This window comes from Ornithorhynchus anatinus, chromosome X3 (genome assembly GCF_004115215.2).
Source record: "Ornithorhynchus anatinus isolate Pmale09 chromosome X3, mOrnAna1.pri.v4, whole genome shotgun sequence".
Taxonomy (NCBI): Eukaryota; Metazoa; Chordata; class Mammalia; order Monotremata; family Ornithorhynchidae; genus Ornithorhynchus; species Ornithorhynchus anatinus.
The window spans coordinates 23,792,638-24,036,430 of NC_041751.1; the positions used below are offsets into that span (position 1 = coordinate 23,792,638).

The 243,793-nt window shown below is 44.5% G+C and overlaps 1 protein-coding gene, 2 long non-coding RNA genes and 3 other non-coding genes across 7 annotated transcripts; 3 read left to right on the forward strand and 3 right to left on the reverse strand.

Moving 5' to 3' along the window:
- Nucleotides 1-29,497: 29,497 nt before the first annotated feature.
- LOC114807671 lies at nucleotides 29,498-71,965 on the reverse strand. Its single transcript, XR_003755740.2, has 3 exons — nucleotides 71,873-71,965; nucleotides 35,200-35,423; nucleotides 29,498-29,729 (listed from the first exon to the last, which is right to left on the reverse strand). It is a non-coding gene; the product is annotated as an uncharacterized LOC114807671 (long non-coding RNA).
- A 20,505-nt stretch (nucleotides 71,966-92,470) lies between these two features.
- Nucleotides 92,471-238,333, reverse strand: SUSD1 (sushi domain containing 1). 2 transcript variants are annotated; one of them, XM_029053619.2, is made up of 20 exons: nucleotides 238,061-238,333; nucleotides 226,286-226,417; nucleotides 225,135-225,290; nucleotides 219,580-219,732; nucleotides 215,732-215,911; nucleotides 212,946-213,125; nucleotides 202,703-202,882; nucleotides 186,370-186,549; nucleotides 174,059-174,153; nucleotides 171,122-171,308; nucleotides 168,804-168,895; nucleotides 161,881-162,070; nucleotides 150,887-150,978; nucleotides 149,755-149,941; nucleotides 133,427-133,520; nucleotides 129,163-129,418; nucleotides 121,806-121,845; nucleotides 115,728-115,821; nucleotides 112,058-112,118; nucleotides 92,471-93,966 (listed from the first exon to the last, which is right to left on the reverse strand). In XM_029053619.2, the coding sequence occupies exons 1-19, from the start codon at nucleotides 238,242-238,244 to the stop codon at nucleotides 112,088-112,090; spliced, it is 2,703 nt and encodes a 900-aa protein (XP_028909452.1). In that variant the 5' UTR covers nucleotides 238,245-238,333; the 3' UTR covers nucleotides 92,471-93,966; nucleotides 112,058-112,087. The 2 variants fall into 2 exon arrangements, with proteins under 2 accessions (XP_028909452.1, XP_039766601.1); XM_039910667.1 differs by lacking the exon at nucleotides 112,058-112,118.
- LOC114807768 lies at nucleotides 132,295-132,432 on the forward strand. Its single transcript, XR_003755841.1, has one exon. It is a non-coding gene; the product is annotated as a small nucleolar RNA SNORA7 (small nucleolar RNA).
- Nucleotides 136,060-136,197, reverse strand: LOC114807713. The gene has a single exon (XR_003755788.1). It is a non-coding gene; the product is annotated as a small nucleolar RNA SNORA7 (small nucleolar RNA).
- LOC120638129 lies at nucleotides 195,846-199,664 on the forward strand. Its single transcript, XR_005659628.1, has 2 exons — nucleotides 195,846-196,012; nucleotides 198,487-199,664. It is a non-coding gene; the product is annotated as an uncharacterized LOC120638129 (long non-coding RNA).
- TRNAQ-CUG lies at nucleotides 237,391-237,462 on the forward strand. Its single transcript has one exon. It is a non-coding gene; the product is annotated as a tRNA-Gln (tRNA).
- Nucleotides 238,334-243,793: the final 5,460 nt, after the last annotated feature.

Consider the following 243,793-nt stretch of genomic DNA (forward strand, 5'->3'; position numbering starts at 1 on the left):
GCCTGCATGAGCCTTAACATTCCCTTTCAGATAAGTGGAGCTAGAAAAAAATCCCAGGGGGGACAGGGAATACTAGGAGTGAGCAAAGCAGGAGGTATATGTGGAGAGCCATTGAACCCATAGTCGGCATTCTAGGGGGGCAGCAAGGGGTGGGGAAGGAGTTGGTGGAAACCTGCTGTTAGTGTCTGTAGCGCAAAGCCCCAAGTGATTCCACCAGATAGGAATGGGGATGAACTGAAAGCATTCTCCTTCAGGTTTGGAAGGGGGGGCGGGAGGAAATGCACCCATGATAGCTGGAGCCTAAGGCAGTTTCTCTAATTCCTTGCTCTGCAAAAGCTTGAAAGCTTTCTCCTACCAGGAAATGTAGCTCCTGCAGCCAGAAAAAGGTTTTTAAGTTGAGTCTTATGAAAGGAATCCCGCTTCCTGCCCAAGCTTCTCCCAAGTAGAAGAAACCTCAGCCACATGGCAACCCAGGCAGGAAACTCTTGAAGACAATGCATCTCCCTCAGGGGGGTCATTTAAAATGAATGGACCTCCTGGCATTTAAGACCATCCAGGGGATCTGAAATTGTGAACAACAGTGCCCAGCCTTTAGGTACCTACAATGAAATCCATTTCCCTGTTTCCTTCGCTGCTCTTTCCTGTAAAGTCAGGAGTGGGAAATTCTGGAAAAGGTGACCTGCACTCCTTCCCTTTCTTCTCCAGCTTCTGTCTCCTTTCATTCATTCAGTCATACTTATTGAGCGCTTACTGTGGGAGAGTATGACGATGCTCCCTCGCCTCCCCCATCACTCCCCATTGTCATTGCATATAAGCCTCTCTGGGTGGCCATGGTTGTGAAGAGCTGGCTGGGAGCATAATGGCTGTGACTTTTCCCTTGAGTGGGTGTCTCCGGCAAATGTTAGTCCTACCACACCTTTACTATCTGAAGGCAGCCCAGATCCTCTAGACTTTAAGCTCCCTGTGGCCAGGGAATATGTCGACCAACTCTGTTGTACTGTACTCTCGGTCAAATTTATTGAGAACTTACTGTGTGCAGGGCACTCTACTAAGCTCTTGGGAGTACAATACAATGTGACATACATGACCTCCCCACAATGAGCTTACGGTCCAGAAGGGGAGACAGACATTAATATGAATCAATAAAATTATGGATATGGACATAAGTGCTGTGAGGCCAGGCAATGCAGAAGGGAGTGGGAAAAGAGGAAAGGAGGGCTTAGTCAGAGAAGGCCTCTTGGAGGAGATGTGCCTTCGACAAGACTTTGAAGGATGGGTCAGATAAGAGGAGGAAGGGCGTTCCAGGCCAGAGGCAGGAAGTGGGCGAGAAGTCGGGGGCGAGGTAGACGAGAATCGAGGTACAGTGAGTAGGTCAGCATTAGAGGAGTGAAGTGTACAGGCTGGGTTTTAGTAGGAGAGAGGTGAGGTAGGAGGGGGCAAAGTGATTGAGGGCTTTAGAGTTGATGGTAAGGAGTTTCTGTTTGATGCGGAGGTGGATGGGCAGCCACTGGAGGTTCTTGAGGAATGGGGAAAACGGACTGAACAAGTCTGTAGAAAACAGATCCAGGCAACAGAGTGAAGTACGGACTGGAGTGGAGAGAGACAGGAGGCTGGGGGTGGTCAGCAAGGAAACTGATTCGGGAACGAAGGTGGGATAGGATAAGTGCTTGGATTAACGTGGTAGCAGTTTGGAGAGGAAAAGGCGGATTTTAGCAATGTTGTAAAGGTTGAACTGACAGGATTTATTGCTAGATTGAATACGTGGGTTGAAAGAGAGAGGAGTCAAGGATAACTCCTTGAGAAGCAGGGTGGCTTGGTGGAAAGAGCACGGGCTTGGGAGTCAAAGGTCGTGGGTTCTGATCCCAGCTCCGCCACTTGTCAGCACTGTGACTTTGGGCAAGTCACTTAGCTTCTCTGTGCCTCAGTTACCTCATCTGTAAAATGGGGATTAAGACTGTGAGCCCCATGAGGGACAACCTGATTACCTTTTTTCCCTCCCCACCACCCCCCGCCCCGGCACTTAGAACAGTGCTTGGCACATAGTAAGCACTTCACAAATACCATCATCATTATTATTATGATGCCAAGGTTATGGGCTTGAGAGACAGGAAGATGGTGGTGCTGTCTACAGTGATGGGAAAGTTAGGGGGAGGACAGGGTTTGGGTAGAAAGATAAGGAGTTCTGTTTTAGACATGTTAAGTTTGAGGCACTCAATAAATACCACTGATTGATTAGTTGATTGATTTGGGGGAGATGTATGGTTAACCCCCCACCCCCACCCCAGCATGTTAAGTGCTGCTTGTCTGACATGGTAAGGAGCAAGGCTCAGGCAGCTGGCTCCCAGATAGAAAGGCTAAAGGCAACTGTCAAGAAACAAGGTAAGGAAGCAGTGTGACCTAGTGGAAAGAGCACTGGCCTGGGAGTCAGAGGACACGAGTTCTAAATCCAGCTCCGCCACATGTCTCTGTGTCTGAGTTACCTCATCTGTTTAAAAGGGCATTAAGCCTGTGAGCCCCATGTGGGACAGGGACTGTGTCCAACTACCTTGGGGCTTAAAACAAGTGCTTGGCACATAGTAAGTGCTTAATGAATACCACAATTATTATTATTTCCTAGAGAGATCCAGAACTCACTGTGCCTACCAGGAATGAACCCCACTTCACACACCTTGGAAAGCCATAGGGTTATCTTTTGCCATACAGAGCTGTGGCCACTGGAGCCTCTAAGGGTTCCCCAAACCCTCCTTTCGTACCCCTCCCCAATTTTCTCTACCATTCAACACCTAGGCCCAGTCTTCCCCTGGCCCTTCAGTGGGGCTAGCTATTGGCTGGCTGGAGGGAGATTCGATATGGATCCCAGAGGAGAGCAGATGGGCCTCTGGCTGAAGGAATTTTAGTGACACTGGAATAGAGCCCTCTGAAATAAGGGAGTTTGGGGAAAAGGCAGAGATGGGGTTAAACTTCTAAAGCATACTCAGGACACCCCAGCAAAGCCCTTGCTTACTACCAGCTGTTAGTTTGGAAACTTTGCACTGAAATAAGTCAGGCCTTGCTGACTCCACCACTGTCTCTTTGTGAGATCTGGATGAATTCGCTTAGCCTCATAGTAGGCTAGCCTACTATGCCTAGCCTACCTACTATTATGCCTACTACCTACTAGCCTACTATTCCCTTTATAAAATGGGAATCATACTAATACCTTCCTCTACCTACCTCACAGAGACTTGTGAAACTAAATTAAGTAAATGACATTTTATAGAAACTACGGCCAATAATCAGAATGGACAGAGTGGGCCGTGATGCAACATGAATCGTCTATAAGCTCCTCTAGGCAGGGACTGAACCTTTTATTTTGATTGAACCCTCCCCAGTGCTTAGTCCAGTGTCTTGCCCCCACTGGGTGCTCAATAAATACCACCGAATGAATGAGTCTAACTTCCGTTTTCTTATAACCCCGATCGCCATCAGCATTTTCTGGGTGAGCAGATAAACTGCAACCTCTTCCCGATGAACCCCGAGCGTGACACACTCCAAACAAAAGACAGGACTTTGTTATTTGTTTCCAACCATCAACTCTGAAGCAGAATCTCCTTGCTTGAAGAGATCTGTGGAGGGGTTCAAAGACAGATGAAGTGAAAAGCCTCGCTTCTAGTGGGGCGGGCAGGGGCTAAAAGCAAACTTGCTAATGGGTGTTTGTCCTTGTCTCATGATGTCTGTGTGTTTTTACCATTTCATCTTTGCTTATGTGTCCGTTGTTCTCACCCTCATCACCCACTAAGAACATACGCCTTTTCTAATTTAGTTTTTGAGTCCCTTGAGGGCCGGGAAAGAATAAGCCCACCTGGTATTCTTTCCCAGCACCTAGGATAGTGCTCTGCACTCAGTAACTTCTTAACAAAAACTTCTACTACTAGAACTTCTGATGTTATGTTTTCTCTGGAGACATAATGTTATGTTTTCTCTGGGAGTGGTAACTGCAGCAATCCTGGGCAGAAAAACCAACCAACCCAAAAGGCCATTAAAGCAGATACGACTCTTCCCTCGTCCCTCTATCTCAGTCCACGTTTGATATTTGTACAAATCAACAGCACCCTCTATTGCTTAGCAGCAACGCCACATTGTGGAGGCAATGGCACTGAGGGGGATGACCGTGTCAATCAATAGCATTGATTATAATGATGGTGTTTGTTAAGTGCTTACTGTGTGCCAAGCACTGTTCTAAGCACTAGGGTAAAAACAAGGTAATCAGGTTGCCCCACATGGGGCTCACAGTCAATCCCCATTTGACAGATGAGGTAACTGAGGCACAGAGAAGTCAAGTAACTTGCCCAAAGTCCCATAGCTGACAAATGGTGGAGCCAAGATTACCTACTGGGTGTAGCTTGGCAGAGCACAAGAGAGTTAAAGGACACAGTGCTTGCCCTCAAGGGGCTTACAATAATAATTATAATTATAATAACAATAATGGTGACATTTGTTAAGCGCTTACTATGTTCTAAGCGCTGGAGAGGATACAAGGTGATCAGGTTGTCCCACGTGGGGCCTACAGTCTTTATCCCCATTTTACAAATGAGGTAACTAAGGCTCAGAGAAGTCAAGTGATTTGCCCAAAGTCACACAGCTGACGAGTGGCAGAGCCGGGATAAGAACCCATGACCTTCTGACTCTCAGGCCGTGCTCTATCCACTACGCCATGCTGCTTCTTTCTTGCGAGGAGACAGACAAAATCATTTACAGATAGATGAGAAAGGAAAAATGGACAAGGAGTTGATCAAGTAGACGAGCAAATACACAGGAGGCTATTTAGTCGAAGAGTACAGAGGTGCTACTGGTTGGTATGAGTACATAACTGCTTGGTTGGCACAGGAGTGCTAAGGTGGGAGTTGAGGGGATATGATCTGATGAGAGGAAATATTAATCGGAGAAAGGCCTCCTAGAGGAGATGTGATTTCAGAAGGGTTTGAAGATGAGGAGAGCTGTGGTCTGAAGGGTGAGGGAATTTTAGACAAGTAGATGGGTATGAGGAAAGGGCTAGAGGTAGGAGAAACAAGAACTGGACACAGTGAGAAGAAAAGTGCCATAAATCATTTGGACAAACAGTACGTATCACAACAAAAGACGATGGATTTTGAGTTTCTCCCATCTTCCAGTGTCATAGACCTGCCAAGCCCCTGAGACAATACCACATCCGTTCTACTAGGGATCTGCCCAACTTCATGCTTATTTTTGTGTGGGAATGATGTTGAAGGAAACTGACCCTTGACCGATGCAGTACAAACAAGAACTGTTTTTATGAAGGAGCAGCTGGCTGCAATTAAGTGGCTGTTTCGCTTGAGTCCCCAAACAAAATCAATTTTTCCCTAACCAAACCTTATCCCACATTTATTCCTCTGCTAGAACCTGCTCTGTTCATACTACCTATTTCTCCCCGAGTCCTCCTGGGGCCGCCCAGTTTTCATTACCTTGCACAGCCGGGGTCATGCTTCTGGGTTTTCTAACATTACCCTTCTGCCTCCTTTCCCAGGCATGAAGGTGAAAAGAGATAGCCTAATAATATTGATGATGATAATAATTACAATTATAAGTGATATTTATTAAGCTCTTACTATGTGTCAAGTACTTTGGTAGATACATGATAATCAGATCGGACACAGACCTTATCCCATGAAGGTCTCACGGTCTAAGGGAGGAGGAAAATGGATATTTAATTCCTGTTTTACATGAGAAAGCTGAGGCACAAAGAAGTAAAGTGACTCGCCCAAGTCAGAGACCCGGGATTAGAACTCAGATCTCCTGAATCCCATCCTGCACTCTTTCCACTAGGAACGCAGCAGCATCAAGGCCAAAGAGACCTCAGCATGATACCAGTGGTGACTGTGACCTAGTAACTGCCAACTTTCTGTAAAGACTTATTTTTTTCCCAGTCCTAAACCCTAGAGAGGGGACATTTTGAAAATCATCCAAATACGTGTTTTTGCCAGATGCCATTGGTATGGCATCACAGCAGAGTTGCGTTGGGCTGTGCTGATGTTGTCTCAGTTGTCTAAACAAAATTCAGAGCTCAGTTTGAATTCCTGTCTGGCAGGTATAGATTGTCCCTTAGGATAAGACCATCATCCTTGGAATTCTGTTACGTAGCCTAAAAGTCCAGTCCCTGGGGTTTCAAAAGAAATTCAGTTAGCTTTCCTCTTCCCCCTGCCACCTTGCTTACTAGTACCTGTTACCCCATGCTTTGCAAAGTAATTATGTCTTTCAATCTCTTCCCAGAACCTAAAGGAATCCCTAGAATTATTTAGGTGTGGTTCTGTCTGAAAGAAGGGAGGGGGCGATTCAAGCTCAGGATAGCCACCTAAAATCTCTTACACCTTCAGATTGATTATTCGATATCTCAGATCTAACACTGTTAACCCCTCAATATCAGGTTGCTTCCCCAGGATCCAGTGCATTCTGATCTCAGCTATAGCATCCTGCTACTCTGATTCAGTCAATCAGTGCTATTTACTGAGTGCTTATTATATGCAGATCACTGTACTAAGCACTTGAGAGAGTGCTTGAGACATGATCCCTTCCCAAAAGGAGTTTACAGCCTACAGGGATGGCAGACATTAAAATGGCAGACATTGAAATAAATAATAATGTAAGTGCTGAGAGACTGAGGGTGAGGAGAGCTGATTGACTTAGAACTAATGATGAGGAGTTTTTGATGCATAGCTGGATGAGCAACATTAGAGATTTTTGACGAGTGGGGAGATGTGGACTGAACATTTTTTAGAAGAATGATTTGGGCAGCAGAGTGAGGTACAGACTGGAGTGGGGAGAGACAGAAGGCAGGGAGATCAGAAAGGAGGCTGAGGCCATACTGGAATCAGGATATAAGTGTTTTGGTCAATGTGATAGCTTGAAAGGAGAAGAAAGGGAGGATTCTAAAGATGGTGTGAAGATAGAACCAAGTGAGAAGATAGAACCAACTGGATTTGGTGGACAGATTGAATATGTGGGTTGAATGAGAGAGATAAGTTAAAGATGATTCCTTGACTATAGGCTTGTGAGACAGGGAGGATGGTGGCGGTATCTAGTGATGGGAAAGCGTGTGATAGGATAGGGTTTGGGCGGAAAGATGCGGAGTTCTGTTTCGTACATGTCAACTTTAAGATGTCGGCAGGGCATCCACGTAGAGATGTCCTGAAGGCCGAATAGACATTTCTAGGGATGCTCTGTGAATTGTGAAGTTAGAGGAAAGAGATTGGCTGGAAACTCCAATCAGGCTCATCTGCTTGGGACATCTTTCAGCCTTGAATGCCCCAACCTTTCTTGCGGAGGTAGTGGGAGAGAATGGGGGTGTGAGGTCTATTTAGCAGAGAAGATGGCACCTTTGCCATCTTTCCTCTCTCACCTGACTCCCTCTCAGACCAAGTCCTTCCAGTGACAGAGTCGAAGCACAAACCTGCTTCAAATGGGAACTTGTCTGAGGAGCTGTGTGCTGGCTATCCACAACACTCAGTCCCTCCCAAGCAACTCTTTAGGTAGGATTGAGGAGACTTGGAACAGGAGCAGAGAAGTGAAGGCCATGCTGATGAAAGAGTTGCCTGCCATCTCCTGCCCAGGCTAGGAATCTCCCTAAACAGACTACATGTGTGCCTTTGAATCCTGCTTCAGCTTAGACAAGGAGCTCTGAGCATGGAAAGGGAGGAAGGACAGCCGAGGGTCTGTGCAATTTAGACCGACCGGTTTTACTAGAATAGTCCTAGTTCTGGGATGCTGGTGTATATTTTGAACTATTTCCCTGGGAAAGTCTAAAAAACAAAATCCAAGATTGCCCTGGCCAAATCAGGTTATTTCTGCTTTTTGCTTGGTTATTTTAGGCTTGCTCATGGGAAAGCTGTGATTGGGCTGTGTTTGCTTTTTGTTTTGTTTTCTTTCTGGGGGGGAGGGTTGGGGGTTTTTTTTGCTAAATTTGTGTGCTGGTGTTTTGTTGTTGGACTGCTTGGCTTTTGAGCATATTCATTTGATTTTGAAGGATACGAAGTCTCACTTTTACCAATTCATCATCTAAAAGTACCTTTATGCCGATAGACCACTGCTTTCCCCACCTTCAAAGTCTTATTAAAAATCAAGCTCCTTCAAGAGGCCTTCCCTGACTAAGCCCTCATTTTCCCTACATCCCTCCCTTCTGCATCACTCTTGCACTTGGATTTGTTCCCTGTATTCTCTCCACCTTCAGTTTCACAGCATTTACGTAATCATAATTTAATGTCCGTTTCCCCCCTGGAGTGTGAACTCCTTGTAGGCAAGGAACATGTCTACGAACTCTGTTCCACTGTACTTTCCAAAGCACTTAGTACGTGCTCTGCAAACAGTAAGTGCTCAAATTTGTAGACTTGTGTTGGGGCTAGTTGGATACTGAAGGGAAGCAGTGTCAAGAAACGGAACAAGAAAATAAAAATGAAATGGTGAATTGAAATCCTCTTTCTTCCCTGGGTTATTTTTATTCATTAGTATTCATTTAACACAATAATAATGTTATTTGTTAAGCGCTTACTATGTGCAGAGCACTGTTCTAAGCGCTGGGGTAGACACAGGGGAATCAGGTTGTCCCACGTGGGGCTCACAGTCTTAATCCCCATTTTACAGATGAGGGAACTGAGGCACAGAGAAGTTAAGTGACTTGCCCACAGTCACACAGCTGACAAGTGGCAGAGCTGGGATTCGAACTCATGAGCCCTGACTCCAAAGTCCGTGCTCTTTCCACTGCGCCACGCTACACTTATTATGTGCTAACTCCTGGGATAAGCACTGAAACAGATACAGTTAATCAGATCAGACACAGTCCTTGGTCCACACAGGACTCCCATTCTAAGAGGTAGGAAAAGAGCTGTCCATTTTCCAGGTGAGGAAACTGAGGCATAGGGCAGTTAAATGATTGGCCCATGATCACACAACAGTCCAGTGGCAGATTTCCTGACTCCTAATCCCTATGCTCTTTCCCTACTAAGCACATTTACCTCCCTTGCTTTTTCTTTGCCCTTGATAAAGAATATGTTGTGTATTTTCTGTCTGTGTTGTCAATGTAATACTGAGATGCTGAGGACTGATTCCCATTTGGCAGTTTTGATAATGTTGAGGTGTTCCTATAACAACTAGGAGTCATGTTCGTGTCTCACTACAGTGAACTCTCAATTACCCAGGGTTTGGGGGGCATGGATTTCAGCCATTTCCACAGCTTTCAACCACTCCTTTATATTAAGGACGTTAAACTGGCTGGTGAATTTTCTTTTTTGCTTTCTTCCTACCCTCTGGTGGTCATACTGATGAACAGAGAAATGGTCAAAAGGCAGGGACAGAAGAGAGAAGCCAAAACAGCAATGGGTCTGATCATCCACCAAATGACAAGTTGATTCCAGAACAGTTGAAAACTGACTCTCTGGGTTTGCACTTTGGTTGTGTGTTTCCATGCTTGTTCACCCTGGTTTAACTGTTTATGGTCATATGACCTGACCGGGGCTGGTTTTATGGTCATATGACCCAGCCGGGACTGGTTTATTTTGGGAGCAGATCAACCCAGAGCTGAGCCTTCAAAAGCCTGTGGTGTTCCCTGGTTTGCACGAGACTCCTTGGGACAGGAGATGAAAGACCTTTATTGGGAGGACTGTCTACTGTGCTCCCTATTAGTTGTTCACATGTGGTTGTGATGAATGTCATGACAGTAAGCTCTAGGAAAAATAACCTCTTCTGGGCATATGACTATTATCTACCTGGGATTGGCAACAAGGGAGTGAAGTGTGACTTTTGAGGCTGGGCAGGTAACCATAGCTAACGCACTCTGCCCTGCCGGTTGAAGCCAGAAAGAGATCAGAGAGGGCATCACCATCTTGGCTTCTGATGAGAGGAAGAGGAGGAACGAAGAGAAGGATAGTAAGGAGGAGGAGGAGGATGACGAAAAAGAGGGGTAGGAGGAGAAAGAAGAGAAGGTGAGGGGAGCACTTAGGTCTATTTGTACCCTATTATTTAAACACTAATTCCCATACATTTCCATCTTTCCTCCTTCCTATCTGGAAATGCTTTTTGTTTCTGTCTCCCCCACCAGATTGAAAGTTTCTTGAGGGCAAGGATCATGACCACTAACTCTATTTTACCCTCCCAAGTGCTCTGCACCCAATAAGCACTTAGTAAATGCTATCAGTGGTGAAAGGAGAAGAGAGAAAAGGAAGAGGACATTGTCTCTACTACAGTTCCCACTTTTCTATATCTCAAGGCCTGATCATTCTCCTTTTCTGCAGGGTCAATTTCTTCTGCCTTCAGGACATCTCTACTTGGATATCCCAAGGACACCTCAAATTACCATGTCCAAAAGAGAATTCCTCATTCAATTCCTGTCCTCCCCATGACTTTCCCCATCACTGAAGACAGCACCACCATCTCAAGCCTGTAACTTTGGCATTATTCACAACACATATCTCTCATTCAACTCACATATTTAATCTGTCACTAAATCTTTTTGGTTCTACCTTTACAATGTTGCAAAAATCCTCCCTTTCCTCTCCATCCAAACTGCTACCATGCTGATCCAGAAGAAGCAGTGTGGCTTAGTGGAAAGAGCCTGGGCTTGGGAATCAGAATGTGGGTTCTGATCCCTGCTCTGCCACTTGTCCGCTGTGTGACCTTGGGCAAGTCACGACTTCTCTGTGCCTCAGTTACCTCATCTGTAAAATGGGGATTGAGACTGTGAGCCCCACGTGGGACAACCTGATTACCTTGTATCTATCCCACTCCTTAGAACAGTGCTTGGCACATAGTAAGCATTTAACAAATATCATTATTATTATCCAAGCACTTATCCTATACACGCTTAACAAATACATCATTATTATCCAAGCACTTATCCTATACTCCCCACTCTAGCTCATACTTCACTCTGCTGCCCGGCTCATTTTTTGAAATATGATATCTGTTAAGTGTTTAGTATGTTCCAGGCACTGTATTAAGCGCTGGGATAGGTACGAGTTAAGCAGGTTGGACACAGTCTATGTCCCACATGGAGCAGTCTTAATCCCCGTTTTACAGATGAGGTAACTCTGAGGCCCAGAGAAGTTAAGTAACTTCCCTAGGATCCCACAGCAGACAACTGGTCCACGTCACCCCACTCCTAAACAACCTCCAGTGGCTGCCCATCCACCTCTGCATCAAACCGAAACTCGTTGCCATTGACTTTAGAGCGTTCAATCCCCTTGTCCCCCGTACCTTACCTCACTGATCTCCTACTTCAGCCCAGCCCACACACTTCACTCCTTTAGTACCAGTTTGCACACTATGCCCTGATCTCACTATGCTGACCCTTTTCCTACATCCTCCCTCTGTCCTGGAATTTCCTCCCCCTCCATATATGCCAGACTACAACTCTTCCCACCTTCTAAGCCTTATTAAGGTCACATCTTCTTCCCCAGTTAAGACCTTTTTCCCTGACTCCCTCTCCCTTTTGCTTCATTTATGCACTTCAATCTGTATCCTTTGGGCACTTGATATTCACCACACCATGTAACATCTATTTATATTAAGATCTGTCTTCCCCTTTAGACTTAGAGAAGCAGCATGGCTCACTGGAAAGAGCACGGGCTTTGGAGTCAGAGGTCATGGGTTCGAACCCCGGCTCTACCACTTGTCAGCTGTGTGACTTTGGGCAAGTCACTTAACTTCTCGGTGCCTCAGTTACCTCATCTGTAAAATGGGGATTAAGACTGTGAGCCCCACGTGGGACAACCTGATTCCCCTGTGTCTACCCCAGCGCTTAGAACAGTGCTCGGCACATAGTAAGCACTTAACAAATACCAACATTATTATTAATATTATTAGGTTCATTGAGGCCAGGGAACTCAGTTACCAACTCTGTTGTAGTGTACTCTCCCAAGTGTTTAGCACAGTGGTCTGCATACAATAAGCACTGATCAGCTTGTACAGTACAGTAAAATGGGGATTAAGATTTTGAGCCCCATGTGGGACATGGACTGTGTCCAACCTGATTATCCTGAATTTAATTCAGCACGTGGCACAATGCCTGGCACATAGTAAGTGCTTAAGAAATACCTTTAAAAGAAGTGTTCAATAAATACCACTGATCGATTGACTTTCTCCTCCTAATTGAACTTTAGAGTTGGTTGCAAGCGATTCCTCTCACTCCAGCCTCAAAGTCCCATGAAAGAATAGCATCAATAATAATAATAGTTATGGTACTTAAGCGCTTATGGTGTGCCAAGCACTGTTTTAGGTGCTGGGGTAGATACAGGGTAACCAGGTTGTCCCACCTGGGGCTCACAGTCTTATTCCCCATATTACAGATGAGATAATTGAGGCACAGAGAAGTTAAGTGACTTGCCCAAGGTCACACAGCATACAAGTGGCAGAGCAGGGTTTAGAACCTACAACCTCTGACTCCCAAGCCCGTGCTCTAGCCACTAGGCCATGCTGTTTTATCAATCAGCCTCACCCCAGCACTGAGTGCTAGGGTCCCTCTTGCTTTTTGCCTCCATGAGGCCACAGAGTAATTAAGTTTCTTTTCAGCCAGGGTTGACTGGCCATAGCTTGCCATTTCAGGTATGGAAAGTAGAACACAAATCTCTTTTTGCTTTGTATAGCTGGAAGACACGTACTGTGCTCTAGTAGTTTGCTCAAATGAACATGTAATTACTTAATGTGCAGGAATAATTGTCACCATTGTTAATGGTTAATGACAATATTGCTGCCACATATTCAAAGTGATTAAAATGGAAAATTTCATGAGAGCTTCAGCCTGGAACCTCTTTCAGTAATAATAATTATGGAATAATCAGGATATTTGTTAAGTGCTTTCTGTGTTCCTGGTGCTATATTAAGCACTGGGGAGGACACAAGCAAATTGGGTGGACACTGTCCCTATCCCACATGGGGCTCACAGTCTCAATCCTCATTTTACAGATGAGGGAACTGAGACCTAGAGAAGTGAAGAGACTTGCCCAAGGTCACACAGCAGACAAGAGATGGAGCCGGACAGTCACATCTTCGGTGATGTTAAATCGTCAAAGGTCAGTGCTTACCAACTAAAGCAATTGCCATTGAGTTGGAGACAGTCGGATCAGCTGCAATGTACAGTATGTGCCATCCTTACCCAACTACTTTTCTCTGCTCAGCTGAATCCCCGATGTCAGATGATTAACATTCCAGCTTGCGGCTACATCCTGGATCACTTTCCTTTAGACAGAGCTGCCTGAATGAGTTTTGAATTGTCAGCTGAACAGGATATTCACAATTCTGGGAGGGTGAGTCAATATCCTAAGATTGGATAATGCTGGTTTTTATGTTTGCCATCTTTGCAGATGAACACACTTCTGGTGACCGGATGCCCAGTTTCTATGAACCTCGATTTGAGGCAATTTCAAAAATATAGCCAGCGTGAAGGTCATCATCCTCTAATAAATACTCTAGCAAGATTAACACTGTTGTCCTGGGTCACCTAGGACTGAAGGAGGACCTGACCTCTGTAAAGTTGATTCGCTGCAATCTAGGAAACAGAGTGCAGTACGAACAACCTACTCTATTGGCATGCTGAGATTATCCTCCAACTTTTTATTCTCAAACCCTAATAGTCTTCCCACATGGTTCTAGCCGTGTGTGTATGTGTGTGTGTGTGTGTATTGGGTAGAGAACATATTCCAATAGGCTGCATTAACCCCCTAAACTTCAACTCACCCACCCCTATAGTGAGAAGGTGAAACAGCCAGAGGTTGGGCAGTGTCTCCTGGGGCGAGGGTCTCTTGCATGATGGACGAGTTCAGCTGGAATCCTGAAAATCGCAGGTTTAACGGGAGCAACGGAGACTTCAGTAGCTACTCGGGTAGCTAACCTGGCTACCACTTGCTGGTCTGTGGTGGGCGAGCACAAGCATCAGTGTTATGGTACAGTTACTTTGGAGAAGCAGCATGGTGCAGCCGATAGAGTACGGGCTTGGGAGTCAGAAAGTCATGGGTTCTAATACCGGGTTCACCACTTGTCTGCTGTGTGACCTTGTGCAAGTCACTTCCCTTCTCTGTGCCTCAGTTCCCTCATCTGTAAAATGGGGATTGAGACTGTGAACCCTAGGTAGGAGAGGAACTATGTTCAACCCGATTTACTTGCATCCATCCCAGCGCTTAGTACTGTGCCTGGACATGGTAAGCGCTTAACAATTACCACATTTTTTTTCATAAATTAGTTTTGTACTTGTATGCACTTCTCATGTGCACTTTGCAATGTGCTGCAAACCTGCTCATCTACTTTCTCGATACACTCTGTGCCCCAGAAGGAACATGGTTGGCCAGAAAGGTAATACAAGTGGCAATCATTACACTATAATAATTTCCTCTGAGCAGGTTCTCGGTCTTGAAGCCTTTGTGACTCAACTGAGGCTTTTCTGGGATACTCCATCTCCTCTGCTTCTACACCCCTGGAGACCTAGCAGCGTCATTCAAACTCCTGAAGAAACCAGAGCCTCAGCACAAGAGAAAAGCAACTCCACACACCTGCCAACTCGGGCATTTTATTTGGCATGACTGGCCCATAGTGTGCTCTGTGCTAGGTTTCCTGTCCTACCCTTCTGGATTTTATCCCTTGCTTTCTACTCCATCTCTCATAGTACACAATCTTTGCTGTTGAAGAGCTCACAATACATTCCTTTATTAGGAGCGGCAGCTGTGTTTTCCTATAATGATGGGATACTTTTCACGGGAAGCAGCATGACCACGTGGGTAGAACATGGGCCTGGGAGTCAGAGGATTTGGGATCTATTCCCGGCTCCACCACTTATCTGCTCTGTGTGACCTAAGGCAAGTCACTTCACTTCTCTACATCTCAGTTACCTCATCTGCATAGTGGGGATTAAATCCTCCCTCTGATTTAGACTGTAAGCGCCACTCGAGACTGGGGCTGTTTCCAATCTAATTGTCTTGTATCTAACCTAGCCCCTAATGTGATGTCTGGCACTTAGTAAGTGCTCAACTGATTAATCATGAGAGTGTTTCTTACCGTGGAGGTCTACAAGAATGTAAACCCCATGTTATAGGAGATACTCAGTGTACCATCTGTATCAAGCTCCATCTTTTTCAGACTCCATCTAGAGGGAACCTTTTGGCCTTACATTCAGGGGAAGAGAGGGAGAGAACTCAGCTCCTTCCAGTAACGCATCAAGATATCTGTTAGTGGCACAACAAAAATAGAGCCAATCGTCCCAGTCCAAACTTTCAAGTCGGAGATGCATCCCCATTTCTTCCCCAAAGTGCCCTTCCTAGCCTTCTGTTTCACACTCTGATCCTTCTTTCCACTGAAAGTGGCTTTCCATTCTAGTGCGGGCTGTCCTCGCCTCCCTGGAGTCCCACATTCCCCTGCCTTTTAAGGCCTCATACCCCAGAAATTTACATTTCTGTTCTTTGCTCTCCACTGGAGAGTCAAATGATGCAACCCTTCCAGGCAGAATAAGATTTACAGTAATGTTGCTTCTGCTAGAACCTGAATCTAGGGGAGGCTCCTCAGAGGAATCCCCAGTGGGAACTAAAAGCACTCAAAGAAGTGACTTTGAAAATGCTGCCTCTTGATTGGGGAAAATAGGAACTTAAAAATCAATAGGAGAAATAGGGACATTTTTCACCTGGATTGGACCAGTTTGTGGTGCAGTCTGGAGTATACAAACATCCTCTTTTTCAAGGGCAACCACTGTTCCCCCTGGGAGTTTTCCTAAAAACAACTCTGAGTAGGAAAAGATAAACAGAGCATAAAGAGGATGAAACTCAAGACTCTTTGGGAGAACCTAACTATAATTGATCAGTTTCCTTTTTGCCAGAGTAGAAGGCCTAACTAAGCCTTGGGGGATGTGACCAGGGCCAGGGGATGACATCTTCATGGATTCTGGGGACATTCAATTTTGAGTCCCATCACCCCCACCCACCATAACATCATTACATCATGCTTCTCACTCTTTACTCAGGAGATGCAGCCCAGCTTCCTCCATCGCTGTATTCTCCCCCTTCCCCCCATTCATTCCCTTTGGTCTCTTTCAGACATCCATCAAGATAATTAGAGCAGACATAGTCCCTCTCCCACATGGGGCTCACAGTCTAAATAGGAGGGAGATCAGGTATTGAATCCTCATTTTATAGATGAGGAAACTGAGGCCCAGAGAAGCAATGTGACTTGCTAAGGTCACATAGCAACCAGATGGCAGAGCTGGGGTTAGAGCCCAGGTCCTCTGACTTCCAGGCCCAGGCTTTTTCCAGTAGGCCAAGTAGCCCATTGCCTTGACTTTTAGAAGCAGGGCTCCAAACCGAGCTCTGTAAATCTCACTCTCTTGCTCGCACATACTCACTGCAACAGGGGATCCAGATCCAACCCTGGCCAAGGGGTCGGGGCCGGACAGGGAATGGGAAGGAGTGAGCGATCAGAGGCCAGTGAGAGAGAGCAAGAGAGTGAGCTACATGCATCTGGGTTTGGATACCCGCTAGCTAAATTCCAGTTCACCATACCTGCCCCCTGTTCCCCAGCCATCCTAGTGAATGGACACTGCCCCCACACTCTGGAACTTCAGGCACCCTGAGGGGGGTCCGATGGGATCCAGGATGGGGAGGGGAAGCAGAGAGAGACATCCAGGCCCCATCTTGTGACACACCCATCCCCTAGCCCTCAGCCCTAGGTGGTCTCCCATTTAAGAATCAGTCACAGCAGCTCCTGGGGCTCATGTGAACAGCAGGCTGTGTGGTGAGGGCTAGACTTACTGCTTGGTCTCTGGGGCTGTGCTCAGCAGGGAAGGTGTGGGGTGGGGGTGGTGGCTAAGGGAAAACCTGAAGGCTCAGCTGAGCATGAGGCCCCATCGCTCCTTCATCCACCAGCCTCCCCTTCGCAGAGTGGAGGGATTAAAGATGGCTGCCCTGCATGCGTAGCATCAGAGGGAGCGGGAGAAGGATTGAGTAAGAGGGATTTCTGGTCAGCTCCAGTGCCATCCTGCTGATATTGTGCCTGTGCTGTAGCCATCTTGGGAAGGTCTGGTTCAAGTACCATCTTAATGAGGCCCCAGGAGGGGCCAAGAGGTGTGTAATTACCATCTGAAACAGTGGCTCACTTCACTTGTCCACTAGGCCCTGAACTTGACCCATCTGCCCCAATTTTCCCAGTTATATCTTTTTAAAATTTGGAGTCTAGCCACCAAATCGGTTCGCAAGGCTCCACCCTAACCCTGTGGAAGCCTGAAGGCTGATATACTGCCTACCTGTGTGCTGCTATCTCTAGAGCCAAACCCTCCTGCTAGTCCAGTACAAAGAGCACGACTCTGAATATCAGGAAACCGGGGTTGGTCCCGGCTCTCTAAGTAGGGCAAGGCCTGCTGGGGTCTTCTGATCGAGATGAAGGTTTCTGACCGACATAGACAGACCTTACAGGAATCCTGGAAAACAAGTGGCTAAATGGGCAGCCATGACTGCAGCAGCTACCAAGGCAACCACCTACTGAATTATGACTACCGAGTAGCGGCACTATGCTGTGGTCACTTTGGCCATAAACGAGTCCTGCATTAAAAAAAATTAAACCTGCTTATGAGTTCCATTGTGATTTGCTCTCCTCCCAGTCTACTCACTCCTATTCCATGCCCCATTATCACTGTAATCAATCTGTGCAGGTCTTTGGTCCTGAAGTCTCAGGATCAAGCCTTGTCCATCATCATCAGTGTCTCTAGGATACGTGAATGTTAATGTGAATTGTAAGAACTGAATTGTGCTTTCAACCTGTCCAGCCAACCCCACTAAGCAGATGGTCAGAGGCAAAAAATAGCTGGCTCAGAATGGTAGAGGGAAGTCCTTTTGCACATTCAGTTTCCTGGCCAGGGTCTGGCCTGAAAAGGGAACTGAACAAGGAAATGGGGGAAGAAGCCTGAAGATACAGTTGCAGCTAAATCAATCAATACTGGTATACAGGAAATGGGTCAGGCAAATAAGGATAGATAAAGGCAGAAAACTACTATGAATGAGAAAACTATGAATGAGGCATAAAATAGGATGTTTTGCCAGGAGAGCTAAGGTACCTTAAGAATGAATTGCCAAGGACAGACACTTGGGAGAAGCTGAGGGGGAACCTAATGAATGAAGAGAGAGAAAATTAAAAGCCAGACCTAGAAAGATAAAAAGCTTTGCAAGGTTTTTGGAGCAGGGAGTTATACAGAGCTAGGAAGACATTTGCAGTTTGTGATTGGATAATACTAACAATTATTATTACAATATTAAACTCTATGGGCTTAATACTAAGCACTAGTACTTCCTAAGCATTGGGGTAGATACAAGATAATCAGATCGGACACAGTCCCTGTCCCACTTGCAGCTCACGGCTTAAGGGAGAGGGAGAAAGGGTACTGAATCTCCATTTTACAGATGAGAGAACTGAAGTACAGAGAAGATAAATGACTTGTCCAATGTCACACCGCAAACACAAGGCCTGTTGCGGGCAGGGAACGTGTCTGTTTACTGTTGTATTTTACTCTCCCAAGTGCTTAGTAAAGTGTTCCACACACAGTAAACACTCAATAAGTACCAGATGAAACAACAACAGAGCTGGGATGAGAACCCAGGTTTTCCCACTAAGTTCTGTGCTCTCTCCATTAAGCCACGCAACTCCTCATTTATGCTCTTCTGACATTAAACTCATGCAACCTTGTTATCTAATGTAAACTTGTTCGATTCTGATTGCTAAACTACCAAATATTTAAACTAGCTTATTTCACCTATAGTTAAATATTTTTCTAGTCTAAAAAGGGAATGTTTGTATACCTTGCATTCAGGGCACACATCCTTACTGGGGCTACAGGATATAAGGAGAGATTTAAAACAGCCAACAGCCTCAACTCGGCATAGGGTTGGATAGCGAAAGCTCACCCGACTCCTGTGCCTTTGGAGAGTTATAACTTTAAGTCCAGAGATGATGGTGGTGATTTACCTGAATAATCTCAGAGGGCTTTAGCCGGGAAACATTTCTGAGGGAGCGTAGAAGGCCAAGGACCTCAAGATTATAACACACTCGGAAAGATCGTTCAGGTCAGGGAAAACATCTGGCTGCTGTGGGCAGTAGAAAGCCTTTGAATGGGCTTTTGGGAATTTTCTTGTAGGACACTCCAAGGTTGTTATCCTAAGCAAATGGGTTCCTTCACACCATGAGAAAACAATATCATTCCTTTTGGTTGGTATCCTTTCAGGAGACAGTGAGGGCTGGTATTTTGAAGGCTGGTGAATTCCACAATGGTAAATCTGAATGAGAAATCAATCGCTCAGTCTACTGGTCAAGCCATGCAGGACATTGTGCTCCTGCAAAGTGTTAGGTACTATATTAAGCCTTCCAGAAACTTTGACAGTGGTAAGACATATTCTCGGCCCTCAAATTTACTACTTAATGGGAGAGACAGACAAAAATTAGTTACAGTGAAATCTGCCCCTGTTTCCTGATCCCCTCTTACTCACAGGCTCCAAAACACTGCTAAGTTGGAAGGGAAGGAGATAAGTGGGAAGCCACTTTCCAGCTTCCTCCCACTCTTGCCTGGCCTGAGAGGCTGATGCAAGAGAAATCCTCTGCATTTGTCCCAGCAGAAGGTGGGTGAGAAAAAGGAGGGTGGGTTTGGTAAGATCGGTGTTTGTTGGAAAATGGGGAAGGGAGAGAGAAAATAACATCTGTTAAGCTCTTACTGTGTGCCAAGTACTGTACTAAGCACAGCGATCAATCCCAAGATAATCAAATCAGGCACAGTAGTCCCTGTCCCACAAGTAGGGAGAGAGATGGGGAGAGGGGGAGAAAGAAAAAGAAAAAACTTACATCTGGTTGATTTCTTCCTTCTCCTGCACCACCGCTATTTTTGCTTCACTTGGCTGCTCTGGAAGCTGAAAGGTGGACAATTACACCTTCCAGCACAGGGGCTGAATTCATCCTCTGCCCCAGTTTTTTCCTGTTCCATGTACAGCCCACCTGTAACCACTATCAGTGACCACAGTATCCATCTTGTGGCAAAGGGACTGTTCATCACCCATGCGTGTATTGGGGCACCCCACTTCCCTGTCTGACTTGACTTGTCTACCACAGGACTGCTACCCCTTTCTGCAGGCAAATGGGAATCATACATGAGGAGCAAAAGAAGACCATGTGGTAAAGCATGGAGCAGCCATTTTGCCTCCCCCACCCACTCACTCACTCAAGGAGGTGAAAGACCCAGCGACTTCCTGCCCAGCTTTGGGCTGTGGAGTCTAAATTAATGGCATCACCCTCTTGCTATTGAGTCTGCATGTGTTCAGGAGCTACCTCTGATGCCAACAAATGCCAAGTGTAGCTCCTGAGCCAGAGCTTCCCACCCCAATTTCAGATTGTCATGATATCACACCTGTGGGGTCCAGCATCTTCAGGTAATGTAGGATGAGGGATAAATGATACTGATAACAGTAACAAGCCAATTACAGGCTGGATATTAGATCCTCGGTGATGAAGGGTTGCCCTTATCCTCCAGCTTTAAAGGAAGAGATTGAGATGGCTGAAGGTAAGTCTTTGGGGATTCTACTGGCTGTATTTTGGACAAATTTGAAATGGTTCTCCCTAATGTGGAAATCTTGATCACATTCAGTATCATCATTTATAATTGTTATCAACTAGGGGTTGCAATAGGAATGTCATTTTCCCTGACTCCTTAGTTTTAAGGCAGTAAAGTAATAGAAGCTCTATCCTGGATAGGAAGATATAGATTGATGTTAGACCATTTCACAGGCTGAAAATACAGCATTTTAGCTGAGGTCTCTAACTCCAAAACATCAAATAATCCAAGAAAGAAGAGAGAAATTGCATATCTCCAGTTTTATGGGTATCTATTGCTTCTATCAAGAAGCAGTATGGCATTATAAGTGCTCAATAAATACTATTGAATGAATTATGGTTAGAGCACAGGCCTGGGAGTCAGAGGTTCATGGGCTCTAATCCCTACTCTGCCATTTGTCTTCTGGGTGAGCTTGGGCAAGTCATTTCACTTCTCTGGGCCTCAGCTACCTTATCTGGAAAATGGGGATTGAGACTGTGCCCAACCCAATCTGCATGAATCCACCCCAGTGCTTAGCACAGTGCCTGGCACATAGTTAAGTGCTTAACAAATACCATAATTATTATTATTATCATCTTCCCTCTTTACTAGCCTCAGTGTGATTATGGCAATACCCAGAGACCTGCTCATGGGTAAAAAAAAAAAAACCAAACCCAAACTCCTAATTCTTATTGGATTTGGTCATCTATTTGCTCCAAACCTCCAGCAATATTAAAGAGTATAGGCCGAAGTTTCCTATATGCCCTGATTTAGGAGAAGAAAAGCAATTGGTAAATACTGAATTATCTTTCTGACCAGTAACTGCTGCCTGCCATCTAGACACCCCAGCCCTTCCCCTTTCCTGAAAAACAGTGCAAGTGTGGATCAAACCCCATTTCCGTCCACAGCTGAGTAAACACTGGGAGATAAAAGTCCTCGTTTGCATAGCTTCCCTTTTAGTCGGATGGTTCTTACTCGTATTCAAACACAAAGCTATTCATGGTGATCACTCTCTGTCTGGGTGGATTGGTACGTGCAGTTGAAATGACTGACAGTCCCTCCCCCAATGTACACATGGAAAAATGGTCCTGGGACTGCAGTTTCAGGATGAAGTGCTGATTTTTGACTTTGCTTATTTCAATCTGCCATTCCGGCTTACCAAAGAAAATCTTTGGTTGTCTGCAAGATTTCCCTCAGGCCTATTGGTACATATCCTTAGTTTTCATCAGGTTCATTGTCAACATTTGGCTCTCTACTGGATCTGCAAGCCTGGTCATAACTGTTTGAATATATTTTTGAGTTGTGCCTCTGGAACAGAGTCATTAGCATTCAGGAGTTCCTGGTAACTATTTCTAATACTCTGATGTTAATAAAATGGGACTGTGTTCAACCTGATAAATGTGGATCTACCCCAGCCCTGAGAACAGTTCTTTACACATAGTTAAATACCGTTAAAAACAAATGTTTAGATGACAGAGTTTTCTGCTGGGTCAGAAGCATAGCGCTGTTCGTAGTGTTACCGGTATACTAATATCAACTCTCTGTTCTCTTGCTTCATCCGCAAGGAGGATAATATACAATGGTTTGAACTGGACTGGAATCGCTAGGTTGTCCTGTTTTATTATTCCGACGATAATGGGAAGAGAGTCAGGGTACCTCAACTTTGACTCAACTGACCACGCCATCTTGGAGTAGCCAAGATCTAGGTGAAATTCTACAGTGAGATTTGTTTAGAAGCCCACGCTTGCTGCTGGAATAAAATGTTTTATGAAGTTTACAAAAAACGCGTAGGGATTGTGATGTTGCTCCCTACATTTTTCCTGTCTCTATGGTAATGACTCCTGGAAATTAGGTCCAGGACCTCTTCACCTCCTCTTCACCTCTGGCCGAGCAAAACATCTGGTAATTGCAGTCTTGCCTCCCTGTGTGACCCCAACTACACCCCCTCATCGCCCCCACCCTCCGGCACTCCACCACGGCTGAGAAGCTCTGCCTCTGCATACTCTGTGCATGCTGGGCTGGGTATAAAAAAACCACTGCTGTGCTTTCTCAGCCCCTCTTCACCTCTGGAGCTAAAGAAAAAATCTGGCACCTGGAATTTGCATCCTCACCCCGACTGAGCAAACTGCCTTCCCTCCCTGCCACCCAGAGCTGGCCCCAGCTCCCCTCCACACCATCAAGCCCCCCCCCCCCCATGGCTTAGTGGAAAGAGCACAGGCTTGAGAGTCAGAGGTCATGGGTTCTAATCCCAGCTCCGTCACTTGTCTGCTGTGTGACCTTGGGCAAGTCACTTAACTTCTCTGTCCCTCAGTTACCTCATCTGTAAAATGGGGATTAAGACTGTGAGCCCCACATGGGACAGTTTGATCACCTTGCATGCCCCCCCCCCAAGTGCTTAAAACAGTGAATAGTAAGCCCTTAACAAATACCATCATTATTATCATTATGTGCTAAATGTTGGGGTAGATATAAAATAATCAGATTAGACACAACCCCTATCCTTCACGGAGTTTGCCATCTAAGAAGGGAGAGGTAGGTATTATTATTCCCATGGTATATTTGAGGAAACTGAGGCCCAGAGAGGCTAAGTGACTTGCTCAAGATCACACAAGAAATCAGACACAGAACTGGGATTAGAACAGAGATCCTCAGCAATCCCATGCTCTTTTTACCAGGTCATCCTACTTCCCCAAAAGCCCAAAAGAAAACTTCTTGAAAGAGTACCAGCGAGATGCCTTAACTCACTCTTTTTTTAAACGTTGTGCCAGCATCATGAAAATAAACCATAAATAGATTCAGGCCATTAGAATTTTCTACAGGAACATTTATTTCCACAACCACATCTGTTCTGAACAGGCACAGCTATTAACTCCCACCTTATCCTCCTCTTCTCCAAGTCCAACAGCTCCCATTTCTTTAACTTTTTCTCCTGAGATTCATTTTCCTTCCTTTTAATCATTTTTGTTGCTCTTCTCTTGACGTTTCCACCACTAAAAGCCCAGAGTCTGGTCATAGGAAGCAGAAATTTGTAAAATGAAGGGAAAATGAAAGCTTGTGCCAGAACCTTGTCTCCTTTAGGAAAATATTCTGAAATATATACACAGGTTTCACGGGAATTTAGTTCTGGTCTAAACTAAATCCCAATATGTCACATCTCAACAGCAACATTTCAAACAGGTGAATGGGTTTAACCCATTCATCTGCTTAAGTGACTATCACCTGAGTGGGTTGACTACTTCACCCTGGTGACTTCCTGAGGTAGAGGGAAAGATTTGGAGCTCTGGGGTTACAGGGTTGTTAGGACTCTTTAATAGCTTACATCTCCATTTTGGCAAACCCCAGGTGAAAAGGACTTTGAAAAGGAAAATCATTTCAGCAAATACAAAACAATGAGCATTTACTACAGTGATATTTATAATTTAGTCTGTCCAACTTTTTTTTAAAGGGTTAGGATTGCTGTGGCTCACAGGCTTCTTAAAATAGGATATTCTTATTATTGCTTGTAATAATAAACAAGAATATTTATATTAAGAAGCCCTTTGTGAGGTAAAATAAACTCCCTTTGAAACTGCTGGTTGCAAACGCTCTATGAATTGAGCCATCCTCTGCTGTTGATTTAAACTGAGCCACATGGGTTTTGTGTAAACAAGAATGTTTATCAGCCCAGCTTGCTATTCCAAACTATCTCTGTGGCGCTGCCAGCAGTCTGAACTCGGCTATGCTATATGTTGGACCCAAGAAGATTTACAGTCACCTGGAGGTGATCCAGATTGATTTCATTCTAAAGAAGAGGAAAGAAGGTCCCAGGTGACAGACCCACTAAGAAAGACTCCTTTGGGGGGTGAAGACAGATTCACTTTGACTTGAAATTACTAATGACCCATTTTAGGAGAACCAGAATTTCAGCGTGGCTCACTGGAAAGAGCAGGGGCTTGGGATTCAGAGTTCATGGGTTCTAATCCTGGCTCCACCACTTGTCAGCTGTGTGACCTTGGGCATGTCACTTAACTTCTCTGTGCCTCAGTTACCTCATCTGTAAAATGGGGATTAAGACTGTGAGCTCCACATGGGGCAACCTGATCACCATGTATCCCTCCCAGCGCTTAGAACAGTGCTTTGCACATAGTAAGTGCTTAAATACCAACATTATTATTATCTACTTTTCTGTTTGAGGCTGGGCAGCAGAGTATTGCAAAAATGTCAGAAAATGTAGTAATGCCATTTATGCTAGGTTCCTCATCAAACAGCTTCTTTAAAGGATCTTCAGTCTCCAAATTTCCTTTGCCTGGGGGAACAGAAAGGAGGGAGATTCAGAGTGATGGTGGAATGATCCCAGCTGATTCCTGCCTACAGTAGGTACCTACATTTTGTGGAAGCTGAAATCTATAGAAATCAGATCTGAGGCATCCTAGCTCTGGGGAACCCTGAGGCTAGGGGTTTGGGAGTAATGGCCATCCATCCATATCTAATACACAGACCTTTGGTGCAAAATTAGCTTAATAGTATTTATTAAGTGCTTACTGTATGCAGGACACTGTACTAAACACTGGAAGGTGGGAATTAGACCTAGTCCTTGTCCCGTGGAGGGCTTAGAATCTAAGAATTCTAATCCTATGGCTAGAGCCTGGGAGATACTGGGCTTCAGACAGGCAGAAGTAGAGTGACAGGTTCTAATCCCAGCTCCACCACTTGTCTGCTCTATGACCTTGGGCAAATCACTTAACTTCTAATAATAATAGTAATAATAATGTTGGTATTTGTTAAGCGCTTACTATGTGCCGAGCACTGTTCTAAGCGCTGGGGTAGATACAAGGGAATTAGGTTGTCCCACGTGGGGCTCACAGTCTTCATCCCCATTTTACAGATGAGGTAACTGAGGCACCGAGAAGTTAAGTGACTTGCCCAAATGGCCGAGCCGGGATTTGAACCCATGACCTCTGACTCCAAAGCCCGTGCTCTTTCCACTGAGCCACGCTGCTTCCTCAGCCTTCTCTGTGCCTTAGTTCCCTCATCTGTAAAATGGGGATTAAGACTGTGAGCCCCATGTGGGACAACCTGCTTACCTTGTATCTACCCCAGCACTTAGAACAGTGCTTGGCACATAGTAAGTGCTTAACAAATACCACCATTATTATTATTATTGTCCCTGACACTAATTTTTTCCAATAATGGCCATATTTGATAAGTTCTTACTATGTGCCAGACACTGTACACTCTAGACTGTAACCTCCTTGTGGGCAAGGAATGTGTCGATTTATTGTTATATTGTACTCTCCCGAGCATTTAGTACAGTGCTCTGCACACAGTCAGTGCTTAATGCAATTCATTGAACCGTACTAAGCATTGGGGTAGGTATAAGATAATCAGGTCAGAAACAGTTCCCCGTCCCACATAGGATTCACAGTCTAAGTAGGAGGGAGAACAGGCATTGAATCCCCATTTTACAGTTGAGGAAACTGAAGCATAGAGCAGTTAAGTGACTTGTCTAAGGTCCCGCAGCAGGCAAGCGGGAGAGTTGGGATTAGAATCCAGGTTCTCTGACTCCCAGGCCCATGCTTTATCCACTAGAAACACTGCTTCTCAACTGTGATATTCTAGAGACACAGACGAAGGAGGTTTGCAGCAGGGATTCCCCATAGCACCTCACCCCACTCATATGGTGTGCATGTATGTCTTAATAATAATAATGGTATAATAAAAATAATGGTATTTAAGTACGAAGGTAGGTGTTATCATTCTCATGGCGTATTTGAGGAAACTGAGGCCCAGAGAGGTTAAATGACTTGCCCAAGATCACACAAGAAATCAGTGACAGAACTGGGATTAGAACAGAGATCCTCAGCAATCGCATGCTCTTTCCACCAGGTCATCCTACTTCCCCAAATGCCCAAAAGAAAGCTTCTTGAAGGAGTACCAGAGGGGTGCCAAGCACTGTTCTAAGAGTTGGAGTAGATAAAAGGTAATCAGGTTGTCCCACGTGGGGCTCACAGTCTTCATCCCCATTTTACAGATGAGGGCACTGAGTGCCAGAGAAGTTAAGTGACTTGCCCAAGGTCACACAGCAGACAAGTGGTGGAGTCGGAATTAGAACCCACGACCTCCGACTCTCAAGCCTGTGGCCATGCTTCTCACGCTGCTTATGGTGTAGTGTCTTTGTGGACTCCCCACATCATGAATTGAGGGTATGAATCTCTCATGACCATACCTCCAAGGCACTCCGGAGGAGGATCTGGTGATTTGTTCCCTCATCTTTGCTTGTTTTCAGGCAGCTAAGACTTTGAACTGTAACTGCTCATGAAATATTATTACACTCACCAAGCTGTAGCTTACCACTCCTGTTGTTGGGACAGCCATAATTTAAACAGCCCCACTCTGCCACAGGCTGCAACTGAATACATAAAAAGTTTCTCTCACCTAATTGGAACAGGTATGTTATTAAACTAGTTTGATGACATACAGAAAAAAAAAATTACAGGGAAGTCAGAATACATGTGGGACTGCTAGTCTAGATGAATTTGGCATAGAGTTCTACCCTCAGTAAACACTGTTGATTAATTAGAAACTGTGGGCAAAATGGGGGGGGGGGGGCAGAAAGAAGACTGAGGAGAGGACAGAGAGAAGGAAAATGGGAGAAAAGGAGGAAAGGTTTAAAGGGGAAAGTGGAAAAAAGAAAGAGGGAGGAAAAAACCTCCGGTCATTGCCCATCCACCTCTGCATCAAAAACTCCTCACTACTGGCTTTAAAGCACTCCACCACCTTGCCCCCTCCTACCTCACCTCGCTACTCTGATTCAACAACCCAGCCTGCACACCTCGCTCCTCTAATGCTAACCTGCTCACTGGGCCTCCATCTCACCTATCTCACTGCCGACCCTTAGTCCGCATCCTGCCTCTGGCCTGGAATGCTCTCCCTCCTCAAATATGACAGACACTCTTCCCCCCACTTCAAAGCCTTATGAAAGGTGCACCTCCTCCAAGAGGCCTTCCCAGATTAAGCCCCTCCTTTCCTCTTCTCCTACTCCCTTCTGCACCACCCTGACTTACTCCCTTTTTTCTTCCCCCCTCCCAGCCCCATAGCACTTATGTACATATCTATAATTTATTTGTATTGATGTGTGTCTCTCCCTTCCACCCCCACCCCAAGCTCACTGTGGGCAGGGAATGTGTCAGTTTATTGCTGTACTGTATTCTCCCAAGTGCTTAGTACAGTGCTCTGCACATAGTAAGTGGTCAGTAAATACAATTGAATGACTGAAAAGGCCAAAGGAAGAGAAGGGGAGGGGTGTGAGGAGCAGGGGAAGCATTATGATGGCCAGTTGTCCAGTTTTAGTAACCCAGTTTTAGTTTAGTTTGCAGCTGTTCTTTTCCCTGTCCAGTACAGAAGTTGGATTGCATGCTTTCATGTCTGGTAATTTGATTTTCAGTGCCCTGCATCCCTTCACAGTACTCAGAACTGGGGCCCATGTCTGCAAGGACCTGGGAGGGGAATGAAAAGGCCCTGGAGAAATCTGTGGGGAAGAGGGGAGGGTGTCAAGGATTCTCCTAGAAAAAAATACTGGGGTGAGTAATTGTACTTCTGCAAAAAGGTGTGTTTGATGCCGTCATGTTGCACTGTGTGCCCAGTGACTCACATCCGATTCATTCATTCATTCAATCATATTTATTAAGTGCTTACTGTGTGCAGAGCTCTGCACTAAGTACTTGGGAAAGAGCAATACAACAATAAACAGTGTCAATCCCTGCCCACAATGAGCTCATAATAATAATAATAATAATAATGTTGGTATTTGTTAAGCGCTTACTATGTGCCAAGCACCATTCTAAGCGCTGGGGTAGACACAGGGGAATCAGGTTGTCCCACGTGGGGCTCACAGTCTTCATCCCCATTTTACAGATGAGGTAACTGAGGCACCGAGAAGTTAAGTGACTCGCCCAAAGTCACACAGCTGACGAGTGGCCGAGCCGGGATTCGAACCCCTGACCTCTGACTCCAAAGCCCGGGCTCTTTCCACTGAGCCGCGCTGCTTCTCATGCTCATGGTCTAGAGGTGGGGAGACAGACAATACAAATAAATAAAATAACAGATACTTATCCAGGAGATAAGTGCTGTGGAGCTGGGGGGGGGGGGCGGGGGAGAGCAAAAGGAACAAGTCAGAGTGATGCAGAAGGGAGTGGGAGATGAGGAAAAGTGAGGCTTGGTCTGGGAAGGCCTCTTGGAGGAGATGTGCCTTCAATAAGGCTTTGGAGTGGGAAGGGAGCTGGGGGGATGGAGGGAGAGTAATAGGTGTATCCCTCTCTGATATTCATAAAAACTGACATTGGCCATTCTAATAATAATGATAATAGGGGTATTTGTTAAATTCATTCAATCATATTTATTGAGAGCTTACTGTTTGCAGAGCACTGTACTAAGCTATTTATCTGTTTTGATGGTATTGATGCCTGTTTACTTGTTTTGGGTTTTTTTGTTGTCTGTCTCCCACTTCTAGACTGTGAGCACGTTGTTGGGTAGGGATCGGATCGTCTCTGTCTGTTGCCAAACTGTACTTTCCAAGCACTTAGTACTGTGCTGTGCACAGAGGAGGCGCTCAATAAATATGGTTGAATGAAAGCGCTTGGAAAGTACAATTCGGCAACAGATAGGGACAGTCCCTACCCAACAATGGGCTCACAGTCTAGAAGGGGGGATGCTCACTATGTTAAATGTTCACTATGTTCTAGTTGCTGGAATAGATACAAAATAATCAAGTCTGAAAGAGTCCCTGAGACCCACTTGGGGCTCCGAGTCTAAGGGGAGGGGAAACAGGTATTGAATCCCTATTTTTCAGTTGAGGAAAAAGGTAGCTAGAAGTGAAGTGACTTGCCTAAGTTTTCACAGCAGCAGACAAGGGGTGGAGCTGGGTTTAGAACAGGTCCTCTGATTCCCAGGCCCACGCTCTTTCCACTAAGCCATGCTGCTTCCTCTTCTTCCTCCTCCACAGCATCTGTCTGGCAGGCCCAGCAGAGACATGGCCCAAGACAGGGAAGAATATCCAGGTCCAGCACCACTGAGTTTGGTCTTGACCCCAAAGTCAATACAGGCCCTGGGTCACAGAACTGTCAGGGCTGCCATAGGCATCCTTCCTTGACTTCCCCTTCAATTCCTTCCTCTCCTACAAAGGGAAGGAGACATGCTGATCTGGGCATTTTTTTCCCTCCCATCGTGACTCCTCCCACCGGCCCCCCACCGCAAAAAAAAAACCCCAAAAACACCTGAAATACACACACTTCTTATCCCACCATTTCTTTTCTTTAGCTTCTTCAGGACTCAGAGAGCAGGGAACACCACAAAATCTTGTATTTCCCATCTAAATCGGACATCTGGTCTCCTTAATTCAGATTCATTTTAGAAGATAACCAGAGAAAAGGAATGAACCCATCACGAAACCATTCTGTTTTATCCCAGAAAGATTTGACTCACCTCTTCCAGGAAGTGAAGGGAATAAGAATTTCCTCTCTGGAACCAAAGTCTTCCTCCAAACCTTGAGCTGGCTTTCAACTCCCTTATTATGTTTAAGGGGAAAACTAGAAACCATAAAGCAATCATGCCCTTGCCTCTAAATAACTATGGTAATTGATCCTCTTTCTAGGATCCTCCTTACCCTCCCTTCAGCAATTCCTGTCTTTATTCCCTTTGCATCCATTCACAGCGAAGAGGGACTTTGATCGAGAAAAATGTTGCTACAGACTGTGAATTTCTCAATTTTCTTGTAGTCAGAGATGCAATTTTGATGTGATTTAGTTTCTGCTTCTGAAGAAATTTTACAACAGAAAGCCACTATAATAATTTCTTAAACTGTTTTGGCAGGATGCCAGTGTCCCTATAACTATCTCAGGGTACAGTTTATCATTTTTTCACAGGGAAACCTCAGTTTTCCTGGCAGTACTAATCTAGTTTTCTTCCTACCTCTCTGATCACTTCACAGTTCCTTTCTTGGCTCCTCCTTTGCCTTTCATCCTCATATGGCAGGTGTCCCCCAAAGCAATGTTTGGGTTCCTCTGCTCTTCTCAATCTTAAACTCACTTATTATGGTATTTCAATCAATTATATGTATTGAACAGATACTGTGTGCAGAATATCATACTAAGTGCTTTGGAGAGTACAATATAAACATTCCCTGCCCGTAATGAGCTTACAATCTAGTGAGAAAGAAAGACATTAATATAAATAGATAAATTATCACAAATATGTACTTAAGTGCTAAGGGGCTGAGTGAGGGATGAATGAAAGATGCAAATCCTAATGACACAGAAGGGAGTGGGAGAAGAGGAAATGAGGGCTTAGTCAGGGAAAGCCTCTTGGAAGAGGCATGTTTTTAATAAGGTTTTGAAGGTGGGGAGAGTGAATATCTGTTGGATATGAAGAAGGAGGGAGTTCCAGGCCAGAGGCAGGAAGTGGGTGAGGAACTGGCAGCAAGTTAGACCAGATTGAGGTACAGTGAGTAGGTTGGCATTATAGAAGCAAAGTGCCCGGTCTGAGTTGTAGTGGGAAATCAGGGAGTTAAGGTAGGAGGTGGCAAGGTGATTGAGTGCTTTAAAGCCTATGGTAAGGAGTGCCTGTTTGATGCAGAGATAGATAGGCAACCACTGGAGGAGTGGGGAACATGGATTGAATGATTTTGGACAAAAATGATCCAGGCAGCAGCGTGAAGTACAGACTGGAGTGGGGAGAAACAGGAGGCAGGGAGGTCAGCAAGGAGGCTGATAGATAAATCAAGGAGGGATAGGATAAGTGCTTGGATTAACATGGTAGCATTTTGTGGAGAGGAAAGGGAGGATTTAGAGATGTTGTGAAGGTTGAACTGACAAGATTTGGTGACATTAGTTATGTGGGTTGAATGAGAGAGATGAGTCGGGGATAATGGCAACCCATCAGTCAATTCTAGCACTTATGAACTTGTTCATACCCATTCTCTTCACTCTTGTGCGCATGTTTATTCAAAGTTCCTTGTGGGCAGGAAACATGTCACTTCATTATTTCAGTCCCTAGTCCAGTGCACCACATCCAAGCGGGCTATTACTACTACTAAAACTGTACATTCCATTATTTATTTTGACTACTATAATATTTGTAATTTGTCTATCCTATTAGAGTGTAAGTTTCTTGTGGGCAAAACCCTGTTATTTTGTTATTCTGTACTTCTTAAGTACCAAATGTAGCACTAAAAAAAATACTGCTACTGAATTCTTAGCTTTTTTTTTTGAAAAATGTCAAGGAATTTAGGAATCATTATCCCTTAGGGAAGCATTATTCACCACCAAGTTGTGGGAAGATTTTCACAGCCACCAATTATCGTGTATCTAGTGTCGTGTATCTAGTTCTTGGCACACAGATGCTAGTACCATTATTATTATTCACTTAAATATCAAGAATATTGTCCTCTTGAGCTGGTGAATGGAGCCCCATTTTGTTCAGGCCACGGTTTGGGCATCTCTGTTTCCCCATCTACCAAATGTCAATACCTGGAAATAAATTTTTTCAAGGAAATTCCTCCACTTGGGGATTTGCTAAAAAAACCAAACCTACTGCCAACCTCCCCTTTTGGAAAATGGGGGCTTTCACCTCAACTACCTGATAGTGGTTCTTTTGAGCTCCTTGATGGTTTTCACTACTTGTGAACAGGATGAAAAAAAAAAAGTTACCCCCATATGTCATTTTACTTCTCTCCCTCTGTTCAGCGTTTAACGTTTGCAAGGGACTTAACATTCATGTATATGTTGGTCCTCGCAACAGCTTGAGGTGTAGGTGGCTGCCAGTTGTCATTCTTTTTCTACAAAGACTTTGCAGACAAGGATGGAACTTGACTGGAAAGAAAACTTGCTCCAGCAAATGATGTAACTTTCCTTTATTAAGAAGAGCAAACTGTTTTTTCTTCAGCTACAAACCAAATAGAAACAAATCTTTGTGAAGAGTAATTGGAGGTTTGATCTCCATGGTCTTCCTAGATTTCTATAGACTTTGGGAACAGTTTCATCACTTCTGGTTAACCGATGATCCCCAGAATAAACACCACCCCTATTAGAGAGGTGATGGAAATCAACCTACTTTTCCTTAGCCACCTATCCTATCATAGCTTTGCTCTTCATCTTCTTGTCATCCTTCCCCCATTAAATGCCATCTCCCTCACTGGTTTCATTTCTGAATTGTTGGAAGGTTCGTTCTCATGTTTACTGCGGGGAAGTTGGCAGCGGTAAACCACTTCTGTACTTTTACCAAGGAAACTCTACGGATACACTACCAGAACGATTGCAGATGGAGGTGGGGCGTTCTGGGACAGATGTGTCCATGGAGTTGCTTTGGGTCACAAACGACTCGACGGCATAAGACCAGACAAGTTTGGATGGAGAGACGAGGGTGGATTTTAGCAATGCTGTGGAGGTAGAACTGAGAGGATGTTTAGTACAGTGCTTTGAACATGATAGGCACTCAGTAAATACCACCCTGCACACAGTAAGTGCCCAATAAATACCATTGTTTGATGACTGACCGACCAGGACTCCTAACCTTAGCAAACCTCCACACATCCCTTCTTTCATACACTACCCTTCTCTCTCCTCTTCCTCTCTACACTTTATACCTACAACCATTAACTTCCCACTCAGACAGAACCGGTCTGAGTCAAAGGGTGGGTCCCATCTGTTACTGGCTTAATCTGACAGTTCTGTCATAGGCTAAACCCCACCTAACTTTCCTGAATGAATCCTCAGGGTTATCGACAGGTGAGGAAGCCTCTCTGACCAGATCTAGCCCTCTCTGATTCTCCACAGGATTACCTCTGGGTTTCCAGCTGACCAGAAACCATGAAAAAGTTGTTCATTTGCCAGCGATTTTTCCGGTCTTGGCTGGGGAACCTAAAAATTCCCCAGAGCCCCAAGATTTTGGTGATCTGTGGCATAGTGAATCCTGGACACTTGAAGCCGGACTGAAGTTACACGTGAGTTTTGTATTGTTCACAGCTCTTGTATAATGATGGCAGTGATCTGAAAGATTTCTCTCTTTCCACTGCCCACCCCGCCCGCTCCGCTCCTCTGCCGCCCACCTCCTCACCGTCCCCCGTTCTCGCCTATCCCGCCGTCGACCCCTGGACCACGTCCTCCCGCGGTCCTGGAATGCCCTCCCTCCTCACCTCCGCCAAACTGATTCTCTTCCCCTCTTCAAAACCCTACTTACAGCTCACCTCCTCCAAGAGGCCTTCCCAGACTGAGCTCCCCTTCTCCCTCTACTCCCTCTACCCACCCCCCTTCACCTCTCCGCAGCGAAACCCTCTTCTCCCCCCATCTCCCTCCGCTCCTCCCCCTCTCCCTTCCCATCCCCTCAGCACTGTACTCGTCTGCTCAACTGTGTATATTTTCATTACCCTATTTATTTTGTTAATGAAATGTACATCGCCTTGATTCTATTTATTTGCTGTTGTTTTAATGAGATGTTCATCCCCTCGATTCTATTTATTGCTATTGTTCTCGTCTGTCCGTCTCCCCCGATAAGACTGTAAACCCGTCAAAGGGCAGCGACTGTCTCTATCTGTTACCGATTTGTAACATTCCAAGTGCTTAGTACAGTGCTCTGCACATAGTAAGCGCTCAATAAATACTGTTGAATGAATGAAAGCAAATGTAACAAGCATTCTTGCCAAGGGGGTTGGGGGTTTTGCTGCTATCCAGAGGCTAAACCGAGCTGTTACCCGGCTGCTTCCAGAAAACTCCTGATTTGCATGTCACCCTAGGATTTGTATGCTATCTTCCTACTAAGGTATTTGGATAACAAATGCCAAGTTGGGTCACCTGCTCCTCTGGCTCTCAGAGAATGACTGCTGGTGCAGAAAATGCAGGCACAATGAAATGAAGAAAACAAAGTTCACCACGAGTTTAAAGTATGATTCACACCCTCAGAGGCTCTGATGGGTCAATAACATCCCTAATCCGAGCTCAGAGAAGATCATATTGATTTTGTCATTTTGTCTCTGGGGACCAGGAACCATTCAACCACTTGAACTTGAATACTGGGTCCCTTTTCTAGAACTTCCTTTTTTCCCCTCTGAAAAGGGCTTTAAAAAAAGAAGCACACTGGGGGAGAATGGGGCTGTAATTTTTGTGTCAGCTGCTTTCTAAGATGTCTTTTCATACCTAAACTATGTCAGAAGCCATCTTAATTCGACCCTGGAATGTATCCAGTTAGGGAGGTTGGCATGTGATGACAGAGGCATTCAAGTCAGCCTCGGGTAAGCCCGGTAATTAATACAGCAACACCATTTGGTGGGGCTCAGGGCACTGGGCTTCCTTGACTTTCAGAAAAAGCTCCCAAAACAGTTATTTTCAAACCAAAATGTCACCCCCTGCAGATAGCACAAACACAACTCTACTGCTTCATATTCTGACAGTGAGTTTTCTTCTCACTTGAGCCTCTTTCTCACCCTCCTCCTAGAAAGTGCTGAAGAATACATTCTCTGGCCTTTTATCTTCTAGGTGCGGCACAGTCTCTAAATTTCAACCTTGTAAAAATAATGATCGTAACACTACTTTGTGTTTACTTAGCACTTTTCAGGTAGGTGCTCAGAACTTGCCACAGAGATTAACCCCTCTCACCTCACAAGAGTCCCTTGAAGTAATGACAAGTGCACCCCTGTGTAACTGCTGGTGAGATATTCGATTCCAAGAACCACAGTTCTTTTAGGAGACCTCGTACAGTGAAGCTCTGAAGTGTTTAATGTCCTCAATTGGACAATGACTTCATGATGATTGCCAAGAAAGAAAACATTTTGCTGATCCCGTTTTAAGTTGTAGCTTGGCAAAACATTCCATTTCAGGGCCTGCAAATTGAATAATAAGATATAAATAATTATTATGCTGCTGCTGATGGTGACATTTGATAAGCTCTTACTATGAGTCAAGCACTGTTCAAAGTGCTGGGGTAGATACAAGTTAAACAGGGCTGGCATAGTCCCTGTCCCACATGGGACTCACAGTCTAAGTAAAAGGGAGGACAGGTATTGAATTTCCAATTTATGGAGGGGAAAACAGACACAGATACATTTAATGACTTGCCAAAGGTCACACAGCAGGCAAGTGGTGGAACTGGGATTAGAACCCAGATCCTCTGACTCTCTCACCTGTTCTCTTTCCATTAGGCTTTAGAGCAGTCACCTTGCCCCCTCCTACCTTACTTCCCTGATTTCCTACTACGACCCAGCCTACACACTTTGCCCATCTAATGACGACCTACTCACTGTACCCCTCAATCTCATCCATCAGGCCGCCGACCTCTCGCCCAGTAATAATAATGTTGGTATTTGTTAAGCGCTTACTATGTGCAGAGCACTGTTCTAAGCGCTGGGGTAGATACAGGGTAATCAGATTGTCCGACGTGAGGCTCACAGTCTTAATCCCCATTTTACAGATGAGGTCACTGAGGCACAGAATTTAAGTGACTTGCCCACAGTCACACAGCTGACAAGTGGCAGCGCGGGGATTTGAACCCATGACCTCTGACTCCCAAGCCCGTGCTCTTTCCACTGAGCCACGCTGCTCCTCTCCCCAAGTCCAGCCTGAGCCTGAAATGCCCTCTCTCCGACAGTTACTCTCCCCCACCTTCCAAGCCTTATTATAGGCACATCTCTTCCAAGACTCCTTCTCTGACTATGCTTTCATTTCCTCTTCTCCCTTTCCCTTCTGCAGTCGCCTTACAGTGTGATTTGCACCCTTTCTTCACCCCTCCCTCAACCTCATAGCACTTATGTACAGATCCATAATTTAATCTATTTATATTCATGTCGGTCCCCACCTCTAGACTGTAAGCTTGTTGTGGGCAGGGAACGTGTTTACCAACTGTTACATTGTACTCTCCCAAGTGCTTAGTACAGTACTCTGTACACAGTAAGCCCTCAATAATATGATAGATGAATTATGCTCTCAGTGGTGTCTTTGAATATAAAGGACAACTCTATATTTAAAAGTGCAAATCCCAGGCCCTGGAACCAGGGCAAGGGCTGAGGGACCTGGAGAATTGGATTATTAGTGCAGTTTAGCGCTCAATAAATAGGAATGAATAAATGAATGAACCGTAAAGGATAAATTTCAAAAATCTGGTAACTGGTTTACAAATCCTTTAGTAGAAACTTGAGGGATCTTCAAAACTATAGGGCATTCCCCTCATTGGTCCATCCAGGTCTTCTCCCCTGTCCTTCCCTTCCTTCCACGCATCTGTGTCTGTATCTCATTTCAGCCCAACTGTCTTTATTAGCCTGTATAGTCCATAACCCTATTGGGAAAGAATTAGCCTGGAGCCTCAATTCTGTCTTGTGTTTTCTCGGTCTTCCGATTTTTTTTTTTTTATGGCATTCATTGAGCAATATCTTTGTACCAAGTACTATGTTATGAGCCAAGGTAGACATGAGATAATTAGATCAGAGACAGTCCCTGTCTTACACGGGGCTCACCCTCTAAGAGGGGAGGGAATTAGAGCAGGTATTTTATCCCCATTTTACAGATGAAGAAACTGAGGCACAGAATTTAAGTGACTTGCCCAAAGTCATGCAGCCGGCAAGTAGGAGGGCCAGGGCATCTTCCTCTCCTTAGAGATCCCGGGCCTAGGAAAGAGCCCGGGCTTGGGAGTCAGAGTTCATGGGTTCGAATCCCGGCTCTGCCACTTGTCAGCTGCGTGACTGTGGGCAAGTCACTTCACTTCTCTGTGCCTCAGTTCCCTCATCTGTAAAATGGGGATCAACTGTGAGTCTCACGTGGGACAACCTGATTACCCTGTATCTACCCCAGCGCTTAGAACAGTGCTCTGCACATAGTAAGCACTTAACAAATACCAACATCATCATCATCATCATCATCAACTCAACTGGAAAAGGGGATCACCCGAAGGGATCAGTCACATTTCCATCAATCATATTTATTGAGTACTTACTGTTTACAAAGCACTGAACGAAGCGCTTGGTACAGGAGAAGATAATAGAGTTGGTTGACATGTTTCCTGCCCACAGTGAGCTTACAGTCTAGTGGGGGAGACAGACGTTAATATGAATAAGGCTCAGAAAACTAAGCTAACATTGCCTTTTGAGGCTTCAAAAAAGCATCCTCAACCCCAATCCCAGCATCTGTGCCTTATTGACAATTTAGTTTGCCCAACCAAAGCTTTGTTTATTTTGCTCTGTTACTTGATTGGTCAAAGAGAGGTGGCTTCTCTAATGAAGGGCTTAGTATAGTGCCTGGAACATAGTAAGAGTTTAACAAATACCTTAAAAAGAGTTGCCGAACATGGAGCCACAGGGGCCCAGCCTGATCCAAATCAGAGGGCTGTGAAGGCAGGTGAGATGGGAGGGTGGAGGGGAGGGGAGGGGAGATTTGGTGGTGTGATGAGCTTAACATCTGAAAGTTACTCTCAGCCTTTGATAGTGGCCTCCAAGAGTATACCCACTCCATGGGGATTAAGGAGGAGGGAATTCCAAGAAGAGGAGGCTGTGAAAAGCAGGGGCATGTAGTGTGCATGATAACTCTAACGAGGAATCTGAATTTGAATATCAAGAATAATTTTTCCTTCTCTGTCTTTTCCCTCAGCATCAGTTAAGGTAAAACATCTAATTTAGGGTCAGAGATCAGAAAGAGGGACTTTCAAGGCCAGCCTCTGCCTCCTTGCATTTGATGCTCGTGGTTAATGAAATCTCTGTGGTCTGGTGTGTCTGTCTGTGCCTCATTAGTTTTTGCGGTCTCGGTGAGAAGCCTGCTTGGGGACTCATTAGTGACAATCAGCATTATGAGTGACTTGTTCCTAATTTGTTCCCAAAGCATATTAGCTCATTCCATGGTTATTATTTTTCTGAGAATCACAATATGAAAATGGGGAAAACAATCCAACCTGCTGCCTTCTTGGTGGCGTGTGAGGTTCCAGATTTAATGGGAAAGATTGATGAGATTAGTTGTGGAGTCCCATGACTAGAAAGGAATTTTCTTCCCTTTTTTCCCCCACCTTTGAGATCCATGAGAAATGCCAAAAAAAAGGAAGGGAGGAGCAGTAAGAGCTAAACCTGAGCTGCCATCGTGCTAGAGGGAGGGGCCAAAATCAGATTGCCATTTTTACTGAAGACGATTCCCAAAGAAGAAAGCAGCTGATGGCAGGCAAAACTATCCAAGATGCCTGAGGATCAGGAGATCAAGGGTTCTAATCTCTGCCCTCAGTGTGGGTGATTTACAGCTAAAATTCCTTGGGGCTTGGCTGGGTTCAGCTGCTTTCACCTATTCCTGTGAAATTCAAGAGCAGCCATCCAGCCTTCTCTCACAGGGACGTTCCATACTCGGGATTGCATTTGGGCATTTTCACCCCAAGACCAATAACTTTCTAATCTAACTCTCTTTCCTGTTTCCAGTGATGATCCGTCATCAAGACACATTGTTTGAATCCCGTTTGCTCTTTTTTCTGGTCTTTAGCTAAAAAGTTAGCCTTAACTTTATATTCAGAGCTATGAAGTGTCCCCACTATATTTTTTCTGTTGCCACTGTAACCTTCCAACTGCAAAAAAAAAACAACCCCAAAAACCATACAATAATTGCATTCATGAATCCCAAAGGTCATTTTTCTTTTCTCTCTAGACCGTGTGCTCTTTGTGGACAAGGAACATGTCCACAAACTATTAAATTGTATTCTCTCAAGTGCTTCGTACAGTGCTCTGCATTCAGTAAGTGTTCAATAACTGTGAATGTTTGAGAGATTGATTTTGATGGACCTGCTAGGAAAATCTAACTCAGTGCTCTTTTGCTGAGATGCACCAAAGTTAGAGCTTTTGGAGAGAATCTGGCTGCTTTTCTTTGTCCTGCATGTGTGGGCTGTAGTCCCTTGTAGAACTCTGCTTTGCTCTAAAATGGCTTTCTCGTACTGAGAGATTCTTTAGTTTGTCTTTTTCCCCCCTTAATGAGTCCCTCTGCCCCAAAGGCAAGCTGGCAAGAATGACTCGATCCAGCAATAAACCAGTGGCTTTGATTGAGCCGAGCACTGTGTGCAGAGCACTGTACCATGTGCTTGGGAGAGTACTGTACAAAGGAGTTGGTAGACCCAGTCCCTCTCCTCAAGGAGCTTTCAATCTCGTCAGGGAGACAGACATTAAAATGAATTTCAAGTAGGTGAAGCAAGAATGAAAAATAAACTCTTTTTTGATGGGGGAGAAAGACTTACCTTAGGTTTAATCCCCGTTGCTATACATCACAGTACAAGCACCTGTGCAACAGGGATCCATTGCAGCTGGTCATGAACAACACCATGCTGCTTAAGACTTGCAAATCCTTGATGATGATGCCAATAATGATGGTATTTCAGTCAGTCAATCATTTATTGAGTGCTTACTGAGTGCAGAGCACTGTACTCTTAAAAGCTTGGGAAAGTACAACAATAAACGGACACATTCCCTGTCCAAAACAAATTTACAGTCTAGTGGGGGAGGCAAAAATTAAGGAAAACATGTTGTAATATTCACTGGTTCCACTGCCATGTGCAAGTTCATCTGTGCACAAGGAGCTTTTTTTTTTCCCCAATGGTATAAAGTGCTTACTATGTAGCAGGCATTTCTGGGGAAGCAGCGTGGCTCAGGGGGAAGAGCATGGGCTTTAGGAGTCAGAGGTCATGGGTTCTAATCCCAGCTCTGCCACCTGTGAGCTGTGTGACTTTGGGCAAGTCACTTCACTTCTCGGTGCCTCAGTTACCTCATCTGTAAAATGGGGATTAAGACTGTGAGTCTCACGTGGGACAACCTGATTGCTCTGTATCTACCCCAGCACTTAGAACAGTGCTTGGCACATAATAAGCACTTAACAAATTCCAAAATTATTATTATTATTTCTCTGGTAACTCAGCATGCCAAGTCCAAACAGTCTTGCGTTGTCAGAAGAACATCTAATTCCCTAATCACCTCCTACCTAAAACGCTTATTGAAAGCATACGTATGGCAGACCCGAGGGTACCTCTCCATTCATTCAGTCATATTTATTGAGCGCTTATTGTGTGCAGAGCACTGTACTAAGTGCCTGGAAAGTACAATTCAGCAACAGAGAGATACAATCCCTACCCAACAACAGGCTCACAGTCTAGAAGGGGCGAGAGAGACATCAAAACAAGAAAACAGGCAGACTCATCTGAAAGACTAGAAGGGGAATCAGAGGGAGGGAGGGCAGAGGGTGGCCAGAAACCCTACTAATTCACCACTAAGTGCTGTGGTCCCAGACTTTACTCTGTTTTCTCCCACCTGGGGTGAAGCTGAGCTGGATCAAGGAAAGCAAACTCCTCTTCCTGTTTAACAGAGAGGTCAGTTCTGGACTGCCCTCTTTTTTTGTTTCAGTTTGCTCCCTAACACCCTGGTGTTCTGTCCAAAAGACCTGGGGAAGAGCCCTGGGCAGTTAGGGTGTGAATGAAACGCTCGATTTAAAATGTTGAATTTCATAATGATAATAGTGGTATTTGTTAAGTGCTTACTATGTACCAGGTACTGTACTAAGTCCCGGGGTAGATATAAGATAATCGAGGGACACAGTCCCTGTCCCACATAGGGCTCACAGTCTCAATCCCCATTTTACAGATGAGGGAACCGAGGCACAGAGAAATGAAGTGCCTTGCCCAAAGTCACACAGCAGACGTATGGAGGAGCTGGGATCAAAACCCGGGTCCTCTGACTCCTAAACCCCTGCTCTTTTGTCTGCAAAATCCTCAACTTTGGGGTGCTGGTGGGCTGGAAAATGTTATTTCTCTCTAGCATCCTAATTACAGCTGAGTCAGTGCATTTCTGTTAATGGTTTCCAGATTTACATTTGGATGGCAGCAGCATTGTTCTGAGCAGGCTGATCATAAATCATGAAATGAGGTAAGATCATAAAGGTTCTCACTCCTACCAAGACTGCGAGCCCCATGCAGAATGGGGACTGGGTCCAACCAAATTAACTCATACCTACCACGGTGCTTAGAACAATGTTTGACACATAGTAAGCACATAAATACTGTTAAAAAAAATTAGAGGAGCCATCCAGTGGAGGCCTTTAAAATTTCCATGGCTATGAACAGCAGTATTCAAACACCAAAGGCAATTTTGACAGCCAATAAGTCATCAAAATACTCAAGTACGAGCAAATTAACATGAGGAAGAACAATTTCCTTTCAGATTGTTCTGAGAATGATTGAGAACTAATTAAACCTTGAGAAATTCCATTCACCAAAAGAGTAGGCAAACTGACAGTTCGGCAAGTAGGACACAAACCAAAGAGAAAGAAAAGAGAAACAAAGAAAATTCCTTTCTCCATTTATCTAAGCATTCAAATATTGTCTCAGCCAAGTCTCCATTATCCTGGGATCAGTTATCCAGTTAATGGATACAACTTAAACTCCTTGAGGGCCCGGATCATGTCTACTTGCTCTATTATATTCTCCCAAGCCTTCAGTTGAGTGCTTTGCAGAAAGCAAGCCTCAATAAATACTATTGTTAGATTGTTTGACTGTCCCTCTTCCCTCATGCCCTGACCCCACTCTAGTCTTCTTCTTCTTCCTTCTAATCCTTCTCCTATTTATTGCTGAGTTGCAGGTTTCCCATTCTCCCAGTTGTTCTAGGTTTTATTGTTCCTTATCACATATAGTTTCAGGCTGGAGTAAACTTGGCTATTTCGAGAAGTATCTCACAGTAAAATTTGAAAGCATGTGCTGAAAATCTGGCAGGTTTCTTATTTTGTTTTTTTTTCCTGCCTTGTCCCCCAAGTAATTTCCTGCTGAGTTAGGTTAAAATGTGGTGGTCAAATGGAATCTTTTGGAGGTGGACCACTGAGTCTTCTGGGTTTGATAAATTAGAGCAGCAGCAAATCAAATCTCCTGTTGTTGTTTATGCATGGTTTTTCTTTATAATCCTATTAAATCCCCACTCTGGGGCACTAAATTCAGTTAGTATTCCTCCTGGTGTTAGTAAGGCTTTTAAACGCTGAATGGCTTCTCTGTCTGTTTTGTGTATTTTTTCACTCCCCCACCCCCCCACAAAGTTTTGGATAAGTCACAGGATGAGGACACCTCCATTAAGCTCTAGAGGCAGAGTCACAGGGCCCTCTCTGAGCTTGGGAGGGTCTGAAAGCCTGATCTTGGCAGAGGATCACAACACAGGCAGCCCTAGCCTTCTAACAAGGATGATGTGTTTTGGGTTGTGACACTGAAGGTCTTTAAGTTCCTGGGTTTGATAGGCTTCATCTTTCACCTTTCCCCACAGTGGATGATTTATAAGGATATTTATTCTCTTTATTTGCTAAAGGGCCGGCCAACAGCATCCCTGGATGAGTAGTTTTTCAGGGTTAGAGGAAAGGGGTTAGAGTAAGTTCTTTAACTGTCAGAAAGCAGAGGGAGGGGTAGGGTGCGGCCTTATAAAGAATCAGCCATCATGCGATTTACGTTTTAAGCAATGTACTCAATCAACAACAAGACAAACTTCGACCAAACCAAGGACCCACCTTAACCTTTACTGTAACCCTTATCTAGGGACTGATTTAGTCGATGATGAAACTTAGATTTTTGTCATTGTGACATGAGATATTCTTGTTGATGATTAACTTTTTCAAGGATTTGTCACAAGGGATCCTTGTAATTCAAGACAAATGGCTTGAATCCAAGCCTGCTGTTGATTCTCTCCACCTCGGCCTCGACTCTTCAATTAAATAATAAATGGAGGTGGCAGTGATGATTATGGTAATGATGATGCTCTACTCAAGAGAAGAAGTGTGAACCTAGTGGGCAGAGCATGGGCCTGGGAGTCAAAGGCACTGGGTTCTAATTCCAGAGCTGCTGCTTTCCTTTTCAATGGTTTCTGCTAAGTGCTTACTATGTGGCAGGCACTGTATGATGTGCTGAAGTAGATACAAGCTCATCAGGTTGGACACAGTCGAACCTGAGAAGCGGCATGATGTAGTGGGTAGAGCATAGGCCTGCGAGTCAGAGGGTCATGGGTTCTAAATCCCGGTTCCACCATTTGCCTGATGTGTGACCTTGAGAAAGTCACTTCTCTGTTCCTCAGTTGCCTCAACTGTAAAATGGGGATTTAGTCTGTGAGCCCTATGTGGGACGGGGACTGTGTACAACCCGTTCTGCTTGTATCCACCCCAGTGCTTTGTACAGTGACCGGCACATAGTAAGCACTTAATAAATACCATCATTATTATTATTCTGTCCCACCTGGGGCTCACAGGCTTTAATCCCAGTTTTTCAGATGAAGTAACTGAGGCACAGAGAAGATAAATGACATACGTAAATGACAAGGCCATAGGGCATACAAGTGGCAGAGTCAGGATTAGAACCCAGATCCTCTGACTCCCAGGCCCATGCACTTTCCTCTAAACCATGCTGTTTCTCAGACAGCAGTCACTGGTCTGCTGTGTGACCTTGGGCAAATCACTTAACTTCCCTGGGTCTCAGTTTCTTTATCTGTAAAATGGGGAATCAGTTGTTCTCCCTCATACTTAGACAGTGATCACTATGAGGGACTGTGTCTGACCTCAATCATAGTTATTAAGCGCTTACTGTGTGCAGAGCACTGTACTAAGCACTTGGGAAAGCACAGTACAACAATAAACAGACACATTCCCTGCCCACAGTGAGTTTACAGTCTAGAGGGGGGAGACAGACATCAATACAAATAAATTGCAGATACCTACTTATAAGTGCAGTGGGGCTGGTGTCGGGGAGAGGTGGGAAGAACAAAGGGAGCAAGTCAGGGAAGTGCAGAAGGGAGTGGAAGAAGAGGAAGGGGGGCGGGGGGCTTAGTCTAGAAAGGCATCTTGGAGGATATGTGCCTTCAATAAGACTTTTGGGGGGTGAAGGAGGAGTAGCTGTCAGTCGGATTTTAGGAGAGAGGGCATTCTAGGCCTGAGGCAGGATGTGAGCGGGGGGTCGGTGGCGAGACGGAGACACAGTGAGGGGGTTAACACTAGAGGAGCGAAGTGTGTGGGCTGGGTGGTAGAGAGGGGAGGGGAGGTAAGAGAGAGCAAGGTGGTGGACTGCTTTAAGGCCAATGGTGAGGAGTTTCTGTTGGGTGCGGAGATGGATGGATAACCACTGGAGCTTTTTGAGGAGTGGGGTGACATGTCCTAGACATTTTTGTAGAAAAATTATCCAGGCAGCAGAGTGAAGTACGGACTGGAGTGGGGAGAGGCAGGAAGCTGGGATGTCAGCAAAGAGGGTGATGCAATAATCCACGCGGGATAGGATGAGTGATTGTATTAAAGTAGTAGCAGGATGGATGGAGAGGAAAGGGTAGATTTTAGCGATGTCGTGAAATTGGGACCGACAGGATTTAGTGATGGCTTGAATATGTGGGTTGAATGAGAGAGAGAGAGAGAGAGAGAGAGATAGAGAGGAGTCAAGGATGACACCAAGGCTACGGGGTTGTGAGAAAGGAAGGATGGTGATGCCGTCTACTGTGATGGGAAAATGAAGAGGAGGACAGGAAGAACCTGATTATCTTGTACGTACTCCAGTGCTTGGTACATAGTAAGCACCTAAGAGATTCCACAATCATTATTATTAGTAGTAGTACTCTGAACCGCTACACCCTCACTTCCTAGCCCCTGCAGTAAGCACTGACCCTTGACTCTTCTTGCCCTCCTGTTCCAGAGGCTTAACTTGCTATAAGATCAAAACCCCTCAGACACACCTTTTGCTACATAGGTGGGGGTAGCACAAGGAGGATTACTCTCTTGGATCTTTTTCACTTGGCTTTAGACCATCCTGTAGTGAAAGTCTTCAGGGTATTTTAGGTCTCAGACCCTTTGCACCTGCAAGGTGAAGCAGCAGGACATGGTGAATGGAAATTGAAATGACACATCAATCTATCGTATTTATTGAGCACATACTGTGTGCAGAGCAATGCGAGAGTACAGTGTACCAGAGTAGGTAGACATATTCACTGCCCACAGTGAGCTTACAGTCTAGAGGGTGAGACATATTAAAATTACAGATAGGCACATAAGTGCTGTGGAGCTGAAGGTGGGTTGAATAAAAGGTATAAATCCAAGTGCAAGGATAAAGCAGAAGGGAGAGGGAATGGGGGAAATGAGGGCTTAGTTGGCGAGTTTCTCCTGCCTCTCCTCTCATTTCTATTGATTGTAAGTACGCTTTTTGTGTTGGGATGGATGGTTTTCCCTACGTGATCATTGGACTGCATATTCTCTCTTCTGATAAAGAGGGCCAGAAAGGCCCTGGAGAAGGTCAGCAGAGCAGAGTCCAGTCAGCAGAGCAGGAAGTCAAAGTTAGTGCTAAGAAATCCCTACTAAGGAATTGAGTGTGAGGGCCAGGAAGTCAAGTGAAGCAGTTTTCCCACTTCTCCCACTGTCAATATACACCCTCCCCAACTCCAGAGATTTTTCTTTTTTTAATCAGCATCCTAAAGGCTCAGAAAGGGAGGAGTGTGCATTGTGGACAGTGTCTTTCCCACCATTCTGTCCCCAGGATTAAGAGGTGTTCATTTGTCTTGGTAGAACTCTGGGAGAACTATCTGGAAGACCCATGGACCAGGGAAATAAAAATCTGCTTCAGAAGAGTTCTCCACAGAATGAGATAAAGAAAAGAGAGCTAGTTACCCCTTCCAAAACTTCACCTTAGTCGTTCTTAGTGACTCCTTAGTGTCACATATAATAGAAGTTATTTACAAAAGCATCTAACATAAGCAGCAGTAATAAATGAGGATAATAAGGACACTGCCATATTAGACTTACCTTACCCCAGATAGGAATCCCTCTGGGAACTTTGGCTGGAGATAGGGGATGGGAGGATGAGCAGGCTTTGGTTATTTGCTTTGTCTTGGGCCAGATCACATGCTCCACCCATGCTACAACAGATTTCCATGCCGTGGTCTAGGCTGTAAGATCATTGTGGGCAGGAAATATGTCTACCAACTACTCTGTTGTATTGTACTCTCCCAAGTGCTTAATACAGGGCTCTGCACACAGTAATTGCTCAATAAATACCACTGATCGATTGATAGAGGTATTCATGAGCCTTTCTGTGTCATGACTGTGAGTGATGACATGCTCAGGTGATGTGTGTCAGTGGTGCCCATTTGGGGCATGTGGTTATGGGCATGGGCCGGCAACATTATTAAAATCCAGGTAACCATCCTTCCCATGTTTACCCATGGAGCCTGTTCTATATTTTTCTCCTCCAACCAAAGTTTTTCCTTCTTACTGTGCTCGGTTCTACCAGTTACCCTAACATTTCTGTGGTTAGAAGGGGTTGATTTTGAGATAAGGCAGGAGTTCTCCTCTTGAGAGAAAGTGAGAAGAATGAGAAAGTGGAGGTGGGGCCAGGAGGGAATTGGGGAGGTGAGGGGAAAACTTCGTGGAGCTCACACCCAAAGGTTTCTATTTTTTCAACAAAGTAGTTGGCAAAATCACCAGATGTAAGAAGGGGGAAGGTGGGAGCACCAGAAAGAAGTTTAAGATCTGGAATAATTGGTGGGGGCAAAGGGCCAAGAAGTTCATAAGGGAGGAAAAGTAATATTGCTGATCAGAAGAGTGGGATTAGGAGAGATGTCCTAGAGGCATGAGGAGATGCAGGATTGCCAAGAAGATGAGAGGTCAGATCTAAAAATAGATTTGGTAGTCATTCACATTGCGGTGGTAGTTGAAGCTATGTTAGTAGATGAGGTGCCCAAGAGAGTAAATATAATACAAGAGTAAAGAACCTACCTAGAACAGAAACCCACAGCAAGCGGATGAGTAGAGGAGCCAATAAATGACACTGAGAAGGAGTGATCAGAGAGGTAAGGTAGGAGAACCAGGATAGTACTGTGTCAACAAAATCAAGTGTTCTTTTGAGGAGGAAAAAGTGATCCATGAGGTCAAAAACAGTCGAAGGATCAGGATGAAGTAGTCTTTTGGACTTGGCTACAGAAGGTCATTGGTGACTTTGGAGAGAGCAGTCTTGGCGGAGTGAAGGGATCCAAAGGCAGATTGCAGAAGGTCAAGAAGAGAGTAATGGAAAGAAAATGAAAACGGAATGTGTATAATACACATTCCAAGAGTTGGGTCAGGCATAGGAAGAGGTAGGTGGGGCGATAGCTGGAGGAGACCTTGAGAAAGAGAAAGGACTTTTTGAAATGGGAAGGACTTGAAAGTGTTTGAAGGCAGAGGAGAAGGAGCCGTTGGAAAGTGAGAGGTTGAAGATGGCAGTGTGGGAGGGGAGGAGGCTAAGAGGGAGTGATAGCAAAAGAAAAAGTTAAGTTAAAGAAGGGGAGTGTGAATTTGTAGTGGGAGAAATTGTCCTGGAGCTTATATTTCCACCAGCTGAACTGTTGCAGTGATACAGGGCTTGTGGGTAGGAGGTGAGAGAGTGATGAAGGGATAAGGGGCTGAGGGAGCTGAGATTGCTGGAGAGGGAGGAGCTGAGGGTGGGAGAGATGGAAGAGAGTCCAGGTGAGCTGAGATGATAGCCTGGGATAGGAAGAGTCCAGAGGTGGTGATAGGTGAGGACCAAATTTGAGGCATGAGAGTGTGAGTGAGGTGGCAAGGTTGCAGGTTGTGAGCAGAAAGCGGTAGTACAGAGTTAGTGCTCAATAAATAAGATTGAATGAATAAAAATTCATTCAGTGCACATCTCCCCACTCAGAGAAACCTCCAGTGGTTTCCCATCCATCTCCACATCAAACAGAAACTTTTTGCCATTAGTTTCAAAGCACTCGATCAGCTCTTCCCCTTCTACCTACCTCTCTGATTTCCTACTACAGCCCAAAAGACACATTTCACTCCTCCAGTACCAACCTTCTCAATCTCAATCAATCATATTTATTGAGAGTTTACTGTGGGCAGAGCACTCTATTAAATGCTTGGGAGAGTACAATATAGCAAAGTTGTTAGACACTCCCTACCTAGTCTAGAGTGGGGAGACAGACATTTATATATATAAATAATGAATATAAAAATAATAATTGTGATATTAAGCACTTACTATTTGCCAGGCACTGTACTAAGTGTTGGGGTGGATACAAACAAATCGGATTGGATACGGTCCCTAACCCCTATGGGGCTCACAGTCTCAATCCCCATTTGTGGGGCTGAGGATGGGGTGAGTGAAGGGTTCAAATGCAACTGCAGTGGTGATATAGAAGGGAGTGGGAGAAGAGGAAGTGAGGGCTTAGTCAGGGAAGGCTTCTGGGAGGAGATGTGATTTTAATAAGGTATGTAGGTGTGGAGAGTGGGGTTCTGTCTCCAGAGGCAGGAGGTGGGCAAAGGATCGGCAGAGAGATAAATGAGATTGAGGTTCAGTGAGTTAGACAGGCATTAAAGGAGCAGAGTGAGCGGGCTGTGTTGTAATAGGAAATCAGAGAGGTAAGGTAAGAGGGGGCAAGCTGATCGGGTGTTTTAAAACCAATAGCAAAATGCTTCTGTTTCATGTGGAGATGGAGGGGCAACCACTGGAGGTTCTGAGGAGTGGAGTAACATGGACTGGAAGGTTTTGTAGAAAAATGATCCAGGCGGCAGAGTGAAGTTTGGATTAGAGTCGGGGAGAGACAGGAGGCAGGGAGGTCAGCAAGGAAGCTGATACAGTAAACAAGGCGGGGTAGGATAAATGCCATCTCATCAATCTCACCCTTTCTCTGGACTGGAACTTCCTCCCCCTTCTTAATCTGACAGATCACCACTCTTCCATGTTCAAAGCCCTACCGAAAAAAAAAATCACATTTCCTCCAAGAAGCCTTCCCTGATGAACCCCTCATTTCCTCCCCCTATTCATCCTTCCTTCTAGGTTGCCTATGCTCTTAGGTCTGTATCCTTTGAGCACTTTAATACTCACCCCACCCATAGCTCCACAGCACTTATGTACACATCCTTACATTCTGCTGTTTTCCCCTGTCTGTATTTTAATGTCTGTCTCCCCGATTAGGGATCAGGTCTACCTATTCTGTGGCATTGTGGTCTCCTGAGTGTTTTGTATAGTGCTCCGTCATGTCTTTTGTGTGACCTTGGGCAAGTCACTTAACTTCTCTGGGCCTCGGTTACCTCATCTGTAAAATGGAGATTGAGTGTGAGCCCCATGTGAGACAGGGACTGCGTCCAACCTGATTAACTTGTACCTACCCCAGCTTGGCAGATAGTACTTAACAGGTACCGTTATTATTATTATTATTACCACCAATAATAATTATATCATTATTGACTGTGGGGGATCTCAGGGTCATTTGGGCATTGAAAATGGTTTGGTGATTTTGTATCTGGTTACATATTATACTCTCCCAAGCACTTAGTACAGTGACGCTCAATGAATATGATTAATAATGAATAATATTTGGTTACTTCCCTATGTCCCACTCTCTAAGTTCCCTACTAAGTCAGCCAGGTCCTTTTTGTCCCCCAGCAAGGGCTTTGTGTGAATGATCTGAACAACTGCTTTAGTTCTCCTCTTTCAGTCAAGGAGCCCCGGCTTAGCAAAAACTCCATAGAGACATATCCCTTACCAGGCAAACCTCAACTCCTTTCCCCTTCGGTGCCTTTAAGTATGCTGGGTCAAAGGTCCAAAATAACTGGATTTTCTAGTTTCTACTCTTCCTCCAGGCAAACAAAGAATGATTCACCAGGATGTTCCCAACCACACAGTTTTGACAAATGGGTGTTAGTTGATATCTGCCGAGGAACTAAAAGGGTGAGAGGAACTGCAGGGAAAAGGGAGGGAAATTGAGAAGTCCCTGGAACCCGGGGAAAGGAAGCCTTCTGATTGGCCTCGGGGTGGAAGGGGGAAGCTGGAAAATATTAAGCTTCTTGTAGCTCCTTTACATAAATACATATTTTAGTATTGTCACATTTCTCATTGATTGAACCTTCATAACACGTTGAGGAAAGAGTCCATCATAGGGACCCAATCTTGTCTTATGCTGTCGAGTCCTCTCCTGCCCATAGCGACGCCATGGACACATCTATCCCAGAATGCCCCAGCTCCATCTGCGGTCGTTCTGGTAGTGTATCCATAGAGTGTTCTTGGTAAAAATTGAACTCGTCTCTCTCATTCAACCCCCGTATTCAGTCTACCACCAAGTCCTGTCAGTTCTGTCTTCCAGGGACCCAACACGCGCACATATATTCACTCTCCACAGGTCTTTCACATCACATCACAATATGAAGCTAGCAAGGAAAATACTAATGTGGCAGGCATGGAACTGTGCTAACAGACTACCAGATTTGGTGATGGGGAAGAGAGTTGAAATTAGGAGCATGAGGATTAGAACCAAGTGCTATAGGACAAAAGAGAAAAGAAAGAAAGCGGAGGGGTAGAGGAAGGGAAGGTGAAGCTATCAGTGAATCTAGCCTTTCTGGGTATTGGACTCTCCTCTGGCCCAAATTCTGAGACCCTGGTAGATGCTACTGAAGAGGATACATCTTGCAAGTTTGAGTCATCATCGAAAAATAAGAATGAGTGTCTGTTATGAGAAAACCGTTGTGTTACAGGATGGCCTGGGCAAAAATGGGTTAGCTCCAGCACTCTTCAGAGACACACCGGTGGATGGAGATCGACTGTACTGCTGCTCCTCACATTACAGTAATAATGATAATAAGAATGATGGCATTTGTTAGGCGCTTACTATGTGCCAAGCATTGTTCTAAGCACTGGAGGAATACAGGGTAATCAGGTTGTCCCACTTGGGGCTCACAGTCTTCATCCCCATTTTCCAGATGAGGTAACTGAGGCACAGAGAAGTGAAGTGACTTTGGGCAAGTCACACAGCTGACAAGTAGCAGAGCTGGGATTAGAACCCGTGACCTCTGACTCCCAAGCCCGTGCTCTTTCCACTGAGCCACATTGCTTCTCATAGACCAACCCCTGAGATGGTCTTCTCAGTAGACCAACCCCTTCCCCTCGAAACTCTGTTTAACCTTGGCTTCACCGTTACTGTTATCTCCTGGTTTTTTTTTTTCCTATCTCTCTGGCCACTCATTCTCAATCTCCTTCACTGCCTCCTCCTCTGCCTCCCACCAACTGTGAGAGTCTTCAGGGCTCAATTCTGGTTTCCCTTCTATTCTCCATCTACACCCACTCCCTTGAAGAACTCATTCACTCCCATGGCTTCAACTACCATCTCTACATGGATGATTCCCAGATCTACCTCTCCAGCTCTGACCTCTCTCCTTCCCTGCAGTCTCTCATTTCCTCCTGCCTTCAGGACAGTATGGCCTAGTGAATAGAGCACAGGCCTGGGAGTCAGAAGGACATGAGCTTTATTCCTGGCTCTGCCACTTGTCTGTTTTGTGACCTTGGGAAAGTCACTACACTTCTCTGTTCCTCAGTTACCTCATCTGTGAAATGGAGATTAAGATTGAGACCTCTGTGGGACAGGGACTGTGTCCAACCTGATTACCTTGAATCTGCCCCAGCACTTAGTACAGTGCTTGGCACATAAGTGCTTAACAAATGCTATTATTACTATTACTGCATCCGATCCTTGCTGACTTCCCTGCCTCTGCTCTCTCCCATTTCCAGTCCATACTTCACTCTCCTGCCAGGATCATTTTTCCAAAAAAAATTCTGTACATGTCTCCCCACTCCTCAAAACCCTCCAATCACTTCCCATCTATTTCTGCATCAAAGAGAAACTCCTCACCCTTGGCTTTAAGGCATTCGATCAGCTCTGCCACTCCTTACCTAACCTGCTAATCTCCCACCACAGCCCAGTCCATACATTTTGCTCCTATAACAGCAACCTATTTAACTCTACCTCGATCTTATCTCTCTGACTTTCAACTCCTTGATCACTGAGCACTCCCTTCCCATTCATAGCTGAGGGACCACCACTTCCCCATCTTCCAAGCCCTACTGAAACCACATCTCCTCCAAGAAAGTCTTCCTTAGTAACCTCTCATTTCCCCAACCTATTCGCTCTTCCTTCAGCATTACCTAGGCACTTGAGTCTGTACCCCTTAAGCACTATGACACCCCCACAGTGTGCTGTTTTCCTTATCTGCAGTTTATTTCAATGTTGACCTCCCCCACTAGACTGTAAGTTTCTTGAGGGCAGGGATCATGTCTACCAAGTCTATTGGATTGGACTCTCCCAAGTGCTTAGTACAGTGTTCTGTACACAGTAAGCACTCAAATATCATTGCTTGATTGTCTCCTGTCCTCTTTGGTTTAAGACTGGGGATGGGGATTATTTCAAACCCAACTCAAGACTGTGTTTCTTAGTCTTTCCTTGGCCTCCTTCATTCTTCCTCCACTTCTGTATTTATGTTAAAGTCCTCAAAGCCCAGGCCACATCTAATGTCTGGTGACTAAATAATGATTTTCATCATGGCTCTTTAACACTCTTCTGCAGAAAGAAGCTACTGGATCAATAGTAGGCATAAGGTGGAGGGAATAAAGGCAGCTACCCCTCTGAGATATTTGTCAGTCAACCCTTATTTCACAGGCTCTTGCCTGAGGCGAATCTCTCTGTCTGGACATGGGGACTTAAGTATCAAAGAACAATTGTCACTGTTAACTCATGGCAGGACAAGCACTATCAGTTAATCAGTAGTACTTATTGAGTGCTTACTGTGTGCAGAGCACTGTGCTAAGCATTTGGGAGAGTACATTACAGTGTTAGTAGATATTTTCTGTGTCCACAATGAGCTTACAGTGTAGAGGGGGAGACAGCTATTATTATAGTTTATAATATAGACTTTATAGATATGTACATGAGTGTTGTGTGGCAATTGCCAAGTGCCCAAAGAGCACAGATTCTAGCATAAATGATACAGAAGGAAGAAGGAGTTGGAGAAAAAAAGGCTTAATCAGGCCTTCCAATCTTACCAGAGATATGCCTAGCTTCTGGATCATTTTTTATGGATTTTCTGGATCATTAATATGAAAACTTTGCATCAGCAGAGCAAACAGTGCACAGCAATGACTGTACTTTTTTAGGCCATTAATGCATCAATCCTGCCATCAAATGTATCATTACTCTGGCACTGGTACAGTCTGGGCTGTTGCAAATGTTGCTTAATTGCATTTGAAACTAATCAGAAAGAGCCAGCTCTCATTTCATAACGAGGACAGTTACTTAAATTTAAGGAGCTGCATTCTTCTGAAGCTCCCTGAGCAGCTCACATTCAGCTTTGAAGGATTTTGAAACTAAAGTAGCAGAGTTTTCAGGGGGCTGTTGCACCACAGCCTTGTGATTGGGTTGTGAAGCTAAGTCTTTATTCATTCCACTCATTCCTTCATCTTTTTACACCCTGTTTATAAAGGGCTTTGTTTGAGTTACTCTTGGGGGTGAAGGTACTTATCTTGGTTCCCTGATAAATTGGTGCCTTTTGCTCTGTTATACAGGTGAAATCCTTCAAAATGATATGTTAAATGGGCAGTTTATAAAGGCTACTGATTGAGCTTCCTCAGTTTAAATTACTAGGTCGCCCAGTCTTCGGAGAAGGGGATGGCACTGGGAAAGAGGAAGGTGGGACTTTCCTTGAAGCTCCATAGAAAAAAGGGTCTCGCATGTGGGGGACAGACTGCCCCCCAGCAACATGAATATGTATGCATTCCTCTGATTCCCAATGCCATGCCCACACCAGAGTGGATGGAGAGGCCTTTTTGGGAGGAGTGGGAGCCAGGGCTCTTCCAGTAGGGCACAGTGCTTAGTACAGTGCCTGGCACATAGTAAGTGCTTAAAAAAACCATTAAAGGGTGGCTCTAAGAAAAGCTGTGAAGGAAAAACCAGCAGGATTTAGCCACAGTCTGAATGTGAGAGGTTAGAGAAGAATCAAATTATTACTAAGGTTGCAGGCTTCTTTCTCCTCCATGCAGTGATTTGGTGGAACCCTATGTAACAAGGAGAGCTTAACTCACATAATAATATTAAAAATTGTGGTATTTAAGTGCTTCCTATGCACCAGGAACTATACTAGGCGCTGGGGTGGATACAAGCAAATCAGGTTGGAAAGAGTCCCTGTCCCACATGGGCCTCACAGTCTTAATCCCCATTTTTCAGATGAGGCACAGTGAAGTGACTTGCCCAGAGTCACACAGCGGACAAGTGGTGGAGCTGGGATTAGAACCCAGCTCTTTCTGATTTCCAAGCCCGTGCTCTATCCATGCGGTCAGGCTGCTTCTCCAACAGAAGATACAGTTTCTGCCCTCAAGGAACTGTCAATACAAACACAAGGAGACAGGCTGTGGCAGATTGCATGTCTGTAGTCAATCATATTTGAGTGTTTACTGTGCACAAATAACTGTACTAAGTGCCTGGGAGAGTACAATATAACAGACATTCCCTGCCCACAACGAGCTTATAGCCTAGAGGGGGAGATGGACATTAATATAAATAAATAACTATAAATGCAGATACAACCGGTTGCCATGAGCAATCCGTGTGATACCACTGGCCATCAGAAGGGCCAGGGGTGGCTAAGTGGTTTTGAATGTTCACACCACCCAAGGATTTGGGGACATACAAGTAGGAGATAAAATCCCTGCTCTCCAGAGGCTTCCAGTCTAACAGTCCCTGCAGGATGGACTCCAATGCTGATATCCCATCCCACTCTTCCACTGGTGCTGCATCTCCGCTAGGGCAAGCCACACGTTTTCATTTGTCGACGACACACAGATAATAATTATGGTATTTGTTAAGCACTTACTGTTTGCCGGGCACCGTACTAAGTGCTGGGCACTGTGACGGCCCTGCTCTCGTGGGGGCTCGAAGTGTCAGACAGGTCCAAGGTTGTGGTGGTCCCCACCTTAGGGGGCTCATTGTATGGGATAGGCCCTCAGAAGCCTCAGGGCCAGGAAATGGCTGACCTGCCTGTCATTTATTGTGCAGAGCACTGTAATAATAATAATAAAAAATATAATGGCATTTGTTAAGCACTTACCATGTGCCAGGCACTGTACTCAGCACTGGGGTGGATACAAGCAAATGGGTTCGGACACAGTCCCCATCCCACATGGGGCTCTCAGTCTTATTTGTGATGTTCATCATGGTGTCCCACAAAGGAACGGGTCGGGATGCAGTGGGGGCCATAAGTGATTTGTGCAGTCATGTCAGGTCTCAGGCACACCATGCTTCACCTTGTTTCTGTACTTCAGTACTTCAATCTCTGCCACTCCTAATTGGGGATTTGATTACACTGATTGGTTTAAAAAACAGTTAGGAATCTCCTGTGGCCTACCCTGAACATTGGCTTGACAACAACAGCAATAGACTGTCCTCATTATTGTAATTGATTTCATTTTACACACTTGGAGTTATGACCTCTTGAACTTAATATGCAAATGAACATGGTGGCAAATGGTATGCAAATTAGTCCTTGCACAGACATTTCAGCTTAGCAGGACTGCAGTATAAGGGTCTGGAGACAGGCCACCTGTGATACTTTGCTGCTAAACCAGTTCTATCAGAGTAAAGAAAAATGAAGAGCTTCTCCTCTGAAACCAGCTCCAGACAGGAAGTTACTAGGACTTGGATGATCGAATCTGAACTCTGAATAAGAGCCGAAATGGGGTCAAAAAATCCGACAGAAGACTTTCAAATCTATCTCTCCAATCCTGACCTTTTGTCTGATCCACATGTGGCATTCATTTGCCTCAGGACATCTCCATTTGGATGTCCAGCCTGCACCTCAAAAATCTGCATATCTAAAACTTAATTTCTCATCTTCTCTTCAAAGCCTATTCCTCCTCCTAACTTTCCCATCTCTGTCAACAGTACTACCATCCCTGTTATGGTATAAGAGCCACAACCCTGATCCCCAAGCTATCATATCGCTGTTAAACTACTTTATCGACCTCCTCACTGATCTCCTTGCCTCCAGCCTCCCCGCCTTTAGGTTATTCTGCTTGACACACATCTCTCCACACCTCCGAATTCTCCAATAGCTCCTCATCTCCCTCTGCATCAAGGAAAAATTACTTGCAATTGCTTCAGGATCTCCTCCAGTTCTCATTATTCAACTCATCCCAAGATAACCTTCCAATTATACTATGCTCTCAACTCTCCTGCCTCCAACCCCTAGCTCATGCTCTTTCTCCAGCCTGACACGCCCTCCTTCCAAATCTTCCAGGTCACAGCTTTTCCCCTTTTCAAAGCGTTCCTAAAATCGCATCTCCTCCAGGAAGCCTTCCCATATTAATTTAGAACTCTTTAGCAACCTAACAACCACCCTTATCATTTATGTCCATATTAATCACTCAAAAGCATTTACTGAGGACCTACTGCATGAAAAGCTCTGTGCTATTAATGTTACTACTAAGAATAATAATTATATTTGTTAAACTTTTACCATGTGTCAGGCACTGTACTAAGCATGGGGGTGGATACAAGCAAATTGGGTTGGACACAGTCCCTGTCCCACGTGGAGTTCACAGTCTCGCTCCCGATTTTACACATGAGGTAGCTGAGGCCCAGAGAAATGAAGTGACTTGCCCAAGGTCACACAGCACACAAGTGGTGGAGCAGGGATTAGAACCCATAACCTTCTGACTTCCAAGCCCATGCTCTATCCACTATGCCATGCTGCTTCTGTACTACTTTGTACTCTGGGGTTGATACTAGTACTATAGCTACTACTACTAATAATAAAATTAATGATAATATTACATTATTTCAGTATTTCTTAAGCATTTACTATGTGCCAGGCACTGTACGAAGAGCTGGGGTGGATCCAAGCAAATTGGGTTGGACACAGTCCCTGTCCCATATGGGGGCTCACAGTCTTCATCTCCATTTTACAGATGAGGGAACTGAGGCCCAGAGAAGTGAAGTGACTTGCCAAAGGTCACACAGCAGGCAAGTGGCAGAGCCAGGATTAGAACCCATGACCTTCTGAGTCCCAGGCCTGGGCTCTATCCCCTATGCCATGCGGTAGTAATAGCAGTAATAATACTACTACTACTAATAATAATACGTGTGGCATTTGTTAAGTGCTTTCTATGTACTGGGGTGGATACAATGAGATCCCCGATATGGAGATGGAGAATAGAAGGGGGCCCAGAACTATGTCTTGGGGACCCCCCCCCCCCAATTAGAAGGTGGGAGGCAGAGGAGAAGCCTGTGAAAAAGACTGAGAAGGAGAGGTCAGAGAGATAGGAGAAGCACAAGAGAATAGTGTCAATGAAGCCAAGGTTCGGTAAGTTTTCCAAAAGTGGGTGGTCCGCAGTGTCAAAGGCAGCTGAGAGGTGGAGGAGGATTAGGATGGAGTGAAGGTCCTTAGATTTGGCAAGATGGAGGAGGTCATTAGAAGGTCATTGGAGAGAACAGTTTCGGTGGAATGGAGGGGCCAGAAGTTGGACCTTCTTTCCAATCCAGCTCCATCTGCTTTCCCAGACTCTCCACCTATGGTCTGATCACAGCCCTGCTACTCCTAGACTCTTTTTTGGTTTTTGGCTCCAAGAATAGCCCCAGCTCTGCACATCAGAACAAAGTTACCAGAAACCTGATTATCTGTCCCTGCCTCGGAGGAAGGGGCAGGGCCAAAGTGGTTGTGGCCAAACAAGGGGATGGATCGTGGAAGTGAGGTGATGCAGAGAAGGAACAAAGGGGAAAGGGGCAAAGGGGAACCGAAGGAAGAGGACAGAACTCACCTGCTTCTTCCGCCACTGCTTCCGCCCAGGAGGGAGGGACTGGAGAGAAGCAGGGGAAATTTTAGGGAGATCACTCCTGACAGTTTCAATTTTCTCAATAAAGCAGGAGGCCAGGTCATTAGGGGCAAGAGGCGGGGGAGGCAGGGGGACAGGGAGTTTGAGGAGGGAGTTAAACGTGTGGAACAACCGATGAGGGCAATGGGCTTGGGAGTAATAAGGATGAAGAAATAACTTTGCCGGGCAGAGGAGAGTGCAGAGTTAAAGTAAACAAGGTTGAACTTGAGGTGGACGAGGTTGGCCTGGTGTCTAGATTTCTGAGATCAGCGTTCTGTAGCTCGTGCACAGGAGCGAAGTCGACTACGGAGGTGACCCATGCCTGAGGGTTAGCGGTCCGAGATCGACAAAGGGATAAGGGAGGGAGGGAGTTAAGTTCAGTAGACAGAGTGGTGTTGAAGACGTCAATTTGGTGGTCAAGGAAAGGTAACTTGGGCATAGAGACTAAATGGACACAATGACTTGAGACAATTGGATGGGGTCAAAGGATCAGAGGTCTCTGTAAGGGGAGCGGGACTGATTTGTGGAGAGAGAAGGCAAGTGAGGAGATTGTGGTCAGATAGAGGGATTTCAGAGTTTGTGAGGGAAGAGATTGTACAGTGGCTAGAGATGATGAGAAAGAGTGTGTGTCCAAGTTGGTGAGTGGGCAAGCTGGGGTGGAACAGGAAGTCAGTGGAGTTGAGGAGTGATTGAAACCCAGGTAGTGAAAGAATTGACAGGAACATCTACGTGGATATTGAAATCCCCAAGGATCAATGTAGGGATGGAGAAGGAGAGAAGGAATGTGAGAAAAGGATCAAAATGCTTCAGAAAGTTGAAGATGGGGCCTAGGGGACAGTAGTCGACCGTGACTAGTATGTGGAGTAGGTGGTAGAGGCGGGTGATAAGGGCTTCGAAGGAAGGGAAAGAGAAGGATGGGGGAGGTGGAATTGGTGTGAAAGTGGCCCTGGGGAGCAAGAAGGAACCCTCCATCTTTTAAGAAGTAATTTAAATAATGTTGGTATTTGTTAAGCGCTTACTATGTGCCGAGCACTGTTCTAAGCGCTGGGGTAGACATAGGGGAATCAGGTTGTCCCACGTGGGGCTCACAGTCTTAATCCCCATTTTACAGATGAGGGAACTGAGGCACCGAGAAGTTAAGTGACTTGCCCACAGTCACACAGCCGACAAGTGGCAGAACTGGGATTCGAACTCATGAGCCCTGACTCCAAAGCCCGTGCTCTTTCCACTGAGCCACGCTGCTTCTCAAATTTGGAAAGACCCCCCCCCCCATCCCATGAGACTAAACCAACCTCTCCTCTCTAGAAAGCTTGGCCTCAGCAGGAACTCTTTTCCTCCTCCCAGCGGAAGGAGTCAGACTTCTCGGATTCAGTCGTGCGATTCATCAGGTGACCTGAACCCCAAGGAGTTTACCAAGATAAAGGTGTTTTTAGACCAAGCTCCCCCCAGAAGATGGACAGCTTGGGGGGGCGGCTATTTTTAACTTTAAATATAATCACGAGAGAAAGAAATGCTTTGGGAGAAATTAGTCATGGTTCGAAGAGATAATCTGTGCTAATGAGGGCCAGGCTAGCCGCCAAAACAGGGCAAATAATGAGGTACCGAAATGTTCACAAACCCCAGGAGACTTCATTAACTGGGATTATAGAAGTCAGATATATAGACAAAAGATAAAGATGTCAGCTAGAAGGGGGATGTCTTCATGTCACCAGGCAACAGAGTCAGGGAGAGAGGGACCTTTCTCTGAATTGACATTCCACAGTGCTATGCCTTTTTGCCTCTTCCATATCCACCCTCCCACACTCACTTTCTTTTTCCTGACTTCTTTTGTCTTCCTGCCTGCTCTTCCATGCAAATCGCTGTGCTGCGCCCTCTTTCTTAATCTCCCGGCTCCTTTGGCCTGGTTGTCGGTTGCTCTCCCACTACGTGTTAGGTCCAGTCTTGTTCGATCGATTCTATGATGTCATGATTGAAGATACATTGAGGAATCAGGAAGATGGAATCAGAATGCACTTCCGAGCCTTCGGCAAACTGTACTAGGTCAGTAAGCCACAAGCACCAGTTCAAGCCCTTGACACAGTCATGCGGGAACTGCTGTTTGCTAACGATTGTGTTCTAGAGGCATATACACAAAAAGACACATACGTGGCTAAGAGTCTCTTCACGGATTCGGTACATTGCTCTGGACTGACAATCCCAGATCATATCCCCCCAAATACTCGAGGAGCGACATGGCCTACTGGATAGAGCATGGGTCTGAGAGTCAGAAGGACCTGGTTTCTAGTCCTGGATCTGCCACTTGTCTGCTGTGGGACCTTAGGCAAGTCAGGTCACGTCTCTGTGCCTCAGTTACCTCTTCTGTAAAATGGGGATTATGACTGTGAGTTCCATGCGGGACATGGACGGTGTCCAACCTGATTACCTTGTATCTATCCCAGTGCTTAGAGCAGTGCCTGGCACATAGTAAGCACTTGAGAGATACCATAAAAACCACCACCTCAACACTGATTTTCCCTGGGTCTCTCATGCACTTGGCTCTGTACCTTTTAAACACTTGATATTCACCCTAGCCTCAGCCCCACAGCACTCAAGTACATATCCATAATTTATTTTAATGTCTGTCTCCCCCTCTAGACTGTAAACTCCTGGTGGGATCTGCTGTATTATGATCTCCCAAGTGCTTAGTACAGTGCTCTGCACACGGCATTCAATAAATACCCTTGATCGATTGATTGAAACCCAGGTCTCCTGCGAAATCTGAAGGGTAAATTGCTGCAGAAAGTGGAAGGTAGGTCAGCAAGGAGGCAAGGAAGAATAGGATAAGTGTTGGATCAATATGGTAGCAGTTTGGACGGAGAGAAAAGTGCTGATTTTAGCGGTGTTGTGAAAGAAGAACCGACAGGATCTGGTGACAGATTTAATATGTGGGCTGAATGAGAGAGCTAGAAGCCAGGTCCTTCCGACTCCCAGGCCTGTGTTCTATCCACTAGACCCCACTGCTTCTCAGGGTTCCAGGGTATTCATTCAGACACTGTCCCTGATCGCACGACTGAATCCAGGGTATTCAATCAGACACAGTCTAAAAGCAGAAACACCAGAAGGGAAGGGGAGGGATGGACACACAGGGAGAGAAATAATTGAGCAAATCCGTTTAAAAAATAACAATTTAATTATGATAACAATGAGAAAAGAAGCCGGGCATTGCTGCTGAGATGAACTCAGCACAGGTTTAGGTTCTCAGTATCTCAGCATTTCCTGAGATTGTTATTTCTACAATCTCTGGGGCTGATCTACAGGAAGGACCAGTGTAAACTGGGCTGCTCCCTGTGGGAATGGAATGGTTTGGTTCCACTCCCGCACCCCCAAGAGATCCCAAGTGGAAGCTAAGCCGTCGCTCTGGCAGTGGCTGTCTTGCTCCTTGAATGCTTGGAAAGGATGCCGTTGCAGGGGGAGTCCACTATTAGCAATTAGCAGCGTTAGCAATTCAGGGCTGGTTTTAAGTTCCGGCAGGCCTTGGCCAGTGGAAGCCACCTGGTCACGTTGGCTTCAACCCACCTTTCCTGCAGTGGACACGCACCTTTCTTTCCACCTCCACCCTTCCCTCTGCATTAGCCCTTCACTCTCCAGCATGACCAAGGCTTTTTATAAACCCGGAGCAGACCCTGGGACAGAGGTGGGAGGTTCTGTCAGGGTAGTGATGATAGGATAGCTAACCTCTAGACTGTAAGCTCGTTGTGGGCCGGGAATGTGTCAGTTATATTGTTGTACTCTCTCAAGTGCTTAATACAGTGCTCTGCACGCAGTAAGCACTCAATAAATACGATTAAATGATCCACTATTTGCCCACTCGCTAAAGAAGCCCTGTTGATAATAATAATAATGATGATAGTATTTGTTAAGCACTTACTATGTGCCAAGCACTGTTCTAAGCACTGGGGTAGATACCAGGTAATCAGGTTGTCCCACATGGGACTCACAGTCTTAATCCCCATTTTCCAGATGAGGGAACTGAGGCACAGAGAAGTGAAGTGACTTGCCCAAGGTCACAGCAGACAAGTGGCGGAGCTGGGATTAGAACCCATGACTTCTGAATCCCAAGCCCGTGCTCTCTTTCACTAAGCCATGCTCTAGAAGTGCTGGGTAAACAGGATGGCCTGATGGAAATAGAACAGGACTGAGTGTCAGTAAACCTGGGTTCTAAACCCAGCTCTGCTACTTGCTTGCTATGTGATCTTGGATAAGCCACTTAACTTTTCTGTGCCTCAGTTTCCCCATCTGTCAAATGGGGATTCGATGCCTTTTCTCCCTCTCCCTTACATTGAGACCCATATGAGATAGGGACTGTGTCTGATCTGATGGTGTTGTATCTATCTCAGAGCTTGGCACAAAGTAAGTGCTCAAGAAATACCACTATTATTTTACAGAGACACAGAGCTAAATAGGACACCACTTCTGGACATATTATTATTGTTATCAAAGTCATTATCATTATTATTATTGATAATAATAATAAGTGCTTACTGTGTGCCAAGCACTTTAATAAGCACTGGGCTGATTGCTGGTGGGCAAAGATGCACCTTTTTAAGATGTTGACTTTATTCAAATTACTTGCAACTTTCATTCATTCAATCATATTTATTGAGCGCTTGCTGTGTGGAGAGGTCTGTACTAAGCACTTGGGAGAGTACAATACGACAATAAACTGATACATTCCCTGAGGAAGAAAAAATGTAAGTGTGGAATTTTAGCAATTTGGAGATTTGGAGACAACATGGCCTAGTTGAAAGAGAATGTGAGAGACTTGTGTTTTAGTGTCAGTTTTGGCACTGGTCTGCTGGGTAATCCTGGGCAAGTCCCTCAGACTCTTTGCGTCTCAATTCCCTCATCTGTAAAATAGAGGTAATTATACTATTCTCCCTACATCTCAGAGTTTGGGTTCTGTGTCAAGCACTTAGTACAGTGCTCTGCACACAGTAAGCACTCCGCCGCTTGTCAGCTGTGTAACTTGGAGCAAGTCACCTAACTTCTCTGGGCCTCAGTTACCTCAACTGTAAAATGGGGATTAAAACTTTGAGCCCTACATGAGACAAGCTGATTACCTTGTATCTACCCCAGTGCTTAGAACAGTCCTTGGCACATAGTAAGCACCTAACAAATACCATCATCATTATTATTATTATTATTAATAAATACTATGGAATGAATGAATGTGTGGGACTGGGACCGTGCCTGATTTCAGTGTTTAGCCCCAGTGCTTGACTCATAATAAATAAATACCACTAATTGACTGATTGATAAATACCAGTTGTCACTTGGAAGTGCGTCAATAGGAAGCCAGGAGAATTTGCCACTGCCGATTAGCCTAGTGATTATTATTGTATAGCCTAGTGATTATTATTGTAATACAATAAGCACTTTTATTTCTTTATATGTATATTCAGTTTTTCAATCAATGATATTTAGTGAGCACTTACTGTGTGCAGATCACTGTACTAAGCACTTGGGAGAGTACGATACAATAGGATTGGCAGACATATTCCCTGCCCACAGTGAGCTTACAGTCCAGAGGGGGAGATGGAATTAATGTAAATAAATAATTCATAATATAAAATTTAAAGATACGTACATAAGTGCTGTAGAGTTGAGGGTGGGGTGAAAGTCAAATGCCCAAAGGTCACAGATCCAAGTGCATAGACGATGCAGAAGGGAGAGGAAGTCTGGGAAAAGCGGGCTTAATCAGGGAAGGCCTCAGAGATGAGACTTTCATAATGCTTTGAAGGTGGGGAGAGTGGTGGTCTGGTATATATGGAGGGGGAGGAAGTTCCAGGCTAAGGGAAGGATGGGGGAAAGGGGTTGGAGGTGAGATAGAGGTCATCGGGACACAGTGAATAAACTGGAGCTAGAGGAGCAGAGCATGTGGACTGGGATGTAGTAGGAGATCACTGTGGAGAGGTAGGAGGGGGAGAGCTGATTGAGTGCTTTAAAGCAATGGTAAGGAGTTTCTGTTTGATGCAGAGGTGGATGGGCAGCCATTGGAGGTTCTGGAGGAGTGGGGAGGTGTGGACTGAACCTTTTTTAGAAAAATGATCCATGCAGCAGAGTGAAATATGGATTGGATTGGGGAGAAACAAGAGGCAGGGAGGCCAGTGAGGAGTCAGATGCAGTTTTCAAAGCAGGATAGGCTAAATGCTTAGATCAGCATGGTAGCAGTTTGGATGGAGAGGAAAGAGTGGATTTTAGCAATGTTGTGAAGATAGAACCTACAGGATTTGGTGTCCAATTGAAGATTTGTTTGGAATGAGAGAGAGACAGAGAGAGAGAGAGATGAATCGAGGACAATGTCAAGGTTATGGGCTTATGAGATAGGGAGTATAGTAGTATTGTCTACAGTGATGGGGAAGATATGGGGAGGGCAGGATTTGGGTGGGAAGATAAGGAGTTCAGTTTTGGACATGTTAAGCTTGAGGTGTCGACAGGACATCCAGGTAGAGATGTGCTGAAAGCAGGAGGAAATGCAAGATTTCAGAGAAGGAGAGAGGTCCAAGCTGAAGATGTAAATTTGGGAATCATCCACATAGAGATGGTATTTGAAGCCATGGGAGAGAATGAGTTCTCCAAAGGAGTGGGTGTAGATGGAGAATAGAAGGGGGCCTTGAAGGACCCCCACTGTCCGAAGTGGAAGGCAGAAAAGGAACCTGTGAAAGGGACTTAAGAAGGAGCGGTCAGAGAGATAGGAGGAGAACCATGAGAAGACAGTATCAGTGAAGCCACATATTTTGCTGAGGTGAGAGAAAAGTAACAATTCTAGAATTACTGCTGGGAGGGAAGAGTCCTCAGACTTCTCATGGCTTGAAGTTTAAACTGGTTTAAACTGCCCCAATGTTTTAACATCTGGGGAGGGAGCTTCTGGCCAACCCACTAACAAGTTGGTCACTGTGGGAGATTTTGGAGTCGATACGATGGAGTCGATATATCCAGATCCTTATAGAATTTTCCTTATCTTTATTGTTATTTGTTGTCATTGGGGCATACGTGCTCATGGCGGTAGTAAAGGGCTCTGGCCATAGAAAGAGGCACATGAACAGCAGTTAGTCACTTATGTCTTGAGCCCAGAGACTAAGCCTGCAAATCCAACCCCTGAGTGCTTTCTCTCTGAGGAGGAGAGGTCTGTCCAAAGGAAAGCGTAGCGAGCACCTTTCTCCTGGAGCTGCCCTTCACCAGGGACTCTGGTTTCACTCAATCACTGCGATGTCGAGGCTGCATCTCTGCTCAGTTCATGAACAATGAGTTCTGTCCTTCTCTGAGGACAACTTTCCTTACTAGCATTAAGCAGCATCCGGATGGTCCATAATACAGTGGTTATTTTCTTTCCATTTCTGAGTTGAGTCTATTACTGAACCACAGAATTAACGCTCACTGAGTTGTGTTCTATGTGAAGGGTGAATTGTCATTTCAGCACCTTAGAAGCACTGTCTAGTCAGCTGAGCTCAGCCTGAAACTCAGGAATCCCCGAGTACTCATGTAAGCAGATACTGCTGGAATAAGACCACTAAACCAGTCGCTTTGAACGAGGACTGTTATCTCTGTGCCACTTAGATTCTCCGGCCATTAAATATGAGTAGCACTCTTTTGTCTAGGAACTCGATGTGGCTGTCATGTAGATGGATTAATGAGCGTGAAAAATTTAGAAAATTAAAAGCACAATACACAGCAGATTTTGTTATTACCTTAATGTTTCTTTGATGACGATGAGGCATATATTATTGTTCCCCCCGCTCTGGTAACGATAAAATATCCTATGTCCCCTCTTCTTTAACTGTGAGCCCTGTGTGGGGGAGTGTCTATGTCTGATCTGAGAATTTGGTATTTACCCTAGTGTTTAAAATAAGCTGTTTGGTGCATAACAAGTGTGAGACCTAGTGGAAAGAGCACAGGTCTAGGAGTCAGAGGGTCTGGGTTCTAATGCTGACTCCACCATTTGTCTGCTGTATGACCTTGGGCAAGTCACTGACTTTCCCTGTGCCTCAGTTACTTCATCTGTAAAATGGGGATTAAGACTGTGAGCCCCAGGTGGGACTTGGACTGTGTCCAACCTTGTATCTACCCCAGCGCTTAGTACAGTTCCTGGGACTGAGTTGTCTCTAACTCAGGAGTATTGGTGAGGGTGAACTTAATATGCATGCAAGATTCCTAAATGAAAGCTACCATCCAAGTTTTTAAATGAAAAATCCCCGTGTATGCTCAGACTTGTCATTATGTAAGAGATCATTTAACAAATGTTCTTTTGCACTCGTTGATATTCTGCGGCTCAACAATTTAAGAGCTAGTATTTGCAGAGGTTAAGCCACTTGCTCCCATGCTCAACATTTCTGACTAATGTGACAAATTCCTAAATAGTAAATTATTTATGTGTGATATTTATACAGCTCTTGTTCTCTGGCAAGGGCAAACAGATGACTATTCCCCAAGCAGGGGAGCAAATGCTTTGTCCAGATATGTGCTGAGTGTGGAGCCCTGGAACATTAAATACGTTTGTCCTTGAGACTCCTAAATCACAAAACCATTGCCAGAGGAAGAAGAGGAACACTAGAATGAGCAGACATCTTCCAGAACACCAGTCTTACAATAACAGGATGTGCTGAGGAAAGCAAACTACTCTGGTTATCATGTGTCAAAGTAGTGGCGTGGTCACCTTGTCTGTTTACTGACCAGGAAATCAAGCGGGGGAAAGAAAATGTTCAAACAGGCAGTCAACCCACACAATGCAAAAGTTCACCCTTTGTCTGGAAGATAACCGTCTGCAAAGATGGTATAGGTCTCAGTGGCCCAACGGTGCCTGGGAAGCATCCTAGAAAATGGAAGCAAAGCAGAAATAGCCCTTTTGAAGAGGTTCAAACTTGAGCAGTTCAAGCTGCCGTCACCCGATAAGTCACAGTGAGTCAGGGAGGAAACCAAATCAACTGAGGCAGGTCTGGGAAGAAAGAATCGGTGTAAGAAAGAGTCTGGGCTTCTATTTTTCCCGTATTTTACCGTTAGATTGCCAAGTTTCTTTGAGCCACCAAGTCAACACCCTGCAGTGTCTTCTGTTCCTGCTGCCTATTCCCAGGCCCTGATCCCGTCCCTCATTTCCATTTTCCCCAACCTCTCTAACCCTAAGTCCACACCCACGGAGCCTTCCAATTGGCTTGCCCCATTCTTTGGGCCCCAGAGGTCAGCGCAGAACGGAAGCAGCACTGAAATGTAGACATAGACTCCCACGAGGTGTTAGAAGGTTGTCACGAATGCTGTTTGAGAAGCAGCTCTATCCAAGGGCCAGAGAGAGGGGACTGAGATCAAGGAATCCTAAACTCCATTACGGCCTTGCCCAGAGTCACCATAGGGCTCTAAGGTAGTTCTCCACTCTGGGCCCCAGTTTTCCCCATCATTAAATGGAGATGACAGATGCCCGCAATGTGGACCGGGGGGTGGAGGTAGAGGGGGGCATGTGCAGAGACCTTCATCCAGATGGTGCTCCAAAGTAGGAAGTTTGATCAGTATCTCAGTTTTAAAGACAACAAGACTTAAGGGTTTCAAAAAAAGGGACCTCTTTTTCCTTCAGGATGTTCATCCTGCCTTTTGTTTGACTCTTGGCCCACTTCCAGAGAAACTCCTGAAGAGGAAGGGGAATACTGGGGTGGGGTCAGTGTGGCGATGGAGGGAGGTGGTGGAGGGGTGGAGGGGAGTTTTCTCCTTCTCCTGGAAAACTCATTTTGCCCTTCAGAAAGCTCTGTCCGGAGTGTCTGTTTCTGCACCAGCAGCCGATGGACAGAGAGCTAGGCGGCGGAGGGTGCCTGGGTCCCACTGAGCAGAGCCCACCCAGGGCAGATCTATGACCTTCCTACTCTGCTTGAGACCTGCCAAACTTGCATCTCCCACTTGCAGTTCAGTGTCAGGTTCCTAGTCATATGATTAGGTCACACTGGGGACAGTCTGGGACTTAGGCTATGTCATCCGAAACCCAGAAGGAGCAAAAAATAAAACCGCTCTGATGGACCAGACCCCCCAAATCGCCCCTCCTCCCCTCCACTGCCAGTCAGAATCCAGTTCAAATGCACGGTCTGGAAGCCCGCAGAACAATCTCTCCATGCACTCGCCAACAGAACAGTAGCACTGATTGTAAGGGAGAGAAAAGCCTCTGTCGGGAAGCCGAATTCATTAGTGGTATTGAAATGAGGCTAGGGCTGCCTGACTTGGGAGCCTGACACCAAACTTCAACATTCAGAGCACACACACGGCTAAGCTAGCACAGACACCCCCCATCCCCCTGCCCTGCTGCCCTCCTTTGCCCCTGACCACTTGGGGGTTGCCAGCCCCTGCTCTGGTCTGTGACTTATTCCCTGCAAACGTCGCATTCCAATCAACTTCTCAGGCATCGGGGAGGGAGGAGGGAGGAGGTGAAGTTCCTTAACTCTGTCTTCTCCCTCAGTATGAAGGCATCGTAACAATGGCTCACACTCTCCCAGTCCTTATTTCATGGACCACGTGGTCAAGGTTCAACGAAGGTTGGCTGTTCTCATGCTGACTGTGACTATTACTCTGGGCTCTCGCAGTGGGAGTCCACTGCCAAAGCTTTCCTAGATAGGCAGGACTAGACTGCAGGCTTCTTGAGGGCAGGTATTGTTTCTACCCACTGTATTGTCCTCTCCCGGGGGCCTAGTACAGTGTTCTGCACCAAGTTAGCGCACACTAAATACCATTTGATTGACTGAAGGCTGTAAAACTATCAAGTTCTAATCTACCAACCACTCCCCCTTTCGATAAAAGTCCCCTTGGACCTCTGCTCAGTTAAGAAGCTTTTTTTTAGGGTATGTGTTAAGTGCTTAGTATGTGTCTGGCACTGTTCTAAGCGCCAGAGCAGATACAAGGTACTTAGTGGAAAGAGCCTGGGCTTCGGAGTCAGAGGTCATGGGTTCGACTCCCGGCTCTGCCACTTGTCAGCTGTGTGACTGTGGGCAAGTCACTTCACTTCTCTGGGCCTCAGTTCCCTTATCTGTAAAATAGGGATTAACTGTGAGCCTCACGTGGGACAACCTGATTACCCTGTATCTCCCCCAGCGCTTAGAACAGTGCTCTGCACGTAGTAAGCGCTTAACAAATACCAACATATAAGTTGGACACAGTCTCTGTCCCACATGGGTCTCAGTCTTAATTCCCATTTTACAGGTGAGGTAACTGGGGCTCAGAGAAGTGAAGTGACTTGCCCAAGGTCACACAGCAGACGAGTGGCAGAACCGGGATTAGAATTACAGTCCTTTGACTCCCAGGCCAATGCTCTATCCACTAGGCTGAACTGTTTAAAGTCAGTGAGTTCCAAGAGGCTTCAGAGAGTTCTTGCTGAGGTAGGTAATGGTGTGGTGAATTTCATTTCCCGGCCAAGCCATGTTGACATGATGTCCCATCCTGACACCCGCCTACTGTAGACCAAGGGAGCCCTGCCCCTTTCTGCCTTGAGGAGTGGGGAAACATGTCCTGAATGTTTTTGTAGGAAAATGATCTGGGCAGCAGAGTGAAGTGTGGACTGGAGTGGGGAGAGACAGGAGGCAGGGAGGTCAGCAAGGAGGCTGATACAGTAATCAAGGTGGGATAGGATAACGTCAAACGCCACTCTTCTGCTCCGTTTATTCATTTACCTCCACCACCTGCCACCAGAGTCAACCCTGCACCAGTCACCTGACCTGCCCCATGTGGTTTATTTATTCTTAATTTGTCCCTCCACCACGGCAGCCCTACTCCTTCTTCTGCCACGTAGTATCTTACAAGCCAACCTTCTTAGGACCCCCTAAGTCAGGAAGGGAAAAGACTGGGAGCAAGAAGAGGCCTGGGAAGGAATTGCCACTTTCACCCCCCCCCCCCCCCTGCAGCTGTGGCAGGATGTTTAAAAACACATTGTTCAGAGTGGGGTCAGCCTCGTCTGGTGGATGGGGGTGGGTGAGGGAGAATGGAAATGGGGAAGAGGGAAAAGGCAGGGCAGGGCTTATGTGGTCGACAGGTGGGACGAGTCAAGGGGTGCCATGTCCGAAGATAGCCAAAGTGCTTCCTGAAGATCTTTCTCCTTCTCTGAAGTCTCATTGTTCCTCCTGACTTCAGGACATCTCTACTTAAACGTCCCGCCGATACCTCAAACTTAACATGTCCAAAACAGAACTCTTCATCTTCTCTCCAAACTCTTCTCTCCTCCCCATGATTTTCCCATTGCTGTACACAACACCACCATCCTCCCTGCCCCACAAGCCCGTAACCTCGGTGTTATCCTTCACTCATCTCTCTCATTCAATCCACATATTCACTCGGTTTCCAAGTCCTGTTGTTTGAATTTCAAAACATCGCTAAAATCGCCTTTTCCTCTCCAACCAAACTGCTACTACTTTAATCCAACACTGATCCTATCCAGCCTGTGACTACTACATCAGCATCCTTGCTGACTTCCCTGCCTCTTGTCTCTCTCCACTCCAGACCATACTTCACTCTGCCGCCTGGATCATTTTTCTAAAAAAAGTTCAGTCCTTGTTGCCCCAATCCTCAAGAACCTCCAGTGGTTGTCCATCTACAGCCACATCAAATAGAAACTCCCTACCCTAAGCTTCAAAGCACTCAATCACCTTGCCACTTCTTATCTTACCTCTGTGATTTCCTTCTACAACCCAGCATGCTCACTTCACTCGTCTAATGTCCCCCAACTCGCTGTACCTCAGTCTCATCTATCTCGACACCAACCCCTTGCCCGTGTCCTGCCGCTGGCCTAGAACTCACTCCCCCTTCGTATCCAATAGACCGCCACTCTCCCTACCTTCAAAACCTTATTAAAACCACATATCTAACAAGAAGCCCTTCCCGACTAAGCCCTCATATCTCCTACTCCCCCTCCCTTCTGCATCTCCCTTCTCTATACAGTGAGCTCGTCTCTAGACTGTAAACTCGTCGTGGGAGAGAAACGTGCCTGCTAATTCCGTTGTACTCTCCCAAGTGTTTAGTACAGTGTTCTTCACATAGCGCTCAAGAAATATGATTGATTGATTGCACCACCCTTGCACTTGGATTTGTAGCCTTTATTCACCCCACCCTCAGCCCCACAGGACTCAGGTCCATACGTCATTTATTTTACTGTCTGTCTCCCCCTCTAGACTATAAGCTCCTTGTGTCTACCGACTCTGTTATATTGTACTCTCTTCACTTGGTACAGTGCTCTGCACACAGTATGCACTCCATAAATATAATTGATCGATCCATGAAGTGAAATTTGCTACGCTTTAATAGAACTCTCTATCCTTTGCCAGCCCTGTTAACTGCTGACCCCTTAGAGCTGTGCTAGAACCTTTTCCCTCCCTCTCCCCTTCTCTCTTTCCTCTTTCCTTCAAATTCCTTAGAAGTTAAAGGGTCTCCTCAGCTAGCCGAATTTGGGGCATGGCCACCAGACAGAGGTAAAATCCGTGTACATTGTAACGTGCGAATCCCGTGTCACACCGTAGCCCCCGCTAAGGCTAGGAGGATGTGATTCTGGATACTGAACTGGGTCACAGTTCAGTACGGTCAGACACTAGCATATATTGAGCTGCCCCAGGGCACAGAGAATGTTTCTGCCAAGGGATTGCATCATCTGCTTGCCTTGTGGCTGGCCCAGGGGCTTACCTGCTAATGACTACCGACCTGAGATGTCGTCGGCTCTGCACTGCTCCCCTCACCCCACTGCAGCCTGCCTGGAGTCTCCAAGATGGTGAGTGAAATTGAAGCTTTCACTCACAGTGCGTAGATCTGGAAGCCAATGTGCTGATGTCAGGTTCCTGGAACAGGCAAGGAAGTGGTTTTGGTGGTTTACAGTCCCCCAAAACAGCAGTCCTTTTGGTAAGATTGAGTAGGTGCTCATTAGGTCTGACCCGGACAGAGGGGGGTAAAGTACTGAATTTTCCACAGGAAAATTCCTTTCGAAAACCAGGTCTGACCCATGGTGACGAGGCCTGCTGCAGGAAATTCAGGGAAATTCACCACAGTAGAAGACAAACCACAGCCCTTATTCTTTGCAGCATATCAGAACCCAAATGTGATCAGAACAGGGAATTTAGTGACTTAAAAAAAAAAGGGACAGGAATGCTCCATAATTGTCCTGCTGGGAGAGTGTGTCTTTCAAGCCCCTTGCTTCAGTGTCCACCGTGCAGAGTCACAAGACACAGAAACCAACTCACTACCTCACTACGGCGAAAGCCGACAAGCTGCCATCCTCAGTCTGAGTCCTGAAGAGACCCCCTGAACCCTGGGTAAGGAGGAGAGGGTAGCAAGAATCCTCAATCGACTGGCACCCCCCACCCCTGCCAACCCCAGGGGGTGTGTGTGTCCCTCAGTGTATGTCTCTTTCAGTGCATTCAGGATGTAATTAAATCGTCGAAAAATTGCCCGCGCCATCTCCTGTGACATCATGCCCTGGATAGGGAGCTGGAAAACACTTGCAGCGAGTTGCGCTAATCGGTGAGGGTTTATTTTCCAAACAAGGACTGGCTACCTCTTGAACTTCTACATAGATTCATGCAGATGTTATTCAAAGGAGAACCCCAGCACCACATTCTAACAGGTCCGTGTGGCTGACGCAGCTTCATGGCATGGCTGCACAGTTCTTGTGAGCTCCTGCCCAATGTAAACCCTGCCTTGAATAAGGTCAGACTATGCACATCCACAATAACCCCAGTGCAGATGTCTGACTAGTTGCACAGGATATTCATTGCACATGTAGACAAAATGTGACCGAAAGATTTATTTCAACTAGGCGGGGGATTGACACTAAAAGCTTGAGAAATGCTAATAGTGAGGGTTGGGATCATTCATCTTGCCAAGAAGGGCCCCACATCAAAGAGAATAATGAGGGCTGCTGCAGCATCTGAACTGACTCACAGCCTCTCGGTTGAGAAAGGTAGAGCTGCAATGGAAGAACAGGTTAAGGTTCTTCGGTCTCTGAATTGGCTACAGCACTCCATCAACTTTATAACCCTGGCCCTAGACAAATAGAGAGTCTGCTTATTATTCACACTCAAGAGGTCTGTGAATGCCAGACTGTCTGAGGAGCTCATGTTTAATTATCCTGAAATCAATCCCTGGGTGCCCAGTAGCCCTGGAGATTCTCATCACGAATGTATTTCAGGTTAAAGTCTTCACAGGGCTTGGCCCCTAAATAATTCATGCTATATTTTCAAGAAATTGTAAATGAGAATAATTACGGTTGCTTTCAAACTCCTCGTGAGGCATAATTCACTATGAAATGTATCAATTAATTCATCTTCTACACCCTTTCGCTTGTCTGATGAACTCATAAATTCATGTAATTAGACAAGATAAGACTTTCCATCTAGTAGGTAAAAATTCATTATTGCAGAGCCATTGAGCTCAAAATGTACCTGAAATCACTTAAAGACGAGTGTAAAAAGCATTTATTTCATTTAGTCAATGGTAGCTTCCCAGTGTATTTATAAATCCCACCAATGTGTGGTGAATGAATTGAAAATTCTTTCCCACCTGAGCAAATCTTCCTCCTCATCAACTCTTCTGTACTCTCACCAATTAGCTCCCAGAAGCAAACAAGAAGCAGCTGTCTGATGAGCTATAGATGGTTTCACAAAAGGAAGTACACCCAGTTGCCAATGTATAAGCCATCTTTCCACTGTCATCCTTTTCAAGGTCTGAGAATACACCTGAGCTATCTTTTCCATTTGGGCTGAAATACATAGGCAGGGAAACAAATGTTTTCATCTTCAAGAAGGACAAAATGAGGAAAATGGGCTGAAATTGTAGGACAGTAGAGCTAGATCGTATGAGTTTAATGTCAAAAGAGCGTAATCGAGGAGCCGTGTGGTTTAGTGGAAAAGAGCATGGGCCTGGGAGTCAGAGGCCCTGGGTTCTAATCCTGCCTCTGCCACTTTCCTGCTGTGTGACCTTGAACAAGTCACTTCACTTCCCTGTGCCTCAGTTTCCTCATCTGTAAAATGGGGATTTTAATACCCGTCCTCCCTCCTACTTAGACTGTGAGCCCCTTTTGAGAAAGGTAGATTTTTCCAACCTGATTAGCTTGTATCTACCCCAGCGCTTAGTACAGGGCCTGATACATAGTAAGCGCTAATGAATACCACAATCATTATTATTAGAACTGTACACCTCCTGTCCCAAGCAAAGCCAGGGGGACAGGGTTGGATTGGGTGGGCCGGAAGAGAGAGGGTGATAATAATATCTGCATCCCCTTTGCACTTAGATCTGTACCCTTTAAACACTTGATAGTCACCCCACACTCAGCCGCACAGCATTCATAACAACCCTACGTAAGTGGAGAAGAAAGACGTGATATTATTCCCATTTTGCAGAAGAGGAGAGTGAGGTACAGAGAGATTAAGTGACTTGCCCCAGATCACAGGAGCAAGCCAGTGGCAGAGCTCAGACTCAAACCCAGGACCTCTGGCTTCTAAACTGGTGCTGTTCGACTGCACCAGGGTGATCCTCCCCTGGGCTTCCTGTGTCACTTTCACCGCATCCCACACTGAGGCAGTTCCATGCCCCTGGCTTTAGCCAAGGTTGGAGGAAGGGGAGGGGAAATTAGCAGCAGCAGCATCTGCTAAGTTAAAACTAAAAGCTAAAAAAGAGAAAAACAAAATCTAGGCCAGTTACCAGGGAGACTTCCGGGTACATGGAGGAGGATCAGGAAAGCCATGCTGAGAGGGAGGGAGGTGGGGAGGGAATCACCCGATGAATCGGCTATCGTGGGAAGCTTAGCAAATAGCGCTTTAATAAAACTAGCATGGCCTAGTGGATAAAGCACAAGCCTGGAAGTCAGACAACCTGGGTTATAATCCAGCTCGGCTTCTTGTCTGCTATGAGACCTCAGGCAAGTCACTTTTCTGAGCCTCAGTTACCTCTTCTGTAAAATGGGGATTAAGACTATGAGCCCATTATCTTGCATTTACCCCAGCACTTAATACAGTGTCTGGCACATAGTAAGTGTTTAACAAATACCCTTAAAAAAAAAATATTTCCCCCTCACTTTTGTAGAATCAGGAGGGAGTCCCCTTGCTGTCCCCATCCCCATCTTTCATGCCTCCAGCTTCCCTGTTGATAATGCCACCGTCCTCCCTGTCCCAGAAGCCTGTAAAACTGAGTTTCATCCTCGACTCCTCGGTGTCTCTTAGTTTTCACATTCAGTCAACTGCTAAATCATGCCAAATGCCAATTATTCCTCCAAAGCATATCCTAGATCCCCTCCTTCCTCTCTGCCCAGTCGCTACCTTGCTTGGACACTATCTTGTTGTATCGCAGTGAGACTACTATATTAATCTCCTCACTGGTCTCCCAGTCTCCAATCGCTGTCCATTTGTCTCCACATCAAACAAACATTGGTTTCAAGGCTTCCCACCAGCCTTTTCCATCTCACACATCGTTTCCCTTCTCCTCCATTCTTCCCAACCTCCCTTTCTAACTGTCCCCTGCTTTCAATTTTCCCACCTCTGACCTTTTGCTCACAGTGTTACCCCAACCTGGAACTCCCCCTCCCACCTCAAATATGTCTGATCTCAGCCCTTCCCATAGCTGGAGCCCTTCCTAAAAGTCCACCTCTTCCAGGAAGTCTCCCCTGATTAATTCCCATCAGCCACCCCTAGTACTTATGGATTGATACCAATTCTCAGCATTTATATTTTTGTGTACAATCAATTGTTTATTCAATTATTTATTCTGATTTACTCTGCCAGCCCACCCTGGCGATTCATTCTAAACATAATCATAATATTTGTTAAGCACTTACTATGTACCAAGCGCTGTTCTAAGAACTGGGGTAGATAGAAGTGAGATTCTTTTTTTAATGTTTGTTCTTTCCACTGCTCTCACTATTTGTCAGTATTTTGTATATCTGTCTTCCCCAATAGCCTGTAAATTCACCTTGATCAGAGAATAGGTGTCTTTTGCGTCTCTCGTACTTGCCTGCACGCTTCTCACTTCTCCCCCAGCTGCCAGATGTTTCAGTCATTAAAGAAGAAGACAGGTCTTGTGTAAGTTTGCTTCAGACAGAAAATAAAAGGTTGCTCTAACAGGTTAGTCTCCACATTAATTCTGTGTTGTCAGGGGTCCTATGATTGGGGCATTCGTATGAGAATAGCAAACTGTTTTAATGACTCGGGGTTGAATTCAGTTATTTTGGAATGTCCTCCCGTCACCTCAAGCTTAATATGTCAAAAACAGAACTTCTTATCTTCCCACCCAAACCCCGTCCTCCCCTTGACTTTCCCATCACTGTAGACGGAACCACCATCCTTCCTGCCTCACAAGCCCGTGACCTTGGCGTTATCCTTGACTCCTCTCTCTCATTCAACACACATATTCAATCCATCACTAAATCCTGGTAGTTCTACCTTCACATCATCGCTAAAATACACCCCTTCCTCTCTAACGAAACTGCTTCCACGTTCTATCCCACCTTGATTACTGTAGCAGCCTCCTTGCTGACTTACCTGCCTCCTGTCTTTCCCCACTCGAGTCCATACTTCACTTTGCTGCCTGGATCATTTTCCTACAAAAATGTTCAGACCACGTTTCTCCATTTCTCAAGAAACTCTAGTGGTTGCCCATCCACCGCCACATCAAACAAAAACTCCTCATTGTTAGCATTAAAGCACTCCATCACCTTGCCTCCTCCTACCTCACCGCACTGCTCTCCTACTACAACACAGCCCACACACTTCACTCCTCTAATGCTAACCTTCTCATTGTACCTCTGTCTCACGTATCTTACCACCAACCTCTTGCCCACGTCCTGACTCTGGCCTGGAATGCCCTCCCTCCTCATAACTGAAATACAATTACTCTCCCCCACTTCAAAGCCTTATTGAAGGCACATCTCCTCCAAGAGGCCTTAAATGACTAAGCCCTCTTATCCTCTTCTCCCACTCCCTTCTGCATCACCTTGATTTGCTCCCTTCATTCTTCCCCCTCCCAGCCCCACAGCACTTATATACATAGCTATAATTTCTTTATTTGTTTATATTAATGTCTGTCTCCCCCTCTAGACTGTGTACGCAGGGAATGTGTCTGTTTATTGTTATAATGTGCTCTCCCAACCACTTAGTACAGTGCTTTGCACATAGTGAACCTCAATAAATGCCATTAAACAAATGAATGAATCTGGCCCCCTTAAATATTGCCAGCCAAAGCATTTGATCCAAATGTGTTAAAAAATCAAAGAATTTTGATCTGAAAGTCTTCATTTTAGCAACTTAAATGAGATTAAGAATTAAGACTGTTCACAAATGTACTTAAATCCAATTGAGGGGGAAAAAGTGGTAAGAATAATTTAAACCAGAGAAAATAAATTTGGGGTTAATTTTTCACCTTTAATCCAAATTTTAAGAAACTGACACAGGAGCAGAAATCAGATAAAATGGTATAAAATTCCCAACTTGTAGTCAATAGCCGGCACTTTAACCAGCAGCAGCCAGGTGATGGCATTCTTTCTGGAAAGATCCATAGGGGTAATTAAGGAACCGATCTGTCTCTCCTGGGTTTGTAACTGAGGTACTGTTCTATCTTTTCATGGGCACTCCCCATACCTAATTCAGCTTCTAAGTGTGTTGTCAGCCATGGAGAGGAAGCAGGATCCCATCCAACCCCTGTTGGAACAGAACCACCCATTCCAATACGAGGAGATGCAGTGCCCAGAAATGGTCTATGGAAATGACAGTCAACATTGAAGGATCAAGGTGGAGAGAGTCAGCCCTGGAATCTTTTGACCTCATCAACATGCAAACCTTGACCAGTATGCAAATTATCTTCTGGCACTAGGTAAGAATTCCCAGAGGAAATTATTTCCTGTCCTCTCCCTGAAGACAAAGAGGAGCTTTAACCAAAAGAAGCCACAACTGCCTCTAAGTGGCTATTCAAACCAAGAGGAGGTTTTGTAAGATGAGGAGTTTGCTCCACTGCCTTGGACCTGATTCCTAAGTTCTAGCTGAAAACCAGGGTGGCTTTTAGAAGCTATTGTCTCTCTAGCCCAAGAGTTGAGTGGGCGGCCGGGACTGCAGTTTACTGAATATTGATGAAGTGGAAACAGAGACTGGGTTCATGGAGTTAAAACTAGCTCTAGAGACCCTTTCTTGCTTAATAAGCAGCATGGCCTTGTGGAAAGACCACAGGCCTAGGAGTCAGAGGTTGTGGGTTCTGATCCCGCCTCTGACACTTGCCTGCTGTGTGACCTTAGGCCTGTCACTTAACTTCTCTGGGCCTCAGTAACCTCACCTATAAAATGGAGATAAAATGCCTGTTCTCCTTCCCTCTCGGACTGTGAGCCCCATGTGGAACAAGGACTGTGCCTGATCTGTTCATAAAATGCCTAATACAGGGGCTGGCACGTAGCAAGCACTTAACAAACACCGCAGTTAATATTTACCTGAGTTTGTCACTGATTCCTCCTCCTCAGCACTACCCTCCTGGGCATCAGATTCATAGACATTAGGCCTTCCCTGGAGAATAATAATGATGGCCTTGGTTAAGCACTTACTATGTGCCTAGCACTGTTCTAAGCGCTGGGGTAGGTACTATGTAATCAGGTTGTCCCACGTGGGGCTCACAGTCCTAATCCCCATTTTACAGGTGAGGTAACCGAAGCACAGAGAAGTTAAGTGGCTTGCCCAAGGTCACACAGCAGACAAGTGGCGGAGCCGGAGTTAGAACCCAGGTCCTCTGACTCCCAAGCCCGTGCTCTGCTCTTCCCACTAAGCCACGAAGAACAGTGGAGTAGGTCAGATGCTGTTCATTTAGCACATGGGTTGGCAATTGAAGAGGAGGTTTGGGAAGGTAAAGTAGGGGAAAATATTAAATCAAAAGTCATCAGGAAACAAAGTGATTCAAGAGCATCCTTTGACATGAAGCATGAGTGCAGACCACAACCACAGCCATTCTCAGAAGGAAAGTTAATTTGGGTGAATATAGAATCAGCCGCAAGACCTTGGGTCCCGTGGACATTATGTAGCCCAGGGTAGCCGGCTAACTAAATGAAGCCCCTAGCCGGCAGGATAGATTCATAAAAGCTATTGAACCCTTTTCTCCCACTGAGAAATCTCAAAACTCTTGGGAGTTGTGGAATGAGAAAATATCCACTCTCCACCACCTCTCTTATCCCCACGTGGAGAATCGCTCCTTGGGCAGTAGCATCATTCCTCTAGATCCTGTCCCTCTCAGGTGTGTTGAAGGGATGTGGGAAGGTTTGTGGGGGTGTCCACCTCCTGTGAAGACACTGTGTAGTGGGGATCCATCTCAGTTGCTCCCTTTCCAGCAGAGCGTGTGGCCTGCTGAGCTTCAGAAGTCTCTGGAGCCTCCCCTCCCCTCTCTGCTACCCAGGGGCATCTGCCCTGCCCTGGTAGGAACTAGGGGAAAATGTTGCCACATATTCCATAGAACATTTGGACCTTTAGGAAAATTCTGCCTGTTGTGCCTGGCCCACAGAGAAGAGAAACCTGTAAATGTGTCCCTTCTCTGTAACTTATATTAGCTATTTTTGTTTTTATTGTTGATTTTTTTTATGCGATTTCATTTTTTTCCTCACTTCAATCTGTCCTGTCCTTCCTACCCCACCTTAGTCTTAGATTGTACACCCCTGTGTGGGTCTAATTTCTAATTTATCCCTCCTTGTTCTCTTCCCCATGCTTAGAACAGTGCTCAACACACATTCTGTGCTCAATAAATGTTACTGAGAGAATAAATGAATGAATGAAGTGTAGGGGTGTGGCCTATTTAGCCAGGAAAATGTTTTGACATTGTGTAATGAATACAATTGATTACTTTCAAAAGAACTCAATATGCCTCTCAGACATTGACTCCTCTTCACAATATCCCTCTGATTAGAGTAGGAGCCAGGATCATCAATCCCATTTTACAGAGGAGGAAAGTAAAGCACAAAAAGAGAGGCTAAGTGAGAGTAGAAAGCCTAAAATCCCTAATTCCTGACCCCTTTAGAGTATCCTGCAGATAGATTTGGTTCCGTTTCCATCCTGAAAGATGTAAGCCAATAGTCCCAGTTTATTAATATTAATATCTCATGTTCTGGGTCCCTGACCCTGAAATGCAAACTCTCAGTTGACTGGAAGGAAAATTTTCTGTGATTATGCCAAATCATTACCTAGCAGTAAATCTCAGGCTTTCCAGGCATGCTAATGGCGAGAAACACTTTCTGCATTTGGCTGGTGGCAGCTAGAAAGACAAAACCCATAAACATCAAGTGTTCACTTGGGGTTTCTGAGAATCCAGCTTTTTGAGCTCCTAACACAGATGCCAGAAGAGTGAGCAATGGAACTGTTAAAATTATTACTGAAGTTTGGTGAAAACATGGGTCAGAGACTCTGAGTGCCGAATTCATCACAACAATCATCATGGTATTTGTTAAGCACTTATTTTGTGTCAAGGACTGCTTTACGTCCTGGGGTAGATACAAGTCCATCAGATTGGACACAGTCCCTGTCCCACGTGGGGCTCAAGGTCTACGTAGGAGGGAGAACAGGTATTTAAATCCCCATTGTACAGATGAGGAAACTGAGGCATAGAGAAGTGAAATGACTTGTCCAAGGTCACACAAACAGGCAACCGGCGGAGCTGGAATTAGAATCCAGATCTTCTGTCTCCCAGGCTTGTCCTCTTTCCATTAGGCCGCACTGCTTCTCTACCTGCTGGACTCTGGTCTCTCACATCCTACCCATCCATGAATTTCCACATGATCTCTCATCCTGGCTTAGAGGGAGAGGAAGGAAGAGAGAATGAGCGTGATGGGGTTATATTTGCCCCAAACCAAGGGAAAGCACCTTTCTTCCATGACTTTACTCCAAGAAAATAGCCCAGGATAGGATCAGTTGAGTCCAAATGTGAAATATTTCTCTCAGGTGGGAATGTGGCCTGGGACCCAGTGTTTCTTTCTGTTGAGCAGAGAGGAGACAACACGCCAAACCCCAGTCTCTGCTCTAACGATAATAATGATAATGATGATGATGATGTTTGTTAAGTGCTTACTATGCGCCAAGCAATGCACTAGGTATAATACAAACACGACAGGCTCGGTCCCTGTTCAACTTTGGGATTCTCACAGTCTAAAAGGGCTCCATTTCATAGATGAAGTAACTGAAGCACAGAGAAGTTAAGTGACTTGCCCAAGGTCGCAGCAGAAAAGTGGCAAGTCGGCAAGTAGAGAAGCAGCGTGACCTAGTGGAAAGAGCACGGACCTGTGAGTCAGAGGGCCTGGGTTCTACTCCCAGCTCCACCACTTGTCTGCTGTATGACCTTGGGCAAGTCACATAACCTCTCTGTGCTTCGGTTACCTCATATACTAAATGGGGATAAAGTACCCGTTCTCCCTTCCTCTTAGACTGTGATATTTCCATGTGGAACATGGACTGTGCCTGATCTGTTTGTATTAATAATTATGGTATTTATTAAGCCCTTATGTACCAAGCACTGTTCTAAGCACTGGGGTAGATACAAGGTAATCAGGTTGTCCCACGTGGGGCACACAGTCTTAATCCCCATTTTACAGATGAGGTATCTGTGGCACAGAGAAGTTAAGTGACTGGCCCAAAGTCACACAGCAGACAAATGGAGGAGCGAGATTAGAACCCACAACCTCTGACTCCCAAGCCCGTACTCTTTCCACTAGGCCACTCTGCCGGTACATTGCTTGGCACATAGGAAGTGCTAAACAAAAACTATCATTACTATTGTTATTGTCATTATTATTAGAGCAGAGAATGTCCAACCTAATTATCCCTCACATCTTCCCTAGCTACAATGCCTGACACATGGTAAGCGCTGAAGAAATAACCCTGAAGAAAAAAAGTAATGGAACGGTGATTAGAATGCAGGTCCTCTGACTCCCAGGCCCATGATGATTCTTTTTCACTCCTTCTTCCTCCCTCCTCTTCTTTTCCCCCCTATTTGATCTTGCCTCAGAGATAAGGTTTTTAGCAATTTTTTTCCTGAGTCTTTGGTGTTATGGCATTCTTCCCAGAAGTCGGGGTGCTTTAGGTTGAAGGTTTATTGCCTGCTATTTTATTGCAAAAGAGAAAATGTAGGTCTTGGCCCAGATTTCCCAGCAAATTGATCTTCCTCTCCGTTCACTACCCCATAATTACCCCTCCATGCCAGCCTAGGGCCCCTTTTTCCCCAATCTTCCAAAACAAAAGGTCCTAGGTCAGAGAGCGTGTAAGATCTCACCCAGTGTGCATTCTGGGGTTGGGCCAGCTGTAGCGATCAGCACACTTTGATTTCCCTTTAGCCTGAACCTTTCTGAAGACTATCAGGCACCGTCAGGGAAATCAATCAGTTCCAGAACCCCTTTAACATCTTTGGCAGATGAGAGCCATTTCCCACAAGGCCCTCCCCACACCAAGCAAGAACAATCTTGGATCTGGTTCAGTGAGATTCCTTTCTCTCTCCCCAAACATAAACCCCAGACTCCAGAGATCTTTGGGTTGAGACTGAAGGGATGAAAACACACACACTTCTTCAAGTTCCCAAAAGGATCACATGAGATCAAAAGGCATGAGTTGTTTTGGCCCACTTTTATGTAATGTTTTAATTTTTAAAGGAAAAGGAGTGAGGCTGGGTAACCGGCGAGGCTTGAGAAAGCTCCTCCCTTCCACCTGTGTCATTTTGCCAGGGCTTCCAAAATTGAGCAACATCAAAGCCATCTGGAAATGTCATACTCTAACCGAACAAAGGTTCTCCATTTCATTGGAAGCAGGGATTAAAGGGCACAATCATCCCCATATGTTTCTTGAAAAAAGGCCCGAAAGGGGGAGAAATAGTGCCTTAGGTCTGACTTACTGAAGTAGAAAAAAACCAAAATGAATGGATACGGAGCTCAGGAGAACAAAAGAGCCAAGAGAAAGCTAAAAGGTATTCAGAGTTGGAGATGCCTGGAAGGAGCCAAGGGACCCGTTAATTAAGTGATTTCTTGGCCCCTCTCATACCTCCTGACTCTTCTATCCTGTATTTCTCAAGAAGCAACTATGCAATTTTGTCAGCCAAGAGGAACAAGATGGATGCTGGGAAGGAGACTGGAATCAAATTGACTAATTAGAAGAGAAGAATTGAAGAAATGATTCTTCCTCTACCTTAGACTGTGAGCCCCATGTGGGACAGGGACTGTGTCTGACCCCGGTGCTTGGCACAAAGTAAACAAAATCCCCATTTTACAGATGAAGTAACTGAAGAACAGCCCGTGCTCTTTCCTCTAGGCCACCCTGCTTCCCAGGGAACAATTCCAAGGAATGGCATTTGGGCTCTGTTGTGATTCTCACTGCCCCTTGACTGTATCAGCCTGTCCCACAGCAATCAGGAAAGCAATCGATAAGCAGTGTGGCCTGTGGAAAGGACATAGGGCAGGAAATCAGAGGGCCTGGGTTCTAAACCCGGCTCTGTCACTTGCCTGTGTGACCTTGGACAAGTCACTTCACTTCTCTGTGCCTCAGTTTCCTCATCTGTAAAATGAGGATTCAAAATCTGTTCTCCCTCCTACTTAGACCGTGAGCCCCATGTGGGACAGGGACTGTGTCTGATCTGATTAACTTGGATTTGCCCCAGCACTTAGTACAGTGCTCGATACATAGCGAGCTTTTAACAGATACCATAATTAAGTGTACAAGCTGGGAAAGAGTGGATAAGCAATAGGGACATTGCCAGTCAAGTGCTTTGAAACCACTGGTAAGAAGTTTCTGTTTGGTGCAGAGGGGAACAGGAAACTATTGGACATTTTTGAGGAGTGAGGATATGCATGCAGAATGGGATATTAAAAAAACGATCCAGACAAGTAGAGTGAATTATGGGCCGGAGAGAGAAAAGGCTGAAGGGAGGGAGGTCAGCAAGGGAACTGATCTATGCAACAACATGTTAAAGGACTGCCTTCAAATGCACGACTGTGGAAGAGAGTGTTAATGGCACACATAAGTATTTTTAGACACACACACACACACACACAAAAGATCTTAGCATCGGTAGCGTTCTCCTCGTGGAAAGGACAATGGTAGGCTCTCACCCTCGTGAGGAAAGAATTGGTAACTAGTGAAAGTTAGCAATTCAAAGGAAAAACTTGATTTCGTCATCCTAACAGAGGGTGACCCCTGGCCACAGGATTTGGGTCTTTCTAGATCCTTGTTGTGGAACTGTTCACATACTAACTGGCGTATTAACCTACACAGCTGATTGCCAGAACACTATCTCTGTTACAGCTTTACACACTGAGTGGGAAGCCTGGCCCACTGATAAGAATTCAGTATTAATCCCTGGATCTTCAAAATGAAAGTCAGTAAGAAATACTGCTGCCATAAAAAAAAGTATTACTGAAAGGCCAGAACAGGTGGGAGGCCCCAACAGTAGGTGGATAGATACCCAAGGCGGCCTCATAAATCAACAGAGGAGATTCACTCGTTCATTCAGTCATATTTATTAAATGCTTACTATGTGCAAGCGCTGTATTAAGCACTTGGGAGAGTACACTACAACAATAAACAGACATGTTCCCGGCACCCAACGTGCTTACAGGCAAGAGGGTGTCAATACTCACTCTCCTTTTCCAATTAGAGAAAAGTCACAATGGAAATATGATTCCCCTTTCTTGTAGCTGGTCCAACTTCTGATATTTCAAAGTGTTTCTTTGATTCATTTATTCACCAACAGTTGAATTTCTGCACAAGGTGGCTGGGAGGGTCTCATGCATGTAGAATTTGGGCTATGGATTCTAGGATCAGTAAAGTATTCAATTAGTTAGATATGGAGTTAATACATTTCAAACATAATTCTGATTTTAAATGGAAAACCTCATGAAGTCAAAGTAGTGTCAAGGAGGTTTTGCCAAAGTCATGAATAGCATAAGTGTTTGGTCATGCCTATTGCTCCTGAAGAAGAGTCCTCATAGGATTCCAAGGCTAAATAAAAACCCCCACAAGTATTTCTTTCCTCCACCCTTGCTTTCATTACAAAAAAATGTAGTTTGGCTTTTTTTCCCCACATATGGTTTTAAAGAAGCATATCCCCGAAGTGAAATAATATCAAGTCGATATATCAAAATCAACTCTAAAATATCTGAAATGAAAATTTTTCCTACCCAAAAGTCCTCTTTTTTTAAGAGGCTAGGAGAACATTTAGGATAAGATTTCTTTCCACCTCCCAATTTATGACATCAAACTAAACCATCACTCTAGTAGTGAAGGAAAAAGAACATTTCTCATCTTCTATATTTTGGCAACAAGTTGATTTTACTAAAGGTTAATCCTTCTTTAAAGATGATTTCCAAATGTCCATCATTAAATGTAAGTCACTAGTTACTGATGTCTAATGTTTTCACATGGGATTTCTAGCCCTCCCTCCTTCGGAACACTGGACTCCGTTCTTCTCTGTGATCATTTTCATTGTTTCAAAATCCAGTCCTCGGTTCCAGGTCTCATTCTTTACATTCCGGAATTTGCAATCAACAATTTGGTGGCCATTTATTTGCATAGGAATCCCTCCGATTTAATGTTGATGTAGAGGGTTGTCCTTGCTTGTCTAGGACCAGCTGAGAATTATAATTTTCAGGGAAGCAGGCTTGGCCTACCGGAAAAAGCTCGAACCTGGGAGTCAGAGGACCTGGGTTCTAATCCTGCCTCTGTCACTTCCACCAGCATGACTCACCCCTGGCTCTGAGCCAGCTTACATGAAGTTTGCAACTCCTGCAGGCTGAGACCCGAAGAGCAGCAAACTGCAGGGATTCTGACATACGTTGCTGAAAAGATGTGTAGAACCAACACTCCAATCCACACTGTTTGGGTGACATAAAGAAGCAGTGAGGTCTAATGGAAAGATCAGGGAATTGGCACTCAGGAAACCTGGGTTTTAGTCCCAGCCCTGCCATTTGCCAGCTGTGTGACCCTTTGGCAAATCACTTAACCTCTCCATGCCTCAGTTTCCTCACTGGCAAAGGAGGATAAAATACCTGTTCCTCTCAAAAATACCTGTTTTTCTTACCTCTTAGGCTGAGTCCAGAGTCCTACTCCAGACATGTACTGTGTCCAATCTGATTTAGCTTGCCTCTACTCCAGTGTTCAGCACAGTGCCTGGCATATAACATTTGGGCTGGGAAAAAACGTCTCCAAAAAGGCCTATCTTTTCATCTGAATCATAATTGTTTCTATCCGGGCATGTTTTCAGGTAGAGTTTAATGTAGAGAGTTTTAATGTGGGTTTCATTTCAATAAACTGGGAAAGTAATAAATTTAAGATTGCCTAGCAGTTGTTTTATGTGGCTGCCAACCTGGCTGGTAACATTCTTAATAATTGCCAGGAACTGAAACATTTTCCAAAAATGTGATTTAGATTTTAGGATGATGTGTAGTCTCAGCCCCCATCAGCTGGATTGATTGGCAGTTATCTGCGTGCCTGCTCTGGTGGCTGGCGAAAGAGAGGAAGTTGCTCTTCTGAAAACAAGGTACCCAATCAACAATTGGGAGAAAGTGAAACAGCGTTGCCGAGTGGAGAGAGCATAGGCCTAGAGTTGGAGAACCTGGGTCCTAATTCCGGCTCCATCACTTATGTGCTGGTTGACCTTGGGCAAATCCCTTCACTTCTCTGTGCCTGTGATCCCCAGTGGGACAGGGACTGTGGTCCAACTTGATTATCTTGTATCTATCACAGTGCTTTGCATAGTAAGTGCCTAACAAGTACCATTCAAGGGAACCGGGAGCCAGTCATTCAAACCACCTGAGGAGAGAGGTGGCTGATTTCTTCTTAACAGAAGGGCTCGAACTCGATCCAGAGTGATGCTGTCTCTCTTTGTGGAAGGGCTTCAAGCCACTCCTCAAATTTAACCATTCTCTACCCCTTGACTCCAAGCTCGTTGTGGGCAGGGAACCGATCTACCAACTGTGTTGTACTGTACTCTTCCAAGCGCTTAGTACAGTTCTCTGCACACAGAAAGCTCTCAATAAATTCCACTGGTGATGATGATGATTTCTCTCTCCTTTTGGTGCAATGAGGGGGCATCTTTTTGCCATTGGGAAAGTTTCCAATGAGGTTCAAAAAAGTGCCTGAATCTGCCATGCAGGTCTTCTGGACATTCCTTCACTGACATGACACAAACATGAGTGTGGCCCATTAGTAGTACAATGCTCTGCACACGGTAAGCACTCAATAAATACGATTGAATGAATGAGTAAATCTGACTGAAATAGAGTTAAGTAACTGGCATCTTCATCGTTCAGAAAAAAGCCAAAGATAAATAGTGGTGTAACATGACCAGAAAGGGGACAGCCAAAGACTCTCAACTTTTCACTGGCAGTAAGAGCAATAATTATAGCATGTTTAAGCACTTATTAGGTGTCAAGCACTGAGGTAGAAACAATACAATCAGATCAGACACAGGCTCTGTCTCACGTGGGGCTCACGTTCTATCTACAAGGGAGGGAGGGAGAAGAGGTAGTGACTGAATCCCCATTTTGTAAAGGAAGAAACTGAGGCACAGAGAATTTATGTGACTTGCCCAAGGTCACGCAACAGGCAAATGGCATTGCTGGGATTAGAACCCTAGTGCTCTGACTCCCAGACCCATGCTCTACCACTAGACCATACTGCAGGACCTCAGTTTAAAGTTTAAACTGTTTAAAGTTAAGTTAAACTGGGGATACATATGAAGGAGTGATGGTTCTTACAGACTGAGTATTTTTCTGCTAAAGACTTCTCAAGGAATGAGACAGATCATTGAAGAAGGCAGTGCATTTAAGAATTCCATCATTCAATCAATCTCGATCCTGGGGGCATTCCCAACAGCAACCAACTAAAACTCTTCCCAGTCAGTTCCCTGGGCAGCAACTAAAGCAATCAATTAATCATTGGCATTTATTGAGCACTTACTGCATACGGAGCACAATACTAAGCACTTGGGAGAGTACAACAGAGTCGGTAGACACGTTCCCTTTCCAAGAGGCGCTTACAGTCTGGAGGGGCAGACGGACAGTGAAATAAATGATGGATATGTACATAAGTGCTGTGGGGCTGAGGGTATACATCCAAAAGCATGGGTGACATAGATAAGAGAGGGAGTAGGGGGAAATGGGCGCTTAGGCCACTTGAAGGAGATGTGATTTTAATATGGCTTAGAAGGTGGGGAGAGGGCTGGTCTGTCGGATACGAAGGGGGAGGGAGTTCCAGGCCATAGTGAGGACCTGTACCAGGGGAGATAGACCAGGGAGATAGATGAGATGGAGGCCCAGTGAGTAGGGCATTGGAGGAGCGAATCGTGCAGGTTGGGTTGTAGTAGGAAATCAGCGAGGGAAGATAGGAGGGGGTGAGCTGTGCTGTAAAATATAAACAAACATCAAACACTACCCATATCGATAAATAGCTTTCCTACGTCAGGAAACAAGCCAGGGCAGTGTTTGGGTTACTAGGATATTTTATGGTTCCTTCTACTTCCCTTTTTACAATTTAGTAGCCGTTCAAAATGAAAGTGGATTAATACCCCTCATTTCCTAGGTTAAATTAGTGTTTCCATGAAAACAATATCAAAATTGGGCTTGGAGATATCTCCTTGGAGATATATTTCCTATGCACTGAATATAAAAGTATAAAGGGCAGGGTGAAAGAAAAAACACATGGATTTAGTCACATCAACACTAAAATCTGAAGTTTGAAATGGGATAGTACTTTGAAATGCCATTTAAAGAAAAGAAAAAGGATAAGAGATGTATTTTCTTATTCCTTGGCCTGAAAAGCTTTTGACATATCCTGTTAAGTGTCAATTTATCATCTCCTTGGAGTAGCCTATTCCTTATTTCACAGATGGTAAAAGCAACCCAGAGAGTTGAAGTGACTTGCGCTAGATTTGCCATGAAACAGAAGTATGGCTAGCCCCTTCAAAGTTTTGTCAAAGAAAAATCAATTCCCTATTTATTTCTTCTTCATTTACGCATCTCTTAGCATGGCTCAGGTCAATCTGCTGCTTCTACCCCTTTATTGTGGCTATCGATTTCTCCTTCTGGAAGAATAATTCCTCCTTCCCTCATTTATAGGACCAAGAGATAAATGCACACCCCCCCAGGAAGGTATACAAAAAACAAATCATCCAACTATTAAGATGGTTGTGGGTAGGGAATGTGTCTGTTTATTGTTACATTGTACTCTCCCAGTGCTTAGTACAGTGCTTTGCACACAGTAAGCGCTCAATAAATAAAATTGAATGAAAGAATATTACAGGCTGATGGTAAGTCTCAAGAAAACTGAAGGACCGCACAGCCTGCACTAGGAAAGCCATACATACAACCCAAAATCTATTTTGGCAATATTGAGCTAAACACTGTGACAGAATTGTTATCTAGGCAGCTCATTGACCAACAAGGGAACAATAGACAAGGAAGCAGAAGCAATGTGGCCTAGTGGAAACAGCACGGCCCTGGGAGTCAGAGGACCTGGCTTCTAATCCTGCCTCCACCACTTGTCCACTGGGTGACCTTGGCCAAGTCACTTCACTTTTCTGTGAAAAGTGATGTTAAAAGTGATGCAGATGATACTGCATCTTTTACAGAGACTGTGAGCCCCACATGGGACATGGAATGTGTCCAACCTGGCTAGCTCGTATCGACCCCAGAGTTTAGTAGAGTGACTGGCACATAGTGTTTAACAAATACCATTTTTTTAAAATAAAAAAAAGCAGAATACCACATCAAGCAGGCCAGCATATCCTTTGGGAAGCTGTTAGAGTATGGCCACAGTCTGGTATAAGGCATCAGACCAAATCATAGGTCTACAGAGCTGTAGTGCTGGCCAATCTACTCTACCTTCTGGTGCGAGAGCAAAATCCTACACAAACCCCACATCTGACTTCTTGAGCAGTTCCATCAAAGGACCAGACTGAGCATCAAATGGCAAGACAGGATCATAAACACTGAAGCTTAGGAACAAAGTCACAGTCTCCCAGCACCGATGCTATGCTCCCTTTAACACAGCTACACAGGGTAGGGCACTTGAGGAAAATGTACCACAGTAGGATACCCAAACAGCTGCTGTGTTGGGAGAGCTGAAATTGGGAAACCGAAAGCAAGGACAGCAAAGGAAGCATTTTAAGGACACAGTAAAGCAAAGCCTCAGACAGTGCTGTATCTCAGATGAAAACCGGGAGTCTTTTGCCGCAGACAGACCAGCGTGGTGTTCTGCAATCAAAAAAGAAGTGGCTCTTTATGAGCAGAAATTCCCAAGTGGATTGAGAGACAAAGTAGCAAAAGCAAAAAGAATGCCAGGAGCTGCAAACATCAAACATGATAGCACAACAAGCGGCCCATTGTTCTTATGATCCTAGGCGAATTTCACTGTTCATGTCATCTATGAGTATGTAGGACCACTAAATATAAAGACCAAGAGTACACTGAATTAATGGATTGCTAAAGCTTCACTTCTCTATGCATTCAGCCCCCTTCCTCATTTATGGGACACAGGGTTTTATCAGAATGGGGGAGTCCAGAGCTCTAAGTAAACAAGCTGCTCTCTGTATCTGTAACCAGCTGATTTCATCTGGGGTCTCCTGACAGTTCACCCTCAAATATTCCCTTACTAATTTATGACTCTGCCAGGAGTTCTATTTCGCTTATCTCGGAACACCCTCAATATCTTCATTTAGAACCCAAAGAAGACAGTTCATTTTCTTTCAGGTTGTCTGTCGCAGTTCCCAAGATTCCACCAGTCTAAATACAGCTAAAAATAGTGGTTTGGATCTCAGGTCTATCTGAAATCCTTTGGACTGAATCCAACATGCCTTTAAGAGAGAACTTGCTTTTTACAAAAGTAACTAGGTTATTAATCAAACAGTGGGTTCCTTCTGAGTTTCCAAAAGGATCACATTTGAGGTGCATTCTGTAGTCATATTTACTATAAATTTGGAGCACTTTCTGAGTGCTTTAGAAACCACGTGATGCGGGGAAAATGCAAAGGACAGGAAGCCGGCGGAAGGTTTTGATGAGAGGAGAGGTGTCGGCTGAGCAACACCTCAGAAAATGTCACTGTTGACTTTTATACTGTACTCTCCCAAGCACTTAATACAGCGCTCTGCACACAGTAAGTTCTCAATAAATACGATTGACTGAATGAATCTACACCTTCACTTTCTCCAACCGGCAGATGCTCTTTATTTCATGACCTGTGATTCCCTCTCCCCTAAAAAGTGCACCCCTTGCATTTCTACCACCTGCAAGAACTAAATCCTTTACAACTCTGAAGTGCTCTGTCCCAAAGAGGACACGTGAAGCAGGAGAAGGGCTTGAATGTGACCTGGAATTAGCAAGCAGCTGTCTTAGGAAATACAAATGAAACTGAGAAGCTAACTATAAAGGATTCTAGAAGAGACATTGTTCAGCAGTTTCCTAGGAGGCAGAAAGTGCATCCACTCAACGGTCCCTGATGCCTGGAATGCTATTTATATTGGCTGTCAAGAGCAATTTAAAATTATCTGCATTTCAACTTGTTTTCACCAGTCAGGACACCAAATGTTTATTTTGAGTGTCTCTCTCCCGTATCTATTTCCAATAGGAAACAAACAGAAAAAAAAAGTTTAGTTTGAAGCAAGAGGGGCTACCCAATGCAGAGAAAACATCACCAATGGGATTTTAACTTCGTTTCACCTAACCAAAGCTGCATGTATACATATATAAAGATTATATACGTTATTACCATGAGACAGACACTTGGTGGTTGTATAGGAAAAGAAATTCAAAGTCTAATTGAAGCATTAGGCACACAAATGAGCATTATAAAATGGAAAATTTTGCATCTACGGAGCATTTTCCAACCAAAGAAAATGAGCAACATTCTTAGTCCCCCCAGCAATATCCCTGTGATTTAAAAATTCACTTTATAACCCTCATTTTCTTGTAAAAAGAAATTGAGAACTAGAGGAATGTTCACCATTATTGTTACCTATTAACCACACACAATGGGCTAAATGTTTTGACTATCCTAATAAACTGCCCTCATTCAGTTTGGTGGCATGATCAGAATAGTAAGTCTCAGCTCTCCACACGCAGAATAGCAACCCAGACCCTTATTTAAGCAGAAGGAAATGGTTCCTGATTTGCACAAGAGTCTTATTTCCATTGGAAAACTCAAAATTTAGGGAAGGTGAAGAAGGGAAGGATGGGCATCACTGTTTCATTCAGACTGTGAGCCCCATGCAGGACAGGGACTCTGTCCAACCTAATTGACTTGTATCTACCCCAGGGCATAAAACAGTGTTTGACACATAGTAAGCACTTTACAAATACCATTAAAAAAATTCCCAAAGAGGCTTGTGGTGTTTGAGAAACATAAACACCTGTTTCATCAGGGCTGCTCGATGGTGCTGACAGGGAGGACCTCTGTGATTAGTGCAAAGCAAAGCAAAGTAGGACTGCTGGTGAACTGCAGCTAAATGATAAACTGAACTCAAAGAGACATGAACAAACATAATAAGTGCTTAACAAATTCCATCATTATCAAACAAGAGAACATGGCTCAGTCAGCACTCTGCCAAAATCCAAGAAGTAAAACTGGACCTACTGCCAACCCCAGATTGTCTGCCTTAAAATCTCAGTGTTCATACCCTTCCTGCCACCCACCGTCTTTTTACCAACTCAACCATCCCAACCTCTCCTGTCAGTGCTTCAGGCATCCAGGAATATACTCTCCACGGCTTTCAACACCCAAGGTGGGGGTGAGAACCCAGAGGATCGTTTTGGGGTTCCTGAGTCGTTCCAGCCTCCCCGAAGCCTCTAAAAGTATAGTGAAAGTAGACCGGCATAGCTGCAGCATCCACAGGTCAGCTCTCTTAGAAGCCGCAGGTGAGGCTAAAGTTTCTAAGGGATTTTCTTATCTGTGTTGTGAGCACCTAACAAGCCAGTCTGAGGACCGGGAAAAGACAGAAGCAATGTGTGAGAGTCTGAGAGTTTTTTGGAGGGACCCAAATTGAGAGGGTTCATGACAGATGGGAATACCATGCAGTGTGGAAGGGATTTGATTACGGTAAATACACCCACTTCCGCCTCACCGATATTTCTGTGGGCCCGGCATTTTCACCTAGTTTCTTCCGGGGAGGTCTGATTTGTGCTCACCATTGGTCAAAATTTCCTCAGCGAATAATGCAATCTTCACCACTCTCATTGTCAACAGTGTTCACCATTTGAGCTCTCAAACAGTGGCTAGCTTCATCTGGGGTAATAGTCTCCAGAGACATCCTTGGTGGGCATGTCTTGGAGCCATCGTCATGGTCCTAGGTATCCAGAAAGCCCTTCGTACTGCACAGTAGACTTTAGAATGAGCATATGGATCGCTCCTTCAGCCGAGCTAACCTGTTTCCTAAAGTGATTGCTTGGTCACATGTATTTTCTAATATTCCCTTAACCTAAATCAATACCAAAAGCCTGACTTCCCTCAACATCCATACATCTATGTTAGCAGTCTGCCCCTGCCTATGGATCAATAGTAGTGAAATTAATGGAAATACATCTTTTATTTCCCTACTCGCCCTCCTTGGGTGAGTGGCTATCTCTGAAGCTGCTGTAGAAAGGTTTCATTTCAGGTAGAATCACATTGTAGGATTTTATTTTTTGATGCTTGCAATGCTAAATGCTTGCTCTCTTCAGCCACGTTCTTGCATTATTCCTCTGGTTCCGCTTTGGGGATATGATCAAGACAGCTCCCAGGTGGTTCTCAAAAAGTGATTTCATGGCCAGGAACCTTCTGAGAGGGGGAAAAAAAAGAAGAAAGTCTATTAATCCGGCTGGCTTGCGTTCACAATGTTCACTGCTGTTTTTAGACCTCACAGAAATCATTCTGTTTAAAAATCCTTTTGACTTTCCAAGCTAAGCAAAGGAGTGCCTGGGGATTCAGAGACTCCTAAACACTGCCAATTGTGGTAAAAGTGACCTCTACCTTAAGCAAACAAGCTAAAGGCTTTTTTATATCATTTACAGATCAAACTAGGCCCAGGGCTATTTCATTCTCATTTCATGAAGGAGTTTCTATGAAAACAAGTCACTATTTTCATTTTGCCTACAGACTGCCCCTTAAGAAATACGTCATACACAAATTCAATGGTGTTTGTGGCTTTTATTCTGTTTAGAGCATATTCCCCAGTTTCAAAATGTCTTGTAGGAACAACTCAGTTTTTAGTAGTCAGTTTTCCTCCCAAGAACCCGAGGTTGCAGTCTTGAGGAACTCTGGATTTTCAGCCCATCTCTGTCGCTGCATACACAATGCCCCAAAATTGTGCTTTCTGCGCCACGGTCTGCTGCATCCAGACAGATGTGTGTTGTCAGAAGAACATTCTCTGTTCTATATGAAATGTGTAGCGAATACAGAAATGGCAGAATGGTATCGCAATATATTGGGTCTTAGTCACATATTTATCGAGGTACCCAAACACTAATAAAATCTTTAAACTGGATCCTTTAACTCTGCATGTGTCCTCACTCTAACCGTAGATTAACTATTACAGTAAGTCATTTTAGTCTGAGATAATAATAATAATAACGATGGTACGTGTTAAACGCTTACTACGGGCCGAGCACTGTTCTAAGTGCTGGGGTGGATGCAGGGTAATCAGGTTGTCCCACATGGGGTTTACACTTTTAATCCCCATTTTACAGATGAGGTAACTGAGGCACAGAGAAGTTAAGTGACTTGTCCAAGGTCACAAAGCAGACAAGTGGCAGAGCCGGGATTAGAACCCACGTCCTCTGACTCCCAAGCCCATGCTCTTTCCGCCAAGCCACTCTGCTTCCAACTAAGTTTGAGATATGCTCAAACTAACCCAGTAATCTATTTCTACACATATATCAAAATACTTTACAAACAGCATTGCCTAGCGGGAAAGGCATGGGACTAGGACCGTTTGAATCCCAGCTCGGCCATTTGCCTGCTGCATGGCCCTGGGTAAATCACTTAACTTCTCTGTGCCTCAGTTTCCTCAACTGAGAAGCAGGAACGGCCTAGTGGATAAAGTACGGGCCTGGGAAAGTCAGAAAGTCAGAAAGACTTGCATTCTAATCCCGGCTCTGCCCCTCTCTGCTGTGTGACTTTGGGCAAGCCACTTGACTTCTCTGTGCCTTAGTTCCCTACGTGGGACAGGGACCGTGTCCAACTTGGTTAACTTGTATCTACTCCAGCTCTTAGGACAGTGCTTGGTACACAGTAAGTACTTAACAAATACTATAAAAAACAAACCAAAAAAATATGTAAAATGGGGTTTAATACTTCTTCTCTCTTCCCTGTAGGAAGGCGACTGTGTCCATGCTGATTATCTTGTCCCTACCCTAGCATGTAGTACAGTGCTTGGCACACTGTAAGTGCTTAATAAATACCACAATTATCAGTATTGTTGCTGCTACGCTGTAAGAATGCATGGTATCAATGAAGACCAGGGCCATTCCCATCCTCCCACCCAACACTGTGAAAAATGAGCCCCTTCCTTCCAGGACCATAGAGCAAGCAGAAGTCCCAACAAAGAATAGTATATTGGGAAGGTTGTAACTCTTTCTCATCTAGAACTGCTTGCCTGGATCAGTGAAGTACCCAAAGATTGCCCACGCCAAGCGCTGTGTAATTTACCTACTCTACCGTGGTTATTTGTAAACTATTGAATTTCAAATGGCACTGCTGATTGGATTCTATTCTGATTGGTCAAAGTGTCTGTCCTTCTCCCCTTAAATTGTGGGCCCCCTGTGTAACATAGTCACCTGTGTGCTTAATCTAGTGCCTTGTGTATTGTAAGCACTTAATAAATATTAATGAGATCATAATAACAAATATTTTGCTAATGTCTGCAAATATAGATGCTAATGAAAAACATTAGGTAAATCAAGTCCTGTCTGTCGCATGCTCATGTTATTTTCTTCTTACTATTACTATACACATCCAAAACTACTTTTGCAATATCTGCTAAATTGTAGGACCATGTCTACTTACTTTATTGCTTCCCCCCAAGAATTTAGTAAAGTGCTCTGCACACAGTAGGTGTTCAATAAACTCCATTGATTAATCAGGACTGATTGATCTATACTGACCAATGTGGGGTATAGTGGTATGATTAGTTCCCAACATTTCTAGGTCATACTCCTGTTACTAGGTTCTAGTGCCAAATTGCCTTTTTCAATAATAACGTGAGATTTCTCACTCTGCTTTTCTAACAGCCTTTCTGTTTTTGTTTTTCTCATTTTTTCTGTGTTTACCTAATACCTTGCATTTGTCTTATTGAATTCCATCCTGCTTTGAAGGGCCCTTTGTCCCATTTGTTTAGTTTGCTTTGAATTTCTTTTAATTTCCATGGAGGGTTTCCCAGCAACCTAGGCTGATGGAGACCCGGTTTATTGATTTTTTCCGAGGGCTAATGCAAAATCTAGATTTTCAGACTGGCACATGTAAAATGCTCTGGCTTTAGTGCAGCTGTTTAAACATTTTATGAATTAATTGTATGCCGAAGCATTTTCTAAATCTTTCCTGATAAATGGCCCTTTTACAAATGAATCAAAGCCAACGGTATCCTCCGGCACTCCCAAAATCATGACAGGAATGGCTGATCCAAAATGACATTGGGAAAAGTCCTATAAAAAAGTCATTGTAGCTTCAAACCCTTTACTCTTTTCTATAAGCCAAATGTTATATGCCTTGGGTAAGAACCAGAAATGGTGAAAGATTGAAAGTGTAGCTGCAGAAAGCAAGAGGGAGAGCTACTATAGATAACATTATGCATCAGAAAACAAAGAGAAGAAAATGGAAAGCACCAATTCACAAGGACGTCTTACAATTGGGAAACTTCTTCATTACTTATTTCCAGAAAACCACTAGAATTCGGCTAAAGCAAGCAGTATGACTTTAGAGTGTGTATCCAGGGTTCTAAAGGGCTCAGGTTCACAGATCTGCGTGAGATGGTTATTTTCCCAGAAATACTCTTTCTCAGAATTGTTCTCCCTATGTTCTCTTTTTCTTTCTTTTCCCGAGTCACAGTTTTCCTTCAAGATAGCTGAAAATGTTTAATGGCTGGAAGTGTGCCCAAACTGGAGAATCTCTGCTGCTCCGGGGGTCAGGGAGGGACCTAATGGCCAAGGGAATCATTCCCAGTCCAAGGTCTAATGACGTTATTTTGAAGATAACTAAAGCCTGGTTTGGCAGAATCCATTCATCATCCCGGCAGTTAATAAACATGTCTTTTCATCACAATATCTAAAAAGAGTCAACATGTCTGTCTTTTCACTAATCTTCTTTATAACATCTAAAAGTAGTGAATATGTACTATTAATATCCCTGCTTTATTGTTGAGGCAACTGAGGCAGAAAAAGAGGCTGGACCCTCCCCATGAATGCTTATAGCCAAAATGTCAAGATCAGACCCAGAATTGGCATTTAGTTATCCCGACTCCATGTCTGATGCTCAGGTTGTTAAGGTCCAACCGGTTAGTAGCAGCAGCAGCAGCAGCAGCAGCATCACTGCAGCAACAGCATTAATTGAGCATCTATCGTATGCAGAGCCTGTACTAGGACACTGGGAACAGCACTAGAAGAAAAGGACACCGTCCCTGCCCTCAAGGAGATTTCAATAATAACAATAATTACGTTATTTGCTAAGCGCTTACTAGGAGGTGGGGTGCATACAAGGTAATTAGGTTGGACACTGTTCCTGTCCCACACGGGGCTCACAGTCTTAATCCTCATTTTACGGATGAGGTAACTGAGGCCCAGAGAAGTGAAATGACTTGCCCAAGGTCACACAGCAGGCAAATGGCGGAGCCGGGATTGGAACCCGTGACCTTCCAACTCCCAGGCCCATGCTCTATCCACTGCGCCGTGCTGCTTCGTGTCACTAGGCCATGCTGCTTCAAGAAATAGACTAGAAAGTTCTGATGAAGAGTGGCAAAAATCCCATGAAAATATTTTAAAATATTTTGAAAAAGCGGCACAGAGGTGGTAGTGACACCCGAGATCTGCTTGTAAAACTGGAGTCACAGATGCTAAAAATAAAATAAATAAATTGTGGTATTTGTTAAGCACTTACTATGTGCAAAGCACTGTTCTAAGCGCTGGGGGATACAAGGTGATCCGGTTGTCCCACGTGGGGCTCACAGTTTTAATCCCCATTTTACAGATGAGGTAACTGAGGCACAGAGAAGTTAAGTGATTTGCCCAAAGTCACACAGCTGGCAAGTGGCGGAGCCGGGATTAGAACCCGTGACCTCTGACTCCCAAGCCCGGGCTCTTTCCACTGAGCCACGCTGCTTCTAAGACCATCAGGGCTGGTTGAAACCAACTCTCTAAGGGAGGCTTGTTGTCAAGCTGGGGTAGCCCCCAGGAGATTGCCTGAGGATGATCTCAATATCAGCATCAATGATGAATCAATCAATGATATTTCATCAATCCATTAAATTTACCGAGCGCTCACTGTGTGCAGAGCACTGTGCTAAGCACTTAGGAGAGTACAATACAACAGAGTTGGTAGACACATTCCCTGCCCACGATAAGCCTACAGTCAAGAGGGTGAGACAGACATTAATACAAATAAATAAATTATGGATATGGATTATAGGTGCCGTGGGGCTGAGGGAGGGGTGAATAATGGGTGCAAATCTAAGTGCAAGGATGGCATGGAGGGGAGTGGAAGAAGGGGAAATGAAGGTTTAGTCAGGGAAGGCCTCTCGGAGGAGATGTGCCTTCAGTAAGGGCAGGGACTAAGTGCTCACCCTGGACCAAGTGTGATTACATGACATATGATACATGTGATTACATGTGATACATGACAGGTGATTAAAACTCCATCCCAGGCCCACAAGAAACTCCTCACAATAGGAGAAGACAGATAAAACATGATAAAACATAATTCAAAATCCAATCCTCCATAATTCAACAATTGAAAGGCTTAACAGTAGGAACTGGATGGTTCACTGCTGCCAAGTGGGAGTGGGAATCCCAGTTTTTGGCCTTCCAGCTACTCCAAGGAGAACCATCCCTGATCAAAGGACTTTCCCAAGTGGTCATTTTGGTGCTCTGCCCACAGTAAAAACTCAATACTCTTGATTATCAGTTCTTTTTCCACATTCCAAAAATTCCTCTCATGACGGTGGGAGTGAGGCCTTCCAATCTTCAGACAGCCCCTCTTTACATTTCGGCTTTCCTCCCCACCTGTGCAAGCCCCCACTACTCCAATTTGTAAGGACAAGAAAATATAGTTTAATATGTAATACTTAAAATTATTCAATTATTTAATGTCTTCTTCCACGGCTTGGATGCAGCCATGGAAAGTATGCTCATCAAGTATTTGTCTGGATCGTTACCATAGAAAATAGCCATAAAGATGAATGGTTCCTCAAAAATAAGATGACAATAGGGACAAATGAAAAGGAATACACTCAGGATGAAGGCTCAGATAGAATACTGGAAATGATTGGCTTGGCACAAATCCAACATAAATAACCCATTGGAGGAGTTGGCAATGAACTTCTGCTCCCACACGGTACTAGGGAATATTATAAGAGTCACACTCACACCCCTGGATAGCCTCTTACTGTCAGCAGCAGCAGCATCTTCCAAAACAAAGAACCAGCGGGTACATAATAAAAAGAGTAGGACATACAACTGAGGGCATAGGGAAAAAAAATCCTGTCCTGCAACAGGCCCCCATTAGCTGATGTGTCCAGTTTGTGTCTCCACATATTATGAAAGGTCTGGAGAAACAGGAGAAGGCTGAGAAAAAACCAATAAATGAGGCATCTTGGACAGCATCCTCCAAAGACATAGCATATTCGTCTTGGCAAAGCCTGGAAGCAGGGTGACCAAGAAGGCTAGATTCGCCTATGGAAAGTCACACAGAGATGGAGACAAATATCTTAATGCCAAATCCTCCGGCTCGCACCTTGCTATTTCTCGTCATCATCGACATCTTCATCGTCATTCACATTAAACCCATGCAATCTCTGCCTAGAGCCCTTTGGCATCAGATATCAATTCATTTAAAACCACCAAATGGTGTCCCTCAAGTAACATCTTCTGGGAGTCCAGATGCCAAGGAGGCTCGGGACATGTTTTTTCAGGGGGAGGCTAGAGAAGTGGTCAAAAAAGGCCCATGGATGAGATATTGTGAAGTTTTCCTGCTGATTCACCCTTTTTCACAACATTCATTGCTGCTTGCTGTTCACTTGACTTTCCAATTCGAATGTAATCTCACCCTGGTATTTCAACCATTTCTCTGGAACCGGGCACATTTTGAGCATCCCCAGATTCTGAGGTGACATAAATCTATAGGCATAGTTGGCCAGAAAGTTGATGGATAACACTTTTTTGTCGCTTGGCTTAAGACAACCCTTTTGAAAGGAGCGGATTTTAGGGATGTAGCCTATTGGAGCCCAATCAATCCATCAATCAGTGGCATTTACGGAGTGCATACTGTGTGCAGAGCACTGTACTAAGTGCTTGGGCATTGCCAAACAACACGAATGATCATTTTTGGAGGGTTGCCAGAAAGTTTGTCCATTACAGTATTCCTCGCACAGTAAGCACTCAATAAATAATAATAATGATGGAATTTGTTAAGCGCTTACTATGTGCAAGGCACTGTTCTAAGCGCTGGGGGGCATACAAGGTGATCAGGTTGTCCCACGTGGGGATCATAGTCTTAATCCCCATTTTACAGATGAGGTAACTGAGGCACAGGGAAGTTAAGTGACTTGCCCAAAGTCATACAGCTGACAAGCGGCGGAGCCAGAATTAGAATCCATGACCTCTAACTCCCAAGCCCGTGTTCTTTCCACTGAGCTAGGCCGCTTCTCAATACGATTGATTGATTGATGGGAGAAGAATTTGGGAAGGGGAAGATTTTTTCTGTTCCCTTTACGTTTACCCCCTTTTACCAGACCGTAAATGATGACCCTCATGCCTAGGGAAGCAGCAAGTTAAAAGTTTAGGCAGGCTTTTTAAATTCTCTCTGAAATGAAAATGAGGGGCTCTCCAATCCAGAGTTCCTGGTAAATCCCATCCTAACCCACAGCTTCCCCTAACCTTCCATATATCTTATTACTACACAGAGTACAATCTAAGAATCAGATCTGCTTCCATCCCTCAATTTTACAAACTCATTGCAGAAGTCAGAAATCTTAAGTTTTCTCCTAAGCTTCTGAAGATTCTAAATGACCTAAAAAATTCTCAAATTATATGGAAGTTTGTAGAAATCCAAATTGTCAACATCTAACGTTTTAGCCACCATCGAAGGGACTGGAAAGGTCTACTGTAGAAGCTCTGGAAGAAGAACTGGTTCTCATCTCAGGGCATCTGACTTGTTGATTGAGGATTTAACAGAGAGCTTATCTCGAAATCCAAAAACACGCAGAAGGAAACTGCAAACTGGGTAAAGGACTGTGAGGATCAACAACCTAAAGGGAAGTAATTAGGCAACAACTTACAGAAATGCCGGTAGAAGGTAAAGCATAACTTTGATTGTTCACTATCTTACTTCTGAAAAGTAAATATAGCGGGAGACTAGAGGGAGTTGAGAAATAATTACGGGGAAATTCCAATACAGACATGTAAAAGTGCAGGGGGAGGGAGCTGGTTTGAAAGGCAGAAGTTCCTCTATAGGCACGGTCTCTGAGTACAAGTCAAAGAGGAAGAGAGAATGCAATGTGTAGACGTCACTTCTGGGTTTAAAAGAAGAAGAAAAAGGTACAATCAGTTCACCCTTGCAGCACCCTGAATCAAGGAAAATGTACCCCATGACCAACTCTGGGCAGTTAAGAAGAACCATTTCTTCTGACACCACGTTGCTCTCTATTCGGACAATCGTGTATTGTCAGAACGATGTCCTCTAATTCTCCCAGCACATTCTATCCATCAGCAGGGAAATCATATGTTCTGGTAGAACTGACTGTGCCATAATAATAATAATAATAGTTGTGGTATTTGTCAAATACAGTATAAGTGAAAGTGCACGCAAAGTGCTTGGAGATAACTCAAGCAGAAAAATCTTCTATGGGTATCTGTGGAATGGTAAACTCTTTGGCTACTTCATATGTCGGACCCAGGACTTTGGCAAGCAAGAAACAAACCAAGGGCTGGGTTGGTTTAATCAATCAATCCATTATATTTATTGAGCACTTACTGTGTGCAGAGCACTACACCTAGTCGTTAGGAGAATACAATAGAGTTGGTAGATGTGATTCCTTCCCTCAAGGAGTTTAGAGTCTGATAAAGGATGACGGCCAATTCAACTGAATGAATTAATGCAGTCCTGCTACATTTAGTCCAGATATATGGACAGCATAATAAGGGTATTGTCCAGGACCTGACCCTTTCTATTTGAACTCTAAGAATAATTCATTTAACTCTATACCTCACAAAATAAATTATTGGTCCCAAGATTTGGCATAGGCTACTAAAGGACAGATTACTTGCGTTACCAACCCACACACCAGGAAAGTCTATTTCTCTAGGGCTCAGTTGAAAAGGCTCTCTGCTCCAGAGGATAAAAATCCAAGACTTAAAGACTCCTGGTGCCTTGCCTAGGTATAATATCTTTACAGAGAACCTGCGATTAACCTTGGAGGTGGAATACTTTGGAAAAAAGGCACGTCTCCTTACTCAGAAAAGAGTAAGTCAGATCACTTTGAGGTCCAGATTTCTCACCGTTGTCATCATCCTCAAACTCTTAATAGTACGTCTGGCACTATTTTGGGAATTGGCCTACTGCTTGGGGCATGATTGGGAGTCAGAAGGTCATGGGTTCTAATCCTAGCACTTGTCTGCTGTGTGGCAGACGGCACAGTGAAGACACTCTGCCGGGATTCCCTCTCGGAACCCAGGCTAGAGGAACTATCCTCTCTCTAACAAATTGAAGACAGTGAGTTATCTCAGTTCATTGTTACACTGTTTATATTTTTGTCCTACCAATTCTGTTATATTGTACTATGGATTGATTTATCTCATGGTTTCCTAGAGGGAAATCCAAAGTCACCTCCTTCCTAATGCACACTTTAGATTATCTTTTTAATCAAGAAGTTTTCAAAGTTGTGTATTGCAAACCCTTTCCTCCTACTTAGACCGTGAGCCCCCTGTGGGACAGGGACTGTGTCCAACTTGATGAACTTGTATCTACTCCAGTATTTAGTACAGTGCTTGAGTGCTTGACACACAGTAAATGCTTAACAAATGCCATAATTATTAGTATTATTACTGCTATTTCCAATTTCCAAAGTAAGATATGAGGTGTGGGGAAGGGGAAAGGACAGGATGGATAAAGTCCTCGTGTAACCTATGTTTTTAGCTTATATAAAAAACTTCCCTAGAGTTCTCCCCCTCTAGACTGTAAGCTCGTTGCGGGCAGGGGACATATCTACCAACTCTATTGTATTGCACTCTCCCCAGCACTCAGTACAGTGCTCTGCACACAGTAAGTGCTCAATAAATATGATTGATTATTATTATTAATAATAATGCTATTTGTTATGTGCCTACTATGTGCCAAACACTGTACTAATGCTGGTGTAGAGACAAAATAAAGTCAGACACTCTACTTGTCCCACATGGGACTCACACTGTAAGTAGTAAATCAGGTATTTAACCTCCATTTTACAGATGAAGAAACTGAGGAACAGAAAAGCTAAGTAACTTGCTCAAGGTCAAACAGCAGACAAATGGCAGAGCTGGGATTAAAACCCCAGTCCTCTGAGTCCCAGGCCCGTGCTCCTTCAACTATTCCGTACAGCCCCGCTTTTGTCTAAGAAACCGTAGTCTAAGACCCTTGCTCAGAAAATCTTAGCCTAGTCTAAGAAAGGCAAAGGCAAAATGATTTCTTCAAGACAAAGAACAAAACTTCTAATAAGGTAAAAAGAAAAAAATCTACTTTCCTGTATAATGGAAATTTCAGAGATTTCAGCCTCATCGTCATCACCATCAATAACAAGTATTTATTGAGTGCCGCACTAGGCACTTGAGAATACACATTAGAAGAATGAGACATGGGTCCTGCTCTGAGGAATTTACCACTTTTATAGTGCAGGTCTTTAAACTTCAAGGTGAATCTGAAGCATGGATTCAAGGCATCAAATGTGCACCTTCTAAAGCAATTTAGAGCAATGAGAAGCAGATGAAAAAAAAAACTAAATTCAGCTACCAGCCTTAGGAAGAAAGCATTCCTCATCCTTTATTATACTGCTGCTTCCCAGAGGAAAATCCAAAGTCAGAAAACTAGTCAGACAAGGCACTTGCTTAATTTACTAGAAAACTAAACCCCACAAAAGATGTGTCGTGTGTTAATGTGTTCTGATACATTCCCTGGGCAGCCTGGGTTTTAGAACGAGAGTAGTGAGGTGAGGTAGGAAGGGACAAGGTGATTGAGTGCTTTTAAGCCAGTGGTGAGGAGTTTCTGTTTGCTGCTGAGGTGGATGGACAACCAGTGGAGTTTCTTTAGGAGTGGGGAAACACGGCCTGAATGTTTTTGTAGAAAAATGATCCGGGCATCAGAGTGATGTATGGACTGGAGTGAGGAGACATAGGAGGCAGGGAGGTCAGCGAGAAGGCTGAGAGAGTAATCAAAGTGGGAGAGGATAAGTGATTGGATTAAAGTGGTAGCACGTTGGATGGTGGAAATGGTTTGGGAGGGGAAAAGGGCAGGAGCAAGTGTTTTTAGAAGGTGAGAGGGGTGGGGGTCAGAAGCGCAGTGAGAGGGGGTAGATTTTTGAGACCAGGTGGGCTTAGATCATCAGTCGAACAAAATGACCACCCATCAGATGTCTTCGCCTATTTGTGTCTCCATTGGCTAATCACCTTTTTGTTTGACGTTTCATGACAAAACTTTTCTCTGTTGTTGTGTTTGATGATTACACATCACCTTCCCGGGGATGTCAGCTCATCAGCCATCATGAGCACTTGTGTGTTGCTGTTATTTATTTGCCTACCTTTCTTCATTTTTTTTCATTTATAGCTCTCCTCTTACTCATTTTCCTATATAAAATTTGCAATTTTTGCCTACTTGCCTCCTCCATTAAACTGTAGTACTGAACATTCCAAGTGCTTAGTACAGTGCTCTGCACATAGTAAGCGCTCAATAAATACTATTGAATGAATGAATGAATACTTGCACATAGTAAGCTTTTTACAAATACCATATTTAAAATCCTCATTATTGTTATTACTATAAATATAAGTTTCTTGAGGGCAGGGCCCTAACTTCTACTGCACATTCTCAAACACCTGGTACACTGCTTTGCACACAGTACTTGGATCTGTTCCCTTTGGGAACTTGGTATTCATCCCACCCTCAGTCCCACAGCATTTATATACATATATGTAATTTATCTATATTATTGTCTGTCTCCACCTCAGCTTAGGAAGGGAACGTGTCTACCAACTCTCTTGTATCATACTCTCCCAAGCACTTAGTACAGTGCTCTGCACACAGAAAGCACTCAATAACTACTACTTATTGACTGAGAGCTCAGTAAACGCTGCTGAAGATGATCCAGAAAACTTAATTTGCAACACTAATGTAATTCTGCGCCTTGCTATTTTTCTGCCTGTGGAAATGGGAGCAAATTGCCTAATTTGATAACTCTACATAATGCAAGCATCCTGATACATTAAAAATCGTACTGAATTTCGTAAATGTATTCTGTCCCCTGAACAAGATCTAAATGATAATTAAGACTCAGGTTTGTTTTTATGTTTTTAACTTTTAACACTGACAGGAATTACATAATACATTATGCTTTGCATACACTTAAATGCAACACAAGGGAAAACAGCTTTTAAAAACATAAATTAGAACTGTTGTTGGTACATTCAAAACGACAAAAAGAACATCCCTTGAGATGCCGACTGCAAAACCTTGTGGCCAATATACATTTTCATGACAGTCTGAAGCAAAACGAGTATTGTTCTGCCCAGTCTATAGACGGAGAACTGCAGAGGCTTGTAGAAGCCCCAATAGGAAATTGGCGGCCAGGTCAGCCCGCCTGTCGGTCAGTCAGCTGAATGCATTGAGCGGTCCCGCCTGCCTTTTATGCAGCTTCAAGTCCTGGGGCATTCCTGGATGGTCTACCTAATGCTAGTAATCCCACACCTCGAGAACCTCTAATGGTTGCCCAGTCCTCTCCTCATTGAGCAGAAACCCCCGATCGTTATCTTAAAGACACTCTGCCGGGATTCCCTCTCGGAACCCAGGCTAGAGGAACTATCCCCTCTCTAACAAACTGAAGACAGTGAGTTATCTCAGTTCACTGTTACATTGTTTATATTTTTGTCTTACCAATTCTGTTATATTGTACTGCTCCAAGCACTTGGCTTTGCACACATTAAGGGCTCAATGAATATCACTGACTGATTGATTGATATTGTTCACAGTCAGTTACAGATCCATCTCCACAATTATTAACAAAATCGCTGCAGTCCCTTCTCCTCACACCCCAAATCTGACCTGCCCCCAAGGCCAAGTCAGGTTTGGCCAATAGCTTCAGTGTCCAATGATGTTAATCTTTCGGCATTATCTTGAGACTTCCCACTGTGAATACGATCTCCTGCATCGTGTGACATTATATTTCAGTGACACTACTCCGATATAAATCTGTCCTGCTGGATTGTCTCCAAGACATGATAGCTTTCCATGTCTACTGGAGTGACCAGTCTTCCATATGCATTCAGTCATTAGCCCTCCTGCCAAATAAGCTCAAATACTACCACTATCTTAGACTGGGACTCCCAGAAGTCACTGAGAAGATGTGTCCTGCGATCCAGTATCACCCGATTTGAAACATAATGTGGAAATATTCTATGACGGAAATATCAGTCAAGGGCTCCTCCCCACCCTCTGCTATTCTCTACCCACCGGAGTCCGGGGAAAACGTCTAGCCAGAGAGGAAGGAAGGAGGGTGCGTAGTCTATCTGGGTCCACATCTTGATCTTCTATTGAGATCTCTCAAGGAAACAAGACCAAAGTTGTGGCTTAGAAACTGAAGCATTCAAAACTCTTGAGAAATGAGTAATTATGCAAAAAAAAATTAATGGGAAGTGTTGAGTCATATGTTTTTACAGTCACAGAGCCCAGCTATGAAAATAAGCCCTCACCATGAAATCAAACACAGGTAATGTGCCCTTCAGCAAAAGGAAAATAAGGTTGGTGATACAAATGCACACACAAACACTCACACGCACACAGAGCAAAATCAAATCCTGATTCCAAATGAATCTGATAACTTAGTTGTGGCCATCACAGGACTAGACAGCCATTTTGTTCACCCTATGCCCCCCTTGGGAGTCAGGGGCAAGGAGTATAAATTAGCTTCTGCTAGGAACATATAGCTGTAACTGCTGCTGGCTGGCCAGAGGCTGTGTGAACACCTAGATTAGTGGGAAGCAGAAGAAAAACTTTGTATTACTTTAAATTTAAGTTAGGATAAGTCAGACTCTGGCAAAGCCACAAACAACTGTCTGCCATTACCCATATCCCTGTTTCTGCCCGGCATATGGAATCCATGTACGGAAAGGGGGAAAAGGAACAGAGGCACAGGCGGGAGTCAGAGTAAATCACTCAGGTCTAAGTGGGTGTCTGTATACAACGAATGTGTAATTTTTCATTGTTTTGATTTAAAAAGAGAATAATTAATCAGTTAGCAGGGCTATCTCTCCTGAGATATGTGGCAAAACAATATGTTGAGAAACAACCAATTAATCTAATTTGGTTAAAGAACTGGAATCAAAGCCAAGCAACCTGGGCTCCAGTCCCTCCTCCGCCACCCACTCACTAAACAACACCGAGCAATCGTCTAATGTCTAAAATGCTTTCCTCCTCTAGGCATCACAGAGGCATGGTGAAGACTCAAACTCAAGTCTGGCATTTTTAGCTTCTTAAAAGAAAGAGACAACCTGCACACTCTTCCAAAGTTGAAAGAGGGTCAACAGAATTTATTGAGCACTCACCAAGTACTGGAGAACAGAACTTCAGTCATTAGTGAGTTTTAGAAAAGTAGCATGGCCTAGTCTTCTTGGTCCTGGGAGTGGGAGTCAGGTGACACACATTCTAATGGCTCAGTGGAAAGAGCCCGGGCTTGGGAATCAGAGGTCATGTGTTCGAATCCCGGCTCTGCCACTTGTCAGCTGTGTGACTGTGGGCAAGTCACTTCACTTCTCTGTGCCTCAGTTACCTCATCTGTAAAATGGGCATTAACTGTGAGCCCCATGTGGGACAACCTGATTTCCCTGTATCTACCTCAGCGCTTAGAACAGTGCTTGGCACATAGTAAGCGCTTAACAAATACCAAGATTATTATTATTATTAATTTCAGCTCTCTCACTTGTCTCCTGTGTAACTCTGGGCAAGTCACTTAACTTCTCTGTGCCTCAGTTTTCTCATTTGCAAAATGGGGACTCAATACCCGTTCTCCCTCCTTCTTAGACTGTAAACCCCATCAGGGACAGGGACTGTCTAATCTGATTATCTTGGATCTACCTCAGCACTTAGTACAGTGTTAACTACACAGTAAGTGTTCAATATAGGCCACTTTTATGGGTTATGTTAAGCTCTTAATATGTTCCAGGCACTGTACTAAGCTCTGGGGTCGATACAAGTTGATCAGATTGGACATAGTCCCAGTGTCCCACATGGGGCTCACATTGCTATTAATTGCTATTTTACAGATGAGGTAACTGAGGCCCGGAGAAGTTAAGTGACTTGCCCAAGGTCACACAGCAGACAAGTGGGAGAGTTGGGATTGGAACCCAGATCCTTCTGACTCCCAGGCCCCTGCTCTATTCACTGTGCCACACTGCTTTTCTATTCAGTTGAGAGGCCCAATTCATCCTCACATATTCAGTGAAATAAATATATTCTACCCACATGATATTTGAGGAAACGGAGATGCAGCTAAATACTTGCCCTAAAAGACAAGAGCAGGAAACAGAAATCGCTAAAGCCACCAGACTATTCTCTTTCCCATAATAATAATAACTGTGGAATTTATTAAGTATTTACTATGAGCCGAACACACAGTTTGATAGTGCATGTGGAAGAAAAATGCCTGCCTTCTTCCTGTTACCATTAGCACAACGCTTTCCACCCTTGTCACTCATTGTCATTTTACTCTATTACATACTTTAAATTGCAAATTCGGGAAGAAACACCAAGTTCTGTGCAAATTCTGTAACACCAAGTTACTTTACTGCTCTCCTACTACACCTCAGCCCGCACACTGTGCTCCTCTAATGCCAACCTATTCGATGTACCGCGATCTCGTCTATCTCGCCGCCGACCTCTCGCCCACATCCTGCCTCTGGTCTGGAATGTTCTCCTGCTTCCTATCTGACCGTTACTCTCCCCACCTTCAAAGCTTTATTGAAGGCACATCTCCTCCAAGAGGCCTTCCCCAAGTCCTCATTTCCACTTTTCCCACTCCCTCTGTGTCACCCTGATTTGCTCCCTTTATTCACCCCTCTGTCAGCCCCACAGCACTTACGTAGAGGTCAGTAATGTATTTATTTATACCAATATTTATTTATATTAATGTCTGTCTCCCCCTCTAGACCGTGAGCTCGTTACGGGCAGGGAATGTGTCTACCAACTCAGTTGTACTGTACCCTCCCAAGTGCTCAGTACAGTGCTCTGCACACGGGAAGTGCTCGATAAATATGATTGGTTTATTGATTGGTCGATAGATCGTCTGTGGAAGACCCTTCAGTTTGGCTTCTGTGGCTCCAGAGCCAACCAAGAAAAACAAAAGATCATGCAAATGGTGAGTTGTCAAGCTAAAAGGGGAACAGAAGAAGGTAGGCTTTTTCACCCAGATGCCCTCAGCTCCTGAATGAGCTCGCCCAGCTATTTGGGGGGACGGGAGCGTCAAGGAGGGATGCAGTGTAGGATTCATTCATTCAATAGTATTTATTGAGCGCTTACTATGTGCAGAGCACTGTACTAAGCGCTTGGGATGAACAAGTCGGCAACAGATAGAGACGGTCCCTGCCGTTTGACGGGCTTACAGTCTAATCGGGGGAGACGGACAGACAAGAACAATGGCACTAAACAGCGTCAAGGGGAAGAACATCTCGTAAAAACAATGGCAACTAAATAGAATCAAGGCGATGTACAATTCATTAACAAAATAAATAGGGTAACGAAAATATATACAGTTGAGCGGACGAGTACAGTTCTGTGGGGATGGGAAGGGAGAGGTGGAGGAGCAGAGGGAAAAGGGGAAAATGAGGCTTTAGCTGCGGAGAGGTAAAGGGGGGATAGCAGAGGGAGTAGAGGGGGACGAGGAGCTCAGTCTGGGAAGGCCTCTTGGAGGAGGTGATTTTTAAGTAGGGTTTTGAAGAGGGAAAGAGAATCGGTTTGGCGGAGGTGAGGAGGGAGGGCGTTCCAGGACCGCGGGAGGACGTGACCCAGGGGTCGACGGCGGGATAGGCGAGACCGAGGGACGGCGAGGAGGTGGGCGGCAGAGGAGCGGAGCGTGCGGGGTGGGCGGTAGAAAGAGAGAAGGGAGGAGAGGTAGGAAGGGGCAAGGTGATGGAGAGCCTTGAAGCCTAGAGTGAGGAGTTTTTGTTTGGAGCGGAGGTCGATAGGCAACCACTGGAGTTGTTTAAGAAGGGGAGTGACATGCCCAGATCGTTTCTGCGGGAAGATGAGCCGGGCGGCGGAGTGAAGAATAGACCGGAGCGGGGCGAGAGAGGAGGAAGGGAGGTCAGAGAGAAGGCTGACACAGTAGTCTAGCCGGGATATAACGAGAGCCCGTAATAGTAAGGTAGCCGTTTGGGTGGAGAGGAAAGGGTGGATCTTGGCGATATTGTAGAGGTGAAACCGGCAGGTCTCGGTAACGGATAGGATGTGTGGGGTGAACGAGAGGGACGAGTCAAGGATGACACCGAGATTGCGGGCCTGCGGGACGGGAAGGATGGTCGTGCCATCCACGGTGATAGAGAAGTCTGGGAGAGGACCGGGTTTGGGAGGGAAGATGAGGAGCTCAGTCTTGCTCATGTTGAGTTTTAGGTGGCGGGCCGACATCCAGGTGGAGACGTCCCGGAGGCGGGAGGAGATGCGAGCCTGAAGGGAGGGGGAGAGGACAGGGGCGGAGATGTAGATCTGCGTGTCATCTGCGTAGAGATGGTAATCAAAGCCGTGAGAGCGGATGAGTTCACCGAGGGAGTGAGTGTAAATGGAGAACAGAAGAGGGCCAAGAACTGACCCTTGAGGAACTCCAACAGTTAAAGGATGGGAGGGGGAGGAGGCTCCAGCGTAGGAGACCGAGAATGATCGGCCAGAGAGGTAAGAGGAGAACCAGGAGAGGACAGAGTCCGTGAAGCCAAGGTGAGATAAGGTATGGAGGAGGAGGGGATGGTCGACAGTGTCAAAGGCAGCAGAGAGGTCAAGGAGGATCAGAATGGAGTAGGAGCCATTGGATTTGGCAAGAAGGAGGTCATGGGTGACCTTAGAGAGAGCAGTCTCGGTAGAGTGGAGGGGACGGAAGCCAGATTGGAGGGGGTCTAGGAGAGAATGGGAGTTAAGGAATTCTAGGCATCGATTGTAGACGACTCGTTCTAGGATTTTGGAAAGGAAGGGTAGTAGGGAGATAGGACGATAACTGGAGGGGGAAGTGGGGTCAAGAGTGGGTTTTTTTAGGATGGGGGAGACGTGGGCATGTTTGAAGGTAGGATGAAGGTAGGAGGTGCAAGGAAGTGACTAAAAAAATCAAGTCGACAGCTCTGACTCTTTATAACCCCTCCCCCAAACCGCTCCTCTCGAGGCCACCGATCCCTTCACAACTGGGCATGGACAACCCCCGGGCTACAGAAAAGGCCAATACATAAGGGCTCACCAATTGTGGAAGGCCAACACTGCAGAAGATCTATAGGGAATGTGTTGTATGCCGTTGTCCCCTACGCAGAATAAAATGGAGAAAAATTAGGAGACGAAGGGCTTCCTTGATATGTCTTCTCCCTTTTGTGGGCAGCCTTTCCCATCAATCAGGGGTTTGGGGAGGGGGTCCCCTGGAGGGGCAAGGATGAAGGGCCAGGGATTCCAGTCCAGAGTGCCACAGGTTCTGGCACCGTGTTGCCAGGAGCTCAGGGCAGGTAGGAAAGTTCCAGTGGGATCCATTTTTCCTTTCTGGGAAAACTGACATGTCCTGGAAAGAGAAAACATAGACCCCCCCCACACACTGGAAACACACAAAACACTAGTGCCTCTCTGAAATTCTGTGAAGGGAGGTAGCATCTAGGTATTCCATTTTTACTTTCTTCAAGATTTATGTGTATATATATTCATGCGATAGCTCATTTGTAGATTCTGTTATTCTGCTATTCATCTCCTGTTAAATTGGAAGCTCCTTGAGAACAGGGATTGTAGGGAAGCAGCCTGGCACATTGGATCGAACATGGGCCTGGGAGTCAGTAGGTTAAAGGTTCTAATCCCGGCTCCACCACTTGTCTGCTGTGTGGCCTTGGGCAAGTCACTTCACTTCCCTGTGTCTCAGTTACCTCACCTGTAAAATGGGGATTAAGATTGTGAGCCCCATGTGGGACAGGGACCCTGTCCAATCTGATTTGCTTGTATCCACCCCAGCGCTTAGCACAGGGCCTGGCACATAGTAAGTGCTTTACAAACATCATCATTATTATTATTATTACGTACTTACTCTATTGCACTCTTCCAAGCACCTGACACAGTGTTCCGCACCCAGTAATTGCTCAATAAATACCACTGATTGACTGAGCCTACAGTACACACTCAGTAGGCACTCAATAAATATCATTACTACTAGTACATAGGGGAAAATGCAGTGAAGTGAAAATCACATTTAAAACCCATAAGGTCTAATAAAACGAGTCCTTAAAGTCTTTTTTCCTTAAAGGTAAAAATCACCTACAAATGACTTTCATTGATTTCCTCTATGTTCAGACTCTTGAGCAAAATACACAGACAAAACTGTTTAAACAAAAAGCCTGGTGTGTTGTATTTATGGAAAATTAATTATTTTACCTTAATGGAATGACCATTATGAAAGAATAGAATAGAACAGAAAGAATAGAAGTGGCCTACAGGGCTCATTTACATGGTCTCTGTTTCTATCGCTACGAGTCCTTTTGAAATACACATCTGTACTGTCTACAAGGGAAGAAAATAATAATGCCACGGGGTTTGGTTCAATCATTAGTCTTTGAGGCAGACCTTCTTCAAAACATTTGGATTATTATGATTTGTTTTCCTTCGGGTTTATTAGAGATATAAAATCAAAGGGATAACCTTCTGGCGAATTCCCAAGTGATGTTGAAAATTAGATTAGAAACAATAGGCAAGTTTCACAATTCCTTAGTTGGCCTAGCGGCATGACCTGGTGGAGGGTTCATGGGCTTGGAAGTCAGGGGACACGAATTCTTATCTCTGCCTTTTCTAGTCCAAATATCAAACTGCATATTCCCACACCCAATTTCAGTTTCTCACACATACACTCACATACACACACACTCTCACCCACATACACACACACTCTCACCCACATACACACTCACCCACACATACACACTCACCCACACGTACACATTCACACACCTCCAAATTATCCTTTTTCCTTAGACAACCTGTGGGCAGTATGTTGTGGGCAGGGATTGTCTCTCTCTGTTGCTGAATTGTAGAAGCAGCGTGGCCCAGGGGAAAGAGCACGGGCCTGGGAGTCAGAGGACATGGGTTCTAATCCCGGCTCCGCCACTTGTCAGCTGTGTGACTTTGGGCCAGTCACTTCACTTTTCGGGGCCTCAGTGACCTCATCTATAAAATGGGGATGAAGACTGTGAGCCTCATGTGGGGCAACCGAATTACCTGGTATCTACCCCAGCGCTTAGAACAGTGCTCAGCACATAGTAAGCGCTTAACAAATACCAACATTATTATTATTCATTCATTCATTCAATAGTATTTATTGAGCGCTTACTATGTGCAGAGCACTGTACTGAGGGCTTGGAATGTACAAATCGGTAACAGATAGAAACAGTCCCTGCCCTTTGACGGGCTCACAGTCTAATCGGGGGAGACGGACAGACAAGAACAATAGCAATAAATAGATAGATTATTACTTTCCAAGTGCTTAGTACAGTGCTCTGCGTACAGTAAGCGCTCAATGGGATGAACGTGGCTCAGTGGAAAGAGTCTGGGCTCGGGAGTCAGAGGTCATGGGTTCGAATCCCAGCTCTGCCACTTGTCAGCTGTGTAACTGTGGGCAAGTCTCTTAACTTCTCTGTGCCTCAGTTACCTCATCTGTAAAATGGAGATTAAGACTGTGAGCCCCAGGTGGGACAACCTGATTACCCTGTATTCACCCCAGCGCTTAGAACAGTGCTCTGCACCTAGTAAGCGCTTAACAAATACCAACATTATTATAAATACGATTGACTGAATGGTAGAAACAGGAGAGAAACACAGTGGATATGGCTCTTTCCCAAACTCTGCTGGTAGCTAGGGTCTCTTCTCCCTGGCTTTCACCATGGGGGATCGGAGAGAGTTAAAACAGTGACCCACCCCCACCCCCACCCCGCAGAATCGCAGAGAGCAATCCTCCAGCAGGGAGCAAGACAGACGTGGACAGAAAGGGTAGTCTCTGCTGCAGATGTCTTCCCGAATTTCCTGCTGCCAGTGGAATGGCAAGGTGGGCTTTTTATTTGACTGTCCTCTTTTAAAATGATTAAAGGAAAGTGATATAAGGTTTTCTGGGTGTCTGTGGGAGGGGGAGAGGGGGAAATAATACGAGATTCATGTGAAAACTCACTTTCCAAACCGATTTTTCTGTTTACCTAAATCTAGGTATCTTGCATGGCTCTTACTGGTTCACAGATCAATTATCAATCAATCAATTGTATTTATTGAGCACCTGCTGCGAATGGAGAACTGAACTATGTGCTTGGGAGAGCCCAGTAGAATGAGTAGATATGATCCCAGGCCTCAAGAAGCTGATAAATATACGCCTCAAATGAGGAGGTCATATGTTTAGAGAAGCAACATGGCCTAAGGGAAAGAGCATGACCTAGTGAAAAGAGCACGGGCCAGGGAGTCAGAAGACACGGGTCCTAATCCCAGCTTCACCACTTGTCTCCTGGGTGACCTTGGGCAAGTCACTTAACTTCTTTGGTCCTCAGTTCCCTCATCTGCAAAATGGAGATTCAATACCTGTTGTCCCTTCTACTTAGACCGTGAGCCCCGTTCATTCAGTCGTATTCATTGAGCGTTTACTGCGTGCAGAGCATCGTACTAAGCGCTTGGAAAGTACAATTCAGCCACAAACAGAGACAATCCCTACCCAACAAGGGGCTCACAGTCTAGAGATGTGGGAGTTGATTATCTCGTACCTACCCCAGAACATAGAACAGCGCCTGTCACATAGTAAGCACTTAACAAATGCCACTATGGTTATTTAAAACTCAAACTGAATCGGGAACTCAATGGACAGTATTTAGGGAGAAAAGATCCATTTTAGTATAAAAGTTGACATTACATACCACACTGCGATGAAGGACAGGAGCACTAAGACAACAACAGCAGCCAGTGAGCCCAATCCAACGCCCATCATCTGCTGCAGACTGAGTGATGAACCTGAAGAACACAACCGCAAGAAACTGAACAAAACTAACACTAGACGGTCTCCGTCTGGAGAATCAGGGATGAACCCAATCAGAAGCCGAATGGCCTAGTGGAAAGAGCACGCCCCTGGGAGTCAGAGGACCTGGGCTCTGCCACTTGTCTGCTGTGGGACTTTGGGCAAGTTACTTGACTTCTCTGTGCCTCAGTTACCTCATCTGTACAATGGGGGTTAAGACTGTTGGCTCCTATGTGGGACGGGGATGGGTCTAACTTGATGGTCTTGTAATAATAATAATAATGATGCTGGTATTTGTTAAGCACTTACTGTGTGCCAACCACTGTTCTAAGTGCTGCCCAGTGCAGTGCCTGACACATAGCAAGAACTTAATAATTACCATGAAAAAATTGTTTTCTTAGAGCTTTATGATGTCTTCAAACAAATGGAGGAAATGGTGGTAAGGGTCCAACTATAGACAGGAGTTGGACTTCTTTTCCAAAATAATCACACTTCCCTGTTTCCCCAAGAACGCTCACAATGATCTCAAAATGATCAGGATTGCTCTTCTCATCCGGAGACAAAGCAAGCACATGTGCACGGCAGCTCAGGTTCCTCTTCCTGTTGCCTTTTTGGACTGGTCCATGACTCTGCCCAAACGATGTCCCTAAGTGGCTAGCTCTCTGTCCCCTTCAACTTCTCTCTACTTGGTCACAAGTTCAACTCCTGACTGAGAATGGGGAAGTGAAAAACAGCAGGGAAAAGATTTATGAGTGGCATGATGCATTCTAGTTCCCATATGGTAGTTGTTCTGTTTCTCTCATGAGGAGGTTCCCATGGGACTGTGCGCCCCATTGGGACAGGGATTGTATCCCACCTAATTAACTTGTACTTACCCCCAGCGAGAAGAACAGCGTTTGACGCACAGTGAGCACTTAACAAATGCAATTGAAATAATATCACTGCTTCAGTTCCCCAGAAACCCTCTTCTCAAGCTAGAATTGACAAAGGGGCCTTGCTCTAGGGAGCCTCTCTGAGCCAACATCCAATTCTACCCTCACCAGCTCTGAAATCCCCCTATCTGACCACAACCTCAACACCTGCCTTCTCTCCCACGTACACTCCTCTCAAATCTGTCCTGTTCCCCCACAGGGACCTCTGATCTTTTGACCCCCATCTAATTTTAGGAGGGTAAGGTATACTGAGGCTTAACTAAACTAATTGATCTTTTTGATTTGAATCCCTAGGAAGAACAGTGACTGAAACAGGTGCTCTTTGAGTCATCTCTAACAGATTCGTGTAAGATCAATGGATACGAGCTGTAGAAATCAACGATTTAATACTCCTTTAGTTCTATACAGGAGCCTGAGGCCATGGAAAGGAGAGGAACCTCACTTCTCCCTCTTCTACTCCTTCTGCTACAGTCCAACTCCCAAGCAGTTGCAACCTGTGAATCACAGAGACCCAATCTACAACCCTATCCCATACTGTGCACCATCAAGCAGTGTCTGACAGACCCCAGCCTCAGAAAACATGGCCTAAGGTGTTCACAGGGTACAGTGAGGGCAAAAAGGTCATAGATTCTAATCCCAGCTCCGCCACTTGTCTGCTGCGTGACCTTGGACAAGTCACTTCACTTCTCTGTGCCTCAGTTACCTTAACTGTAAAATGGGGATTTTGAGACTGTGAGCCCCATGTGAGACAGGGACTGTGTCCAACCTTATTATCTTTTATCAACCCCAGTGCCTGGCACGTAGTAAGCGCTTAACAAATACCATCGTTATTACTATTATTACTACTAATACCCTAAAGAATTACTGGGGGAGCATGATCACATGCGATACATAGGTATCTAGGGTGTCATTCACAGGGCCAGCATGCAAGTGCCCTGCAGTTGAATGTAGACAGGGAAAAATATTCCTCACTTCTCTTTCTTTTTTTAATGGTATTTGTTAAACACCAAGCACTGTACTAAGCACTGGGATAGATACAAGATAAATAGGTCAGACACAGTGCCTGTCCCACATGGGACTCACAGTCTAAGTAGGAGGTAGAACAGTATTTAATCCCCATTTTACAGATGAGGGAACTGAGGTCCAGAGAAGTGAAATGACTTGCCCACCATCACACAGCAGGCAAGTGGTGGAGATGGGATTAGAACCCAGGTCCTCTGGCTCCCAGGCCCGTGCTCTTTCTACTAAACCGCTCTGACTTCTCTCTATGAAGAAAGCTGCAGAGTCCCAGGAAACTCTTCAAGAGCAAGGATCGTGTCATATGTACTTCTGCATGGCCTAGTGGAAAGAGCACAGGCCTGGGAGTCAGAGGATCTGGGTTCTAATCCTGACTCTGCCACTTGCTTGCTGTGTGACTTTGGGCAAATCACTTAACTTCTCTGTGCCTCAGTTTCCTCAACTGTAAAATGGGGATTAAATACCTCCTACTTAAACTGTGAGCCCCATGCGGGACAGGGATTGGGTCTGACCTAATTAACTTGTACCTACACCAGTGGTTAGAACAGCGTTTGACACATAGTAACCACTTAAATACCAAAAAAAAGTAAATCAGTAGTAATCGTTGAGCGACTACTACATGCAGAGCACTGGATTAAGCACTTGGGAGAGTACGATGGAGTCAGTAGACATGATATTGGTCTTCGAGCACCTCAAAATCTAGCAGAGGAGAAAGATGTTTGTCTTCGCCACCCCCCCAAGACTGTGAGCTCATTGTGAACAGGGAATGTCACTGTTTATTGTTGTATTGTACTTTCCCAAGTGCTTAGTTCAGTGCTCTGTACCTAGTAAACGCTCAACAAATACGACTGAATGAAAGATAAGATAAATTTTAGATAGGAAGAAGCAATAGAATATATGGATATGTACACAAGGGCTGCAGGAAGGTGTATTTAGGAAGCACAGAATTGTTGAAGTGTCAGTAGCGGGGATATATGATCGGGAGAGTGGAAATTGAACAGGGAAGGCCTCATGGACAAGATGGGATGGGCTTTGAAGAGAGGGAGAGCTGTGGTCTACGGGATGTGAAGAGGGAGGGTGTTCTGTGCAAGGGGTAGAGCTTGAACAAGAGATCAGTGGCAGGAGAGTCAAAACCTTAAGGTGAAAGAAGTTTGTGAACTGGGGTGTAGTGGGAGAAGAGAATGCTAATGTTAATGATAAAAATTAGGCTCGGCGTGCCTTTACATCTGGGTTAGAATAACTCCGTTTGAACCTTGGAGATGAATAATAATAACAATAATAATAATGATTGCATTTGTTACGGGCTTACTCTGTACTAAGCACCATCCTAGGCACTGGGGAGAATACAAACCAATCCAATCGATACACAAGTTTCAAGGCAAGAGATGTGACAATAATAAAACTGTAGAGCGATTTCAATTTTCCCACAGCACATTCCCATAAATTACCTCATTTTAATGTCATATCTATGAAGTAAGAAGAGGCAAGTATCACATTCCCCATTTCACAGGTGAGGAAACTGAGGCTCAAAGAAGTTAAAAGACTTGTCCGAGGTCACCCAACAGGCCAGTGGAAGAGTTGGGACCAGAACTCAGTCCTTCTAATAGTAGAGTGCTCTGCACACAGTGTACACTCAAAAAATACCATGGATCGGTTGACTGACTGATTCTGACTCTTAGACCTGCACTCTTTCCATTATACCACAATAGGACATCTTCAGATTTCCTAAAGTTAGCATCCCAACAAAGCCGAGAAAGACAAGGGTTCAATTATTCTGTAAATTAAGGAGGAATCGTGACTAAACAACTCAGAAGCTAGAGTCCTGGGAGTGATGGTCCAAAAAGTTGGGTTGGTCTCAGAAAATGGAGGCTCAGAATCTGTTTTGGAGAAAACATGAAATTGGGGGACACTGACAGAGGCAAAAAGTAGGCAGTTGCCAACACTGATAAACCAGGGGAATTGAATTGCAAGGTTGAGAAAGGGAAAATTAAAGGTCCAGTGTTTAAAGGGCACAGTGAAAATACTACTGATTTAGCTACCTCAAGGGCATCTGGGACTATAAGGACACAGGAGATTCTGTTTGGAATGAGGCTAATTTACTGAAGCTGTTTTGATCACAAATCAATTTACAGATTGCACCTATGTTACTCAAGTCCTATGTCTTACAGTTTTCCCCCATCTAAGGATAACTGAAGCAGAACACGCCTCAAGAAACGACTGGAGTTGCTCCAGAGCAGCTCTGAAAGACTTTTTCCCAGTTGAGCACTTTGCTAAAAATGGGAAGCGATGCTGAGGACTGAGGGAAGACTTGGGCCCTAAATGAGGCTGATAGGAGGTCAGAGCTACCTCTTTCCTATCAGAGTGGTTCCAGAAATTACCTCCTCTGCAGCCCCATCTTTACTTCCAGAGGCAAAGGGGGAAACCCCCAACCAATGGAGCAGAAGGAAGATTATCTGAGCTTTGCTGTGCAGAACCATGGTGTCCCAAATAGGACCAGGTTGGGAAGCATATCGCACCCAGGTCCCTGAAGGAACTGGAACGAGAGGGCAGTCAATTTGCTCTAAAAGGAATTTAGACTATTTTTAATTCTGGGCTAACTTTTCTTTGCTTGATTTTCGAACTTATTGGCAGCAAACCCTCTTAGCTACTACTGTGCTTTCAACTGAAAATTGTGAATGCCATAAAATCTATATTCCCATTACCTTTGGATGGGTCCAGGACTTTAGCATCATCTAGTGGAAAGAGCAGAAGCCTGGAAGTCAGAGGACGGGTGTTCTATTCCCAGGTCTGCCATTGCCTACTGTGGGATGCTGAGCAAATCACATTTCTGGGCCTCAGTTTCCTCATCTGTAAAACGGAGATTAAATAACTCTTCTCCCTTCTTCCTAGACCTTAAGCTCCATGTGGGACAGGGACAGTGTCCACCCTGATTTTCTTGCATCTACCCCAGCACTTAGGACACTGCTTGGAACGTAGTAGGGAATGTATCTATCAACTCTGTTGTATTGTACTCTCCCAAGCACTTAGTACAGTGCTCTGTATTATAAATAAAATCATCAATAAATATCACTAATGATGAGAATAAGTGCTTAACAAATACCACAATTGTTATCATTATTATTATCATTATTTAGTTTTAGAACAAGGCAAGTTCTTGTCCAAGAAAATCAGGAACAACAGCAAGGTTAGATTCAGTCAAAGATATATTATGAGATGAATGGTAAAATAAGAATCTTAAATCTCTCCTAAATGGGGATTTATCAGAAAGAGAAATACAGCAACAAAATTTGCCTCAGCTTTATTTGGAATTGTTCCAGCTTTGGGCCTCTCTTCAGAGGACTTTAATTTTGCAGCGTTTAAGGTCACATCTGAGAGTACACAGTGGCGTGGGACCAAAGGCCCAATTTTTTTTTCATTTCTGTATAAAAGGATAATTAAGGAACCCAAAAAACAGAAGTAGCCAGAAGAAGTTTTTTTCAAACCGCAACCAACATCAAGAATTACCCTGAAAAAGTTCATTTCAGAATCCTGGAATCTTTGTAAGTAAATGCTATGGATGTAACAAAGTGAAGGTGTTGTCCAAAGCCCAAATTTATCCCACCATCATCGTCATGAGCCTCCTTGCAAACATATAACTAGTGGCACACTAACCAAGAATCACTGCGAATGATGAATATTTCTGTGCTGCTCTTGAAGGTAGGGTTGTTGTTTTTTTAATGGTCTTTGTTAAGTGCCAGACACTGTACTAAACACCAGGATTGATACATCATAATCAGGTCAGACACAGTCCATATCCTATATGGGGCATTGCAGTCTTGATCCCCATTTTTCAAATTTGGTAACAGGCATGGAGAAGGTAAGTGACTTGCCCAAGGGGACACAGCAAGCAAGTGGCAGAGCCGGGATTAGAACCCAGGTCCTCTGCTTGCCAGGCCTGTGTTCTTTCCAATAGGTCATGCTGCTTCTAAGTAGGCCATGGTTCTTGCAAGAACTGTGTAAGAAGTATTTTGTTAAATGGTGAATGGTCTTACCTTTAATTTGGGCCCAAACTGCACAGGACTGCGTCCTGACCTGCAAAGGAAAATATGTTTCACACCATTATTTTCTCTACCTGGTACTTTTCGTCTATACATGGCACCTCGTCCTAAGCATCGACTGGATCTGAGTCCCCTTTTATCGTCCATCTACACCCACTCCCTTGGAGAAAGCATTTGCCCCCATGGCTTCGACTGCCATTTCTATGTGGATGATTCCCAAATCTACATCTGCAGAAGCAGCGTGGCTTAGTGGACAGAACGTGGGCCTAGGAGTCAGAAGGACCTGGGTTCTAATCCTGGCTCCTCCACCTGTCTGTTGTGTAACCTTGGGCAAGTCACTTAACTTCTCTGGGCCTCAGTCACCTCATCTATAAAATGGGGATTAAGACTGTGATCCCCATTCAGAACAGGGACTGTGTCCAACCTGACAAATTTGTATCTACCCCGGTGCTTAAGTACAGTGTAAGCATTTATCAAATACCATTGTTATTATTATTATTATATTATTCTTATCTCCGGTCCTGATATCTCTCCTTCTCTACAGTCTCACATTTCCTCCTGCCTTCAGGACGTCTTTACTTGGACGTCCTACCAACGCCTCAAAGTTAACATGCCCTAAATAGAACTCTTTATCTTCACACCAAAACCCTGTCCTTCCCTGGCTTTCCTGTCACTGTAGAAAGCACCGCCATCCTCCCTTTCTCACAAGCCCGTAACCTTGGCATTACCTTCAACTCATCTCTCTCATTCAACCCACATATTCCGTCTATCACTAAATCCTGTCGGTTCAACCTTCACAACGTTGTTAAAATCCACCCGTTCCTCTCCCTTCAAACTGCTACCAGGTTAATCTGACCACTTATCCTATTCCGTCTTGATTGCCGAGTCAGTCTCCTTGCTGACCTCCCTGCCTCCTGTCCTCCCCGCTCCAGTCTAGACTTCAGTCTGCTGCCTGGATCATTTTGCTACAGAAATGTTCAGTCCATGTTCCCCCCTACTCAAGAACCTCCAGTGGTTACCCATCAAACAGAAACTCCTTACCATCGGCTTTAAAGCCCTAAATCACCTTGTCTCTTGCACCTTACCTCCCTGATTTCCTGCTACTACCCAGCCCACACACTTGGCTCCTCTAACGCCCACCTACACACTGGACTTTGATCTTAACTGAGGTAGCAGCATGGTGTAGAGGATACAGCATGGGCCCGGGAGTCAGAAGGTCATGGGTTCTAATCCCGGCTCCAGCACTTATCTGCTGTGTGACCTTGGGCTAGTCACTGAACTTCTCTGTACCTCAGTTACCTCACCTGTAAAATGGGGATTTAGACTATGAGCGCCAGGTGGAACGGGGATTGTGTCCAACCCGATTTGCTTGTATCCACCCCAGTGCTCAGTACAGTGCCTGGCACATAGTAAGCACTTACCAAATGCCATAATAATAATAATGATCATTACTATTATTAATCTTTCTAGCCTCAAATGTCTCACCCATGTCCTGCCTCTGTTCTGAAACTCCCTCCCTCTTCATATCCATCTCTTCCCACTTTCAAAGCCTTCTTAAAATCACATCTCCTCCAAGTGGCCTTCCCCAACTAAACCCTCATTTCATCTTCTTCCACTCCCTCTACATCTCCCTTGCACTTGCATTTTCTACCTTTATTCACCCCTCCTTTAGGCCCACGGCACTTTATATATATAAATTCCCAAATTCATTTATTTATATTAATGTCTGTCTCCCCCTCTAGATTTTCAGCTCGTTGTGGGCCGGGAATATTTCTACCAACTCTGTTATATTGTACTCTTCCCAATGCTTAGTACAATGCTCTGCACACAGTAAAAGCTCAATAGATATGATCGATTGATTGATATGACCACTTATTTCAAAGGGTGCTTAAGAATGGACTACAATTCATATTCTCCACCCTGCAGGTTCTACAAGGGTCTCTGAATATAAATATTAATAATAACAATAGCATAATAAATAATAAATAGGGCAACTCTACAGAGGGTGCCATTCTTCTCATTTTGCCAAACTTCCGGAAGCTACAAAACTTCTAAATTTGCCCTAATCTCCCATGGAATAGCCAATAAAAAATGCAATAACCTACACAGTTTAGGAGCACAAGGTAAAATATTTTATGGTCACTCTTCTTTGAGTGCTCTCTTGACACATTGCTACAGAATTGTTCTGCTTTGCAGTGCTAATACACTTGACACTGTTTCATAGGGAAATTGTGCTTTGTTTTGCCCTCTTTCACTTTAACACTCTATTTACATGAAACTAATTAAGAGCTCTATCCAGGGTATATCAGTATAACAAGGCTTTGCTAGGTCTAGGATACTGCAAAATTTCAAAAAAAACACTTTCTAAATAACAAGGCCACCTGCAACCGACACTTGTAGAGACAGATCGATAAAATGAAAATCTTCATTTAGAGATCTGCCTCTAACATTTGTTTCCATGCAAACCAGGCATACTATTTTCGTACAAGGAAAGACTGCTGTTTGAAAAAACTGACGCAATGTGTTGCAAGCATATACTGTACAGTTATAAGTAATGAGAATTTGGTACTCTTTTGTTACAAACTGGGGTAGAACAGTGCTTGACACATAGTGTTTAACAAGTACCATAATTATTATTGTTATTAGACATATCAGAAAGTAAATTTAAGATAGAGGAGAGAGAGGATAGGAGGGACACAAAGCAGACCTTTTTGTTGTTGTTGTTAAATGGTATTTGTTAAGCGCTTACTATGTGCTAGCCACTATAAGATAATCAGGTTGGACACAGTCCATGTCCCATGTGGGGCACACAGTCTTCATCCCCATTTAGCAGAGGAGGTAACTGAGACACAGAGAAGCGAAGTGACTTTCCCAAGGCCACACCTCAGATAAATGGTGGACCAGGGATTAGGACCCAGGTCCTTCTGACTACCAGGCTGATGCTCTATCAATCAATCAATCAATCAATCAGTCATATTTATTGAGCACTTTAGTTGTGCAAAGCACTGTACTAAGCGCTTGGGAGAGTACAATATAACAATGTGACAGACACATTCCCTGCCTCCAGCGAGCTAGGCCACGCTTATTTTTGACTTAGTTTGGCTATTAATGAAGGTAAACAAGCATCTTATGAAAGTAGAAGTGGGTAGTGCACATGGGCAGTAAAACATTTGTTTCCAATTTGGGCATTCTGCCATTATGAGGGAAGATTTCCAAACAGGTGTTTAATTAGTGACTAATCAAGACTTCCCTGGATTAGAATATGATTGGCTGTGCATGGTGCATATGTAAACAATGAGCTAACTGGCAGAGGGAAGACAAAAGCTTGATTCCCCACAGGGTGTTAGGGCAAACAGAGTTGGAAGGCAGAGTAAGGCAGACTTTGAAAAATATTAGGGGTGAACTTCTGAACTTGGTCTGGATTCTGAAACCCCACCTTTTCAACCAAGTATATCACTACCCTTTCTTGTTTTTAATACCCCCTTTTTTTTAATACCATTTGGTTTTAAGCAATAGGGTTGAGTTAAATGAGGTTAGACCTGCTGGCTTCAGGTTGAGGGTGCCTGAGTCTGGGGTATTGGGCTCTACTTGAGAAGCGAAGAAAGTCGATATGTATCCATAACTAAAAGAGGTGGAGACAGAGAAAAATGGTAAATATAGGTAGATGGAAATGTAGGAGACTGCAGTGAAAGTAAGAAAAACATGAAGGAGATTCAAAAAGGAAATGGAGGAAAAAATAGAATGTGAAGATAAACAACAGCATTCCTGAAGGCCAAAAGGGGAACTGAATAAAGCAGGACAGTGGATAACCTCACAAGTGAAAAAATTAGAGAGAGACTGTTGGGAAGAACAGGAAGAATGAGAAAAAATGAAAACCAGATAACTGAGCACACCAACAAATGGGATCAAGATTTGGGTGGAATCTTCTGTTATTGGAGTCCTTTCCCTTGGATCTAACAACCAAAACAGACAGCAAGCTGCCCACACCCACCCACCCAAAAAACCACCTTCAAACCACCAAGTCAAAACAAGGATTGTCATTTCTTTTAGATTTTGCTACAGATAGCAGCAGAAGGGATGTTACTGGAGACTTGCTGGATAGATGCCCTACCAGCGGCCAAATATCGATCAGTCATAGTATTTTTTGAGTGCTTACTTTGGGCAGAGCACTGTACTAAGTGCTTGGGAAAGTAATAATAGTAGCAATAATAATAATAATTGTGGTACTTGTTAAGCGCTTATTATTTGTCAAGCACCATTCTAAGCACTGGTGAAGATACAAGATGATCAGGTTGGATGCAGTCGCGGTCCCAAACAGGGCTCACAGTCTAAGTCAGAGAGAGAACAGGTATTGAATCCCCATTTTACAGATGAGGTAACTGAGGCACAGAGAAGTTAAGGGATTTTCCCCAGGTCACACAGCAGCACGTGGTGGAGCTGGGATTAGAACCCAGATCCTCCGATTCCCAGGCCACTAACCCACGCTACTCCCCAATGCAATACAATCCACGATTACAATGTAGCAGAGTTGGTAGACGAGACCCCTGCCCACAGAGACCTCACGGGGGAAACAGACATTTAAATAAATTACGGATTGGAGAAATAGGAGAGTATAAGGATGTATACATAAATGCTGTGGGGCTCTGGTAAGCAATGAAGTGCTTTAGAGGTACATAGCCAAGGGCATAATCAATGTAGAGGGGAGGACAGATAGGAGAAATGAAGCCATAGTCAGGGAAGTCCTACTGGAGAAGATGTAATTTTAGGTGGGCTTTGAAGGTACGGAGAGTGGTGTTCTGTTGGTTACGAAAGGCGAGGGAGTTCCGGGCCAGGATTGCGGTCATATATATGAGTTCAAGGTACATTCTAGCTGATGTGGAGCCAGACTTTTAGAGCAAAAGTTAAGCCAGAGTTGGAGGGTCTAGTGATTCTCCCGACCATCTGGAGAAACCATGGAAAGAAGGCAAATCTAGAAGGCCAAAAAGACAAAGGTGTATATACCAACAAATAACCTGACTTGGCCCATGGGTACCTGCCACAAAGTTGCACATCAGGCCAGGTAAGGAGACAGTGTTTGAGGGGATGGGATGGGTACGGGTGGAAGGTCTGTAGCTGCAGCATGAGTACAGCTACTCAATACCCGTGCGGCTTTCTTATCATTATTAAGTGCCATCGAATCATTTCCTATTCACAGTGACTCCATGGATATACTTTCTCCAGAACGCCCTGTCCTCTGCCATAATCCGCAACCTTTCTAACGGTTCTTCCGTTATCGTCGTTAAGGTCTCTATCCATCTAGCTGCCGGTCTCCTCTTCCTCGTTTTCCTTGGACTTTTCCTAGCATTAGTGTCTTCTCCAGAGAATTAGTCCCCTGATTATGTGTCCAAATTATGCTAATCTAAGTCACGTCATTAGGCCTTCCACAGACTACTTTGGCTTAATCTGCTCTAAAATCCATTAGTTTGCTTTTTGGGCAGTCCATGGTATTCGCAAAAGCCTTCTCCAACACCACATTTCAAAAGAATCGATGTTCTTTCTAGCCTGTTTTTTCACTGTCCAGTTTTCGGATCCATACATTGTCACTGGAAACACCAAAGAATTGACAATTTGTATTTCTGTGGCAATTGTTACATCAGCACATGCCTTCTAGCCAAAGATTAATAAAGTAAGACCGGTAGTAGTTTTTCAAATAAGCCCTGTACAAACACTTGGTCAACCTCCAAATAAGTGAGAGCAGCCTCAGTCTCCCTGGTCGTAGCTCAGACGGCTCAGTCGAAAGAGCATGGGCTTAGGAGTCAGAGGTCACGGGTTCTGATCCCAGCTCCGCCACCTGTCAGCTGTGTGACTTTGGGCAAGTCACTTAACTTCTCAGTGCCTCAGTTACCTCATCTGTAAAATGGGGATTAAGACTGTGAGCCTCACGTGGGACAACCTGATTACCCTGTATCTACCCCAGCGCTTAGAACAGTACTCAGCACATAGTAAGCACTTAACAAATACCAACATTATTATTATTATTATTATCAATAATAAAATAAAGATCACTTCCTCTACTTGCCCTCCCTTCTGCATGGCCTTTGCATTTGCATGGGTACCCCTTAAACACTTTGATACTCACCTCACCCCCACACCTCTTACGTACATACCCAGGTCTGTAAACTCCTTGTAGACAGGGATCGTGTCTACCTATTCTACTGTACAGTACTCCCCCCAAGCACTTAGTACAGTGCTCTGCATCCAGTAAGCGCTCAATAAATACCACGGAATGATCCATTGCTGGATTTACTACTCACCCAGCAAAAAATGTAGCTTGCCCTAGGAGGAGGGGCACGTTGCTATTAACAGGCCAGCAGAATCCCAGAGCACAGAAATGTCTGGCCTTATGGGAGTCTTTCTTCCCCATAGCACAACATGAGCAAATGAACTGGAAACATCAATGAACAGAGGAAGAGTGTGACTAACTGGGGTGAACTAAGCCATCCTAGTACTGAATATTAATAACAGGAAGCAGTTCAAGATGAAAGGAGATAACAGAGTATACAAAACATCAATGAGAACCAATTTAGCTCACTTTATAAAATTAATGATCTCAGAGAAAAAACCCAGAGCAGCCTTACTGATGCAAATCAGGGAAAGTAAATCATTGCCTCGAAGGATAATAAATATACCACCAAGTCACTCAAATTAGAAGCACATGATTCTTTTCTAAACTCAGAGATTACAAACCTTATGACTAGTACTTTGATAGGAATATTGGAGTAGAAATCCTAAGGGGCAACAGAAACTGATTGGGGGATTGAATGAGTTCTTTTAACACTATCGCCTCAGGCACTATTTAGGATCATTGGGTTTCTAGATGCTCTCTCTCTCTCTCTCCCTCTCCCTCACAGGTTGGGAAGTAAAATCAAGACACCAAATCTAGATAAGGGCAGTGACTAAGCAAGTGACTTTAGTAATCAAAGCTGCTTCTTTCTATTCCCCTACAAAGCACAGATTGTAGGAGTGTAAATGGGAGCAACGTGAATAGATATGGGTATTTCCTAAGCCTGTTCGACTGAAATATATAGTAGACTCCAACCTCCTCAAGGCCAAACAGGTCTTACAGACTTGACATCAGAACCCCCCATCAAGTGCAAAGTACCAGCACTGTTATCATTTTCTCAGTTATCTTATTTACAAATTCTTTATGATCTACAATTTGGCAGGCGCTCACAAACTAGAGAGCTGATTTGTCAGACGTTGCAAATGGTTATTGCCCAAGATTTCAATACCCAATGATCATATTTTTTTAGCTTTTAAATCAATAAAAAACAATCAAAATCATCTTGCAAAAATTCTTAAAGAAACATACCTTTTCCCATTCACTTGTGATTCGCAAAACAATGCAATAATCTTTTCCCCCTTTCAGGGGGCCATTATAAAACTTCCCATAGTATAGTCTATCTCCAAGAGAGACTTCCATGTTATCAGTAACATCTTTAGCCAGGAATTCCGCAGCCACATATCCCTCGGCATGAGCAGTAGTGCTAAAGTAAGTTGTAGCCCTCAAAGAGTCGCAAGTAAATGTGCTTTGTACATCCAAGGGAAGCACCAGCAGTTGGTAAGAACTAAAATAAAACAGAAAAGCATCCATCAGGTCCTATTCAACTGAATAGCTCGACAGAGAGGTGGGGGGCGGCGAGGGGGTTGAGTTTGGCTGCTATCCCCTTACCCACACTGTTCTCCCAGCCAGGAACTTCTTCTCCCTAACCCCAAATCCCACAGACCACAGCACCCCCCGTGTTCAAAGCCCTCCTAAAATCCCACCTCCTCCAACAGGCCTTCCCCAACGAATTTCCATTGCCTGAATCATATCATCCCAGCAACCATTCTAGTCCTTCAATGTATTTTTTACCCTTCCTCTGCACTTGGGCATATACCGAATTTTAACTGTGCAGTTGTTTCCTCTGTTTATTCCATTTGTAAATATGCTTACATGTCTTCCCCATTGGAGGATAAACACCTTGTGACCAAGGAATGTTGTTTGCGCTACTGACGTGCAATGCCTCGCACCCAGTGGGGGCTCAATAATTATGGTTACCAACAGCATCACCACCAGTGCTATTTTTCTAGCTGGTCTATGAGCAATAGGGATGCATTTTCAACAAGCACCCAGGCAATCAGGCATAATCTCTCCATGCCACTGAATAACCTGTAACCGTCATCATCAAATTAGTATTTATTGAGCAACTGAGGTATGAATAGCAATGGCCTTAAAGTAAGTAGCTGCCTTTACTAATGTCTAGGCACCTTCAAGACTAGTCTTCATTAGGTGGGCCAAAGATAAAGTGTGTGGCAATCCAGTGCATTTTCTCAGCAAAGAATTCACCATCAATGCACCCATCTCCCAGAATTATTCAAGAGGCACACTCAAGGACATAATCTCAAGTGTGAAAATGCTCTGTTTGCACAGCCTCCCCCCATTAGCCCTTTAGCCCTTCCTCGCTAAATTGAGACAGAAAGTACATTATCGAATCACTCTTAGTTCACTAACAAGTCATCACTCATCCCGAAACCCAGGTAGAATCTCTGAAGTTTTTGCAGCGTGATGTTTAGTTTGCCCTATTCAGACAGAGCATCTGAGTAGTGTTCACTTTGGGGATAAGCAACGCCTCATAGCCAGGACTCCCGCCTTGTTCATTTGCAATTTGCAGATTCTGGAGGGGACCCAGTCCTCTCTGGACTCTGAGGGACCTTTCTGGCTCTATTGGAATTCAGAAAAGGTTCCCAGAACCATCAGGGGCACCTTAACGGAGGAGCCATTTTAGGTAAGGGCAGACCACTGTAGTTGTTGCAGGCAAGAGGCAGTCCCCTAGCCCTTCTGTGATCCTTTTCCAGACCCTCAAATGCTTAGCGTCCAGCCGGCCTCATTCAGGAAGCCAAATGTCACCTCGCAGAAAGGTGGGGAGAGGGACTTTCCATTTAGACCCAGAAAACAACACAACTTATTCATTATCCCAGACTGCAGCTACTCACACAATTCTATTTCCTCCTCAGAAAACACCAGTGGGCAAGTAGCCAAGAGAGTAGGTGGTAATTTAGGGGCTCAGATACCTGCTAATACATTATTTAGCCTAAATGCTGAATCTGAATTTATAAATTCAACATTTTCTCCCGTATTGTATGTAGGGTCACGAGCTCACTTCTGTTTTTTGAACTCTCCTATCGTCCCAGAATTAAAAACCCTTACCATAATGTACATTCATTCAAACATCAGATACTTGTCAGCATGTCCCCAGAGACTTTCTTTTGAGTTGTTTAAAGTTGTTTAAAGCATAGATTTTTAGCTTGGTTTAAAGATTTCATTCAGTGTGACCCCTGGAGAGCCCCTTGTTCACTCACCATATATACATTCATGGGGCAATTGGAAAAACTCACATTTTCAACAAGCATACATGCAGCTAGGCATAATCTCTACATACACTAACCCAGAGTCTTCCTTTTGACGATCACTGGAATAAAAAGGGTAATTTAAAGGGAAGCGAAAGAGAATATAGCCTGGTGGACAGAATCAGCCGGCCTGGCTTCTGCCCAGCTCTACCACAGGCTTTGTTATGGATCTTCCCTGATCACAACCCAGTCTCTGGATGACTTATTGTATTTTCAAACAAGAAACTTGAACATGCCGTGAATTTATGTGATTTGACTTATGAACATCTGTCCTCTCAGTTCTTCTCTGCTCTTGCTGGCTCTCCTAGCACTTCTTGTCCTTCTCTTGGAACTGTTCCTCTCCAAGGTCTATCATTCACATTTCTTCTCCTGCCTGGAAAATACTTGCACATTTGATATTCAAAAAGGAATACATGATTTAAATGCTTTCAAGAATTCCACGTTCTCTCACAGCTGTCTACCCACTCATTCAATCGTATTTACTGAGCGAGTACTGTGTGCAAAGCACTCAAGTTGACCTTCTCAGAGTATCAAAATCCTGGTTCCACATGGCCTGGAGTCCCCTACCATCAGAGCTTTAGGGTTCTCTGGAAGCACCTGTGAGCTAGGGTCAGCTTCATCCTCCCGAAGTATGGGGGGTTCGGGAGTAGCCCTGAAGCGGGGGGGGGGGTGGGTAGAAGCCCCTATAAAATGCCTAGAGTACTAGGACAGTTATGGGAGTTTGGAGGAGTGTGGCCCAGACTAGTGCCGTGAAGAAATGGAGAAGGAACTGTCTGGAATGAGGAATGAACGTCTGCTGTTGTTTGGCTTCATTTAGAGCCTATTTTTCAATCAATCCATCAATTAATCAAAGGCATTGATTATCTATTGCATGTGAGGCACTATCCTAAACACTTGGGAGAGTACAACAAAGCAAGACACATGCTCCCTGCCCACAAGGAGCTTACAGTCTTACAATATTTCCCCTTTGTGTTTGCCCTCTCCTCTTTTTAGATGATAAGCTCCTTGTGGATCAAGGTTATAGTCTGAAATAATAGCCATGTATTCTTCCCAGCCTCTCTCAGGGTCGCACCTGGAGAGTTTCCAGTAATCTACCAGTCACAGCTGCAGGAGGGAGAGTCCAGCAGAGGTCTACCCATTTCATTCCTAGCTTGGGCAGTGGCTAGTGAGTGGAAGGCAATCTGCTACAAGTCAAAGCTCCCTTGTACTGGGCAGCAGCAGCATGGGAGAGAGTCGAGGGTAGAGACTCGTTTACTGCATGGAAAGAGGCAATGGTAAACCACTTCCATAATTTTACCAAGAAAGCTCTATGGACACACTACCAGATCGATTGCAGATGGAAATGGGGTGTTCTGGGACAGATGTGTCTGTGGCATGACTATGGATCAGACACAACTCGACAGCATAAGATGACAACGACAATCCTTCCCAGAGCTCAGTACAGTGGCTTTCAGATCGTAAAACCTTAATTCATGTTCTTATTGCTTCATACCCTGTTTTCTTCATTTCCCTCATCTTTATCCTCAGTGCGGTCTTCATTCTTTGTTTTCACTTGTTCTCCAGCATTTTATGGGATATGCTCATTCTACTTCTTTGTATTACGTTTCTGTTGCCATGCCTTTCATTATATCCTTCATTCATTCATTCAATCGTATTTATTGAGTGCTTACTGTGTGCAAAGCATCGTACTGAATGCTTGGGAGAGTACAATACAACAACAGACACATTCCCTGCCTACAATGAGCTCAGAGTCTAGAGGGGGAGACAGACATTAATATATATACATAAATAAATTACAGATATATACATACGTGCTGTGGGGATGAGGGGGATGAATGAAGGGAGTAAGTCAGGGAGACACAGAAGGGAGTGGGAGAAGAGGAAAGAAGGGCTTAGTCAGGAAAGGTTTCTTGTAGATGTGCCTTCAATAAGGCCTTGAAATGGGGGGAGAGCAATTAAACTGTACTGGACCTTTACTCTACTAGGTACCATCACACATCATCAATTCATTTTCTAAGGATGCCATTTAGGAGCAGAAAAAAGGTCTTCTCTCAGAGTGCCTAATTTACTCTCCGGAAGGGAATTGGGTTCATTATTTTTCAGAGTTTAAAATACCATATCATCTGATGTGCAGAAAAAAGCAGATTCTCCCTTGTGTTTTCTATGCATTCACAGCAGTAACTCACCTGATGGGCCCATTTCTGTCCTCGGATTTCCGCAAATTCAGGGGTGGCAAAGCCCCTTCCACTTCTAGGAATTCAATCTCTGGAAGTGGTGGCTCTGAAATGGGAAAGTAATAAAGTCTAATTTACAGATATTTACATAACACATCTTGGGGGTAGGGATAAAACGGTATTGGTTCAATTGGGGTAGCCAATCTTAGTTTGGAGAACCCATTCCATATTTCCAGGGGTTCATCATCAGTCCTCGAGGGCTAGCAGTCAATTCTTGGGTCTGCAAAGACCAACATGGCAAGTGCTTAGTACAGTGTTCTGCACACAGTAAGCACTCAATAAATACCAATGACCGACTGATTGATTGAGAAACCCTTTGAGACTCCACTGTGGAGCCCCATTTGTTATGTTCCACAGCCAACAGAGATTGAACCATAATATATTACTTCCTTCTATATTTTGGAAGGAATATATATCTTCCTCCATCTCCTTCCTCCATTTGTAAATTTTTTTTTGTCTGTCTCCTCCATTAGAGAGTAAGCTCCTTGAGGGCAGGGAACAAATGTATCACTTCTGTTGTACTCTCCCAGGTGCTTAGCACACTATTTTGCATTCAGTGCTCAATAAGTAGCATTGAATGATTGGTTGATGGATTAAAAATGCAAATCTCATAGAGTAAATCCAGCCAATTAAGAAAATGGAACGATGGTAGAGCTTTCATGCACTTCAGGATCAAGGGGAGGGGAGATTGGGAGGGAAAGGTATTGGATCTTCTTAGCTGAGGATATATTTTCCATTCAGTAAAGGAGCAGGAACAGATGCAGAAGTATATAACTTCTACTTTTGGTTTCTTCTAGCTCCATGCAGCCAAACCTACTAAAATGAAGACTGGGCCAGATGTAAAACCTATCTTAAGTCTGAGGTGTAGATGTTGAATGTTGCCTGGTCTTCACTGTGGCATAATAATAATAATAATAATAATAATAATAATGATTACGGTATTTGTTAAGGACTATATGCCAGGCACTGTACTAAGCATGAGGGTGGATACCAGCAAATCGGGTTAGACACAGTCCCTGTCCCACATAGCGCTCACAGTCTTAATTCCCCTTTTACAGATAAGGTAACTGAGGCACAGAGAAGTGAAGTGACTTGCCTAAGGCCACACAGCCTACAAGTGGCAGAGCGAGGATTAGACCCATGACTTTCTGACTCCCAGGCCCTTGCTCTATCCAGTAGATCATGTAAGAACAGATTCTTAAGGCATTCAAACCAGATTCTCCCCGAAAGCCATGATTTGTCATACTAGAATGTTAGAAAGTGGGAAACGTGCCTGCCTCACAGCCTTTAGAGTGTGGATTACTGGGAAGACAGACACTGTGATGGGGCCTGTAGGGGGCAATCCTAAAAAAAGTTGAAAATCATTTCATAGCATCCATCTGTTTCATCAGCTCAAAGTACCCTGCCAAAATTAGAGAGATTAAATACTAGTATTTGTATCCCACTTCAGGCCCACCCTCTTTAACCTGTGGCCAGCCCATCTAGACTCTGGGGTTTGTTCGGAGACCTATTTTGGGCAGCCCTGTGCTGGGAGTATAAGGCTTAGATTGGGGAAAGTTTAAAATGTCATCAGTCAATCAGGCAGGATCATGATTCCTCAGGATAACTTGGAACTCTCCAGACTAGTGTGTGACCAGAAGTTTGTCACTACAAAAGTGTGGGTCCTTCATCAACAGTATTGATGTCTACTAGGATTTGGTAGGTATTTAACATTAGATTTGCCCAGGGCAGATTTGGATCAAAACTATAATTTCCTGGAGAAAAAATTATCTTACAAACAAACCTTTGCCCAGTACAGATATGATCACCGAGCAGGGTTAGAGAGAAAAACCCTCCCCAAACCAAATTCTTCCTCAGTGGTCTTAAATGTGCATGGCAAACAAAATACAGAGCTATAAAAGGCTGCATTATTCACCTCAAAGAGTGTGAAGGTGCTTATTATGATCTTTATTACACAGGAGGAACTTGGCCAGTGGAATGTTATTTTTCAGTGTACTTTATCTTGAGGTGAAGACTTGCCAAAACTGCACCTTGGCTCTTCAGCCTTTAGAATATCCAATTGTAATAATCTGCCTGGAAAAATAAAGTCTCCAGAACCATATCCATGAAGCAGAAAGCAAACACAGCCACGCGTGTTGAAAGGAACACTGCCATAGGACAAAAAACTAGAGACTCTAGTCATCAACCTGCAATGAACCACTCTGCTCCCTAACCCCAAGATACGTAAAGATTCCCACCACGGGGCTGCACCTTTGCTCACAATTGCAAAGTTTACATTGACACCATAAATGTATGGTATTAGCGTAACAAAACCACTCCCTTTACTATTGCTCTGTGCAAGGTGCCAAGGAATTTTCTTCTCTCCTCTTATGCTGTTGAGTCGTTTCCAACCCATCGTGACTCCACTGGACACACCTCTCCCAGATCGCCTCACTCAACTGGCAATCGTTCTGGTAGTGTACCCGTTGAGTTTTCTCAGTAAAAATACGGAAGTGGTTTACCACTGCCTTCTTCCATGCAGTAAATTTGAGTCTCCACCCTTGACTCTCTTCCAAACCACTCTTGTCCAGAACAGGCGAGTTTTGACTTGTACAAGATTGCCTTCCACTCACTAGCCGCTGCCCAAGCTAGGAATGGAATGGGTAGGCCTCTGCTTGACTCTCCCTCCTGTAGCCAAGACTGGTAGAGTACTGGAAACTCTCCGGGTGCAATACTGAGAGGGGGCCAAGGAATTCTGCAGCAATAACATTTATTTCAGATTGGGATTTTAGTCAGCTGATGACAGATCAACAAAGAAAGTAATAACTCCTACTCCAGCATTTAAAATGTCAAAAATGGAATTTCGGTGATTTACAAAATCAGTTGCTAGGACCAGTGTTAGGGAAAGAGTTACTATTAGGATTCTAAAAAGGTTTTAATGGTAGACCCGGTCGGGTTCTGACGCATTGACTGATCGGCCGAATCAGTGCTTAACCATCAGTTGTTCTATTATTGATGATTTAACAAGATGGCAAGACTAAATGCCAAAAAAACACCATCTGAAGCCAAAAGTCGTGTTTGGGGTAGCCTGAAATGGCAAGCAGGAAGAGAGAAAGGGAGGCTGAACAGAGATGATACTTTTTAAAATGGCAATACTTATGTCATTTGTAAGTCATATACTACCAAACTGCTGGTGCTGAACAGGTTCAGTCAGAATCCTGAAAAACAGTTGACTAATGGGGGCGGCAGAGGCTGCAGCACCTAACAGGGCCAGCTAGGTCATAGGGCTGTCAGGCAGGGCTTCGGCATTATACTAGGGTCACCTCTCCTATCGTGGGTCCTGTGGCCCGCCTGTGGACCATCACTCCATGTTCCCCCACTCCTCAAGAACCTCCGGTGGTTGCCCATCCACCTCTGCATCAAACAGAAACTCCTCACCGTCGGCTTTAAAGCCCTCCGTCACCTTGTCCCCTCCTACCTCACCTCGCTACTCTCCTACAACCCAGCCCTCACACTTCGCTCCTCTAATGCCAACCTACTCCCTGTACCTCGATCTCTTCTATCTCACCACTGACCTCTCGCCCACGTCCTGCCTCGGGCCTAGAGCGCCCTCCCTTTTCATATCCGACAGACAATTACTCTCCCCCTCTTCAAAGCATTATTGAAGGCACATCTCCTCCAAGAGGCCTTCCCGTCTAAGCCCTCATTTCCTCTTTTCCCACTCCCTTCTGCGTCGCCCTGACTTGTTCCCTGTATTCACCACCCCTATCCCCAACCCAACAGCACTTGCGTACATATCCGTAATTTATTTATTTATATTAATGTCTGTCTCCCTCTCTAGACTGTAAACTCTTTGTGGGCAGGGAATATTTCTGTTATATTGTTGTGTCATCCTCGCCCAAGAACTTAGTACAGTGCCCTGCACACAGTAAGTGCTCAATAAATATGATTGACTGGGGGGAAAAGCATTGCTCTGGTAATCAGGAGACCTCCTCCCTGCCTGGAACTCCCTCCTGCTTCGAATTCCCCCAGAACCACTTGCTCTCCCTCTCTTCAAAGCCCTCTGTAATCTCCCAAGAAATCGCTCATCTTTCCACCTTATATCATCTAAATGGCAACTGGACCCTTCCACGACACCTAATTAATTTGCTTTAGATCCCGCTGTGCTTATGTACATGGCTTATTCACTCGATATTCCCCATACGTCTATTTTATTTTCTTTAAGTGTCTGGCTCCCCCTGCTAGACTGTAAGCTTTGGGAGGCCAGGGATTGGGTCTCCATCCTCTTTGTACTCTCCCAAGTAAGTAGTACCATGCGCTGTACACAGTAAGTGCTCAATAAATGCTACTGATGATGATGTAGAGGAAACCTAGGTTCCCTCTAGACTGTAAGCTCTTTGTGAGAAGGGACCGTGTCTACCAACTCTGTTGTATTGTCCTCTCCCAAGTGCTTAGTACCGTGCTCTGCACACAGTAAGCACTCAACAAACCCAATTGACTGATTGATTGATAGCCCTGGTTTGGCCAGGAACTGGTTGACACGGTCAAGGGCTGTACATACATTTTGCAATAATAATAATGATAATAATAACAGTGATGATGATTATATTTGTTAAGCACTTACTATATGCCAAGCACTGTACTAAGTGCTGGGGTAGATAAAAGGTAATCAAGTCGGACCCAAACCCTATCTAACACGGAGTTCACAGTCTAAGGGGGAGGAAGAACAGGTGTTGAATCCCCATTTTCCAGATGAGAAAAAGGAGGACCAGAGACGTTAAGTGAGTTGCTCAAGGTCACACAGCAGAGCCAGGATTAGAATACAGGCCCCCTGACTCCCAGGTCCATGTTCTTTCCACTAGGCCATGCTGTTACGCACGTCACCCCTTCCTACCTACTAGTCTTTACGCTGCAGGCCCCAGCGGGAACATGACTGAAAGGGACGGGAGAGTGCGAGTGGCACTGTGCAATCAATCCCTTTGGGAAAATTCTCCATCCTGAAGCCTCGGGTCTGAGGCTTGTCCGTCATTCTCGATGGCAGACTCTATTACATGTGAGAATCTCTGACATTTACCAACAAAAGCACAGGTTCAATTTGCTCTCTAATCTTTTCCTCTTTCTTCAAAGGAATGATTTCCTTAGCTCGATTATTGGGTGAAAAAGATGCTATTTAAAAAAGGGACATGAAAACCATATTTTAAATTATAGACCTGTCCTTTGAGTTTAACGATGATGTCACTGATGGTGCGATTTTTATCAGTATGTGTGTGTGTGTGTGTGTGTGTGTGTGTGTGTGAGAGCATGACTGATAAGACCAATTTGACACTGATAATCTCTTCTGCATCTTGCATCTGAAAAGATAAAGCAGCAGCATGGCCTAGTGGATCAAGCAGAGACCTGGAAGTCAGAAGGATCTGGGTTCTAATCGCAGCTCCGCCACATGTTTGCCATGTGACCTTGGGCAAGTCACTTCACTTCTCTGGGCCTCAGTTATCTCATCTGTAAAATGGGGATTAAGATGGTGAGCCCCATGTGGCATAGGAAGAAGCAGCAAGGTTTACTGGAAAGAGCACGGGCTTGGGAGTCAGAGGACGTGAGTTCTAATCCCAGCTCCACCACGTCTGCTGTTTGACCTTGGGCAAAATGGAGATTACGATTGTGAAGCCCACGTGGGACAACCTGATTACCTTGTATCTACCCCAGTGCTTAGAGCAGTGTTTGGCACATAGTAAGCGCTTAACAAATACGATAATTATTCTTATAGGGACCATGTCCAACCTGATTACCCTGTATCTACCCCAGCATTTAGAACAGTGCTTGGCACGTAGTACGTGCTTAGCAAATATCATAATAATCCATACCATTATAATGATTGTTCCCCTGCTGCACTGTTGCATTAAGTAGAGATGTTAATAGTAGTAAAGCAGTAATAGTATTATTAACGAGAAGGAGCGTGGCTCAGTGGAAAGAGCCACCTTCGAATCCCAGCCCTGCCACTTGTCAGCTGTGTGACTGTGGGCAAGTCACTTAACTTCTCTGTGCCTCAGTTACCTCATCTGTAAAACGGGGATTAACTGTGAGCCTCACATGGGACGACCTGATTACCCTGTATCTACCCCAGCGCTAAGAATAGTGCTCTGCACATAGTAAGCGCTTAACAAATACCAACATTAAATTCAATTCAAATTCAAATTATTAAGCACTTACTTCGGTCAGAACACGGTACTAAGCTCTGGGAAAGAATACACAGATAGGAATCAGTCATGGTCCCTACCCCTCGGGGGACTCACAATCTAAAAATAAAAAGGGGATGAGGGGACTGGTGACAGCCATATAATGAGAGCTGAAATAAAATACGAAGGCAACACGAAGATAAAAACAAAGCTAAGTAGGGCACTTTGGTAAAAGGAGCAGAACTTCCAGCTCCTCGCGGCCCAGAGGCTATGGTCACAACCATGGCCACAGTGGCCGCTAAAGCAGCAGCCCCCACAATTTTTGTGGGGGTTTTGTGGAGGTTGCACGGGGCCGTGGCTGCTGGGGTCTGTATCTCTAGGGTGGTGCAGGCCAGGTGGAGGTGTAGGTTTTCAGTTCAGACGGTATCAGTTGAGAGGCAAAGGCCAGAACGTGTTGGTTTCTTCAGAGCTGGTTTAATAATAATAATAATAATTATGGTATTTGTTAAGCACTTACTATGTGCCAAGCACTGTTCTAAGCGCTGGGGTGGATATGAGGTATTCAGGTTGTCCCACGTGGGGCTCACGGTTTCAACCCCCCTTTTACAGATTAGGTAACCGAGGCAGAGAAAAGTGAAGCGACTCGCCCAAGGTCAGACAGCAGACGAGTGGCGGAGGTGGGATTAGAACTCACATCCTCTGACTCCCAAGCCCGTGCTCTTGCCACTAGGCCGTGCCGTTTCTCACGTTTTGACTCTTTACTCAAACACTGCCTGAAATGGTCCCCACGATGGGAGGGAATTTTCACAGTACAAGCTCCTAATAGACCGCCCAGATGATGTGATTGATGAAGAAAGTTCTTAAACCAGCCACATCATTTCTGAGGTACAGTAGCAGAAGAAGTCAATATGTACAAGCCGGTAAAACCTAGAAATAGGAAGTAGTAATGAGGGTTGGGAGTAGAGAGATCTGTGGAAAGCCTCAGAATGCAGACAAGATGTGCAAATGGAAAAGATACAAAAGGTCAAGATGTGAATCCCTGGTGATTCAAATTTTCTAAGTCCTTTTATCGCCCTGTAACAGTTGTAATGACAGGAGAGGGAGCAGGAGAGACAGAATGAGGGAGAGTGAGAGAGAAGGTTAAGAATGCACACAATCAGTTTTGTTTATGTGGGAGAGGTGATAGCACTTAGCTGATTCAGCTGAAGATGCCTGAGAGATCAGTTAGTTAACATGTTTATTAAATGCTTACTAAATGCTGGGATACACGCAAGATTATCAGATCAGGCACAGTCCCTGTCCCACGCAGAAGAGCTCACAATTTCAAAGATTACAAAAGCCAGTATTATCTCCATTTCATAGATGAGGAAACTGAGGCCCAAAGAGGTTATTTGATTTGCCCAAGGTCACATAGCAGGCCAGGGGCAGAGTTTTTTCTGCACAGGTAGCAAGAGCACTGTGGGGATCTAAGGCAGCAATACGTGTCTTACAACACTTTCTGGGAGCCCAAGATACTTCCTGCACTCTTAATAACCGTGGTATTCGTTAAGGTCTTACTACATGCCAGGAGCTGTACTAAACGCTGGGGTGGATACAAGATAATCAGGTTGAACACTGTCCATTTTCTACATGGGTCTCACAGTCTTAATCCCCATTTTACACAAGAGGTAACTGAGGCACAGAGAAGTGAAGTGACTTTCCCAAGGTCACAGAACAGACAAGTGGTGGAGCTGAGATTAGAACCCAGGGCCTCTGACTTCCAGGCCCTTGCTCTTTCCACTGGGCAACACTGCTTCTCTAAGAGTTGGATTCGAATCAAGGTCTCCTGAAACACAATCACATGCTCTTTTCATTAGCCCATGCTGCCTCTTTAAGGCCTCTCTTTAAATCATCAAACTCAAATAAGCCAGGTAAGAGAGCTATGTGAAGAGTTAGCAAAGCCAAGCACGACCCTTTGGGATCCGCAAAGTTCATCTTCCCAGAATATCAAATCCAAAATGCCATTAACTTTAGAGATTTGTGTGTCCATGGGCATGTTTGCATACACATGTATCCATGTGGTTTCAACCAGAAAATGTGCTAATATTCCCTGCATACCTCTCCAAATCAGCTGGTCAGTCTGAAATACGATTTGTCTCCATGCTCCCTTCCCCACAAACTCTCCCTTCCTCCTGACACAAAGAGTACCAAAGTTAGTTTACTGGTAGTTAAACTAACAGGAAAAGTAGGGGACAGAGATGAAGAGGACTTGACCGGCTCTGAAATTCTTACTGGAAGGGAGTCCAGGAGGGTGTTGGCAGAGGGTGGGAGAGGGGAACAGTTTGAGGAGTGGATGTTTCCTTTACTTCTACACTGTTCTAACTGGCTAAGAGCCAACTAGGAGAGTGGCTTTTTTGTTTCAGAGCAGTTAGAGCAGTGAGGTGGAAGTAAAGGAACTTCTGTAGGTCGAGTATTAGCCTACCAGGTCATCCTGCCTCTCTAAGAACACCTTTTAAAAAAGAGCAAGCCACCAGTTTCTTAATCTGCTGCCCTGCTTAGATTCCTGAATATGCAATATTTCCCAAAGGAAAGTCTGCCCTTCAAGCCCTCGGCTGAAATGTTCTTTTTGAAGATATTTCGCATCTTTAATCAAAGATAATGTTACCACATGTTTTCTTAGTTCAGACTCCCATTAATGGTCTTACTCTGAGATAGTTGGAAACCCAGGGGCAGGGGCTGGAATGAAATAGAACTAAGAACAACTATGGTACCGTAAATGGAACAAGGCAAGATAAAAGGAAGATTAGATGGAAGGTGAGCCATGGAGCTGAATAATTTCTTTGGTTTTCAGGGCAAAAGCAAAAATCAATTAGCCTCATGCAGTGAGAAATAGGTTTTAAAACAAGGTAGGGCTATAGCCCAAGTAGGAAACCCTTATGGATGTCAATCAATCAAATCAATCAATGATAATTATTGAACAGTTACTGTGTGCAGACTCTAGTAGATATGATCTCTTGCCTCAGGGACCTTACAATCTGCTGGGGGAGACAGACACTAAAGTAAATTACAGATAAGAGAAAAAAGGGAAAAGAGATATGTACATGAGTTGGTGCTTAAGTAATAGCGTTTGAAAGATATGTAGGTAAGCACTGTGGGAGGTTGGGAGCAGGCCAGTACTTAGGTGGCAAAGAAGTGCTGAAGTGCCAGTGGGATGATGTAAAATGGGGAGATTAGAAATACATCAAGGAAGGCCTCCTGGAGGAGAAGTGATTTCAAAAAGGCTTTGAAGATGGGGAGGGCTGTCTGTCTCCCCCAAAGAGTGTAAGCTCCGTAAGGTCAGAGAACATGTCTCATGCTTCTCTTTTGCTTTTTCCAAGCACTTAGAACAGTACATTTTACCCCCTGGGTGCTCAATAAATACTATTACCACTAATAAAGGAACCCAGAGCTTGGAGCCAGCGATACCACAACCAAAGATGACATATTTTCCTTCTCAGCACAAACCCTGACATTATAAGTGGTCAAAATGTGATTCAGATAGAAGAGGACTCTCTTTGGGCCTCTGAAAAAGGCTGAGTGGTTTCGTCAGCCCTGGGTGTAAAGATGTCATTCCCCCAGTTGAACCGAATGGTCAATCCCTCCTCCCCCATGCCATCACCAAGTAGTTTTTAGGAATGGGACAAGAAACATAAATTCTTGAGAGGTGTGAATGGTTCTCAGAGCCTCATACTGAATGATCTTGAGCAGATCCATTCAGACGATATATTCATTGCTCTGTTTGCCAGACAACTTAGGCCACAACAAACCAAGCCTCCACTGGCGGCTCGAGGCTGAGCACATTAAAATAAAAAGCTCCAAAACGGGAAGTGCTATCTGAAATCTGGGTCGGAGTCCTGGTGAATATTTGTTGCAGGAATCCTTGGCCAAGGCCAGGTACCTGATTCAATTAAGCGCTTAATACAGTGTTCTGCACACATTAAGCGCTTGGTGAATACGACTGATTGATAATGCTACACAGATCAGAAAAAGAGCTTACTCGGTAAATCTAGAATTGGATCTTTGTTTGTTTCACACCTCCTCTCCCTACTGTCCCTACTCCAACAGGAATACAATCCTTGATTTAACAAATTTATGTAGAATGTCAGCTCCGGTTCATGGCAAATTACCCTTTTGATTTGCTTGATTTCCAGATTTGCTCCAACATTAAAGATCATTGATCAAGTGCCCATGTATGCATGGTCTTCACCTCAGGATTATATTGGGCCAGACCCGATAATGATGGCATTTGTTAAGCGCTTATTATGTGCCAAGCACTGTTCTAAGCGCTGGGGGGTGGGGGTGGGGGTACAAGGTAATCAGGTTGTCCCACATGTCTTAATCCCCATTTTCCAGATGAGGTAACTGAGGTCCAGAGAAGTGAAATGACTTGTCCAAAGTCACACAGCTGTCAAGTGGCGGAGCCGGAATTAGAACCCATGACCTCTGACTCCCAAGCCCAGCTCTTTCCACTGAGCAACGCTGCTTCTCTAATAGCCATGAGTTTTTAGTTGAAGATGTTTCTGAGTTTTTCATCTCATTGCTTGTAAATGAATAGACCCACTTCTCTCTGAAAAGAATTTTTGCTTTTAGGGTCAACTTTCTCACGTGTTTAGAAGCTGAGAAAAGGTTCAAAGCACAGATTTTATGGTTTTTGGAATCTAAGATCTGAACAAGATCTGGAGAACTCATCTAATCCATACCTCTGCTTTCCAGAGAGTTAGAAGTCTAGCCTATTTTCAATGTCTTCCAGAGGAAGAAGATTTCCTCAACATTCTAGTTGATTTCCCATGTCTAACAACTCTCACTTTCAGGAACTGTTACCTTAGGTATGAACTGAAATTGTTTAGGTTACAGTTTAAGCTCATTTGAGAGGCAGTGTAGCCCAGGAGTCAGGATGGGTCTCAGAGTCAAGAGTCATAGGTTCTGGACCAGTTCTTCTGGGAATGTGTCTGTTTACTGTTGTATTATACTCTCCCAGGTGCTTAGTACAGTGCTCTGCACACAGTAAGCACTCAATAAATGTGACTGAATGAAATGGCTTGCTGGGTGAACAGGGCCCTTTCTGGGCTTCAGTTTCCACAACCATAAAACAGGGATGATAAAGAAAACTTGCCTCTCTATCTTACTGGAGTGTTCTAAGAATAAAATAAGTAATATGAAAGTCTTGGGAAAAATAAAAGCCCTCTTTAAGTACTATTTCCTCTTATTCCAATTTTTTGTGGAAATCAAAAGAAGGGGGGGCAGGGGAGCCACAGTCCTCTTGGCAAGAGCCCTTCAAACTCTTGAAAACCATTAGTCTCCATTCTCCCATCTGAGCTTCAACTCAGTTTACCCCTAGAAGCTGCAGAGAGGAAAACATTTAAACTCCTTCACTCCCCTGGACATTTTCACCCGCTATCGTCAGGGAAGCAGCGTGGCCTAGTGGATAGAGCACGGGCCTGGGAACCAGAAGGAACTGGGTTCTAATCTCAGCTCCGCCACTTGCCTGCTGTTTGACCTTGGGCAAGTCACTTAACTTCTCTGTGCCTCAGTTACCTCATCCGTAAAATGGGGATTAAGACTGTGAGCCCCATGTGGGAAAAGGACTGTGTCCAACCTAATGATCTTGACTCTACCCTAGTGCTTAGGAAAGTGTCTGACACAATGTGATTTGCTACAAGGTCCTGTCCTCGCTAAAAATGGGCACAACGAAGTCTTCCACCCCCTAGAAATCTGCAGAAGGAAACCTCCTGAGGTTTATGAGAACATTTTTTCCCCTCCAGAGGAAGAAGAATTGGGTTTGCCATTAAACTGCTCCTTGGTTTTTTTTTTCTTTTCCAAGTTAAAAATCTCAGTTGCTTGTAGCTTTTGTTTTATATTTTCAATCCTTTAATTATTTTGTTGGTCTCCTTTGAACTTTCTCCAAGTTCTCCTCCACCTTAGTAAGGGTCTGAGCCTGAATTTAATGAGAGGATTATCTATAATGAGAAAATTACATCATAGCTTTTACATTCTATAATTCTATTTAGGCATCACTGGATCATGCTTATTATAATTACAGAGCTCTACTGCTGCTATCTACTATGACTTCTAGATTTTTTTCTACCAGATCTGCACATCCTCAGTCCTTCTCCATCTTGCATTTGGGGAACTTATTTTTTCCTTCCCAGGTGTACTTCCTGCACCTGGCCTTATTGAACTTCATTCAGTCTGCTTCTGATCACATCTCGACTGGATCGTGTTGTATCTATCCTAGTGCTCAGTACAGAGCTTGGCACATAGTAAGCACTTAAAAGATGCCACCATAATTATTACCATTATCTTCGATTTCCCAAAGTCAATTTGATTTCTGCCCCCATATTCCAAGATATTCTTTTCCTCTCCAACCCCAGTGGGTGCTGCCTGTGAAGAAATTTATTAAGTGTGCTCTCTAGTCTCTCACCCAGATAGTTGATGAAGATATTAAATAACAATGGATACAAAACCAACCGCTCCAGAACAGCACTTGCTTGTGTCTCTCCATGGAGCAGCTGACCCTGTGTCTAATCTCCTTATCTTGGACCTATTCCAGTGCTTAGCATGGTGCTTGGCTCACTGTAAGCTTTAACAAATACCCCAGATATCATTATTAAGATATGCTCTTCCAAACAGTTTTGCCCCCACTTAATGAATGGTCTAGGCAGGGGTGTCATCTTTTCATTTTGAGTGTGGGAGCAAATTTGGGGCAGGGAGGGACACTTTGAGGGCATATGGAGTTAAGGGGTGTGTCATCAAGGGAACCTCGGATGAAAGGAAGGAAACTCCCCTGGGCTCCCGTAGAGATACATAAAGCCCTCCGCTGGCCCCAGAGTGTGGCTGAGTCACAAATAGACTCTGGCCAGTGCCAGGGCTCAGAGGAGCCTTCACTTGGTTCCAGAGCCCTCTGGAGGCAAGAGAAACTTGTACTCATTCCCAGAACCCGGTGAAGAAAAGGAGTTAGTTCTTGGCTCTGCTATCCCAGACCCAACCCTGGAGCCTAGCTAGGGCAAGTGGAGCTCCAATCTCTATCGCAAAGCCTTTCCAGGCTCTGAATCTAGGCCAAGGGCAAGAGGAGCCCCAGGTTTTCCCCCAGAATCCTCTACAAACTTCCCGGTTTGAGCGGGGTGAGAATAATCTCAGTTTGCCCTTGGAAACCCCTGCTGGGCTGCTTGTCCGGGTAAGAGATGAGAATCCAGAACCCGGCATCCAGCAGAAGTGATAAGAAGCCCCTCCCACTTCTGGGGGTGGGCAGGAGTTGAATTACGGCCTGCTGCCAGGGGATCAAAAATTGAGGCATCGTCTTGGCTCCAAGGGGTGGGTGGGCTACTTTCAATTACCCAGCCTGACTAAAAGGTTTGGGGGGATGGGGCCGGAGGGAAGCCATCAATCGCTACCTCTACCCCATGGCATGGGCACCCCTGGGTTATGTCCATATTAATTCCAGCCTATTGATGAATATTTCTGCAGGACATAATCAGAGGCCCTGTGGGTGCTCTGTTCTTAATTAGCAGTTCCCTCATTTGGTAAATATGGGGGCAAAAAATTCGTCCACCTTTTTGACCTCAAATATTATCAAGCTTCATTCCTTATATAATAAAGGGCCAACGTTTTCCTTGTCTTGCCTGAGTTTGAGGGTGGAGGGGAGATATTTCTCTCATTAATTTCCTGCCTTATTGCGGGAAGGTCACGAGGAAGGGAACCAGGCTTCTCCTTATCTTTTTTCTTTTTTGCATTTTTATTCCAGGATAAAATTTCATTACATAAACAGAATCATGGTCCGTTAACTTAATAGACCTCAGACTCACCTCTAAATCTGATCACAATCGTACAGGAACCATTTTTAGCAGAAAGGGTGGGCATATTTACAGGCTTGACCAGAAAACAGGATGGTCACTGTTTGATTTCCATGAGAGTATACACTTCCCTCATCACAGATCTGGGGGCACAGGCTAGGAAGCTCCATCAGAGAGAGTCAAGGAGACATAATTTTACTGCTTCCCTGATGAACACATGGATTTCCAGAAACATTCTTAAATGTCTGAATCACCCATCACTTGAGTAACTATATCCGACATGGGTCATACCATTCAGCATGTCCCAAGAGAAACACTTGTTTCTGTCTTTCAACATTCTTAGAACACTGACTCCGTATGTCGTCATTAATGCATTCAAATGACTTGCTTAATCCAGTTCCCATCAGATGGATTAGGGTTTAAGTAGAGTTCACTGGAAAGAGAAATGTAATTCTCTACTTTCTGGCAATTCAGCTATGGCATTTTCCAGGTCTGAGCTTCTCACTAAACAATTCCAGTTACATGAAAAAAAGTCCAAGATATTATGGAAATAAATCTAGGACATGGAAATCTATCCTGAATAATCACACTCACCATTATAGATTTCTTCTTCTGAAACCTAAAGAAGATTCTGTCTTGGATTTTAAAAGTCAAATTTTAAAGTATCCCAGAAATGGAAAATACCGTAGCTAATTCTGGCTAGTCCATTCTGGACATGACAAAAATAAGCAATGTCGCATCTCCCCCTAGTGAAATGAAAACTCAGTTACAGGGGCTCGAAAAACCTGCTTGCTTCGCCTGTGCCTCTCTGCCTATACAAAAAGAGAACAAATGGGAAGAACAAAATGAAGGAAAAGGAACCCTTCAGAAAAATCTCATTTACAAACAGTGCTACATCTGGGCAAAGAGAAAACTCTAAGAATTCAACCCCAAACAATACTGGCACCTTATTAAAACACTTACCCAGTGCTTAGCACAGTATCCGGCGCATAGTATTCGCTTAACAAATACCATAATTATTATTACCCACTTTCTTCTCCCATCCATGACTGCTATCTGTGGACAGGAAACATGTCTATCAACTTCTCTGCTTTGTCATCTCCCCAGTGTCAAATAATGTTGGTATTTGTTAAGCGCTTACTATGTGCAGAGCACTGTTCTAAGCGCTGGGGTAGATACAGGGTAATCAGGTTGTCCCACGTGAGGCTCACAGTTAATCCCCATTTTACAGATGAGGGAACTGAGGCACAGAGAAGTTAAGTGACTTGCCCACAGTCACACAGCTGACAAGTGGCAGAGCCGGGAGTCAAACTCATGACCTCTGACTCCGAAGCCCAGGCTCTTTTCCACTGAGCCACGAGCAGTCAATATATACCACTGATTGAGTGATTGAATGATTTTTGAAAGTAGATGAACGAAAACATTCGTATTGGCATGAAAAGTTGTTGAGTCAAAAGATTAGAGAATGCAAAACCTAGGCCTACAACCTCTAATTGCTCCCCAAATGAACTATGGGCTTTTGATTATAATATTTGTTTAAGGTTTCTGTGGGTCTAAGGTGATAAGGTTTTTCCTAAATGTCACTGCCCACCACTGGCCAAGCATATTTTGTCCCCGCCACAATAGCTGATTCCTCCAAGAGGCCTTCCCTGACACAGCCCTCATTTCCCCTTCTCCCACTCCCTTCTGTGTCGCCCTCGCACTTGGATTTGCACCCTTTATTCACCCGACTCTCAACCCCATGGCACTTATGAACATATCCATCATTTAATTTATGTATTCATATTAATGTCTGTCTCCCCTCTAGACTGTAATCTCCTTGTGAATGTGTCTACCAACTCTGTTATACCGTACCCTCCTATGTGCTTCGTAGAGTACTCTGCACACAGTAAGCCCTCAATAACCTAACGGATAGAGCAAAAGCCTGGGAGTAAGAAGGACCTGGGTTCTAATCCCCACGTGCCTATTATGTGACCTTGGGAAAGTCACTTAACTTCTACCTCATCTGTAAAATGGGGATTAAGATCGTGAGCCTTATGTGGGACAGGGACCGTGTCCAACCTGATTAGCCCGTATCTACCCCAGCGCTTAGGACAGTGTCTGGTACATAGTAAGTGCCTAACAAATACCACTTAAAAAATCGATTGATTGGTTGATTGATTGAAAGGGCACCGGCAGGAAAGCAAGGCTCAAACAAATTTCTGGAGCTCCGAACAGTGACTCTTCACTGAAAGAGAAGCATACCAAATTTACTTACCCTCACTTCCCAAATCTAGTTTGGAGTCACCTTGCTGTAAGTGATGGCAACATCAACACCTACCAGATATTTGTGTTGTCATGGTGACAATCACAGGAAAACCAGAAGAGGCTGCTGTGATATTCACAGAGTAGTTGGTTCCTGGATGTAGGTCTAGGCATAACTCTGGGGTTCTGCTGCCTGAGGTGATGTTAAATGCCACTTCCTGAGCAAATTCTTGCTGATACCATCTCTGCCCCTGGATGTGGATCTGGAATACAAAGTTCATCAGGTCAGACTCCCTGACATTTCAATTCTGAATGCTTACAGGCACCCCAATTTTCTGTAAAAGGCACAGGCACTCAAAAACACACATCACCACATATTTTCCAAGTTTTTTGAGATCCCAGAGGTTCAGAAACCTACCGGGCCACAAACCCACAAAGATGCCCAGGAACAAAGCATCTTTAGAAAAGTGGGGAAAGGCTATGGGAAGTTCATCCGGAATAATTCCTAGAGAAGCCTTGCCAAAAGTTCTCCTGGGGTGAAGGCGAAGTGGATCCATGAGATGAGAGAAGTGTTTCCTCTCCCCTGGTAAGAGGAATTGATTCTTTCCCTTTTCCCATCTGGAATCACATGGCTCAGCTTTTACGGGCCACTTTCTGTTTTTGCAAAGTTTATTGGTTGTAGGAGTTTCCTGACTCTGTCCTTTCACATTCCAGCCACCCTCAGAGTGGTTCTATTCCTCACCTGCCACAACACTGCATCTATCCATTATTGTTTCCCTTTCTTCCCCAATCTAGTACAGTTCCAAATCCCATCAAAGATGTTCTGCCTAGCCAGACCACCAGTGCAGACCTCGGCGGGAATCACTGGTATGGACCAATGGTCGCTCTGTCTACCTGTCTTTGTAGCTGTCTGTCTTGCTCTTCACCTTTCCTCTCTCCCCCACAAACTGGCACTCGGCATTTTTTTTTCAATTCATTATGCACTTAACTCCGGATTAGAACCTTATTTGTTGTGGGCAGGGAAGGTGTCTACCAACTCTGTTGTATTGTACTCTCCCAAGTGCTCAGTACAGTGCTTGGCACACCGCAGGCACTCAAAAAATGCTATTGATTGAATGATTAGTACTTACTTTCAGGAATGCATGGGTGGTTCAAGTGGTCTGGCTACGGAAAACAATTGGCATTAGCTCAATTAGCAGTACACTTACAAAATACATTTCTGGATCAGTTTTCTTTACGTCTCCCTTCCACATCAAGCAGGTTTCATTTTTTATCGACATGTTACTGATTATTTCCTTTACTGCAAAGAAAACATAAAAGAGGCATCCATTTATGGTCCACCAAAACAATTCCAGCTCTGTTAATGCCTCAAGGCAAACCCTCCTTCACCAGTCTACAAATACATAGACAGCTGAGCTCAAGCTCTCCAAATTGACCCAGAGTTGGAAGTCTTATGATGCATCCTCGCCAGTGGCTTCTTTCCCACTGCTTTCAAACAGGCCTGAGTAACTCCTAAGCCTAAAAAGCCCTTCCTTGACCCCTTTTCATCCTCTAGTTATTGCTCCATCTCCCTCCTACCATTCCTTTCCAAATTCCTCAAGAGTTGTTTACACCCAACGCCTCCTCTTTCTCTCTCCTCCAACTCTCTCCTCGGCCACCTGTAATCTGGCTTCTACCCCCTCGGCTACACTGACACTGCCCTCTCTAAGGTCATCGATGACTTTCTCCTTGCCAAATCTGATGGCCTCGACTCCATCCTAATCCTCCTAGATCTCTCAGCTGCCTTCGATACTGTGGACCACGACCTGCTTCTGAAAACAGTGGCTTCGCTGACCCTGTCCTCTCCTGGTTCCCCTCCTAGCTCTCTGACCACTAATTCTCAGGCACTTTCACGGGCTCCTCGTCTGCCTCCCACCCCTTAACTGTGGGAGTCCCTCAAGGTTCAATTTAAGGCACATCTCCTCCAAGAGGCCTTCCCTAAGCCCCCCCTTTCCTCTTCTCCACTCCCTTCTGCATCACCCTGACTTGCTTCCTTTTTTTCTTCCCCCTCCCAGCCCCACAGCACTTATGTATATATCTGTAATTTTATTTACTTGTACTGATGGCTGTCTCCCCCATCTAGACTGTAAGCTCGTTATAGGCAAGGAATGTATTGATAATTGTACTCTTCCAAGTGCTTAGTACAGTGCTCTGCACACAGTAAGCACTCAGTAAATATGACTGAATTGAATTGATTCCCAAATCTACCTCTCCAACCCTGAGCTCTGCAGTCTCACATTTCCTCCTGCCTTCAGGACTTCTCTTCTTGGATGTCCCACTAATACCTCAAACTTAAAATGTCCAAAATAGAACTTCCCATATTCCCACCTAAACTCTCTTCTGCCCTTAACTTTCCCAACACGGTTGACAACACAGCTATCTTCCCTGATTTACAAGCCCGCAACCTTGGCATTATCCTCAACTCATCTCTCTCTTTCAACTCACGTATTTGTTCTGTCTCCAAATCCTATTGGTTCTACTTTCACAACAACTATAGAATCTGCCCCCTTCTCTCCATCCAAACTGCTGCCATGCTGGTCTAGCATATGTCATATCCTGCCTTATCTCCCTCATCAGCTTCCTTGCTGACTTCCCTTCTCTGCCTCCAGCCTTTCCCCTCTCCAGCTGCCCAGATCATTTTTCTAACAACCTGTTCTGTATATATTTCCCCACTTCCCATATGAGAAGCAGAGTGGCTCAGTGGAAAGATCACGGGCTTAGGAGTCAGAGGTCATTGGTTCTAATCCCTGCTCTGCCACTTGTCAGCTGTGTGACTGTGGGCAAGTCACTTCACTTCTCGGTGCCTCAGTTCCCTCATCTGTAAAATGGGGATGAAGACTGTGAGCCTCACGTGGGACAACCTGATTACCCTTTATCTACCCCAGCGCTTAGAACAGTGCTCGGCACATGGTAAGCGCTTAGCAAATACCAACATATACCAACATCATTATTATTATTATCCATCACTGCACCAAGCAGAAATTCCTTAACTCTGGCTTTAAAGCACTTAATCAGCTCTCCCCTCCTACCTGCCCTTGCTCAGCTTTTACTACAGCCTAGCTCGCACACTTTGTTCCTTTAACACCAACTTACCCACTGTACTTTTATCTCATCTCTCTCACCGTCAGCCTCTTGTTCAAGACCCCCCTCTTCCCTCGAACTCCTTCCCACCTGCTTCATATCCAAAAGATGATCACGCTCTCCATCTTCAAAGCCCTACTAAAATCATATCTCCTCCCCGACTAGTTTCTCATTTCCCCACCCTATTCTCCTTTCTTCATTGCCAACACAGTTGTGTTCATACCCCCTAATACTTTGATACTCACCCCACTCCCAACCACATAGTACCTATGTGCACATCCTTATACTCTGTTCCTTCCCATAGCTGATATTTATTTTATTGTCTATCTCCCCACTAGATTGCTAGCTCTTTGCTGGCAGAAATCTATTCTCCTAAGCACTTCGTACAGGGCTCTGCACACCAGAAGTACTCAGTAAATACCACTGATTGATTGATGCCACACAGCTCCCTGAAACAACCATGCTTTGCCTGCATATGCCCTGTTCTGATGCTCCTGCTGATTTCTACCTCCGGTCTGTCTACTTATGCGTAAGACAACTGTATGTTTTTTGTTGTTGTTATTGTTGTCCATGGGTCTTTTTGCTTTTTACTTTTTCTTTGTTGTGTGAGAGAAAATGGAAAAGACCTCCTCTTCCTCCACCACCACCCCTTACTAAGCCAATCTGAGTATCAGACTCAAAGATGACTTACCAAGTTGGGTCAGGGGATACTTTTGAAGTTGCAGAGATATTCTGTTCTGTGGCCCAGTCTCCCTACCAAGTCATCTCACAGTACACGTCACCGGGCATAAAGTGAGAGAGTATGGATGGATCAGTGCAATCCATCACCACGACAGTAAAAACAACTCAACCACCTGACCTGCCAACGGTAGGACATATCTTTCCCTTCGTAAACACGGACATCTGAGCAGTGCTTCCCTGAATGGCATGGAGCTGGAAAAGATGCACTACTGTATTTTCAGGGGTCCAGGATGCGAGGGATTCTCTCTCGGAGACGGTCTTGCCATCGGCAATGATCTTCGAAACACAGGACAACTCTACTCCATGTGGCATCTTAGGAAACAACTTCTGGGCTGCCTTGTTTCTGGTCTAAAAATAACGGCACTCTGTGTCACAGTTTCAGGTCAGTAGCCCAGGCCACAAGTGAAAAATGTTTGCTTCAAACCTGCTGTGTTTATAGGAACGGCCCAAATACGCACCGAGAAACTGAGCCTCTCAAAACACATCCATGGGCAGGAGCAGACCCAGAGTTCAGGACTAGAGTACAGTCCACTTTAATTCATCTCACAGCAACTCCACCAATAAATCAGTGAAAAGAATTAGCTTTTCCCTGAGTTGGGGTTATATCGAATAACTGAATGAAACTGCCCAAAAGGAGGAGAGGGTCAGGGTCAAGAAGTAAGTGTGTCTCAGTGGAAAGAACACAGGCTTGGGAGTCAGAGGACATGGGTTCGAATCCCAGCTCTGCCACTTGTCTGCTGTGTGACCTTGGGCAAGCCACTTCACTTCTCTGTGCCTCAGTTACCTCATCTGTAAAATGGGATGAAGCCTGTGAGCCCCACATGGGACAACCTGATTACCTGGTATCTACCCCAGTGCTTAGAACAGTGCTCGGCACATAGTAAGCACTTAACAAATACCATAATTATTATTATTACGTCAAGGCTAAATGGAGACTCCTGTTGGGATGTAACTATCTTTTTCAGTGGGGCGGGGAGAGAGAACATTCTAATGGTTGTGGCCTGGCATTAAATGCAAAACATCATTAGGCTCAGAGATCCCAAGCATTAAACAGCTGTGAGTCATTTTTTTTTATGGTTTTCGTTAAGCACTTACTATGTGCCGGGCACTGTACTAAGTGCTGGGGTAGAAGACACAAGCTAATCATGTTGTATATAGTACCTGTCCCATATGGGGCTCACAGTGTTAAACCCCATTTTTCAGTTGAGGTAACAGGCACAGAGAAGTTAAGTGACTTGCCCAAGGTCACACAGCAAAGTGGCAAGCTATCAATCAATGGTACTTTGGGAGTGCTTGCTGTAAGCAGAGCACAGTATTAAGTGCTTGGGGGAGTACAGTAAATAGACAATCTCTGCCCTAAAGGAGTTTACAATCTAATGGGGAAGATAGATGTTAAAATAAATGAAAAATATGAAATATATATCTACGTTCTGGGGGTGGGGGGGATGAGGGGGTGGCATGGACACCTAAGTGCTAAGGACGTTGATACAATAGTCAGAGCAGGATCAAATTTACCGAGTGTTACTAAGCGCTTGGGGAAGTACAATACAGCGATAAAGGGAGACAATCCCTGCCCACGGCATGATAGCAGTTTGGATGGGGGCCGATTCTAGGGGTGTTGAAAAGGTAGATTCCAACAGGATTTGGTGACAGATTGAATATGTGGGTTGAATGAGAGAGATGAGTCAAGGAAAATGCCAAGTTTTCAGGCTTGTGAGACACAGAGGCTAGAGGTGTTTTCTGCAGTGATGGGGAAATCACGGGCAGGACAGGATTTGGGTGGGAAGATGAGTTCTGTTTTGGACGTGTTAAGTTTGAGGGGTCAGCAGGGCATCCAAGAAGAGATGCCCTGAAGGCAGGAAGAAATACGAGACCGCAGAGAAGGCGAGAGGTCAGAGAGGTGGATCAGAAACTGTATCTGGGTGCTCTTTCCATTCCCTCAGCCCTGGTGTCTGGGTTAAGGGAACCATTTCTAGCCTGTTTCCATCTGAGAATTCAGCTGCAGGAGAGGAGGGGAAGCCTGGGATTCTCTTTTCTTATCCTAGGGCAGAACTGAGGTATGAGAAGGCAAATAACCTTGTCCTTATAACATTAGATTGTAAGCCTCTCGACTCCAGGAACCATTTCTTCTACTTCTATTGTATCTTGCCAAGCCCCTGGTATAGTTATCTGCACTCAGTCACTCAATAAATACTGATAATGAGGATGATGAAAACCATTTGGTAATCGGATTTTACTGTATGACAACAGATCATCTATCCACTATATAAAATTGGAACCAGGTAAAATGGACTCTTATTATGTGTGGCAAAGCTCACCAATCCATTTGTCTTTTTTTGCCTTTCCTTGTTTCGAGTTGGCTTCAATTAGATGTTTCCAGAATTCTGACAGTTGGGGGCTTGAAATGGCCGACTTTATTGCTTTTAACTTTAACACCCTACTAACCCTCTTTCATAAAGTCTATTTCACGATACCTTAGACACCGCCTTAAATCAGCTCTTCCCAACATTATCTTGGAGCTTTCTGCTCACTCGTTTAAATAATTGTGGCATTGGTTAAGCGCTTACCGGGTTCCAAGCACTATACTTAGAACTGGGGTAGATACAAGATAATAAGGTACCGCATGGGACTCACAGTCTAAATAGGAGGGAGAACGTGCACTGAATCACCATTTTACAGATGAAGAAACTGAGGCACAGTGAAGTGACTTGTCCAAGGTCCCTCAGCTGATAAGTGGTGGAGCTGCGATTAGAACCCAGGTCTTCTGACTCCCCATCCTGCTCTCTTTCAACTAGGGCACTCTGCTTCTCTGTTAAACACATTGGAGCTTTGAATGAGCTGCCTAGTAGAATTTCTCTGCCTCCTAGAATTCACACTGGCAACTTGATCCAGTTCTCCTTCCTTCCATATTGTCTTCTACCTCCACCATATGCAAATTTCCCCGTAGGAGTCATGGGGAGTCTTTCAGTGGGTTGGGGTTGAACACTGTTTGGTTCAAAGATTGGGGATCAGGCTTTCTTTTCATGTAACTTGACTCTCACTCATTTCGGATCATGTATTTCTTCCAAGTTAACTAAGAATCATTATTGCCTCTTTTGTGCCTTTACCCCTCACAGGCACTCCTACGTTGGATACAGTGAAAGAAACTGTAAGTGTTCATAAACAATATAAAACATCTTATGTCGGTCATTGTCAGATTAGTGTGTATTTGAAAATTATTCAGTGGGTGTGCAAAGCAGCAGCTGAAAGAGTAACCTGACTTACTGCCTTTATATGCACACCTGTTAACTTGGAAAGGCTTTAGAAACCCTACTCCGTCCAGAAATTAGTTGTTTGAAAAGTACATTTTTCAAATTAATTTGTTTCCTCCAGAGTGCTGCTTCATGCTTCAAGGAGACGAAGTAACTAGAGAGAGCTGAAATGAAAGTACTAAAAGGTCCCCAACATTCCTCCCCTCTATTCATGGGCAAGGAGATTGATGTAATAACAGGGAAACAGTGTGACCTAGAGGAAGGCCTGAGAGTCAGAAGGACCTGGGTTCTAATCCCCAGTCTGCCTCTTGCCTGCTGTGTGACCTGGGGCAAGTCGCTTAATTTCTCTATGCCTCAGTCTCCTCATCTGTAAAATGGGGATTCTCCCAGCCCCACATGGGACAGGAACCGTGTCCACCCTGATTAACTTGTAACTACTCTAGTGCTTAGTACAGTAGTTAGTACATAGTAAGCCCGTAACAAATGCCATTAATTAATCAATCATATTTATTAAACGCTTACTGCGTGCAGAGCACCGTACTAAACGTTTGGGAGAGCACAATATAAGACAGTTTGGTAGACACACTCCCTGCCCGCATGAACTTACAGTCTAGAAGTGGAGACAGATATTAATATAAATAAATTAAATTACAGATATGTACATAAATGCTGTGGGGCTGAGAGTTGGGTGAATGAAGGGTGCAAATCCAAGCGCACGGATCCAACTGAGATTGTTATGGTTAAGAAAACAATTCCTAGAGACCTTATAAAAAAGAGAATGTCAACATGTGTTCCAAATTCCAGGTTTTACTGATGGATTATATTCCTCATCCATTTCCAAACCCCTAAACTACTCAAAATGTCCACTTATTTTGTCACCTTTTCTCTGAGGGCATAGCCATCCTGAAAATGGATTACAGGATCTTTACTCATGCCTAGTGGCAAGAGCATGGGCTTGGGAGTCAGGGGCTGCGGGTTCTAATCCCGGCTCTGCCACTCGTCTGTTGTGTGACCTTGGGCAAATCACTTCACTTCTCAGGGCCTCAGTTACCTCATTTGTAAAATGGGGATTGAGACTGTGAGCCCCATGTGGGACAACCTGATTACCTTGTATCTACCCCAGCGCTTAGAACAGTGCTTGGCACATAGTAATAATGTTGGTATTTGTTAAGCGCTTACTATGTGCCGAGCACTGTTCTAAGCGCTAGGGCAGACACAGGGGAATCAGGTTGTCCCACGTGGGGCTCACAGTCTTCATCCCCATTTTACAGATGAAGTAACTGAGGCACCGAGAAGTTAAGTGACTTGCCCAAAGTCACACAGCTGACAAGTGGCCGAGCCGGAATTCGAACCCCTGACCTCTGACTCCAAAACCCGTGCTCTTTCCACTGAGTCATGCTGCTTAAGCACTTAACAAATACCATCATTATTATTACTATCATTTGTTCTCTCCACTATCCCTCATTTTACCATCACCACACATCTCCATAACAAACAACCCTGGGAAAGTCACTTGAATATTTGGTGCCACCAATTTGCTAAATCAGTCAATCAATCAATAGTACTTATTGAGCACTTACTGTGTGCAGAGCACTGTACTAAGCGCTTCGGGGAGTACCCTATAACAGAGTTGGTAGACCCTTCCCTGCCCACAGTGATCTTGCAGTCTGAGGGGAACATAGATGTTAAATAAATAAATAAATAAATTACAGTTAACTACATAAGTGTTGTGGGGTTCCGGGTTGGGTAAATATCAAGTGTTCAAAGGTCACAAGTCCAAGTGCATACGCAATACAGAAGGAAGAGGAATTGGGGGGGGGGGGAACAAGAGCTTAATATGGGAGACCCTTAGAGGAAATGGAATTTTAATAAGGTTTTGAGAGTGGTGGTCTGGTGCATTTGGAGAGGGAGGAAGTTCATGACCAGAGGGAAGACATACCCCTGACCCCCTTCAGTGAGATAGATGTGATCAAGGCACAGTGAGTAAGCTGGTGCTAGAAGAGTGAAGTGTGCAGGCTGGGCTGTAGTAGGAACTCATGAAAGTAAGGTAGGAAGGGACGAACTTTAAAGCCGATGGGAAGGAGTTTCTATTCGATGTGGAGGTGGATGGGATACCACCGAAGATATCTTGAGGAGTGGGGAAACATGGACTGAACTATTTTCAGAAAAATGATCTGAGCAGCAGAGTGAAGTATGGACTGGAGTAAGGAGAGGCAGGAGGCAGGGAGGTCAGGGAGTGGTCAAGATGGGATATGATAAGTTTGTGGATCAATGTAATACCAGTTCGGATGGAGAGGAGAGGGCAGATATTAGCGATGTCATGAAGGTAGTACAACATTTGATCATAGATTAAGTGGATTTAATGAGAGATAAGTCGTGGATGATGTCAAGGTTACAGGCTTGTGAGACAGGGAGGCTAGTGGTGTTGTCTACAGTGATGGGAAATACAGAGGGAGGATGGGGTCTGGGTGGGAAGATAAGGAGTTCTGTTGTGGACATGTTTAGTTTGACATACTGGTGGGACATCCATGTACGTTATCCTGAAGGCAAGAAGAAAGGCGAGACTGCAGAAGAGGAAAGAGGTCAAGGCTGGAAAGATAAATTTGGTAATCATCCATGTAATGAGGGTAGCTGAAGCCATGGGAGTGAATAAATTCTCCAAGGGAGTGGCTGAAGATGGAGAATAGGAGGGGATCCAGAACTTGAGAAAACCCCAATGTCAGAGGGTGCAGAGGAACCTGCAAAAGAGATGGAGGAGCAGCCAGAGAGATAGGAGGAGAACCAGGAGACGACACTGTCAGCACAGCCTAAGGTGGTTAACGTTTCCAGGAGAAGGGGGCGATCTATAGTGTCAAAGGCAGCTGAGAGGTCAAGGAGGATTAGGATGGAGTAGAGGCCGTCAGATTTGGAAAGAAGGTCATTAGTGATCTAAGAGCGAGCAGTTTCCATGGAGAGAGGAGGGTTTCGGGGGGATTGGAGGGGATCGAGGAGAGAATTGGAGGAGAGGAAGTGGAGGCACTGAGTCTAGACAACTCTCTAGGAATTTGGAGAAGAACGTTAGGAGAGAGATGGAGCAATAACTGGTGGGAGCCACGGGAGTCAAGGGAGGCTTTTTTTTAGGATATGGGATATGTGAGCATGTTTGAAAACAGTGGGGAAGAAACCATTGAAAAGTGTCCAACACCATTACCTTGTTTCTACCCCCGTGCTTAGTACAGTACCTGGCACATAGTAAGTGCTTAAGACCATAATTATTATTATTAATAATAAGTGAACTTTTGAAGATGACAGTCAGGGAGGGAATGAAGGGAGAGGGCAAATGTTTTAATAAGGTATGAAGGAATGGGGTCACAGATGCAGGTGGAGGGAGTAGATTTTGAGAGGAGGTGAAATCTCCTCTTGAGATACTGCTGGGAAAATTAGGAGAGTTGAAGAGGGCACAGGAGGAGAGAGAGACAGGAGATGAGAAGGGGAGTTTTTAGGTGATCACACCTGATCAAGGCCAGGTCATTAAGGGAAAGAGTTTGGGTGAGGGGAGGGCAGAGGAGGGAGTTAATCATCTGGAATAGTTGGTGTGGTCAACAAGTATGGTAGTCAATAAGGATGGAGACCTATTGTGGGGAGGGAGAGAAAAGGGAAGAATTAAAGCAGGTGAGGGTGAATTTGAGATGGATGAGGTCAGCCAGGTGCCTGGATTTCCACCAGCAGCATTCCGCAGCTCAAGCCCAGGAGCAGAAGAGGTGAGCCAGGGGTTTGGGTTAATAGTATGACATTGGCAGAGGGTCAGGAGAGTGAGGGAGTTGAGTTCAGTGGAGAGTGTGGTGGTGAGGGAGTCTTTATATATATCAAGAAAAAGTGGTTTGGGTATGGAGACCAAATGGGGCATGATAACTTTAGAATATTGGAAGAGGTCAAAAGACAGATTTGTGGGAAGTGCGTGTGTGGGAGAGAGAGCAAGTGAGGAGGTTGTGTTCTGATAGAGGAATTTCAGAGTTGGTGAGTAGAAGACTATCGAGAGTTTAGTGAAGCCTTCGAAGCCATTCTTATGGTAGTGTGTTTATTCTCACAACCTCACTTGGGCAGTAGAAAGAGAACAGGATCATTTTACAGTGAGAGAAACTTGGCAGTACATCTTTGTGCTTGTTCAATAATTCAGTAGTAGAACAACCATGAAACTCAAAACTTGAGTGTCCCAAGCTTTTGACCCTTGAACCCCATTTCACAGGGCCCCATTCACAACAAGAAACAACACTTATCTTACATACTAAATAGCCTCCAACTCCCACATAGCTCATCTAATGTGTTCAGTGGGACCCCATTGTAATGTTAGGCTGGGGTACAAAAAACAACAGCCACATAATCACTCTGTCTTTAGTATACTAGGTTACCTTCCCCTGAGTAAGGTAGGGAGAAGGGGATCCTACATGTTTCTCTGACTTCCCTCCATGCTTAGATGTTGAGTGTGTCCATTAATGTGTGTGTATGTTTGCCCATGGACTTTCAAGAAAAATTCAAGGGACTTGAATTTTCCCCAAGACCCCAAATGTAGCTCTACCTCTTTTCCCTACTACCTTATTTTCCCAGAACTTCTCTTCCACCATTGCCCTATAATGGAGGCAACTAAATTAGTAGTTGGTAGGGGTTTTCTGGCCTCACTAGTTCTTCAGAGCTCTGGCGACACAATGGGTATATTCCTGGCACTGGGAGGAACTGCCTCTTCTTGGAATTCAAAAATCCCTTTTAAAAAAATGGGGTCCATCAGAGCAGTACTAGAACAACTTGTACAGTTTAACCAAGCCACCTTATGACTTGGGGTATCACTCTATAATTTTGTGAGCTATACATTTTCGAATGCACCACTGGAAAGATAAGATTAGAGACAGTATATGCTCTTTTCCTTACTTTAAGAAATGATTCCCACAGCACCTTAAGATCTCTACCTTAACTTTTCTTCAGAGTCTCTCTAATTCTAAGGACATTGAGAAGCATAAATTTTAGCAGCGAATGTTTTTGTGGAACCACCTTTAGGGTTCAAAATCAAGGTGGAATTTTAGTATTAGTTTGCCAATACAAGAAAATGAGGCACTTACCTCCTCTTGGAATTACTATGGGAATAAGGGCAGAATGCTCGGAAGATGTCATAAGGGAAATATTCACTAAATAATTAGTTCCAGGATATAGATCTAAACACAACTCTGGAGCTCCATCACTGGTAGTGAAGTTGAACGTCATTGCATTAGAGAAGTCATTCTGATACCATCTTCGTCCCAGGATAGAAAACTGTTTGGGGATTTAAAAAAAAAAAGACAATGTTAATTTTCTATGGATTCCCCCAATTAGAATTCTAGCCAAATAAAGTTTACACTTTTCCTTTCTTCTGATCCATTTTAAAAATACCTGTAGTCCGGACCTATTTTTTAAATGTAAAAATGTTGGCAGTGAGAGCATCAATACTAGTGCGGCAGTCTCCTCTACCTGGTCACCCAAATTCCAGAATCTGCTACTTTCTGATAATACACTGAAGTTGATATACTCAAGAATGTTTGAGCCACATTCAGCTATTCTTTGAGGGGTGGCCAAGAATAGTGAAAGACAAGACAAGCTTCTCCTGTGCTAAGAAAAGAGAACATTACTGTTGTCACCACCCTCCCTTCCCTCTATAGATCTCAAAGCACTTTATAAATTTGCATTTACGAATTCACAGGGGCTTTGCAAGCCAGAAAAGCAGGAAGAAAACGGTGATCTCTGCTGGTTGGTGGAAGGGTTTTCTAAATAAAATCAACTTCACCTTCATGGACCGCCCTGCTTTCAAGTTATCTCTGGTTGGCCCTGTGGAAATTTAAGTCAGTTATCTCATGTGTGCTAGGCAAGTGTGCCCAGCTGCAGTAGATTATGGATTGGATGATGGCATTTGTTGATGGTGAGACCATATACAGGAGTGTGAGTGTATCTTTGAGAGAGACTCACTTGCACACTATGTGCCCATGAAAATACAATTGGGCTTCTTTTATGGTCCCTATGCCATTCAGGGAGAACACCAACAATTAAGAAGGGCAAGGTATATCCTACCACCCATAAGACAAGCCCCTGTGTATATCTGTAGAGTCAATATTTCTACATCTGTCTCCCCTTTTTGAGCATAAGATCTTTGAGGGAAAAGATAATGTCTTGTATTTCTGCTGTACTTTAAGTGCAGTGCACTCCACTAGTAAGTGCTCAATAAATACTATTACTACTATTGAGTTTGGTTTTTTACAGTAGTGATGGTTTGCACTGAGACAACCCCACTCTCTCACCTAAGCATTGCAAGACAGCCAGTAGGGAGCCTGGAAGCAGTCTGTGCTAACTGGACAGAATATTTCTTAGATCTCAATAGCAGTAGAGACCACTGCTCTCACCCACTTGGTAAGCTGTCTTTGGGTATGACAGAGGGCTTTCCTTTGCATCGGGAGACTCTTTACTACTATCTTGGAAAGACCGAAAACAAAACCGAAAAGTCAAAAAAAAAAAAAAACCACCAAGACAACAAAAAAGAGACACGGTTGTTATGTGAACAACTAGACAGAGCAGAGCTGGAAAATTGTAGGCACTTCAGAGCCCGGTGGAGGTAGGTAAAGCGAGCTATTTTAGTGAGAGAGGTTCAGCATCAATTCAACAGTAGCATTCTCCTCCCCAGAGATCTACCCTGAAGATGAATTTCAAACAATTCAATCGGCACAGGGAAATAGATCCCTGTCACGGGAGATACAGTTAAGGTCCTGAAGGTAATTAGCTGCTATCAGTCAACAGGTGCAAATCACTGGGCTGTAGATGTCTGCTATAGCAACAGCTTTGCTCTATCAGCCCCAGGGAAACCAGGGTCTAAGAATACCAAAAGGATAGCTAACCGAGGAGGCAGTTGTAAAATAGACAAAATACAAACTACTTTAATTTAAAGGCCCTGCCCTCATCTACTAGATTGTAAACTCCTGGTGAGCAGGGATGGTGTCTTCTGTTGTACTCTCCCAAGTGTTTAGTAAAATGCTTTGCCCTCAGTAGGTGCTTAATGAATACTGTTGGGAAGCAGCATGGTGTAGTGGTTAGAGCATGGGCCTAGGAGTCAGGAGGTCATGGGTTCCAATCCTGACTCTGCCACTTTTATTATTCTGGTATTTGTTAAGCACTTACTGAATGCCAAGCACTGTTCTTATCTGCTGTAAAGACTTGTCTGCTGTGTGACCTCAGGCAAGTCACTTCACTTCTCTGTGCCTCAGTTACCTCACCTGTAAAATGGGGATTGAGACTCTGAGCCTCACGTGGGTCAGGGACTGTGTCCACTCCAATTTGCTTGTATCCATTCCAGCATTTAGTATAGTACCTGGCACATAGTGAGTGCTTAAAAAATACAATGTTTTTATTATGGGTCACTGAATAGTGACAGTGGGGTAAAGTATGTCAAACAATAAGTAATAAAATCAAAATAATGGCTAAAATTCTCCTTATCTCTTTAAGACTGTCTCAAAGCACCTACCTGCTGTAACAAGGTGATAATTGCATCTAATAATCTATAAATACACTGGCTTTGGGGAAAATATGCAAAAGAAAACATCCACTTTAACACCTGAACTCTTATATTTACTCCTTCTTCTTTGGGGTCTCTGCTTTTTTGTGTTCAGTTTTAGAAGGCACAGTTTGGGAAAGAAAGGGATGGGAGGTAGGGGAAATCAGGTGAAAAGATCCAGGTCTGGAAAAGTCATCCAGAGTTAAAAGTCAAATGCAATAACCCAGGGCACCTTTCCTGGAGAGGTACTCCCCTTTTCCTTTCCCCTCCATTCTCTCCACTCTCTATTAAACTTCTGTGAGGTGAGTATACAGCAAACTCAGAAGTTTTTTAAACTGAGGAAATAGTTACAGAGAGACACTCAAGGTCTCCCAAGGTAATGACCGAGCCAGGAAAAAAACACAACAACACTTCGTATCTCCTGCCTGCTCACAGATTTTTGGGGATCTCCTCACAGAATTGGGACCAGCAGTTATCCGGGAGCAGAATCACAGACTATTCAGAGGAGAACAACATAGCAGTGCCCTCCCCTGCTTAGTTTGGTTCTTAGGGAAGCAGCGTGGTTTAGTGGAAAGAGCCCGGGCTTGGGAGTCAGAGGACACGGGTTCTAATCCCGGCTCTGCCACTTGTCTGCTGTGTGACCTTGGACAAATCGCTTCACTTCTCTGGGCCTCAGTGACCTCAGCTGTAAAATGGGGAGGAAGACTGTGAGCCCCTTGTGGGACAACCTGATGACCCTGTATCCACCCCAGCGCTTAGAACAGTGCTCGGCACATAGTAAGCGCTTAACAAATACTATAATTAAAATAATAGTCTCAGGATATACCAGCAGCAACTCCGTAGCGTGAGTCATGAAGGCTGCAGGGAAACATATCAATTTTTGTTCTTCTTTTTAAAATGTGGTCATCTTGCCCTCTGGTGGCCAGTTAATAATAATAAAAAAAGCTTATCCAGACAATGCAGAGCAGAAGTGATTGCCAGTTGATTCTGCCCTGCCTTCCACTCTTTCCAGAAAAAGGAAAAGAATATGTGACATCATCATTGCACAGGGGAATGCCTGTGTCAAGTCAATTAGCCGGTTTAAAAAAGTTGAAAATTCGTGTTGACCCAGCATGAAGGGGGGGCAAAAAAAAGCCCAGGTGTCTTGGTGTGTGATGTGCGCGTGTCGTTGCCCCTCGTATCGAAAGAAGACACCACTGACAGGGTAATTCATCGACGTGTTTGTGTGTGTCTGAAAAGGATAATGCGGTATACACAGTCCCGGCCACAGTGGCTACACAAAAAAGTTGTCCCTTGTTATGTTGCTGAATATAATGCTTGCAGCGCCGGGTGCTATTTTCTCTTTTGTCTCCTTTCTTTTTTTCATTACAAAACTTTTGATCAAAGAGAACCACTCCCTTCCTGATGGCAGTGCACCATACAGGTTTCATTCAATAGTATTTATTGAGCGCTTACTATGTGCAGAGCACTGTACTAAGCGCTTGGGATGAACAAGTCGGCAACAGATAGAGACAGTCCCTGCCGTTTGACGGGCTTACAGTCTAATCGAGTCCTCAGCAACTGACTCCCAGTTCTCAGCTGGAATACAGCATTGCCTGGGAATTTGGTTTTTTTGGTTTTTTTAACCTTACCCTTAAAACATTTCCTCTGACTTCCTTGCTTTTGGTTTTCCAATTTTGGCTCGCCATACGGCAGCTGTTCGGGTATCCTACTGTCACTTATTCCTTGGTACTAACTAAAACTAGTTAAATGGCATTCCGACTCGAATAATTGCCCATTCCTTATCTAAAGAATCTTCTCGAGTATTAGAAATCATAGAATTTCTGGGTGAATACAGGTAAGAATTTTTCTTATTTTTTAAGGTCTCTTAGTAGTTCAGGCTCCTTGATTAAAATACTAATGAGTTCTGATAGGGCCCCAATTCAGTCAGCACGGTCTCTATCCATGCATGTTATATTCTCATTTAAGTCCCTAGAAATAGTAGGCAAACGGGAAGGATTAGTGACCTTGAAAACTGATGCTGTTACACTCTTACACTCCCAAAACACACCCAACCACACATACACAGAGCTAAATTCTCTGTCCACTAATGATGATGATAGAATTTACCATTAGAAATGACAGATGAGCCTCAATCCTGAGATTTAGGGAAGCAGCATGGTTTAGTGCCAAGAGCACAGGCTTGGGAGTCAGAGGTTGTGGGTTCTAATCCCAGCTCTGTCATTTATCAGCTGTGTGACTTTGGGCAGACCACTTAAATTCTCTGTGCTTCGGTTACCTCATCTGTAAAATGGGGATTAAGACTGTGAGCCCCACATAGGACAACCTGATTACCTTGTATCTACTTCAGCGCTTAGAACAGTGCTTGGCACATAGTAAGCACTTAACAGAATACCACCATTATTATTTCAGGACTGAGAACTCGCTCAGAGAAATTGGTTAGAGTGTCAGTGGACCTTGTAATGCCTTTAGCAGTCTCTCATCCTGTCAGTCATGTTTCCACTGGGGCAGAGAGTACAAGGAGTGAAGAGGTGGACAGGGTGGAGCACATTATGATGTGCATGCGTGGTCTTCATCCACTTAGCCACAAGCTAAAGACAATGAGGAATGGCTTTGCCTCTTAGAAATCAGCAGACAAAAAAGGATACATTGCTAGGATTTATGACAATTCTCCTGAGTCAAAGCTTCCACTTTTAGCTCCAAAGTCACTTGTTTAAACCTCAGCAGGAAAGGGGTCCTCAAAAGTGATTAGTAATCTCCAGATAAGTTTCAAATTCCATGGCCTGTGAAAAACTGTCACCTACCAACCTCCACCCAACAACTCCCTCTCACTATTCTCCATGGTTTAAGAGTAATAAAATGTAAGTAATGCGGCAGAAACATGGTCTGGTAGAAAGAGCATGGGTCGGGAAATTGGGTTCTAATCCCAGCTCAACCATTTGTTTGCTGTGTGACCTTGGGCAAGTCACTCAACTTCTCCATGCCTCAGTTATCTGTAAAATGGGGATTAAAACTGAGCCCCACGTGGGACACAGTGTCCAACCTGATTAGCTTGTATCCACCCCAGGGCTTAGGACAGTGTTTGGCACATAGTAAGTGCTTAAAAAGAATCATTAAAAGAAAATACAGCCAAATTCAGCTAGTGTGATCCAAAAACATTCAATTCTATGATAATACAACAAAAAGTAATGAAAATTTTAATTATTTTTGTTCTGATTTCTTTTAGCCTTAGCAACTTATTTCCTTTGGATCTGAGTCATGGGGATACATGCTATTTTGCATATTTGGTTTTACAGGAAGCAATATGAGGACTACCCAGAATACACATTTCAAGACATTCTGCACTGCTATTTAAATCTTTCCTTGCATCTCCATCTCTTTGCCATAAGAGCTGTGGCATAAGGGCATATACCCAATCCTTTATCTCTTAAAATTTCTCATGAGGAGAAATTGTTCTTGATCAAACTAATAAGCTCCAGGAAAAAGTCAACTTCTTATTCATTCAGTGGTATTTAAGGAATTAAAAACAGTATTCTCAATACTGTGTGTACAAAGTACTTTATTAAATGCTAGGAAAAATAACACACATATACTTCTCTAAACTGTAAGCTCCTTGTGGGCAGGGAATGTGTCTACCAAGTCTGTTGTATTGTACTCTCCTGAGTTCTTAGCATAGTGATCTGCACTGAGTAGGCTCTCAATAAGAATAAGGGGAGGAAGGTTTGTGATGACAAAGACGGGGAGATGAAACAGGAAAACCACATAAAAAGACAAGGACAACAATGTGTGCTGTAAGATGCAGAATGTTGTGGCTAAAGGAACAGCTTCATTATCCTCACCACTTAGGTAGGACTGTTCAGGTTTCCACAATCACAACAGCCACAGCCGAAGCTACAGCCATCCCACCCCCAATATTCTAAAAGTTCAGAAGGCATGCTGTCACTTCAATCTCACCCTACCATGCTGGAACAAGGCAGGAAGAGTGACTTTTCTTCCATGGAGTCACTTCGCAGCTTGTTGATGACAATCCTACTCTCCATACCAACCACCAGTGGCTAATATCCTGTAAGGATCGACACACATTTTAGCCATATTCAGTTTCCCTTTTGTCTGCCTGAAGGTTAACTCACCTTGGCAGCCTCTCTTTCCCCTGCATGAGATTTGTTATGAAAAGCCCTGTTGACACTCAAGGAGCTATTAAAACATGTCACTTGAATGATTTCCCATCATTCCTACTTATTCCAAAATGAAACAGGAACATGAGATGTCAAGGAAATGATTCTAATTCAAGATTTTTCTTCAATGCCTCAGTTTGCCTTCAAAACAAAGGTCATAGCAAAGAAACAGGTTGAGATTTACTCTCATTAATGTTGGAAGAGTGCTTTGAGATCCATATAAGTAAGTTTTGATGATTTAAAGTGCCAATATTTCTTTCCCAACAGTATTTTCTAGAACAAAAGTTCTCTCACTTACTTGGTACATTTCCTCTATCCCAACTTTCCCAGTCCTCCTCCATTTCAAACAAGTTTCATTAAATATCAAAACATTGAAGAATTCATTCTCTTCTGAGAGGTGAAAGAAAAACAAAATAAAGGAAACATCACCACTTGGTTCCAGACATTACACTTATAAATGGTTCTATGCTCTAGAACTTCTTTACTATATACAACTCAGTCCAGTATACAGATTTATGGTTTAGCTATTCCCTGAGCAAAGAGGCATAGAGAAACACAACTCTGCTATGCAGAAAAAATGAAATTAATTACCCACAAGGGAGTAAAACATCAAAACACTTTTCTACAACCCTAAGGATTGAATATTTTTAATCGAGAGGAAATATAAAAGCAGGAAGGCCAGAGGGGAAGACTTGATCTCCCTGGGCTGAGTGCGACACAAAAACTACTCAATCATATTTGCTTAAAATGCTGCATTATTGAGCAGTTTTGTTTAATGTTATCTTTTACGGAACGATTAAAGTAGTTTCTATGACATAGTCCAGGTAGAGAAAGCCTTCTCCTCTGGCCTTCGGAAATGTATCTTTCTAATAGACTCTAAGCTCCTCCTCTAGACTGTAAGCTCCTTGTGGGCAGGGAACATGTCTACCAACTTTGTTATACTGTGCTCTCCTAAGAGCTTAGTACAGGGCACTGCAGAGAGTAAGTGCTCAATAAATATAATTTGAAACGCATCTTGGAAAAAGTATTTTCATGCCTCTTCTGGGTCCCTTTCTCTTCTCAATTAACCCTCACTCCCATCAGGGAGCTAATCCCCTCCCACAGCTTTAACCACCACCTCTACACAGATGACTCCCAAATCTACCTCACTGGCCCCGACCTCTCATCTCCTCTGGAATCTTACATTTCTTCCTACCTCCAGAACATCTCTGTATGGATGGCCCACCGCCACCTCAAGCTCAACACGTCCAAAGCTGAACTCCTCATTTTCCTTCCCAAATCTTCTTTTCCAACTAACTTTCCCATCAGCAATAACACCACCATCCTACCTGCATCTCAAACCTTTATCCATGGAATTATCTCTGACTCCTCCCGCTCTTTCAAACCCCATATTTAGTCTGTCACCAAATCCTGTTGGTTCTTCCTCCACCACATTTCAAGAATCCAGCCTTTCTTCTCCCTGCAAACTGCTACCAAGTTGGTTTGGGAAATTGTCATAATCCAAATGAACTGCTGCTGATTTCCCTGCCTTGAGTCTTTCTCCCCTTCACTTTGCAGCCTAGATCATTTTTCTCAAACATTGTTCTGGGAACTAAACTGCCAAGGGTTCCTTATTCCTCTCTGCATCAAGCAGAAACTCCTGATCATTGGCTGTAAGGCACTCAATCAGTTCTCCCCGTACTTGTTTTCCTCTCTTCTCCCACTACACCCCAGCCAACTTGCTTCCTTCCCCTGTGCTTCTTTCCCACCTCTCCTACCTCCAACCTCTTGCTCACATCCTCCCACTTGTTTTGAACTATTTCCCGTTCACATCTGACAGTCCACTTTACGTAGCGGCTGGAGAGGTTAGTTCCAGCAGGAAGTCTGTGAGGACACTTTTAAAAAAATATTTCAATTAAAGGCACACTATTCAGGGCAATCTCAAAATCGTTGTGCAGTTTTTCAGCAAACTACACAGGTGCCTTATTCTTAGAATGAACCAAGGTTAAATCACAACAGATGCTAGAACGGTCTACTTGATTGAAGTGGTACATTTTTCTGAACAATATTAAATATGTTGAGATGTATGGGGCTGATTCCCAGAATTTGTTTTGTTAGAACACTTATTCCTTGCAATACGTCCACACAGACTTCTGATTATCTTGTAAATTTAGTAATAATATTAGTAGCAGCACTAATAGTATGACTATTAAACATGTACTGTATTCCTCTTTCAAATATCTATCTCTAATATCCCATTTTATCTTATTGGCCCTTTCATCAGATGAGACCTCACTCTCTATTCAGCTCTGCTTTTTCAGTCCATTCCCTGCCTTAAACGGTGATCGTATTTTACACTGAAAAGAGACCAAGGCTGACACCCAGGTTAGGGACTCTACCACATAGGATACTAGGGCCTGATTTCAGAAACCCTTACAACCGTTCAGATTTCCTCCCTGGGGGTCCATCCCATCTACTCGGTATGTTAAATTCTAAACTACCCTAGCACTCCTTATTACTGGTCATTTCCACCCCTGGATCCACGACAAATGGGCTTTACTTTGTAAGACTGTGTTTCTGACAGCCAAGTGGTGGGGGGGGACGGTGGGGGGACGTGGGGAGGAGAAGGTTACTTACCAGCTGTTTGGATCATGATGGTAACTGGCACTGAAATCCCAGGAGAGACAGTGGTGATGTTCACAGTGTAATTGGTACCCTGGCACAGATCTAAGCAAACCTCAGGAGCCTCACTCTCTGTGGTGAGATTAAACATCTCTTCATGAAGGAATTCTTTCTGATCCCAACATAGTCCTTGCACATTTATCTTTGAAAGGAAAAACATGGGGGAAAGATTCAGCTCACCAGAGGATTACAACGTTTAAAAACATACAATGGGAGAGTGGACATGTTTAGGGAAACCCATGGATTTTTGGGGGTCCAGTTTCCCTTCCGTAGCCTTGTGACATGCAAATCTATTGAACCCGAGGAGACAGCGTCTGAGCTTCTTAATGATGTACCTGACCGGAGTGCCTGATACAGCTTATACACTCTGAGAACAAGCAATAAATGTCGGTTGATTCCAATGAAATGTTATCTAGACCCCACAGGATCAGATTGTGTTACTTTCTATATGGCTAAACTCAATAAAACTATGTAAGCTATATAATAATAATTGTGGTACGTGTTAAGTTCTCTCTATGTGCTTACTGGGGCAGATACAAGTTAAGTTAGACACAGTCCCTATTCCATATGGGGCTCACAGTCCAAGAGGGAGTTCTTGAATCCCCATATTACAGATGAGGAAATGGAGGCACAGAGTAGTGATAGTCACACAGCAGATAAGTGGCAGAGACAGGAGTAGAACCCAGTTATTAGAAGACACTCCTGAAAGCAAAGCCCACAGTCCCGTCCACATAGTGTTGAACGTAATATTTGCAGCACCGGGTTTTCTCTTTGGCCTCCTCTTCTCTCTTTCCAGATGAAGCTTTTGCTCGAAAGAGCCACTCCCTTCTTGTTTTACTGTGTTCCTTAAAACATTTTCTCTGCCCTCCTGGCAATCGGTTTCCCAATTTCTGCTCTCTATATAGCAACAGTTTGGGTATCTGGCTGTTGCTCATTCTCACATTATTCCACCCATTGTAACCGGGTTAAAGTGAGCATGTCTTTGACACTAGGAAGCTGACTTCGTTGCAGAACTTCACGGCTGCGGTGCAGAAGGAAAAGATGCATCTACCTGGGGCAAAGGAAGTATATTGATTGGAATCCCCCAATTATCCCTAGAAATCGGACATCGGGAGTGTGCAGGGAACTAGAAGGGTTTCTCCTATCCAGGCTTGGATGTTCTGCATAGCTCCTGAACGGCTCCAAAATCCCCATTGTAGTGACATGTTAATAATAATGGTGGCACTTGTTAAGCACTCACAATGTACTAATCACTGTTCTAAGAACCGGGGTAGATACAAGATAATCAGATCTTTTGCCCCCCCCCCCTCCCCCGGGCATTGTCCTTAGCAATGTCACCCCTCTGCAATTCACCTATTAATTGCCACCCAAACCTGGCCCAGAAGTTACTGCATATCAACTAATGAATATGCTTGAAAACTCTTATCTTACTGTTGGGGAAGACAACGAAATCCCAGGAAACATTAGGAGAGGAGGGACTCTCAGATCATTCCTTGTCCAACAATAGCTGTATCTGTTGGCATTTCCCTCTCCCCCTTTATATTTTTAGATTGTGAGCCCCCACCAAGGAACAGGGACTATACCTTATTCCTACTTGTGTATTCTTTCCCGGTGTTTAGTACAGTGCTCTGCACCCAATAAGTGCTCAATAAATACTATTCCTCCTACTACAATTACAGTAGTTTCAGAGGCTGCTGAAAAGTTCCTCCAAAGATTCTCACAGACACAAGTCACCCGCTGTGGGCAGGGATTGTCTCTGTTGCTGAATCGTACTTCCCAAGTGCTTAGTACAGTGCTCTGCACTCAGTAAGCACTCAATAAATACGATTGAATGAATGAAAGTCACAGTTCCATTCTCTGACCACCCCATTCCATATCTCCCTCAAAGAGTAGTCAGTCAATCTTATTTATTGAGCGCTTACTGCTCAATAAAGCAACAAGAAGGGAGTGGCTCTTTTGAGCTAAAGCTTCATCTGGAAAGAGAGAAGAGGAGGCCAAAGAGAAAACCCGGTGCTGCAAATATTACCGGAGCTTGGGAGAGTACAATATAACAATAAACAGACACATTCTCTGCCCACAATGAGCTTAAAGTCTAGAAGGGGAGACAGACATTAATGTAAATAAATAATTCCAGATATATACATAAGTGCTGTGGGGCTGGGAGGGGGTGATGAATAAAGGGATCAGGTCAGGGTGATGCAGAAGGGAGTCAGAAAAGAGGAAAGGAGGGCTTAGTCAAAATATTGAAAGCCTTTTGCCCTTAAAAAAAAGTGAAATGATTTGTGACCCACAGAGAGGATCTTTGAGCCTGAATTTTCTTCTCTCTATGATAAAAATAATGACAGACTATGCTGACCTCCAGCTCAACTCAGCCTGCTCTCAGGGACAAACACTTTCCTAATTAGAAGAAGCAAAACAACCGTGCAACTCACCTTGAATTGACCTCATGTTTGAATAATGGATATGATAGGGGAACAAACCCTGATTTTTCAAAATACAAGAAGCACTGTGGCCTAGTAAAAAGGAGCAGAGGCCTGAGAGTCAGAGGACCTGGGTTCTAGTCCTGACTCTGCCACTTGTCTGTTGTGTGACCTTGGGCAAGTCTCTTCACTGCTTTGTGCCTCAGTTACCTCATCTGTAAAATGGGGATTAAAGCTGTAAGCCCCAAGTGGGACCTGGACTGTGTCCAACCTAATTATCCTGTATCTGCCTCAGTGCTTAGTACAGTGTCTGGCACATAGTAAGCATTTAAGTACCATAAAAATATTAAGTAGCAGTAAAATTGTGCAATGAAAGGAGACAGAATCTACCATGTCCTTCTTTAATTGGATTTAAATTCTAATGTTCTAACATTCTGCACACAGAGGGCGGGAAAAGAGTTATCGGACTTACCATATATACCTCCTTCCTGTCTGATCTTCTAGTACTTTTCCTCCATCTCACACAGGTGTAATTAAATACGGATACATCGCTGATTGCGGCCTTTCCTGGTGATTAAAGAAGGACAAATTAGTCAGAAAAGATCTCTCTTGGGAGTAGAAGAGAGAATTCCAAACTGTGATTAGTGCGGCAAGCCACTGGATGACACTGTTGTTCCAGAAAACTCATAAGGAGGGAAATCTGACACTGAGCCAGGGGCTGAAATATCCATCCGAATGTGAGTCATCCAAGTAAAACTCACTTCCTCTTCTCAGCCTACCTGATGACAAATCACCACACTTTTCTGCTTTGGGAATTTCTGAAAGCCAGGAGGCTGTGGGATGCTGCACTGCAGATGGAGGATTACCTAAATTATTCAGTCAATCAATAGTATTTATTGGGTATTTACTCAATGCAGAGCACTGTAGTAGAAGCTTGGAGGAATCCAGATAGAAAGGAAAGACATGACCCCTCCCCTCAAGGAACTAACAATCTAAGAGGGGAGATGGACACTAAAAGAAATTACAGGTAGGGGGAAGTCAAGGAGTTTTTTCCAGTTTGTTTCTGGTATCTAAACACTGAAAAATCCTCTTCCTCCAGAAATCTGTGCCTGTGGTCAGCCCAGGTTCTCTCTCTTCTTTCCTCTCCCCTCAATATCATCAATCTGTTCCGGGAATCAAAGCCACCACACTTATAGCCTCTCTAGCTAAATAAATAGGCTCAACAAGGGGTACTCAGTCATCCCTTTTAGCCCTCGTCTTTCTCGCCACCGACCCCTCATCCACACCACCCTTCTGGCCTGGAATTCCATCCCTCTTCATATCCTCCAGGCCACCACTTCCCCCACCTTCAAAGCCCTACTAAAATTCTATCTCCTTCAAGAGGCCTTCCCCGACTAACCTCTCATCTCTCTACCCTTTTCTCCTTTCTTTCTGCATCACCTGTGCAATCTTAGGGGGTCTGTAACCCCTAAGCACTTTGATGCCCAGCGCCCCCTCAGCCTCGCAGCACTTACGTATTTATCCTTACATTGCCATTTCCCCTATTTTAATGTCTATCTCTCCTGCTAGATTGTAAACTCTCTTTGTGGAGAGGGATCAGATCTACCGACTATGTTGTTTTGTAGTCCCCGAAACACTTAGTACAGAAAGTGCTCAATAAGTACACTGATTGATTGATAGATAGCCACTTCAGAGGCTTTTGTTTCGCATAACTCCATAGGCAGAAAATCTGTTATCCAGGTAGGGCTGGATGAGTCAGATTCTCTCAAAGCCTAAACTTTCAGTGGTGCCCAGCTTGTTTCCAGAGAGGAGTTGAGTGATTGACCAAGGTACTACTTAGTGCCTGGAGATGGAAGCTATTAAGTAGTGCCTTTGGGAGCCTGATGAGTTAATGCATCTATCAACAATGACGAACAACCAAAGAATAACAGGCACAAGCAGAATCTTACTCCTTTAAGCTATAAAAATTAATATCCTGCTGGTGGAAGGCACCAGACTACCAAACCCAGAGAATAGAGTGGACAGGTCAGAACACTGTCTAGAATTGGTCAGTTTTTTCACTCCACTCACATAGTAACCACAGTCATAGTATTTATTAACCTCCTACTGTACGAAAAGCACTGTACTAAATACCGGGAAGAAAATCTGCTGATGAGAATTAGCACGGTCCCTGTCCCTCAAGGACCTCACTGTCTAAGGATAAGGGTGGAGAGAGATTTGGCATCTGACACATAAGGAAAGATGAAACACTGAAACATAATAGCATAAAAGACAAGGGTAGTGAGAATTATGAAAAGAGCAATTGGGAACTGCGGGTAGCGGAGCAGGATTTTAGCCTCCTTGCAACCTCACAATCCAACATTCACAACAGTCCCAGCTGCAGGTTACAGTGGCAGCCACAGCAGAAGGCAGGGTAAGGGAGGACATAGCAAAGTCCTGAGTCCCGAGGGATTGCCGCTTCCCGATATTCTAAAGGATGAGACTGCCTTAATCAACCAGTGGTGTTTACTGAGCATTTGCTGTGAACAGAGCACTGTACTAAGCACTTGTGAGAGTACAATGCAACAGAGTTGATAGATACGATGCCTGCCCACAAGGCACTTACAATCTACAGGAGGCTTACTGCCTAACACGGCTGTTGTCTCTTCAACCTTTCCAGGCTGGAGCAGGGGCTGATGTCCTGATGTCATGGAAGCAGGACAGTTTCTCTCGTAGGCTGCAAGCCCAGGCAGTCTGGAGGCACAGGAAAGGGGCCTCACAATACTGCAGCTCAACTTGTCCAGAGTCCAATGGGCAAAACCAAAGTTTTCCTGACATTCAAACTTCGGGGAGGCCTCTCATCACCCTCTGCTTAGAATTAATAATGGTATTTGTTAAGCGCTTACTGTGTGCCGGACACTGTACTAAGCGCAAATCGAGTTGGACACAGTCCCTGTCCCCTGTGGGGCTCACAGTCTCAACCCTCATTTTACAGATGAGGCAACTGAGCCCCAGAGAAATGAAGTGACTTCCCCAAGGTCACACGGCAGACAGGTGGTGGAACCAGGATTAGAAACCAGGACTCTCTAACTCCCAGGCCCGTGCTCTATCCACTGGGCCAAATCTCCACATCCCCACTGACAAAGACCAGGATGGTGAATGGGGAAGATTGCTTGGCAGTCCAGGGGGTGGGAGGCTAGGGCGGGGAGTTTAAACCCCTCACAATCCCCTTGGCATAGGATAGGTCAAGCTTAGGTGGCAACTTCTCATTTTCAGAGAAAGGGAAAAGCCGAAGTGAGGTTTCAAGGAGATGGGGTTCTAGAGCTTTCCAAGAGAAGGAAAGAGACAGAGAGATATGCAGGGGAAACAGAGAGACACCCAGAGTAAAACAAATCAAGCACAGAGGGGTAGGTGTAAGATAAACAGAGACAGACAGGGGATCAGGCAACCTACTGCTCCCTAGCAAAACTCCTGCTCCCTGTGAAGGGAGGGCAAGACCCCGCATGCTGCCTAGGTGAACCAGACAACATCACAAACCCCTCCATCTGTTAAAAGCTGAATGAGAATGTCTCAGTGGCCTTCACTGGGGTGGTCTTTGGGCTCCTTCAGTGACCGGCAGGCAGAGGAAAGCCTTTCAGCGGGGTTCAAGGAGGCTTATGCGAAAGGCTGGAGCACACGGCAATATTATTATAGTACTTGTTAAGCACTTACTATGTGCCATACCAACAATATAGCAGAGTTGGTAGACATGTTCCCTGCCCACAAGAAGCTTACAGTCTAGAGGGGATTCAGATTTTAGTCCCAGTTCGGCCACTGGTCTGCTGGGTGACCTTAGGCAACTCACTTAATCTCACTGGTCCTCAGTTTCCTCATCAATAAAATGGGTGTAAGATGCACTGTGAGCCCCTAGTCTGATATAATAGTCTTCTATCTACCCCCAGCAAGTAGAGGCCTGTCCATTCCACTCCATGCCTAGCTTGGGCAGTAGCTAGCGAGTGGAAGGCCATCTGCTACAAGTCAAAAGTCACCTGTGCCGGGCAGCAGCAGAAGCATGGGAGAGAGCCGAGGGCAGAGACTCAAGTTTACTGCGCAGAAGGATTTTTACCAAGAAATCTCTAATGGATCCACTACCAGAGCAATTGCTGATGGAGGCGGGGTGTTCTGGGAGAGACAGTGTCCATGGTGTCGCTATGGGTCGGAGACGACTCGTCGGCGTAAGACATATCTACCCCGGAGTAGGGCACAGTGCTAGGCATATAGTAAGTGCTTAAAAAGCACCATTATTGTCATTATTCTCAAAGGGAGCAGGGAACAATAAGCCCTATATTTTATGGGTCATCCCTTTTTCAGCCAATTTAATCGTAATGATAATCATATATATTGGGAGCTTACTGAGTGCATACCACTATAATAATCTCCTGGGAGATAAAGCAGAAACCCAAGGCAATTTGTCTTCACATGTCCTAGGTCCTGTATGAAATCAGTATGGGATGCACTTTGTCTCACAATTTTTTTTTTTTAAATAAAATTAATGGGTCTGTGTGGAGTCAGTTCTGCCTCCGACTTTGAAGCTTATGTTCCGCAGAACTCTTAACATATCATAAATGCACCATTATCTAAGCCGCAATTCTCCCTGCCTTCTGGAAAACCTAGTGAAATTGCCACTTGAGGGAGAAGAGAGGGAAGAGAGGAGGAGGATGTTCGAGATTTCAGATTGTTCTGTTTCATTTATAAGTTATTGTTTTTAGTCATACATTCTTATTGTTTTATGTATCTGGCTTCCCTTTCTTAGACGTGAACCCCATATCTGATCTATCTCATATTTTCTGCCGCACTAATATATAGTACGTACTGGTAAATGCTGTTACTATTATTACTGCTATTATTACTACTACTACTATTAATAATAATTGGGATATTTCATTCAATCATATTTATGGAGCACTTACTGTGTGCAAAGCTCTGCACTAAGCACTTGGGAGAGTATAATACAAGAGTACAATACCACAACAAATAGACATCCCCTGCCCTAAACGAGCTCACAGTCTATTTGTTAAGAGCTTACTATGTGTCAAGAGCTGTACTAAGTGCTGGGGTAAATACAAGATGATAGGTCCCACAGTCAAAGTAGGAGGGAGAACTGGTATTGAATCTCCATTTTGCAGGTAAGGGAACTGAGGCACAGAGAAGTGAATAATAATAATAATAATAATAATGATGATGACAATAGTATTTGTTAAGCCCTTACTATGTGCCAAGCACTGTTCTAAGCTCCGGGGTAGTTAGAAGGTAATCAGGTTGTCCCACATGGGGCTCACAGTCTTAATCCCCATTTTACAGATGAGGTAACTGGGGCACAGAGAAGTTAAGCGGCTTGCCCAAGGTCACACAGCAGACAGGTGGTGGAGCCGGGATTAGAACCCACGTCTTCTGACTCCCAAGCCCGGGCTCTTTCCAGAAACTCTTCCGATACATCCAAGGGAAGAATGAAAAAGGTAAACACAGGCAGGTTGAGCCCCGGGAGGCTTCAGGGCAGTTCAAACGACTTTTCTAGCTCCTTCTGCTGACTGGAGCCCATCACGAGCAGAAAGTTATTTCGTTTTCTCCCCACACAACTCTACTTCCCAGGAGTGACTCGCCCATGGCCATACAGCAGATAAGTGGCACGGCGGGAAGTAGAACCCAGGTCCTCTGACTCCCAAACCCATGCTAACTATTACTACTACGACTATTATTACGACGACTACTATTATCACTTCTACTGGAAGGTACAAGGCAGAAGCCATAGGTCAAATTCTAGCAGTGGGAACGTCACTAACAACCCACACTTAAGGCTACTGAAAGGCTATTTACCAGGCTCCTCTAATTTAGAAAAAGAAGTTTAGAAGCAAAATGGTCTCAGTTCCCATTTCACTTTGAAAGAGAGGGAGTTCATCCTCCCGGAGCTCGGCTGTTACCTCTCCGAGCGTTTTTTCAAAACAAGAATATGCCACCACATCTAGCTTCTCCTCTGAAAAGTGGTTAAAATGAACAGCCAACAATATTTGGATTCACTCCTTTCCTCAGGAAAAACAAACATTAGCATTTTCTTCCCCATCTCCCCTATTGCTTTTTCACTGTAACAACTGCAAATGACACAGTGCAGATACCATCTGCTACAAGCTTGTGCCATTCATTCTCAAGAAGGAGAACCAGAATTCCAGAAAACAATACAGCATTTCAAAGACAGTTTAAGCACTTATATAGGGTGACGGAGAGATGGCAGTAATATTTTCTCTGACCCTAATCTTAAAGAACCAATTGTATCCATGTTTTACTATCAAAAAGAAAGCAGAGCTGTGGGAGTACAAATATGCATATCCCTTATAACTTCCTTTTTTTCTTCGGCTCAAATGTTGTTTGATTGATATGGAGCAGTGACTGTGAGGGAGACAGCTATACCCATACAGCAGCCGATGTGGCTGAGCATCTTAAAAGATCTTTCAGTAGACATCATTATCTTGTTAAGAGACAGGCGCTAATTATGCAACGTGACTGGATCGAGCAGAGACGGTGAATGCTCCCTGTTTCAGCCAAGGTATTACTGTTAGGAACGCCAGTGTAGTAATCATCAATCTTATACTTATTAACTAAGGTTATAAACATAAAGAGCAAAATTAACTCCTCTGAATAAAAGCCAGGAGTAGTCTTACCAAATGTGAATCACATCTCTTTGATCTAAGAGAAACTGGCTTACCAAACCCAGAGTCCCTGCCAGGATTTTCCCAGATGACTACAGCAGTTACCCAATATTCAGGTGTCTGGAGTTACCGGTCTGAAGTGGTCTTTTATAAAATAATTCAGATATATTAGCTCTTTGATGGCGTACAACTCCTAGACAAGATGGGGAAACTAGTATTGCTGAATAATAACTGAGGTGATTTTTAAGCGGTTATTCTGTGCCAAGCACTGTACTAAGTACGGCGGAAGATACAAAATAATCAGGTTGGACATAGCCCCCAACCTGCATGGGCCTCCTAATCTAAGTACAAAGAAGAACAGTTCTTGAATCTCCATTTTACAGATGAGGAAACTGAAGCAAAGTTGAGTGACTTGTCCAAGGTCAACCGATCAATAAATCATATCTATTGAGTGCTCACTGTGTGCAGAGCACTGTACCAAGGGCTTGGGAGAGTACAGTATAACAGAATTAGTCAACTCTTTCCCTGCCCACAACGAGCTTAGGGTCTAGAGGGTGAAATAGACATTAAAATAAATTATGAATAGATACATAAGTGCTGTGGGGCTGAAGGTGGAGAGAATACAGGGTACAAATCCAAGTGCAAGGAGTGTGAGAAAAGGGAATGAGGATTTAGTTAGGGAAAGCCTCTTGGAGGAAATGTGCTTTTAATAAGGCTTTTAGAATGGGGAGAGTGATCATCTGTTGAATATGTAGAGGGAGGGACTTCTCTCCCCTCTCTCTCCTACCAGTCCTCTCCAAACTCCTTGAGCGAGTTGTCTACAGCAGCTGCCTCAAATTCCTCTCCTCCAATTCTCTCCTTGACCCCCTCCAATCTGGCTTCCATCCCTTCACTCCACAAAAACCGCCTTCTCAGAGGTCACTAATGGTCTCCTCCTTGCCCAATCCGATGGCCTCTACTCCACCCTAATCCTCCTCAACCACTCAGCTGCCTTTGACCCTGTCAACTATCCCCTTCTCCTGGAAGCATTATCCAACCTGTCAGCTCAACCTTCACAACATCGCTAAAAATCCACCCTTTCCTCTCCATCCAAACTGCTACCATGTTATTACAAGCTGACAGCGTGGCTCAGTGGAAAGAGCCCGGGCTTGGGAGGCAGAGGTCATGGGTTCGAATCCCAGCTCTGCCACTTGTCAGCTGTGTGACTATGGGCAAGTCACTTAACTTCTCTGTGCCTCAGTTACCTCATCTGTAAAATGGGGATTAACTGTGAGCCTCACGTGGGACAACCTGATTACCATGTATCTACCCCAGTGCTTAGAACAGTGCTCTGCACCTAGTAAGCGCTTAACAAATACCAACATTATTACAAGCATTTATCCTATCCCGCCTTGATTACTCTATCAGCCTCCTTGCTGACCTCCCTGCCTCCTGCCCCTCCTCAGTCCAGTCCATACTTCACTCTGCGGCCTGGATCATTTTTCTATAAAAACATTCAGGCCGTGTTTCTCCACTCCTCAAGGAACTCCAGTGGTTGCCTATCCGCCTCCGCATCAAACAGAAACTCTTTACCATGGGCTTTTAAGTACTTAATCGCTCTGCTCCCTCCTACCTCACCACACTCCTCTTCTACTACAACCCAGCCCACACACTTCGCTCCTCTAATACTAACCTTCTCACTGTGCCTCGATCTCATCTATTTCACTGCTGACCTCTCGCCCACGTTTTGCCTCTGGCCTGTAACGCCATCCCTCTTCATATCTGACAGATAATTACTCTCCCCTGGCTTCAAAGCATTATTGAAGGCACATCTCCTCCAAGAGGTCTTCTCTGACTAAGCCCTCTTTTCCTTTTCTTCCACTCCCTTTTGCGTCGCCCTGACTTGCTCCCTTTATTCACCCCCATCCCAGCTCCACAGCACTTATGTTTGTATCTGGAATTTTATTTATTTATAATAATGTCTGTCTCCCCTCTAGACTGTAAGCTCGTTGTGGGCAGGGAACGTGTCTGTTATATTGCTATATAGTACTCTCCCAAGCACTTACTACAGTGCTCTGCACACAGTAAGTGCTCAGTAAATAATGATCGACTGTCTGAGTCAGAAGCTCCCATGACTTGTTAGAGACCTGAGTTGAACGAAGCTTGGCAGCAATCAATCAATGGTAATATTGAGTCCTCACTGTGTGCAGAGTACTATAGTAAGCACTTGGGAGAGTACAATGCAACAGACTTGGTAGACACCATCTTTGCTCACAAGGAACTTACAATCTAACTGGGGAGTTAGATATTAATAATAATGTTGGTATTTGTTAAGCGCTTACTATGTGCAGAGCACTGTTCTAAGCGCTGGGGTAGATACACGGTAATCAGGTTGTCCCACGTGAGGCTCACAGTTAATCCCCATTTTACAGATGAGGTAACTGAGGCACAGAGAAGTGAAGTGACTTGCCCACAGTCACACAGCTGACAAGTGGCAGAGCCGGGAGTCGAACCCATGACCTCTGACTCCGAAGCCCAGGCTCTTATAAATTATAGGTAGGGGAAGCGATAAGGACATGGACATAAATGCTGTTGGGGTGGGGGAGACGTGTCACAGTACTTAGAGATACAGACCAACATGCGTAGGTGATGGAGAAGGGAAGGAAAATAGTATAGGGTGTGAGAGATTAGTCAGGGATTAGCTGCAGGTGAAACTGTGAGCCCCACCTGGGACAGGGACTGTGACCAACCCGATCTGCTTGTAATAATAATGATAATAATGATGGCATTTGTTAAGCACTTATTACTTACTATCCCCACTGGGGAGGGGGGATATAAGGTGATCAGGTTGCCCCATGTGGGGCTCACAGTCTTAATCCCCATTGTACAGATGAGGTAACTGAGGCACAGAGAAGTGAAGTGAATTGCCGAAAGTCACACAGCTGACAAGTGGCGGAGCCGGCATTAGAACCCGTGACCTCTGACTCCCAAGCCCTTGCTCTTTCTACTGCTTCCCTTATATCCTTTGTATCCACCCCAGCGCTTAGTACAGTGCCTGGCACATAGTAAGTGCTTAACAAATACTGTTATTATTATGCTTAGCAACCATTCTGGCAGCTGCATTTTTAGGGTCCCCCATTGTAGGAGCTGAAAAAATAATAGTATTTTTCCAGTGAGATTTGGGAGATAAGGTATAAATTGGTAGGTGATAGGATTTAAAGATAAAACAAGGTGGAAAGTGACTGTGTCAAAGCTGACAGGGTGGGTGGGAAACTGTAAACACCGATTACAAAGGAACACCTTTGATGATATTAGTACTCCTTGCCTAAGCCTTTTTTCATTTTATTATTGTTTTTGTCAAACTTCATAGGCATTTATTAATCCTTTCCCTCTCCAGCCCAGGGCCCAGCCTGGACTGGCTCCCAGCACCCCATTCTTGAGACAGAAACCCAGTGTGGAGTCAGAGCAGAAAGTATGACAGCTGCAACAGGACCAAGTTAAATGCGTCTCTCTGGTGTCTCTTCGCTCTTCCTCCTTTAAAAATCTGGAAGCAGTGTGACCTGCTGGAAAGAGCACAGGCTGGGGAGGCAGAAGACCTGGGTTCGAATCCAGGTTCTACCACTTGCCTACTGTGTGACCTTAACTGCTCTATGCCTCAGTTCCCTTATCTGTAAGATGGGGATTCAGTACCTGTTCTCCCTTTGACTTTGAGCCTTTTGTGAGACAGGGACTGTGTCCAACTTGATTATCTTCTCCCCCTCTAGACTATAAGCTCATTATGGGCAGGGAGCGTGTCTGCTAATTCTGTTGTATTTTACTCTCCCAAGCATCTAGCACAGCATACGGCACATAGTAAGTGCTCAAGAAATACCACTGATTGATTGATGTACCACAGCACTTAGTACAATGCCTGGCACATAATAGGCACTTAAAGACCACAATTATTTTCATCTGCTGGGTGACCTTGTCAAATCACTTAACTTCTCTGGGCCTCAGTTTTCTTAAAAGTAAAGTAGGGATTGGATCACTCTCTCCGACTTAGACTGAGAACCCTACGTGTGTCTGGCCTGATTATTTTATATCTACTACAGTGCTGCGCATATAAGTGCTTAACAAATACCACAATTATTATTATCTCCTGGGTCTTGGCATCATCAATTTCCTGGCTTTTTGTCCCACCCCCTACAAGAGCAGTCCCCCGGAAAAGTCGGCATCCAATGCAAAGGGACAACTGTCGCTGTCACTCTCATGACAGTGAAAAATTGGGGATAAACAATTCAATCTAGTTTGTCCCTAAACATCAAAGTATAGAGAAAAAGAGAGATAGGCCTGGGAGGAGAGGATAACAGAGAAAAGAGAATTTAGAGGATGGGGGAGGAGAGAGGAAAAAAAAAAAGGATGGGAGGGGAAGAAATCCGAGCAAGCATCCACAGAAAGAAGTATTCCAAATACAGATCCAGAAGCTACCGTCATCAGAGAAAAATATGCTTTGCTCCAAGCTTGAACTACAGAACAATTGCCCAAATAATTGGCTGAAATGAAATTTAACTGAAAATCTGGAATGAGTCCGTGGAAGAACCATTACAGAATAATCATAACAATCTGTGAGATTAGTCCTTCTTTGGCTTTCTTTCTTCAAATCCAAGATGTGGAAAGAACCAGTGAAAACAGTTGCAGCTGGAGTCCCAGCCTCGCTAAAGGTGGCACTGATGATGATCATTATAATTAGCAGTTCCAAAACATGTTTGTGCTTCAAAAACGCTTGACAAGCATCAACTAATTAATATGTCACTATCCCCCATGCAGCTCCGCCAGTCTTAAGCACAGAGCATGACTACTCTCTGAATCCCAGTGAATTCTAGAGGAAGCTGAAGCAGTCATCGCTGTTCCCACATGAGCAGCTGCCTGGGCTCCAAAGACCACACTGAAGAAGTCGGAGGTAGGAGCAGAGCCGAGGATATCCAGCTCTCTAATCAGGGCTCGCTTAGGACACTTGACGGAGTTGGGGTTGGAGAAAAGGGGGTAGTCCCCTTCCCTTCCCCAAGATAGCATGTAATGGAATAAAAGTAATGATGGTATTTGTTAAGCACTTCCTATGTGCCAGGCACTGTATTAAGCGCTGGGGTGGATACAGTCCCTGTCCTGGATGGGGCTCACAGGCTTAATCCCCATTTTATAGATGAGGTAACTGAGGCCCAGAGAAGTTAAGTGACTTGTCCAAGGTCACACAGCAGACAAGTGGTAGAATCGGGATTAGAACCCAGGACCTTCTGACTCCCAGGCCCGTGCTCTAGCCACTATGCCATGCTGCTTCCCAAGTTCTCTCAAGTCCAACTGAATTTCTCTGGGGAGGCCACAGATCCTCCCTCTTTTGCTCCAGTGTCACCGCAACCCGCTCCCAGATGCCAGGCACAGCTTCCGACTTCAGTCCGTACCTTTAAAGCACTTGGCACTCACCATCAAACAACTGTATTTATTGAGAGCTTACTATGTGCAGAGCGCTGAACTAAGCGCTTGGGACAGTACGAGAGAGTTGGTAGACACCTTCCCTGTCCACAATGAGCTCACAATCTAGAGGCGGAGATAGACATTAATATAAATATATTATTTAAGTGCCCTACAGCACTTATGTACATATCTGGAATTTCTTTTAATGTCTGTTACCCTCTCTAGACTAAGCTCCTTGTGGGCAGGGAATGTTTCTTCCAACTGTGCTCATGGTAAGCACTCAATAAATTCCATTATTTGATTCTGACCCAGGCAGAGGGAGGCTGGCTGCTTTGAAATTTTCTACCACAGCCACTTTCTCTGATGCAGCACCCAGAAGCGGTTACTTCAATCACTTACCGCCTAATCCGGCCCCGCCTCTAAGATGAGGCAGCCTCCCCAAATATAGGAAAACAGCTTTACCCCTCCGCCCCCCAAAAAATCTGGAAAGGTGTTAGGCTTTCTGTTATCTTTTGCCACATAGATAGATGACTTTGACCACTTCAGGGAACGCAGAGCGTGCTTTTGCTACAACTAAAAAAATATCAGGGTCAGCTCTAACATCATCCCTCAGAACGTGAGGCTCAGGTTGGCTTGGCTTTTCAGGATTTTCTTTGCTCTAAGGTCACAGAAGCCCTGGCTGGAATACAGTCCGCACCTGTGCATACTAGAGTGCTTTCCATCCAGACACCCTCTTCCGTGCAAAGTGAAGAATTGGTCCCTCCGGTGCTTTCAAAGCCATCTTGACAGGCATAGTGTACCACGCTTCCCACGCTGGAACTGTGATTCCACATCAGGTCAGCATGCTGAATAACAGGAGGAGCCCCACAATTTAGCTCTGCAACAGAAAATCAAACACTCTTATTTTCAGGGAGAGCAGGTGAAGGGAAGAGAGGAAGGGGGAAAGAGAGAAAGAGGGAGCTCACTTTTCTCAAACCTGCACTTCCAAACTGACAGCTTAATCAATTGGCATCTAATTATGAAGACAATTGAAATGTTAGGAGCAAATCACTCTTCTGTTTTCCAGCTTGGCTGTACGCTTAATTGCCGGATCTGTGTTTCAAATTAGTCTAGAGTGCATAATAGTTTTTACAGGGTTTTTATCACCTTTACAAATCAAATAAACACTTTCCTACCTACAGCCTCTGCCACTGGCTCCGAAGATTTTCTTCCCATCCCACTCGAAATATGAATCGAATCAATTGATATTATTTAATGAGTGCCTAGTACAATCAAATGAGTGGACAGGATCCCTCGAGGGATTTACAATCCAGCAGGGGTGACCGACAGTAGAGTAAATTACAGTAACAGAGTATATATGATCTGTACAGAAGTGCTAAGGGGTTGTGGTAGCTTAACTGCTGAGTAGGTGTAGAAAGCTGAAGTGGCAGCTGTGGGACTGAGATTGCTTGGGGAAGGCCTCTTCGAGGAGATGTGATCTCAGAAGGGTTTTTACAGAGTGGAGGAACTGAAGTACAGAGAAATGAAGTGACTTGTCCAAGGTCACAAAGCAGACAAGTGGCGGAGCTGGGATTAGAACTCATGACCCGACTCCCAGGCCCGTGCTCTATTCACGAGGCTATGCTGCTGCATTTGTGATTCATTTTCATTGAGCTGGTAGCAAAAAGCTTGTGAGTGGGTCTGAGAGAGTGAGTGCATAAGGAGAGGAGGAGAGGAACCAAAATTGAGCCTTGTGGGATGCTCACAGTTAGGGATTAAGAAATGTGTGACCTTGGGCAAGTCACTTCACTGCTCTGGGCCTCAGTTACCTCATCTGTAAACTGGGGATTGAGACTGTGAGTTCCACATGGGACAGGGACTGTAGCCAACTTGATATGTTTGTATCTACCCCAGTGCTTAGTACAGTACCTTGCATATAGTAAGCGCTTAACAAATGCCATAATTATTATTATTATTATTAGAGAATGAGAGATTGATGAAAAGCAGTAAGAGAAGGAACAAGGGTGGGAATATGGGTTTTTAAATGGTGAGAGCATATAGGGTCCGGGCAAAAGTACAGAGGTGGATTTAGTAAGCAGGATGGAAAATCTGCTGGCAAAAAAGTTAGAAAAGAGAAGAATGTGGACGCCGAGGAGGCAAGGATAGCCCTGAAGAAAGTACACATCCAATGTCCGATTCAGTCGGACTTTTATTTTAAATCACTTTTGCACTAAATTATATCATTGAGCTTGAATTTTCAACATCAATTATTTGAATAGTGTGGTCAAATGAATCAAGAGAATTTTTATTGCAATTACTCTGAAAAATCTAGTCAAAGAATACATCCTCAGGAGTAATTTATTAACCTCATCAATGGTGCTAATTAGGTTATTATTACCAAATAGTTCATTTTCTTTCAAAAGCACAGAAAAGGTTTTCTGACATTTAATAAATTATTCTGAAGCCATGTCGGTATTTTTCTCAATTAAATGACTGTTGATTAACTAACAGTACATTTTCTTTAGATCTCACTCACCTGAAAGACTCAATTAAGCAAAGGCATATTTCCATTCAACAGAAAAAAAAACACCCAGTCTCCATGGGGATTCAAGGCCTTACCCTTCTCTCTTCTATCCCAGCTAATGACACTATCTTCCCTACTTCTACCTGGAATAATAATTAATGACAATTGTGGTATTTGTTTAGCACTTACTGTGTGTGAGGCACTGTACTAAGCACCGGTGTGGGTATAAGCAAATCGGGTTGGACACGGTTCCTGTCCGACATGGGGTTCCCAGTCTCTATCCCCATTTTACAGATGAGGTAACTGAGGCACAGTGAAGTGACTTGCCCAAGGTCACACAGCAACAAGTGGCAGAGCCGGGATTAGAACCCCCAGCCTTCTGACTCCCAAGCCCATCCTCTATCCTCTATGACATGTTGCTTCGTATGGCTTCTCATGGAAGCCAAGGGCCCCCCCAATTCCCACCTGGGGATGCCAGTCCTGGGAGCGGAGTAATAATGATAATGATAACTGTGGTACTTGTTAGGCACTTACTACATGCCAGGCACTCTATTAAGAATTTTTGGAATTGACTGAACGACAGGGGAGGGTAGGCATTCACCAGGCTGCCCTAAAGATCCATAATGCAACTGATTTCTAGATTTTGTTTGATTGTTAAATCTTTAAATTTGAACAGTTGATTGGGTTTGTCTTTCACTTTTATAATGAACTCTCTGAGGGCAGGTAGCAGGTCTAATAATTTCTCTGTAGCTACCCGAATGCCTAGTATATTGCTTTGTGCCAAAAAGAATTTTATTTCAATTATAGTGAAAAGAGTCTCAGCACAAATAAGTGTTCAGTAAATTCTTTTGGATAATGACAGTGTAAAAAATCACAGTGCGTACATGTTTAAAAGTTAACAGCCTGTGTTTGATAGGTGGGTGATACATAAACCAAACACAATAGGAATTTTACCAGCCTATCTGCTGCATTCCTTCTTGTTGTGGAGAATTTTGTTTGGGGGTGGAGGGATGGGGTTTGAGTTGCAAATTAAGAAAGGATGCTTGCCTTAACAATTGTAAATGATCAAACTTTTAAATGAACGTTTTCAGAAAAATCAAAATAATAATAATAAATTACATTTCCTGTATTGTCAGAGCAGGAACTACACAATACGGTATCTAGGATGCTGTCCTCACACTCATGGATATTAAAAGATAACTGACGATGATGCTTACAAAAGTCAGAATTCAGATAAGACAGGTAGGTTCTTTTATTTCCTTTTGAATATTGCTCAACAAATGACATACTCCTTTTATTACATTTCTCCTCTCACCCCCTAACCCTCGAAATCATGGCCTGGAGCCGGGTCCCAGAGGCTCTCAGAGGAAATGACAGGTGGAAATAGCCTTCTGGGAAACCCCACTGGGTTTGGGGGGAAGGGGGAATCCCCCCATTCCCAACTGGGGATGCCAGTCCCGGGAGTGGAGTAATAATAATGATAATTGTGGTACTTGTTAAGCGCTTACTATGTGCCAGGCACTGTATTAAGCGCTGGGGTTGGAACAAGTAAATCGGGTCCCTGTCCCACATAGGGTTCACAGACTTGATCCCCATTTTACAGAGGAAGGAACTGAGGTACAGAGAAGTGAAGTGACTTGCCCAAGGTCACACAGCAGACAAGTGGCAGAGCCTAGATACAAACCCATGACCTTCTGACTGCCAGGCCCGTGCTCTATCCACTACGCCATGCTGGAGTAGTGGAGAGGGAGGTCCTTTCTCCTTGTTGAGGTATCAATCTGCTTAAGTTCTGGTTTCGGTGTCAACAGTCAAGAAATAGAACATGATTTTTTAGTTCAGCACTTGCCTAGTACAGTGCTCTGCACACAGTAAATGCTCAGTAAATACTACAATTGATTGAAAGACCATCTCTCCCAGCAACTGCCAGTCCCACCTTCCCTCAGAGAGGATTTAGGGAGGTAGGACCTGAAACCAGAGGGGCTGCACAACTTGCTTAAAGAAACACAGCATTACCGGAGCAGCAGTAACCAGCATCCCAGGCTCCTAGCCCTGTACACTCTGCACTCTACGACCAGGGATTAGGGGTCTGAGAAGAGCAGGGGGAGAGGAGGAGGATCGGGGCAGAGCAGAAAATGGGGGGAAAGGGAAAACCTGGGGAGAGGAAGGAATCCAAGACCAACTACCTTGTGTCCAGCGGGGAAAACAGCAGGCTGAGAGACCACCTCAGAATGTCTTTAAGAAGGTCAGGGCCCCACTACCAGAGAGTGACAAATTCACAAGCAGCTCGCCACTTCAACCGAGGGTTGGATAGGAAGAAATGGGTGTCAGCTGCAGCAGGAGGGATTTAGGGTTTTTTTGTTATTGTTGTTTTTGTTTTTATGGTATTTGTTAAGTGCTTACTATGTTTTAAACACTGTTCTAAGTGCTGGGGTAGATACAAATGAATTTAGGCTGGAAACTCCTGTTCCGCATGGCGCTCACAGTCTAAGTATGGGGGAGAATGGGAGAACTGAGGCACAGAGAAGTTAAGTGACTTGCCCAAGATTATCCAGCAAGCATTTGGCAGGTCGTCTGAATCCCAACCTGTGCTTTTTTCCATTATTCCATTCATTCCATTCTTCGAGAAGTAGCGTGGCCTATTGGATAGAGCACAGATAGAGCCTGGGAGTCAGAAGGAGCTGGGCTCTAAGGCTGGCTCCGCCACTTGTCCGCTGTGTGACCTTGGGAAAGTCACTTCACTTCTCTCTGTCTCAGTTCCTTCATCTATAAAATGGGGATTAAGACTCTGAGTCCCACGTGGGCCATGGACTGTGTCCAACCTGTTTAGCTTGTATCTACCCCAGCGATTAGTACAGTGCCTGGCACATAATAAGCACTTAACAACGGCCATTACAAAAAAGACCTAACAGTGACTGTATTCTTTTATCCCCAAGCAAAGGGGAAAATGGAATCTGTGTAGACACACAATCAGGATTATCCAGACGCTCACGTAGATGTGCTGGCCTAGATTATCAATCAAAGGTTTTTTTTAAGCACTTACCATGTGCAGAGCACTGTGCCAAGCACTTACAATATAACAGAGTTGGTAAACACAATCCCTCCCCAAAGCCATCTTATCATTTTGAGGAAGTAAATTATCTTTCTATTAGCTGCCTGTGCCATTCAATAAAATTGCCAACTCTCCATTTCATTTTGTGCTGGCTAGGCCAAACCAAAAATAAATTCCCTATTAGGGAATCCATTTTCTTCATAGTCAACTGTAATTTATGTGTTTGAGATTTCAATAAATATTCATCTAAGAAGGGGGCAAATGGTCTTTAAGTTGCAAAATATCACTGGGCTAAATTGTACTGATGCTGCAAACTTTTTAATTCCACGTCTCCAGTCCTTCCGAGGACCTTAGCAGCAGTTCGGAAGAGAAATTCTGCAAGTGACAGTGTCTTGTTATCACAAAGGGGCAAATAGAGTCACAAAGATAGCGTCTGAGAAGGCTTGTGACTCTCCTGCCCCAGCCACTGTAGGGTTTATTATTGGAGACAGAAACTGCAGTCTGCAACATCTGTTCCTCTTGAAAACATCATATTATTAGTGTGTCACCGTCAGCAGCCTATGCATTTGCATTTTAAACACACGGTTTGAAGGGCTTTAGACCTCTAAGGGAAAAATACACTCCAGTCTGCTATCTGTTTAGTATTCAAGCTGGAAGACCTGGAAATAAGTTTGAAAAGAGATGGGTGATAGAGCATGAGGAAAATATACCTTACTTTAAGAGGAAACGTGTAAGTGGTGAAGGAAAAGGGGAATGAAGGGAAAGGGAAAAAAGAAGAGAAGAAATTTGTTCTCAAAGTGTTCTTTGAAAAGATATTAAGATTTATAAAATCATTCTTCTCAATACTTGAAAGCTTGACTTGAAACTATAATCCAAAACCCCTTTATCTAGGCTGTGAATTCATTGTACTAATTTTAAATTGATTGTTTCATTTCAACATGTAGCACAAGATCCGTGTTTTTTTATCCGCTACAATTAGGCATGATGTGATCTGTGTTCTAAATTTTGAATAATTCATTATTTTAAACTCTTATGTGTAAATCACTCTTGGAATTAAATTACTAAAATAGTATTATGAGGCTGGAGCCAAACTGCTAACAGTAAAGTATTTTTCCATCAGAGAAGCCATAAACATAACTACAAGATTGTGCCTGGATGTTTTAATACCCACATCACATTCTCAATTATTAAGCATGACATTTGTTAAGCATTTACTACTAATAATCATAATAATATTCTGGTATTTTTAAGCACTTACTGTGTGCCAGGCACTGTACTAAGCACTGGGGTGCATACCAGCAAATCAGGTTAGACACAGTCTCTGTCTCATATGGGGCTCACAGTCTCAAACCCCATTTTACAGATGGGGAAACTGAGGCACAGAGAAGTGAAGTGACTTGCCCAAAGTCACACAGCAGACAAGTGGTAGAGCCGGGATTAGAAGCCAAAGCGTTCTGACTTCCAGGCCTGTGCTCTATCCCCTCCACTACTATGTGTCAAGCACTGTTCTGAATACTGGGGTAAATAAAAGTTAATCAGGTTGGACACGGTCGCAGTCTAAATAGGAAGGACAGCAGTTACTGAATCTCCATTTTACAGATGAGGAAACTGAAACGCAGTGGAGTTAAGTAACTTGCCCATGGTCACACAGCATTCCTCTGACTTCCAAGCCCATGCTCTTTCTTCTAGGTCATGCTGCTACCCAATTACATTTTTTTTCCACCACCATGGTGAGGAGGAGATGGGGCACCATCTTGGGCACATCACTTGACCTCTTGTGACTCATCTGTAAAATGGGGATAAGATACTTCTTCTCCTTTCTTCTTAGATTATGAGCCCCAGGGGAACTGGACAGTGCTGATATGGTTATCTTATTATCTACCCCAGTGCTTATTATTATTATCATCATCATCACATTATTATTATCATTCTCAAATAGTCAATAGAAGTTAACTATCCGTGAGGAGGAATGTGAAGAGTCCAGAAATCCTGTCTTGTGGATATAGAATGCAACAGATACTAACATTTGAAATATAGAAAGAACAAGAACAATATCATATTTACTTGCATAACTGCCTCAATTTTTTGTCTGATTTTTGCAAGCCAAAAACAGGGGAGGGGCTATTACATGGGGAATTAAATCTAACAAAAAAGGAAGCAGGAGCAAAAAGAGAAGTACAAGAAGGAGGGGAGAAGGAAGGGAAAGGTAAGAGGGCATTTGAGATCGCTTCTCTTATTGCACTCTCCTAAGTGCTGCATACAATAAATTATAGATGATAATTCATCCCTTCCCACCCCCAGCATGCCCATTTTAAAGAGAAACTTTCGTTCCCCAGTGTAAACCTATCACTTTGAAGTTGTCACCCTTCCCCTCTTCCTACTGTAGACTATGCATCTTTCCTATTTGGCCACATACGCTATTCCTCTTTATAATTTATAATTACTGATAGGTGGTACCAAAAAACATATTTCTGCCTCCAAAATTTGAGGTGAGGAGGGGAATTGTGCAGTGGAGGCAATTATGCAAGAAAATACGGTATGTTTCAAACTTTTCTGTATTTATTTTTCTATAGAGGAAAGAAGGGACACCAAGAGAGACAGCTTGATCAAAAGCTTGAAAACCTAATTATTTCATCAAAAATTCAAGTTTCTGTGACACCATGCACCATTTTCAAATCACTTTTGAGGAAAAATAGAGGAAGATATTTTTGTACCACTGAAAAATTTTGTTAAACTGTACTGCAGCAGAGAAATCCATTTTTGTTAAGAGCTTTGGGATTCCACAACAGCTTATCAGAAGTCCCATTAGAGGTAGCAAAGGTGCTGTGGAGAAATAACACTGCTGTGGTATTGCCTGATGTCTGCTGTGTGACCTTGGGCAAGTCACTTAACTGCTCTGTGCCTCATTTACCTCATCTGTAAAATGGGCAATAACACTGTGAGCCCCATATGGGACATGGACTGTGTCCAACCTGATTAGCTTGTATCTACCCAGCACATAGTACAGTGTACATACTTAACAAATGCCACTAAAAAAATGGGGTGGGGGTGGGAAGGACTACATTTCCTACCATGCAAGGGGGGTGATTTCCATTTTACAGCAGAGAGGAACTGTTCTAGATGGAACCCAAATGCTTAGTACAGTGCTCTGCACACAGTAAGCGCTCAATAGATACAAATGAATGAATGAATGAATGAATGAATGAATGAATGAATGAACCACTCACAAGAGTTCTCTTGTAGAATTTTGCTTTGCTCTGAATTTTGACCTGAAACATGTAGTTAAGTCATCTTAACCACTCTTAATCAATCCTTGTAGGAAAGGTTAATCAAAGCAATAAAGGACTGGCTTTTAGATTTTGTGGTTTAAATCTGAATTTCCTTTTACATTCCTTTTAAGTCAATCCTTGATTAAAATATTATTTTCTGGTACTGACTGTGGAAGTACTCTTCCAGACATGTTCACAGCCTGCTTTACAGCTCAGGCAGAGTTCCCATTCAGATTCTGACTAAATTTCACATCTCCTGTTTCCTTTCTGAAGGCCGAGATTGGTGAAGGGCCCCTTTGGTTTCACATTCCATAATAACCGTGATACTTGTCAAGAGCTTACGACGTGTCAGGCACTGTTCTAAGTGCTAGGGTGGATACAAGCTAATCAGGTTGGACACAGTCGCTGTCCCACATGGAGCTCAGTCTTAATCCCCATTTTACAGATAAAGTAACTGAGTCCCAGAGCAGTGAAGTGACTTGCCCAAGGTCACGCAGTAGACGAGCGGTGAAGCCGGAATTAGAACCCATGTCCTTCTGACTCCCAGGCCTATGCTCTATCCACCAGGCCATGCTGCTTCTAGATACTTTAGCAAAATGGTTAGAGTCTCACAAATCAAGTGCATCTAATAATTCTGTTTTCTGGAATTATTTTTAAAACTAGCATTGATTTGGGCCTATGCAGGCATGGCCTCTCTAATCCCTGACCTTCCAGATTTTGTCACCCCATCAGCCACTTTAGCACTCATGGGTATATCTGACTGCTTATTATTTATTTAGTTAAGTGCTTATTTTGGCTTTTATCATTTCTATTATGCTCTTACTCTTTCACCTATCGTACGCATGATAATCTATGCCCTGTCTCCTCCATTAGATTATAAATTCATTGAGGGTTGGAACCATATCTTTTACTTCTGTTGGATGTTTCCAAGTGAAAGGTGGAGGCTTTATATGGGTCTCCTAAGCATGGACAGATTATTACAAGATGGTGGAAATGGTGGGAAATGGATGGTGGGAATCTCTCGGTTCCCCAGATATTGCTGTTGAAGCCTGATTTCTGCCTCCAAAATATTCCCTCTTCCTCTGGGCCCATAAAAAACCACCACTTTACTTATTTATTTATATTAATGTCTGTCTCCCCCTCTAGACTGTGAGCTCGTTATTGGGGATTAAATACTGTTCTCCCTCTTCCTTAGACTGTGATTTATTGCGTTATTTGAAATTTGTGCTTCACTAAGTCTTTTAAACATTGGTTCTGGTATACCAGTTCACATGTGTTCCCTTTCATTTCAGCATACAGCAGTTGCTTAAATTCTGCTGTCATCCATTCTTCTCTCACTTTCCATCCAGGTTGCTGTGAGCATTGCTCTGATGCTGATGAGCCGACTTCTTTCCAGGCCTTCGTTGTCTGTAATCTCGTCCTGCCATTTGATGTTGAGTGTGATTGGTGGAAGAAAGAAACCATTGGAGGCAGTGTTGCCAGGCTATGAAATCTCTAGAAAAAGACTCCATAGGAATGGGTAAGCAAGGGTCAGGACATGTCACCCCGCTCCTCAAAAAACTCCATCGGTTGGTTGCCCATCCTCCTCCGCATCAAACAAAAACTCCTCACCATTGGCTTTAAAGCACTCCACCACTTTGCCCCCTCCTACCTCACCTCGCTACTCTCCTTCTACAACTCAGCCTACACACTTCGCTCCTCTAACGCTAACCTTCTCACTGTGCCTCTATCTCGCCTGTCTCGCCGTCGACCCCTAGCCCATGTCCTGCCTCTGGTCTGGAATGCCTTCCCTCCTCAAATCTTACAGACAGCTATTCTCCCCACCTTCAAAGCCTTATCGAAGGCACATCTCCTCCAAGAGGCCTTCCCTGACTGAGCCCTCCCCCCCATTTCCTATTCTCCCACCCCCTTCTGTGTCACCCTGACTTGCTCCCTTGGTTCTTCCCCCCTCCCAGCCCCACAGAACTTATATATATTGATTGGTTGAACAGCTCATGCAGACAAGAGGAGGTACACTTTTTGGATAAGTGATTATGTTATGGAATAGCTAGTCCCAAGATCTAGACATAATCATCCCAGCACTAAAGCCGCTAGACTGTAAGCTCACTGTGGGCAGAGAATGTGTCTGTTTATTCTTATATTGTACTGTCTCAAGTGCTTAGTACAGCGCTTTACCCAAGTAAGGTCTCAATAAATACGATCGAATGACAACTACATAGCAATGACCTATTCTGTCCAGTGAAGGTGCTGAACTTCACTGAACTTCAGGGCTTGTAACCACTGATAGCACTAAATGATGAAACACAGGTGTTAAAGAGGTTCTCACATGCTTAGCAACAGCAAGAACAGTCCAGGATAGAGAGGCAAATCTTCCACATACTCCCTGTCCCAGGATTATCTGGACTGACCAATGTCCCTTAGTTGGTCTCTGTACTTTATCTCTGGCCAACTCAACTTCCCTGCAACATGCACTACTTTCTTAAGGGTCTGTGTAACATATCTTTTTATTGTTGTATTTTACTTTCCCAAGTGTTTAGTACAGTGCTCTGTACACGGTAAGCGCTCAATAAATACAACTGTCTGCGACCGACCCTTTGCCCCAGGATCGGCTTAGCTCCTAACTCCACAGCTCCCTCGCTTATCTGATCCTGCCCGTTTCAGGATTTCTGCAACAGGTATTGATCCCGCTTAACTCCCTGGAGAATGGCTCTTAGACCTTCCCATCCCAGGCCTAACCCTTTCTTTTTTTTAATGGTATTTGTTAATCAATCAATGGTACTTACTGAGTGCTTACTAGGTGCAGAGCACTTTACAAAGCGTTTGGGAGAGTACAATATAGCATAATTAGTGGACACATTCCCTAAAGGGATCACTGTGTGTCAGACACTGCACTAAGCTCTATGGAAAATGTGAGCTGATCAGTTTGGACACAGCCCATGTCCCACATGGGGCTCAGGGTTTTAATCCCCATTTTACAGATGAGGTAACTGAGACCCAGAGAAGTGAAATGACTGGCCCAAGGTCACACAGCAGGCAAGTGGTGGAGCTGGGATTAGAACCCAGAATAGAACGCTGACTCCAAGGCCTGTGCTCTTTCCACTAAATCACAGTGCTCCTCTTAACTCTTGTGCTCTAGGACCAGGTTCCAGACCTATTGGATAGGTTACTTGGGGGGATACCCTACCTGGTCTCCCCTAACCCAAGGGACAACCCCTCAAACAGCTGAGGAGCGTTTTTTTCTGCTCTTTCTCCAAAACCTGACGAATAATAATTACAGTATTTATTAAGTGCTCACTTTGTGCCAAGCACTGGGGTAGATATGGGACAATCGGTCAAGACAAAATTATCCAGTTCCCTACTAAAGAAGGGAATGCAGCTGACTGGAAAACCTCCCTTCTCCAGCGTATTTACTTCCTCTGCTAGCCAGCCAGATATTAGACGCTCAGGGAATGGCCCTAGCTGACCATTTATTATGGATAGAAAAAACAAACTGGAAGCACATTCTTGGCTGTGATGCCCAATATATTGATGGGAGCAATTTGACTTTTCTGGTTTTCAGCATGTATGAGGGGTTTTTAGGGGGTAGGGGGCTATAATTGACATAGCCATATGTCAGGCGTGTGACCTTCTCAGTTTCCTATCCTTGGCTTCTTTCCCGCATTCTGTTCTTACTGATAACGTGGGTCCATTCTGTGAGAAATTCAACTGAAAGCTTTGAGATCGTATCTTGCTAATTATATTAGGCACAAGGCCTACCACAGCTGTCTTTTCATGTATATTTGGCAAGAGACCATGGAACTGTCCTTTCTTTTTATATATCTACCAGCTGAATAGTGAGGGCTTTCAATTTGTTTCAATTAGAAATGATTTTTTTTCCCGCTCTACCCCCAACAATCATCAGCCATTTTTCACTTGGCGGATAAGAGAATGAAATCCTGGCTGCACCCAAGATCTAAGCAGGGACATCTTACTGACTCTCTCATCTTCCCACAGTGAGACCTGAAAAATGTCCACCACTGCTGAGACTTGCCATCGCCTGATAAATTTCAAACTTTTGTTAGAGATGAAGCCAAAACATTGTCCAAATAACCCAGCTGGCTGAAGAATAAAGATATATGCAAGCAACTTTGTATCATTGAAGTAGCCCTCCCTGCTTGGTTGGCTCTACAGGACACTCTCGATTCTTTTACGACCATGATAGAAGATGCCAGAAGAAAACATCGAGACTGGTTTAATCATTACTCTGAGATCAAAGAACTACTCGCAGCATAACAAGCAATGCATCTTCAAACCCTTAGAGACCCTCAAAGACCCTGACCAAACAGATGCTTATCAAAACTTAAATCCCGGAAAACAGGACAACTTAAAAATAACACGTGCCAAAACGTGAGACATCAAGGCTAAAGAAATACAGCGCCAAAGAGACTGAAACCAAACCAAGGACTCCTACACATTATACATCCCTGAAATGTATACGGACATATCATCCATATTGCCACAGCGCTACTGAAGAGTAGAGATGGCTCCATCTTTATCACGAAGAGGGAATCGGAAAGGACTATTAACAACACTTCAGTGACCTCCTCGACACATCTTCCCTCTGCAGAGAATAGGTGGCCTGCCAACACGTGAAGATATGGGTCTCGTTCCAACATTTCAAGAAGTTACCAAAACAGAAATAGCACCAGGCAAAAATAGCACTAGGCAACAGATGCAAGAGTTCAACAAGGGGCCATCTCTGCCTGCACAAGATGCGGAAGAGATTGTCATTCATTAGTCTTACCAGCCGCTCTCACAAAAAAAATACAATTTTCACACCGTCCTAGAAGCCGAAATGTTGCGGGGCGGGAGGACGGTGTGTGTGTGTGTACACTGAGCACTAATTCTGAGTACTGGAGAGATAAAGAAGGAGAGACTGTTAACAAGGAGTATTAGAAGCCCAAGGAAAATGTTTGCCCAGAACTACAACAACAGTGAAAATGGTAGGTATGCCCCAGACCAAAATAAAATTAGAAGCACTCTCCCAGAGATCATACAGAGCATAAGGTATTTTGGGTATCCTTCAAGACACTTTGCTAATTCAAACTAGCTCCAACAGTGCTGTTAATGAATTGAGTAATGAATGCAGTTCAGCACTTGGCAAATAAAGTACTAGAAATGCATAAAAATTATAACAACTATGAAAGCAGTAAGTGCCACTCTAGCAGAGAGTTAACATTGGCGTTCAGGCTCCTTTCAATGCACTCTTACACCAAAAGGCAGAACCTAAAATAAATGGCCTGGTATGTTATGGAAGATCCACATAAGAGGCATTGATTTTCCTCTGGACTACACTAGGCCAGCCAATTTACAAACCAATTAAAACCTCACTCTCTAGGGAATTCAGCTTGAAAAAACATCAGTAACCAGAAAATTAGATGTTTTGTTGGGGGATTTTTCCCCTCCATTCTCTATTTCTGTACCTTACGCCCAGGCTAACCTTCTCACTGTGCCTCGATCTCACCTATCTCTCCGCCAACCCCTAGCCTACTTCCTGCCTTTGAGCTACAAATAAATAAATTACAGATATGTATATAATAGTGGCATTTGTTAAGTGTTTACTCTATGCCAAGCACTGTTTTAAGCAATGGGGTAGATACAGAGCACTCAGGTTGTCCCATGTGAGGCTCACAATCTTAATCCCCATTTTCCAGATGAGGTAACTGAGACACAGAGAAGTTAAGTGACTTGCCCAAAGTCACACAGCTGACAAGTGGCGGAGCCGGGATTAGAACCCACGACCTCTGACTCCCAAGCCCATGCTCTTTCCATTAAGCCAGGCTGTTTCTAGTACGTCTGTCTTCCCCCCCAGACTGTAAGCTCATTGTGGGCAGGAAATGTGTCTGTTTATTGTTGTGCTCTCCCAAGCTCTTAGTACAGTGCTCTGCACACAGTAAGTGCTCAATAAATATGCCTGAATGAATGAATTACACGAATGAATGAAACTTGATCTCATTCCGAGAAGCCGCATGGCGTGAAGGATAGAGCACGGGTCTGGGAGTCAGGAGGTCATGGGTTCTAATCCCAGATGTGTCACTTGTCTGCTGTATGACCTTGGGCAAGTCACTTCATTTCTCTGGGCCGCAGTTCCCTCATCTGTAAAGTGGGGATTGAGACTGTGAGCTCCATGTGAGACAGGGACTGCGTCCCAACTCAATTTGCTTGTATCTACCCCAGCGCTTAATAGAGTGTCTGGCACATAGTAAGCGCTTAACAAATACCATCATTATTATTAACTATAGAGTTCAATTATCTCACAGTCAACAATTCTATGGAACTGGACATACTCTGGGTAACAACATGTCCCTCCAAATACTATTTTCCCCCGCCTACAACCTGATAGGAAACCCAAGCACCTCTTTTCTCCTCTGCAGTTTTATTCCCTGAACTGAAGATGGGACTATTTTAGGGTGGAGGGAGGGGGAAGAGAGGACCTATTTCTGACTCTGGGGTCCCCAAAATCTCACTTCTTTTAAGTCTTATACTAAGGCTTTAACCTTTGATTGAGAAAGGCTGTGTTCCCCGGGATCCACCTTATAATTGGAGTTTGCTGTATTTGTAGGTATGATCAATCACTAATAGTAATAATAATCATAAGAATTGCAACAATAATAATAATAATTGTGGTATCTGTTAAGCGCTTATGTGGCGAGCGCTGTACTAAGAACTAGGATAGACAAAAGATCATCACATTGGACACGGTTCCTGTCCCACATGGGGCTCACAGTCTAAGTAGGAGGAAGAACAGGTATTAAATCTCTATTTTACAGATGAGGAAACGGAGGCATAAAGTTAAGTGACTTGCCCAAGGACACACAGTCAATCCGGTTCTTGGTTAAGGCCCACTGGGGTTCTACAGGTCTTCTGGTATTTTGGAATCTAAGACTTTGTGATATTGGTAGGTTTTTCACTTTCAGCAGTCTCATCATCTGACTCGAATAATTCAAAGCAGGGAAAAATATTCTATTTTTCCTGATTTATAATACCTTGCATTTGTACAGTGCTTTCATTTTTTTCAAATCATCTTCACATCAGTGATCTCATTTTATCCTGTTATCATCTCTGTGAGGTAGGGAGAGTCAGATAGGATCATCCCCATTTTAGAGATGAGGAAACACAGAGAGGTTAAGTGACTTTCCTGAAGTCACACAACCACCTTTGCCAGACTAGGATTAGATTCCGGAACTCCAGACCCATACATTTCCTACATGCTCCCTCCCTATTATGCTGCCAGGGTAAAAGACACAATTATATTGTGCTCTGCCCCAAAATACTCTTGCTTAACTTGATAAGCAGCAAGGCCTCCTGGAAAGAGCCTGGGACTGGGAGTCAGAGGACCTGGGTTCTAATTCTGCCTCTGTCCCTTCCCTACTGTGTGACCTTGGGCAGGTAGCTTGACTTCTCTGTGCCTCAGTTACCTCATCTATAAAATGGGGATTGTACTGTGAGCCCCAGATGGTACATGGACTGTGTCCAACCTGATTAGCTTGTATTTACCCCAGCATTTAGACAGTGCCTGGCACATAGTAAGCGCTTAACAAATGCCATATAACTAACAATCAATCAATGGTATTTACTGAGCACTTCCTGTGTGCAGAGCACTGTTCTAAGTCCTTGGGAGAGCACAACACGACAGAGTTGATAGACATGTTCCCTGCCCACAAGGAGCTTAGAGTCTAGAGGACCACCTTCTTAGCTTCTCTGTGCCTCAGTTTCCTCATCTGTTAAATGAGGATTCAATACCTTTACTCCCTCCCCCTTTAGATTATGAGCCCCCTGTGGGACAGGGATTGGGTCTTTAATCTTCTATCTACCCCTAGCACTTAGCACAGTGTCTGGCACCTAGAAAGTGCTTAAAAAATACCACCATTATCATCATTCATTATTATTGACTGAAACCGCTTATTACATGGCAATCATCAACAGTAACCGTCTCTATCCAGACTGTAAGCCTTTTATGGCAGGAATCACGTTTACTGTCTCTTGTACCCTTCCATGTGCTTAGAACAGTGTTCTACACAGATTAGGTGTTCAATAAATACTACTGATGGCTTGCTTGCTTGATCTTTTACCTAACCAGAACTCCTTTTGAAACCTCCAAGAATAAGTAACGAGCTAAATTTTGAGGTCCTATTAAAACACAGGAAACTGAGTCCCCATGAAACCTTACCTTCACAGGTTAAATCCGGTATTTCCCAGGACCCACTGGATGTGCAACGTGACAGCCTACTTCCTGAAGTGCTGGAAAACCCTTTTTTGCACACGAAGTGTACTTCACTGCCCAGGATGGTCTGGCTGTCCCAGATCCTGTCCGTGTTTGGGATGACTGGAGGGATGCCACAGTCTGTTGCTGAAAATGACCACAGTTACAAAATAGATTGGTTGACTGGAAAGTGCTACATATGACACAGTGAAGTTAAGGAAAATTATCCGATTGGAAGACATCAAGTGTGAAATGAGAAGAAAAAAAAGGCTGTTTGGCTTATTGGAGAAAGCATGGTCCTGGGCTTCAGAGGTCATGGCTTGTAATCCTAGCTCTTCCTGCTGTGTAACCTTGGGCAAGTCACTTAACTTCTCTGTTCCTCAGTTTCCTCATCTGTAAAAGGAGGATTCAACACCCTTTCCCCTTTCCCTCTTAGTCAAGTGGGACCTAATCCTCTGTCCCACATGGGGCTCACAGTCTAACTTGTATTTACCCCAGTGCTCAGTACAGTGCTTGGTACATAGTAAGTGCTTAACAAATGCCACAGTTAATCAATTGACTAATTAAAATGGGGGGAGGAAGGTTATTTTATTAATTATATCGACCCCAACAATAACACACTACATTTGAGTGCAATGAAATGTCTTACTTAAAAAAAAAATCTGAATATTACTAAAGTGGGAGGAAAAGGTCTGCTAAAGGTCAAATTAATTTATCAAATCAAACAATTCTAGGACCTGGTGAGGTCATTTAGTCTGTTCCCTGGCCTTCAAATAGGACCATACCTCAACTACTGCCAGTAAATTTATAGAATGCATCTGGTTTTTAAAGAGCTTGAAATAGGAAGACCCCAACTTCCTTAAGAACTCTCTTCCAGTGTTTTACAATCTTCACTACTGGGAAATTCTTTCTGATCTGATCTAATCTGAACTCCTCATGCTTTAATTTTAGCTAATTTTTTTGTTCCTATTTTAAAACCCATGGGAGGAAACCAATGTGATCATCATCATCAGCGGTACTTGTTGAGTTGTTTGCTGTGTGCACAACAGAGTTGGTAGACATGTGATAAACTTAAAATTTCTAACATCATTCTCAATATTTTTACACTTGCTTTATGGCAGCAGAAAAATCTATTCAATGCTTGTCTAACACTCAATAATGGGAAATGATGCCTATTTAAAGGAAAATAGTCCTGTCTTGCTGGGGACCCATTACTAATAAGATTTAGATAAATCACATAAACATGCATAATTGCAAGTCTATACACAGTAATGAAGCCTAAGGTACAGTTACCTATATTGTGTTCAGCCCTATGTCTTTGAATAAACTCTAAGCAGCATGGCCTAGACTGTTTTTGGTATTTGTTAAATGCTTACTCTGTGCCAGGCACTGTACTAAGCATTGGGGTAGATACAAGCTAATCAGGTTGGACACAGTCTATGTCCCACATGGGACTCACGGTACTAATCTCCATCTTACAAGAGGAGGTAACTGAGGCACAGGCAAGTTAAGTGACTTCCCAAGGTCAGACAGCAGACAAGAGGCAGAGCTGGGATTGGAACCCAGATCCTTGTGACTCCCAGGCCCATGCTCTATCCACTAGGCCACGCTGCTTAAGAAATACCACAAAAAACTCACCAATAAAACTAAATGTGAAATTAATTCATTTATAATGTGGCTAATTTAATTTTGGCTCCCAAAGATATTGTGAGGCTTTAAATGGGCTCTGTTTAAAGTGGCTCATCCTGGAAACAAAGTAGAGTTTTCTTTTAGCTGGATGACGGTGCCGTCACCGCTGAGACTGTGAGCGCATTGTGGGCAGGGAATGTGTCTGATTGTTGTTGTGTTGTACTCTCCCAAGTGCTTAGGACAGTGCTTTGCACACAGTAAGTGCTCAATAAATACAATTGAATCAATGAATGAGACTGCCTCCTTGAGCGTGAGCATCTTGCACTTGCAAACATCATCCATGAAAATGCACTACCAGGAATCCAGTGGAATCTGCTACTCCCAAACTCCCTACTAGCCATATTGCGGTGTGTGCCATTGGGCACAGGGAGAATGGACAAGAGAGAGTGTGGATGATGCGACACAAACCATCCCCACCGATTCAAAAAAACCCAAGAGTTCGTGTCCTGCAGGTGGTAGGACATATCTTTTGGTTAAGACCTCACAAAAAATTAGAACTTGCCCTGCTTTGCAGGACTCAGTGTCTCTCCATGTCCACCTCCATCAGAAAGCTCCATCTGTACTCCAGACCACCAGCACAAGCGCTGACCCACTTCTTCCACTAATTAACTCTTGTCATTTCCCTGTCTGTTGTGTTGACTATATATTTGCCTTTCTCCCCTATTAGAGCAGCAACTCTGTCTAGTCACCAATCGATCCATCAATCAATCATACTTATGGAGCACTTACTATATGCAGAGCATTGTGTTAAGCTCTTGAGAGAGTACAATATAACAATATCACATAGTCAGTACACTTTCCCTGCCAACAACAAATTTACAGTCTAGAGGGGGAGGCAAACATTAACATAAATAAATAAATAAATTACGGATACAGATATAAGTGCTGTGGGGCTGAGGGAGGGATGACTACATGGAAGAAATCCAAGTGCAAGTGTGACACAGAAAGAACTGGAAGAAGGGGAAATGAGGAGTTAGTCAAGGAAGGCCTCTTGGAGGAGATGTGCCTTCATTACATCTTTGAAGGTTGGGGAGAGTGATTGTCTGTCTGATATGAGGAGGGAGGGCGTTCCAGGCCAGAGGCAGGACGTGGGCGAGAGGCCGACAGCGAGAGAGACGAGATCGAGGTGCAGGGAGTAGGTCGGCCCTAGAGGAGTTAAGTATGCAGGCTGGTTTGGAGTAGGAGAGCAGCATGATAAGGTAGGAAGGGGCAAGATGATTAAGTGCTTTAAAGCCGATGGGAAGGAGTTTCTGTTTGATGTGGAGGTGGATGGGCAACCGCTGGAGGTTCTTGAGGAGTGGGGAAACATGGACTTGTGTCTACCCCAGAGCTTAGAACAGTGCTCTGCACATAGTAAGCGCTTAACAAATACCAACATTATTATGGACTGACCGTTTCTGTAGAAAAATGACCCGGGCCACAGAGTGAAGTATGGACTGGAGTGGGGAGAGACAGGAGGCAGGGAGGTCAGCAAGGAGGCCAATATAAGTAATCAAGACGGGATAGGATAAGTGCTTGGATTAACACCGTAGCAATTTAATAACGTGGTAACAGTAGGCTGTAAACTCATCATGGGCAGGGAATTTGTCTGCTTATTGTTATATTTTACTCTCCCAAGTGTGGAGTTCAGTGCTCTGCACACAGTAAATGCTCAATAAATACGACTGAATGAATATACACCTTCACGAATCTAGTACAGGGCTGTGCTTCCTGTGGGCATTCAATTAATATTTGTCAATATTATGTTATTATGGTGTTAACATGCCGAGTTAAAGGGCACTTGACTAAGTAAAGGAGGGCAGACCTATCTTTTTGTTCCAGGTATGTTGCCCCGAAGCAAGTGGGATGATAAGCTCCTTCCCTAAGTAGCCTCTAGCACTAAACTTCTGACTGGCATATACACTAGGTCTTCCAATCTGGAAGGAGCACTATGGAGCACCTTGAATAATAGTCATAATAATTGTGATAACTAAGTGTTTACTATGTGCCAAACACTGCTGAGGTAGATAAACTATAAAGAGATTCCCTGTCCCTCATGGAGCTCGCAGTCTAAGAGAGAGGGAGAAACAGGTACAGGTATTCCCATTTTACAGATGGCGTAACTGAGGCACAGAGAAGTTAAGTGGTTTGCCCAAGGTCAGGCAAGTGGCAGGTCTTCCTGACTCCCAGGCCTGTGCTCTATCCACTAGGCCATGCTGCTTCTCATAAACGGGAAGTCTCTGCTTCAAGGCACTAGGTATTTCTGGGACTCGAGCTCCAAAAATAGAGCATGTGTATGAGGAGTTTGAGGCCCTGTCGGCACCATGTCAGAGCTTTTTGCTTTTTAGAGGAAAAGAACCCACAAAGGAATGTAGTTAGTCCCCCTTCCACAAAAATCCCCTCCCTCCCACCCTCTGAAAGTTTCCAGGGAAGAAGACATAAAATCATAGAGAAGTGCTATTAATCATTTCAGGTTAAGGTATCTGCAGTTATTTTTCTTCACCGACTGGACCACAATAGATTTGGAAGTGAAAAGTTATAAATCACAATAATAAAATAGCCAAGCCTAGTGATTCATGAAAAATTGGGGTGTTAAGTAACGAGGCAACCCACATCCAAACACTTCAAAAAAAATTAAGCACCCTCGACAGATTCTCCTAAAAACAATGGGAACCAACGTGTTGTAGAACTTTGCTTTACCCATAAATTATGCCTACGTCCAGTCTGCCATTCCACAGTACAGCTAGTATTTTACCATCTGTACGTTTTACTTAGATTTTAGCCTTATAATTACAGAAAAGAAGCCACAGACTTTAATCTATGATAAACATTAACCACCATACATGAAATCCCCAAAAACTGGTGAGAGGAGAGGGAGGGAGGTGTTGGAAAAAAAAAATCAGTTTGCTTTTGTCCTTCAAAATGCCAATTGAATAAAGTTCCTTTTTCAATCTTCAAAAAATTATTGGAATAGTAAAAAAATCAGCTAATGCATAACACAATTAAAAATCACCATAGAAAGGGAAATAGCAAGAACTGTAAAAGGCAAATGAATCATAAACCGTGTAATTTTATAAAGGGTAAAAAAAATGATAAATGAAAATAATACTACTGCCACTATCTAAAGAAACAAGAGCTCTAACTTCAAACAAGAATTTGTAACAATAATTGAAGGAGAATAGACATAAAACAATGAAAAGAAGAACCACCACCAATAATAGAATGATAATGGGCTTGAAATGGAAGAAATGATTTCTGGATTGTGCATTTTAGAAGAGGTGTGTAGAAATGCTTTCTGTAGAATGTGTAAATGATGAAGCATTTAATTATTCTGAATAGATTTTGAAAATGCAACCACATATTTTGAAAATTTCCCAATATGCAGGGTAGTGAAATAGGGGAAGAAATGAGCTATTTTATAAAATCCAACAGACCATCACTCTCCCCATCTTCAAAGTCCCACTAAGATCACACCTCCTCCAAGAAGCCTTCCCTGACTAACCCCACATCACTCCACCCTATTCTCCCTCCCTTCTGGGATGACGTCTACCGAGTCTTGTACTCTACTTTTACAAGCATTTAGCACGTTGCTCTGCACCCGGTAAACATTCCATAAATATCACTGATGGACTGATTGATTTGACTTGGCCACAAGAAAGTGATATTATCCTATTTACGATCTTTTATCCACTGGGAGATGTTACACCCCTCTGCTGCTGGGAAACGCCTCCCCATGGAACTATTCAGGGTTGGGAGATCGATCAATCGATTGTATTTACTGAGCACTTACTGTATGCACAGCACTGTACTAAGCACTTGGGAGAGTACAATATAGCAATATAGAATTGGCAGACACATTCCCTGCCCGCAAGGAGCTTACAGTCTAGAGGGAGATCAACTCAGCACTGCCAACAGTCTGTTCCTAAGGGAAAAAAACCCAAATCAAATGCATAAGAGTTAATGAGTAGTGCTTATTACAGTGTCTGGCGCATAGTAAGCATTTAACAAATACCATAATTATTATGTTTTTTTTAATTAGAGATGGGCCACGAGATGGAGAGAAGCCACACTGATCACTTGGAACAAAGGCCCTCTCATTTTTGTACTTATTGACTTGGAAAGCAAATTGTAATTGCCTTTCATAGCCAATAATTCAAAAGCATCTCAGGGCAAGAAGAAAAGTAAAAGAAAGAAATTCCTACCAAAGTACAGAACAGTAACCCTCAGGTCCAGGAAGCTTAAGTCCTGTGGTGAATAGCAGGGGCCAATTATGTTGATTTACGGACTAACCGGGCAAAGGCCGTGTCAGGCTCAGGGAACATGTTGGTTCCAACCTCTTCCAGAGAACCATCAACTGAGATCATGCCAGTTTGCAACCTCGATGACTTTCTTTGTCTTCCTCCTCCCCGCCCTACCCCAACCCCACCCCTGACGAAACAGATGAATCAGATGGCTTTTGTCTGCTCATGAGCTCATGAGGCATGAAGTTCCTCCATTACTTAAACAAAAGGAAAAATGAGATTTACGTTTTGCCAACTTCATGCACCAGTAGTTATCAGCAAGCCGGAGTCTGATTCTGCCATTCTTGAATTCACCTTAAGCATGTGGGGGCAAGATATTTTTCTAAAAACAGAATCTCAAATAAAGTGTGGGGTGGGGCTTTTGTTTGGTTTCCAAAATAGCCATCCATCCAGTGGGAAAGTCATAAAAGGGACCCGATAAAACCTCAGGGCTTGAATCCCAGTCTAAACAATACCTTGGGTTGTGCCAGCTACAGCTATGTTCTGAAACTTCTTCCCCTTCGGTGCTTTCCCACAGCATGTTTAGCTCAAGGTTTCCCTCTACCACACCCGAGAGCAGAGAGACACTCCATTTTGAAAAAGCAACTGCAGTAACAAGACCTGAGCAACAAAGCTATTCCCCGTGAAGCAACTTCTAAGAGTCTTCACTCCTCCCCATAGACTCCGGTACCCCGGAGATGGTTTCCATGGGCATGGCAATAGTTTGGGGGTAGAGGGGACAGTGCCAGTCCACCCTCCCTGCCCCTAGGAGCCAGATATGTCTGGAGGTCGCACTGTCAGCTCCACCTCTTGCCCCTGCCAGCAGGATGCAGTTTCCAGGCTGGGGCCTATGAGAGCGAGATGTCTGGAGTGGCTGTTTAAGCCCAAGGGACAAAACAGACCTCATATCCCTTGCCCTCTGGGTGGTGCCGCTGCCCTCTGGTTGCTGTCCTCTATCAGCGGCAGTGGCTTTGGCTTGGTTTCCCCATCACGGGCTGACCCTGAATCCCCGCCTAATACCAATGGCAGTCAGGAGCAGGAGCGATGCCAGGCCGAGAAGGAGTACAGAGACTGATCTGCTTTGCAGAATTTCTAGAGGGCTCATTCTAGAGGGCCCAGCAGCCCAGGTAGGATGAGCCGAACACCGGCGGCAGAAGAGAGCAACCCCCATATTGGGGCTGTAGCCAAATCCTGTCAGTTTTGAGCAACCCCCATATTGGGGCTGTAGCCAAATCCTGTCAGTTTTTCCCCCACAGCATTTCCAGGTTCCACCCCTTCCAATTGCCACCACACCGGTCTAGGAACTTGCCCTTTCCCGACTCGACTATTGCATCAGCCTCCTCACTGATTTCCTTTTCTTTAGTCTCTCGCCTCTCCGGCCTATTCATTACCACTGCCTGGATCATTTTTCTAAAGCATCATCCCGCATCCTCTAAAACCCCCAAAGATTGCCCATTCCTCTCTGCATCAAAGAGAAACTCCTGCCTATCAACTTTAAGGTATTCGATCAACTCTGCCCGCCCCCCTTCTTATCCTCTCTTCTCTCATTAAACCCCAGCTCACACATTCTGTTCCTCTCAAACCAACCTCTTCTGAAATTATAAAACCACTATATACAATTTCAATTAATTAATCGCATTTATTGAGTGCTTACTGTGTGCAGAGCACTGTACTAAGCACTTGGGAGAATACAATATAACAGAGTTGGTAGACACAGTAGAGAAGCAGTATCGACTAGTGGATAGAGCACAGGCTTGGCAGTCAGAAGGACCTGGGTTCTAATCCCAGCTCTGCCACTGGTCTGCTGTGTGACCTTGGGCAAGTCACTGCACTTCCTCTGTGCTTCAGTTACCTCATCTATAAAATGGGGATTAGGACTGTGAGCCCCATGTGGAACAGGGACTGTGTCCAACATAACTTGTACCTACCCCAGCCCTTAGAACAGTGCCTGGCACATACTAAGCACTTAACAAATACCATAAATGAAACAAAACAATCTAATCGCTGTGTTTCAATTTTGTCTCTCCAGTCACCAACCTCTTGTTCACACCCTCCCTTCTCCCAGGAGCTGCCTTCCCCTTCACACCTGACAGACCCCTGCTCTGCCCTTCTTCAATGCCCACCTCACCTTCTTCATGAAGCCTTCCCTGATTGATCTCTGTTCTCCCCACTCTGTATTCTCCACTCCCACTCCAGCATTTCTGCATCATTTGTGTACTCATCCCTCTGCCCTTCCACCTGTTTTAGCACTTAGGTACCTATTTTAATACTCCATCACTTCTTCCTATCTATAATTTATTTTAGCATCTCTCTCCAGCTAGATTGTAAATTCCTTGAGGGTAGGAATCAGGTTATCTAGTAGTATTGTACCCTCCTATGTCCTTAGTACAATGTACTACACCGAGTAAGTGCTTAATAAATACTATTGATCGGTTGATTGATTGATTGATTGGAAGCAGCATAACATAGTGGATAGAGAACAGGCCTGGGAGTCAGAATTTCATGGGTTCTGATCCCAGTTCTGCCACTTGTCTGCTGGGTGACCTTGGGCAAGTCACTTCACTTCTCTGGGCTTCAATTACCTCATCTGTAAAATGGGGATCGAGACTGTGAGCCCTGCATGGGACAGGGCCTGTGTCCAACCTGATTTGTTTGTATCCACCCCAGTGCTTAGTACAGTGCCTGGCACATAGTAAGTGCTTAACAAATACCATTAATTATTATTATTATTATTATTGGAAGAAGGCACACAGAGAGCGGATAAGTGTTTTCACTGAGCACATGGGTGAGAATAAGAGAAGAGAAACAATCCAAGGGCCTTCTTACCTTTCTCTTCTTTCCCTCCTCTCCCCTTTCCCTCCTTCCCTTTTCTTTTCCTGCTTCTCTTGCTCTTTCTCCTCCTTCTTCCTGTCCTTTTCCTCCTCCTTCTCCTCCTCTACTCCCCTACTCTCCTCTCCCCTCTTCTTCCTTTGTTTTCTTTCCCTAGCCTCTCAAAGCCATGTTCATGCACTATGCATGGACGGGCACTTGATAAATGCTTCTGTTATTAAAATGATGATTATATCCCACTGTATAGTTCTCAAAAACAGGGTGAAATGGGTTTTCTATTTGCCTGCTGTAGGTCAGGGTCCTTAATGCCGATTCAGCTTTCAAAACACTCACTCACAATCGTCCTTTTAGATGACTCATTAAAAGCGCAATTTGCTCCACTCTGACCTTCTGGATTTGATTCCCTGCTTCCTTTATTACTATTGCATTGCTGTAGAGTCTGATGTTTAGGGAGCATTATTCGATGATGGCGTTTAGTTCTGGATTGCCAGTGAAGGTTTTCCTTGGGTGTAGGGGTTCCTGAGTACAGGCTGATGCATTGCCTGGAACTGGGATGGGAGAAGCCTCAGGCCCTCTGTGTCAGCTCTGGCTAGGTAGGAACAGCCCTGGAATTAATAATCCAGTCTATCTCCTGAATGTATGGGCCTGGCCTGAGAGTTATTCATTGCTTAGCAGGCTCTTTACTGCTGGCAGGGCCAGACTTGATCAGATTTGTTCAATTCTCCTTCTACACCCACCACCCCGGTCCCCCGTTCATCATCATCATCATCAACAACAACGTTTATGGAGAACCTATTGTATGCAGTGATTTATAACCAGAGGATTCAGTAGCGCTGAGAGAGCAGAGTTGCGCACATGCTTCTGACTCCCCATGGCCACCACACACCAGCAAGAGGGAAGGGAACCTATTCCCCCACTGCCCTATAAACCTCCCCCTGCAGCAGGAAGGTTGAAAGCAAGGGACGGCAACTCCTGCCAAGAGATTGGCTACACCATCAGCCCTGCTCTGCTGGTGCTTTCCACCAGAGCAAAAACTGACATGCGTAGCCTTCGTTGGGAACGACAACCAAGGCCATCTCCAGGCGCAACTTCTTTACCCCCATTCCGACCACTTTCCCCTCCTGCTTAACTCAGTCCTGTAAATGAGACGACCCAGGACCATCCGCTGTTCTCAAAAGTAGATTCCATCCATCCATCCGTTCATCTTGGCAGCAGACCTCCCAAAAGAATGGCAGTGCTAATGGGGGAAGGAACACTTGCCTGTCTCCGGAGTGAGGAAATGCCTTCGCTTCACCTCCACCAAGGCTGTGGCACGAAAGGCAAGTGCCATCTTTGCCATACTTTCAGCAGACTTGTGATAAGAACTTTCCCAAAAAACACGTTCTGAAAGAATGGCATTAGCTGCCATAGGTTGGCATTTATATTTTCTTTACCTGTACAAATGAAATTGGGACCTTCCCATTGTCCTTTGGCATTGCAAAAAGCAGTTGGGTTTCCACTTTGGGGGATATAGCCCTCCTGGCATTTAAACATAACTTGGCTTCCATAAGTGCTGTTGCTCACATAAATTGGATGGGCATTTGGGATTAAAGGTAAAGCCCCACAATCCACAGCTGCAGGAACAAGAACAAGGAAAGGGATAGAGGAAAGAAAAACAATGCAAGGACATTAGAAAAATCACCACACAACAGCAGCATTGAGGCCTTCTGTTCAAATTAAGGCCACGTAATAAACCAGAAGGAGTGGAGATTCACATAAACACTTTTCTGTACTATTGCTGGGCTATAATTTCATAAAAATCAACACGGAATACAGTGAAGAGGAAGAGGAAAAAAGGTCCCACCCATTTCCCAACCCCTTCTCTACTTTGTTCCTTTTAATGAAAGCCTTTCACGAAGACATGCTATATTTAAATTTGCATTGAAGAAGTTCCCTTCTTCTCTACTCTCCCCTCCTTATCCAGAGCACACCATGATTATGACCCAAACTCACTCTGATCATTAAAGTGAAAATGAAATAAAGATACCTTCTAGGCACCCAATATCACAATCATAGGTGTGAAATAAGATTTAAATACTCAAGACTAAGTGCTTTTTCAAAACTCCCTCCCTACCACTCTTCTGCTTCCCCTCTCTTACTGACACATTCATAGAATCTGTCCTCTAGTAAAAATGGCAAGGAACTCAAGTTTTTCATACAAAGGTAAGCAAATTAAAAAATAAACCAAACCTTTAAAGTGCAAGGGGGGAGTCTTCCAAGGAGGAATGAGTTTTTTGTTTCATTTACTGCCCAGTGACAAATCTTTACCCCTCTCACGGTCACACCTGGAGAGTTTCCAGTACTCTACCAGTCTCAACTACAGGAGGGGGAATCAAGCGAGGAGTATCCATTCCATTCCTAGCTTGACCAGTGACTAGCGAGTGGAAAGCAATCTGCTACAGGCCAAAACTCACCCATGCTGGGCAGCAGCGGCATGGGAGAGAGTCGAGGGCAGAGACTCACGTTTACTACGTGGAAGGAGGCAATGGTAAACCACTTCCATATTTTTACCAAGAAAACTCTATGGATCCACTACCAGAATGACTGTAGATGGACAGCGGGGCGTTCTGGGAGAGATGTGTCCGTAGTGTAGCTGTGGGTCAGAAATGACACGACGGCATAAGACAAGACAAATTTTTCTTTTTTACACTGATAGCATTTTCTCCCTTCCCATAATTCTTCCATCCTCTAGAATTACTCATGGTTGGGGCAGCTGGTTATTGCTCTTTCAATCTATTAATGGAATTTACTATTCACGGCTCTGCCACTTGCCAGCTGTGTGACTGTGGGCAAGTCAATTAACTTGTCTGTGCCTCAGTTACCTCATCTGTAAAATGGGGATGAAGACTGTGAGCCTCATGTGGGACAACCTGATTACTCTGTATCTACCCCAGCGCTTAGAACAGTGCTCTGCACATAGTAAGTGCTTAACAAATACCAACATTATTATTATTAAGTGTAGAGCACTGTACTAAGTGCTTGGAAGAGTTCAATATAACAGTTCATTCATTCATTTCATTTAATCATATTTACTGAGAGCTTACTATGTGCAGAGAACTGTACTAAGCACTTGGAATGTACAATTTGGCAAGAGATAGAGACAGTCCCTGCCCAACAACGGGCTCACAGTCTAAACGTGGTAGACATGTTCCCAGCCCTCAAGGAGCTTACAATCTAGAGGTGGGGGAACATCAGTGTGACTTCTAGGTTACGATAAAACCCCAGGCCTAAAGAGACGATGATCACATCCTTGGACCTTTCACAGAAGAACTGTCTTTTTTAAGCAAGCTACACACTCTCATAGATTATTTTATCCATTTTGTCTTCTTTCACGCTGTCAAGTCATCTCCGACCCATAGCGACACCATGGACGCATCTCTCCCAGAATGCCCCAAGCCCATCTGCAATCATTCTGGTAGTGTATCCATAGAGTTTTCTTGGTAAAAATACAGAAGTGGTTTACCATTGCCTCCTTCCACACAGTAAACTTGAGTGTCCGCCCTCGACTCTCTCCAATGCCACTGCTGCCCAGCACAGGGGAGTTTTGACTTGTAGCAGTTTGCCTTCCACTCATTAGCCACTGACCAAGCTAGGAACTAGGAATGGAATGGACATGCCTCTGCTTTGACACTCCCTCCCGTAGTCAAGACTGATAGAGTACTGGAAACTCTCCAGGTGCAACCCTGAGAGGGGATTTTAACCATCCAGGTATATTAATGTGGGCTCAGATACCCAGATCCTAAAGAAAGTGGGAAGTGCCTAAAAATGAAATAACACAGTTACCATTATTTTCCATGCAATTGCTACTTAGTGCCCTCAGAGGCATCAACCACACGCCACTGGAAACTGGGAAAATGTTAGTAACGTTTTAAATGTAATGCATCAGGTTGGAATTCCTACTTAGGCTGTGAGCCCCATGTGTTCAACCCGATCCACTTCAGCGCTCAGTACGGTGCCTGGCACATAGTAAGAGTTTAACAGATAGAATTATTATTATTATGACCTGTTCTCACTCTCCCTTAGACTAGCCTAAGGATACATAGCTTGGTATCTGGTCAAGGCTGGAAATAGGAGGTTGGCAACAAATAAGGACTAGGGACTAAGACATTTTATCGAATTCAGAATGAATATATACATGTCCTTTAGGCATACAAACATACTATTGTAGAGTCTGTCTCACCTTGACATTGAAACAAAGGGGATTCCCACACACCAGGATCTGTGCATATCGCCACTTGTTTTCTGCCATCACTGGAAAATCCTTCTTTACAGGAATAATGAGCCTCACCACCCAAACCAGAACTGTAGCCTCCTGAGATATAGGCGTTGGTGACCTCAGGCGGAATGCCACAGTCTATTTCTGCAAGCAAATAAATGCAAAGTTAATCAATTCTTTTTAAAAAAAGGAAAGCTGGCTGCTTGGGCCCTATTCTAAGGAAGCTGACTCACTCTTGCCTGGCTCTTAAATTCTGTTCCACCCATTTTCCAGGCTATCTCCCATCTGTGCCCATGTTCTGAGCTTACCTTCCAATTCAGTAGTCCCTCTGCGTAAGTGACACAGAGTTTTTTTTTAGCTAAGCCGCCACTAGTAAGGGAAACGTCAAAAAGAAGAGCTCAGCTCAGCTGTAGGCTCTTCATTCAAAACAGCAGTGTAGAACAAATCCCTTTTAGGAGCAGCAGCCCAGACAAAGAATGGAATGAGACAGTATAAACTGAATGGATTCCTAGAGTTATATCCCCATGCTAGACAAACTCCTCAACTGGGAAAAAAATCCCATCTCCTCCATCAAACTTTCCCTGATTAACTTCCCAGCACCTGGAGTTATATCATCCCTTTAGCCAATTCTAGCCTTTATGCACTTCTTTACACTTTCCTTAGCATACAAGCTTTTATGCCTGCTTTCAATGTATTTATTTTGACCACTCTAGTTGTATTTTATTCTAGATTCTACTTATTGCTACTAGAGTCTATTTATTGCTGTTGTCCTTGTCTGTCCATCTCCCCCGATTAGACTGTAAGCCCATCAAAGGGCAGGGACTGTCTCTATCTGTTACCGATTTGTACATTCCAAGTGCTTAGTACAGTGCTCTGCACATAGTAAGCGCTCAATAAATACTATTGAACGAATGAATGAATAGTTGTAAGGACTGTTCTGTTCATCTTCCCCATTAGAGTGAAAGCTCCTTGTGGGCAGGGAATGTGTCGCTTGGTTATTATGTACTTCCAAAGCACCAAGAATCACACCAAGTAGGTACTCAAGAAATGCTAGAGAAACAGCGTGGCTTAGTGGAAAGAGCATGGGCTGGGGAGTCAGAGGTCATGGGTTCTAATCCCGGCTCCGCCGCTTGTCAGCTGCGTGACACTGGGCAAGTCACTTAACTTCTCTGTGCTTCAGTTACCTCATCTGTAAACTGGAAATGAAGACTGTGAGCCCTACATGGGACAACCTGATTACCTTGTATCTACTCCAGCGCTTAGAACAGTGTTTGGCACATAGTAAGTCCTTAAATACCAACATTATTTTTTTTTTATTATTATTACTACCTAGTGGATAGAACACGGGCCTAGGAGTCAGGAAGACCTGGGTTCTAATCCCGGTTCTGCCCCTTGTCTGCTGGGTGACCTTGGGCAAATCATTTAACTTCTCTGTGCCTCAATTGCCACATCAGGAAAATGGGGATTAATACTATGAGCCCCAAGAGGGACAGGGACTGTATCCAACCTAATTTGCTTCTGTCTCCACCAGTGCTTAGTATAATGCTTGGCACAAAGTAAGTGCTTAAAAAATACCACTATTACTATTATTATTACTACTACTACTTTACAAATATATGCTCCAGGGAGAGACTTCCCTCCTACTGCTCTATGAGGGGTGAAATGGTGACTTCTAATTCTCTCCACTCACCCCCTCAGCCCTCTAGCACCAACTCCACATGCCTCTGCCTTCTTTGAAGTGGAGCACTCCAAATTTGTTCTTGACTGCCTTAACTCTGCCCTCTCCTCTTCCCAGCAACATTATTTCTCAGTCCTTATTGACTCCCATACCCATTGGCCTCATCATGACCTGGCCATGTATGTTATTGAGAGAATTGAAACCAGCAGGTTTAGGTTCTCCCTAAAATGCCCCCTGCCTCTCCTGGCCCTTCTTCTACTCTCCCATCTTTTCCTGCAGTATCTCAAGAGGAGATCTCCCACTTCCACTCATAATCCTCACCCTCCACCTGTGCCTCCCTCCTCACCCCTTTGCACCTTACCTCCCTGACCACCATATTCAACTGTTCACTCTCCAATGGCTTCTTCCCCACTGCTCTCAAATATGCTCGTGTCTCTCCTATCCTAAAAAAACTTCTTCCTTCACCCCTTGGCTCCCTCCAATTATCACCCCATCTCCCTCCGCTGCCTCCACCGCCTCCACTTCCTCTCCTCTAATTCTCTCCTTGATCCCCTCCAATTTGGCTTCTGCCCCCCACCCCATCCACACGCCACAGAAACTGCCCTCTCCAAGGATACCAATGATCTCTTTGTTGACAAATCCAATAGGCTCTACTCTATCCTAATCCTCCTTGACCACTTAGCTGCTTTCCACACTGTCAACCACCCCCATCTCCTGGAAACTTCACCGACGCTGTCCTCTCCTGGTTCTCCTCCTATCTCTCTGGCCACTCATTATCAGTCTCTTTCTCGGTTCCTCCTCTGTCCCCCACCCCCTAACTGTGAGAGTGCCTCAAGGTTTAATTCTGGGTCCCCTTTTATTCTCTATCTACACCCTTAGAGAACTCATTCACTCCCATGGTTTCAACTACCACCTCTATGCGGTTGATACCCAAATCTACATTTTCAGCCCTGAACTCTCTCCCTCTTTGCAGTCTTGCATTTCCTCCCGTCTTCAGGACAACGCTACTTGGATGTCCCACCAACACCTCACATTTAAAATGTCCAAAAGAGAACTCCTCATTTTTTAATAAGATTTTGAATGTGGGGAGAGTGATCATCTGTTGGATATGAAAAGGGAAGGACATGGGCAAGAGGTCAGCGGCGAAACAGAGGAGATCGAGGTACAGTGAGTAGGTTGGCATTACAGGAGTGAAGTGTGTGGGCTGGTTGTAGTAGGAAAGCAGCAAGGTAAGAGGGGGCAAGGTGATGGAGTGCTTTAAAGCCAATAATAAGGAGTTTCCGTTTGATGCGGAGGTGGATGGGCAATCACTGGAAGTATCTCACCACTGACCCTTCACCCACATCCTACCTCTGGCCTGGAATGTCTCCCTCTTCATATTTGACAGACGATCACTCCCCACCTTCAAAGCCTTATTAAAAGCACATCTCCTCCAAGAAGTCTTCCCTAACGAAGCCCTCATTTCCTCTTCTCCCACTCCCTTTGGCATCACCCTTGCACTTAGGTTTGTACCCTTTATTCACCCCACCCTCAGCCCCACAGCTCTTACATACATATCCATAATGTATTTATTTATATTAATGTCTGTCTCCCCCTCTAGGCTGTAAGTTCGTTGTGGGTAGGAAATATGTTTACCAATTCTGTTATATTGTACTCTTCCAAGCCAGTCAGTCAATTGTATTATTGAGCACTTATTGTGTCCAGAGCACTGTACTAAGCACTTGGGAGAGTACAATATAACAATATAACAGACACATTCCCTGCCCACAACAAACTTCCAGTCTAGAGAGGAGCTGCTGCTTAGTACAGTGATCTACACATAGTAAACGCTCAATAAATATGATCGATGGATCGATTGATCCACTGACTGAGGAGATACTGCCTCTTTATTCGACGATAACCGTAGTGCTCCTCTCCCACAACAAGATTTGCTTAGGCAGCTCTGAGGCCATTTGAAGGCCTTGGGGAATTCAAAATCCATCACATTTAGGGAAGAGTGCCCCTGCACCGATCGAGAACAGATAAAGTCCATTCCCGGAGAAATGTTCCTTCCCTGCCCCTGTGGGTTATTTAAAGCAGGCAAGGCCCCAGCCTCACAGATTGATTCTTACCCTTAGACTCTGCACTGACTCACTTGTGCAAGGAGCGACATCTCCGGCAGGATGGAAAGGTTGTGTCCCATTCTTCGGTCGGTATCCGTCCATACAGTAGCACTCGTAGCTGCCATCGATGTTTACACACCGTCCCCCAAGTCCACACTGGCTTGAAACTTTACACTCATCCACATCTATAGGCCCCAAGAGGGGGGAGAGGAGAAAGGGGGAGAGTAGAAAAGTAGAGGGGAAAAAATATTGACCATCAACATCTCTCATCCTGTTCTGTATAGCACTGTTAATCTGCGATTCGTATGTCTCCTGACTTTAATCAGTCTTCCTTTACGTGACAAGCAAATAAAAGGGTCTCTAGTTATCCAGAAAAAAAAAACATTTTTCAAGGCACCACCACTGTCTCTTAAGTCCCGATCTGGATTGTATTTTTAGTAGGCCAAAATGAAATACCTTCTATTCCCTAAAGGGTCCTCCTTCAGATGAAAGAAAAACAAAAAACAAACCAACAATAGCAAAATCAGTAAAAACAACTGTATAAATCCAGCCTTGCCCCAGAATCTTTAACGATAGAGACCAAAGGAGCATGAAAAAGAGCCGGAAAAAGAGAGTCACTGGTCTAAACAGCCCACTCTGAAGTAAACCCTACCACTGTAGACACAATCTGCTCTGCGTCTGCTCCAGAAGGGGAAAGTCATACAATGTAAGGCCAAACATTCCCTTCTCTCTGCTGGGTATCATTCAGTCTTGACTCCTCTACTAATTAGTGAATGTTTCATCATCGTCAAGGTTACCACCAGGCTTTCTGACAAGGCCCTATCCTGCTCCGCTACCATCCTTCTACTTCTTAGCAGAGCAAGAGGGAAAGCCAGAGTAGGGGTAGGCAAGAGAGGAGAGGAAAGGTTAGAGTAAGGGTGGTGCTCCAGAAATGCATCCTTTCTCCCAAGTATATCTTCCTTACTGGCACACACACATATACACACACAAACGCACGCACGCACGAACGCACGAACGCACACATGCACACACACTGAGCCCTTTCTCTGAATTCTTCAGAACGGGAAGCAAAATGTTCAGAGTGATGGGCTTTTTACCTTAGCCAGGAGGGATAAGTGGGGGTGTGAAAGGACAACTGCTTTTTGAGAGGATGCCACAATGAGAAGTTGCAATGTACAAATGAAAAGAAGTTAGAAAAACAGAAAACCTTTGAAGAAAACTCAATTCCACTCAAATACTCATGTCACTGAAAAATAAAAGTACACCCATCTGAACAGCTTTCTTAAACATTATCACTCTTTCAACCCCACAAAGAATGTGCAGACAAAAATGATTTCCTCACAACATTATACTAAAGCTCTACAAGTTAATTCCTGAAAATTGCCTTTCCTCAATTGCAAATCTTCATCTACACTGTCAACCTTAAGGCACCACTCAGAGATCGTGAGCGCAACCACTTAAAACAAGAAATTCTAGTCTATTAAATCACCTCACTGCTCTCTGTACTTTATGCTAAAAAGCAATCTTGGATTTTCTAAAAACTTGAAGCAAGATGAAGTCGAATTCTTCCTGAAGTAATATGCAGATGGGCTAACCCAATTTGTTTAGACAATGAATGAAGCTGCAGCATACTCATTGCAGTCGACACAACTTAAATTAGCACTCGGTGCTGAAAAGAACAGAAAATTGGGATAATAAAAGCCTTATAGGAAGTCTCTTGTGGAGGGGGTTAGACTAGCTTCATTCAGAGTCTGACGGCCTTTTCTGCAATTTTGATCTACCTGACAACTATATCTCATCAAAGCTTTTCATCAAGTTTTTAAAAAAAACCTTCCCTGCAAATAAAGTTTAGGGCAAGAAATGTGGGAGACAGAATAGAAGGTCTCACCTGCACTCTTTCCAAAAGCAGCAGCCCCAGGGTTATCTGACCCATGGGTGCCAACACCAGAACTTTATGGGCAGTCAGGAAGAGATCAATACATGCCACTGATTGATTGATGGATTGATTGACAGGCAAGCCTTAGCCTCTTCCCTTGCAGCTGGAAAAGTACCAGAGACATTGGATTCATCCCTTTGCTATGCAGCCAGGCATAGGGCTAATCTCCGTCTCCTCCTCTAGACTGTAAACTCTTTGTGGACCAGGTTACCCCCTCTATTGTATTGTACTTTCCCAATCTTTTATTACAATGCTCTGCACACTGTAAATAATCAATAAATACCACTTATTGATCGGCTGATTGACTGAGAGGAACCAGTTCGGTCCAGCACACCAGCTGCCTGCCAAACATTTCTTTCAGCATGGCCTAGTGGAAGGAGCATGAGCCCGGAAGTCAGAGGTCGGGGGTTCTAATCCCAACTCTGCCACATGTCTGCTGTGTGACCTTGGACAAGTCACTTAACTTCTCTGTGCCTCAGTCACTTCATCTGTAAAATGGGGATCAAGACTGTGAGCCCCATGAGGGACAAGGACCGTGTCCAATCTGATTACCTTGTATCTACCTCAGCGCTTAGAACGATGCGTGGCACACAGTAAGTGCTTAACAAACACCACAACTGTTATTGTTGTTGTTTCAGTGCAGTAAAGCCAAGCCAAAATCATAGCAAAAAACACTTGCTCTTTTTACAGAATACTAGTAAATCAAGGCTCCAATGGCCTTTTCAGGGTCTGGGACATGAGATATGTCAATCCCGTTTCCTGCTCAGGGCCTGGCAGGTGAGTTTTCACAAACAAAACACTCAGAATCACTTGACAGATCATTCTAATCTGCCTCTTGGCTAACTGGTGTTTCTGAAAAGGTCAGGCAAACTGTCGTTTTCAACAGCCATCTCTAGGCACCAGGCAGGCTCTGTCTATTAGGGGCTGAGTTTCTAAAGTAAAAGACAAGTGCTATGAAGGAGGATGTACTTTTGTCATCCCAAAAGAAACAAAATGCTCTAAGAAGCTAAACCCCAAATGGGAAATTGGATCGTTTCAGTGTCCGCCTCCCCCTCTAGACTGGAAGCTCGTCGTGGACAGGGAATGTGTCTATCGCATCGGTTATGCTGTACTGCTGAGAAGCAGCGTGGCTCAGTGGAAAGAGCACGGGCTTTGGAGTCAGGGCTCATGAGTTCGAATCCCAGCTCTGCCACTTGTCGGCTGTGTGACTGTGGGCAAGTCACTTAACTTCTCTGTGCCTCAGTTCCCTCATCTGTAAAATGGGGATGAAGACTGTGAGCCCCACGTGGGACAGCCTGATTCCCCTATGTCTACCCCAGCGCTTAGAACAGTGCTCTGCACATAGTAAGCGCTTAACAAATACCAACATTTTTTTTTTTTTTTGCTCTTCCAAGTGCTTAGTACAGTGCTCTGCACACAGTAAGCCTTCAATAAATACCACTGATTGATGGATTCAAATTCTCAGCCCAGATCTGCGGTGAAATCACCAAGGCCACTCTTAGGACCGGAGAGATCAAAGGTGGATGTTCATTTTAGGACTCTGGCAGATGAAGGGGTTAAGTGCGAGGGAGGAGAGGTCTTTGCTTAAAGGTGCCAGTCTGTAAGCCAGAGAATGATGGGGTGGTCTGATTGAAGTGCCCCTTAACACCACTTTTGCAGAGCCATCACTCTATCTTCTGTGTCTATCTCCCCCCCGTTTCTTCCCCCGCCGCTCTATACCACTCAATATACATCGGAGAGAGGGAGAAGAGAACAGTACAGACTTCCTCTGCTCTCCTTTTCCTTCTCCTCTTCCCCCTCCCCAAGCCTGTTTGGTCAAGTGAGTCAGAAAGGCAGTTCTATGGAGTCCCTCCATCTAGAGGGCTCAGAACATTTGCCCCTACTTGCCCCGGGTTCACTTAACCTTACTTACCAGTCTGAGTTTTCCCTTTTATCAAAGGAGACAGCCAAGAAGACCTAGTTACATTTTGCCAAATAAACAACCTTGGGAACGGAATGATTAGCTTGGCCAGAGATCATAGAGAGCCCTTTAGCATCTAAAAATTAGCCATTACTATGATTGATATGGGCCTGCAAATAATTATCTGGCTCTTTCAAAAACTAAGTTTCAAAACAACCCAGTGACTCAGCTCGGAATTATTACTCCCATATTTCAGATTGGGCAAATAGTTACAGAAAAGTGAAATTACCCAAGAAAGGTAGAAGCCAGGTCATTTTAGCCCTAGCCAGTATGCTTTGTCCTGAATCATGCTGCTTCTTGAATAATCTGAACCCCAGAGAGATTGTTTTCCTTTTATTCCTCTTTCAGAATGACTGACCCTTGAGAAATCCTATAATAGCGTGGCTTTGTGTAAAATAAAATAAAACAAAAAAAAGGTAAGCACAAGTACTCTGGCGATCTCCTTGTCAAAAAAAAAAAAAGATTAACACGCTAGGAAAATCAACAGTCATGCACAATAACCAGTAAATTGAGGGAATTCGACAGAATGGCATATAATCTTGCAATTTCCTGCTACGTTTCTGCATCTCCCAACCACCGAGTTTAATTTCTCAGCAAGTCACATGTGCAGTCATGTGGAAAATAATTTGCTCCAAAGAAAGGCACTCAAGATGTTATGAAATATTTTCTTTCAGTCAATCTGTACATTCATTTCTACAGTAAACCAAATTGCACCTATCTAGAGCCATTATGTCGGTACTAGTCAGGGAGGAAGAATTAATCAAACATAGTTGCAGTCAGAGAAGTGAAAATAGTATTTTTCTTCTTTATTTCTCTCCCAAAACCTTCATGTATGGCAAAGCTTTAATTTCAGTATAGATGAAACCAGAGTAGTTGGAGATTTTGTTCTGTTTTTTCTCAGCAGATAAAGGTTTTCTTGGAAATGAATAGGTTTGTTATATTAAATCTCGTAGCTTTTTCTTTTAAAACACGTCACACTGAACTCATTGATGAAATGAAGAGAGAGTGCTTTTTTAGGAAACTGGTGATCAAAGAATGGTTTGTCAGAAGAAATAAGTCCAAATTTGGGGTTCAAACAATAGAAAAGAAAAGGTGGCCTATGAGTCGCCTCTGATTAGATTATTTGAGGACCAGTCATGAAGCCTGATTTCCACATTCTGAACCCCATCCCCCTCAACTTCCCAAGATAAAGCCCAGACTATTTCTTGGGGGTGCTGGGTAGGATGGAGATTTCTCCCTGGAGGGAGTGGGGTGGCTCTCAAAGTTGCCACACTCTGATTCCCCTCCTGGGGACACCTCGGAGGAATCCACTGAGCCCAGGAATCCCTGGGGCCAGAAGCTAGGACTCCCTGGTAATAATAGTAGTAACTATTTATTGTGCGCTTACTGTGCGCAGAGCATGGTACTAAGTGCTGGGAGAGGATACGCAGGTGGGAATTAGACACGGTCCCTGTCCCTTGAGGGGGAGGTTCACAATCAAAGAGTATCGTGGGGAAGTTAGGAATGTCAGCACTGCATTGGGAGCTCCTGGCCACCCCAATTCAACCAGTTCTGGGTGGCATCAGGTTGAGGAGCCAGGGTTAGCATATTTTCCACAGACAGGGCTTAGGAGCATAAGGCCGGAATCCCCTCTGTGCCAGAGATGCCCCTATCACTGGTAAAATAACTTGAGGATGAAGGCCCGCATTTACCTAAACAGGAGGTGCCATCATTGGGGATGAATGTCTTATTGTGGTTTGATGCTTGATACCCTTCCAGACAGATGCAGTAAAAACTTCCAGGAGTATTATGACATGACGTGTGTTCTCCACAGACCAGTTTGGCTCCAATGTTGCACTCATCTTTATCTGTTGGTACATTGAAAATTCAAAATGCATAATCATAATTGGGATATTTGTTAAGCGTTCACTACGTGCCGAGCAACAGTACTAAGCGCTGAGGTAGATACAAGATCATCAGGTCCCACTGGGGGCTCACATTCTAATTAGGATAATAGATAATGATTATGGTATTTGTTAAGCGCTTACTCTATGCCAGGCAGTGTGCTAAGCGCTGGGATGGATACAAGCAAATCGGATTAGACACGGTCCCTGTCCCACGTGGGGCTCACAGTCTCAATCCCCATCTTACAGGTGAGCTAGTGAGGCACAGAGAAGTGAAGGAACTTGCCCAAGGTCACACAGCAGGCAAGTGGCAGGGCAGGGATTAGAACCCAGATCCTCTGACTTCTAGGCCTGGGCTCTTTCCATTAGGCAAGGCTGCTTCTCTCGGCATAAGGGTTTTAAACGTATAAGTGACAATTTTTGCTTTCCTAAGAATGAGGATAATTCATGACAAAATGTTGGCTCCTACTCTTGGACTATTCACCTCCTAAACAATTAGATACTCACCCCAGCCCCTCCCCCTACAGCACCTACATAAACACTCAGCTGCTTCCTCTACATATAGTCTATTTTAATGTCTAAATCCCCCACTAGCTTAAAAGCTCTTTAAGATAAAGAATCATGGCTACTTTACTGGGTTGCACTTTCCCAAATGCTTAGTACAGTGTTCTGCACACAGTAAGCGCTCAATAAATACCATAGATCGATTGACTGAATTCTCCCACCATAGACACTTTCCCTCCAATCCACAAAAATGCTTTATATCATGTCAGGAAAGTTTAATTCAAAATTTCTCACTTTGCAACTTCAATTTGGAAAGACGATGTATTTGTAATACCCTACAAAAACAGCCAGAGAGCTACTTAAAAGATCTGTCATCTATGAACAGAGGCAAATTTTACTCTTGTTTCCAAGGTCTTTAGCCATAGGACATCTTTGTATAACATCAGAATACTTACCAATGCACTGGGTCCTTCCGTTTCCCAAAAAACCATAGTTACAGATACAGATCTTTTTCCCATCTCTTTGTTGACAGGTAGCAAATACATGGCAAGAGGCACAAACGTCTGGGACTGAAATGTTTGTTGTACCTGTGTTAAAAGGAAAAAAAAACCACAATGAAGAACTTAAGCAAAGCAGGTGTTCATCGATGGTTCTCTAAATACCATGTGATACAGAACAGCTCATTCCTTGCCCTTCTCAGCGTATTAATTAAAAGTAATTATAAAGTGCAGAGCACTGTACTAAGCACCTTGAGAGAGTACATTAGAAGGAGAAGACGAAGCCCCGGCCAACCACACACACACACATGCACACAACCACACACACTTATGCTGAAGTGTGTAGAGTGGTTGAAAGCACCAATCCATGATCAATCCTGGGGCGGGACGGGGTGAAGGTGGGGGAAGAGTGGGGGATTCTGGGGAGACATATTCAAGATGTTGTAGGGAGAGAGGCATGGGGGACTAGGAGGACTGAAGGGGAGGGAAGGAAAGAGTTACAAGGAGGGGTGCCAAGAATAAGGAAGGCAGGATGAAGGGGACAAGGGTGAGGAAAGGAGAGGAAAGGTGAGGACGGAGGGTGAGGCAGAAGGAGCAGGATCGGGGATAGCTTATGCATCCGGTTGCCAGCATATCCAGTAACACTTCACCAGAAAGGGAATTTCACCAGGCTGTAGTGAAACCATCCTGCCCAAAATAAAGAGAAGCAGCATGGCCTAGTGGATAGAACACGGGCCTGGGTGACTCTGGGCAAGTCACTTCACTTCTCGGTGCCTCAGTTACCTCATTTGTAAAATGGGGATTAAGACTGTGAGCCCCACGTGGGACAACCTGATTCCCCTGTGTCTACCCCAGTGCTTAGAACAGTGCTCGGCATATAGTAAGCGCTTAACAAATAGCAACATTATTATTATTATTGTTATTATTATTATTAAAAGGACCTGAGTTCTAATCCAGGCTCTGCCACGTAGCTTCTGTGTGACCTTGGGCAAGTCACTTCACTGGTCCTCAGTTACCTCATCTGTAAAATGGGGATAAAGACTGTGGGACAGGGGCTGTGTCCAACCCGATTTGCTTGTATTCACCCCAGTGCTTAGAACAGTGCCTGGCACATAGTAAGTGCTTAACAAATGCCACAGTTAATATTAGTATTACTATAAAGAGCAATGGGAAGCAAAACCCAAGCCCTGCAAAATCTTGTCCAGTATGGATCAACAAAACTCAGGTTTGACTCCATGCCCCTCTGGCAACCACGGGATTCTTATGCTTGCCTGGATCAATCAATCAATCGCTTGTAATAATAATGTTGGTATTTGTTAAGCGCTTACTATGTGCAGAGCACTGTTCTAAGCGCTGGGGTAGATACAGGGTAATCAGGTTGTCCCACGTGAGGCTCACAGTTAATCCCCATTTTACAGATGAGGTAAGTGAGGCACAGAGAAGTTAAGTGACTTGCCCACAGTCACACAGCTGACAAGCGGCAGAGCTGGGAGTCAAACCCTTGACCTCTGACTCTGAAGCCCAGGCTCTTTCCACTGAGCCACGGTGTACTTATTGAGCACTTCCTGTGTGTGCAGAGTGCTGTACTAAGCACTTGGGTGCGTTGGCAGACACATTCCCTGCCCACAAAGAGCTCACAGTCTAGAGGGGGAGACAGACATTCTTGGCAGTAAGGACAAGTGTAGGTAAGAAATGCATTGCTTTATGAAACAGCATGGTGTAGTGGATAGAGCACAGACCTGGGAGTCAGAGGGTCATGGGTTCTAATCCCAGATCTGTCACTTGTCTGCTGTGTGACCTTGGTCAAGTCATTTCACTTCCTCTGTGTCTCAGTTACCTCATCTGTATGAGATGGGGATTGAGGCTGTGAGCCCTATGTGAGACAGGGACTGTGTCCGACTTGATTAACTTGTGCCTACCCCAGCACTTAGAACAGTGCTCGGCACATAGTAAGCTCTTTACAAGTACCATTATTAGTATTATTACTATTATGAGCCAAACAGGTGTTTCGCTGTCCTGGATATCACACCAATTGGGCCTGACCCAGAGAAGGACAAGTGACAGTCTGGGTCCACAGCCTACACTCACCTGGCTCACCTCGTTCCGGTCCCTGTAATTTCAGGCCATGCGGAGATCCTGCCCCCAAGAAATAGCAGGGTGGAGCCAAGTGGAGAGGGAGGGGTGGCGATTCGGGGGAGCTAAAAATGCAGCCCCTTCCCTCCCACCGCGGGACGAGCAGACAGACAAAAAGAAGAAAGGAGAGTGGCCCACAGGACCAAAGACGTGAGCCTCTGATTCCCCTTCTTCGCACCCATACCCCCGCCCAGATTCAAGCATGCTGGGTCTGTGTGTATCAACAAGAATTGCTTCAGTGCCAATAAGGTGCTCCTCTCCTTTCTAAGAACTCGATGACTCTGTCTTGCCTTTCCATTCTGTATGGCTCTTAGGTGATGCTAGTGAAACTGGTCAAAAAGCTAGATGGGCTACCACTGGCAGGCTCACATGTTGTCACCAAAACAGTTAAGCACCCCTACTGATCTACGGCCCTTCAATATGGTTTTGAGCCTGCTGTTCTGTTGGGATTAAATTCTGCTCAGTAGTTTCTCAAAAATTCCGCTGGCCTTCTAATTTATTCATTTATTTATTTTTTGCCATGCAATAATAGCTGGTGTGCTGCCTAGGAACAGATTCCAGTTCTGGCTTTCTGCTTTGTATAACTTTGATCTTTTGCAAAGTAATCCATAATCTGCATCTCGTTGCCTTTAGTGTGAGCTTCAGCAGTACAATCAACAGGGCACAGTAAATCCCTGAATGGCTGTTGTAAGAACTTTTGGTTATGTCCACGGCCTATTCAGGGAACAGTATCCCCTTGCAAGTCCCTCATTGCGTCCTGGGCTCAAATAAATTTAAATTTCTTTTCTGCAAACTTGTCTAACTCATTGGTGGTAGTGGGAGATGATTTAGACAGGATGCCATCAATTCTGATGCAACCGGTCAGACCACAGTTGAGTAATCTTAGGACTTTAGTGAATTTCTCAGGACAGTCAACTTGCTTACTAGCTCTCAGAATTCATATGCATGACTGGAATCAAAGCTAACCAAATGAGAAAGCAATAATCAGCTTTTTAGATACAACTAATCCATTTAGTATGTATTTGTTTGATTTACCTTACAATGGAATACTTATTTTCGATGACAAAATGTGTGAATATGCTTGAAAGATTATTTGATTATATACTCAAAAATTTGGAGTCATGTCAACTCAGATATAGGTGTAAAAGAATTGTCTTCCACTTCCATGTACAAAATTGTACCATACTTCACTCAAAAGTATTTAACCTCAGTCCAATTATTTGGCCGGCTCTGAAGAGCTCATTAAACACAGCTTTTTAACTTGGCCAAATATTTTTCTAACACGTTTCGTTTACACTTGATTCCATTACTTTGCTTTCTTCGGACTGGAAGTGGGGGAGAAGAACATCTTCACGTGTACTTGCCGCTGTCGTGACTTTTAAAACTAAGTCAGATACAACCGCCTGAAAAAAAGCTTCACACTGCGGATCCTTGGTAAAAGGAAAAGGAAGGTGTTTTGACATATTTAGAAATTAAAGTGCTTTTTTCCCTCCCACTGTCTTTATCAGATAATGGATTGTTATCAGTTGCATCACATTTAGCAACACTCACAGTTTCTGCCAAGAAAAAGCACTCAATTCTCCTTAGCCTAAATGAGTTCCTGGGAGACCAACTGTGCGCAGCGAAATGGAACTCAAGAGGGTCAAATGAGTCATTAAAAAGGTTTATGACGACCCTGTCATCAGCAAATAACTAAAAATGAAAACCCCGGCAGTTGGAGAAAGGAGGGAATTCACTCACTCCCTTGTTCTCGGAGGAAAAGCACTGGCCTGGAGTCAGGAGAAATGTGTCTATCAGTGACTTACTGACACTTTGGAGTTTTTGCCTTGGCTTTGAGGCTTCTGAGTTTTGGGAGAGGGGGATGCCCAAATTAGCAGAGGGTGCTAAAGTGAATCCTGTGGGGACAACCACCTCTCCCTGTGACTATAGAGAGATTATTTGCTTTTGACTTCTGCTGTATATTCCCAGTGTCTAATATAGTGCTCTGCTCACAGTTCGAGTTCATTAGCTTCATTCATTCATTCCATCGTATTTATTGAGCGCTTACTATGTGCAGAGCACTGTACTGAGCGCTTGGGAAAGCACAATAGAACAATAAACAGTGTTACTGATACTGACACAGTGCTGTGGCTCAGTGGTGGGGCAAACATGTGGCCAATTCATAAGCCGAGTTGGGGGAAGCGGGAGAGGCATTAGAGAGTTTCAAAGCATCTCCAACCTGCCACTTCTCTTATACACCAGGCATCTCCACCATTTTTTACTGCTTATATTATTTGCTTACATCCACCCCAGCACTTAGTACAGTGTCTGGCACACAGTAAGCACTTAACAAATGTCATTATTATTATTATTATTGTTATTTCTTCCAGTACCTCTGCCATTCTCTTGATTCTGTCACTGCTACCCTTTGGGGTTGGGAATCCAGAAAAGAAGCCAACAGCACTGGCAGGAATTGTGTAGTTCCTTTCACTTTCCCTACGAGGAAGGAGGCATTCAGTTCCTAGCAGTTGCTTCCCCACCCTCCCCAACCTATTTATAAGCAACTCTACTTTGATTTGTTTTAGCAGTGGTGTTTCCTCTCCAAGTAGAATCCAGAATAACCCCTAAACACCTTTCAACAAGTCAGTTTAATGTGGAAGCATTGTACTTTATGCCTCTGGCACCAACCCTCTCTCTTTCCCATATAGAAAGGGAGAGAGAGAGAAACAGACAACAAACTCGTTCTTGGCTGCTTTTTCCTCCCTTTCGCTCTCTTTCCTCTCCGTCCAACTCTCCCTCTCTCCTCCACTCTCTTTTTCCTCCTGTTCTTCCTTCTCCTCTCCCTCTCTTTAATACTATTATTTCATAATTACACCTCCACAATTGGATCAAACTATGTTAAAGTGGATTTCATGTGCACTTGAGCACATGAATGGGTTTCTTGCACACCAAAGGCTCAAGGCTTTCATTTTGTATAGCTCTTCTGCACAGAGGTTACTGACCCCTGATTCAGAGTCTACTGCCTCAAGAGATCTTCCCCCTGCTCTCCAACTCTACCCTTCTACCTATGCCTCTGACTCCATTTCATCTCATCTCTTGCCCCCCATACAACATAGTCAACCTCTCTCTTGGATAGCTCCTCCCATCTGCCTTCAAACCCGTCCAAGTCTCCCCTGTTTTTGAGAAAAAAATTTCAATCCCGCACCGCCCTCCAGCTATGACCCCATCTGACTCCTCCCTTTCCTAACTAAACTCCTTAAATGGGTTGTTTACTTCCACTGCTTTCACTTCTCCTCCACCCAATCTCAATTCAATCCACTTATAGTCAGGTTTTTGCCTCCTTCTCTCCACTGAAGCTGCACTCTTCAAAGTCACCAACGAGGACATAAGCCAAGTTCTATGGACTCTACTGGCCTTCCTCCCTCCTCTCCGGCTGCTCCTTCTCTGTTACCCTTGCTAGCTCTTCTTCCACTTCTCATCCCCCTACCACGAGTGTCCTGCAAGGTTCTCTGCTGGCTCCCCTGCTCTTCCCCCTCTGTGCTCACTATCTTGGAGAAACTCATCCACTCACATGGCTTCAGCTACTTTCTTTATGTGGATGACTCAGAAATTTATCTCTCTAGCCCTTTCTGTTCCCTGGCTGTCCAAACCCGTATCTTCTCCTGTCTCCAGAACATCTAATAATAATAATAATTGTGGTCTTTGATAAGTGCTTACTGTGTTTCAAGCACTGAACTAAGCACTAGGGTGAATACAAGTTAAACAGATCAGGTTCCGTGTCTGTTCCCCATGGGGCTCACAGTCTAAAAGGGAGGGAGAACAGGTATTGAATCATCATTTTACAGATGAGGAAACTGAGGCACAGAAAAGCTAAGTGACTTGGCCAAGGTCATACAGTAGGCAAGTGGCAGAGCCAGTCAGTCTGTCAATTGTATTTATTGAGCATTTACCGCGTGCAGAGCTGGGGAGAGTACAATACAACAATAAACAGACACATCCCCTGCCCACACAAGCTCACAGTCTAGAGGGGGAGATAGATATTAATATGAATAAATAAATTACAGATATGTAAATAAGTGCTGCTTAGCTGGTAAGGGGGATGAATAAAGGGAGCAAGGCAGGGCGACGCAGAAGGGAGCGGGCGAAGAGGAAAGGAGGGCTTAGTCAGGGAAAGCCTCTTGGAGGAGATGTGTCTTCAATAAGGTTTTGAAGAGGGGGAGAGTCACTGTCTGTCAGATATGAAGAGGGAGGGCGTTCCAGGCCAGAGGGAGGACGTGGGCGAGAGGTCGGCGGGGAGACAGACAAGATCGAGGTACAGTGAGTAGGTTGGCATTAGAGGACCGAAGTGTGAGGGCTGGGTTGTAGTAGGACAGTAGCGAGGTGACATAGGAGGGGCAAGGTGAGTGAGTGCTTTAAAGCCCGAATTAAAAGCCATCTTCACTTGGATCAATCAATCAACTGATCAATCAATGGCATTTATTAAGCACTTATGGTGAGCAGAGCACTGTACTAAACGCTTAGGAAAGTACAATACAACAGCGTTGGTAGACGCGATTCCTGCCCACAGGAGCTTAATGTCTACAGTGGGAGACATACATTAAAATTAATTAGGGCTAGGGAAAATAGTAGAATTTAATAGTATAGTATTAAGGTAGATGGACGACCCCACTGGCAACTCAAGCTCACTATATCCAAAACTGAACTTCTTACCCTCCTTCTAAACCCTCTTCTCCTCTCAATTTCTCTATCACTATTGACAACACCACCATCCTCCCTGTAACGGAACCCCTTTGGTATCACCCTCGATGCCTCACTGTCATCTTGCTTTCCCATCCAATTCCTGCTAAAACTCAATCAGCACATTTACTGAGCACATGCTCTGCGCGGAGCACTATCTGTACCAAACATTTGGGAGAGTATAATATAATAGAGCTAGAAGGCACACTCCCTGCCCTCAAGGAGCTTACGATCTTGCTAATCTTGTAAAAATCCTACCGCAGATTTTTCCTCAAAAATCATTTCGCAGATCTGCCCCTTCCTCTCCACCCATGCAGCTGCTGCACGGGGTTCAAGAGCTCTCTCAGCCAGCCTCTCCGGAAGGTGCTGAGTACATAGCTGGGGCAGAGTGAAATGGGAGAGGTGGGGCTGAGCCTGTCACTGCTGGAGACCGACGAAAGCAGACAGTGGGGACAGGGGGTGGAAGCAGGCAGAACACCTCTTCGCCTCCCCCAAACACCCGGTCCAGGCGTTTTTTGCTACCCCAGGGCCGAGTTCAGGCCAGTTCCAGTTTGCTTCCAGCACCGTCTCCCAGTTACACTGTGCTCCAACAACGCGGGATCCTCTGGAGGACTTGAGTGAAAAAATTGGACCCCACTGCCCTTCGTAAGAGAAATACCAGTCCATGAGTGTGTAAGCTACTTGTGTGCGGGCAATGTGCCACTTCTTTGTACTTCCCAAACATTTACTTCAGTGTATTGCATCCAGAAGGTGCTCAGTAACTGCTGGGACTTCTGTTAACCATGAGCCCTCTCAAGAGTCTTTCTTCAAAAGCTAGGCACACTGTGGCCTTATGAGCTGCTTCTCACCAAGCACAGTATTCACGATTGAAAGAGCGAAAGTACTGTAATTGCGGTAATTACACTCCAAGACAAGTTATGCTACACTATAAATATTACCCAATTGAACTTTGATGCTGTAATAACGAAGTGTTTATTCATTTATGTCCTTCTGGGAAGACAGATTTGTCTTTGCTGAAAATGGCAACATTTACATAACAGTTCCTGGAAATGTATTTCACCTATCTGCCAAGGTATACTTTCACAGAATAATTCTATCAAATGTAAACACAATTCATGAACAACAAGATTGAGATTTCAGACAAAAGCCAAGGACTATATTATTCAAATGAATGATTTTCCACGTCCACGAGTCCCAAGAGCATAATATGAATAATTTTCCGAGTCATGATATTTAACTAAATTAAGCTCCTGCTATCTGTTCAATTTGTGGCTAGAATGCTTGACAGACAAGTGTCTGCCCCTAAGCCTCTGTGATCCAATAATTCGGTACCTTGTCCAACTCTACCTAGCCTGTTGCTGGACTGTCATCATTCTAAGTATTGAAATAAATATTTGGGTCATGGTACAGTATTAATATGATCTATCAGAAATAAGGCAGGTTTTTTTAAAGTAGAGGCTTTAGGATAATCAAGATACCGAGAAGCAGAATCACAAGCAGTTCCAGGTAACGCATTTAGCAAATGCAAATCCCCAGAAAGGATAATCCCATGGCATAGTGGATAGAGCATGGGCCTGGGAGTCAGAAGGTCATGGGTTCTAATCCCAGCTCTGTCACTTGTCTGCTGGGTGGTCTTGGGCAAGCCTCTTAACTTCTCTGTGCCTCAGTTACCTCAACTGGAAAATGGGGCTTGAGACTGTGAGCCCCACACGGGACAGGGACTGTGTCAAACTCAATTTGGTTGTAACTACTCCAGCGCTTAGTATAGTGCCTGGCACATAGTAAGCGCTTAACAAATACCACAATTATCATTATTATGGGTGAAGAGTGTGGGCGGGGCTATTAATGGTATGGCTGCCTTTTCAGTCACTTTCAAACACGTGAATAAACTCACTGTCAGTGGTATCTTCGTCAAATGATGAGCTAATCAATCTATTACAAAAAGGAAATATATCAGAGCTTAAGGAGGGAAAACCATGTAAATCTATAGTCTATCTGCATTCGTCTCTCTCAAGAAGAGGTTAAGGTTTTCAGTGATAGGGGCAGATGAACCCACAGAATGGATTATAAAACTGGTCATGAAATCCTTATGCAAAGGTAACTTGAACCTGCCACTTAACATTTGGGAAATAACAGCAAACTACACACCAGAAGATAAAACAAGAGGACCCAAGGATCATGCCTACTAACTCTACTGTACCATACTCTCCCAAGTGTTTAGTAGTGACCTGCAAGCAGTAAGAAATGAAACAGCTTAGTTCAGTGGTTCCCAAACTATCACCCCCACAGGGGAAGCAGTGTGGCTCAGGGGAAAGAGGACGGGCTTGAGAGTCGGAGGTCATGGGTTCGAATCCCAGCTCTGCCGCTTGTCAGCTGTGTGACTGTGGGCAAGTCACTTAACTTCTCTGTGCCTCAGTTACCTCATCTGTAGTTCTTTCTACTAAGCCACGCTGCTCCATTACCCAACTAAAGCCCCCGGCCCCACCTAATGCTCTACATCAACCTTACACTAAAACAAAAAACAAAAACAAAAACACATTGCTTCTCTTGGCCTCAGAGAAGACCTTGAAAGCGAGGAAGCAGAGAGTGCTGGAAGCAGACTCAGAAGCCGGAGGAGGCTGGCTCCACCCATGCATAGAGTCCACATCTTGCCGCTAATACCGAAAGCTATTCAGAGGTCTCTAGCTCTCCAGTGCTTAGAACGGTGTTTGGCACATAGTAAGCGCTTAACAAATACCATTATTACCAGCACCTGGGAATTCTCCCATTACCTCTAGTTGAAGACTACCTTTCAGCAACCTTAACATCTGACAGCAAGTGTTCTCCTTCTGATAACCTTTATCCAAATTAAGATTCAGGCCAACTGCATAAAGTAACTTTTCTCGGAATCTACCTTCCCAAAAGTATGGAAATACTTAGCGACCCACCTGGGTAGAAACAAAGTCAAAAGTTAGACATCCCAAATTTACTGGGAGAAGAAACTTTAAGCCTCTTGTTTATTGAGATAATGTGAGTACTCTCATCTGTCTTCCATAACTCTAAGTGCCAGTGCTCCAAAAAGATAAAATAATAAATACTGCGTGTCTTTCTCTCAGAGTGTAGGAAAATTTCACATTTTTTCGTGGAAATGATTTCCCCGGTCTCTCACGCTGACTTGATAGCTACTTCTGGTTATTGATGACTACTGACTAAATAGAAACGTGTGACCATTTTTCTATCGGTGACAGGAGTAAACGATGTAATAGCTAGCTTTGTGTCAACCAGGAGACTGAAGGTAGTCGTGAAGAGTTTACCTTGAATATTGGATTACTAAAGTGGTACGGATTTTGAAGTTGCTCTTAAGATAAGAGTTTTCTGTCAAGGTAACAGCGGCAGAAAGAGAAGAATAAGTACATCTGAGAAACTGTACTTTTGTGAAATGCAAGTACTGGGCTGAGCATGCCCCTCTGTGTATTTATTGCAAGTCCTTAGACAAATGGATCGTCCAGTCTGTGAGCTCGTTGTGGGCAGGGAACGTGTCCGATGTTTTACTGTATTCTCCCAAGCGCTTAGTACATGCTTTCCACACAGTAAGCGCTCAATAAAAACGATTTGAATGAATCTTTTCTCGTTATGAAAATCTACACATTCTCATCCAGAGACACACCCAATATTCCACATCCCGGGTACCCCGTCGCGATATGCATTTCAGCAGACAGCAGGCAGGTATACCTCTCTTCCGCTCCAGGCCTCCAAGCACACGGATCTTTCCTGACACGTGTGTATAAAGCATCCTCCACTGTGGCCAGGTGGTACATTTTCCAGATGCTTTCTAAAAATTATCATCATTATTGACCTTCATGAATGGCGTATTGGATAGAGCACGGGCCAGGGAGTGAGAAGGCCATGGGTTCTAATCCCGGCTCCACCACTCGTCTGCTGTGTGACCTGGGGCAAGTCACTTCACTTCTCTGAGCCTTAGTTCCCTCATCTAGAAAATGGGGATTACGACTGCGAGCCCCATGTGGGCCGGGGACTGTGTTCAACCCGATTTGCTTGTATCCGGAGCTTAGAACCGTCGCTGGCACCCAGCAAGCCCTCAACAAATACCATCATTATTATCATTATTACTCCATTCGGCTAGAGAAGGAGATCCACTTGGGACGTGGACCGGTCCGGATGGACTGATCCGTACGAGACTATAACAAGCTACTATGAGAAGAGTGGCCAGTGAGGGCCCCATGGTGTAATGGTTAGCACTCTGGACTCTGAATCCAGCGATCCGAGTTCAAATCTCGGTGGGACCTTAGCCTTTCGAGAAGCAGCGTGGCTCAGTGGAAAGAGCACGGGCTCGGGAATCGGAGGTCACGGGTTCGAATCCCGGCTCTGCCACTTGGCAGCTGTGGGACTGTGGGCAGGTCACTTCACTTCTCGGTGCCTCAGTGACCTCATCTGTAAAATGGGGATTAAGACCGTGAGCCTCAGGTGGGACAACCCGATGCCCCTGGATCTATCCCGGCGCTTAGAACGGTGCTCTGCACATAGTAAGCGCTTAACAGATACCAACATCATTATAAGACCGTTGTGGGCGGGGGTCGTCTCTCTTTATGGCCGAATTGTACTTTCCGGGGGCTTAGTACAGAGCTCCGCACACAGTAAGCGCTCGATACAGACCACTGAACGGTCGAATGAATGACTTGTTCCAGTTCAGAGGGAGGAACGTTGCGGGGGAGGGGTGCGTGCCTACATGCATGCATGCATGCATGCGTGTGCATCCGTGCATGCCTGCGTGTGCGTGCATGCATGCCTGCGTGTGCATCCGTGCACGCATGTGTGCTTGTGCATGCTTGCGGGTGGGCGGAGGGGACTCCTGCTCGTGGGCCAGCCCCGGGCTCTGACACTTACCGTGGGCGCGGTGGGTGAGGAGCAGCTGGAGGGGGCGGCGGCCACATCTGGGCAGGAGGAGGAGGAGGAGGAGGAGGAGGAAGAGGAGGAGGAAAAGGCGGAGGAGGAGCCGGAGCCCCTGCGGGGAAAGCATGGCATCACCGCTGCCTCGGTGGCAGCCGCCGCCCCCGCCATCTCGGACCATGTTGCCGCTTTCCCCGATCCCCCTCCTGTCGGCGACTGGGGTCGCCTTATTTATCCCATCTGGCCGGGCGCCTGCTGAACGAGCCCGATAAAAAAAAAAACCTCCCCCCCCCCCCCCCCCGGGTGCATCCGGATCGCGGGGGGCGGGGGCGAAGATATTGCGGGTAACCTCTCGCCTTCCCTTCTCCCGGCCTTCCCCCTCCAGGGGCATCGCTTTGGACCCCAATCCTGGCCTCTCTTTCTCCCTCTAGACCGGGAGTCCGCCGTGGGCAGGGATCGGCTCGCTTTATTTGCCGGATTGTCCTTTCCAAGCGCGCAGTGATGATAAGAAGAAGAATGTCGGGATTCGTTGAGCGCTTACTCTGGGCCAAGCGCTGTTCTACTACCAGGTAATCAGGTTGGCCCACGTAGGCCTCACGGTCTTCATCCCCGTTTTACAGATGAGGAAACCGAGGCTCAGAGAAGTGACTTGCCCAAGGTCACACAGCTGACTGTGCTCCGCACTCAATAAGATTGAAGGAATAAATGAATGAGTGAACCTAAGCGCATTCGAGGCCCCCCCGACCCCCCGCAACTTTCTCACCCTCTCCCTCAGTCCACTCCCCCTTCCCCCTTCCTTCTTTCTGCCTCCTGGTCCATTTCCAGACAGGCACGGGTGGCAGAGGTGATAAGGGCTATATTTGCTCTGCTATTAAAAAAAAAAGCTATTCACAACTGCTCAAAAATAATGCAAGTTAAAAATAAAACTTGCCCACCCATTTTGTGGCCCAGCCTTTTGTTGTTTTATTATTATTATTATTATCTTTTGGCACAATGCTTTCCCTCCTCCCCAAAGACAGATGTGCATCGCTTAGACGGTAATCTAGCAGAGGAGGAACTGTTTCTGGAAAGAAGCCACTCTGCTGCGCGATGGGGCTGTTGTCGTGCCTCGTCTTCATTCATTCGTTCAGTGATATTTCTTGAGCGTTTACTGTGTGCAGAGCACCGTACTAAGCGCTTGGAAAGTACAATTCGGCAACAGATAGAGACCATCCCTAACCAATAATGGGCTCGCAGTCTAGAAAGGGAGACGGACAACAAAACAAGTAGACAGGCAACAAGAGTGTCTATATAAATAAATAAAATTATAGGTATATACCCATCATCCTTGCCCTGCTGGGCCTAGGCTACAAGGAACTGCCCAAAGCCCTCAAAGATGGAGTTCCAACCGCTTGCAAGGCCTACCCCGACCACAGGTATTATCAGGAGATTGCCAAAGTTAGTTAGGGGTGGTAGCCCAGACAAGTTCCCACCCAACACAGCCCCAGGCACTGGAGAGGGCTTGATAAATAGTACTGGATCTCACCAGGATGACTGCTGTTGAAGAAGAAAAAAGAGGGAAGTTTAGGAATAGTCAAAACCAGAATCCAAAGAAAGGGATTGGCCCTTCCACAAACCCATGCCCCTGCTCTAATATCCTGAAGGAATGATATTTAACTGCAGGGAGGTCAGACCGCACTCAAAGCAAGCAGCTAGGAGATCCTGCTGATAAAAGTGGTAGTTATGGAGCCCCGTTTCTCAATTATCCTGGCTAATTGAAAGGTAGCATTAGTGTTCATAACCGGAGCGATGGATAACCAGAGTCAGGCATACGCACGTCCTGACGGGCTCTCCTCTTCCAGCCAAGTGCACCGGCAATTCCAGACTCGAATTGATAGAGCAGCGATCCAGGCTAGGGAAACCGGGGAGAGAAAAAATTAGAACCAGAAAGACAGAGCAGCCACCCAAGAAATAGTGCCCCTAGCCCCAGCTAGAGAGGGGTAAAATGACCCAGAAGCGGTTGATGGAAGAAGGATGGAAGAATCGCGTACCTGTGTGGAATCAGACGATCCACAGTGATGACGATCATATACGGGGTTTCGAATTGGTGGCAGGTGGGCTTGGATTACCAAAACTAGGTTGTCACTGTCAGTTGTCACAAAATCCAGTCGGGGAGATGCAAATGATGACATCACGAGTTCCGCTTTGAGAACTATGGCTGAACTTGCCCCATCTAAGAGTACTTCCCCAGGGTGGTGGGGTGCGGGAGGACCCAGGCCAACTCACTTCTTCCAGAGCCTTTGCGTTCTCATCCCAAGTTCCCCTGGGTCATTCCCAGCTCTGTGCAAAGGAAGAGGGCAGAAAAGCTGCTACACTTTTATAAAAAGGCTTACGGATCCAATCGCCGGGACTGAGCACTGTTGGGAGCCAGAGAGATGTTCCTCACTCTCCCCCAGCACTCAAACCCAGCTAGCAGGAGCCGTAGACAGAGAGCAAAGAGAAAGAGGAAATGAAGTTTGGAGGACAAGGGTGGGCAAGATAGTAAAACTCCCCTTTTCTCTTCCTATCCTTTCCCATCTCTTCACCCTCTACACTGGGAGTCCCTCTTTTCCACCTCAATCCCTCTTCCTTCCCCAACCCTTCTCCCTAACTCTTCAGCCCTCCGATAGGTACCTGACAAATTGGAAAAGAGCGACCTGACATCCACAGTTCCTGAACAGCAGGATACTCAGGATGGAGTGGGGAAAACTGTGGCTTTCCGTGTGTGTGTGTGTGTTTTCTCAATGCGAAGTTGATTCTTGGGGATTTTTTCCCATGGAAACAAACACCCAAGAATTAAGTTTGAATGTAGAAAAAAAGAAGAAAAAAACTCCCCTCTTCCCTGCCTTCTCCCCTTAGTTCATTGCTCCTTGGATGATGAAATGGAGATTACTGCTCCCCAGGAGACAATCTGTTGCCTTGTGTGAAAGCGTCTCCTTTTCCCTGATCATTTTTGCTATCTTCCTCTATACCTTTTCTTGCACTTAGGTCCTTCCTTAGATGTTGGCAACCCGAACTGTGCCCCAAATTCCAAGTGTAGAGAAACCATGGAATTGTTGATGGCCGAATCTCACAACCCCAGTGGAGCTTGACCAACAAAAGGACACGTTTCTTTTGCACGAGCAAGTGATAAGCATTTGTGTGGGCACAGTTTCAATAAATTCATGAAAGGTTTGAATAAATTCATGATCAAAAGGTCCACAATAGTAGTAATGGTATTTATTGCTACTGACTGCCATGCCCTGTGATAAAGCCCTTGGGAAAAACAACGACAACGATAAAAAGAGCTTATATTGCAACAGGGGAGATGACAGATGTAAAAAAGACATACAGAGTAATCAGAATAAAACAAGTATACAACTGAATAAACAAAAGCGCATAGGTACGGAGGATGGGCATAAATAAATACACAACTAGAGATGACTGGTGTCTTGATATGATTTGGGATGTTGAGAGTTAATTGGGGAACGCTTTGCAGAGGAGGTGGGATTTTAGGAGGATTTGAACATGGAGAGAACTGTGAACTGTCAAATCTGGGAATGGGGAGAGGGAGTGAGAAGCCAGGGGAATGGCATTATCGAAGGAAAGAGCCAGGAGAATTCAGAATGTGGTACATTTAGAAGGTTGCCCGAAGAGAAACAAAGAGTAACAGCTGGAGAGTAGCAGGTGAAGGGAGCAGATAGTAAGAGGGGGAGAGCCAGTGGAGAACCAACGGGGCAAATGTGAGGAATTTTTGTTTGATATAGGGGGCACAGGAAGCCAGTGGGGGTTTCTGAGGAGTGGGAGAACACTTTGAGATGATGATCCCTGTGGCAGCTTGCAGTGTAGATTGGAGAAGAAAGAGGCCCGAGGCAAGGAGACTGCTGAGGAAGCTGATAAAATTGTCTAGTCCTGATATGACCAGAGCTTGGACCAGGGTGATTGCTGTTCCAGTGGAAAGGGAGGAGCTGGTCTAGGAATATGTTGTGTAAGAAGAACCAGCAAGATTTAATAAGAATGGCACTAATTAAGCACTTACTTGTGCTAAGCACCGGAGTAAATACGATAATACACTACAGCAGACAAATCAGAGGGGAAGCTTTGGGCTGAACACTGTACTAAATGCTCAGGAAAGACTACTGTAATAGAGTCAGTAGACATGATCCCTGCCCACAAGGAGCTTACGGTCTACAGGGGAGACAGACACTAAAATAAATTACAGATGGGGAAAATAGCAGCGAATAAGGATATTTACATAAGTCCTGTGGATTTATTTCATTCATTCAATCGTATTTATTGAGCGCTTACTTTGCCCATTTTCTGAGCAAAGCTCGGGAGAGTACAATACAACAACAAATGGACAAATTCCCTGCCCACAACGAGTTTACAGTCTAGAGAGCTAGTGGATCTGGTTGTCGTAGTAATCTTATTTACTAACTACACACTATATGCATAGCACCGTGCTATGTGCTGAGAAACTGCACATGGGAGAGAATTAAATATGGCCCCTGGTCCCCAAGAGAGTCACAGTATCAAAATAAGCGTTGAGAGGGGGGTGGTAAGGGACAGACATATTAGGAAAGATGAAACAATCAAACTACACGAAACACATAAAAAAGAAGAGCAAAAATAAATACACAAAATAAAAATGAAAAGAGCAGTCGGGTACCATGGCTAGAGGAGGAGAGTTTGGTACTCTTTCAGGCTCAAAGTCCAACAGTCACAGTTGCAGCGAGAATAAGGGCCACAGCAAACTGACACAGCTTTCCCAGTGCTCTAAATCTTATGGAGGTCACCGGCTGCCACCACCTGAGCCCTTGGCACAGGAGAAGGGCAGTCTGGGGCCTTGTTGCCACTGGGAAGGGGGTGGGGAAGCAGGGATTCCTAACGATGAAGCTCCATGGTCCGGTGGGGTGGGAGCCTGAAGTCGCTAGTTGTGGCCTTTCCTCTGGAACAGGGAAAATTGGGAGCAAGGTGTACCCGCGATACGTACGACAAGAGTTTGAGCCAGGGTGGTGGCTGGAGAGAAAACAGGGGATCCGATAGTGTTATGATAGAAGAATGAGCGGATTTAATAATGTATAATAATAATGTTGGTATTTGTTAAGTGCTTACTATGTGCCGAGCACTGTTCTAAGCGCTGGGGTGGACATAGGGGAATCAGGTTGTCCCACGTGGGGCTCACAGTCTTAATCCCCATTTTACAGATGAGGGAACTGAGGCGCAGAGAAGTGAAGTGACTCGCCCACAGTCACACAGCCGACAAGTGGCAGAGCTGGGATTCGAACTCATGAGCCCTGACTCCAAAGCCCGTGCTCTTTCCACTGGATTTAGCAGTTGACTGGATGTGAGGCCTGAAAACCATTGAGGAGTCAAAGATCACACAAAGGTTGCGGGCTTGGGGAACAGGGAGGATGGCGGTATCATCAACAGAGATAGGAAAATTAGGAGGACAGGGTTTGGGGAGGAAAGATAAGTAATTCTGTTTTGGACATGTTGAATTTGAGGTGTCAGCGGGACATCTAGGCAGATATATCCTGGAGGCAGGAGGAAATGTGGGATTGTAGATTAGGTGAGAGGTTGGGGCTGGAGAGGTAGATTTGGGAGTCATCCATAGAGAGGCGGCAGTTGAAGTCACACGAGTGGATAAGCTCCCCGAGAAAATGAGTGTAGAGGGAGATGAAAGGGGATGAGAGGGGATGAAAGGTGGACGAGAAGTCAGCGAATGAAACT

Bases quoted from the DNA above. Each gene is read 5' to 3' on its own strand.
- SUSD1 (XM_029053619.2), bottom strand. From the start codon at position 238,244: ATGGTCCGAGATGGCGGGGGCGGCGGCTGCCACCGAGGCAGCGGTGAT. The intron at 171,309-174,058 runs GTAAGTCCGATA...TTCCTTTCAAAG, and splicing joins ACAGGAAGGAGGTATATATG to ATAAATGTGCAAGGACTATG. The intron at 112,119-115,727 runs GTATGTAATGTC...TATTCTGCGTAG, and splicing joins CTGTCCTTCATCGCAGTGTG to GGGACAACGGCATACAACAC.